At 31.9% G+C, this 246,126-nt stretch overlaps 2 protein-coding genes across 8 annotated transcripts; both read left to right on the forward strand.

Moving 5' to 3' along the window:
* Positions 1 to 1,175: 1,175 nt before the first annotated feature.
* LOC132945396 (uncharacterized) lies at positions 1,176 to 198,325 on the forward strand. Its single transcript, XM_061015125.1, has 5 exons — positions 1,176 to 1,539; positions 34,905 to 35,228; positions 134,454 to 134,577; positions 163,799 to 163,923; positions 194,423 to 198,325. The coding sequence occupies exons 2-5, from the start codon at positions 35,006 to 35,008 to the stop codon at positions 195,640 to 195,642; spliced, it is 1,692 nt and encodes a 563-aa protein (XP_060871108.1). The 5' UTR covers positions 1,176 to 1,539; positions 34,905 to 35,005; the 3' UTR covers positions 195,643 to 198,325.
* Positions 198,326 to 212,386: 14,061 nt separating this feature from the next.
* On the forward strand, positions 212,387 to 242,925 carry LOC132944778 (L-xylulose reductase-like). Of its 7 annotated transcripts, none has more exons than XM_061014272.1 (6): positions 212,387 to 212,527; positions 239,874 to 240,040; positions 240,815 to 241,061; positions 242,031 to 242,145; positions 242,384 to 242,594; positions 242,718 to 242,925. In XM_061014272.1, the coding sequence occupies exons 2-6, from the start codon at positions 239,896 to 239,898 to the stop codon at positions 242,819 to 242,821; spliced, it is 822 nt and encodes a 273-aa protein (XP_060870255.1). In that variant the 5' UTR covers positions 212,387 to 212,527; positions 239,874 to 239,895; the 3' UTR covers positions 242,822 to 242,925. The 7 variants fall into 7 exon arrangements, with proteins under 7 accessions (XP_060870255.1, XP_060870252.1, XP_060870256.1 ...); XM_061014269.1 differs by lacking the exon at positions 212,387 to 212,527 and adding an exon at positions 236,534 to 236,803; XM_061014273.1 differs by lacking the exon at positions 212,387 to 212,527 and adding an exon at positions 236,534 to 236,799.
* The last annotated feature ends 3,201 nt before the right edge of the window (positions 242,926 to 246,126 follow it).

Below are 246,126 nucleotides of genomic sequence, written 5' to 3' on the forward strand. Positions count from 1 at the left end.
TAAATAAGTAACACTTCTACGCGGTCTGACTACAACTCTAACTACGGCCATATCGAAACAACGCACAGTATTGACTATTTTATTTGTGTTATTATATTATTATTTTCTAACGTGATAAGATGAATAATCAACATGTGGCCCGCGTTTCGTGTGTATGTTATCTATAGTGTATACCAATAACCAATTACCAACTGCGTGTAGATAAATAAATAATTAATAATACTACAGCAATAATATTATACAATAAGTATAGGTAATTCATTTATAAGTAAAACTGTTTGTTAGAATATTACGTTTAGATTCTTTTTTTCAGTTTCAGAGAAATTGAACCATATCTCAAACGTTCCGTCACTTTACGCCGACATGATTTATTTAAATCTTTATTATCCATTTGAACTCATTATTCCGAATGCACGGAGTTTTGAACTAAGGACTTTTAATTTTTCCGCGACACAGTTAGCAATAGCTATTTTTTTACAACAACTAAAATAATTTGAATATTTTTTTCCAAAATGTATATTAAAAGACAATACATTTTTTAACTGTTTTCTTCAAATCGACGACCTACGATTTTCACAATGCAGGGATCGGTTATATTGAAATGTGTGACGTGTGTACTATGATGACGTACATCGCGATCGGCATCGAGAAACGACAACCTCAACAAGTTGCGGTCGCATCCCCGCGGTTGCAGAGGATCGGTTTAATATTTGATCGCAATAATCCGTTTTCTGTTAAATCAAATTCTTTTATTTCGGGTGTTGCGGTTTAATTACCCATCGGTTCCCGGGAACCGGTAACCGACCAAACGCATGGTGTGCGATCAAAGGCTGAATATTGACTTAACCTTAAAGGCTTAATAATAAGGATTAACCATCGCCAGTCGAAACGTGAAAACCGATCAAAACGACCTCAAGTCTGTGGAGGGTTTAAAATATTCAAACTGTGAGCCACACGGTGATATATTGACAGAAAATTTATTTTCGCGCCCGGCTAGACGGGCCATGCGTCCACAGACGTCCGGCACATATTATTGCAAAATACACTTGTCCGCGGAAAGCGCAGGGCGTCGCGTGCGCTTGGCCCGCCACCGGTAACCAGTGGCGGCGGTGGCGTCGGCGACGACTTCGAACTCGGCCGAAAGCTCCGGCGCGAGCAGTCCGTCTAACGTGGTCGTATAGTTCGGTTGGCGTCCGTCACGAGACACGACACTCGTAGGCATTTGTTTCGATATCGAATATATACGCGATTTACGATTATATCGATACATCATCATCACCGTCGTCGTCGTCGTCATTGTCATCGTCATCGTCGTAGGTCATCGTCATCGTCGTCGTCGTCGTCGTCATCATCACCACCGCGGTCGTGTCTTGAATATAAATTTAATAAATTGTTTATACTGTGCGCGGTTCCGTCTTAACCGGAAAACACTCGCCCGGTGTGAAACTACTGCTGCAAAAGTCGTCATATTATTTTCGGCGCGCGGATGACTTGTCGTCGTCAAACCCACCGTCGGAAGTCCGGACACGGCTTCGCAAGGTAGGTGCCTACCCCTCTAATACCCGCGGACGACACTGCACAAATACGTCGTTTAATATTAATAATATTATAGGTACACGTTTATTACTATTATTTGCGGAATGCAAAAAATAAGCCAATCATAATGAGAGCCATCCATGATAGATTCAGGCACCTGTACTCTGAGATTTAAAAAAAAATATTAAACATATTAACCACATTCTAATAATTTTGCTATAATACAAAATGAAAACGAGTAAGTACCTATGTGCAATGTAGGTACATACTAAATAAGTAACGAAAAAATATTTTTCAATTAAAAATTATCAAGCAAAATGGAATGCAGAAGATATAATGTTTAAAATTGTGAAATCATTAGATAGTGAGATAATTGGAATTTAAAAATTATCCCTTTTATCATTAAAAATGTCTGAAACTATCACTAGTTGAAAAAGCGTTTAACAATTTCAATACAAAAAATCTGTTAATATATAGAGCATCTAAGGGATGGGAATTAAATATTTTCTTAATTATGTCCTTGATTAAAATTAAATTATTATCGCTATTTTACTTACCAATTGTCTTGGAGAATATATTCAGTTTTGGTTTCTGGCTAATAGGTAGGTAGTATTTTAATTTTCAGTGCCCAAGCATATTACGTATTATGACGCGATGTAATTGTAGGAAAATTTTGTTCCCAAGTGTTTGACCAATTTAGTGGTTTTATGACTTTTTAAAATTTTTTGTGAGTTAAGCTCTTTGGGCACAATATATGCGCATCGTAGGTACACAATATCATAATACGGTTGAATCTTGGGCTCAAGGGGATTATTGGACGTGAAAAAATGAAGATACACTACGCGATGCTACCGTCACCAGAATACCTACACATGATTTATTAAATATTCGACCACCCTTGACAATGATGTTATGGGTTCATGTGAAACGTGTAATTTGTGAAGACTAATCATTTGAACCACCAAAATCACTGTATCTATCTATTAATTTAAAACAAATAAGTACGGAACATTGAAATATATTTGGTTATGAAATACAGTGGATTCCGCCTAATGTGGGTAAAATGGGCCAGATGGTCTGGTACCAATTCCAGTTTATACTAACTAGGTAACTAATTTCGGTTTACACGACCAACCGCTTAATGTGGGCAGATGAGTTTGGTCCCGACGAGTCGAGCGGAATCCATTTTACAATATTAATGAAATCATAGTATGTTTCTACCACTAGCCAGTAGCCACCTAGGTTTTGAACGGGTTTTTTTTTTTTATTATCTATAGAAGATATTGTATAATATGATGTGCTTTTAGTAAAACGCTTGAATAAGCATTAACTAGTTGTAGATAACCGTTGTTCGAAAGTATGCCATATAAGATAAAGATCGCGGGACCATTGCAGTAGAGGACGCATATTGCATATAGTGCATAATATGATACCAGCACCGCTATGGATGAGGGGTGAACACATTTGGACCCAAGGCCTAGTACAGCCCTGTGCAGAATACACAACGAGCAGTGATGAGTTTAAATAACTAAAAAAAAAAAATTGTCTAGGACTCTAGGTTAGAAAGATAAAATAATATATATTATCATTGGTAACATTTTACAAAAAAAAAACGTATTTTATAACAAAATATACATTATTATACATGGTGATCGCGGTGAATGACTGAATTGGTATGCAATACGACTGATATGCGAATATAAGATCAAAATATGTATTATTATAATATTTCATGAGATTTTAGAGAAACGAAACGAAATTAAGTTAATAGTATAAAATATGATCAAATGTTTTACTACAAAATTAATAATAAACCGACCTCGGTACAATTAGTATCGAGCAATCACCATGAGAAATTAGCAACAAAGATTGTCGATGGATACAAAATTAAAGTGTTCATTACGAGTAGGTATTGATAACTATCTGGAAAAGTAAATCTTTCATCTCAGATGAGTTTTTAAATTGATTATCTATCTTGCCAATGCATTTGTCTTGACGAGGGTATTTCTTTATCTTTCTATCTAGAGTCTCAGCACTGACGACGAGTCGAACACTATATTATAATGTTATAAATATTGAGTTTCGTGACTCGTCATTTTAAAACCTTAGATAGTATAAATGTATTTGCGATTTGCCAATAATCATTATTATATTGGATCACAACATCGACTGTGGAGATAATATAGAGGAATAAAATACATTCGTGTTGGCTGGGCAGGTACTTAAAAATGCGTGCACCCACCGTGTAAGTTAGCCAAAATGTAAATACGATAATAATAATATTGAATTTGTTCGTATTTGCACATATGGGACGTTTGGTGAGTCTAGCAACGCATCATAAAGTGCTTTTAAAAAAATTACCAGTATTTTTTAAAAGTTGTGGGAAAATAATAAGTTATTTACGGCGAGTTGTAGAACCTTTTTTCTGGTTTTATTGTTGTTTACATCTGTTTGTTTCTAAAACGGAACACTCAAAATAAAGCAGTAATGAATAGAATCTTACAAAATAAGAATTTCGTTCTGAATTTTCTCTACTAATGAAAACGCCTTCAGACTTCAGTGAAAATTTTAAGACCATATTTTATTGTTACTTACCGTGACGGTGCAGCATACGAATTAAGTTAATTTTAAGATCTAATAAAGAACACCGTGTAGCTTTACTTACAAGTATATTTTAGTATTATACTTATAGTATATATATTAAGTATTTAAGTACAATATTATGTTTTGGAGCGCAACACAACCATAACAAAAACTTTTTTTTTAATAAACTATTTAATACAATATTAATTATAATGTTTTAAAACATATTATAATATATAGTTGTATGTTTGCTCAAATTCTTTTAATGGGTCTTCTGAACTACCTATTCCTAGGTATTTATTTAGATAAAATAAATATTTATAAAATATAAAAGAACAACAACTGACGAGTATAAAACTCAACCGTTACAATAATATAGTCTACAGTCTAGACTTTATATATACATGTTTATAGTCGTTGTATAGTTATTTAAGCTGTTTACTTTGAACGCCGTATTCTTCCACCTTACTCGTTTAAGTCTGAGCAAAATTAAAGCTGGTATATAATATAAAAAAAATTGTTTAATTTATGAAATATAGATTAAATAATTTATTAACATTTACTCACTGTTTATATTATTTAATAACGAGATTCTATTAATTATCCATCAAAGTTTATAACGATTGAATGGTATCAACTATATGAAATCGAATAGGTATAATAAATATTTACGTGTAAATGAATCAATCCTTACGACTAAGGATGTTCCGGAGAACTAAGATATAAAATAAACGTTTGTTTAAGATTTTTTAAAATTGAAAATAGTCGTAATAGCGTTAAATTTTATTTACGTAAAATCATCCCTCGAGTCTTAGTTAGCGAGGAAAACAAGAAAAAAGATAACTATACAAATGTTAATAACCGTTTCGGGCGACGGCTCGTAGCATTTTTTCAAACGTCTGTTTGCTTGTTTATATTTATATATTTATATATATTATTCGATGTAGTATAAAATAAAACAATTTCATTGACCCCGAAACGCATATTCAACTTAATATTTAATGGTTATAACGGGAGAGATGAAAAACAAACTAAGGAAAATCTCAATAATAATATTCAGTTGTTTATTATTATTATCTACTAAAATTCCTTTGAGCTATCAAAATATTCCGTCTTTGGATTTTACGAAAATCATGAGATATATATTATATTGTTGTCATAACCGGCAAATCCATCGCCGTATTTTGAGTTAAACCCAACGGTTATCTGCGACCGAGAGTACTCGAAAACGATTATAGAAATTATATAATATATTATTTGGATATCACTCTCGCCACCAGAAAAATACCCCTCCTATCCCACGGTACCGCTTTCACACCGCCTACACGAATCTAATCATACTGTCACTCAAACGTAGTGTACAAAATTATTATATCGTAAGATAATTTTAAAAAAAAATGATAAACATAATATTATATTAAAAATGTAAATATTACCTAATTGAATAGCTGTATGCGTAACACTGCAGTAATTGAAGTTTATAAGATAAAAAAAAAACTGATATAATAAATAGGTATACATACATTATATACAAAGATTATTATATTTTTATAGAGACGTATGGATCGGTGGCAGTCAAATGATTTTGTAAGGGGGGGGGGGGGTAGGTGTGACACTATTTGATTGTTAAAAATATAATTTATGGTTATCAGAGCTTAAACATCGGAAAAAAAGGGCATGGGGGATCTAGACCGCTCATCACCCCCCAACCGGTTGATCGCCACTTGTATAGATACAAAGATTATTATGGGTGATTACATATATATATATATATATTATATTATTTTATGTATTTAATATTACAAATTACGCGTTATAGTGTCGTCGTACCCGCGAGGCGGCTTGTGCGAACGAAACTGTTTATCCGAAAACATCATAATAATATCAACATAATATATTATGATGCATATACATACGCATACATGCGCCCTATCATTAAAAAAAAAAACAATAAAAGTTTTATTAAAATGACAACATGAACATATTATGGTAAATGATTAAGAAAATCTATAATAATATGCAATACAAAATAAAAAAAAAAAATTCCACGTGACACGAAAAGAAAATTAACTTAACTGCGCGACAATAATAATTAACGATAAAAAGTTAAGTCACAACAATATAGACATTTCAACCGAATAAGTTAATAAGTTAAAACAAAAATAATTAACTGGTTAAGTTGAAATGTTTAAAAAAATTGACTTTTTAACAAGTTAATACCTTTGAATAATACACGTGTTGTACACATGGCAACCAACGGCGATGTATCAAATTTTCATGTACGCCTATGCATATTATATAGCATGTGATGTACTCAATATGTGTTACATGATACGATATTGTGTATGTTATTGAATTGTACATTAAAGCATAATACATATTATTATATTGTTATAATATGTGGGAGCTGAAAAAATACCACAGAAACCGCTCACAAATCTGGCGTTTTTCGGCTTCTGGATCGAATAAGACTTAAATCATCCGTAGTTAAATTCGACACGCGTCGTTGGCTTACGAAATACAATATAGTTCTGCAGGAACGAAGAGTACACAAGCGAAACGAATACACGTCCTATGTACATGATATCCGTTTCGGGTGCTCGGGTACGACGAGTGCGTGCACAATATTATCATATTTCGATACCCGAAAAATATCAAAAGAGCTTTTGTTCAAGGAAGGAAATATGTATCACTGCAAATCAAGCATCTGTCCGTATACCTATACAAACTCCAGACAAACGGTTTTCGTTTTTCCATAATTAAATCTTAAACGTTCCCCGGCGCGTACCTACCGTATTTATTTAGCATTTTAAACATTTTATTTTATATTGAACGCCGGCGTATTACCCGCGCGCACTGTGCGCAGATTATTGTTTTTTTCCGGCTCGTTCAAACTTATGGACGTCATTAAAATTCGAATGATTTTACGGTAGACCATCGTGGACAACAATAAAAATATAATATAATCACATAAAATACGCGTGGGTTTGTACGAGTGATCGACATAAATTAAATGTTTCTTGTACGTACGTATATCAACCTGTCGTCAACTACGATTTACTATCACAATATACGATAAACACGAATTTTAAAAATTTAACAGACAACCGTTCGATTATCAGCTACGCCATAGGTAATCCGTTTCGAGGTGAAAATATTATGATTAAGCCTGGAATTTAGATGGATTTTGCATTGTTTTCCGAATCTACCAATGCTCATGTAAGATAGATACGCGTTTCATATATTTTTTGAAATTTTGTTTTATGACTTTTATATAAATTTAACAAACTATAACTATAAGCAGGTAAATAAATATATAATCTAAACCCATGAGAAAAAATAATTTATGTAAATAATTGTACTTTCAGAGTAAAGAAGTCCAGACTCTAGAACGATAAGTTCTATCTGTAAGACTTTTTTACAATCCTTTAAAATGTATATAGTCATTTAAATCAAATTTATATCGAAATTATTAAAATTGTCGATGAATAATTGGTGCATTATTCAGAATTTTAGGGCATGATAGCGTTTTTTTGGGTTTTAGGGCATTAAAATCTTAGTTCTAAATTTATAAGTTTCACGCAATATACATATAGGTACCTGTCGGAGGAGCAACTGCGGGTTTAAATTTTAAAATATGTCAAACTTGTATGAAATGTCTACAAAAACTCAATACGATCTGCAGAAGAACGCGTTCTATTACGCTGGCGTGTACAACACCATCGTACCCACTACAGGAAAATCGACTATTACCATCCATAAAACAACAGCGAAAACGTCGGTTGCCAACAACTTTACTTACTATTCGGAGGTAGGTAGGTATAATTTACTCGGAGATAAATTTAAACCGCACCGAACTCCGCCACTCCGGCAATTAATACCCTATCTATATCAAAATATTAAATCATTGTATTCATAATGATAATATGTTATGTATTGCGTTGCGCGTATCGAAGATATTATATAGGTACTATGTGGAGCAGAGCTCGCGAAAGGATTAAAGAGCTCATAAATACTTCTAAGAGGCGATACTATTATGGTAAACATAATAAAACACACACCGCCATAAAATTATTATAACGTCTCGTACATATAATAATATATACTGTTCCGGCGTAGACATACTCGTAGGTAGGATTTGGGTATTATATTTTAGGCAGCTCGCTCTGCCTTTCGCCTAAAACTCTACGCTGTGTGCACTGGCGGCCACGGCGCCTAAAAAGTGGTTAAGGCGTATCGAAAAATAATTATTAAAACACACCCAAATCGTTTAAAACAATAATACGTGGGTTGCAGTTACGTAGCACTGCGTGTCATATGGGTGACGGTGGTGGACGTCCACGTCAAAAGGTCGGAGGGTTTTTTTTTCCATAACTTTACACAACATTTTAAACAATCCATCAAACTTGATATAAGAGACGAAATACATTTGATGGAAATCATAACGTATAATAGATACTACGCGTGTTTATAACTTTTCATGTAATCTGCAGAAAAGGCACATCACGGTGCATACACTTTGACTCCGGGACGGCCGCCGCCGATGCTCGCGCGTATATTATTATTTGTTTTGAGTTTTTTTTTTTTTTTTTTAAGTAAACGTTTTATTTATTGAAATTTATTATCACTTGTTCTGTTTTTTTTCTCCTCGCCGTGTCAACTTACGACAAATGGTTTTTATCCGCTTTTTCTCACCATCAATCAAACAGCATATTATAGCCAGCTGCTGCTCTCGCAGTCTCATCGGTCGAAGTTCCGTTGTATCTAGAAATCATTACTCATTGGATTATCATATTAGTCAGATTTCCCGGTGGCCTTCCACGTACAGATTCGAAAACGAGTAACTGTGAATAATATGAAATGTCCACCCGCTTTGGCGCGGTGGACTTGAAATTGTTTAGAAGCGAGTCTAATATTCCACCCACTCACCCGCCCGTCCAAAACACCGTTAAAGGCATTTACCGTCATATTTTTAACTACCTGCCTGTCGTAATAAATACTAAAATACTAGGTTATAGTAAATTATTACCCAATAATGGCCATTACCCATCCGCCCGCCACCCCTTTGAAAACTCAGAGACGACCACCTCTCGATTACCCTCTTCTCGCCGTGCCACTATATAATAATATACAGTCCACCAGTGGACGCGTACTTTACGTACTGGAAGTCTTCGAATATAAATCTCGTAAATCACCGATGTATAGTTTGTATTCGCATTAAAACAGAATACGCGCAGCTTAGAGACGAAACGATCTAAAATAAAAGAAAATCTAACAAATAGTGCGTATAATTGGTTGAGATTATAAGAAGCGCAAAATATACAACATTATTATTCTATGACGGCCCGAAAACCGAATGGCGGATAAACGAAGAAAAACGACGTCGTATAATATGGTTTTAATGCGAAAGCCTCGTAATAAATTCGAAAATATTTTAATTTGTATGCTCGACGTACATTTTTGTACAGGGTGCTTCTTTCAACAGTGATAACACTCGTCATCTCGACAAGTATTAAAGTTTTTGTAAATATTTTTTTCATTTTGCATTAAAAGAATCAGTTATATTTTTTATTATTATGAATGTGAGTTTTTTTTTTTACTATATTTTAATAAAAAGTAGAAACATAGATTTTTAATTTCATTTCCCGCAGCAAAATATTTTGTCGAGAATAATTTCGATGCATAAATAATATTATCGAATTTCGATTTATTTGATAGGTAGCAATGATTAGGTTGTTTGAAAATTGAAATATACGAGTACACTCATTCGATACAAAATTCGATTTTTAAACATTCTCAGAAAAAATGTTTCGCTCCGGAATATGAAATTGAACAATATACACCGTCATTCAACAAATTAAAAACATAAAAAAACGAATCGACCATTATAATATTATTATATTTGTGCGAATATCTTACGACACGACGGCGGCGATGGTCCAAGTGCTATCGATTTTTTTGGTTATCGTTGTATCACAACTGTTGTCGAAAAATACTCGCCGAGTAAACATTATACGATGGCGTGCACGGAGAATAAAAATTTGTGATTTTCAGCCGCATATATATATATATATATATATATATATATATATATTATAATATATACATAGGAGAATACAAAACGAAACGGAACAAAAATTCATTCAATGCGTTTCCGACGAGTTTTTTCCCTCCTCTCCCTCTAGTCGCACGCAATGCGCTTTGAACGTTCACACAACAATACGAATTTTATATTAAATTTCCACCAAGTCACGAGTTCGTTTTCCCCGTTATTCGTATACACGTATACTCCGTGTCGTACTAATATAATATAATATAATATGTCGTAATAATTGCTACTAATTTATTTTTTTCGCGGAGGTCGTTGACAGTCATAAAAAAGAAATAAAACACGTAACGAACAAAACAAAACTCACAAAAAAATTCTTATTCTAAGCCACATAATATCTTTTTTTTTCTTCTCTTTAGTATAATTTTTTAACCGCTCTCACACAATATATAATTTAAAAAAAAAAAAGTACCTAACAACAAAACGTGTACACACACACACACACACACACACACACACACACACACATGCAATACGTATATACACAATACCACAATACATATACCTACGGCGTTGTCGGCGGTGTTGAACTTGTTTTCAGCATTTTCGAAACGGCAACGACGTACAGCGAACGGACTATAGTCTTACCAAAACACACATGTGGGTACAGTATACCTAGGTGAACACGTTTTTCCTCAGGGTGATAGAGGTCTTAAATCATCAGTTATCTATATGTGTATTTTGTCAGTCTTAAAATATGGTTTAATGGAACACAGGCAGCATCAGCTTCGTCCAACAATGTATTATTAGCTAGATGCTCAGTTTTGATTTGAAGTAATAATTTATTCATTGTGGAAAATAAACTTTCACATGATGTAAATATTGAGTTTATCCGGAACGAGTCACTTTTTTCGCAAAATAAGAATTTCATGTGACAGATACGGCGGTGTTATGTCGGTTTTTACGCGATCATCACCACTTTTGTCACTCGGAATGTGCAAGAACCTCCCCGTATAGGGTCGAGGAGGGGGTGGGCGGAACCATCTAGAACGCGCGAGTAAAATGTATAATATTCTATAAACTGATATAATGTTATTAATTATTTATTATATTAAATTATTGTATATCACCGGCACGACCGCCGCAGACGTATTCTATTTAAAATATTATTCTGAACGGCGTTTCAGACGATTATAATACTAATATGTTTAGAAAACGACTTTTTACGATGTTCTCGCGGTTACGTACACATTGTACATTGTGGTTAATGTGTGTGTGCGTGATTATATTATACATATTATTTAGTAGGGAGGTACAATGAATTATTACGCTCATTAAATTAATATATATATAGTATATACGTCATGGTCGACAATAATTCATTTTTCTTAAATTAATTAATTAACGTTATTAATATTATCTACGCGCGCGATATGTCTGGGGAAATTAATAGAAAGCTGCGGGAGAACAAACTCGTGTTTTTTACATTATTTACAATTTACACCACATCGCCATTGGTTCTATACTGTATTACATATTATTCAAACGGTCGACGAACTTGCGGAAAACCACTATGAAAAATTGCACCCAAAATTATCAGACAAATTCAACACTCTCATTAATTGTCATTTTACCCGTCTTCCCTGTCTCTGCAGCCTAAAAACAACCACCGTCGTGTTAAAAGCAATTGGTCGTCCAGACACCTGTAAGTTATCTTAAAAGTCTTGTAACCGATAGTTAATATCAAAGGTTTATAGAAATAATAAATATCAAGATAATGTAAAACACAAAAATATTGTCAAATTATTTGGTTATTAATAGTATACGAGATCAAAAGCAATCTTTGAAGAAGTTAAAAAAGCAATCAACATGTTACAAACAAAAATGTCAGATTCTTTTTTTAATGTGTAATGAATAATAATGGTATGCAATGAAAATACACTTTATTTTTTCATAATATATCTACATAATAATTATTAGAGCTAAAAATTTGTGATTTAAATATTATAATATAATGACTATCGGTTAATATAACGTTATTTCCATGGCCCCTTTAACGTCATTATAAACGATTCATACTGTATATTGTATCGCGATTACGTCATATTTTATTTTTATATATTTCAAGTCGCGCGTGGGCCATCTGAACAAGTAATATTTTCAACGAAAAAATCCAAAACTCGAAATATACATGTATTTATATTTTATTATGTAAGATTATATTGACCGAGTAAATTTAGGACGTCTTCCGCAATTTCCTTGAAATGAAAAGTAAATCGCATAGATGAATATTTTACTACGAAAACGTCCAATAAAAAATAATACGGTTGTGCGTATTGTGTGTGTGTGTATGGTACAACGAGAGCTGTAACAAGCCAAAGCGAAATTGTTATAAAAAAAAAAAAATAAATGTGCAATAAATTGTTATACGTTTTTGGGAACGGAAAAATGAAAAAAAAAAAAAAAAAAAATGTAGTAAACCGAATTATATTATTTTATATACACTGCGCTTGATTGCGCTTCTCCGAAAAATATCTTCGGTTGTATGTAGTTTTCCCCTGCGCGTTTAATGAAACCACCTTATAAGTAGGTACTATTCGGAAAAATCAACGATCGACCAAACTCTTATTCAAAGTACCGTTTAGACAGGGTTATCGATATTTTATCGGTGTTGCCGTACGAAACTTTTCACGACCAACTCGTTTTCCAGCCAGGAAAAGCGTTGTCGATTATTTCGGAACTGCAGATGTCGATTCCTTCCACTTGATGAAAAAAAACGAGTGAAACGTTTACATTTTTTCACGGTTTCAGCTGTTTTCGCCGTCGTGATAGTATCATAATAATAGTATTATGATAATATTAAAAAAATAAAACAACCATTTATACAAAAACTGCACACGGGCGAATTTAGCTAGTATTATTGTAAAAACGTATATAATATTATTATTATATATTTTGTTCGCTTCAAATGTACGCCGAAATAACTTCCTCGCATGAACTTATTACACAATGTATTCGGCGGGGTTTCTATTTCCCGAAGTTTCCTTCTATATAAGTGCAATAGATGACACACCACAGTTGTTCGTAGTAAACAGATTTTTCCACATAGATATATTAATTGTTCTAGTCCAATTTTTAGATTCTAAACGAAGTGATATTCTATTTTTTTGCCCTATTTTTATACTCTTACCACTTAGTAAGGGGTTTGTCTCTCATACGTGGCACGCGCAGGTTGAATATAAAGACAAATTAACGTTGTTGATTACTATTGTTTACTTTTTACAATTTTTTTAGCGCCTATATTATGTTGACATCAAAATCAAGTTACCGACTCAGATCAAGTACTAACTCACGACTTCAGCACCGGTATACGCGGCTAACATTATTGTTTAATATTATTCTTAAAATATAATTTTATATATTATATTCAATTTCTAAACTAATGCAATTTATATATTACTAAACGTTTTTGTATTGTAAGTTTATTTAAAAAAATATAAAATATTCAAAAAATAGTACCTATATAATGTTATAATACGTTTCAATAAAATCATTCTTATAGGAATATATGATTTTATTATAAGAATGATAACTGAGCAATAATAATGACATTGTTCATTGTTACCGAAATCGTTAGTTGGTAGACATAATAAAGATGGTAAAAAATGTACATATATAAGTAAATAATAATTTGCTTTAATTTCAACTTACTCTATAGTCTATAATAACTTTTATTAGTTGTTTTTGTGGAAACGTGGTCAGTATATTTATCAAATATAAATTATAATATCATCTGGCAGAAGCCAGTTTTGGTGAAAAAGGGTTGCGGGGTACACTTTTGGTAGGAAAAAAAGGTTCCATCTCGGTTCAAACGAAGGTAGTACAGCCCACATAAAAATAGTTTATCCCCGGTGACGGTTTTGTCCCCAACTGATCAGACGTGGCACGCGCATTGGCGTCAGTAGAGGGTTGTAGGGGGGAGCCTAGGAAATTTCTCTATTTTAGTTAATATTAATAACTAGCTATTATAACTTGTAAAAACAAAAAAAACAGTATGTGCTATGTTATCAGAGATTTTTTACATCCCCCCCCCCCCCAGGTCTTATATTTGTGCGGGCGCCCTTGGGCACGAGCAGGTTGTATCATATAAAGGCACTAATAATAAATGTGGTTGACTAGAGATTATATATATAAAAAAAAAATAGAGACAGATTTGTGTGTGTGTACACCGAATGTTAAAAATGTACTCGACACGGAGATTTATAAACGAATACCTATATAATATATATCGGCGGTGTGTATAATAATAATGCGCCTTCGAGAAAAATCGCCCGCAATAAATGTTAATGGTGCTCCGACGAAGTGCCCGACGCATACCAAAGTGCGTATACCTATATATACGTATATTATACACGTTTAAACGTAAATGTTTTTTTTGCGCGTGTAAAGGGAAAGACGAGAGTTAGAAATAGAAGGAGAAGGAGAAGTAGGAGGAGTGGGAGGAGGAGGAGAAGAAGAAGAAGAAGAAGACCGAACGCGGAGGACATCGTCGTGAAAAATGGATTTCCTTTATTTTTCCGCGCTCTGGATCTATATTCTAAAAAGGCGTGTGCGCGTTTTTTCTTTTTCTTTCTCTTTATCCGAAAATCAAATTCGGCGACGGCGGTACGACTCGGCCTTTAAACGTGATCTCTATAAAACGCCGAGGCGTATATATTATTGTATTATTATTATCACATGCAGGTTTATCGCATATAGTATACCGTATACGATATAATATCATAGAGTACACGGGTGAGTATTATTACGCTTATACACACGTCTTCGCGAAATATAATATATATTTTATTTATCCAAACCCTCGTACACGGTGCACATAAAGAGCTGATACCGTGGGGCCTATATACGTATATATATATATATATAACGAGCAGGGGATGAAATAATATTATTTTATACACGCGCCGCGGTCTATCCGTAAACGACGTCTCAGATTCGGTGCTGACGGTCGCGACCGATAGAAACGGGCCCCTTTCGACCTCGGGGTATATTATATTTTCATAACAATATTTATGTACAGTCCTATTGTAAATACGCGTTCTCACGATGGCATTTCGAAGTCGGTTTTTGAAATTTGTGATGAGTTCATCGCGTATCTACTATCTACTAACGGTGTACCATCTGCGCTAACCCCTCCCCCCGTTTGACCGACCCAGTTTTGTTTTATTAAACAAAAATTTATGTATTTACATGTTATACAACAAGTAACTTTGATGTGATTTGATTGACGGCAGGGGAAGTCATCCAATGGCGGCAATCCGGACTTAAATTAATTTATTAATATATTTTTTTTTTAAATTTTTAAACAGTTACCTAGTATGGTTTAAAATAACAAAAAGTAAATGTTTATACACTATTATCATTTTGTTATATTTAGTATTTCATTATTTATAAATTAACGAAACTTGTAATGATTAAAAGTAACTCATTATTTACTAAGTTCATATCAATGAAAATCAGTTAAGTTAAAAATTAAATTTAAAAAAGTTAAGTTAAAAAGTGAAAATTAACTTAATTTTAACTCTTTGACTAGTTTATGCCCAGACTTGGATATAATATGATGTTTTGAATGCTGTACCTAAACATTTTCAAAGGAATTATTTGTAAATTTTCAATCTATAGAGACATAGAGTAACTGAACGTAACTTTTGGTCAAAGTTTACCATCCGAAAAATTGTCTATAGACAAAAAAATTTAAATTAAAAAAACATCGTCGTAAAAACAATAGATTTGATCCTTCGCTTCACTCAGAAACTAAAAATAAATAAAGATATTTAAGAGTGGCTTTGTAAAAAACACCTATAATTACTTGTAGGTACTGTATAGTATTAGGTTATTAACTTAATAAATTGAAATAAACTGAAACTTGATTAAGTTACGCCGCATGCCTATGGTTTCACACTATCTATATTATTATTTATTTTTAAATATGTTTAAGATTTTTTAAATTTTTGTAGAAACATAAAATTACATTTTAAATAAAGGTTAGGTTACACGTATAACCGTACGGAACCGATGTCACAGAACTACAATTATTTTAACCGAAAAATATAATCTTTTAAAATTTAATAATAATATTGTTTAGTAATGATTTGATTTTCTCAAGTGAGCTCCGTCTCTACAGGGCAGGTGGACAGGTTGCACGGCCCTGGCGATCGTCCATATCGCCCTCCGAAAATTCGTCACCGACAGAGGACGGTGTACAGAGTCAAAGCTAACGAGAAAAAAAAAAAATAGTAAAACGCATTATTGTAATTTATCGGTCTTACACACGTCCAGACGCTTTTAATATTCGCGTACCTTTACAATTATTTATTATTATGATGTCCTGCGGACCTGCTGGCCGGTAAATTAACATAATAATATTTAACATTGCGACAGTGACAGCAGGAAGGGTGCGTGTGCGCATCGAACAACAACGACAACATCAACAACAAACAAGACGTTGTAATTTAACGCATATATAGTCGTATGTATGTATGTGAATAACGAGCCTAACTTTACAGCTAATGGGTATTGTATACGTATTGTATAATTATGTACGCATACATACAGTCGTCGTCCATATTATTACGTACGCAAACCAACACCGTACACTGTGCCCTGCTGTAATTCCCGAATGGAATTTTATTGCAATAATACGTGGGGGGCATTATTGTGACTTTTTTTTTTTTTTTTTTTAACGCGCGCAAGACACAATCATATTTTTGTATTTCACGAGATGTATAATTAACTAATACGCATCGCATGTCCACGAACAAAACGCAAACGGTTTCATTTCACGAGCAGCGAACGGCGGGCTCGCGTGCGCGCCAATAATACCTCTGGCCCTTTGCGGTTTCCGCTCCCGTCAAAAGCCACCGGCCTAACGCTATCTCGGTACGCGATACCTGCAATCGTCGTCGTTAAACTTGTTTATTTATTTTTTTTTTCAAACTGTGTATTACACTAAAGGTTTGCATTTATAATATTATATTACATTGCACATGATATATTGTTAATTATTACATACACGTTCAAACGAGAATTTTATCGAAAGTATTCGCTGCTCCGTCGCTCTAGCGACAACCGCATGCGCTGTGTATAAACTATGAAGTGTACAGGTAGTAGGTACACACAACACACTGACATATATATATTATATACACCTATGTGTGGGTATACTATAATAATGGCTTGCGCGCAATACGAACAAACGCTATGCGATGTGCTTTTTGAAATTAAAAGACCAAAAACCTTTTTATTACATTTTTATGTGAAAAAAAATTTAATAAAAAAGTTTATTTCTTAAATTGTTTGTTGCGCAACTATATAAAACAATAATCTCAAAACATATTACACATTTTTTCCGTGTCTCAAAAACGTATTATTTGTAGCGTACACCTGCTTACGGGAGACGATGACAGGATAGGATGGTTGAATTACTCAAACGCAAACTGATTGAAATTTTGTCTGTATTTTGCCGGTTATCAACACTTGCACAAAGACGTTGCAATAATTTACAAGATTAAGTGATTTAGACTACCTACAAATAGGTTTCTAGCTATTGGAAAATATACGGTTGCTGGGATATTTTCTAAATACCGAAAATCGCCGTTGATCGGAATAATCTAAGTCCAAAAATGTCGATTCTATAGAGGTCTGGCGTGGAGGTCAATATGTGGAATCACGTCTGGATATGGGCCGTTTCGGGTCTCTACTATATAGTGCGAACTCTCTACTCTACTTGTCCCTGCGACGCCGTTTCCACAGTCCATGTGGTCGATCCCCTGCATTAGATATAGTCTTAGCTATATCCATATAGTGTCTGTGTGAGTATGTGCCCATTGGTCTGCAGATGTGCTTGTGGCTGGCCAATTTTATGATCGATGCGGGTTATCGCTAACTGTGTACAGTCTTGTCATAGCTGTATTGCTAAGATTTTATTAGAACCACGGACATCTCACAGTATACATTTTATTACAATTTCATAATTATTCTACGCGTATTGGCTTTTCTGGCCCACGTGGCCTATGCTAATTGTTGCGAACATCAAATAATGGTTAATGATTTACCAGGGTCTCGTCGCAACGCTATAAGATCATTCCACCAGTATTGTGTGTGAAGTATAATATACCTATTATATAATATCATAAGTTATCATTAGTTATATGTATAGGAGCGGAGTAGGGTCCGTACGCAGCGATTGCATACAAATATGTTCATAATAATATATAATATTATGATGCTTTTTGTTCAATTATTAGCGATTATAATAATTTATTGATTCGTGTTGTCAAATAAAAAGTAAAATCTTAATTTTATAAAACTTAGAAGAACGTAAATCATGGTAAAAGATTACAAAAACAAAAAAATATGAACTGTTCAAGTACATCGAAAAGCGTTCGCAATAATTAAACGGTTTGGTTGTATATACGAACGGGTAAAAAAAAAAAAAAATAACCACCGGTATAACTTTTTTTTACGATTAAGGATATAGCATTTTTTTTTTCTCAAACTTTGTACGAGGACTTTTCGGGGTTGAACCGTTTTGCTTCTTAAAAAAAAAAAAAAAAAACAAAAAAAATGTATAATAATAAAGCAATAAAAATATAACATCTTTAGAAAATAATACGCTTATATTGCAGGTATGCGTTTTCCAAGCGAAATCGTTCGCACAGATAGCTGTGGATAAAACGTCGTGTATTCGTCAAAAAAAAATATGAAACGCACGTCGTTCGACGATTTACGACGATCTCGGTGGACGGGGTGACAGGAGGGTGGGACGAAAGTGATGCGGACGACGTGTATGAAATAATATCATAATATGACGGGCGCGGATAAACGAACATTTGTCGATTTATTTCCCGTTAAAAAAACGTCTCGTGATCACGATGTTATTATTATGATGATATTATATTAATACGACTGCTGCTCTTATTATATTAATATGATTACGCCCTCGAGGTGGTCCGAAACGTACCCGTTTCATAATGTTATATGTATACTATATACACGGATTGTGTATTTTACAAGGCGATTCTTTTATCGGTAAGTCGTGACACGTTTTCACTGTGAATTCGGATTTACGAAAACATTTCTTCAGTCTTACACACCTCTATACGCCTACCTCATTTGAAATCATTTCCGCACAATAGTTTTGAAAAGAAAATGTTTTTTACGTTTACGAATTTTAAATTACTATTTGAATATAATATGATATCGTATTGACATCACAAACCGAATAGTAATATTTACCAGATAACTGTGATAATAATATGTACGCCTATATAGTCAATTGTTTATCCGTTTGGAGTTTAGGACGAGCAAAGCGGATACGGTGTAATCGACATTAATTTTCAAGTCCGACATTTAAATGCTTTCACCTATACCCCGCTATTACCGCGTCGTCCAATTAAATGCCTACTTTTGAGATTAGATTTTTAAACGCTTGAGAAATGTTTTCAAAATCACTCTTTGCTTTGCCGATGAAATTACTACCTATACTGCAGTAGTTTAGTGACAAAGAAATCGCCCTGTACATAATATTATATGCGTGACATTTTATTTTTATAAAAACGTGCCATTATAGCGGGTCACATGTGGGCGAAATAATTAAAACACGCTCGAAATCGTCGCCGATTTTTCGAGTTTATTCGGTGTACAACATAATAACGTTATAGGCATAAGAGCCAGCGGTTCGATTTTCTTCCGCGCCGGCGGGCCGGGACGGTACGTAATAAATTCTATCGGATTAAAACGCGGCGTTTTTCTTTCTTTTTTTAAAAAAAAAAGGCGGCGGAAATGAACGATGAGAATATTCAAAGCTTATTCCGGCCATTAGGGACGACTACGACGATGGGATATTCGGTCTCCGTACATATATATATATAATATATATTATATTACGACGTAAATATAATATAATAATAATATGCACCATGCAGGCCTGTCTCGTCGAGGCTGCGGTGTACGTCGCGTATTTACCGGTATATAAAGGTCAACGAGTGCAGCGCACGCAGCTGTGTTTCATTTGGAAAAAGTAACGCGAAATCTTCCCGTCCTGGTGAACTAGGATTGAAAAGGAGTTTTCGGCAGGAGTTATATATAGGGAACACTGGAATGTTATACACGTTTGTTGACGAATTTTTAAAAAAAAATTTATTCCTTTGACTGTGCGCACGCAAAATAATACAATTATTTGAATTTTATCGAGTGGCAATGCCAGATATAATATATGGATAGACCGAATTTTTTCATGTTATTTTGACGACCGTTTAGCAATAACACCAACAATAACAACCATGCATCTAATGCCAAAATTGATTGGGTTACCACGAGTTAAAAGTTTTAATATTTAAACGATTAAATTAGGTATTTAGTCGTTCAACGATCATTTTCCAAATTCCCGTGCGATTTAGTGAATTTTAGAAATCCATCAATTTTGATCTTAGGTTATTTGTTCTATTTTTGCGTCAAGTTATATGCGCACAGCGAAAGGGCTAAACATTATTTGAAAATCGCGAAAAATGTGAGTTTCAGTATTCCCTTACTCCCAACTTCCCGAATACCCCATTTCAACCGATGTCACTGGACAGAAATATTTGGCGTTACCTTTAAATGGAAACACAATGTATAGATATATTATTATACAGAACCTTATTATAGTTGTCGTGTACGCCGATCACAAACGTACAAAAATAAACGAACCTTTTAATTACAATAAACACTTTTACTGGAACGTCGACGTCCAGTGGCGATCGAGTCACACGATCGCCAATCACTGAACCCCTTTCTGTCTTCACATATTCCTTAAATATCAACTTTACAATCGAAACACTATTGGTAGTAACGATAAGTTTAACCTAGTTACATTATACTTACTGACTATGTTTAAAACAGGGCTTGCAAACGTTATAATAACGTTATGATCATAACGTTATGTTTGATAAAAAACGATTGAAATTTGTAAACGTAATTATAACGAAAAACGATAAACATAAATAAATAAATAACACAAAACAAAACGTAACGTTTAACAAAATATATGATATATCATTAAACAAAACATAACGCAAAACGGTATATATTGTATTCCATTAAACAAAATAATTAATTTCCAATTATTTAATAATACTTAGTATTATTCAATTATTTATTCGATCCAAGAATTAATTTTATCCCGTATTCGGCCTATCCGGGAGATCCCGTATTAGATTTATTTTAAAATTTAATAAGAAGGTATTAATAGAATAATTTAATTACCAATAGCTAATAATAGTGATACTCTGATAATATTGTACTGTACTATCTGTACTACGGTCGGAATTTATACCATTCAAGTTATTCAACTATTGTGTTCGGTGATCATTGGTATTTATTTTGTTGTTTGTGAATGTTCTATTTAATAATGGTAATATGGTAATAAGTATAATTTAGATAGTATAAATTATACTATGTTGTCTACACTCTATAGTATATTAGCTATGTACACACTTTTATATTGCCAATACATATTATTTAACTTTTAACAACATAAATTATAGATTCTGATTATTTTGTCAATTGTAGGAAGGTATAAAATAAATGTTGACAAAGTATGTCAAAACAATCAGAGTAAAATATGTTTGAAACATAGATTCCTGCTTAAATGATATTCTCAAGCACAAAATTGTAAAACTTACTAAATAATTTTAACATTTAAAAACCTAATAATACGTTCAAAATTTCAAAATAATGATCATGATTTTTTTTTTTATATTTATTATTTTATAATAAAGTCCTTAGAGCCTAGGCAATTTATTAAATTCAATAATACATTATCACTTATAACTTAAGATTAATTATCATCATACTGTTTTATCATTTATTTTGTTTCCATTTCTTTACGAACTATGTATATTGTAATTTAATCTGTATCACTGTACTCTATATTTTGTAAATAATATGTAATTGGGTTATCTAACCCATTTACTTAAATAAATAAAATTACACAATACCTACTTAAAACTCAGAATAGGGAAATTATGTCCCCAAAAAAGGTCATAGTCATATACTTTTAAATTGCGGCCTGTGTACTTTTAAAACAGGTATCTAAATACTTTTAAATGTTAAATAACGATAAACGCAAAAATTGTATAACGTTTTAATTATGAATAACGTTAAACGCAAAAATTGTATAACGTTTTAATTCTGAATAACGATAAACACAAAAGTTGAATAACGTTTAAATTTTGAATAACGATAAACTCAAAATTTGTATAACGTTTTGATTGTAAATAACGTAAAACAATATTTTTTTTTCAAATGCAAGCCCTGGTTTAAAATTATACTAATTGTTATTGTATTACATAATATTGTTATCTTATCCTAATTTGGTGGAATGCATAATTGTTTCGATGTTGTTACTTAGCTTATTGAGTATTGTATAATTTAATTTGTTTTGTATTGGTATTTTACCTGTTACATAATATGAATGTTTACTTAACCTAGTTAATAGTTTTAATCATAATGTTTTTATATATTATGCATGATACAACATAGTATTATACACATAGAAAACGGAAGTATGAGAAACGGAGGAGAATATAATAATTACCCATCACACATGGCCGACGGAAATTCGTTTAACTGCAGGTGACCTTTAATACCTGGGACTACTATCACAGTGCAGGGGCCTATATAATGTTTTTGTCGGCGGCCTAGAACAACAGTTTAAGCATTTTTAAGTATTTTCAACACATAAACCGCGTCGTATAGTATAATAATATAGTAGTTGAACAAGACATTCATCTTTTAAAAAATGATTCAAACAAATATTGTTACAATAGGAACGTCTGGTTTTTTCGGTTGAAAAAGTTATCAAATCATTTTCCGTTAATTCTGTCACGCTGCGCGTTGTGTATCATATTTTATTTATTTTGTGAATATTATTATTCATTCGACCACACGGCACACACGCGCACTCAACGGCGGGCTAACGCGTGTTTGCACGCCAGTCTCGGGATCTTCACAACATTTCTCGAAAGATTAATCGTCTCCGGCTTATTATATATCCCACATAATAGACCTGATCGAAAACTCGTATTATTGTCACTGTTATATATTATTCTCAACGAGATATAGCGCCGCACAATATGTAACGAATGATATTATAACGACGACTGTAGACCGCGGCCTCGAGGGATCGGACACAGACGCCTCTGGAGTATGACACGACATTATAATAATATAATATATTATGTGCCTATGTGTACACGAATCGCAACGTTATTTGCAATTTAAAAACACGCGAACGACAGCGGACGGTGAAAAAACGGTAAAGGATCGAAGTCTATCGGATCGCGGTCGTTTTCAGTAGGCATAAATATTATATTTTACACGCGACGGCCAATCGCCAGAGGATTTTTTTTCGTTCTCAATAATATCGACTTTAAACGCCTTTTTTATTTTTTGTTTTATTTTTTACCGCCGACTTCTCTCCCAGTTTTTATTTCAACGACAATCGGCAGTTTTATTTTCCGTTCAATATTTCGTGAGATGAAATTATTTTTCAGGGAATTACTCGACGTGAAAAACATTGAAATATCAAATGTTGAACAATGATATAGTTCATTATATTTTGTGAGCATTTTAAAGTTTTTAAGTGGATAAGTCGAGTGACGGAGCGAGGTAATTTTGGTGTACCACTCTCAGTCCATTCATTTAAACTTTGAATGCTTATAAATAATTAACTTTTAGCATAGTTTCGACATTTATCACCGAAAAAAAAATACTTCGAAGTAGATAAAAAAAAAAAGATAACTAAGATAATATCTATAACTACTAATAGGTTCCATGCGGAATACAGACATTACATGTTCACTATAATAGAAAAATAAACAATACATAATCTGATGAACGTATCAACTAAAATCGAAATGAACACCATTACCGAATTCTAGGTTAATAAAAAGTAACCATTTTCCCACTCAATCGATGTTTTATGAAAAAAAAAATTTACTGTTTTTAAATTTGTCATGTTAAACATTATTAATATCCATTCAAAATGTTAAAAAGCCGTCAAAAAAACGTCCACAAAAACATGGTTTAAACTTTTAAATTTATTTGGCTTATTTTTGCCATAGGTACCTACTAAATTTAAAAACAACATACTCTTTATGTATATAATCAGACTATATCAGCATAATATACCTAAAAATAATAATAATTCTTGACACTTGATAAGTTTTCATAATATTATGTAGTTGACATGTGTTGATTTTGCCTGTCAATTTGTGTTCGTTGTTATACGTTAGAATTCATGTATATTATAATTGGAACGGGAAACCATTTTAACCGTTGAAACATTTTTTTTTACACCGTTGACCACACCAGAGGCGGAAAAATAAATAACGAATGCTAAAGCAAAATGTATTATTATTATAACAGTTGATGATCTTTTTAGTTCTGATATATCGCACATATCGGTCTAAATATTATCGTATATGCCTGTAACTAGATATAATGATAAAACATAAGCTAAAAACCTAAAAGCTACAATACAATTGTTTAAAGTGTGAGCTTGTTCGAATATTTTTTTAATCAACTTAATAATATAACTATATATATATATATGCTACTGTGTTTGAATATGCTATTATTTAGGTTGATCGTGTAAATAATTATTCGGGGCATTTCTTCGAGAAACGCTCTGCAATTGGATGAAAAAAAAAACAGACATTAATTATTGAAAATGCTTTAAGTGATTTTCTCCAAAGACGAATTACCATCGTGTCGATCCTGCGTTAAAAAAAAATAAAAGTTTGTTCTCTAGTCGTCATTATGCGTTCGGGTTTACCTACAGGTGTAGGTGCAGAGAGAGCGAGAGAGAGAGAATTATCATCGAAAAAACTATGCGAACGATGAAATGTCCATAAACGAGAATAGTTAGGTATATACATTTAAAATAGTTTCGCATGTTGGATTAAACAAAATGTTTTAATTGGGCTTCTGCGCGTATAGCTTAAGAGGGTTAATAACTTCTACGGAAGTAAATTAATAACTTAAATAATATATACCTAACCATTTTAAGAGATTAGCGCAGTTTGTTCGTACAATACTGTTTGCCTTTGTACATTATACTGTGGATGAGGATTCACTCAAGCCGTCCTAGTTGAGACTTTGTGTGTAGATAGACCGACGGCGAGCGGGTTGATGCTTCCAGGTCCGACATTTTGTGATCGATGACGAACGACTGAACGATTACTATTGTCACCATAACCCATCACACGACGAATAAAACGGCACGCCCATGGCACAATCGTTTCGAGCGCACCAAACGCGTTTATGGTTATGACGACCTCCAAAATACCGAAAAAAAAAAAAGGAGGAGGATTTAACCGATAAACGTCGTTGCCAACACGATATCATATAAAATATAAATTTATTTTGTACCAGTTTTCCAATCATAAAAATGCGTTCCATTCGAAGTCGTGTTATCCACATTGTTTTAGTGCTCCGTGTGCAGTGTTACGATCGCACGTGCAGGTGTAATCGACGGAACTTTAAATAAAATAGATTGCTATTTTATCTGTTAGGTAGTGGGTCGTTCCAAACGGTTTCTGTACTGTGTTTTCGTTTTTATAGTGACAAAATAATAATATTGGATAAAAGATTGAAATATTGAATATTGTCCATGTTAGCCAGATACCAAATTGATGTAATAATGGGCTTAGCTTTTATCATACTCGCACAATTTTTACAAATTATAAAATTCATGAAATTTTAAAATCATTATTATAATAGCCCCATATTGCCTATAACTCTTAAACTCATCATCATGAACCTATGAACCTATATTCTTAGTACACGAAGTTAAATAACTCAAAAACACTAGTTCAATTTAGATTCATTAACATTTTCAAAAAAGTCATTTCATCAACAATTTACAGGAAAAAAGGGCAATTCTCATTTGCAAAAAAAAAAAAGTCGGTGTCGTCTCAGGACACTCCTAATATGGTATATTATAAAACTCAAGTATTTGAAAACTTATGTAAACTTAAAAATCTCAAAAATCGGAATTTTAATATATTCATTATCGAAGGGAAAAATAGGGATGAGCACGCTTGGTGAATCGCCCTGTATACCATGATAATATGGCCCAAACGAATTTTAATGTATCCAAACCGGAATCTAATTCTCAGTCTGCTCCTGTATAATAATATTTTGCTGGATGTAGATATAAACTATATATTATCTTCGGTACGTTGTATGCGCAGGCCGCAGACCTTCTGGACGTGAGGGGCCCGATTCAGCAGAAAGTGTCAATCCTTCCGGTCCCTATCTCACGAGCAACATGGGCCGCCTGAAATAAAATACATTTATTTATTTTTCAATTAAATTCAATCGAATCGTAGCGTGTACGTCACATATACAGTGGTAATAGCACTTACGTAGAACGAAATCAATAATATTATATTATGCCTTTTCGTGCCAGAAGAAGATTATATAAGTGATTACCGATCGATAGTTTTCGTATACTAATGCCATTATTTAGGTCGGGGGGGGGAGTCTTCAACGTTTTTAGGCCACCTATTATTTTGAAAAATCTCGTGAGTGGCCATAAAAATACGTATCACACGATTAAAACTTACTAAAAAAATACATATTATTATGTTTAAAATGTGTTTGAAAGGCCTCGAATAAAGACAAGGCGGGCCGCGGGTTGAAGACTCCCGGCTTAGGTAAATCGATTCCTGACAATAATAATATTTTGTATTGATCAGAGTGCATAAAAAAAGGAAATATTGTGTACCACCGGCTATTATAAATGAAAAAACGAGTTTAATTTTTTTCGTTTCTAGTTTGCAGGTAAATCAAAAAAAACACTTAAAATATTAACAGTTTTAGATTTTTTGTTGAATTTAAGACCTCAATAATTTTTCATAATCTCAATCCACATAATATACACGCATATATTCACATATATCAACAATGATATAGTTATCGACGAAAACACTTGTAAACACTGTGCGCAGTCAGTCTTGATAATAATTCAGAGTCCCATTCTGACTCCGAAATCATATTATATTATTCGTATTGCTATTCCAGTGTAGACGCGTACAGTCGATTCATACTATTACGCGCAATATATAGGCATACCGACACATTTTCTCTCGTTATTTTTCGTACCGATTTGCGATAATAATTATTGGTTCTTGGTATAATATTATATCATAGTCCATATACGGTTATACACAATATACTATACGTTTTTTTTAAGGTTTATAACGACATTAGCAATTAATGCGAGTAAAATAAAAAAATATGACTATAATGGATTCAGCGGCGAATGTTTAAAAGAATCGATAAAAAAAAAAAACACATCAACAACAATAACAATAATAATAATAAAACTAACGCGAGCGAGACGACTACGATTCGTATATTCAACTGCAGCGAACCTCTATTGTTATACCGAGACCGAAGAGAGTTTCACCCCGTGTTTTTGTGAACCGTATATTGTACAGGGTGTATTATTCTTTGGTCTTCACACAGTTTTTATATTTTTTGCAATTTTTTAATCGTTAAGGTTTTTTCTTTCCCAAAAGTTTTCGTCTGAATTTAATGCGACATCATTCGATTTTATTTTATATTCTCAAGCACAATATTTTTCGTAGTACGCTTTGACGGGTAAATACGAATCGAATTTCGAAAGAGTCTAGTTAATAATTCATATTAGTTGTAAGTCTAGAGCTCGGAGTAATGGACCACTATTTTCGGAGTATAGGTTACTCCCGAGACACTATCCATTCCGATCATCTAGACTTTGTGTAAAATCGATACAAAAAAAAACCTGATGTTCTCTTGTTTAAAATGTTGTTTTGTATAATGATATCGAATCACGCGAAAAAATCTATTTTCAAAGTCATTAATAGTTTTCGAAATAACGACAGTGTCTTACGCTCAAAAAAATCACCCTGTTCATACAAAGCAGTGGGTGGCAACGTATATAGATCAAGTCGAATGCTATTATTGCTAATGTATACCCATTTCAATAATTATTCGTCGTAAATACGTTAATAGATAATTTTAAGTGACGCACGCGTAAATGTTGCCGTCGAGAATATATTATAATAATAATGAATTCGTCACGGATATTATCTCGCGATCGAACGACGGTTTACGCGGCATTCAATAACGAGTAATAATTTCCGACTTCACTATTTTGATATATTAAAAGATTATGTCCGTCTGAAGATTGTACGTTTTTATGAATCAAAAAAAAAAAAGTACCTACATCCTTCTCTCTCAAATTTTACAAAATGACATCGCTTGTATTTTTTAAATATTTGTATTTACTTGTAACTTATTACTTATCGTACAAAACTATGCATAGATCGTAATTATTTTTTTAATAAAAAAAAATATATATATATATTAATTGTTCTACGGATTTTGGATTAGACGTGGCGCAGCTACCTAATAAAAAAAGGCAAACGTACGAACGCGAATGGTTTGACGTGTCACCATGTCGGGCGGTGAAATAACTCTTTGGTAATAATAATCATTAATTGTCGAGTCAATAACAACCACGCCGAATACAAAATATGTCGTCGCGTTATCAACGAGTAAACGATATTCGGTCCAGTCCATAGACATATTATACAACAACCGGATATAGCCGTATCCTTCACGTCATTTTTCAAGTCAGCAGCCATTTGCATAGCAGCCGATGTCTACGAAACATTATTACAAATATTAACACAGTACATGTGAATACGAATAAATGTAAAATAAATGTAAACATTGTCTGCTTTAAAACAGTATTATGCTGTGGCCCGGCTTGCAGGACAGTTGGACCTTATAAATCTAATTTAAGCGTTCAAGAGCAGCCAGAGCACACCCTGGTGCCCCTGTGTGCACGCCCCATGTTGCCTATAGGTATATGATAATGCGTGTGTGTGTATAATTGTATATATATCGTACATAAATATTATTGTCGTCCACCGACTTGTCGTTTGTCGACGATGATGATATCGTGAAAAGCAGCAGGGCCCACGCGCGTTCTCTCACAATAGTGATTTGGTCCCGTTTAATACACTCGCACACACACACACACACACACACACACACACACACACAAAGATAGATTTTCTTTACGTATCCTGTGAGCCGCGAGGTACTTATCGATCGATCGGCAGTCGCGCACATTACATACCTATACGGGTTAACTGAGCGGAAAACACCTACCTACACGAACTCGCGGTATATAATAATAATATGGTTTTGTAAAAGAAAAAATGGATTTCGTTTTATTTATTTATTTTTTTTTTTTAGTACAACGAGAGAGCACCGCAAATGTATTATGGTGTGTATAGGTATATGATGGCGACCTCGAAAATGTGTTCCAGACTCGTAAAAATTGTTCGGCCGATATAAATATATGAACGGTACAACTATTACTGCACGATACGACTTGTTGTGTTTTGTACAATATTCCGCGCTGGCCGTTTAAGACCCGGTCCGGCCCGGTTGATACGAACAATGATATATATTTAATGTTTAGTTAAGCTGCCTATTATTATTGCGCGCGGGCAGGTTTAATAATAATAATAACAATAACACCGCAGCAGTCGGTATTATACGCGTATCGGTTGACTTGGCAGTTTATGTGCTTTTGTGCGGCACGTATACGAGCACTGGCGCTTTTAATCGAGAAAAATCGACTCAAGGGAGGGTCCGTCTAATGATTTCAAAACAGCTTATTTCGAGTGCAATAAATGATTTTACACTGACCCGTGGGATGCCTGTACGGCGGAGGCAACACTACATATTTTTTTTAAACACCGCGTTCTCGAACTAAAAAATATGTAAAAATACAACATAATGTCCACGTGAACGTGGATGTATGTTTGACCTAAATTCACCCAATGCAGTTCATACATTTAGTAGCCACTTAGAAAATTAACAATTAGTGTTAATTAAACCGATTAAGTGATAAAACAAGCGATAATATAAATGTATATTATGCAATATATTACAAAAAGCAATATACGATGGAATTATTATTACGTTTGCGAAACATAGAGGGATCATTGGACGGGTCCAGTGGGTCAATGCAACTGGCGACTTACCAATTAAACAAACAAGTCCAAACTAATATAAAAAAATATCAAACATTGTTAAATTCATTAAATTTATCTAATTAACTTATTGACGATGAGTTATTGAGTATTGTCAGTAATCCGCACTTAAAGATAAATTGATTCGGCGTCAGTTCTTGCCTCCCCCTCCCCAACCCCTTTACACTAAAAATATTTTTTGGTTACGCAAAACAAAAAGGTAGAGGAGCGCCGTCTCACTACGCTTCTCAAAATTCGAGCACTGTGTATGACATACACTGTATGTGTAATTTTTTGCAAGTTGGTTACGTTTTGGGGCCCACCTACGAATATTGTTATTTTAAAATCACGTATCCATTATCATTATAATATTTTGTGCAACATACAATATTATATTGTAAAAGACCGTCGAGTTTTCAAAACTTAACATTTAATTAAAAAACGTGTAAACAGTATAATAATATCAATATGTATTATTTGTATAATAATATTACGGGTCATGTGTTTCGCGTATTTCGTGGGACCCTCGAGCATCACACTACGCTCATCCCCTACTCGGCTATGGGTACATCGTAACGTATATGTGATTTATATTATATATTCGATTTTATTTAGACAAGCGTATGTCATGAATTATGAATTATGATATTATAATATTATATTATACTCTGGCGAAACGGTATCGCAAACGTGCGGTATAGTGGTATAAGTGGTATGACCATTTCAGAATATTTAAAAAAAATAAATACATTACCTACCTACCTACCTAGGTATACACGTTTTATTTCCTCGGAAGCGAAACGCTTTCTTGGTATTATGACCCTCAATCGCGGGTCCAAACGTCTAATGCAGAAAAGAAAAATACTTTACAACTGAGATTACTGCAACATAAACTCCGTCCAAATTTTAGATTGAACCTTTCAATCCACCCGAAACGTCAAATAATATACGAGTCATTTTCCAAGACTGACCAAGAAAAGGGCTTATGAAATATTCAAATTTTCGTTTGAGCTTGACCATCGAACATTCGCACCATGTGAGCTGCCTTCGTATCTGTCACTTTCCGTCTTGTCACTTCCGCATATTGGTTGGGATAACGACTATTATATAGCTATATACGCAGCTAATACCATAAAGTAATCTAAAGAATTTAAACACAATTATAATTACAGTCGCACACAATTTATTTTTAATACCACAAATACATCCGATACGGAACTAACGTGTTGCTTCTCCAAATACAATGGTACTGAGGGTTGTTAATATAATATGTAACGTAAATTTATTTTCTAAATACGTAAATAATTTTATATTAGTAATATTATATCGTTATTATTTTTATAATTGAACAAAAATAAAAATAATAACTAATAAGTAATGTAATCGTAAAAATATATATATTATAATGGGAATATGATAAAAGGGTATATTTCCGACATCTGAGAAATATTAATACATATTGTATTACATGAGTTGGAATGAATAGGAACAGCCTTCCGGTCATTTCGAATGGTTAAAAATTAAAATAAACTTTACATCCCTACAATAGAAGGTCCTTGAAAATCACAGTTCTATATATATTTATATTTTTTTTTCAAATAAATTATGTATGACAAAAAAAAAAAATGTTTATTTCAAACTATTTAATTTTTGTTTGTACATCGCATTATGTATCGATTTTTTTTAATTTTTTTGGCTTTTATCTTTGAAATAACAATAAAAAAGAATGGCGGTAAAACACAAACATATTATAGGGTAATTAAAACTAAAAAATACGTATTTTACCTTGTGATCTGAAAAAAATAATTATTACGTCACAAAACAAATAATATTCAAAAGCTACAAAGAACGAACCCTGACATTTTAATTGTTTAGTTCAAACTTTTAATGTATCAGATATACACAATATTGCATATTAAACGGTCTATTGACTACAATATACGTAACGCGGTACGCTTAACCACTACAATTATCGAATCGAATGTATTCTTATCGGAGCTCCATAATATAACAATTATTATAATACTTATTATGTAACTATTGATACCTATTACGAAACTAAAGTGCCAGCTATATAGTAATGTAATTTGCGTGTTTTAGAAAGAAATGTTTAATGTTCAGTTTGAAGAAATATATCATTATAACCCGAATATACCTTTCTTACAAAAAAAACTAATCGTTATATTTTTTTTCATAATTATAATTCAGTTGCTATTTAGATTATAAAGTATGAAATATAAGTAAGCCATTAAAAAAATATATATTTTTTAAAACAAAAATAACAACTACGTTGAAGAAAAAAACAGTACCTAGAAAGATTATTACTTAAAAATGTCTACAGGGCAAATATATTTTCATAATTTTAACTTTTATGTGATTAAAAACAAAATTTTTTGAAAATAATTAAATATTTTACTATTTTTATTAATTTTTATGTATTAGCTTTTTTAAACGAGTGCATACATTTTCCAAGAATATTTTAACATAACAATTTTTAATTTGGTACGAATAGGCTTTTAGTTATATAACTAAATATAACTATGTTATAAATATTAGTATTTAAGATTTTTATGAGTGGAGTTTAGGGAACCAATATTTTGTGGGGCACCTACTCTCTGTATTTCTCTACCCCGTTTATCTAAATGCATCTGCATACCTTAAAAGTTAAATTTGTATTTGGAATTAACTACTCATTTAATATTTAGTTTATATTTTTCGCTCCAAGAAGACAAAAGAGGAATTGGTGAAGAGGCTTACTAACTTAAAAAAAAAGAAAATAATAATAATAAAATACATAGGTATATTTATATACATATAACGTCCAAAATATTACTGCTGCGTAATCGTAATTATTTTAATCGTAATATCATTCATGTCTAAATATGTATATTGTAAATAAACGTTTATTGATTGTTTATTCCGAATAGGCAATCGTTAAAAAAAAAATTTTTATATTTTCAAATTGTCTGTAAAATATTTGTTGTACTTAATTCAAAGAAGTAAGGAAATTAAAAAAATAAAATGATAAAACTAGTAATAAGTATAGGTATATAATATATTATTATATTGAAATTCTGAGAAAAATATTTTGATTAGGAAATTTAAAACCAGAGGAGTCACTTTGTTGGATGGTGGGTTCGAATTTCAAATGTAGTTCGTCATTGACGAGTAGGACACTGTATTAAATGTATTAAATTTGAATTTACTGATTAATCATTGCATATATGAAAAATGGTGGAGACAGTGAGGTAGTCTCTACTTCTAAAGATATTCTATAATTTATTTTTATTATGCTTGGCAAGACAGGGTAAGTCTCCTAGGTGTAAAATATAATAATTATATTCTAATACTATTATCAAAATATAAGTCAATACCGATGTACTGTCATAGTGACATAAGTGCTACCTAGACCTTACAATTTACATTTTGAGAGCACTAAAATGATACAAATAGCTTTCGTCTCTTAAGATACAAATTACTCAATTACTTTGTTAAAAATATTTTTGATAATAATAATCATTTACTTAAATAAAAGAATAATAATAATAAACTATCTATATTAAAGTAGATATTAAAATCTATCTATATTAAAATTATCTTGTCTTCAGTTTAAACTGTATTAATATTATTATCTTCAGTTGATTTGTTATTTAACATTGATATATTTGTAAATCATTCTTGTAAGCTGTTGTTGACATTTTTGGGAAGAAGTTTAAGTAATAGAAACTTTAGAGCACTTCTGGGTGGGGGGAGGGAACTAGTAAATCTCGAGTGCTCAATTACGGGGCTCCCTCAGGGCTTAGTCCTTACTCCTGCTCTTTACAATACGTATATACATGACTTGACTAACACAACTTCCAAAAAATGTGTACCTATAACATATGTTTAGCAACTCAGAGTAAACATTTCAGCGCGATAGAAGAAGATTTTAAAAACATTGAAATTTCCTAAAAGTATGGTGCTTCAAACCAAATCGATCAAAGCCCACAATTTCCACATTTTACTTTAATAATAACTAACAATAGATTTCAAACGAAATGCAATGCTTCTACCAAACATTTTGATAAACTTGACGTAACGTTCAGAACACATTTGGCCTGTAGATTAACAATAGTGTGAGGTATTTTGCCTTATAAATCAATGAGCAGTGGATTTTGTTCATCGAACTTTTTGGAGTCGAAATCACAAGTTCGCGGTTCTTGGATGTATTGATATGTACCCTTGTCAAAGTATAGACTAAGGTATGTCGTCAGCAACATCGCGTTACGCATGTGCCCCACTTTTTACTGTGTCGTACGTTGTCCGCCACTCATTGGTCGCATGTAATATCAAAGCATGGAGATCGGAGAACCTAACACGTAGGAAAAAGTAGATGCGCAAACGAGATTCAAACACGAATTGTCGCCGACCTACCTACCCCAATATTTTGTCACGGACGCGACCATAATATTATCAACCATGATGTCTTGTGGACTGCTGTCGATTAAAATATCGTGGATGACCCATATAATAATAATAATAATAATAATAATAATAATAACAATAATAAATACCTTTACTACCCTACATACTTACCCGCTCGGGTGTTTCAGGTAAAAGTCCTGCTGAACTTGCTGTGGCGGCGGCCCGGAGGCGCGATGGCCGCGTTGCGACGGCGGTGACTCGCTGGTACTGCGGCGGGGCGTCGGGCGAAATGTGCGCGGTGAGCCGAGCGCCGGAGAACGTGTCCCGGACGAGCGTCGCGTTCGGCGTCGCGTCCCTGGCCATACTGCTGACCGGTTTCGTGACCGGTTCGTGGGTGACCACCAGGGAACCGTACAGGGTGCCGGGCACGGACGGCGCCTACACGGCCGCCGCGTTTCGGATCGGTCTGTGGAAGATTTGTCCGACCCTGAGGAAGACCAACTCCACGATGAGTGAGTATACCTGCACGTAGTTTTATGTTTATTTCGGTGGTCTCCAAACTGCGGGACACGTCTGACAGGTGATTGCTGGCCCGCCGACTGTACCGAATAATCCGAAAACTCGACTACTGACATTATTGTCTTGGTTTTTTTTTATTTATTTTAGTTATACTTTCAATACAAAACGAAACTTTAAAACATTTTTTTATTTAAGTTCCCGGGAAAGTACAGTACACTAAGTTCAAACTACCTCGATAGCAACAGCTGTAGCGACCGTTAAAAACGTGCACTTAGTTATTATTAAATTCAATGCATTTAAAATTTGCTATAAGGCACAGAAACTTCAAATGCGTGATGTCATACAAACAGCTGTTGTAATAGGAAATAATATTACTACGAGAAAATAAAACAGAAACATCATAGGGGGAAAAAAAAAACAAAGCAAACATCAAAAATAATTGTTATAATTTAGAACGTCTCGCGATGGTGATAATAACAATGATAATAATAATAATAATATACTAATAATAATAATAATATATCGGCGACGGTCGTGCACGAGGTGTGTAATTATACACCCAAACTACGGGACACGCGATACGAAAACTCGCTCGGGATTCGCCTCCGTCTGACACCGGCCCTGGGGGCAAACGAGCGGGACGCACAAAATTACGTCGTCGTTATACTATATACATAAGTACGATGCGTACAACCGTCAGCAAAGCGGTTCGGATTTCTCTATTTCTCATATCATATTATTATAGCGTAGGTACCTATTTATAACTTGTACGCGTAAAATATGCGTTTCATTACACGTTCGTTGAAAACAAAACCTCTTTCTCGTATAGTGATTTCGTTAAGTTCATTAAGTTTCGTTCGAGCGCATCTCATGTTTTTCGTACCGTATTCGAAAGTTCGATAAACTTTTGAAAACGTCGAACAAATATTTTTATTATTTGCATACATGGCTATAATAAGCACGCGCAGAGCACAGAGTTTCATCTCGTCGACGCGTCTTAACCACCTCTGCGCACTTACCAGTAAATGTCTTATATAGGTGCACCTGTATACCGTGGTGTTATGGCGGTTTTGCATTTGGAATTTTGTTCATCAAAGATTTAATTGAACCCGGAATCCGAGATGAACAAAATAAATAATCAACAGCTGTTGTTCAAAAACACGCAAGCAGTATTGAGTATAATATACGACCATAATATTCGAGGCCATGTTCGGAACTAATTTTCGGTGGGTGTGCTCTTGAACCCCCTACCCACTTCCCACTACAGGTTCGGTTTTGCCTACACTATCGCAGTGCAGTGCTGCATGCAGTGGATTTTGGCAGTTTTTTTTGTTGTTAGTCATGACAAAGTAAGTGGGTAAGTATGTCAGCAACTTTGTGGTACGCACCGTGTTCGTCAACCATTCCACAGCCCGTATAGAACTCTGGTCATCTCTTCTCATACTAGATTATATGATAATGTATATATATATAATAATGTGATGTTGTCTTTCGGCGAATCATTATGGTTTAACAGCCGATTAAATGAGGTGAACCACAGCTATGGGTGGGAGGCGTCAGACGGACCAAAACTCGTATTGTTGCTGACACAGGCGCCTATTTATTTTATCATGATGGTAATGGCAATGTCAGCCATCAATGTGTCCGTTTAGAGTGACTTAGATAATTTTAAAATTAAAATGCTATTGTTGATGAGGTCTGAGGAAAGTTAAAAAAAAGGTGATTTATTTCGACGATTAATAGAAGCCCGCCCTTATCATAGTAATATAATATTATTCAAACGTTATTAATAAAACAAAACGGCCGGGGAAAAGTAAAGATTCTTATGAGATTAATGTATCAGATACCTAATTATTAGGTGTGACTTATATAATATTATAGTTGTGTATACCTTCATAAAATATAACATGAACCAAGTTATCGTTATGATTATTTGAACAGTTACAATTAATGCGCGTGCGATCTATATCGAAACTCAAATCGCACATATTATGTACCTTCACACGGCTGCTAAACCCTATTTTTCGATCAAGTCCTCGGACGGACAAGTAAAAGTCCTCCGATTCGAGACGTCGTCGTCGCTCAGTTTGGTTTTACAGAGTCGTTAGATTTTCGCATTTTTTCTATTACACATTTCTATATGGTTTTCGGTCCGTTGTCTGAATCAATAAAGGTTCATATACCGCGTATACGGTCGACTATGTTCGATGAACGCTGCAGTCGTAAGTTTTCCGACGTGGAATAAATATATGGCCGTGTATAGGCCCTCCATTGATCGCCGTATATTATCGTTGTACATATATATATATATATATTATATAAACGTATATTAAGGTTGACCCGGCGCGTCATTGTTATGATCGACAATAGTGTCTGGCCATATATAGTTTTTCAACAATAAAAGAAAACACACTGCGCCGCCGTTCTGAAACTTATTCCCACGTTGACTCGGAAACGCCGTACGTATAACATTTAAACTAGTACCATAGGGACCAGGCCTACAATATTATACGTTTTCCGCCGTGATCGGGCATTAATAATTCAATTGGCTTTCGAGTTAATTGCATGCCAATTGACAAGGGTGGACATTAACTAGGCACGTAGCTGAAAAGTTAAAGTTAAACGCTTCATTTTTTTTTTTTTTAAACTTAACTAGTTGATTAATTTTCAAACTGTTAATTCAATGGATTTGGTAACTATTTATTCGATCCGTTGTAACAAATTAGCCCTTACCAGGTGATTTAGTTTAGTTTGCGTGATAATTTAACTATGAGTTGGGCGATATTGTGTTATTGGACCATGCTGAAATAAATAAATATAATATAAAATATACCTACGTAGAAATAAATGAATTCAAAATAAAATATAAAAATAAGTCTATACCTAGTTAAAATCATAATTTATTAAACACATCTATACCTAACTGTAGTTAAGACCAATTAATTCATAATTGTGTTTTGTCCAATCACTCTACGTAATAATATGATATTGTATGTATACGATGATTTAGGTAGCGTGTGATTTCCTAAACCATTATACCTACTAGTGTCAGTGGCACAACTAGGAGGGGGTGATATGGGGCTTTTTCTACTAACTTTCCCCCCTTTTTCGATTGATACACCACTGATAATTTCATGAATACGTCACTCACGGTTAAAACTCTACGAACTCAAACAGTTCTCTTGTCCACTTCTGAGTTTTGAACAATAAGAAGGAGATCGTGATAAATATATGTATTATTATAGACGTCTCGAACGTTACATGAAATAATACGTAACGACCGTTATCAATTTAACTATAGCATTAAGGGTTAAAATATTTATTTTTGACAGTATTTTACGTAGCTTGTGCTGAATAGTGATACAGCTGATGTATATTATATAAGTGAGATTTGAACCGAAATTGAGACTTTTACCCAAAGAACGCAATAATATAGATGTTAACAGTTTATCGTCGTTGTTATTATTATTTTGTATTATTACTATTAAATAGGTATAATAATAATAATAATAATAATATAATATATATGATATAATCGTAACATGATATATTACTTTTAAACCGACTGGAACGGTCCGATTCCGTGTACGCTGCAATGACGCACCGTCAAAAGTATTTTCTACCAACAATTGATGAGTATAATATTATGTTTACTCGGGTATTTTTCGAAAACGTTATCAGATTGATATTATAATAAGGTATACAATAACGGTATCCGCCAAGCATATTGTGATTGCGTAGGTAGTTGATGTTTAATAGTTTTGGAAATCAACGGCACCGGCGGCCCGCTAATAGTAGTACTCATAATAATAATAATAATAATGTGAGCTCGTATTGTATTATAACGTATATAGACGATACACGTGCACGCACTCTTGCATGTACAGAGTGGTTCGCCGGGCACGGTTTCCTCAATTTTTTTCCTCCGTACACGAACAAAATATAACGAACGAATTCTTAGAATTTCAAAGAAACTGTATAGGTACTTGAAAACTTGAGATGCGATATTTTCAAATAGGTACTTTGATCTTTTTACGCTAAGGGTTAAGTATAATAAATTGTCGATACAAAATACCGTAAATATAATAATATGCTGATATAATAGTGATCGAAATTAAAACGAATAGTTTCTGAATTATTAAATTGTACCTATACTGACAATAATTGTCCACGATGATACGTTGAGATGTACGATTATTTTAAAAATAAAGTGGGTAGTTGATATTAATAAATTAGCATTTTTATGTTTATAAAAATTGTCTATGGTGCGGTGTTTGTGTTCAGTCACGAAACGTACTCACCGGCCGGTGTCACTAGTTCCCGGATGGGTGACCACCTAGGTTTTTAGCGACAAATTCTTGCCACACATACACGAGTCCAAACCTACCGTACCCCCCCCCCCCCCCACAGTAACAGGATAATGACTTCAGTTTTCTGTCTTTATTAAAAAAAAAAATTTCTGACATTATTAAGTGTTGAACTGAATATGACATAGGTAGATTACATACAAAGTTTAATAACTCAAGAAAATACTAGTTTTAATTTTGATAATTTAACTGCTTCGAATTTTAAAACAACAATCAAAATAAATTAACAGTTTACTATTAAAAGGGTGGTTCTCAATTGTAAAAAAAGGTGTTTTTATGTCCACCGGACAATACCTCAAATTGCATAAAAACTTTTTAAACCAGAATTCGAATAAAATCTTATACATTATTGAAGCATGTGAGCATAATATAGCAACCAGCTGCCCAAGTTAAAGGTGGTTGTATTTTTACCGTCAACTTGTCTAGCGATGCGAGTAATTACAGATTTTTTCTTACAGATTATAGTTACTTACAATTTTCAATGATTATCATCGGTGTTCGGTCTTGACATTTTGAGTTTAAAAATCTGTCAGTACATCGCGCTGTATAAAATATTTGATTACGGTATTATAGACGACCGCTGTTGGGTAATCTATAGGACCAATACGGATTTCACAGTACATATTACAATACTATGCACACATAACATACATAATACATGGTCTCATCCTCGCTCGCCGACCACTCGACTACGAATGCTAAGTACGACGTCATTCGGCGTTCGACGGCATAATTAGGAGAATTATTACAATTATATTATTATATGTTTGGCGAGTATAGTCGATCATTATCTATCCGCTGCATACTCTAGTTGCCTACCAAAACATATGAATTGCCTCCCATCCACGTCGTAAACAAAAATGCTAATGCTCACTATTAGTTGCCTCTGATGATCAGATATAGTTCAAAAAAATAATTATACACGAGTTGCCTTCCGTGAATTTTCACACTACAGTTGTCTGCCTCTAAGTAATGGTTCATAAACTTCACTCGTTCACGTCAAAATCGCGGGCAAGCTATTTTATATATTACAATAAGGAGCAGGGTCACTCTTTTTTTGTTTTAACCGTCGCGAGTGCAAAATAATACTTAATTAATTTTTTACCGTTAACTCGCGACTTTGTGTTTTTGCGCTTAACTTTTTTAATTAATAAAGTGTAATGGAAAACAAACGGCACAGCCTTTTTGAAGACAATAATATGTTTAATATAGGTAGTTTCTTTGATCAAATAATAATTGGATAAAACAAAAGTGAACCCAAAGCCCGCGATGTACCAAATATCTCATAATATATTATATTTAGACGCCTAATAATATTATGAAAATCGAAGTTCCTCTACTTTCTAGAAAATTTCGAGTGTACCTTTCGTCATTCAGTAGATAATTGTAATGGATGTTTTGAATTTGGATTTAACGACAAATCATTGCATATGATAAATGACTCTCAGCGGAGACGGTCTGACAGTTTCTGTTTCAAAGGATATCTTAAAATATATTTATTTTTCTACTTCATAGCAACAGGGTAAACTTAATTTTATATTTTCCAAAACATGGAATGTATATTAATGATGTATCCTACATTTTTGTTATTCATTTTTAAGTCAATACCAACGAACAATAGAACAGTGCAAATAGGTTTGTTGTCTAATAATAACTTGAAATTAATTTTTTGATTTAGAAAATCATTTTTTACCTATCATTATTTATTTACAAAAAATGGAACATTTAAAATGATTAAAAATAGCTTTATTGTGTTGGTAATATTTTGAAAGTCATGTCTAAATATGCCAATTTCAATATTTTATATTTCGGTTTTCACGATTTTTTTTTTTTAGTTATTCCCGGTTATTTTGAAAAGTACTGGGAATTTTAAGTATAAAATAAATTCAATTTTCTACCAGAAACCACCATCGATATTGAAAATTGAAGAATATTTTCGTATAAAAAGTATCTTAAGAGACAAAAAAAATACAACACACACACACACACACACACACACACAAGACCAATATACACGCATCTCTCCTACCAGAATCTAACATATTCAATTGATTGAAATTTCGCGAAGAAGAAATAACGCTTACGAGATAGAAAACCAAATAACATTTTCCAGGAAATTTTTTTTTGTTTTAAAATAACTACGACTCGTGGTATGTACGTTCGTGAAAGTTCCGGAGCGTTTGTTTTCTTTTCGGACCCGTATTGCACGGTCCGTATTCGATTATAGAATTCTATTTGTATTTGGTGTATTATAATCTGTCTTTCTCTTTCTCTCTCTCTCTCTCTCTCTCTCTATATATATATATATATATATACTTATGTCCATAGTAATATATAATAAATATATATATATATATCCTATTGCGCTCATCCGGTTTATCTCGTGTACGTTTTGTGTGTTTCTTTTTTTCTGCTGTTTTTGTTTTTACAAAATCCAATACGCTTAATTACGACCGTAGGTCGGACTCGTTGTTTTTCTTGCGAGTTTAAATAGTATTAATGTGCCCTCCTCCGTGCTTTGTAACCACGCGCACGCCGGCACGCCGAACAGGTGATGGGTTTCAACTTTCCGGACACACATACGGAAAGAGGGAGAGAGATACAGAGAAATACAGAGAGAGAGAGAGAGAGTGAGAAAGAAAGAGCAGACGACACAAAACTGCATGTCTATTTCTTAATCAAATAATTTCGGGAAACGGGCGAAAGAAACCGCCCCAAACTTTCGGTACGATACTCTGCAGGCAGTTATACATATAATATGTGTTTGAAAAAAAAAATTAGAGTCCCTTTTAATCAATACGTGTTTGTTTTGCGTTAAGGTTCCCGAAAAAAAAATAATCTATTTTAGAGCTGTGGGTGTGTGAAAATCAAACAAAACTCTATAATATTATATACATATTATTATGCCGTATAGTATAATATTATGTTTTCATCGAGTTATTATTGTAATAACAAAACTGTGGTAACACGGCGTGTTACATAGGCAATTTCGGTACATAGTCCCGTTTTCAATTAATTCTCATTGTAATTATAATATTAATACTAAGTACTTATTTACCTGTGCAAGAACAAACATCATTCAGCTTGATAATTATAATACATAGATTATCGTTTGATCGCAAATAATTTGTTCTATTAATACATTTTAATATAACACTGTATTACTCATATGATATGAATACAAGAACCATTTCATTTCGAAAATTGGTTTCGGTAGTGAAAGTTAATAATATTTCAAATCACATTTATGTAATACTTTAAAAATACTCTTTTCATATATTTTACATGTACCTACTTATATTTTCTCAAGATGACTTATTTTTGAATGATGCAATCATACATATTTTAAATGTATAGGTAATTTTACAAAATGCCCAAACATTAATACATGTTTTGGAATACTATTGTTAATACTAATTGTATCACCCTATAATATTATAAAAAAAAATGTTTAAAAATATTATTGAATTTCTATTGAAAAAAAATGACAGTTATGAGTATTGAAATTACAAGAATAATTTTAGATTAAACGTCAGATGCGGTTGGCGAGCGTCGAGGACAAAGTCCCCTAATTGTATTAAATTATTATTTTAATTTTAAATTATTATTTAAACAACTGATAAGAAAATACCTAAAAATGTTTATTAGTCACTCGCTTAAATGTCAGACATCTGTAGCATTGGATAATTTTGGGACTTACGAATCATTCAATTTATCTTATTACTAAACATGACTGTACGCATATATAGTGTATACGTTATAATAAACATTTAAAACTTTTGAATTACCCATAAAATGAATAAATGCGATTCATTTTACTGATTAGATAAATTTTCTATTAAAGCATTATATACAATGTGCGTAAAAACGAAACTGAAGACGTGACTGCTTTGTAATGTTAAGCTATATTTTTTATCATGTTTTTTATTGTGAAAATGTTTTGAGTTTTCTTTCGTTTAAAAAAATAATAATAATAAGAGCTTTGAGGAAAATATCTTAAAGTTTTTCAAAGCAATGCTTTTAAATCATTTTGCCAAATAAAATAGTTTGTTTTCTTTTTTTAAAAAAAAAACAAAAAACGTGATAGTATTTTGTATTAAAATTCAAATATGGATTATTGCATCAGTTGACATCGGTTTTCATAATTGTATTATAATTAATAAATAATTATAATTTTTTCACGATAAATATCATCAACAATAATTGTAGAGAATGGTAGATTATATGTATAGTATTATATTTATTGCAATTAAATTGTATTGTTTATTAATTATTGTTAATACGTTACGCTTCGACGATAAGATCGCATTACAACAAAATAAATAGATTACTATTGAATACAAGGGCGATCCCTCTTCAAAAAAAAAAATTTTGTTATGATTGCATAAATACTCTAAGTATTTGAAAATATGCGGTCTACAAGTGTACTCAATTAAAAATTCCAAAAATAAGATCTGAAAGAACTATTAAATCATCAAAAGGAAAAATAACACGTTTGCATGTTAATATTATTATGTAATACTGCGTGTGGACGTCGAGACGTACTTAACCGTAATAACCCGGAAAGTCCTAATCGTCATATAGTCACGCGGAAGTGGATTTCCCATAGGAGACATTTATTTTACCGAATTATGTTATGTATGTGTACTCGCCGAGACACGAGACGTAACGGTCTCCCGTCGCCCTTTTACGAACCGAAATCATCGCTTTAATCCGTCGGTACCGCTTATTATTATAATATGAAATAAAACTACTGGGCCGGACGAGGTATTTGCGTTTGCGGATTTTAATTTTTTCCTAAAAGTGGTTTACGATTTTTCAATCCTCCCGACATCATCGCATCAAAGGTTGAACCAATAAATAATACGATCGTCGTTTGCGGAGGGGATGCATAATGTTATAGGTACATATCCATATTTACATACACCGTCGCACACAAAATTATAAAGGTTTACTGTTTTCTCGTCGGGATGATCGTCCTGGTTTGTAGTCAAGTGTCCTGGTGACGATAGTAAAAATAACAGTAAAAATGTCCCGAGTTTTATTAATACAACTTGCGTATAATTCATTAATGCTCTTTTACTTTAATTAATCCTGAGGGTTACTATAAAATGAAAATAAAGAGAAATCATGCATTATGTTACTCATATTATATTGTTATTAATTTTTCCCGAGTGAAATAGTTAACCAACTATAATCAATTAAAAATGAATATTGTCGTTAAATGTATTTGCTTAAACATTTTAACCATGCATAAATATATTACAACATAAACTATATACTATATAGGTATGGTATATATTTTAATATCAATAACTTTTATTAGATATATCTTATAATTTATAATTATTATTATATTGATTAAAATACAATATAATAAATATTAAATAATGATTTACAATTAACAAATAACAATAGATTAGCTTCAACTCGAGAAAATGTTAATAATTCAAATATTTAATACTAATGTTTTGGTAATACAAGCTTTAAAAATAAAATGGATATAGGTAATATTGTAAAAAAATTATTTTTTTTTTGTTATTGGACAGCCCGACAGCCCATGATATAGGCGCATTAAACAATTATTTAAACATAAGCCGTGCATAATTCTGACCATATTATGAGTGTGTCCTATAGTTTTCGTCAAATATTTCTTGAAATGAAAACTCGCACAAGCCTCCGGTGGTTGTAGAAAACAAATCGAAACGTGAACGCTTTTAATATAATCTATTTTATGTGTACATAATATTATGTTGTTCAATTAAAATTCCTATCATGTTACCAGTTTGATATTATAATTAATTCGGTATTTAAAATATTTGCCGATAGCTGGTGTCGCGTGACAATTCCGCCATAAAATATATTACGTACACAGGGTATAATTGACAGAAATCACAGGTGTTTATAACTGAAAATGTAAAAATGTCTTATCAGTTTTGAAAAAAAGCCGTTTCAATTCAGATATGATAATTATTGATAATATTGTAAGTCAATATACGGTATGTAAATTAATTAAAAGTATTACTACCTACGCATTAGAACTAAAATTATTATTCAGTCAGTCAATTTCATTTGTCAATCATTTCTGTCACGGCATACATAATATATATATAATGTATGTATAGTACAGTATTGACTCTTTGATGTTATGATGTAAAGTTAATAAAGCGTTGATGTCGAATGGATAACCGCTACCCATAGATATGCTAATCTTTTTTTTCTTCATATAATACATGTATTGTTTGTATGGATTCATCAGATGGGAACCTCGTACCACGTGTACGGTAAAAATGTTTACGTCGTTAGTTAATCAATAGCGAAAATTTTTTTTTAGATTTTCTACGGCGTATGAAACAAAATTTAAAAAAGCGGTTAACTGGGCAACGCTCTGCTGTAAATTATGCGTCTAGTTAGGGTCATGTTTTCTCTTTATTTTTTGTTTGTTTTTCCTGACACTTTTCAAAACTATTGTGAATTTTTAACTTTTGACCCCAAAAAGAACCAACTAGATTCACTTGCTTACCAGAAAAGACGCTATTGCAGAAAATTGAATTATTTTTACTGTCCCAAAATGTGATGACAGACACATAAAATCGTTAAATCTACACATCATTTTGTCGGTGTATGCGGTTCGGTCGACGACGTGGAATTGAACGCGGATGAAACGCCGGAACTTTATCGAGGTACGTAGGTATATATATATATTATATAATAATATATCGTTATATAGAATACCACGGTTGTGGTCGAAACGAAGCCACCGAGGCCGTGACGGATGCATTGTCTAATGATTACGCGCGTATTGAAATTACCTTTGTGGTGCCGTTTACAAAGGGTAATATTATAACGTCCGATGGGCTCGATCACGGAACCGGTAAAACAGATCGGCGAACCGTCGCTCTCATTGATGATGATTTTAATTATAATAATAATAATAATAACAATAATTATTATATCATGATTATGACGACGATGCTGTTTATGATGACGATGCTGATTGTGCTGATGATCGTGATGACGGTGTTGGCATATAATCGGCATAGAAATCAACTTTTGTCCGTGTTATACGAGTGTGTACGTATTATACGATATTAAAAATTACCTATTTTTTTTTTCATCCGAGTCGACACGTATGACGATAATTTTATCAGACTAAGGCCGTCTACGTAATATTATAGCTCTAGTAGGATATTCACCTTTCGCGTATTTTAATAAAACGAAAAATGTACTACAGCTATCTATGCGTGTGCAGCTGCAGATATTCAATTCAAATATGTATCATGTCGTTACGAATTATTATATATATTATACTAGTACTGTTAAGATTTTCGGCATTAGTTGATCACGAATATCGACCTCTGGGTATCAGTCGTTGTTTTTATCCATATTTTTAATATAATATTGTATACTGCTATATCACTATGCAGTATAATATCAACATGCTAGATTACCACGTGTATCACCACGGAAATATACTTCACGTCTTTCACTTGGTCACAAGTTCATCCTTCACCTCCAATCGAACGTCGAACAAACACACATTCTCACACACATCGCCATATCGTAAACGCCGTTTTCGGGTGCCGATCATCCACGGCCAAATCACTTTCGCGAATCTCACTTCTCTCGTTAAATTTTCACCTCCAATGCCCCGTATTGCGGGCTACCTATATATTATATATAATGCCGTAACACTTAATGCCTTCTTTATACGTCGTACAATGATGTTTTCCGCGTTTGTCCGGATTAATAGAGCCGACTTCGATACCCTGTTCTACTTCTAACGTTCAAAATCGGACTTCACTTTAATCATCGCGTAAATGTGTCAGAAGACATTTGTATTTTGTCTTCACTCCGGTCGATATAATAATAATAGTAATAATATTTTAATACGAACAATATTTTTTTTTCCGTCCTCAAATAACACAATGTCTAGAACCAGCTTTAAGGGCGTATGTCAATGCGACAACATAGCAGCTGCAGTTGTGTGTATAATTTGAAAACATGATTTCGACAGTGTAGTGATGTGTTTTTTTCGGCCAAACCTCCACCACACGTCAAATGGTTTACCTTTTCCCAGTGAAATAACCACATTAATATCGAATGTGTTTCAAATTAGTGAAATCGGACAGCAAACGTGAGAAAAAAATCATGCTTTACACTCTCCCGTGGTCGACGGTCGAAACGATTACGATAAATCGTTAAAAACCAATTCAAAGTTTATTATTAATTTATGCTTTCATAATGTCTTTAAATCGTAATATGTATTCTCTTCGAATCATTTCTAGTATTTAATACTTCAAAATAATATGTTCCATAACAGTAAAGAGAAAAAATATCGTTTTTTACGAAAAAGAATTACTAAACTGATGCAGTGATGTATACAATAAATATTATATGATACTTAACGTTGAATAACACCATAAGAATATGTGTTATACTGTTATTTTGAATTTTGGCGATACAAAACTGCGTATAGTGTAACTGCTCTGAAATATAATATACTGTTCCGTTACACGCGTTTTCTTGTGAGTTGTACAGTCGTTGTTGTTAAGTAAATGAAAATTTTTTATTTTAAATATTAATCACGAAAAGTTATTCGTCATATTTTTGCGGAGCGCGCGCTACGCGTGTATAGTTTTAGTGACAGAAACAAATTTTCAGATCGCGGTCCTAGTATAAAAACCGCAATAAATCACAATAAAATAAATTGAATGCCGTATTTTCTCGGCAAAATGCATTTATTCGTAACCGTACACCGTAATAAATAATTCCGATATAAATATTTAACTTCTCGGGTTGACCGTGCACAGCGATCGTCGTCATACAGCGGGGGGTCAACGTGGTGTGAAAGCTGTCGCAGGACTAACGCGCCAGCTATTTTATTATTACATATTATCATCGTCATCGTCATCGTCATCACCAACACCGTCATTATTGCTGTGGCGACCGCCGACTTGTTGTGTGGGACATTCCTAGTTTCACCCCACCCACACCCACACGAATGTTTACTTACGACCGCGTTAAGCTCTACCTCATAAATGATGCATGTGTAATGTGTATTTTATTATAGATATATTATGTGTGTGCGTGTGTCCCTGGAAAACATCCTTCGCGGATACCCTTGTTCACGCACCGACGGTCACCAGCAGGACGTTTCGGACGAGAAGCACGCCGCCGTCGTCGTGACCTGATATACCGGAGACATAGGTGAACGTCAGTATTTTTTGTCGATTTTCGTACGGCGAGCGCCGTGGTGAGTCGTCGCAGGGTTAGGTAAAATATTATAATTATACGATTAGTTCGTATCAAACGAAATATAATGTGACTGATTCTATAGCTCTCATGGCTCGCATTGAATTCAAAATACCGAAATAAGCCCGCGAGAGAATATGGTCCTAATCAACTATATATTACATTTGGAAATCGGGTGGATTCAGTCTGATATTCAAACTTCAAAGCACAGATTAACAAAACTAAATGGTTTCTGCTGAATGTGAATTTTCGGTGCAGTTATGGCACCGTGAAATAGATATGATAAAATACACTATGTTTATGATACGTGAAAAACACATAGATACTTTTAGCTATAAGTACTTATTGTACGATGAAAAGTCGACCAAAAGACATGTCGTGGGATTTGTTTAAAAGTAGATTGAAACAATTACGTGGATTACTCGATAAGTGACCTTGTTGATAAATACAATATTTAAACTATTATATTTTTACATAGTATATGAGATAGAAAAATAAAAAATAAAGTCGATAGTAAATTTTCACTTTTTTTGTGCATTCGAGGATCGTCTCAAAACTCAAAGGTTACCGTATTTAAAAAAAAAAAATCAATAAACATGTGTATTATTAAATAATAAACAAAAGTATTCGAAGTGACGCAATCTGCCCCTGAAATTGTAGCCAACTTTTTTTTGGACCGGAAAGGGGAGTTCTTCTCATCGAGTTTATGCCTACCACAATCAACCCTGCGGCTTCTTGCTGTGAGATACTGAAAAAGCTAGCCAGGGATATGCAAAATCGATAACGTGGCATGCTGAAAAAAAGGGATTTGCCTTCTGCATGGACAACGCTGAACCCCATGCCCGCCATTGACACAAAAGCCGTTTTGGATCTGTTTGCAAGTTGGGACGTTTGGACCCCGTCCTCCTATAGTCCAGATGATCCTTCGGACACAACTTGTTTGTGAGCCTAAAGAAACATTTTGTGAGTAAGGAGGATGGGCGAGAACGTGGCAAATCGTGATGAGAAGTGCAGCATAGAAAAACGTGTTTTAGTGATAGGTATTTGAAAAGTACGTCCGAGTAATTAATGGAGACTATGTTGAAAAAGAACACTTACTCAGTCGATGTTAAAACTTTTTTTGCTTTTTTTTTTTTAACAAGGATAGGACTTTTGGGACATTATACGACACCTCGTATAATGTATATATATCATATATACATTAAAGTGTAAACACAACTTATTTATTATATAGTCGTGATGTGTCTTTGGGATCTTACAAAAAATACTAACTCTAATAAATCCGTCCCGTGATAATATCTCTCAGCTTCACTCGGCTCTTTTTCCTACATAGCTGTCCGCTAAAATCGTATTTCCGTATTCTGCCCATAACTACATACAGGTGGTAGGGGCATTATAAGAATCGGGGCGGTGAAATTATTGCGTTTAAAAACACATTCAGTTGATTACATCATTGTATTAAAATATATTAAAAATTGCACTCATAAATTGAAAAATTGCATTGAAAACGTTCTTGAAAAATAAAAATAAATATAATAACACCAAATTAGATACTAACATTGCTTATATTAATGCATTGCACAATAAGTGATTTTTTTTAAGTTTTCGAAGTTATAGCATAACAATATACTATATTTTTATGCCTGGAGAAACTTCTTTTCATATCGCTGCATTACCATGGTTCTAATCGTTGAGTATTAAAAATAAACCAGGCTTCAGATCATTGCTGCTCAAATATTCTGGCAATCAATTCATCATTGGTTTTATTTGTCTGTTTAAAATTTGAGCATAATAAGCATAGTTAAAATGCATCGTTTACTCGATTTGTATTCTAAATAGTTATCGAGATCAATATTTTTTTAAATTATACTAAAATTTCACTCAATTGATGAAAAAATAAACCACCTAAATAGATTTTATTGCAATAAAAAAAAAAAAAAATGTAATTATTAAATTAACAATAATTATACCATATACGTTAATTTGATGAACTTAGACATGAATATGAGAATCTGAAAAAAGATACAAATGCAATAACTATATACATTTCATCGCCCTTATGACAATAATAATCTATAAACTATATATAGAATCCAAATACCACTCACTCGTCGCTATATCTGAAAAATAACGAACCTGAAATTTGGAACAGTAGTTGTTCCTCCGATGCTCTAGATATGCGATGAGAAAATATTTTCCGATATTCTCGTTATAAAGAGGTACATCAAACATGTACCTTGACATTCACGGTGAAAATCGAAACTCTTTTTTTTTACTTTATAATTGGTTGTGGGCGTGAACCGCCGCTGCTGCCAAAGGTTTTCGCATTCGGACCACGCAAATAAGAATATAGTCGCGCACTTATCGTTCGTCTCTTTTCGTCATAATAATATTTTATTTAATCGACAGCTGTGTGTGTATGGGGGGGGGGGGGTTGAGTGAGGTGGCCCTAAACTGCAGCGCGCAACAAAAATCTATACCCGGCGCCGGTGATTTATCATCGATGTCGGATGTGAAGTGCCTCTTAAATAATGTACAACTTGTATTCAACTCGTATTATAATAATAATCTATATGTAATATATTATTATTATATATATGTGGGGCTCGAAGAATATATATTTTTCCGCCGAAACTTTTAGGTGTTATTAAAACCTGAGAAATCGCTCCGCGTTACATTTCGCACGGTATATACGAGAAAAATGTATAAACTTGAGACGCGCGCGCGGCGGGATTCTGACGGTTCCGTTTGTTCGCGCAAAGTTCCGGATGGAAATTATTTAAAAACTTTCTCTCGCGGGACAACGCTGCGTCGGAGACCCCGCTGGAGCGGCGTGCGTATACCGTTGGGGGGGGGGGGAATAGGGTTTTTTATTTTTAAACACAGTCATTATTTATATATATTTATGTACGCTATTGCTTTAGTGCTATCGATTGGTTACCATACAGAACAAATACGCGCGTCCTGCGGGGTACCCGTGGAGGTACACTGCAAGTCCGAGAACAATGTCGATTATTATATATTATCCGTTTTCGGTAAAACAGCGGAATGGCCAGGATTTGTTCAAAAGAGGATGGTCCAAAAACTACAAATATATCATTGAAACATTTTTTTTCTCATATAGCCGAGTGCGAAAACCAATAATTATTATAAGGTTCAAAAACAAAACAAAAAAAAAAAAACACTGCCGACCACTAACGCTGTAGAAATAACCACACAAATAATAATGTACAATCAATTTATATCCAGCTATCGATGACAAAAAAATGTGGTTATAAAAATAAAATCAAAGTTTTGATTGATTTGACATAATACTGTGACACGGTTACAGCCGACCAGAAGTCCGCCCTTTAGCTGGTGAACCACTGCAGGATATAATATGTGCAGTCGATGCCACGAGTCGGCGTGCCGTGGGCTCGGCTCTATAAAATGTATTAATATGATAAAAAAAAAATCGTCTCCTCGCAGTCGTGCAATACCATAGCCGGTTGAGGAATTTTAATCCCGTCGCGACTCGCGCGATCTGAATTGTATATAACGTACATAATATATCCGAAAGCGGATCGGAGCCCTGCCGACGGAATGAAGTCGGTCGGTGATTTATCGTGACGTTTGAAAAACGATGTTAAAGTGCTTGGTCATGTTCGGCAAATAAACATTCGAGATCATTACGAGTAGGAAAAAAAAAATGTATAAATCCATTGTCCCGGACATCTCGTCATCGCAGCCGCTCTGCAACGGTACGGGTGCGGAGACTCGGCGGCATATATTATATTATTGTTATTTGAAAATATATTTCCGAATTGTACAAACCGCGCGCACCGTACGCGGGTTTTCCGGTTTACATTCACTCGAGTCGCATTTAGCACGCCCGTATCGACGCCAATGATTTTGTTTTTTAAACATTTTATTACACGCAGTCAGTATTTTGACAACATCAAGTGGTAACGCATTACAGTACATTTGAAAATATAAACGTACGAAAATCGAACGGTAAAGCCCCATGTATTATGACTCTGAAGAATGATGCGATCGGGAGCATAAGTACGGGTTTTTCGTCTGGAGAAGAAAACATTATGAACACTGCAGGGGATGTCGGAAGATGTGAGAAGAGACATCGGTGACAACGATTTGGTGGGGGGGGGGGGGCAGTGGAAGATGTAACAATTCGCATTGTGGTGTTACAGAACCTACCCAAGTGTAGAGAGGAAATTCGTTCGACGAACTAAGATAAGATGCGGCCAAATCGGTGAAAACGGGGTTGTGTGGAAAGGTTGGGGAAAGAGTTCTAAACCCAGTCACGAGATGAGGTGAGAACGCATCCCAATGGTTTATAGTCTGTGGTCCACCCGTCCTGAAAATAAAAATATATTATTTTATTTTAAAAAGAATTTCAATATTATGTTCAACACATTTTTGATTTTCAGCTGTTATAGAATTGTTATTTTTTTGTAGTTTTTATTTTTCCCCGTAGGCCGTAATTTATAATATGATTTATGTGTTATTGTGCATTGCACAATAGGTAATAATACGTATATATAATATGTGTGCCAGGAAAAAAATATTTTTTTAACATTGTCGAGAGGGGGGAGCGGAGTTGTTATGCGAATTAGTTAACCTATTTAAAATATGTATAAATTATTTAGAAAAAAATGAATCCCTCCCATAAAATTCGACTAAATTTCCGTCTGTATATTATAATATGTGACCACCGACCATTAACCTGCAACCGAGTTGTGTACCCGTAGGCGTAATAATAATAATAATAATAATAGGTAATTATATTGCATAGAACAATAGACTTTATATACCATTTTAACGATACAATTTTTTTTTCACTCTGTTTGCCTGAAAAACACATACATTATACATAGAGTAGGAACCGTTTATACTACACTGCTGCTATAATGCCTACACTATATTAGTTTTTCCGAAACACAAACAAATTGGTGCAGACATTTGCACGCACTCGCTCGCAAATATTTATCGACAAAATGTCGCGGCTGCGTTGTGTTCGAACATATGCTTCAAAGATAAATTATCCTAACACTGTTTACACCGTTAATTGTTGTCAAAGCGTTCGCTGCACCATATATAATATTTCTTTCCGAAATTGAACGTTATATTATTATATCGTAGTCTCGAGTTCCCGATAAACATAATTATTGCGTCACGCGTTTATGGTTAACTCGCAAACCGGCCGCGTTTATCGCGATACTTTTAGAGATCTTTAGTTTTTCAATAATTAATTTTCGTGCGCATAATGCATAATGTACCAAAAAAGTTTGGAAACAAAATTAATTTTACTCAATTACGAAAAAAAAAAAAATAATAATAATAATAAATAAATAAAATAACAAACGAGAAGCTTTAATAAAGTTTTGATGGAAAATATGAAGGACGAAACTTTGTCCGAAATATATTCATACATTATATTATATTATAATTTACTCGCGGCCGTGCAGTATTACCTCGCACGAACGCCGACGGTCGTCCTTCCGTTCTATACTTTCGAAATAGATTAGCGCTCGTAGCGTCTATATTATTATTATTATTATTATTATACACCTATGGGACAGTCGCAGGATCGGAGACGCGATTATAAAAGGATATATTATTATTATGCACGCGCTCACGCACACACACACAAGTGTGCACGTGCTATCGTTGTATGTGTGTGTGTGTGTGTGTGATAATAATTATGCGCGAATATTATAATTTTATCCTTTGGGCGGGTAAATGATAAAACAATTTGCGGCGCAAAAATGGTTTCGTGAAGTTGACGGGACTATATTAGTTTAATCAGCTCGCATAATATACGCAATTTCATTTAATCGAGAGGTTCCAGCCGCGTCTGAAATAATTACGTATATAATGTTATTAATTATTATTATTCGTGACGAATCGCCCAAAGTCGCTCGTCTCTTTCAACCGAACCGGCCCGGTCTGTCTTCTGTCACTCGCTCGGGCCGCCGTCAAAGTCTCCCCCCCACCCCCTCTCTCTCGGTCGGGCCGCTGCCAAAGTCTCTCGTCTCTCTCTCTAGCTCGGGCAGGGCTCATTATATTTCATGGGTTCACTATAATATATTATCACATAATGAGTATTATCGTATTGGATGTTTATATTAATATAATATATTGTGCGACGCGTCTCGGCTATAATTTATTGGCCTCGGCGGTCAGACTTCAGTGAAGAACTGGTGTCGACTCGTCGAGGCGGTTCGAAAGTCTATATTGTCACGCGAACTCGAAGCCTATCAAACGGGCGAAGGAGCCCACTATAATTGTCCCAGTGTTTGGGGGGGGGGGGGGGGGTTTCCAAAGCTCGACTGACTACAGAATATTTCGACGTCTGGTAGGGGTTTTGAAACCGATCGTAAGTGATTACGCCTTTACCGACACGCGTGTTCGTAAAATCAGTAAATATGTTTTCGGTCGCAGTCCAAAACGCGAGTTTTAACGGTTGGCCGTCGACACCTGCGACACCCTGTGCGTGTACAAATATAATGTAAGTAATATGATATATTATATAGTTTAGTTTGTAAGTGTCGACACGCCGGGACAGATGTCTAAAGCTGCTCTCATGCGTCGACGTCGAACGACCATCGTTTTCTGAATATTCTGCAGGTGTACACGATGTATACACTTCTGAAAAAAATCGATTTCAGCAAACTTCTCCTTTATCTCGTCTTCTTTGTCCTCCACTCCATCACGTACACGGTTCTGTTCTTTTTCCGCTTTATTCTGTACTTTGTACCTCACCCCTACCGTCCCCTTTTACCGGCTGACCGTTAGAAAATTATACGCTATAAGACGTATAGCCACCGTCGTCGTAACAAATACTTACTAAGTAGGTACCTATATTTACCTATATACCTATATATACCTTCAGACGATACCACTTGAAAAAGTATTGTATTTTTCTAAACTTTTTACATAATCGGTATTCGTACACTTCGACGACGGCGACATTTATTCACTTTGTGATGGTTCTTTTTCTGAAGCTTTATGTATAAAGTAATGTGCTCCTGAATTTCGCACAAAAAGGAAATTGAAAATAAAAAAATTCTACTCTAAATTTGATTTTTGGACAAACGGTGTTTGACGTTCCTCGCCCTTACGGCTAAGAAATTTAACGTTTTTCATTTTATATCGATTAAAATTTAATTTTAAATACTAGATAAGTGCGATACACAAGTTTGGTTCAAGACACAACACAGAACTGTTCTAAATAGGTAATAATATTTTCAATCGATTCATCAACATTACATTTTTCACATTTCTCACATATTTTGTATTATATTGGTTTATATAATATTTCAGATTTGTATATATTTAATGTGTAATAGCCAAAAGGTATATTATTATTATTTGGTTTGAGAAGAAGTGATGGCGATTTCAGTTTTTTTAATTTTACAGCCTATATTATATTGTATTTGAATATGAGGTTTTAATATGAAAAGTTTATTTTACATAACCTCTGTCGAAAACGAATTTATTTTTATGAACCTAATTTTCCTTTTTTTGCATAAACTACGTTTGTCGGTATATGATTATAATATTTTATGCATATTATTTATTGACATCTTTCAAGTGTCAAGTCACAAATACATTTATTGTGAATTGATTGAATTAAGTTTATCAAGTTTATTTAACACAATTTCGCATATTTTGAATTTTTCGGTACATATTGTGTTGTGCAAGAGTTTTTAGCACATAAAATACACTGTTGCGGATCACGGTAAAATGTATTGTAGTTTCGTAGCCAATTGTACCATCATAAAAGCGTATAACGAGATTAATTTGTCTTAACTATTGAGGAGAATAGAGCGACGGACCGAGACTACAACGAAGGGTTGACGACACTTTTCTGCCTGCAGTGAGAGAGTAAAACAAAAAATGTACTTCTCTGTAGTTATAGTGTGCAAAGTACGTCGTCTAAGGTTAGCAAACCAACCTTTCAGTGTTTCGTCTTATACATGATTTTACAAGGCGGAACGTAAGACGCAAAATAATCAAAAGAACGGAAGTGCGATAATAATTGTGCAGTAAGCGGCGGTAGTGATGTAAATAAAAACGCGTAAAATCAACGACTGCGTAAAAAAAAAAAAAAACGTAAACGTTTCGCTACGGTGAAACAATTTCTACAATTTATTGACAGTTGAAAATAATAATAGTAATTGACGATTTAATGACATTATATTGCATTTGAATAAAAATAAAAAACAAACGGTAAAAATACAGACATTTTTCTTTTCCGTGGATAATATAATTATTATTGGCGAGAGCGATACGAAACCGCAAGACTCTAATCTAGTTCGCAATATCCCAGACACGATTTTGAATTTGACTACGCGATAAATGGAACGAATTATTCGTCACTCACTTCTTATGTGCACCATAGGTGTGCGTTGGTGTCTCCAGGATTACTTGGAAAACAAATATTCTGTGAAAATGCCGAATGACACTATAACAATATCATCGATGCGTCAGACGATGAACTCGACGTTGACGATTTATTTTTAATAACGTAAGACATATTATTACTTACAGGAACCGACCTCGGGAAATTTAATATAATAATATCATAGTATCCAATGAAGACGTAAACCTATGCTAAGTTTTATAGTTTTTAACGTGAAATAAGTTTTACGACACTATACATACTCTATAGCGCTAGTGTGTTCGTTTTTAAAATGAAATTTCACTTTTTTTTTTTTTTTTATATAACCTTTGTACGTCGATCTCGAGAATACTTGAGTGAGCTAAAAAAAAAAAAATAACGCTTCTCTTGTTATGAGACGAATTTTAAAATATTTTCGTTAAAAAATTGCCAACATTATTAACTTTCTTGTTTATTTATTTTTATTTTAAACTGCGCTCGAACGATTAATATGTCAAGCGACTGCAATATCGCTACGAATAATGAATAGGGAATATTCACTACAGCGAGTTAGTATATCATATTGTTTTAATAATTATATATTTATGTTATCATATTACGGTCCATTTTTAACTACTACACTGCTACCTAATACTATTTAGAATAATAGTGCACTCAGTGCACTCATTGTTCATCCGTCGCATACTTTTGTGTGAAAATAATTTATAAAACATGTCCATTCCAGTTTTTGTACGTGCATAATATCATAATGTTATTAAACTGCAATAACGTCATTGTTTGGCGTGTTTTATCACTTCTCGTCTGTGTTCGCGACGTCTGTTTCCCGATACCATGCTGTCGGTACCGTTACTGACAATATTTACTGAATAATTGCGTGTGAGAAAACTGCTATGGAGATGGTATTAGACTATTTTATGGGAATTTAATTAAGTCGAAATCGTAGAATATTACGCGTTACGGTTTTCAGAATTCGTTCGATCATTAAGTTATCTTACCTAGAATAATATACATTTTAACCGACGACGTACACGTTTTATGGGTAGCTGACGTGCATAATACAGTTGTTAAGTGAATCACGAAACCTCGATAAATGGCATTCTGTGAGCGTGTGCAAATATTGTATCATCTAAAAGGCAAAAAAAAAAATTGCCTTATTCGACATGAATAATATATTATATTTATTACAATTCCCGGTTCTTTCTTTAAAACGTAATATATTATATTTACATATAGGGCTGTTACAAATTGATTTTCATTGTCTGAGGCTTAGTATTTTTAGTATATTATATTATACAGTATGATGCAACTCTAAAAATTGCATGGCAATTTCATAAATTTCTGTATTTTTTCATAAATAATTTTCTATGCGCGAGTTCGATATGCAATATTTTAAAATCAAAATGTTTAGTTTTCTTAAGCTCGAACTTCGTTTGTATATTTGTCGATATATTTTATGCACCAATTTGCCGAAGCGTGAAAGATAAGAAATTCGTTTTTTTTTTCTATTGCATTTTTCTCACTCTACAATGCATTTTACATAATATAATAATATATGTTGTGCATTGCATTCACAGCCTTACGATACGCTAATAGTGTCATATTATATTATTATATACAAAAAGGGACAGAAAAAACTTCGATTGAATATTAAAATAAAAAAATTAAAAATTTTTAATATCGATAAGAATTCAAAAGTCATTACACATTATAATTGCAGTCTGTTGTTTCAGTAACATCTCGTGTTGTACACATCGTGACGGACAGTTGAATGAACGTTCAAACACACGATCGTAGAACGGCGTATTTGGTCAAATTATTGTATGATGATATACAAAGAGAGAGACAGAGACAGTGAGAGACAGAGACAGAGACAGAGACAGAGAAAGACACAGGGAGAGAAAGAAAGAAAGAAAGAGAGAGAGAAAGAGAGACAGAGAGAGAGAGAAAGAAAGAAAGAAAGAGAGAGAGAGAGAGAGAGAGGGGGAGAGATACAGAATTGACGAATATAATAGTTTCGATCCGACGGGAACAAAGCAGACTCGCGAGGATACGAAATTATGCCAGTACGACATCGCAGCGCACTTGTGTGTACGTACATTTATAGCATATTATAATAGCATTATGTATTATGGACTATATTATTATTATTATTATTATCGTACATAATATATGCCCGTCCCCAGTCCCCGCGATGCCCAATACTAATGGAGTAAAACTTTGTTGTGATGTTTCGGAAACAAAATATATACTAATATTATCTGTGTACATACTATATAATATCATGATATTGTACAGAGCGATCAGCAGTGCACGCTCGTCCGCTTTAATTTTTTTTTTCTCGTCGTTTAACAAACACGACGCATGCACACCAATATACTGAAATTTTGATTTTCGTGGTTGTCAATCGCATTGTCCCGGGGACAAAACAACAACGTAGATATTCGAAAATATTTCTAATATTCTTTCTTTAGAAACATTTGGTTTTTATCGACTTAAAATCATGGAGAACAAAATACATTTTTTAAAACCCTATAGCTATATTGATATAGTGAGAGTGTCTTACGTTAAACGAACCATCCGGTATAATACTGTACGGAGCTCGTGATATATTTATATCGTAGCCGATCGTCTAAGGGTCCGTCGCGTGTATATTATTATATATCGGTCAATCCGAATAACCGTAACGGTATTATTGTATAATATTTTGAGGGCAAGAGTGTTTGCGAGAGACGCCGATTAAAAATGTATAGCTTCTTATACATGTCTTACGCTCGCGTTTTAATTATTTACTCTGCAGTTTTGTCGCTGTCACTTATTTTAAAACGAAACTCTCTGCCCCTAACGAGTGTTTAAGTGTTTCACTGCGTATATATATATATATATATATATTATATACCTCCGTGTACATCATACGTGGCCTTTCGTCACTAATCGTCTACGTCTGTGCGTCATATCGTTTTTAGTTTCCGAGATGGGAAACGAAAGCGCAGTCATTACACCTGCAGTTCTACGCGAAATAGTTTGAATGTCTATCATGAAACACGAATTGAAGAACGCAACTTACTTAAAACCGTGTACGGATATATTCTATAAAATCGGCAGGTGCATACATTATACACGTTAGTATTAGATTTGTGAAAGTACAATATTTTGAGTCCTACATTGATTCGGTTTGGCGATGGATGCAAAAATATTTTCAAGGTGATGGTAAGTGATAATAGTCATTTGTGATCTGCAAAATATAACACCTAATATAATTTGTTTATGCCAATCTTATATTTTATTCGATTTTTGTAACTGCCTAGTCATAAAAAAGTTATTATTGTCTTTGAATATTATCAAAAGTTCCATTTAGGCGTATCGGAGATGATCTTCTACTGTGGTTCCTTCGTCGGGACGAATAGAACTCCACCCGAATAGTATCCTCTTGAACTTGTCCAGATAGTAATGGTTAGACGCCCAATTTAATTTTACGATACAATATTTATGTCTTTGTAATTCGCCACAACCGGACCAAGGAAATTATTTTTGACGATTCACAGTTTTATATACGTATATCCTTTTTTTTTTTTTTAACAATTGGTTCTATATAATTTCCATTTACTACTACGCATTGTTGTGGAAGCTGTTTCAATCTCTGCTTTGATAATTTGTGTTTATCTGTCACGTTTATAAAAAATTCACGCGATTGGCACGTCGCCAAGACAAACACAGAGGTCCTCGGTACACGTTTATGATACACTTATTTGATTGATAATTTTATTAATGTTCTCAGATTTCTTTGTCAATATCTGAACTTAAAGACGAGGTCGATGAGTATTCAGGTGGGGTAGGACGTCTTCACGATGGGTTTGACCTCAGCAGTACTTCCTTCAATCATTTTTGTCTTTCGATTACATTTATCAACTGTGACGTCCCCACATACACATTTAACCAGTCTTTATATTATTGTCTTACCAAAAATTATCTAACTTCCCAGGTGACGGGGTCGTGTATAGTTTTGGCAACGTATTATGTCTTAATTCATCGTGCAACTCGAGTGGAAGGGTTTTGGATGAATACATAAACCTACAGGGCCTCATCCAAGACAAAATCCTATGGGGTTTACTATAAAAATATAATGAATATATAGGTCATATTGTTATGGCCTTCGCGCGAATTGAAAGTTAGGTAAGTAAATATTTACAAATACGTTTATTAATATTTATTTACTAAGAACGGAAAATTAAAGAGGTGACTGCACAGTGCAGTTGATATTGCACATTCCTGAGTGGGTATAAAATATTTCTAGAGAAGTGCGAAGATTTTTAGAGCGAACAATATAATAATAACGCGCTAAATAAGCAATTTGCGCTAGAACAATTCCTACAATTTAATTACATGAATTAAATGTCTATCTTTTTTCGCTTATTGTCCCGTCGGTGATTGTTTTATTCAATCATTGCTGTTTACCTACGGAAAAATGCGTTTCAAAATAAGAAAATATCATAAGCGCTAAAGCCATATAATGTTAATTTATAAGAATACATATGGGTATTACAATTTACATTGTGCAATTAGAATTTATTTTATTTATAAGTTCATAATAATATAATATTGTTTTAAATTCGTATATTATATTAATTACATTACACTATCAAGTAGTGTATGTGTGTGTGTGTGTGTGTGTTTCAAATTATTTTTCTTAATTAACGTGTGGTGCCAAAAGGGATCGCTGCCTTATTTAGGTCTTTGTGTGTGTTTGTTTTATGTTATATTAATAGTGCATAATATTATTATACTATCGTGCACAAAAAATGTGGATTTTTCGACGTGATATTTATTATTTTCTAGCTGAACATTTTAATTAAAACCATGTTACTATTATGCTTTCATGAATATTTCAAACCGTCTACGGCCGGCACTAATAAAATTATACACTTTCCGCCATCCCCCCACCCCGGGGCACGGCAGAAACCTACGGGTGCCCCATTAGAAATTCTGCCAAACACAACACACACGTGTACCAACCTACCCAATATAAAACCTACCAAACCTACCCAATATAAAACCTACAGTGCCCTCCCCACACCCAATGGCCTATGTTGCCGCGGGTTACCCAATGAAAAAAAAAAAAAAAAAAAAAAAAAAAATTATACAAAATTATGCGATCATAAATAACGTAATTAATATATTATTATTTTTTGTTCAGTTCCAATTTTTTTCAGTCTTCGTAGTCATTATATCTGATACAATATTAATTTTCTCCGCGCACGCGGTCTTCATATTTATCACCTTGCGGCGCATTGTCTGCAAACTAGTGTTTTAATAAAATTGCAATTTGCAGTTGTACCTCGGATCCGATTCAAAACGACCAGAGCCTGAAATCGTTGTATCCTCCGTTGCACAACTACATTTAACTACATGTCATAGATATCTTTATGTCGTACTAGACAGCCGACTGCGTCTTCAAATCAATGACGCCTAGTGGTCGTATGCAGGTAGGGCAATGTTCACAAGTATTAACTATGAGATATTTCTTATCGTGATAATAATTTACAGGCATAATTCAAGTTAACCAATATTCACTATCGATTGTTGGCATATAACATATTATTTAGTTATTTAGCATAATATCATGGCGACCGATTTCATATTTTAGTGTAAGATATAATATAATGCGGAGTCGACTACATCTAGTATAAATATAACATATATATCATATATGCTGTGCTAACTACATTTAGCGATACCTTAATCGAACACGATATTAATTATTATGGTCTACTCCGCCGCCACGTCGCGTCTCCCGGCGGCGAAAAGTTTCGTTCGGACGCTATTCGTCGTCGACGTCGTGTTCGTAGTTATTACTCGGCGAGCAAATAATAATATATAGGTAGGTAGGTATATACCTCGTTGTGTGTGTGTGTGTGTGTGTGTGCCTACCCATATTATTACATGTACACGGACGACGGAGACAGTGGATTCGGTCGGTCGGGAAGAAAAACATTTTTAATTCGTTTGTAATTAGATTTTCGGTCGACGCGGGGAAAACAACAATGGCCGGCCGGAAAACTTTGTGAAAAGCGCCACCGAGCGCGCGTCGTGTTTCACTCGGAGGCAAACGAATTTGGAGAGATATTATTATTGTTATCGTGCCGTCTGCTATTATTGCCGTTATCGCATACTGATATCGCCGGGCCGACCAGTAGCGCGCCGGAAAAATTATGCGACGCGTACGGCGTAGTACGGATCGTTTTTTAAGCCCGGGGATCGTAAATATACCAAGGCATTTACTTTCGAATCAAATTTTCATGGGCTCACGTTAAGATATTTACAAATTTTCGTTTGAAATGTCTTTCATTACAATAATGGTTTTACTAATATAAACGAGTACTCTCTATATACGAGTACTCTCAAAAAATAAATGTAATTTTCTAACTCTTTTCTGATTCTGATTGAACAGAAATATAATTGAACTCAGAATCACGCGAATGAGTGAAATATTTTACAAATTCTCATATTTTAGTTTTTACTAGAAAAATATTGCAGGTCGTCACGTTACCAATCAGTTGAATATTATGTTGTTGCCTGCGTTAAGCCAATATAATATTTATTGAAATACAATTTGACAGTAAATTTCTACCAGGTACCGACCTAATAGGTATATTTGGTACCTATTTTTTTTTCGTCTGTTTCAACCATAAGACCGTGTATAGTATAACTCGGTAGCTACGATCTACCAATATAGTATGGTGTATTATGCATCGCGCCAACTCTTTGTCTACAGAAAACAAATATTAACAGGTATTAATAATATCGACAACATAACAATAGATTCTAAATATTAAACTCTTTATACCTACCTGTTGATAAAATATATATTATTATAAAGTACCTACTATATTTAGGGGGTGCTGCAGCCAACTCATATAAATACAGCCTCTCGGATATAATGTGCGCGGACATAGAACGATTTTTGGTGAAAAATTATTAAAAAAATGTTTACTAACATGATACGGTCGACAACTCCTCCACACACGCTTAGATTGTTCACGTTTTATGTGCAATTTTTTCCCTCGTAAAAACGTTCTGTTCCGTGTAATATAATATAACAACTACAGTGCAGCGTGGAACGTAATAAGTGGCGTGTGTAACTCGCGTACTCGGCGGCGTCTGTTCCATTTTGCACCCCCCCCCCCCCCTCCTCCACGTTACATGTAAACCCCGAAACCCCTCCGAATATATAATAGTTTATCCGAGACTTTTTATATGTGTACGAAAAAAAACCCCCCCTGTGACTTGTCCATTTGTTACGCTTAAGAATTACACGAAACATAAACTTTTACACGTCCGTCCGAAACGGTACTTTGGAAAGAGAAACTTTTAACGCTATAGTGCACGGTTACCTATATATACCCTGTGGGTGGGTGTAGGTGGGTATAGGCAGTAGCGGACGGCAAGATTGCAGCATTAATATTATATTAATTTTAAATGTCGCGAACAAGAAAAAGCAATCGAAACGTTCAAGTACGACGGTATTGCGGGCCCGGCCACTTGTCATTCGCATTTTTAAACTTTTTCTATTATAATGATAATATGTACGCGTCGGTCGTCGTTCCTTTGCTCGCTCTGGCGACGACACACACTGTTGTAATACATACCTATTGTGAAGGTTTGTACGGCCGACGATAACAGCTGATAATACAGTAATAGAGGTGGCGAATTTCTTGGGAAAACGTACAGTGCCTATTTATTTACTTGAACTATATTATTTAACTGCTTATTTCTAAATTTATATGTTTTACATTTGTCATCCATTATTTCCAGAATCGATGATAATATTTTGATATGACTTATCCCCTTGCCTCTTGCTGGTCAATAAATCACAGATAACGATTTTTTATTTAACATTTTACGATCCTGCGCCGTTTAAAAAATACAAAATTTGTTTTTTAATAAACGATTTTGACTCATCTTAAGGGGCCGAAAAAGTATTAGTAGAATAATAAGCGTGTTCGTAATATTTAGTTCTCTACAAATAAGTGTTTTCCGTCTTCCGAAAAAATTGAAAGTTTGAAGTGGACTCTTGTTCTCGTAGAAAAAGTTTCTCGATTCTGTTTATCTCGCTTTTACGCGTGTCGATGCATTACACAACACTGTATTCGTCGCCTAATTTGGGACTTTCGAGTTATTTCATAATATCTGCCGAGCAGACGCCATGACTCGTCGCTAGACCGATAAACTGAAATAACAATAATAGTCGAAAAGTTCATAACGCATTTTACGTGTGGAACACAATTATATTTTATTTTTAATTGTTAACATATAATTAATATCACGTGCAAAATAACGTAGGTGATTCCCCCCTCGTAGCCTATTCACACAATATACGTACATACACTCGCCGTTCATTGCAAAGGTATTTATCAAACGCCATCCGAAAAACTGCAAAGGCGTCGAAGTCCCTATACATTCGGAGTTTTACCGAACAGCCATTCCGCGGTGGTACCTAAGTATACCGCGGTTAATAGCCGGCCGAAGTGCGAAATCGTTATTTTTATTTCCACTTCGTCCGACGAGCGTGTGGGCTGATGCTGCTATTAATAATTACGGGCGCACATTAACCTTGTGGTGGCGTATAGTACGTGTGCATGTAAGCGTATCGTCTCTCAAATTTGGTATTATATTATTATTATTGTACTTAGTACTTACGTTTGTATGGGAATATTAGATTTTGCTCTACCTTCCGTTCTGTGGCCTTTATCCGTATAGTGCGCTCGGCAGAAGTCAAATGCATTTATGCCTCAGAGAGGATTCCGTATATTTTTTTTTTTTTTTAGTCAATCAGTATTTGTAAGAGTGCTTTAACTCTCGATAGCTGACCAGACGCATAACCGCCAATAATGTCTTTTGAGTGTTGCTTTTATTCAGATTCCCAATTTATCCCATCTGAAAATTATTGATGGACAAAAGATACTAGAATATATTATCACGCAATAAACTTTATATTTTAAAATAATAGTCAAGCCCTTTTTTACAAAATAACATAAAAAAATATTATAAGCATTTTATAACATTAATATATATAGGTATAAAGTCGTAGTAAAATTAATAAATAATCTAAAGATATTATAATAAATCAAATCAACAGAAAAATACACAGGGTAAAGAAAATATTATATTTGAAAAAAAAAATATTACCACGGACATTGCAAACGTCACGCGATTTTTGAAAGACAATTTGGCGCTGTGATCGGATGAGTTTTGCGGTGTATACCATAATATTATATACAATGTCACTATCGAATAATATTATTCCATATAATAATATAATATACCTAACTATACCACAGAGTAGAAACCAATCCTACTCGAGGCGTACTTCGTCATGTATCCCAGTTATCACTCACCACACGTTACATTGCGTCGATACGAGCAATCGACTCACTATCCGTCTCTGTAAAAAAATTAGCGTACATATTTTCAAAATTATTATTTTTTTCCGGAGCTGCCAGTGATGAATTCGCTTTGACGCTCCTCGAACGGCCGACTGAAAACCAAAAGTATTTTGCTGAACACGCGACTTCAACACGAGCTCAACACAATATTATGATTTAGGACTTAGGTATTAACCTGCGAACAACACTGAACACGTTTCGTCGTCGCGATCGAAGCACGCTTTCCACTCGGCCGAAATAACTTCGTCGCCGCAGTGCTAAAACTGTACTGCTGCGGGTAACGGTTGTCACGACATCCGGATAATTAACACCGGATATAATGATAACAACAACAACAACAATAATAATAATAATAATAATAACAATATAATATATCGTATGATATCATGTGCGCGCTCGACGACTCGTATTATGAGCCGGTGCCGGCGGCGTGTGTCGTAGGCGCAGAATAATAATATCATTTTGGATCCGATCCAAAACGGCCGAGTGTGCCTGCAGTGTATGGCAGCGTGTAAATCAGATTTGCCGTTTTAGATTATCGTGATTAAAGGGACCCTTTGTGGTATTTCCCCCTTCTGCGCGCAGTATTCCATCAAGATTATATACAAATATTAAATCAAACGAAATGTAATTTTGTTGTCCAACGCTAATGGCGTACAACTGATAGATAGCTGATACGGTTTCAATAGACATGATGATAGTACTCGCCCCGTTGTGTTGTACACTAATAATAATAACAATAATGCAATATAATAGTTCTCTGATCTTTGCACAATATAACATTACATTATATACGTGGCCCTTGTGCGGAGCGGCGGTCGCAGGCTATCCCGTCACAAAACGTGTTCTGAAGTCGCAAGCATCGGCCGGTGCCACTAGTTCTCGGATGGGTGACCCCATTGTCTAGTGAAAAATCCTCGCCAACGTGTACACGCGTGTTCTAACCCAGTGCTTCTCAACCTGGGGGCCGTGGCTATATGTCTGGGGGGGGGGGGCTTGAAATATTTATTTCATTTAAAATATTTTTGATTATTTAGTTATTATATAACATTATAACCGACCATCTGATTAATCATTATTTATTACATCGGGAAAGTTTATCTCACATTAGAGTTATTAGATTACTGATTAAAATAGTGCATGTAAACTTAGTATATCATTCTCCACGGCTGCGTACGAGTTGATTCCCGGGTACCTGTTTACCTGCACTGATACCGTTGAGTTGAATCCCTGGTCATGATATATTATTTTCAATATTTAGTCAAATATTCAGCCTATTCACATAATTCAAGAAACACCACGAAGAGGCTGGCTGACAATTTTCTCAAAAATGTTGTTTTTTTTAGTTTTTTCATGTTTTGAAAATCATTCAATTTTTTGTTAAAAAATTATTAGTGAAAAAATAGAGAAAAAAATTTAGTAGGCAAAAAAATATTATTAAAAATTTAGTATTTAGGTAAAAAATTCTTACTAAAAAAATTTAGTAATTTGTAAAAATGTATAACACATTGTTTTTAAAAATTGGTATCTGGTAATGAGATTACCGGTATACCGCGAGATATAATGACCCGGGAATCAACTATACATAAAGTAGGTCTCGGGAATTAACTCACCTACTGCGGTATCCACAGTTCAAAACTTACTAAAAAAAAAAAATAATAAATAAATAAATATATATCATACAGGTACCTACCTACCTAATAATTATTACTTTCATCCGATTTGTTTTATTCGTATTTGAGTTATAGGGAGCCACGTCAATTATATATTCGACGAGACAATCCGAAATAATTGTATATTAAATATAATGCAGCGAAACCTCCCCTAACGGACACCTCTAAATAGCGAACGCCTCCAAATAGCGAACGTTTTTTTTGGGAATAAACTACCAACTTTCTACAAACTAAACCTTCTGAATTGCGAAAACTTTCGAATAGCGGACAAAATATAAAAGTAACCGAGAGTGTCCGGTATGTAGAGGTTTTACTGTGTGTTTTAACAGCATTGTTATATTGAAATCTATTTTGTTTTTAGTGAGGTTGACTGACGCAGTGTAGATCATCTGAGTACCAATATAATATTATTATAATGATTTAACGTCATAATAAACTACTTTATCGCGCGCTGTAAACACACTCAACGGATGATTTGATAATCTTTATCGTTATGCTATCCACCGTGGTAGTATCACGTCTATTAATTATTATTATTGTAATATTATTTTTGATGTAAATTATACTTTGTTATAGTATTAATAAGTGGTTTGAGTAATTTAAGGAAATTAAGAACACATGTTAATTGATACCGTAACTCGGTATAATAATTGCTTTTAATTTAGTACCTACTCCAAAAATAATAATTCGTAACGTTTTCGCGAACGCAAGAGAAGTACTCGTCGTCGTAATCAATGACTTTAATTATCGTTATAATAACAAAATTAATTTACGTTTTTGTTTTTACACGATGAAACTAAATAAGGCTTACTATAATTGCATTGTGAAATTAATTTTATTTCTCAATTAATTTTGCTATTGTCTTACAACATTATAACTATGAATTATTATTTATTATCGTTGGCCCAATCCATATTTTTTATGCGTTTAATGTTGATAACTTAACCATTCAATTATTATTGATTAAACTAAGAAATAAGAGTTAAATAACAAAGTTAACACCATTGTGGTATTTCTTATGACGCGGCTTAATGCATTTTACAGTGCAATAAAACACGACATTTGGAACGGCGAAACTGTAGAAATGAATGGAAGATCGATATGAAGTATCGGTTCGTTTAACTTACGTAGTTTTCCGATCATATTTAAAACGTCGGATAAAGTATGGATATAGTCTGCTGGGTGAAAAACGAGTTCCAATCGAACTTACTGCATCATACAAAAACGTCTTATCTATACACTACACGGAATATAATATATTATTGTATTAAACCACGAGCGATATTTTGTATGTTATTGCAAGAATGGAAAAACTGTTATTTCGAGTCTCGCAAATTACATTATATTCGAATCCATACGAACAGCTACGGTACAAAATAAAATTGAAATAAATTAAATCATTATAGGTGCCACCGTAGCGTGTATAAGCATCTATCTGGCTAAGCATCGTCTGTTGGTAAATTGAACAACGTCCAAAACAATAGAGAATTGATACCTATGGACGATGACTGGAAAGGAGATTGTTTTCAAAATTCTGAAATGTATTTAACGCGATGTCGTGTTGTAGTCGTCAAACCCTCCCACCCCTCCCACCCGATAACAAATCGAAAACTCGTGTGTACAAAGACCGCAGGAAAGGTCATTGACGGGAAACGATTTCAATACTATTCCGATAAAAACAATATAATAATAATAATAATAATAATAATATAACGTTTTGCGGTCACGGACAACCGAAAAGTCAAAGCTGAATAAACGAAAAAAAAAAAAAAACTACTAACGATTCGTTTGCGTAAAACCTCTTTTACGTGGGTACAGAGGTTTACTGTTCTGGTCAATCAGAAAACATTTCACAATAAATTGTATTTACAAAATATATTGCGATAAATGACATCAAAAACGTCGATTTTGCACGAGCGCAGCAGAGAAACGTACAAATAAATCCTAGAGGTAGCAGGTGTGTAATCGGTTGTCGATTTAATTGCGTACACGGGTACGAAGAGTGGATTCGATCGAAATCACAACGTTTTACTTACGTGTAGAGTTAAAAAGAGAGTTTTTTCTTGTGCTTTGACGTGTGTATGTCGCCGTTGTGGGGTTTGTACACTCTGCACAGCTTTGGTCCTGGCCGACGAGGGACGAAAAATAAAAAACAGTTACACACTTACCCACGATAAATAATACGGATGCGAAGAGGAAAATAAAAATGAATAATGTAGTTTTGATTGTCAACGAAAACAAGATGGCATACATTATATTTATTTATGTACAATAGGTGATACATTTAATAGTGTCTACACTCTTTACTTTGAAAAGTTGAGATTTTTCGAAAATACTTTTTTTGCATAATTTCATAATATCATTGCAAAACAACATTTTTGAATAGAATTTACACTTTTACATATTATTTTTGATCGTTATGATTTTTCAAGTTTTTACTTTTTTGATTGACGACATACACTTTTAATGTCATTTTCCGAAACAGTATCTTTTTCGGACGATTTGGGATACATAAAAATTAAACGTCGAACCAGTGTACCATAATATTACTATAGTTTAAAAAATTATATACATATCATGTACTGTAACTTTTGCACTGAACACAAATTACGTAAAATTATTGAGTAATACAATACTCAATGGTAAAACTAATACTTTTAAAAATCAAAACAATTTTCCGACAAATGAGTATCATAATATAGACATTATTAAATCTTGTAATATTCGTACACTATTTTATCATGGAAGAGCTCGCATTGTAATATGATAACCACGTTTACCGTCGTTTCCGTTGGGTATATAATATTATTGTGATGGACGCTCGAGCGAATTTTTCCTACCGTCCATTTCGCCTTATTTTATTTTTCTTAAACGGCGTTCAAACCACTCGAAAAGGCACCAAATATTATTATTATTATTATCATCATCATCTACGTGTCTACTACGCGCGATGAAACGACCAAAGAATATCCATAGAAGTCCATTTATCGAGCGTTATTATAATAATATAGTGGTTATACTCTCGTGCGAGTTATTATGCACGGTCTAGGCTTAATCTAACAAGCGAATAGATTTGCTACACGTCTTGCTTTCAGACCAGTACGGGCCGTACTGTACTGCTGATATTGAGTTAAATTTCATTGTTGTACCTTTACAGCGATTGGCAGCAACACTACTTAATAAAAGAAAAATAATGACAAAAACGTGTGATACGGTAAAATCATGACCTCAGATCTATGCGTGAAATCAGTTTCGCCAGCAAAATGGAGAATTTTGAATATTTTAAAGTCGTGGCTGGTACTAACCGGTAAGTGGTTGGTCAGAAAATGTAACAGATTTTTAATAAATCGTCTATGTACTACAAACGGGCGTAAAAACCGTCGATAATTTAACTATTGCAAAATATACTTTAAAATAATTATTATACCAGAATTCTAGTGGAAGCTAGTATTCATTTATTAGCGTCGAAAATCAGTCGCTCCAAAAACTGCAGTGTTTTTCAAAAGTTTCAAACACTTATCTCACTTGAAAGAAGGCTCGGTTAATATTTTAATTAATCAATGAAATCAATAATTTTTTTAATTTATAATAATTAAAATTAAAATTTCTATTTTATTAATAATAAAAACCATAAAATTGTGTACCGTATATTTATTACAATTTCTGGTAGCACGGATATACCGGGCAAATATCAAATAATAGTCCACTGAAAATTGGGCTGTTTTCCGGTATAATCATTTTATAAGATAAGTCACCAGCCCATTATTTTTGAAATAAACACATTAAAATAACATAGATGATTTGTTAATTTTTAAAGTATTTGAATATTATTATTTATTGTAACGGCCTAGAACTCGTGGTTACGCACTATATACCACAACACTAAAGTACAAAATTCTATGCTCTCGCGACAAATAGTTTCAAGTGATGATATATATTATATAGGTACTAGGTTACCTACCTATTGTTATTACACGCGTGTAGTCTCCGGCAAGTAGTATATTTTATATTTTTATTATTATCATATTTTATATATTATATAGGTATAGGTACGTTGAATAATATGCTATCGCGTCGAAAAGCTCGGCGGCGGTGGTGATGATATGATTGATCGACCTAATCGCGAGATCCGCGAGAGTTGGAGGCCTGCGTATACGTTCATAGAGAGAGGGTGGTCGTAAGCCACCGGTCTCCGTGTCGCATTTACACAAGTCGAGTATTATTTATACACACATATATATATATATGTTATAATGTATACCCCGGCGGACGGGACGGGGCGAGAGAAGCGTTTTGCGTAATGTAATACGCAGTTTAAATGGCAAAAGTTGGGCCGGCATGATAGATATGTATATAATAAAATATAATATATTATATTAATATACCATCGTCGCCGTATATATACTGGAGGGTTCTAGTCGTACCACTGCCGCTGTGTAGCTCGCACACGCACACGTGAATATATTTATAATATATATATATATATATATAATATATGTGTGTACATAATTCCGGTGGCGACATTCATCTTGTTAAAAGATGTCATTTAAGTTTTAAGCGGTCGCCGCCGCAAACTTCTGCCCCGGCGGCGGCCGTTCGCGTCGCGCACACGACGAACACCGTCATCGCAACCCTATCGCGACAATCCCCTCCCCCCCCCCCCCCCCTGGGACACTAAATTAAAATTCGCTTCCCCGCGAGTCGGCAGCCGAAATCTCGACGACGCGACCGTACGATCTTCGTTATCGGTCGCAGAGAGGGCGGGAGTGACGAGCGAAAGAGTTGGAGGAATTTGCGAGCGTCGCGGTTTAAATTCGCTTCTTGCGACCGACGGGGCGGCGGGCGCTCAACGCCGGGAAAAAAACTGAAACCAATGTGTATGACCGACGATCAAAGTTTCCGAGGAGGAGTGTGTTGTCCGTAGTTTTGGATTCACGAATTTCGTTACACTCGTCGAGTTTTGACACGATACTTACAAAGTTATACGGGTCGATCTATAAGATATTATGCACCTACTACATAATCGAACGTGTCCCGACTGTAAACTGTAACGATGGCTATAGACTACTTACTTGGTGCCTCCGTACCACTATATACCTACGTGCTAAGAAAAGATATGTCGAAATTCGCGTTTTAACAAGGTGCTCATACAAGGATTTTGAAATTCACGATGTAGATGGACAATTTATGTTTGTTTATAAATAGGCTACTGACTATAATATTATAGTAGTGGAAATTATAATAAAAATTAGTAGAAATTGGTATTTTATTGTATGTTATAATTGGTTGCCATTGGTTATCAGGGTAAAAGAGTTAGACCATGCATCAAATCGTCGCGTTTACATCGATTAAATAAACTATATTATCTTAAAATCAAATATATATACGTAACTTATATAGTCAAAAAATTCTCGGTTGATTTGACGAAAATCTCAGAGATTATAAGATATCAAAAATATACCAAGCGCTAAATCCAATCCGAGACGTACGGTTGCCCATCTAGGTTGAATTATTTCACAAATGCCGGCGCCGATTTGCACGTGAATTGAAATACACTAAAACCCGAGATACACCTATGATATAGCGCTGTGCTGTATTCTGTGCTTGTTCATTTTTTCCCGGGAAAAGTCGGGTTGTAATAAGCGAGTACAATATATGGGGGGGGGGGGGGGGGCATGCAGAGGCACTGTACGAGGTAAAACGGGACAACTAGAATCCTCCATAGTCAGCAATTATAATTAAAAAGAAAAAACACGTCCTTATAATACTTTATGGAGAGTAATTTATGGTATGAATTTGGATAAGAAATTAACCGATTGATATGACATAATATCAGTATTTTTATATATTCTTCTCTCCAATAGCTTATAATTATTGTATTGTATTTTGTATAGTTTTGTTAGAAAAAAATATATATAGGTATGCAAAAAATGAGTTAGAAATCCGTCTGTTTCATTTTACACTATAGTGTCCACTGAGTCAAATTACTTCTTTTTCTTTTTAAATTAATTTCTTATTATCACAGTAATGCAATATAAATCCTTTAAAGTGAACTACATTTAAAGCTTTTAGAAACTTAAACGTATAATTAGTATCTAAAGAGTTTCATTAAAAAATTCACATTCTACAAAGAATTTAATACTAGGTGTCTCGTCTTACTCCAGGATCCTCTACTCATAATTTAAAATATTATGTTCTGTACAGGTAACAAAAATAGAACTAAATATTAACAAAATTTTAGGCACAACTATATTGAATTTATAGTCGTGGAGTATGATTTATTTCACTTAACAGTTTTTCTTACCAGTCACATTTTATATTTTGTCTTGAGATCAATAACACGTCACCTTACGATACTTAACTATTGATAAATACAATGGATGTGTGTTTACTGAAATTTATCAGTTTAAATTTCAGACGTACCTATACCTAGTACCTGTAGAACAAACACGCGGCCCTCGGCTCTTTTTTATGGCCTGTGGATAGCAATATTAATAAACGATTAATTGAAAAAAAAAATTATTCCATTTTCCTTTCATGACACAACCACGTTAGTATACATTATCTCACTTGTCTGTCTTACCTTCTGATAAACTTTATTTAATAACTATTGTACAGTATTGTAAACAATGAAAATAATATTAACAATTTGTATAAAATATTTATTTTTTTTCAATACATTTTTACGTATAGCCCGCATAGTAAGCTATTCAATATATTTGACCTTAATACTTAAGTCTTAAAGTATACAATGCTGTAGAATATGTATACTTTAACAGTTTTTAACCATGGAGTCGATTTTCCCAAAATTTCCCAACACTCTGAATACATCCCGTTCGGTTTTCTTCGCCGCGACTTGTAAGGTAGGTATAATAGTTAAATGTCAACATACATATTACAATATTATATACTTATAGTTTAGTAACATTCGACATGATTTACACTTGCAGTGTTCTCGACTCTCGTGACTTGTATTATTATTAGCCGTAACACGCGCAAAAAACCATTCTGATCGGCAAATTTCCTAAAGGTATTACAATACGCTTATTCGTCTAAGCACATTATTATTTATTATTGGCGAGTTCCAGCAAGCCAATTGAATCGTTTCGAACTTTATGTAGTCCATCCACTAATGACACGACTACATTAGTTCATCAAGACTCGGATAACAAAGTTCGGAACTAGTTAAACAATATCCATGCCTCCCAGTGTTGAGATAATGAAAATTTAATCTAGATAAGATACAGATAATTTTGTGCAAATTTATCTAGATATAGATAATAATAATAATATTAATTTCTTTATTGCCAGTTTAATACATTTAACATTTATCTGGATTAAATATTTATATTACCAAATATTATTATGATAGACAAAACTAATTTTTATTATATTTCGACAACAATCTTACTTATTTACCTACGTCAACATAAAGTAACTAATAGTTAATAGGTATATATACAGTAATGGGGTAATATTATTATGTACTTATTGGATGGTGTTCTAAATTGACGTTTACAATAAAAACAAAAACATTTTTAAAACCAACGACCGACCAGGCGTGGATCAAGAACAGATTTATGGGGGGGGGGGGGGGGGCATAAAATATTATTAATAGAGTTTAACAGGGTTTATTATGTTAATATTTTTCGACATCAGGATAATGATGATTAGGTTACCTTTAAGTAGACCAAAAAATAATTAAACAAAAATTTTTTTTTAAATACTTAATCTTACTTTATTGCTTATAAAATATTTAATTACATTACTTTTTCTACATTTAAGCTAAATTTTACGCTAATAATTTACGATTAATTCTAATCAAATGTACAACTTAAAATAAGTTTAATTTTTTTATTACTTATGGTTTTTAAATTGCAAATAGAATTTTTTTTTCTTTTGGAGAAACGTTCAATTAATTTTTCAACATCGATGTCTATGTCCCTGTGGATGTTCAATAATTCAAGTCCAGTCAAGCGTGTTTCACACATTGTTGATCTTAACCATGTCTTAAGACCCCGCAATGAAGGGAATGTTCTTTGAGAACTAGAATTACTAATGAGCAATGCAATTAATAATTTTAGTGTTTTATTTATTAAAGGAAAAATGTCTTAATCACAATTCTGTAATACATCAATGGCGCGCTTAGAAATTACTGATGAATCCTTTTGATATTCACGTATCCATTTTTCTTTCCAAGTTTAGAATTCACCAACTAATTGCGAGCAGGATACCTCATCATTATAAAGTAATATTTGAAAATCTTTGGCAACTGATTTTATTTTGTCAGTTTCTTCTTTTTGGTCATTTGGTAATTTTAAAAAAATAGACGGAAGAAAAAACGGTAACTGAAATAATTCCAATGTATTTTGTGAAAAACGTGTTTCTAAGCCATCTATAGCATTATCCAATAAAGGAATAGATATCATGATTCTGTAATAGTCTTCTTAATATTACATATTTTATGTTATTTAAACGAAATTTTGATTATTGTACAAAATACAATGTCCAAAATATTATGCTTTTTAATTCAAATAATCAAATCAGTGGCTGTGTATTAAAATTCAAAATACAGATTACTTACCATTTTTAAATACGCTCGTTTTCTCGCCGTGCGTTGAACGCTGTCCGCACTCCGTAGAAAAATGATAATGTTATATAATATATTTTAATATTTTGGCAATAGAATTAATGGTCAATGTAGTATCTGCGATTATGACGATAACGTGAACGGTGTACGCCGTCAGTCTACGCCTGCCGCCGACGCAATTAGGAATTATAGAAAAATTCTATAAATAGAATTGTCCAAAAACCAATATCTGTTTTACAAAACATTATAATCTAAAATAGAAATATGTAATAAGAATAATTCGATCTATTCTATAATAAATGGTATTATTTTTTTCACCAGCCTCTTCTTTTTAGATTTGGGCGGGGGGCATTTCCCCCATGCCCCCCCTTTGTATCCGCGCCTGCAACCGACACTCAAGCTAAATGAATGAAAAATTGTGTTGTTTTTTTCATTCAACATCTCTATAATATATCAATTACGATTTTCCAATCACTTTAACGTAACAATTTACCTACGTATTTTCCGAGTGACTAATTAACGGGCCGGCAATGGCCGCCCACACGCAACGTACGTCTGCGTACACTGTCTTACACTGTCATTATCGTTAATAATTCGTTTACTTCGCGAATTTGTTTACGATAAGAGTAATCTGTTAATCGAACGCTATACAGCCGAAATTCACTAATCCGAGTAAATCCTCTGCAGCGCGTGTTTCGATTTTAAATAAACCTTTTTGCACGCCAACCATGGTATATATTTTTGAATGTTATTGCCCACCGGTCTCGTTATTCTCTCTTTCATATTGTTTCCCTACACGTCAATGATCGGCGACGATAGTCACATTTTGTTTCACGCGGTGACCATATTATAATTGGTTATAATAAATTCGTGAGAATGAGGAATATTTCTCACGTGGTTTCACTTCATGGTAGTGGTACATAAAAAAAAAAATACGTTATAATCACTCGTGATTTTCACATATTTTCGATAAATTCGGTAATCTTAACTTAATTAATATGTTTCCAGGACTGCAGTAGCTTAGTCGAAAACATAGTAAACGTATTTATATGTTGTACTTGATTTCGAATGAGGTTTTTCTTTATTGCACTTAAACTAAATGTCTTAGTTGATTAATTCTTGTTAAAATTATGGACGTCAGTAATTTCTGTATAAATATATACATTTTAAATTAATATCATATCGTTGTTTTTTGTAGTCATAAAATTTCATGTCAAGCCACTTATTAAAAACATCAAAACTAATACAAATATTTTAAAACGTATATGATTGTAATATTATACAGAGTGTATATAGTTTTCAGTGCATACCTACCATCTTAGTTCATGATATTTATACAAATTATAAATTTTATTTGTGAGCCACATAAAATTACAACGAGTGCCAAATGCGGTGGCCCCTGCGGATTGCCGAGCACTGTTATAAACAATTGCAGTTAAAATATATGATATATATGGTGTCTCTCGACGATATACCTATTAGCCATAGAAGGGAAACGCCGCCCTGAAAAAAACCAGTTTTTCGCCGTTTAATCTACAAACTAAAAAAATTATAAAAATCGTGAAATTATTGAAAATAAAATGTTGAAAGGTCATCATTTTCAGAAAAATAAACTCTATGAAATGGTTGTCTTCAATTATTTCAAAAATAAAAATTTAAAAAAAATGTTTATATATTTTTTACCAAAAAATAAAATAAAACACAATATGTAATCCTCGTCTCTGTGAGTCTAATAAAAAAAAAAAAGAAATATTTATGATATATTTATTATCTCGGGAGATATCGCAATGGGTAAATCTTCGCGGGACACCTTAGCCGTATAACAACCGTGATGACGCGTCGCTATACCTTTAGATACTAATTGAAAGATAAGGCAACGGTCTTAAGCTATTATAATATTATATTATTGGATACGAATATTGAACGAGGAATTTCAAAACAAACCATAAATAAGTGTTACATATTTTTGACAAGATACTGTATTTTCGATGAATTGTGGATTTTACCAATAAATCTTTTTACGAATTGTCTTTTTTGACGAATAATAGCTTTTCATTGACTGTCCGGATACCCTTAAATATAGGTTGTTATACCGTACGAGGAGCGTCCTACAACACACAATGCAATATTGTGGGCAGTGACATTGCGAAGGGTGCAATCGAGATTTGGGCGCTTCTGAGTTTTTTAAATGAAAGGTTGGTGGGCGGGTAGGTTATGGTCGATCGGTGATAATTTAGTATTAAAACTATACTATAGTTATAGTTCTATTATTTTAGTATGAACTACGACAGGTGGTTACTGGTTACAGATATTACAGTATCACAGTGAACGCTTTTATCGGCTGCACCGTTGATGAAATATATAATCTAACCACTGAAAAAAGGTCATGTTCACCATAATGCCACTGAATAAAGGTAAATATTTTATACTTACACTGTAGTGTATCTATATGCAGTATAGAAAACAGACGCGTGCCCAGGATTTTCGATTCTAGTTATGGGGAGAGGGGAGACGTTGCCAAATTTCGTTTGTGAAAAACGAATTTGAATGAATGAAATTTGTGAATTTCGTTTAAGGGTGATCAAAAACTGACGGATTGTTTGGACCTGCCAATACGCCACTGTATTTGGAAATAATACGTGTTTTTCCGAATTGGGTTTCAATCCACCGCGCTCCGTCACAAGCCTAAATCAACTGTTTTGATTTCCATTTTTCATGTGGCACATTTTCCGTTTCGTTGTACTGTTTGTAGAACGCGATATCCGTACAGATGAATAATTCAATAATATCGAACAAATACATATTAGCTAGTTTACTACCTATCCTCGCATGTATAATAATTATTTACGACGCACGAACAAGTCTTATTTTTCCCATTGCGATTTTACTTCGTTTCGGTGCATTTTAAATGACCATCATAGATGCGTAAATTAAACACATAAAATAAAATATGTATCCGAGGTGTGGAGGGCTGAGCACATTTTTTCCGTTCGACGTGGAACGGTTTGCGCACACGTGAAATATTATTCTCCCCTCGTCCCGTCCCGACCCGACCTGTTATTTCACGAATTCCAAGAGTGGTTTTTTTATAGTCACACTTTATATTATTAGTAAAATAATTTATTGCATTTAATACAACGAGAAATAATGTAAACGTAAAGGTTAATATATAACAATGCTTTTAAAATAGTCTAAAAATTAAAACACGCACGAAACGCACCAAATTTGTCGAAACACTGCAAGTCCAACGTTCGCGGGGGAGGGGGTGGAAGTGGACAAAGATCTCACTGGATTTATTTATTTTTTTTGTATTAATGGTAATAACTGCGTGTAGACGACTCGGGCCACAGGGTACAAGAATCTTAGACTACTGGTTTGTTAACTCTTCAAAATTTGTGCAGCCCCAAAAACTAATATTTGCCTAGTTGTACCTACGGGGCAGTGTACGTTTTAGCCTTTTAGGTACCAATGTACGAAACGCGACTGTTCGAATATAATTTCGTAGTGATTGCGTCCCACGCTAAAAGTCGTTTAAAGTTTAATCATTTGGAAAACCACGTACACGGATAGCATATTACGTTTTGAAACGGAACCGTTAACGCGATGCTATTTAAACTTGACTAATGAACCCGAATTTTAAAACCGTTTTACGGGTTGCAGGCTATACGTTCGTGGGCATTATACATAAGCGATTGGTAATTAAAGATGTATTTATTAACAGGAATAAATTCTGACGCTGCCACGTAAATTCCACTTTAATATATTGCTTTCGAGCTGCTGCGATTGATTTATCGATTTTGAAAACGCGTCATTGTGTAAAAGCTATTACAGATTAGCAAAATGCATTTTATTTTTTAAATACGAGTCTGTAAGAATTATTTGTTAAAAAAAAAAATATTTAAACAACTTTAGTGAGATAAATAAAAAAAAAATGTTTCATGGTTTTATACTTTTTATAAAATTGCTCAGCTTCATAAATATTCAGTAAAGCGATTACGTAAAAATACAGTATACTTTGTCATTGTGTGTCGAAGAAAGCGGTCCCCCTTAATTAAACATTTGGTTTTAAAAAATTAATTTAAAAAGTTTTGTCTTTCAAAGCTTTCACTTAAAATTAGTTTATTTATTTTAAATTTTATCTGCACGATAAAATTAATTTCCCAATTCTATATGTGGGACAAAAAATGATTAGAAGTTCCATTAAACTACAGCGTATAACGTTTCACAAAAAACCACTGTATTCGATAGTCGTCAAAAACGAACAAATATTTTACCAAATTATATGGGATTCAGTATTGCGTGTTTATATCTCTAAAGAATAACGCTTTCGCGGCCGATTTTCGACATGTTTGATACTCACATTTTTTTTCCCCGGGGTTCGGAAACTGAAAATATAATTATATTTATAATATTATAATATGAGGTACGTTCGAACCATTGGATCCGAACTCTGTCGTGCTGCGTATAATAACAATAATAATAATTATTATTATTAAACGGTCTGATAAAAAAATAAAAATAAAAATAAAATGTAATAACTGCCACGAGTAAACCACCCGCTATTTTAGTAATATATTGCAATGTTTACTGCGGGGGAAACGTCTCCGCAATGTTTTTCTCTCCGGGGGGTTAAGGCGTGAACACTACGAGGGTCGAATCGTTTCAGCACGCGACTGCGAGGAGCGCAAAAATTATTGCTATTAATAAACGTATTGATAAACGTACTAATTAAAAGTGTAACAACATAAATAAAACGCGGTTGCTGCGGCGCGGTGTTGCGATCGTGGGTCGTGGAATAAAAAAAAAACTAAACATCATCTTGTTGTTGTACAGTATTATTACAGTATTACCCGAAATCCCGAGGTTAGGTATTATTTTTTAATTTTTTTTTTGCTTACGTACAGCAAAACGTTAGTTTTATATTTCGGCACATACCTATACAATTATACATATTATACGTTATTGTAATATTGTTTATTTTTCTAATACATTATAATAGTCGACGTGATGGAAGCGCGTACAACATAGTATATTATATTATATTATATTTAGATTATATTGTAGCGATAATCGTTTGCAACAAATCTTCGAAAAACGTATTGATAAACGTACCAATTGAAAAAGTAACAAAATTAATAAATCGCAATTGCCGTGGTGTTGCGATCGTGGGTCGTGGAATAAAAAAATGAACCATCATCTTGTTGTTCTCGATTGCCATGGTGTTAGTGTTGGTGGTGGGAATAAAAAAAATTTTACTTCCGTACAGTGAAACGTTAGTTTTATATTTCAGCACATACGGACGGCATGTATATAATTTTATACCTAACTATTATAAGCGTACTGGTTCTTTTTTTAATACATTATAATGTTCAACGTTATAAATACGTATAATATACATTATAACGTATATCATGTGTTAATATTATAATAATAATAATAATAATCGCACATTACAATAATATATCGACGCAAATCTTAGAAAACATTTTCAAACGGTCGAACAATGAATTATTTAGGTTTTTTTAGTACAGTCACTTACAGTGTTGGGAATTATCTAGATAAGATTTTTTGAAATAAATTATCTTTTAAAGTATCTAGATAATTAGATAATTATGTTACGATTTATCTAATGTTTAGCTTAGATAAAAAATGGGCTTATCTAGATAAATATTATAGTGCCCCTAAAAAATTATAAAACCAATATTACTAAAATTCTAATGTAATATAAATTATTTATAAAATTAGAAGAATATATTTCTTGTTATTATTGCCAACGACAATATTACGATAATACGAGAACCTGCATGCGGGCTTGCACTATACATCGTTCTCTACTAGCCATAATAAGCATATTAAAATTAATTAGTTATAGGTTTATTTCCCCATCCAATTTAAAAATAAATTAAAATTAACTTCGTAGAACTGTATTTCAAAGGCTCAATTCGTTGTTATTATAAATATTATGTCATTATATTGATATAAATCTAATATTACAAAAATACTAAAAAACAATAAAAATAAGTGTAAAAAAATGATATTTATCTAGATAAATGTATTGTTGTATTTATCTTTATCTAGATAAATTACATTTATGTTATCTTTATTTTTATCTAGACAATATTTGGTTAAAATTATCTTATCTTATCTAGATAATTTTTTAGTTATCTATTCCCAACACTGGTCACTTATAGCCGATATGTTTACACGTAAACTTGAGTAAATATTTGCAATAGCCATATTTACTGCGGTTAATGCATAAAACACTTCGTCGCCGTTGAACTAAGTGATGAGCAGTATCGATTATTGATTTCGCGCGAGTGTAATAATAATTCTGTAATGTTTTGATATATCGTGTGTACGAGCCGATTCGTTTCAATTAAGATTATTGTTATTATTATTTATCGCTACGACGTTACCGGGCGAAAATGTCACTCGCTCGGTTATACGATTTTAATTGGATGATATTGGAACGATCGTTTCGATATACAAACATGATTAGATTATCATCTCGTTACTATATCATTTAAGCATTTATTAATGTCGTTAAACTATTATTTTATAACTTATTGTTCGACGTGCGGAGTTTTGTTTTTGTTCGACATATAATATAACCATTTATTATCACAATCTTATTGTGTGCACGGGCCACGTGAATCTTTTAATCACATAATACAATTGTATATATCATAATGTGGCGTCGATCTGCTATCACATATATTATTATTAAGTAAAAAAAAAATGTTGCCTCGCGTTTTGATAACACTGTTGTCTTGGTAGGAAATAAATATAAAAGCTTTCCGGTACAGCCTACACGTTGTGCTGGATTTAGGGTTGATCGATCTCTAAGGCCTAGGGTAACACTTACTGCTGAATAGTAAACGGACTGATTTCGTTGCCCCCCCTATTTGATTTTGTGGAGTCCCTGCCCGCCTCCTAAATCCGGTCATTGGTATACGTTATAAGACTAGTAAATATTGTAATAATAACGGATAGAAAAACAAAAAAATAATATCTGGTCCTAGGGTATACTATAAAATACGTAAGATACGATTTATAAGAAGTATAACAGAATAACTAAGTGTATTGGTGCATGTTATGTATATACAATATAGGTACTAATTGTACAAATTTCGATTTCTAAACATCGACATAATAAAAAAAAAATTGTATCAACACAGGACAGTAATATTTAAATAAAGGCATACAAAAATCTAAGCATTTGACAGTACGATATTTATAAAGAGTGTAATATACCTACTTAAGAAGTCTAAATATTCTGAACTCGAATAAATTCTTTATTAGATAAAAAACCAAATCGATGTAAACACCTCATAATACGCATGCAGCCATCTTGCGGGGTCGGCGGAAACCGTCGCGGGCTTCTTTCGGGAATCGACGAGCATGGCACTATGTAATATGGCACTATGTATGGGTAGGTTTTGTATGTGCACCCACTTAGTGTTATACCTACGTGGGTAGGTATATAATGTGTTATACGCACAGGTGGTCGGACGCGCGAGCGAGATGGAAAAAGAAGAGAGATATCGAAGAAAAAGGCTAAATGGGGTGTCTCTGAAATAATAAACAAAGAAGACGTCGGTGTATAATATATATAAAAAAAAAAAAAAAAAAATGTTCATAATAAAATAGCGAAAAAGCGTCGGGGGAACAAGGTTTTGCTCTTATGGTGGAGTCCCCAGTGTACACACACACTCGCACTCACTCTCGCACACCCGCCCTCGCACGTGCACACTCGCGCGAGTGGCAAGATTTTTATTCGCCTTTCTCCGTGCCACCGTTGCTCTAAATTATGTTTGAAGTGTGCGCACATTATACGCCCCGGGACCGACGCGTACACATTGTTCTTTAACCTCGTGTGGCCGTTTTTCTCGTGATCCGCAACAGCACATATTGTATAGGTGTGTATATCCCAGGCACGGAGGAGTATAGGCGTATATAATGATAATAATAGTAATAATAATAATAATATAATACGTACCGTTATTATAATATAATAATATTGTCGTCAAAGGACTGTGACGGCGTGCCGGGTAGGCAATTTATGGTCATGCGTGCGTAGAAACCGTTCACTCGGTATCGTAATAATGATAATGTATAATGCCGCTGCATTATTATCAAAAATAACCTTTTTATTTTTTATCATAGTAATTTATTATTATTATTATTATTATTATTATTATCCCTTATTAATTTCGGGATATTGTCAATAAGGTTTATATTATCGTCAACCAGTCAATTATTTTTAATGTAAAAACTCATTTTATCGAAAAATATTAACGTTTTAGAATATTTTATTTGTTTTGTACAATTTTATGTCATGCAATGCAACAACATAAAATTTATTTTTATTATTTTGTATCGTCATATTTTTTAAGCTTTCACTTTTTTTAATGACAGCATACATTTTTAATTTCCTATTGCAAAGCAAAATATATATCGGATAATTTCAAAATCGAGAAATTTGAACGAAAAGCTAGTTGACATGTTATAATTAAGTGCCTAGTTAAAGTTTAAATGAGTAGAGTGGGACTGACATGGTACAAGGGTACTCTGCAACATTTAGTCCACTCTTATACGCTTATCAAAAACTTTAAATACTCACGTAACTAATTAACTATACTCGTTTGAAAATAAAATTTTAAAATGTTCGTAAAATCGAATGTTTCGTACTTTACAAGAATCACGCAGTATAATATGATATATTCTAAGCAAAGAATTCTCTAACGAGTATTCTAATAATCGTTTAGATCACGTCAATAATAATTTAGTCGTTAATATTAACGGTAATATATTACGGTTTATGTTTTAGACCAGTGGTTCTCAAGCTATTTAGTTTGTCGAGCCCCCAAATTGATTTTTTCATTTTTTTACTTACAGCAGTATCAGAATGTTTGTTTGATAGACGTTTTACTATTTTTCAACACCAGATTTCATCGGATAAACGCGTTATTTTTTATATGCATTCGATGAAGATTGCAGTTTATTCTGGTGTATCTAACCAACGTAAATTTTAAATTATTTTTTACGGTATATGGTTCAAATACGGTACTGTATATAAAAGTGGCAATGCGATATATTATTTTGATACATTATAATTCAATTTAATTTCGGAGATTTAGGGTTCCACGGCGGAACACAGTTGTTTGAGAAGCTAAAAAAAACGCAAAGACATTGTATATTAGAATACTGCTTAGGTCCTTATATAATATGTTATAACATCACCGTTCTTTAATTTTCAAATTGACCGCTAACGCCCATTTCCCGGTGAATCGTCCCTTTTTTTTTATATCACGAGCTCAGTTGTTTTTTTCCTCCAAAAACGTTGCAGATGATTCATCGGATTAACGGTTTATTAATAATTATTATTATTTTTCAAACTTTATACTGGAAAAGATAATCGTAGAAAGATAATTGTAGAAAGATAATCGTATGATATATATGGCATTTATAGTTTATACCCCACAAGTATAAAATTTAAATTAATATAATTAAGAAAAAACCGTTTGTTCCCGATATTTGATAATGTATACTGTGCACGTTGCGTGTTATCAAGGTTTATAGAAAAAAATCTCTTTGAGAATATACAATTAGAACAATGGTAAAGCGCCATCCAAAAATTAAAAGTTGATTTAATGAATAATTAATTAGTTCCGAGCAGTTAATTAGTTGCATATAACGGGGAGGGAGATACAACAATAAAACGATCAAAATTCTGTGTTTCACAACTATTTTTTGGTTCATTAATTTATTAGAGGGTAAAATAATATACAAGATGGGGGACGGAGTGGTCGAGCGGACTAAGGCGTCGGTTGTGACGCACACCAGCGCTGGTTCAAACCTCGGTCCACGGGTGACATTTTTCTTCGGGCAAGTCACGGTGTCCGGAACAGTGCCCCCACCCGGGCATGGAAGTTACTTACGCGTGCCTACTTGAAAATCTGCCAAAACTACACACACGTGCTTATACTTACTGTTCCCTCCCCCACAATTTAAAAACCACCCAACGGCCTAAGTTGCCGTGGGTTAACTAATAAAAATATATATATATATATAAGGTACATGGAATAAAAATTAAAAATAACTAAATCTAAAAAATTATTTCAACTTAAAAATTAAATTTCGTCAAAATGACATAAAAATTTCCAATATTATTTTTAACATTATATTTATTAATGTTCAAGCTATAGATATTAAAATCGAAACATTTTATCAATTTTTAACTACAAAATAATTAGAAAATATTCATCATTTCATCGGATTCAAAAAAAACCTATGTGCATTTTAACAGCCACACGAACGATTCACGAGGAACCTTGTATCAAATTTGGAAGCACTCCGACCGTGTAACAAAAGTCGTTCACAATCTAAAATTGTAAGCACATAAATGTCGTGTAACAAAAGTCGTTCACAATCTAAAATTGTAAGCACATAAATGTCATGTGTAAAAAGTTCCATAGAATAAAATGTACTGTCATGTAAAAAAAATGACTCTTTACGTATCTTAACGATATAAATAATTAACCACTCCATAGTAAAGCAGTGTCATAAACTGAGTCGATTGAAGAATAAATGGTTACAATAAGTGGAGCGAAATAATCGAACGCGCTGCGGATGTGAAAATATATATTTTTCGATCATCTCTCCTAGAGACCTTAAGTTACGACTACCGGCGTCGGTCGAAACGAAAGGTACACTCGAATTCGGTCAATGGAAATATGGAATTTGTTTTCGATCGCTTTCCGGGGAGGGGTTTTTTTTTATTATTATTATCGATTTTACATCGCGCATAAAAGACAAAATCGAATTCGTTCTTTATTTTATTACATGCGCGATATTACGTTTTCGCATAAAATGTGTGTTTACCCTGTACGGCGACGAGCGGAACGAGTTCGTATTACGCGAAACGACATAATTCGGTTATATGTCGGAAAACGCACGGCGGCGGATATTCACATAATCGCCTGTATTTAATACCTATATATAATATAATAGTATAAACGATGAACGGAACGAGACAGCAGCCGCACTCGCCGACCCGTCCTCCTCGCGATCCGGAAAACCGTTTTTCTTCTTCTGTTTTTTTTTTCGTCGTCCCCTTTGCATAACTTTTTTTCAAAGTCTGCGTGGACACGATGCCATTACCACAGTCGCTAAATGTATAGTAATACGCAATATATATACACAGTTGGAAAACCGTACGTAACGGGACGTGTGTGTGCGGCGCAGTTGCGTATGTTATCTTTTACACCGATATTCCTCTCAATGTCAACGAAAACCACCACTAGTGGAATGTTTTGAATTTTTAATTCATTTTTGTAATCTCAAATCAATCAACTCGTCCCACACGTCAACTCGTCCTGCTTGTAGGACACCGACGTCATCAGAGTTGTTCGGATCTCCAAACGATCCGAGTGTAGAACGAACCCGTCAATCGATAAACTACTGTACCTGCACCAACCAAAACGCAATTCAAAAAAACCTTTAAACATGACTGCCGCGCATGTCACTGTACCTCCTCGCGATCTGGAAACCGTTTTGCTTCTTGTTTTTTGTCCCCTTTGCGTAACTTTTTTTCAAAGTGCGCGTTATGACACGATGTCATTACCACAGTCGCTGAATGTATAGTTTAACACAATATATATATATATGTATAGTTGGAAAACCGTACGTAACGGGACTTGTGCGTGCGCGGTATGTCTCGCGTTATCGTATAGCGTTCGTTTCGAACGATAATAGATTTTTATCGACAACGACGTTTCCGGAACGGGATTCGACGGATGTATGTATTATATATTATGTAGAGAGATGATTTTTGAACCGACGGTGTTCTCGTTTCGGTATCGCGTCCCGGTCGAAAACTGCGGTGTTATCATCGTCGTTGTTTCGCGTAACGTTTCATCGGAAATAATTGAAATCCTCGTCAACGGTCGTTCGAATCGATTCGTATACGGCGACATTGGCGGTACCAAATGGTGAAGTAGTTTTCATAATACTTTTCTTTCGTATTGACGCAATTTAATTAATTTCATAAAAAAAAAATTCGAGAGCGGCTCGCGTTGCGCGCGACGATGGCGAGGTATAAAATGACCTTTGACCGTGTAATGGCTCGTGTTTCTCGTGTTTCAGCTTCTAATCGAGCGCCGCAGTGTTTTGTCTGCAAAACAAATACGATCGAACGACCTACATCAACAACTACGGGCGTGTAATTACCACGGGTTATAATTAAACTTTAAACTGCTGAACTTCTATTATTGTTCGGTTTACACGAGTTTTCGTTGTAATGAAAACAATAGCCGTCGACGGATCAATTTGCGTGTATTTACCACATTCGCTACAGGCTCTGCTCTGACCATTGCAACGCCAAAAATGCACATTTTAGTTTTACTGCAGCACCGCGGGCCACCTGCAGATTACGAACGACGACGCAATAATATCCTTTGTGGTTTTTTTTATACGTATACATTTATACCTATAAACATTTAACAATTAAAACCAACAGTCTAATCAATGTAGTATTGTCATCCAATGTATTATTTTAATCTATGTTTTCAATTTATTTTGATCCGGTTTGTGAGCAGCTGCGAGCAGGCGAACGACTATAATGTATTGTATTGTACCTACGAAACGATTTTTCTAAAGGTTATATCTCTCGTTTTCTATAAAAGTAATTAACATTTTTTTACGTATAACCTATACCACTTTGAGGGCATAATAGAACAACATTTCAGAAAAAATAATAATATTTTTTATCGCATTAGTTATTTAAGGTTTTATCTTTTTGAATAACATATCATTATGGCGTTTTTAATTTCCTATTTCCAAGCAGAATATTTATTCCCGATAATTCAATATATGAAAATATAATTTCAAATAAGTTGTATGTTACGTTTTATTTAGTATTTAAATTTTTTGTGACCAAAATGTTGGTCCAACATTCTACGCAGTACCTCTTGTAATACGAACATAATATAAAAACGTATACCTACTATTATTTAAAAAAAATTATATCGATTAGAAAAATAATTTGTATTAAAATTTTTTTTTTTTTTTAAAATTATGTAATCAAATATTTTCAAACGCGTTAATAGTTTTCAAGAAAATCAGTGTTTACCATTACGAGTATCATTTCGTACAATTTATATAAATCTTTTTTGTGGATGTGATAATATGATATAAAGTACTATATTATAGTTTTGCGATTTAATTGTGTTAAAATAAATGTGCGTCGAGAAAATAAAACCCGTTCGGAAGAAATAAACGTCAAAAACTCGATTTCTAGAACTTTATCATCCGGAAACGTGTGGCGACACACGATATCTTTAGGAATTACGGTGGTTTCTATATATATATATATTTATATCATTATCGTCTACTCACCACGACGAGCTCTCGCAGTGTATTTAGAAGCCTATATATATTGTTATTATCGGCGTTTTTTCTTTATTCTGGTACACACACATACCAAGCCCAAAAGCTGCCGAGAGTAAATTGATTCTACATTGGATCATAAAAAGGATTTGGTCCTTTACTACCCACGTGATGGTAATAATAGCGAAATAAAAAACCGAACACCTTGGGGCACTGTCGGGGGGGGGGAAAAAACGATTGTTTTTCGTCACTCAATTTAGTGAGATTTTTTTTTTTTTGTTCTATTCCATTTTTAGTACATCGAGCAAATGGGTTTTTAGTGAAATCGATTTCGCCGGCCACGGACGACACGTTAAACGAGTCTTCGGGAAATGTATTATTATTATAATTTTTTTTTTTTAATAAAAATCGCCTTTTCAAAGTGCGTTGATAAGCTTTACATCCAAATTGAATACACGTTTTGAAATTCAATCGGCGGAATGAGATACATTTTTTCATTCCGCCATTTATTATTAACGGAAATTGTTCACGAAAAGTATATAAACAAATGAAATTCGTTTTACACAGGTTCTAAACTTTCTATATGTATACAGAGTGATTCGCCGACCATAGTCGTCTAAAATTTTTTTGTTTGATAATGAATTTACTAGAATTCTGATTTCTGGAGATTTTTAAGTATACCACACGGCGACTGGACGCTTTTCAAATGGTATAAAAATCCGAGTGTCTAAAACTATGGTCTTCGAGAGTTCTTGATAATTATTGCAAAAATCGTAGTTCGATAGTCGCATTAGTAAGGAATAAGGTCAGTATGCTATGTGAATCACTCTGTATGTAATCAATGTCGTAATCGAAGAACGTATTTACGTCTAGAACGTAAAATGTATTACAAAATAACAATACGACAAAATATTGTATGGGAATAAACGTTTATATTGTATTTACCGTTTACGTACAACATTTTCGGCTTATTATTTATAAGTTGCAATATTCGTCGTTGATATTTTAAAACGATAGCCAATGAAGACGCACGGATGACTATTGACAACAATTTATCGACGAGATCGCAGTAACACCAAATACCGTGAATAAGATACATTTCGTTTACATTTATTACAACTTATATAGCAGTTTAAGGTACTATATCCACGTTTTATTTAAAAGGCTTTATTTGTTAACTTCAAATGTAAATTTTCTTACTCAACGGTTCATTTTAATTATTTACCAAGTACGCTCACCACCTCGTTTTATTTAATGATAATTTGATTTTATTACTTTAATAACTCGACAACTGAGTTTTTAATTTTGATTTGATTTTCGTGAACGTTAAAAAAAAGTTATTTGATTAAAAATATTTACTTTTTTATTCATTCTATTGTTCGGGCGGTTAATACGTTTGTGTCGCCACAGGATACTTCGTAAATAGCATTTAAAATCTTAAGTATAATGTCAAATAATATGTCCTTTAAATGTATAAAACCTTCAAAAAAAATTTGAATAAAAATTATAATTAAATGAAAACAATACACCTTGCTCGATGAATGACCATCACCTACATTTTTCTCGGACCTCGCGATTAAATACCTCGCCCGAATTCATAAGTCGACCATGATATTATATTATAATAATGTTTTACATTCGTTGCGTACCTGCACAGCAGCAGGTGCCGGTCGTCGAAATCGATGGGAAATTAAAAAGGAATCGTTATCGCCTGCGCGGGTCTAATAAAGGTCTTATAAATACCTAAACGGGTCTAAAGGTGAAAAAACGAAATTCGCACATCCACTATCATGGGCACCGCGATGTAATTCCGTCCGGGTTCGCGAATTTTTCTACGTTTTTATTTATTTTTCACATAATACGCGGAATAATATTTAAATGCCCCGTCGCGATCGTCAGCATATATATATCCGCTCCCCCATATTGTAATGATAATCGTGCGAGCGCGCGTCGAAAATACGTTACCGCAATAATTATTATGCACCGGGGAGAGCTTTTTTTCAAAGGTCCCGCGTCACACCCGCACCGGTCCGCGACTCTGCCCACCCACACTGCCGCCGACTCCTCTGGTACACATAATAGAAGTCGAGTATTTATGTCCCGAGAAGGGCAACAACAATACGGGTTGACGTACCGGATTTATTGCGGCCGCTACGTATATATATATATATATATGTGTGTGTGTGTGTCTGTGTGTGAGTCTGCGTGTGTCTGTGTGCGTGTCTGTGTGGGTGTGGGTGGGTGGAGGATAAAATGCAAAGAATTTTTTGATCGGCCGGTCAGCCTCTCTTTGTGTATATTAAATTCGAATGCCCAACCGGGAACGGCGTAGCGGCAGCGGCGGCCGGAATCGTTTAATATTCATCGTTTACTTTTTTGCGTTCAACGGCGTATCCGCGCCCTGATGGGGAGGTAAGTATAAATAAAAAAAACACCCCCCACCCCCCTGACGCACGCGCTGCAACTATATAATGAGCGGTGGCGACAGTCTTCGACGCGAGTTTTATCACCGTGCGAATTAAAAGCCGGCAGGAATCCATTATCGGTATCGTATTATTGTTATAGGTATTGTTGTATCGTTGTATTTGCAGATTTCCGTTTTTTCTCGTTTATATACACTGTCTTGCGCTTATAATTCTTTTAGTCGAAGTCTGCGCGGGGCTGCGGTGTATTGAAATGGAAAATAAAATTAACGTCACGTTTGAGGCGTGCAAATGCCGTCGGTATAGTGCAAATCTCATCGATTGCGCCCCTTAAATCGTAATAGAACCTCAAAAGCGCGTTCGGTGCTGTGGAAATTTGATTAATTTCAGCGGTAGATGAATACAGACTACTGTATAAGAGGTACACACAAAAGTTTTGGCGGTGAATTGGCTTTTATATAATACGTGTATACCTATACCTATATAGTGTCAATTGCTAAATTGTCCTTATTTATATTTAGTTTCTTTACCGACATTGATGGGTCAGAGATGATTTTTTAAAAAGTTTCCGACGGATTGAAAGTATTATGATGAGTCTGCGTCCTGCGACTAAGTCTCGACGTCTCGTCCTGATTTTTAATATTTAAATATATAAAAGATCTAGATCCTATAATATTTATCCACAATGGCGTATGTTATACATTTTCCTAGGAAACATTGTTTACAATTATCTCGTCAAATCCACGATATTAGATGAAAGATTTACGATTTTTTTTTAACTACTACCAAGTTATTAAAAACATGTTAAAATCATTAGATTTCATACTTTGGGCCCATAAGAGTGAACATATACTGTAATGAACGACAGACGTCATAATTTGACATATTATGTTATAAGTGTAAAGCCCATGATAGTTATTACATTTTGAAACCCGTACGGACAAAGAATACAATGCGGAACTGATTTAATTCGTTTTTCGATTGGTATTTTGAGTATTTTGTCAACAAACAAGACTAAAAAGTTTCTGCCGATGACTCCCCGAAAGATGGTAACTATATTAATACAAGATATATATTACATAATAGTTTACGAAATTCGTATTTGCTATATAGTTGTAGGTTAGGTACTTATCATAGTATTATAACTTATAAGTAGGTAAATCGCATTAAGGATATAACGGTTGTTTTTCCTTTAAAGAGCACAAGTTGCACAGTCTACGCTCTTATTAAATACGATCTAGTATAGAATAAAATATCAACTAAAGTACCTATACCGTTTTATTGTATTTTCTATTGCTATAATAATATTATTGTTTAAGTGTTTGTTTACAGTATGCCTGTAAACTGTGCACGTCCAACCTGCTGCTGCAGCAGCTACCTACGATAATAATAATAGTGTTAAAGGTTATATTATTATTTGACGCGTACATAACGGCGGCAGTCTGTATAAGTAATAAAAATTAAAAATTAAATCCATTGTAAAAATGTTTCGCCCTTTGTTTAATTGGTTTATCAATGTGTAAGCAGCGGAAAATAAAAATAGTACTTATTGTCTTTTTTTAAAAAAAAATTGTTTTCGTTACCTAGCTACTATACAAAATACGCGCTCGTTTGATCAAACTGTTATAAACATTATTAGTAAAATTACATTAAAAACTCTTTACAATACATACATACATACACACATAATATACGTATATACATGTGTGTGTGTGTGTGTGTGTGAGAGTTTGGGTACACTTAAAACCGCACACTAAAGGCTCGGCCAAACTATGTGTAAGCCAAACAACGAAAACGTATACATAATTATTATTATTATTATTATATTAATATGTATTACGTGCCACGAAACGATTATGTTTTTTGCCACCGGCCAATAGAACAAAGCGTTCGGCTCTGCACGACCGACGTCGCCCTGCGAGAGAGGGCATATCAAACAATATAATATTATAATATTAAATATTAAATAATAAAAATAATCCGAATGAATTCGAGTACCGACCTTTATCTAAAGCTTTAACTTGTGCAAGTGATATATATATGTATATTTTATATTATTTTATGTACACTGCACAAGGTAAACACTAAATTTATCGAAAAGCATAATTATTGTTTTCGGGAGTTTTATTATTTTCCATAATACTCTAGTCGCAAAAAAAAAAAAAAACAGATTTGAAAATTTTTGTTTTTATTATTTACACTATTTTTATATTTTTATTTGTATTTTTCAAGTGGAGTAGTGGACTAACGTTTTGTGTGGTACGCTCACCTGTACCATTCCACGCCGCTCGTCTAAACCTTGGAATAATAAATAAATTATATGTAATTGACTACTCAATTTTGAAATTAAATTTTTTCATACAGGTTTGATACAGGCACTGATTCACCAACCATGCTCTGAAACTCAGATTTTGAAAAACCGCAGTATATTACTAAAGGAAAAAGTGGGTGTGCATGAAGATAAAACGACGACTTTAAATTATGTGAAAAAAACATATTTTCAAAAATGTATAGTTACATAGTAATGGTAACCGGTAAAATGTTGTTGTGGAGAGCATTAAATCGTATTACAAATATTCATATCGGTATTGAGAGTTTTATAATATGATTTTGCGTGTTTTTTGTATAAAGTATCAAATTAAAAACATGCAAATTCTTAACATTTCACATCTTTGATAATAATTACAAAGAGACGCAGGTGTATGGGCATTATATTGCATTATATACAATTTGGTGTCGTTCGATGTGTTTTGGACAAACGTTTATAAAATTGAGATTTATAAGTTATCTGTTATACAATTGTTTTCAACGATTTTCTCATCCAAGAAAGTGCCGAGATGAAAAATATGATTGTCTTATTTTCAAGAAGTTTGACGGTTTCCAAAAATCCTGCAAATATGAGAAACATTTATTTATTTTACATTTTAAAAATGGTTTGTCGTGATAGTTGATTAAGACCGATAAAATGTCGGGGCGTATCCACTATGCGCATAACGTATTGCAGTATGGTACGAAAGTTTATAATGTTATCGTAGTTGAGGGTGAGATAAAACGTCGCGTTACATTTTTATTTACTTGGATTATGGTTAAATATAGTATGCGATATCGAGCCCGGCGGTCAAACCATCGATGGCAATAATAATTTGGCTGTGATTTTCATTTTGTTTTTCCCAGCGCTTTTTAAAACTATCGGGAATGATACACTTTGGCCTCCCGAACGCAACATCCAGATTCACTTTTCCGCCGAACGAGATGATATGCGGCCGTTGAAGAAAATCGGAACAGTTTTACTGCCTCCAAACGGTGATGACAGAAAAAACACACACACACACACACATCATTGTAAAATCAATACACTCAACGCTCCTCTCAGAATCCTAAAACAATGGTATATAATAATTTGGTACGCGTACCGCGTGTTTCAATTACTCGACTATACAATCGCGCGCGCAGCAGACTACCGTGTATAGCTATTATACGATTTGTACGCAAATTAATTAATCGTCTCGCGACGGTGCGTTATAAATCGGTTACAAAAATTGTTTTGACGGAGGCTAAATAACTATGATAATAATAATAATATTATTATTATTATTATTTATACATATTATTCGCTTGTGCCGTCCGCGCTGGTAATACAACGGAGCGACTCGCGTATTTATCGTGCGGTACGTGCGCTGTCACATTAGCACGGCGGAGCGTTATGTGTAAATGGGTTCGTTCATTTGCATATTCGTCCCGGTGACACAATAATGGCGTCTGTACCTTTGTCATGTGCGACTCGGCGGCATAAGTGATCGGCGTTCAAATCGGCTGAAATGGAAAAAAAAAAAAAAAATTCTTCCGCACAATACATATAATAATTTTCTGCCTGCGTCCTATATAACGGTCGTCTGCATAATATAAAACAATATCTATAGGTACTTGCTCGGCGTACCGAAACGAACGGTTCGGATATCCGAGCGGGAATCGCCGCGGTCGAGGGCACTTTGCAAATGGACCGTTTTCAACCGTATTTCGAATAGGCGATTTCCAAATATCGTACGTATGCGGGTCTTGTGTAAGTGATCATTAGTATAGTGTGTGCGCGGGCGTGTAAAATAAATAGCGGGGCGCCCATGAAAAAGTCACCTCGTCGACGTTGCCCACGTGAACGGTAAACAGTGCAATATGCTAATCTTCAGTATGTAATTTTTGTCAATCCCGTACCGACGCGACAAGACTTCTGAAAAACAGATTCGAATCCGTCAACATGTTGGCTTGAGACCGATCGGGACACGTTTTGAGATATTTAATTTAATTTTCGAATAATCGTCGTTTAAAATGTCGTAAATTTTAAATATTCAAACAAAATGTGTAGGAGTTTGGGAACAAAGTTTTAAAACAATGGCCTGATCGATCTCAACCAGATATATTAACGATTTCAAATTTCAGAAGTCTCTTATCGCGTTATCATGTCCATCGGTATGGTCGACAAAAGATTGGTACATTTTGTTTGAAATAATTATCCGTTTGCAATCCCCTTAAAATCATAGCCGCGGATACAACTACTATAATTATAAAAAACAAATAGTTAACTACTATTATAATCATACAATCTAAGACCGATAAAAAGTCTGCACGAAAAATGCGTGTACAATTGATATATATACAGAGGACAGTTTTGTCGGATTCGCGGAAGAGTCACTGCAGAAATCACGCACAAGTGTTGAAGGCTTAAAGACTTAAGACAATATTGACAAGTCGAGGAAAAAACACGAGTTCCGGGTTTCCCTGCAATACTCTTGTCCCGAAAACTATCGTGTCCGGCGAGCTTCCGACGTGGTCCATAACGTAGTACATCCGTCCTGTCAGGCGTATCATAATTATAATGATATCGAATTTGTATATGTAATAATAATATACCGAACACCCGGTACTCGTTGGTACATGATGGTATGCATTAGAGTAGCGCTACAGGCCGGGGGCATACCTACATACGATTCGGGTTTGTTGTCAAAGGCTGCAAACTGCGCGCAGAGAGACAGGGCGAAATGCTCTCTCTCTCTCACACACACACACACACACACACACACACACGTGGCGGAATGAGGGGGTGAAATAGCGGGAGGGAGAGAAGTGCAGTCCCTTCTGTATAAGTTTCGAGCTCGTGACACACATCCATACTAATAGACCCCGCGCCCCCGCCCGGCTGTGGGTGCTGCTTCGCGGCCGGGGGTGGGTGCGTAGTCACGCTTTGTACACTGTAATAATACGCACGGTGCTCTATACCTGAGACCATTCTACACATAGTCTATTGCACCAATGAACTACTGCGTTATATAATATATATTATATTTATACATGAACCTTATTTAGAAGCAGGACATAATTGAGTGTGTGCGTGTGCGTGAGGCTGGCAAAGTAATGAACCGGGACGGGCCGGATAACAAGTTTGCCGAAGTGCTTTTTCCGCTAAAACTTACATTAAACACACAATACACCCACTCCGTATTTATATATATGTATACGTCCCTTTTCCCGTTAAAATTTCGGTGTGCGGAGTAACTATTCTATCGAAGACGATCCGATGAAATGTAATCATGTTTTCCTTCTTTTTCCGACGCCTTATTTTCTCCTTCCTCCTCCTCCTCCTCCTCCTCCACCACTTCCTGCAACGGTCCTGTTCACTAACCGTCGTACGTCTGCGTATTTATATAATACGTATACCTATATATATATATATATGGGCACACTAAGACGCTGTCAAATTCTCTTTAGCTTCGTTAAATTTTCTCCCTGTATCTTGATTATATCTTAAGTGACACTTTAAAAATACAATATTTCAGATGTATTTTACTCTTTTGATATATATAATACATAACCGCTGTTAGAATATGACGTCGTCCTGAGGCATGGATTGCGTTATGTTTTAAACGCCTTTCGGCACATTTACACATTACACGTGTTGTAGAGTAAAATGATTTGAACGAAAACGTTCAGCAGTTCTGTCATCAATAATATTAACAATAAATAATAATATAACAAAATAAAATTATAATTCGAGAGCATCAGATCCCTGCAGTTATCATTTATCGTTTTTCAAAAAATTGTAATTATTTTACTTACAGACACTTACGCTGTGTTATCGGATACAAAATGTAAACTACACCAAGTTAAACGCTGTCTGAAAATATGTTTCAACACTTCTTTTTAGTCATCAAAAAAACATTATCAGGACGAAAAAATATGTGAAAGTTGGTTTTTTAGTACCTGTTATAATGCCCATTACATAAAATGTGTACTCAAGTTTGTGCAAAATAATTTAAACGAGTTAACAATATTTTACGATTTACAATAATTACATAATTATAGCAACTACTTAGAGCATCTTATGGGTAAAAGTTTAGTATAATTGATATTTTAGAATTAAAAATAAATAGTTGGAGGAAGAATGTGATTAGTTCGAAATATTCACATAGACCCATTAATATACCTAGATCTGAAACTGAATACACATTACACGTGACACTCTAAACGTGTTAACTTTAATAAGAGTTTACTATAAGTTTTCGAGAACAGTTTCGAGTAATTTCCTGTTTAAATTTTAGAAGGTTAATATTTTGACTTTGAAGACTTGAGATAATGTGAATAGAAATTCAATCATATTTATGTATTGTCTTAAAGATAATTTAAACATCGTGAATATAATTCGTGATATAACTGGTTTAGTAAAAACTTTGAAAGTGTGAATTACGGACAAACGATTAAATTTGAATCTCAAAACTGAAAAATAGGTTCCCACAATGAATTTCGTACTAAAAATGGTGGGTTACCGTCTTTTTAAAATGTAATATCATGGTACAATATTTGCGGTTTCGTCGAGACGATGAGCGATGCGAAATGAATTGGCTCGGCACCCGGTTCATCATTGTATTCTGTCGGTATTTATTTTTTTCCTTAGTCCTGGATAATAGATGAAACCCCGAAAGATTGGCGGCGGTGCACCGTAAATTCACCACTGTATTAATAATACATTTTATTATTCCACATAGAACATTCAATTTCGCGGTGGTGTTTCCGTCGAAATTCCAGTGAAACCTATAGAATATAAAATATCGAGAGTGATAGGTATATAGTATATACTATGATAATTATTATGCGAAAACATTGTTTGCAGAATTTATAGAACGTATATCACTTTCACTTAAACTTTCGTTTGTTATATTATACAATGAATAATCTTTCAAAATATTTAGACGAATCTTAAGCTATTAATACCACGAACTTCTATGCACCCTGTTCGTCCGCAATTACCTATGAGTTAATTATTACGATAATGTTTGATATAATAATATTATATGAGATAGTTTTGGAAAAAATTTATTCAGCATGCCGTAAGATTACTGAAAAAATTAATTACTAATAGTCATCGATAAAAATGTGCTATATCTAAATTAATAGCATTAGAAAAAGACGGGTCAGCCCTCCGCTCAGAATCGTTCTTGATATTCAATGGTTTATCATTGAATTTAAATTCAACACATCAACTGCACTGACTTACCGAGTTGTGAGGCACTTCGTTTGAAATCAAATGCAGCAGAACGACTTTCCTGATTTATTTTTTCACGTTTCAAGAAAAACGTCGGCCAAACGACCACACTAGTACATGCCAGGCCGAAGACCATCACTATTATTTCTTTGGTCTTGAAGTGACCCGCGCTATGAGAAACTTCGACTCCCCCTCCCCACACACTCTATCCAATAGTAAGTCTATTAATTGATTGGCACACATTGATACGTTATTAGGTTTGGCATAAAATATGAACTGATGTGACCCACGAATGGAAAGAATCACGTGTGTGCCAATTTTGCCAACTTGTGTGTGTGTGTGGGGGGGGGGGGCTGCTTGCACTGAAGCTCCACTTATAACGCTCGTGATTACACTATACTAGCTCACGATGTATTATAAATAATACTGTTGTAATATTGTTGTAGCCGAAACTGGCTGGCTATCGTTATAGTCGAGTAGAGATTTATTTATTCGCTGCGTATTCAATATCGTACAATTATTATTGTTTTCAACTTGGTTAACAAGTTTCAAGAACACTCGGCGGGAATCCGACAGTATTATTATTGCAATTCTCGAAAATATTTCATTTATTTATGTACGAAATACTCTAGTCGGGTACCCAGACAGCTGAAATATGTGTTGTCGGAGAAAAGGGTTGCATTCGAATTCCGTCCAGTGCGCATTATAAAGACGTTTGCAGATACGATGCGCATAAATTCCGTCCGAACATATTGTATCTTACAAGTTCGTCGTCCGCGTTGTTGTATCGATAGCAGCCATTAAAATATATTACGCGATGATCTAAGTCTTCGTCCGAGTGCTCGAACCACGTATACCGCGGTGCCAACCGGAACGACCGCGCATATAATGTCCACCTATATAATGAAACATAAAAAGGGGGATTATGATGGGAAACGCGGAGCAAGTGTCGGCGTTCAAATATTTTCCGCGAGGGGGTAAGTAAATGGGACAAAATGCGTTTAATTTGAATACTATTTATAATACTGAAAACAGAAAACAGACATGTCGACAGTCAACTCCTCGAACATGATTGCAGGCCCAAACTATCGGGTGGAGGGGGGGAGGGGCAACAATTGGCTGCGCACGAGTTGATTTCCGGGTACCTGTTTACTTGCAGTGATACCGTTTTAGTTGATTCCCTGGTAATTATTTATTATTTTCAATATTTAGTCAAATATTCAGCCTATTAGCCTAACCCAAGAAACACCACGAGGAGGTTGGCTGAAAATGTTGTTGTTTTTAGATTTTTCATATTTTGAAAATCATTCAATTTTTTGTTAAAAAATTATTAGTAAAAAAATTAAGTTGGTAAAAAACTACTGTTAAAAAAATTTAGTAATTTGGTAAAAATACAGAACTCGTTGTTTTTAAAAATTGGTATCTGGTAATCAGATTAGCAGTATACCGTGACTTAAAATGACCAGGGAATCAACTAATACATAAAGTAGGTCTCGGTAATCAACTCTCCTAATGCACAACAATTGACACGAATTCAATATATATAATATACATTGACTGCATAAATACAATATTTATAGTGTTTATGGTTATAGACACTCATAATATGTCTTGGGGAGCGTTAAGCCCCTATAGCATCCCCTCGAATCCGTCCCCCAGGCGTATCGTACGTGCAGTGTACATGGCACGTCACAATAGTTTCTGAAGTCGCGCGCGTTATACAGTACTTGTGTTATACATAATATACTTACGTACAAGTCCGGGCGAGGGTTGTTTAGCCGTTGATGTAATAATAACTAACACATTGTACGTAGGTACATCGTACGTTATATATATATGTATATGTGTATGTATTATATATAAGCGTCATTCTGTGTGTTATTATACGTGCTGGTTTTATTACCCGCCAAAACTTTAACCGTCCATTAGCGGCTAATAACAATAAAAGGCATTCACGAGTGGAGACGCCGTAAAATAATATTATTATTTAAAGTCAAGCAGAATTTAGACGTCTGCGGCGGTGTTATGGGAGTGCGATAATATACGTACAATTATCGTACCTCTATACCATGTTATATTATTATTATTATTATTATTAGCGTTATTGTTATAACCGTCGTAAACGCGCGGAGTACCTATATACAATAATGGTCTCGCGTACAGATCGCAATATATATTATACACGCACGTTTATCATAATATTTCACACTGTGTGTGTGTGCAGACACGATACGACCGAACGTTGATCGAAATGTTGAAATGTGAATTTACTTTAGTAATTTTGTTACCTATCATGCGGTATTTTTAAACACGTGGTGTTAAAATCTTGCACGCGACGGAAGATGATTTGGTAGCTATATTATAGTTGTACTTACACGTTACTCGGTCTTTGTCTGCAGCTAAGTACCTATTATACGTATTTATCATAGACCTTATGCTAAAGTGTATGGTAGGTGTACTGAGTGTAACGTCTATGGTATTTAGTGCCACGGTTACTATTACCTTGGTTACGTTGTTGATTTTCTAAATCGAATATTAGCTGAGTATACATTTTGTTTTTGAATTATAATTAGATACTTCACCGCTCTAGACTTAGCTCACCTATATAATATTATGTCCGTAAAAGCCTCGGAAAATGGCAGACCACGTGAGGCTTAAAGTTTCTGACTAAAGTTCAAGTTTCTTCGCCTATAGTTTGGCGCGGTTCTCCGCTTGAACGGTCTAGGAGCCTAAAAGCACACAAATTAGGTATACGCGAATACATTGATTTTACAGTGATGGGTGTTATATTTTTTATTTTTGTGTCTGATGATACTTTTTCTAGTAGATAAAATGCTCCGATCTTCAACTTCTAGGGAGTTTATACTGGTAGAAAATTGGATCTTGTTTGTACTTTGGTGGGTCAAAAGTGGACATTTCTCAGTACTTTTTAAAATAATTTGGTGAAAGCAATACAAACATTTGTTAAAATTAAAAAATATGTTAATAATATTATTAAAACGGTTGTTTTGTAACTTGGTTACTAAAAGGTTAGACCGCCTGCGATTAGAATCGTTACTCGTCGTATACAATGGTCTATCATTGAATTAAAATGTAACACTTTCATTACATTGACGTTCTCAATAAATTACGAGACACACTCGAAACCTACAACTGTAAAGCAGAGCTGTAACTCCCTACTTGGCGAACATTTTTTTTTTTTATTAACTCTATTTTAGTCTAAACGTATGTTTACAATATAATGTATTGTTTTACGCCCCATTGTGCATATTTAGCACATTATACATGGGTTATGGAGTAAAACAGAAATTATAAGAAAATACATTCAAAAGAAAAATTACCGACATTTCCCCATTTTACGGTTATAACTTTTGTTTTCATCAATACCTTTAATTTTTTGTTTTACAATAATATAAAACAATACAAAATAAAAAAACCCCATTAATTAGAACTACAAACGTTTTTATAATAAAGATATTGTTAGTTACATCTGTCAGTTGTTTCCTTTACACGCTGTAAATACATATTGTATATTGAGAGGACAATGTTGAACATACACTCCCCTAGTGGCCTAGTTTATCGTTGTCGTAAAAAAACTCCTCCGACTGACACATATGTTTTCGACTTTTACGAGCAGCAACCCACGCATAGCCGTTCGAAATCCGACCTTTTCTACCGACTTATTCAAATAAAATCGAATGCAACAGTATAATATTATGTTATGATTCGTGTGCTATGGCCAATATGTCCAGTTGGAATGTACAGTAATCTCAAACACCGGTATTGTTTCATATATTAATACTTTCAAAACAATCAACTTCTTCGAAAACTACAAGTCGAATTATCAATAAGAGGCTGGGTGAAAGTTAAACTTAAGACGTTCGAGGCTTGGACAAACATACAAATTTTCTATAGCGAAGAGTAGTTCGTCAAGACTTCATCACAGACGGTATTGTGTCACCATTTATAATATTATCTAATAACTCCGATGATGACATTGATGATGATGACAATAATAATGATTGCGTGCCGAACGGGATGGACGAGATTCATTTGTTGTTAACGTGCTATATGAAATACACATATGTGACCATATTTGTATATTGTTATGTGCGTAAAACAAAATGTTAAAAAGCTATAAACATGTAAAATTTGGTAACAATCAAACTCTCAGTGTAGGCTTTAGAAATAGAATTTTCAAAATAAGAGTCCAATTTTAGTTGTAAAAATTCTTCATTCTTTCAGAATAGAAAACAAAAAAAAATATCAAAATTAGATTACTTCACGAAACATGACAGTTTTTTCTGCAAGACAAGGTTTATGAGCAAAAAAACAGGTCCCGTGCTGCTGACCCATTAATAAGGCCGAGATTCTAAGGGTCACCTAAAACACTATCATCCTCGCGAACACATTCAACCCGGACAAATACAAAGCGACTCTAGTGACTCTAACCCAAACGATACACGTTGGCGAAAACGAGACATTTTTAATTCTCATTATAAGTTTTCATTTGAAAAATAAATGTTTGTGTCGGCACTTCAGTAGTACAAAAAATATCAGGAATTTGAAAATATGGTCTTCGTGTATACTTAAAAATTCTAAAAATCAGAGTTTGAATAAATATAATATTAAGGGAAAATGGGGGTGAGCGTGTTTCAAAAATCATCTCGTATATGTATGTATTTCAATATTGAATATATGAATGTGTCATCTATGAGCTCATCAGTTAAAATTATTTATACTTCGTAACAAAAATGTCAAAAACTGTAAAAATCATTTGAATTGGCATAAAGTATAGGTACTATAGCTGGTATTGAAGGACAGAGTATTCTGGTAAAGGAACATTATGTAAAACGCATCAATAATTTAGCGCATTTCATAGAAATTACGATTTGTCACAAACAATAAATATTTATTTAGGACAATGCTTTTTTCCTAGAAACTATCGATTTATTATATTAACGCCTTCTTTTCTAGCAGGCTAGTGTATAATACGGCGCACGTATAATGAAACAATGTTTTGATATTGAAACCAAACGAAAAAAATTCAGTTACCCGCACTACTTATGGATATTCAGAGCTGCACATTAAAAACAATTTATTACGATGGTTTTAAACCATCCACGGACTGCGCTTGATGTACGTGTATAATAATATTCAGTTTTGATTTATTCGACCCGTTCCATTGCGACGGAGAAGAGATATTTCGCTTTCTGAACTGTCGCGACCAAACGACTACAATTTTTTTATTTTCAATAATAATAATAGCCTACCGTCAACGGCGTGGTAAAAATAAAAAAAAAACGTAATAAATAATAACAAAAGGAGACGGAGAAATTCATAACAATTAAAAAAAATAAAACTACGCGATGAAAATGCCACTAGTGGCCGTTTAATCACGTCACCGCAAGCTGCGGGAAACTTAGTCGACGGCATGACGAATTGTGCGCGGGTCCGTTATAGGGGGTGGTGGCGAAAAAAAGGTCGAAAGGTCGGGTATTATACACGGGGGCGTTTAATCAGTCGTGTGTGGGTGGAGGTGGAGGATCAAGACGCGGACAATATAATATACAGACTTCGAGCAGGCGCGACCCACCAAACCTCCCCCCCCCACGCCGTGAAAATGCATAACCGATATAACTTTATCGTGTAATAAAAAAAAAAACTCAACTCGACATACTTCCTAATTGAACCAAGTCCCTAACCGCGGTGTTCGAGATTCGGATAAGGAGGGGGGTAAAAAAAAAAAAAAAAACTGTTATGTACCTACTTAATCCGTCCAATAATAAAACCACGATTATATAATATAATATATAGGTACAGCAATAACTCGGCGTACGGTAAAATGCTGCTTTTATACCAGTTTCGAGTAGTAGTTTTTTATTTTAATAAATCGAGAGTAACAAGCTAAGAGCGGATATTTTTTGCCCTTCAAACTTTACTTTTCCGGAGAGTGGTTTCACGATGTTTTATAACAGACGTCGGTATACACACACACACACACACACATATATATATTATATAATAATATGTGTACGAAAGTATTTACGGTCGATATATTTTGTAATTCAAATAAAAATACCCGCGAGACACTCGAGCTTGGCGACAGAAATCGATTTTAAATCGAAATTTGTATTAAAAATTATAAAAACCGTCGGCGAATGCGCCGAAATTTGGAAGATACAAATAGGTATGCACATTTAGTGGGTTGCAAGTGTTGTGAACACACGACGTTTGGGTTTGAATTCGGTGATCGAATCGTCCGGATTGTAAATCGAATTCGCGAAGTGATTCTGCACGATGAGTGTAGCTGTAATTTATCAATTATGTGTCGTGAGGTAAATATTTTTTTATCGAAGCAAATTAAAGTCTTACGACGATTCGTGTTTTTAGAATAACCTTGCGCGTTTCAAATCTCAATATTGCAGGTTTACTATTGGTCGATACAATCGAAAACTAGTTACAGATAAAATATGATCGTACCTATACCTATAGTATCTAACCTAACCTATTTATGGTATACCTATAATATCGTCATATATTTATGCAATAATGTCATCAACATTGTCGTCGCTTGGGAGACTTGCTACAACTCTTCCGATTTCCCGCCAAATCAAATACTTATCAAGGAACTGGACCCAATAATTAGTACAGTCGGAAAAAATATTCCAAATCTTGTTTTTTCGGTTGGTATAGGTACATTCATTTTTGATAGGTTATAAAAACTGTTATGTTTTCCGCGTGGAAAACGGGGTGACGGAATGAGACAGTTTAATATTTTTACCGCTGATAATATCAGCATGACGTGAGTATGTCATCTGCGCATTTTACTCCCGTTCGGTTAGTAAATAGGTTTAAAGTAGATGCCTAGGTATTACATTTAAATAATAATTTGTATTTGTAAGTCGATAACTACAGTCGGAGGCCGTGCCCCACTTTATTTCCCAATCAGTAGTATTATAGGTTAGTCAGGCTTGAGCCCCCCGCCCCAAAACAATTTGCCTGTTTATTTTAATTGACGTTATGATAAATTATCAAAAATATTTAAATGTTTATGCGGTTCAGCGAGAAATTACCTTCGTCATTTGTTTTCGCGCCTCGGAGAAATCCTCAAAATTCAAATGTATAATTTAACAATCATCCCATGTCGTTTAAACACACGAACACAACCAGCTTAGCCGTTTAATAATAAATTGTATTATCGTTCGATGTAATTGAATATTGTTATTTTAGGGCGATCGACTTTATGTCCTATGCAAATTTAATCATCACTCGTTCGACGCTTGCTGACGCCAATCCTCGTCAGAGTTAGGTAACAAGTATGGCCACCCATTCAACGTTCTACAAAACGCGGGTGGTATCTACTAATAGGCGCCTTTAAAAACGTGCCTCAGAGCTTCGGGCCGTCGCCCCAAAAATCATCGGGAACATAACTTATCCCTCCGGTCGAAAGATTTGTTTTTAATGAGTTTGCTCAGTAACCTCGAACCGACATTATTCCGTAACACCAATGGTATAACAAATTCGAAGGTGCGAAACGATACGTTTTTATCCATTGAATATTTCCCAACGTTTATATATTATGACGTTTCATATTATAATTACATGTGTTGATAATTCTGTTGATTGATCGTGAACCAAAAAAGATAAATGATTAAAAGGACTTTGGTTTTGTAACAAGTAATAAAATGTGTTTTACAATTTATGGATATTGTATACATTTATTTAGGTTGCTTGTATTACAGACTTGAGAGTAAAAGTCAATTAATATTAAAATATATAAGTACACAGTTTTAGTTTAAAAAAGTTTAAGAAAAATTTTAAATACTATTATACTATTGAAATAAAAGTACTTTTCACACGAATATATTGTTTATAGACGTTGCAACTTTTATTAAAGCTAACTAGGGGTACCTAAGTATATTATTTTAGATTATTATTATTCTTTTTATCGCCCAACTCCATGTCGTTAAATTAATTAATTATTTAATTTTGTATTTCAATATACATTCAACTGTAATAAAAGATAACAGTTATTTTTAATGTTTAATTATAACCTTATAGGTAGGTACAGTAAGTAGTTTTAACGAAAATAACTGCGTTATAAAGGTCCTTCATAATTGTATTAAGTAAACAGAATTAAAACAGTCTGATTATTTCTTTGTAAACAATAATTAATTAATAATAGCATTTTTAATTCGATAAATTGGATGATTTTGTGCATTATACTCTTCGACGTCGAGTATCTTACAAAAAACAAATTATTCACGCTAATTGATTTCGACATGCGCTTAATATGCTATTAATCTATTGACTATTACCTGTAGTTTTTTTGTACAACTCGTAAGTTTTTCAAAATATGTTGCCAGGCCTTATACAAAAGCCTTTTATAAAAATTTGATCGTGTCTTTTAAAATGCGCATACAGGTCTTGTTGCAGCTGATAGAAGTGTGTTATTTTGGGTCATCTATAAGTGTTTCCCCATGTAAAAGCATTATCCGATGGTCATTATTAAATTAGGCAATCTCTGTGCCGGAACAGCTTGCAAATTGCGTTAAGTATAGAGTACACCGAAAGTTCGATTTACTTTCCCGTTGACAAAGTTTTACTTAGGCGTGTAATTCGTCCGACGGCTGGGTCCCTTCTAAGTATAATACAAACACAGTTATATACGGTGATGTGTAGAGCTGGTGTCTTGCGTTCATACTATTATTATAATTTCTGTCCAACAAACATAATGACTTTATTTCTAAGGTTATAATTGCTTTTGCGCAATAAATAAAATTAGTAAAAATAATAGCAATATGTATGGCGTTCGATTCTGTATGAGTGCTCCGGCACTCTTCGTCTTAACGCATACCATAATATTATAATACGTAATACGACTAGGCACGCCTTTTGCTCGACCTAGTTTTTTCCTTAAACAATACGTTTTTTCAAAGTCTGACTTTTTCAACTTTTAAGTATATGCACACAATATTTTCAAATCTTTTATTTTTTTCGTGCTATTTGATGAGTATCCTGTAGTGATTATATAAACTTTTTTTTCCAGTTAGAACCACATTTTTCTACTGTAGATTGTCAATCAGATGGTTTTATTTCAAAATGTTGAATGATAGGTACATATAAACCAAAATACACGCTTATAGTTTCTGAAGGGTATGTGCTATAGATAATAGTCCATCACATTAGGTTTAAAAAAATTAAAACATTTGGTGTTAGATATTATTATGGTAATTATCTCCAGTAGATAATTGAAGTTAAACCTAACTCAGAAAATACTCATTCAAATTTCGATAGAGATGTAATTAAAATCTTCGAAAAAATGGTAACTGTTGAACAATTTACAGCAAAATATGTTGGTCATCATTTTGAAAAAAGTTGTACCGCCACAAAATACTTCTTAAATGGTATAAAAAACATATCTTAAAAAATTATCTATGGTCTTTAAAAAAAAAATCAAAACTTGAATAACATCATTCTTGAAATATGACGTGAGTATGCGCTTGAATCACTTTTACATACTATGCCTTAATAAATATTGTTCAGTATTTCTACTTTAATATATAGAAATATGTTTCGCCAATATCTTTTATTTCAATAGAAATAACTGTTTTATACTTTATCGTTTATACATCATATTCCGTAAATTATTATAGCCGTTATCGTTTTGCGTTTTCAGCAGTGATATTTTGCCGGTAGACATTTGTACAATGTGGATTAATCAATTATTTTGTATGTACCGTTTTTGTTTTTTTTTTTACTAAAAAAACGATAATGATAATATTTCATAGAATTTTTTTTTCTCTCCAATGACAGATCACAGGATTATTTTTCATATACGCCGCCGCCGCAGCTGAAAAAAATATATTTATATAGTCACATAAATTATTAAACAGCCAATACATATTACGTACCTATTTCGAGTACTTGTATATGTGTGTACATCACATTGTATACCTACCCCACTGCGATGTCCAAAACGCACATATTTCACCCGTTAAAATATACAACACGAAACGTCTATAAAATATCGACAGACCTGTTGTTGTGTTGTACGAAGAACATTGTGACACATATTTTTGACCTCAAAAATACCGCCCAGAGTGTACTGATATAACGTATTATTCTATATTGATATACTCACAATATACGGTAGGTATAATCACATGACGTAACCGCTACAAAAAATATTACCGAGTTCGATACGATTCGCGTTATTATTGCAGTTACCGTGGTCGACTATTGGTGGCTCTTTTTAAAAAACCTGCGTTCGGATATCACGTGAATTTGTCGTCACGCGAACGTAAAATATAATGACTATCCACTTAATTGTATTGCCTCCCTGCCAATAGTGTTTCATTCGGCACAAATTTGCACCGCAGAATTATCCGATAATTTCAATGTCGAACCTCGCCTAACCCGAGTGCCGTTGAACACAGCGTGCATTCTTCTTTCATAATTATTATTATCATAGGTATGTAAGTATATAATATATAACCGTGGTACTTGTGGCAGAACCGCGTCCGCCACAATACCGAAAACAGTTTTCCCCGACCTGTCGATTTCGCGTTACACATATCGTTATGATTTTTGACAGACACGCCGAAACAATTCGTATACGGACAACAACTGCAGACCACAAACTCATCAACGGTGGCCGAAAAACGTTTAACATTTTGTCGGCTTTAACTGCTGCAGGGGAAACGGAAATTTGAGAGGAGTATTCCGTTTTTGCGGTGGTTAGGGCCGTACGGGAGAGGTAAAAACTGTTTTAGTCTGAACAAGAAATCGTATACAAATATGTGAGTGCCGTGTTGTGTGATGAGGGTGGCAGGTACTGAGGTATGGCAGTCCGCTCTTGGGGACACATTTTTCGGACTGGAATTTTGGTTTTTTTTTTAATCGCGTTGGCGTGGTTAAGTGTTTGGTGACCTACCAAAATGGTCACGGGTAACGACGATGTGTGCGCGTTTTATGTTTTATAATCATTCGTTAATAATATAATAAAGGTAGGTTCTAACCTTTAATAATAAAAGTATTTTTTTCACAAACTTTTATTATCAGTCGACAAAATAGGATATTTAAATACATTATTTTTACGTGTTATTTTTCTATGACTATATTATGTTACCTTATTTATTACAAAACTCGTTTCTTAGTTTCTGCATGAATTCTCAGTTTAATATTGCATGTTTTTTCTTTGGGCACGTACATTTTGTTAAAAATCTGGGGGGGGCTAGAAATATCAATTAACACGTATAATTAACATAATTCATTATACATACGAAGTTAAGTTAGGAAATACTTAGGGGGAGACTTCAGAAATTTTTAGGGGAGCCAAGCTCTCCCCCCCCCCCTCCCCTTTTCTCCTTGAGGCCAACATTCTACTGCGTGGGATCGCGTACAAAATCGTGAACTTGCAATCATTCCTATCATCAATTATCATCATATCGAAACCGATAAACTGTATGGTACTTACAATAACTTTTAACCTTCCGAGATATTGTATACAATCCAACAAATATAGAGAGATCTGAAAATAATTTACGGTAGTATTTCTTATGTTTTTTCCTTTATTTGATTTTATTGATATCAGTATAAGTCTATCTACATATATACGCAATGCAATAGTCTATACCGGCGTTGGTAATAATCAATATGACTGACATAGTTACGTAAAAACGCGTGGTTATGTGATAGGTCACAGACCAAAATAAAAAAAAAAACAATTATTATTCCAGAAATACGTCATCCGTACACGTAGGTCATTCCACCGCAGCATTGGAATTTTGGTTTTGAATCGAAATCTATGGAAAGCTCTATACACAATAATATGAATAAAGAGCGGAGACTTCAATCGATTCGGCGGGGCTGTAGAATCATGGAATTATATTATACTTCGTTGCTGACGGACGAGACTCGGCTACGTTATACAATGTATATGCAACTGTATCTCGTCGAACTGACATAATAAAATTGATTAAAATGTCGGTCCTGAGAGTGAATGTCTGTACATATAATAATATCATATTATATTGAAGCTTCAAATACGTCGTGTACGCGATGAGTAGTATAGATTTTCGCATACCGATCCCTGCAGCATTTGTACGCTGTCCGGTGCCGTATCGGATCGGTTCGGCAACCCACCTGTCTTACGTACTATATTATGCAATATGCATATCGTATGTTTTATATCATACAGGTCGATACATTGAACGTGAGGCACTCTTCGTTCCATAAAACGCTAATGTTTTTGAAAATATTATTTCTTTTGTATAATTTGATATCAAAAATAAATATTATTTTTGTAAAAAAAAAAAATGATATTTAAACTCGGTATTTGTGTCGTCAAGAACGTTGTTTTTTTAACGACTTAGAGTCGTGGCAAAAAATACAAAAAACGTTAATATTTATTTTGAAATATCGAACATACCTATGTATTACGTCAAACGGACATAGTATGCGTACCCGTAGGCCATAACACGACGCGCAAGTCCTTTGCGGTGGACCTCTCTACAAAAATTGTCTGCACACGCACGCATACTCTCTCTCACACACTCTCTCACACACACACACACACACACACACACACACACGCACACACACACACACACACATCTACGCGCAAGTAGTTGCGACCGAGTTGACATCACGGTTACCTACCTAGGTAGGCGAACCTACGTATTATGTTTGTGTGCGCGTTACCGTGCATGACGTGATAATATAATAATAATATACAATATGATAACGGGCAAGGATCGCCTGGCTGCCGTCGGTGCTCATTGCGCGGTCCTTCTACGGCTGCACACGGGGGGGGAGATCGTCGTCGCGCGGGCAGGACCGAAATCGCCGCCCGAACGGGTCGCCCGCTCCAGCGTGTCCGTCTGAACACGTTTTTTGTTTGCGTTCACGACGAAAACGACAAAATATAATATTATATGTGTACACACGTTACACATTATGCCCACGGCGGCGCTGATTTGCATGTCCGACCTTCGTTAAGCTTGATGAATGCGCATTCAGCGCACGGGCCGCGGCCACCGATGATTCGTACGCGATACGCGCGCACACTGCAATAATACAATATAACGTAATAACATAACAGAATACGGTATTTAGTTTGCCGGAATTTCGTCGGGATCCGCGATAAAACATTATATTATAGATGGACTGCGCGCACTTATATATATGATATTATATCCCGGCGGTGGCGTTTCCGCAGTCAATCATTATGCTATATTATCACGAATAAAAAGTCTCCGAAGACGATCGATATATGTTGGGGGGGGGGGACCTTCCGTACATTCCGAGCCGTGACTTCCCCCGATCGAGCAAGCAGTCCCGTCGCAGCTAGCGAGGTGCGTTCGGGCATCCAAATTTTTCTGGTCGAAAGATTCAAGACGCTCTGCAGTTCCTTCTACGTTCACCAAAATAATTATTGTTTATTAAAGGAGTGCGCGTGTATAGTTCAACTGAAAGGAGCGATCATACCTGTTGGCCGACTGATATTTGTACTGAAATTGTTCATTTTTTATCAAGCTAATTTGTTTTCACATTATGATACCGCAGTGGTCGATAATATCATATCAATAGTTTTAATCATTATTTTATAACTTAATAGTTTAAATACTTATTATCTAAACTGCAGTACATTAAATATTATAATTATTTAACAGTACATTCGCCAATAGATTGGACAGAACTTGAAAATACGTTGAATAAAAAATAATTTCTAGTAAAAAAATGTAAGCGACATTTTTATACTGGAGATTGGTAGGTAGGTACACAATATGGACGCATGAATGACTATATCGACATATTTTGTCCTGTATTAATTTATGTTGAAATTTCGAGCCCTTCATATTCGCAGACCCCCGTTCTTATACCCTCAGTTAATTAAAAATTTTAATTAATTTTTTTACTAGTCAGTTTTAATTTGACTGCTGTACGATACATGCAGTTTTCAATGTTACAGATTTGTAAATGATTTCAACTAAGAATTTGAAAAATATTTATAAACATTTCCGGTTTATTCACAATAATTATATTATCAAAAAAGAAAGTCTTAATTTCGAATGTTGAGAAAAAAACCACGTAATCAAAATTTGTATTGCAAATTATTAATTATTATTATTAATACAACGATTATTATTATGATAAGACATAATATTGTAGCTGTCGTACTGCTGGGTCATATTTCTTAATGGTTTTAGACGAGCTTCTTTCACACTGCTGCTGCGGTTCCACCGATTATTTCCACTTCCAGACGTTTCTCTAGGAAGACGGATTTTCGTCTTTCTCTAATTAACAAATTAATTCGTTTTTGTTTTATATCAAATATAAACACCATAGCGGTTCGTTTTAATCATGTTTTTGATATTTAAATTTTCTTTAACGAATTCGCGTTGAGGTTATTAATCATAATTTATGAAGAAATGTCTAACGTTTTCAGAGAAAAAATTGACAGTTTAATATTGTGCTATACACTAGTTTTTTAGCTGTACAAATTATATTGATGATGAAATTGCGTGAATAAAAATATTTCCACTATTATCAAGAAAGAGACTCTTCTATTCGAATGTTGAGTAAAAAACAACGTAATCAAAATTTGTATTGAAAATTATTATTATTAATACAACGATTATTAATATAAGATATAATATGTTAGATAAAAATATTTTCATAATTTTTCAAGTTTTTTACTATCTTTCTTGTATTTTGTGTTTTGAGTGTTTTTAAATATCTTAATATTGTCTTTCACAACATGCAAAAGTCTATGATATTTTTTATTGTTCAAGAGTTTCCGGATTTGAAGGGTATTTTCCCGTGAAACTATCGTGATTAAAATTACTTTTGACAAATTATACTACCTTAACATAAGAACAACGTAAATTTAAGTAAATGAAGGAAACAGCGCAAATTATGAATTCGGTAAAAAATTAAAAAAAACACTAATTTAATTATTTTGTTGGATGACGCAATGTAATTAAACTCACTCAGGATAATGAGATCTCAAAATGTTTTAAATATCACGAAAATATATGTGTATAATAATTATTATAAAAGAAATTTGTGTCTGTCTTTTGTATATAAATATAATTTCTTATGCCTGTGACCGAAAGAAATATTTCACGTTAATATTATCCTATAAATTGGTAAGTTTAGACATGACTTTGTCAAATTTATATACTTACGCCAACGCATTAAAAATGGGTTCATAATAATATTGTGATTTATTCTTTATCGATAAATTATTGTCTAAATGCCTGAAAAATAAATTATCCTGAATGTAGGTCAGTGGAAACAGTGAAACTTGTATATCATAATATAAAATGTTCAATATATTTTAAAGAACAATAGTACGATATAAGTCAACCTTCATGATGTATATTCGCTCAAATAACGCACGCCGCTATGTAATGTATTCAATAGACAACTCGCAACGTTTTCAGTTTGTTGATTAGTAATGGGTAGCTTATAAGCGAGCACCATAATATTATTACGACCGGCTATAAACAAGTGAACAACCGGGTTAATCAAGTTTAGCGAGAAAACTGCAAGACGTTCGCTGCTTCGACGCACTCAATATTTTAGTACATTTTTTTAGATGTAGAAACGATTATAAAAAAATAAACTTACCCCTTCGGACGAAATCGCTGTGTCTAATCGTCACATTAAAGACGGCAGTGAAACGATATATTATTATTCAGGTACCTACCATTATTTCCAATAGTACTTTGACACGGATACTGTCTGCTGACCGGTACACGGGGCAGGTTCTCCGTATGGTGTAGATTAGAAACATCGTATTAATCGCAATTGCAACATCGGAATCCGCATCTGTATCGGAATAGGAAACGGAATAGGAATTGGAATAGGAAGCGGAAGCGGAATCAGGAATCGGAATAGGAACAGCAATGGGAATCAGAATCAGAATATTATACGGTGGCCAGTACAAAGGTTTTTAAACTTTAAGTGCTATTACTACTTAAGCATCTCGTACTTCACATCGTAAAAATATCTCCCCAAGGCATAATGTACACGCGGACAATAGGTCAGTAAATTCAAACTTGGTTTACCGCGTAAGACGTGAAAAGAATTCAAAAATCACACGCGTGAAACGGTTATATGTTTATTGTGTACTAGTATACATATTTATTTTGGCTGCAGTAAACAATAGCCGTCCACGAATTCAACCGGTACCTACGTAGTGGTATACATATTATACTGTATAACCGCACAAGTGTCAATCCAAGGCGATGCTGGTAAACACTATCATTTTCTCGTAAACTAATAACGTATCTGGAAATACTCTATTGTATATCTAATTTGAAGCCATTACAAAACATAATAACGTGTAAATATATATTTGAAAACAAAACGCACGTTTCACAATCCTAAGCAACAATATTGTTGGAGTACAGATTTCGGAACGTATAAATTGTGTTTCAAACGAGTAATTTATTGTAATTAGTTATAAGTAGGAGCTGTTTTAAGTTTAGATGATCCGCGAGTGCGACAGTAGATCACCATCTTTTCAAGGCACTGCACCCGCTCGTGCAATCGCAAATGTAATTTTTCTTCTAAAAATGTTATTTGTTCGCAGCAACGCCGTAAATGTATTTATTTTTTATTTTAAAGTTTAGACTTTTCTAACTATCGAGACCGGACACTATGATATGTTATTAAATGAAACCGCCTTACATATTATAATATATCGTATAATCACTCGTATCAAACAATGCGGAGTTCCGTTGTTCGGCCGTCGCGCGCGGAAAGTGACGTCATCGAACTGCATCAAACTGCAGCAGCTAGCGAATGTGCATGCATTTGTGCATCGACTTCTGTGTAAACGTCGGTGCGGCGCCCGCGTTTACGCGCGTGTGTGTCTAATACTGCGGGCGTAAACTCGAGCAAACACAATAAGAAACGTAGTGACGTAACGCCTAATTTGTGGAACGGGTGTACACGCATTAAACAAATACACGGTCTGAAGTGCAGGATAACCCTTCACGCCACTGCGGGGCTGCGAAGAAATTAATTCAATATATTCCAAACGCCCTTTCGGTCTGATACTGCAATAATCGGATTGGCCGTATTACCATGAAGTGTAATTGTATTATTCTTAACGTCGAAACGGCACGGAAACGTCTTGCCATATATTATCGTTATAATATTGTACTGTACCTATATACGCAAGAGGCGAGAAGTTATAAATTGAGCGGGACTCCGTGTACGAAAGCCGCGTACGAGTTGATATTTTTACTCGCCCCTCCCGGTGGGTGCGCGCAGTCGTTTTCCGATCCGAAATGGATGTCGCGTTCCGCAATTTCCCCAAAACGTTTCCAAGTATATAGGTACTATACGAGTGTCGCTCTCGCGCATGCATTCTAATAAATTGGATTTGAAGAAATTGCCGCCATCGGCTGAAATACTTCAATACACCGACATAATATTATTGTGTAGTGCGCTTGGATATGGACACGTACATTTTAGAGACATTAAATTTGAGTAGACATATTTTATATTATAATAATTGACCTATATAGGTATAATGTAATATGCAATAAAATATATTGCAATTTAGCGCAGGCCTATTAATAAAGACACGGAATAAGAGTTACGTAATTTGGAGTGTTTTGAACTCGACGACTGTCAGTGTTGGATATGTAGGTACATTTTTAAACGTCGATTTTGACCTGGCCCTCGCTGTTGAATCGACATCCATCCTCGTTGTCCGAACGATCACGGCATAAATCGTACGTTGAATACACACCACACATTTTAGAGATTATTAACCAGGTATTACCAGAATCTTATGGACGTAAAGACCGGTGCGTTAAGACGCGTTAACCGAGTCACTAAAACTGAGTTAATTTGTCATCATTAAACGTTTTTGTTTTATCTGAAACAATCGTCATAATATATATTATACTATACTACATAGTATAGTTACCATCGTTCTAAACTCGAACGACCAGTGAGTTGACTATTATTCGGTGTTGCTTTAACCACAGAATTCTGTGATATGTAACTACGTCGGACGCATTGGAATACAATTATCGATAGAAACGAAATAATGTTTACTGCAGATGTAGAGGCTGTATATACACCTACTGTGGTTTTGACTTAAAAACAAAAACGTGTAACTATTAATGAACGTGTAACGTTAAGTAGGTATACAATATATGTGCGGAATACCAAAATAGAAGCAAATCTAATTTACCTAAGTATAATGCATATAGCATAATATAATATTATATTATTCTACACTAATGTATACCTAATGTTATATATAGTAAAACTGATGAATATCGGTACTTATACAAGTTATAAAGAATTCTAAAAAGTGGAAAACTGTCGATATATTTTGTTAGATGGATACACATTTCTTGATGCGTTAAAATTGAAATGTCATTATATTGTTTGTATATTAATCTACTTGTGTATTGCATGGAAAAGTTGTAGTTTGTATAGTTAGATATGTAGGTAGGTACCTATTTTCGTATCATAATATCAATGAAAAGAATTTACAATATTCATTATTTGTTTTTTATATCACTATAATACATAACCGTAAAAGTATATGATTGAAATTTAAATAAAATATGTATTTAAATAATTATAATTTTTCGATAAGTAATATTCTAATACCATAAAAGGGGTATAAAATATATATTAGGCGGGTAGTTGAGCATTTCAAAATCTACGAACAATATTTTAATTATACTAACCACCTAGGTACCTACATATTTGCTAAGTTACATTCAACGTTTAGACTTTGTCAATATGTACTTGATGACATTTTCTATTTAATAACTTCCACATGAGTTCGTTGGCACTTTATTAAATTCCTCTACATTATGTCACATTCTCTTGACAATCGTAAGTACCTATAAAGTTTCGATACACACACACACACACACACACACACACACACACACAGATACACACATGCAATATACATTCATATAATATAGACATCTAACATCTGACGATAGTTGTATTACTGAGCAGACAACAAGTACAATAATAGAGAAGTGTACTTATCTGTACGACCAACTGTATTAAAAACTACTGTAAATGAAATTTGCGATCAAAAGAAAACACTCTGTGTGGCTAGTGTAAAGTTAAAGTTAAAATATTTTTTTATTAAACATTAACAATATTATTGTTTTATGTACTTTCGACTGATCCTCGAATAATCGTATTATTATAGATTCTTAGTACTGGCGAATTCACGACATCTTTTCGGAATGCTAGCAAATATAAGCGATTCGGTTGTTGAGATGATAATATGTAATGACAAAAATGTCAGACTATGACGGTTTTTCCTTTGTAACTTTTTCATTAAAACAATGCAACGCTGTAACACTAGTAATGAAAAACCAAGTAAAATGTATTAAAAATAATAATAATAAGCAATATTAAGTTATATGACTTGAAAACGTTTAAAAGTCACTTATTGTAGTATATTCAAAATGCTTTAACTTACAGTATAAATAATTTATGCTTCAATAAGGGTTTAACATACTAACCGCCATAATTTATGTAAAAATATTTGATGTAGCTTTGATTCACCGCATAATTAATAATCATATAGCGATGGCACACGATGTTAAGTTTGTTGGAAGGAAAATTTCGTTAGGTAATAATTTTTGCAATTAATTTCAATAAACCGAGAAATTCGTTTTTATTATTTAATCAATATGTACCATGTACAGTATATATCTTTTAATTCAATAATATAAATTAAAACTTTAGTGACAGAATGAATCCCACAAATAATAGGTTGATATTATGTTCTATAGAACACAGTGTTGTGTAGAACGTAACGCAAATTACAAATTACTGTTACGCAATTACTTTTTCAGTAACGCAGCAGTAATTTCATTACATTTTACTTGAAGTAACGCAATTGTAACAAAATTACTTTTTAAAAATAATTTCTATGAAGCAACGCACTAATGCGTTATTTCCCACGTTATTAAAATAATAGTTTTGAATGTATTACAAAAACAAGCCGACAGGATATCCCAGGAAAAATAAAAAATCAATTATATTTATTTTTGATTCCAATAATAGTTAGCAATATTATTACATATTCCAGGAATAAATGCTATCACTTTATCAGCGGAAAGAAAACAGTTTTGTTTAAAAATAAAATTTAATTAAAATTGACTATGATTTATGACTTGTGACTGTACAGCCTTATAGGTGAGATGATTGTACATTTGTACATAATAGGTCTTTTATCACTAGGTCTATGATTGTGAGATATATACATAATAATATTAGTAAGTAACGTTATTTGTAACGCACTACTTTATTAATGAAAAAATAACGTAACGTTATAAAAATAATTTTAGGTAACGAAAATGTAATTTAAATAAAAATATTTGAAGTAACGAGTAACGTAATTTCATTACTTTTTAAAAGTAATTTACCCAACGCTGATAGAACACAATTTTATAAAGTTTCCTAAAGATGAAATAAATTAACTGGTTTATATAACTTTTTTACGACAATGTGTTTGTAATTTGGTCATATTATCCCTAATATTTAAAGTTCCACTCGAATCTCGTTTGTGTTCTACATTGCCGTATTGATAAATTTTGAAAACAGATATATCAATAGATCAGGGTTGATTTATGTTTGTCGCCGATACGACTAGATTGGGTACTGATATAAGTAGACATAATATTATTCTGTTTTCTGTAATTGTTTTTTATGCTATTTTAATTGAACTAGTTTAAAATAGTTTTAATAATCAACTTTTACGAAATAGATGATTGTAACCTACAGGGCTTCGCCATCTTTGTTATGAAACTGTATAATATAATATAAATACAATATGTACAATAAGGTTAACTTTTATAATGGGTATAGTATTGGCATAATAATATGATATTTTTTTCGCAATTTAAAGTATTTTTCGGTTGAATTTCGTTTGAGGTAAACATTCACGTTTGGTTGAAAGTATAATACAATTATACATTATGCATACCGAACATGTTTGTGTCTGACACTTGCAGCAACAGCTGATACAACGTATATTATAAGGTCTCTTCTCCGCTGCAGAGCATTGATAAATGTAATATTTTCGGTCACCCCGAGGTCAAGTAATTTTTCGTGTGTCGCCCTTGTTTATGTGAAAGCCTAATCCTCGTCGGTCCGGAAGCTTTCATTTTCGCACCGAGGTTTTAATGAAAAGCATAACGCTCGGCACCGCCCTAGGAAATCCACTGCCTGGCCAAGAGCCCCTTTTTCCTCTCTGGTGTCTCATTAAACAGACTTAAATGAAAACCAGACCCGCTAATCTTCTCAGTCGTATCAGTCGCTGTCAAAACGAACACAGACAAATCCGTCACCCGCACCCACACACCCACACATATAATATTATACACACTTACGCGTATACACCGCATAACCGACCATCTTATTCAGTCTCTTATCTTTTTCTCTTATTCTCATCCATCACAATTTCAAGAAAATAATCTCGTTCGTTTCCGTCTCCTTTTTGAGTTTTCAATTCGCACACGATTAAATTAATGAAATATTATTTGATAGGAAAAAAAATAATAAAATAAAAGTAGTACGAGATCTTTGATGTAGCGGTGCGCGATATAGACGATGATTAGATTGTGATTTCTGCGGGACAGGTATATGCACCAATAAACGCGTATTTCTAAACTCGCCTTAACATGAAAGGTATAGGTATATAATGCGTCGTATGGAGTATGAAATGTATAGTAGCTAATGACACGAGACCGAAACGTATAGGTATTCACAAATGGCTTACGAGTATTATATTATTATTATTATTAGAGAGATGAATGTCGAGCGTACGGTAAAAACTCGAGTACTTTTATAACCTGTTATATGGATTCTCCGGAAAAAAAAATCATCTTACATTTCTCGGGGATGTCGCTATTGGAGGGAATAAAATATATATCCGACCGAGTGTAAATCGTGATGGATTAATCTTTCACAGACCGATGAGTGACATTGGAAATAAAATATTTAGATACGTAAATATAAAATATAGTAGTACATAGGTACTATATATTATAATATAAATATATATACGTACCTACGACGAGTACATGTGTTATAATTATAATCATTTTATGTTATTATTACGTCGTGTCGTCACGTATTTCATTAAAATTTAAAATTTGATAACTCAGTTCTATGAAGAGTAGGTAATTTATATTTGATTTGTCGAATCGTTCATATATTGCTTTTTATTATTATTATTTTTTTTATATAAAATATAATATCTATAAGCATTGACACATTAGTTATTCGTTTGAAATCGATGTAGGTAGTAGTATGTATAATGTATACATATATGTATATCATTTTTATTTTTGCCCTACTGGTAAATTAAAAAAAATATATATATTTGAATATTAAGTAAATTGGTTTATTTTACAATGATACATGTAACGATGGTATATCTATGGCAATAGCAGTTGGTACACTTTGTATAATTTATTATTATTATTATTATTATTGGTCGATTTCATGTAAGTAAGTCCCAACGCTAAGAAATAATCGTAATAATATATTACAATCATAAATGCTGTAGGTACATAATCCGATATATTTGGTAAATCCCTGTATTTAATATAATATGACCATTAATATCCTCAAATGTAAGCGTGTGTGGTATTGTTATAATATCCTTCAACGCATTTATACTCGGAAGATCCCCATAATGACGGCGATTTAATGAACTCATTAAGAAGAAAATACAGTTGAGCTATTTTTTTTTTTTTTTAATAACTGTTTTAGCACCTACGAACGTTTACACGTTTCATAAAATAACAAAATATTAATGTTTGTTATTGTTATAGACTAAAAACTAACTGACTCGCAGTCGGAAAAAAACCGATAATATACCTATATCTCTAGACTCTTGACGTTGTAGCGGGAGCTATACACTTGTCACTTAAATATCATGCTGTATAAATACTTTAATTTTAATTATAGGAATAAGTACTCAGACACCCACTTAAATAATTATACGTTTTATCTAAAGCGCCTTTACGATAATTGTATTCGACAACATTATTTCAGAACTCGGAGTAAGATTAACTGTAAAACAGTGTAAACAATTACTATCAATAAATAACGATATGTGGAATTGGTACATTAAACTAATATGATAATTATTAAACATCAATAAAATTAAACTTAGAGGATGAAAAATAATCAATATAATATAATGCTGTTGTAAAGAAAATTAACGAGATGATTTAGGCTGGAATTGATTTGATTACGACCAACTCGATTCGTCCTTGACGTGTCTTTACATTAATTCATTACAATCCGGTACACAAGTATATTATATTACAAAAATATATTGCAAATACTATTTCAACTGAATATCTATTGTAATAAATATAATATAATTGGTCAATGGTCAATGTATATTACCTTTAATATTGGATTATCAGTGCGATTATTCGTTTGATTTAATCTCAACAAAATATCAATTCTTATATGATATCCCTACCTATATACGTATTTCAGTGATAGCAAAATATCATCGTAATATCTTAACGCCGGTTGATCGTAATTCACTGTTTTCAGTAAATAACCTACCAAATGGTAAATATTTTAACTCACAAGTATGTTATATTGTAGTTAGGTGTTTTTCGTTCATTTTACAATAACATTATGTAAATTGAATTAAGCTTTTGGTCTTACAGTGCTACAAACTGCTGCAGTAATTAAAAGGGTACACAATTACTTTTGACTGTTGAGTGATCTTATCAGATATTTATTTGGTATACATTAAATATTTTACATAACATATTCGTTTCTTGAATAATTCATACTTGTAAGAATGTTAATTTATTTTAACAGTAGGTATAGTCATATCTGAAAAGTAAAATATAACTCTTTAGTCTTATTCACAACGTTAAACTGGAAGGCTACGTACAGAATCCTACGGACCATGATATTATTATGACAAATTGTATTTTGGTGAAATTGTATTGTTTTATTAAATTTACAAACAAAAAAGTTATTTAAAAACAGTAAATTATCGATACAAATAATTCAATAGTACCTATTTGCTGAAGAGGATTTTCTTCTTAACATTTATTGTTATGAAATTACTCCTATTCGTGTTAATTTGAACTTATTTAAAATATAATTTTTATAAGAAATTATATTTATTTATATTTCTGAAGAATAATATTGTAAACAGTTAATAATATAACTTTCAGTAGAACTTAAATTTTATATAATTTATAAAAGTAATTTTGTTTCGAGTGGAATGAAAAGTAAGATTATTATTTATACTTAATTATTATTCAAAACTTAAAATCAGTATGTCTGTATTATTAAAATGTTATCGTTTAATAGGTTTAATTTTAAATTGAAGTGGTCATCGATTTGATATTATAAGTTATAAGTAAATCAAAAAACTAAATCAATACATTGCATTTATGATACATTCTTAATACAACAACAAATATTAAACATTATACTTTTGACTTTTGAGTTTTGATGTTATATTTCAATTAGTGTCACGCACATTTATATATTTTATTCTAAAAAAAAAAAAAGTTTTTTTTTCAATCACAATATTGAGGTATTTTTATTCTTACCAAAACAAATGGGATTTTCTTTTACTGTAAATACGTATATACTGTATGTGTGCGTGTACTGTTCTACATGTTCCCCGGTTGAGTGAACGCATCAGCATGATGTTTGTTGACATTTTGTTTCATGATTTCCTTTTGTTTGAAATCTTTGAAATGGATTCGGTAAAAAGACACTTCCATGGTTTCTATAACGACGTACCTACCACGCAATACAGAAGTAACAACAACATAATTTATCTGCTAAGCTGAAAATAAAATAAATTTCGTTAATCGAATATGATACATTTATTTACATATAGGTATTAAGCTGCAACGGTATCATTTTGTCCGCAATTAAATCTGTTCCACCGGGTTTAAAAATGTGAAATCGTTTGCTATAATAATTTAATTAAGCATTATGAATGTATTTTTTTTTTTTTATCAAAATATGTTTAGATAATGTTGAATAATTGTTACGACTAATGGTTGTTTACCATGACTGCTAAAAATATAATTCGAAAAATTGTATCATTGGGGGCAAAATTATTACCTACCTACTAGATAAAACTATGAGCTATAAATTATAATATTTATTATATCCGTTAGAATATTATTATATTAGAGAAAATAAGAGCTAATAATTGAATAAAAAACTGTTTTAATGATTGTGGGGTTATTAAGAGTCATTTCATAAGGTTAAAGTCATTTTGTGGTTTCTATTGAAAATCATATGATCTATTTGTTATTATTACAGACAGAACAGATTGTTATTGAAATAATTGATTAAATGTACATTTGATATTTTAATTTCTATAATCAGTTAATTTAGAATTGCTTTCCATTTTTATTTCATCATATTTATGTCAATAAATGTTTATTTTAAAATTATTATTAATCTTTAGTTCGCTTCGACAAATTGTGATAGTTTGTACAACTTCTATTTATATATATATAGATTTATTAAGTGCACAATTTTATTTAATATTTCAGAAACAATAGCATTTTTAGTGCTAACATTTAGGCAGGGTAAAAATTTGAATGTAATATAATATTTTACATGAACGAGTGAACGAAAACTGAATTTTTTCTATATAAATAATATAGGGGATGGTTTTTTACACAAATCATTTTTCCAGTTAATCGTAATTATTTTTATACCATAATTATTTTAAATCTACCTTGTTGTATTATTCATCGGAAGAAAAGCATAAACGTTTTATTCCTTATATTATTATACATAAATAAAAATTATTTCTTTTTATTCATAATATATATGAATGTATTAATCTTGAATATAGAGAAATTTTTTTTTAAAACTATTGTTAGTAATCAAAGAAAAATGCATAAATAGTATTCCTGGATTTACCTTGTAAGTATAAAGGTATACATATACACGTGTATATATATATATACAATATGTATTACTACTGAAATTTACTTGGTTAGTACGTTAAAATTAATGGAATTGTAGGTATATCTTTTCAAATTTAATTTTTTTTTAATACCTAGGTAATGCAACACTTTTAAATCACATTAATATTCATTTAGACATTATCCATTACCGGTTTGCATTTATACGGTTAACAATTTTGATTAAATTTACGTTATCTTAGTCAAATTATTGTCTTAGGATGATATTTATAATGTGTTTGTCCGTCATTAAATACAGTTTTGATGCCATTTGTGCTCAGTAATCATATGCATACTAATTTCTAAATAATATTGTTTGTATAGTTCTGCACACTACTATTATAATTATTAAGTTTTACGTACATAACCTATTCCCACATGCATTATCAAAATATTATTATTTTATAGTCCACGCATATAGACATAATATATAGTAACAATAATTCTATGATATTATGTAAGACATAAAACCGTAGTTGTTCAAATATACATACTACAAGATGAAGTTTAATTCCATAACCGACCCCATAATATAATAACATGATAGAATATAGTGATAATATAGTTTTTTTTAATAAACAATATCTAAGAAAAACAAGGCGTGATCTTATATACGCCATTGGAATTCGGAGGTAAACATTATTAAAATATATAGTTTTTAATGATTATAATTAATATTTTGGTAAAAGCTTATAAACCGTGAATAACAATAGATTAATTTCTACAGATTTAAATTTAAAAAAAAAAACATGCCAACACATAATAATATAATATTATTTTAATTTAATATTATATCATAATATGAAACGAGTGAAGTAGTGAAATGGCTTGGAGTATCCCTCAAAATACGTGCGGTCCACCTCCGCATCTCCAAATCTACCTAAATTGTAGAAAAGCGCTTTTAAAATTATGAATGTGATGATAGAATAGCACTGCGCGTACACATTGTAATATTTATATTTGATATATTCTGACGTGTGAGAGACGGAGATTTCTTATATTCTCAATATTTAACACCTATACATATTATATCGGTGGTCGCCGTTATCCTTTGCACGGATTACGGTTTATTGTCGTGAGGGGCGAAGGAAAATAAAAACAATAACGAAAAACAAAGATGGCGAAATGGAAAACAAACGCGGTGTGACCGTCAGAAAATGGTATTTGATCGTGTTTAGCGAACACGTCGATTACGGTAGAAAACTGAGATTATCCGATTCCGACGTCTTGCAGCGGTATAATTCCCACGAACCGATTGAAAGCAAACAAGCCACCGACGCCGCCGCCGCCACCGGTCTGTGAGCACACCCCGTCGAACTCGCCCACACACCTGCCCACGCACCCACACGGTCGGCCCGACAATCGCCACACCACTTCGCCGTCGGCCATCGACACACATAAAGTCACATTATAAATATTGTACATTATAATAATGGTCCGTCCGAGTGCGGGTCTGTTTTTTTTCCCCACCAACGGGATTTGTTTCAGGCCACCAAAGTCCAGTTGAAGTGTGTAAATATGTATACAACTAACGGGGGACGCGGAGGGATTGTTATTTCTGTTCGGTTTACCATGCGGCACTTATATAGGAAGGTTGTAACTCGGCCGCCGGGAAGTTCGTGAAAATGAACGAATTGTATTTTTCGCAAGCAGAAAAACAATAAAAACTAATCCCGTGGCCGAGTAAAATCGGATTAAACTTTTCGAATATTTTTCACCTCCTCAAGTTAATAGTGTTTTTTTTTTTATATATATAACGCGTTTAAACGAAGTCAAATTAAATAATGAATTTCGCGTAGGACGCGTATAAACTAATCAATTAAACGTCTTATTGCGTGTTTTCGATTAAACTGATACTTTTGTATATTGATGATATTATTATATATTATTATATGTAGGGTTATTATATATAGACCATATACAGGGCATAGATAATCTTAATGTATATATTGTAATTTTTGGTGTACTCCTCCGCGCCGATGCGATTTTGGGTTAATTTTTTCAACCTATCGTACATCGTTCAATATTAAAATTATGTCGACACGGCGTTATGGATATTGGTGACTTCGCTAAACCACTTTCCGTTTTTTTTATCCATTATCACTAATAATATATAATATTATTATTAAAATTTCAGCGTATACTATATAATATATAGTATAATATATCCAAGCTAAAAATACACTACCAATTTAACCGTGGACTCATTAAATATTCTAGAAAAAAAATGAAGAATATTCAATTTTTCAAAATGTTTTGCTTTCGTTTTACAAATGAAATCAATTTCCATGATGAAGCTGGACCCAACGAGGACCCATCATTCCTGTTTTGAATTATAATTATTTTATTTTATTTATATTATAAATGCATTATAATAAATTAAATTATTATTATTATTATGATTATTACTACTTTTCAATGTCATTTTTACTATTTTCTATTTTAAATTGTTAAATATTTGCTTGTTTTAGTGTTTTCATATTTGAATTGAAGCAACTCGTATATATATGTAAAAAATGTACTTCTTCGATTGTAATTTATCTTACTGTTATCCAACTGCTGTAATCATAATCATTGGCCACAGTGATATACCGATATACTGTGTATAATAAATAAATATTATGATATAGGTGATTGTTCAACTATTATAAACTTAAGTTTAGGCCCACGAAAATAATAAATTAATATAATAATACTATGTTTATTAAAAATTTGGGTCATCCGTATTATATATAGATATTATATTATGATATGAAAACCGTGATTCGTATACGACTGCACCGAACGCTTTGTTTTGTAGAGTAGTCTCGTGGTATCAGCCTAATAATAAATTCTTCGGCATTTCAAAGGGACAGACAATTTGTTTCTGGGCTTCGAAATCTTACGGATCGGCGAAAAAGATTAGGTTGGACAAGACGGAAGGGAAAATGGGAAAAAACGGTGCCATCGGGAATAATTCGACAGAATTGGCGTTCGGCTAGAGAACGCAAACTTCTTATGTCACTTTGTTGGTTCTATACAATAAGGCTACCAGTATTGTTAGAACAGGCGATTTAGAAAAGGGGTGAAGGGTAGGATTAAACCCGAAGAAGACCGACTTTTGTTTTTTGGACAATAAATTGATATTTTTTTTTATACTTAACGAACGACACATTTCTCATACAAAAATATATTTTATTGGTCGGTTTGGTAATAATAATATACCGTTCGACAACATCCATTCTGTAATTTATGACAAACGATAAATATCTTGCTGTGTTTTATTGATGTAATAGTATATTATTCCGGGTGTGTCGAATTATATACATTTTGCCTTCGGAGAAAAAAAGATATTCTCTTTTAGCGAATTCCAAATTATTTCTACATAAAATGATAAAATATTAACAAAATAGAACTTTAGAATATGAATTTGTTCCGTTACATTTATTTTATACTTTCCATAGTTTCTGAAATAATTTCACTCCGATATTATATGACAATAAAACCGAGCGCATTCTTGGTGCCTGCAATTCATATAAATTAAAATTATAATACAATTAAAATATATATATATATATATATATGACTCCGAGGCAATAGAATTTCTCGGGTTATATTTTGACAGATAAGATTATTCACCCTTAATTAAAACTTTAGTAAAATACGACGACTTTAAAATTAATTGAATAAAATATTCACCACTATAATACATGACACTTTAAAAAAGAATTCTTTTAATTCAGTAAACCAAATAAACAATGTTAATTCGTGGTGCATCAAAGTTTATACAAAATTCAAATTAACTTGATGAATTGCAACTTATTTTTCTCTTGCACAAAACTTGTTTCATTAATTATAATTTTAAATATTTATTTCTAGACAACGCATTAATTCTTTTAATACAAAATAGTTATTCAAATCAAAAAAAATCATTTTTTATAACCATACAAATATTTTATACCGTAATATTGAAATATTATAAATTATAATTACCATTAAACCAAAGCAGAATTGCGAGTCAAGTGAAAAGTTCTAAATCGAGATTTTATTTTAAAAGGCACTTATTGCACATGAATTAAATTAAAATGCGCATCTCTAATGGTTGAAACCAATATCAAGGTTTTAAAAGTTACAGGCGACTGAGTTGAACATTTTAAGTTCATAATAGTCTCTTTGACGATTAATTTAATCGATCTACGAATATGAAATAGAATTGTATAATATTAAAAAAATATTTTCAATCACTCGTATAATGTTTTTTATGACACAAATAAAAATAATGTCTAAACGTTTTTTTAATATTCTGCAATTAATGTGTATTCAATTTTTTTATTGACGCAATACTTCAACGACATAATTTTCGTAAAATACATAGGTACATTAGTAATATTCTTAAATTTACTGATTAGAATATTTTATGATATCCTATACTATTAAAAGACATCGTAACTAATAATGTTTAAAAGACTGTCGTCTAGAGGAAATACGATGGTCTTCTGCAGGGTGAAAATTAAAAATGAATTACTCTGAACTATTCGGAATCGCAACTGTTCGCTATTTTTATTTTTATTTGCTAACATGAAAGTCGAAGCTTTTTAATCAGTGCCTATTAAAGTGTTTTGTACACGATAGCGACGTATGTTTTTTGTTAAGTTTTGTTGGATCTAATTTACGGACGGTCTAATACTTAACGATGTGTTTTTGATACATTCAAGGTATTACAATATATTATGATACGTAAATAGTTATTATTTGAACATTATAATGAACAACAAATTATAGTGCATTTCAATAAAATAATATATTATGTATACCATTATTTAATAAATATTATGAGTAATCGCGTATTATAAGGGTATTAAGTTGAATTTATACGAGAACAAGTGAATCATATTATATTTTTAAATTTAAAAAAGCCTGTCCTGGACTGAAATAAAAAAAAAATAATGCATTTTTATATCATTAGAATATTTTAATTATTACTTTTTATGTACCTATTTAAAAACACTTACATTAAAGCAATAACTGTTTGCGTTGAAAAAATATTTCAAACTTTAATTATTGCTGCATATTATGAATGTAATACGAAATTGATTTGCTACTGTATAATTTTTGATTGTTATATTATAATTTCGAAAAAATATCCGTAGTTTTAAAATTCATATTATTGCTAACCCTATTTAATATAAATAACCATAAAAAAAAAAATAAAACATTCAAAAACGTTAAGCCGAGGTGGAAAATGCTCAATTAGCATTTGTTTTGAACTTATGAATAAACAGATATTGACCACCCAGACTCGGTCCCAAAATTCATTAAAAATATAATAGTCATTCTGAAAGTAGCTGTTGAATAAATTAAACATTATAATATGTAATATAATATGTTTACGTATGTAGGACAATTTTAATAATACATTAGGCGCTACTGAAAATCACAAGAAAAATGAACAGTAATTCGTTCTGTAAATCATTTTTCTTGTTAAGTTCGTATTTATTATCAGCTAACACACATACAGTGTATAATATACAAGAATACGTCCATAAAATTATGATAATAAAATAATTATAACAATTCATATTAATTTTTTTCAATCTCACAGTCTACCTTTAATATCAACATACAATGTGATAATTTAATACTACACTATTCAATAATAGAGATAAACGAACATTTTGAAATTGATTAATTTTGAAAATACCATAAAATAATATTTTTTCAAAAACAAATGAACCAATATTGTAGTATTAAATATTAAGTGATAACCTTGACAATTGTGTTTATGTTTGATTAAATATTAATACAATAATTGTGAAGTATAAAAATCCGATATTGATGGTCAATTTGTTTTGGTTGTTTTCTTTTCGACCCAGCTTAAACTTTGACAAACAATCTTAACTTGTCAGGTCTGCTCAGTCGTTAGTTTACTTAAGGTTTAAGATCAACCATGACGTTAACAAATAAATCGAAATCATATTTTCTTTTCGTTACAAATTGGAAATGAAAATCGTTAAAGAACAGGATAAAAACAATATGATATATTATACGATTAATACCGTATTACATAATGCTTTATCTAAAGTAACTAAAGTAAAAAAAAAAAAGGTAAAGTAATATCTGATGTACATTTTCTTGTAAAACAATATGATAAGTTGTGTCTTAATATTATTTTGATATAAGAATATTAAAAATAAAAATCGATAACGCTTTAACCTAACCTAATCTTGTATCGAGTCGAAATTAAAATAACTGATTAATATTGCAATTGGTTTTACAAAAACATTTTGGAATTAACGACCTAGGTACCTACTAACAGTGCTTATGTTTATTGATAGTCACGTTTAGTTTTAAAACAAATAACATTTTTCTTTTGAAAAACTTTATAAGAACTTGGGAAAGCAAGTTAAATAGCAGTTTATTTTTTTCGTGAAACGAATACCATTATGAATTTTAAGTTCGACATAGATTATATTTTAGGTATTGTGTGATAGCGGAATATTTTATAATAATCAATCATTGAAAGTAATGTTCATAGTTTCATATTTTTATTTAATATAAAAAAATACCCCCCTAGCACACAAGTACACAACTATATAACCACTCGAGTGGCCTGCTCTAAAGTCTATATAGGTACTCGCACAACGTTTTAAGCACCTATATTACATACTTGTAAGGTCAACATTGTAAATATCATGTTTAATATTAAATATTAAATATTAATAATCTTCATGTGCAGCATATTGTAAAAAACAAAAAAAAAACCAAACCTAGAAAGACGACTTCCTAATTTCATTTTTAGAAGCCTCTTATAAAAATGTTCTTTTTATAAGATAAAAACAAATATAAAACCGTTTAATACAACATAATATTATATTAATATTGATTTGAATGCTACGAGGCTCAAATAAATATTGCATGCAACGTTTCGTCGTTTTATACATTTGGAAATATATATTAAATAATATAAACAGACAAGACATTTTTATTTTTGATGTCTAAAAGCTGGTATTATACTCATATAATAGTTGTGCACCCATATAGGTTTTATTACTGTTTTTGCTCCTTTACTTACATTCTACTTTTATTGTTTTATATTCAGGTTCAAATTCAATGTTAACAAAACATTGGTGGAGGTTAAATAATAAATTTTAGTCGTATCGCATTGCGTTATAAACATTGAAATAATTTCACACACATCTTTGTTATTATTAATAAACGGGTAATAAAAATAAACCTTCTAACTATAAGTGCCCACTGCAATTAATAAAGGCCAGCTCGACAAAATTGATATAATTGAATTAATTTATTAATGCGATACAGATACCGTATCGGAATTCAACTTGGTAAGATATATTATATATTATGTGTATTTTAATGATATCATATTATCACATGTGTACCCGATTTTTAACTACCTATCCTTAAGCATTGTTACTTATCTTGATTAAATTGACTTTTGAAATTTACGAAATGTTTCGTAATTTTTTTTGTTTCGTGTATACAGTCGTTTTTCATCTAAATAAAAAAAGAAATGTCAATACGATAGTTAATAATTGGAAATTTATTGTTGTTTGATTCGATATTTTTATCACGTTCACCTTTACGTGAAAATAAATTGACTTTCATATGACTCCTATGTTTATAATATAAACAACGTATTTAATATTAAATCATGTATTAATAAACGTCATATTATAATATATGTCTGTATATTATATCTTTCTTTCAAGGTGCGGCTTGTATAAAATAAATAACTGTAACTCTGTGAAATCATTACAAAAACAGTTGTGAAAGATTGTGTCTTTTAACTCCGCACCTTACTTTAACGATCTCGGAACTATAAACACGTAATTTAATTTATTTGGGCACTTAAATAAAGTTAACGAACACATAGAAAAACCATATATTATGCATACATTTTAAGTTAACTTTATAGATAAGTACAAATAATATTAGTCGTTTGTTAAAGGAATAATTAGTAACTTTTCGAACATAAATAATTATTGTGAACATATATTATAATATTCATCTTTAATTTATTTATTATCTGCTGGTAATGACATAACGTAGGTGGGTACAAAAAGTATGCGAAATGTTGAAATTGCACGTCGTGTTAAAATAATGAATTAATTATATTATTTATCATTTTCAGATTTTCGATCGTTGTCATGCAAATATATACGGTATACTAGTGACTGGGATTTGGACTTGGCCAAAGAAGACATTGGCATTGATTCGGATGTTTACTTCACACAATCATTTGTGGCCAAGATGAGGTATGATTTGTTCAATTTATAAGCAAAACAATTATCGTATAATAATATTTGCTCGACTTCGCATTTCGGTAAAACGACAAATATATATTAATAATTATACATTTATATTTATTTTTAAAGTGCAATACTTTTATTGTTGTACATTTTAATTCTGAAAAATGTTTTAAAGTTTTATTACTACGGCCGATAAGATTAATTTTATGAAGTTTAGACGTAATCATCGCAATTTCTAGCATAAAATATTGACATTATACAGGAACTATTGTACTGCGGGTGGATCATAAATTAAAATTATCCAAATAAACTACATGTCGAGTTGATGGTAACTAATTTCTCACCGGGTAATGGGTCGCATCCAACGGCCACAAATCAACACTACGTCGGAGGGGAAGAGGAAACACAAATTTTATCACGTATCTAAACTTTCCCTCTTCCTTCTAGACCTTGGTGGATTTGGACCCAAGTTACAGTGTATCCTAAGCGCAGATACAATCGCCGAAGTTTCCCTATAAAGTGCGTCCATAGGAATTTCCTCGGTACTATAAACATTAGGACTGTGTGGTTAACTTCCAGGGCTTCGCTGGATTTCGTTATAGAGCTTTTCAACTATTGTAATTTTATTGAATACATTGACTTGAAATAAACAAAATACAATTTCTGGAATATTTTTACTGTGTAAATTCGACGGGATCGAGGTTTAAGACTTGACTTTGAAATCGACATGGAGTTAAACGCGTATATATATTATAATATATTCCGGTTCTTTCTAAATTCAGACTTGTTCTTTATTGAAACTAAAAACAATACTGAAAAACCGAGAATATATATAATATTATATCACGATTGTAGGAACTTGTATTACTAATTTTGGATTCAGCATCAATATCTTGGAAGTAATAAGTTTCTAACAACATGACGCCATTATTTTTAAATGCAATAATTTTCATGGTAACGCGTATATTAGGTTAAGTATAGTTTTTGAAAAAAAAAAATAATATATCATAAAGTTACAAGAAAATACCAAACCTAACTTAATTGTTTGTTTTGTTAAGTGTTTAGTTATATAACATAATAACAATATAACGTATACACTTTAATACTGTTCAATGTTAGATGCAACTTAAAATAGTTCAATTTGTTATTAAACTGATAGGTCTATTTATTTTAGTAAAAAATTCCACATTTTCGTAAATATTATAAAAAAAAAAAACGGAAAACGAGAATTTTTACTCCACAATTCCGGGTTTTGACAAGGTTTTTTGTTATTATTGTAATTTAAAAATAAACAACTGCCAAACCTTGACATTTTCATCAAATATTAATGTTAGTATTTTCTATACAAGTTCTCTCATACATTTTACTATATGAAATAGTATTAAATCAATAATTATTTTTTCTATAAAATTCGATCTGTTTTTAGCAAAAATTAGTTCAATCCACCGTTTTTACTAACAGAAAAATAAATCGCTATTAGCAATAGTAATATTATAACATATATATCCTTAAAAAATGTTAGGCCGACAAACTGACTCCGCATAGATTCGTTTTTCATCGTATTCATAATGATTTATCATTGCATTTGAAATTTAACACATCCATTACAGTGGTCAGTGACCTACTCGATGATGAGTACACAAAAAACCTACAACTATACAGCAGAACTTACAGACTTCCCAGTATTTTGTTTTATCATTAAAAAACTGAAGTTTATTATTACTATGTTCAAATATCGAATATACAAATAAAATAAAATACCTTTTATACATTATATATTGTATACTATATAGTATAGAATTAAACACATGACGTGTACATATAGGAAAATAGATTTTCATCGGAAATTCGAACCAAAAGTGCGCCCAAACAGAGTCATATATTACATGGTCTAGTTTCCACTAGAGCTATTATTTCCATACCTACCGTGATTTATTTATTGTCCTTCGCTAATATCTGATTACGGCCACAAGGATATTGTGTTCCCAGCATATTATATTGTCAAAACGAAAGAACAAAACGAAACGAAGTTATTTATACATACCGGTTGTAAATTTGTAATCCATTATTTGCAATAAATAATCATTTTCGGTTATAATTATATTACGGAACACTGTTGTCTCTACTTTATTATAATGATTATTCATGGTTACACTATTATAATATATAACTAACTGCAATCCAAATGTAGGTATATTATAAATTTATAATTTTAGAATCTGTGCGGAGTAATGAATTTATTGGTTTTACAACGATGCATGGTTTTTTTTTCATTAGTCAATATTATTTTGGCGCTGGTAACACTTACTGTAGTATTCAAATATTGACAACATTTGATATTTAAACAAAAACCAACGGTTTTAGTTGTTTTGTTGTAATTCAAAAAATATTATTCATAGATACTTGAAACTTTTTGCAAAAAACAAAAATATTCTCAAAATATTAGTGTGACTTACCATATTATTAATATAAAAAAAATATAAAACACCTATAATATAATACCATTTACATCATCTATAGCATATATCAATCTGTAGATTCTTCCGTCTATACTAAATATAATTTTTCATATACAATGAAGTATAGAATAATTATATAATCATTGAATTCGAATTTAACACATCCATTACAGTGACTAGGTGACCTATACTAAATGACAAGGTAGGTACACTCGAGCCTTCTATGCAGCAGAGCTACTCCTCTTAAAAACATATTTATTTTGTTGATTAACATTATAATAATGATCGTTTTTGTCGCATAAGTCATTAAAATTTAATTTTTAGATTTAAGCTGAATATTTTGCATGTTATATTAGTAAATTGTGAAATAAAACAATTGTTAATATGTTAAGAGTTTTTCTAAATAAATCAAAGCATGGCATTCATGACCTTTTTGTATTATTATATAATATATTATTGTTATTATTATTATTATTGACATTTTAATGTCAAGCAAATAGTTGATTAATTTTTCATATTATAATTTGTTGGTATTGGACAGTTATTATTATTTTTTCTCTTCCACGACAGTAGGTGTAGTTCATGATAATGTTTTTTTTTTGGTATATTATAATATATTTTACATCATGTTAAAACTGATGAAAACATATTTGAAAATGAAGTATTTAATTCAAGTGCAATATTTCTCATGTAGGCTAGTTTCGACGTAGTCCTATGACATAAGCTATATGAGTTTTATTAGCTTCGGGCTACAGTAGATTATTCGAAATAAATCGCGTACAGAACAAAAGGCGCATTGTAAGCAGATTTTGATTAAACAAACGTAACTGTTCCGACTGTGTATCGGTATAGGCACCTACCTACCCGCCGAAGTATATTGGATGGATGTTGTCTTATATGTTGTTCGCTGTCGAATGTATAGGAAATGTTTGTGGTGGAGGTGGTGGCGGTGGCGGTTGTGCCGGTGGAGGTGGTAGTGGTGGTGGTAGAGAGGTAGCTATAGTGTGATGGTAGTAGGAAATGGCGGCGGTTTACCCGTCTCGTGACTTGAACGTAAGAAAATGCACATCTGTAATTGGAAAATAACTCGATTTTTGTTCTACGACCAACCGCATACAATAATTCTCGTGGCGAATCCAATTTGATAGTTCACTGGGCCAACAGTAAGGGGCAGTAGTAGTTCCATCGTGATTTTTTTTTCCTCAGGAATTTTTATTCGAAATCATCATTATATTTATATTTTACCTCGTTTTTTCTTTTGATTTTTTTTTCCCATCTTTCCCGCCTGCCTTCCTGTCTATCAACGTCGCATCCCTTTAAGCGTAAGGTGTTTCGCTGAACAAAGGAGACGGTTGCTTAAAATGCCGGACGCGCCTCGAGGGAAACAATGGCCTTGTCGCGACGGACGTCGTTCTCCATTTGACGGGGTGTGTTTTCTTCGGAGCCTTGGAAAAATAAATACGATTGAATAATGCGAGGGATATAAAAATTTTTTAGTGAATTTTAGTGTGGAATGTAATAGTAATAATAATAATAATAATAATATTATGATAAATATAATAAATTTGATTTCATAATGGACTGCGACAAACAATGCATACGTATTTCAGTGTAACATAATATAATATAATATGTACAGCAGCACATAATCATTAAAACATTATCGTCTACCGTTTTTTAATTTATCTGACTCCTGCCAAAATGAGCTACTGCGATTTTGATTCATTACGTAATTTATTACAGTCTCCTCCTTTCCATGTATCCCGGAAGTACTATTTGTGTTTTCTGTGAGAAATCGTGCCGCTCGCCGCCTTTGTCGCTGTTGTCTTCAGTTGACTCTATGTGCCGTATAGTAAAATACTTTCTCGTGTACTGTCGAACGGTTAACGGTTAGGTTAGCTGAAGAAACACGAAATTAATTTACGTTATTCAAATTTTTAGATAGGTTTTTTTCTCGAATTTACAATTTACAATTTACATTCTATTAATTTAAATTAAACTAGAATTCAATATGATATGACGTCGTCGATATCGTGCTAAAAAAATTGAATTTTACTTATGCAGACGAATTAATAAATGCAAATATTTTTTTCATACCTAATTGATATTTGAAATGTGGTTTCTCTCAAATCTTTTCCAAGTTAAATGTTTTCGCGATATGATTGAACTCATCATATCATACTTAATTTCGACGACAAAATAATATAATTTGTGAAAATGAAATCATTTACAATAAAATATAACAAGGTAGATAATAATAATAATTGCGAATCCAAACTTATTTATACACAACTATGCAGTATACTATTAGCACTTATTGTTGTGTGAATACATTATTTTATAGGAACCAACCTAATCTAACCTTTGGTATTAACATTTTTAATTTAACGTTTAAATCCGTAAATGTGTTTCGTGTTGACATTTGTAGTCCACCGTTTGCAATATATAAATATACGTAAATATATGTATAATATGTAAATATCTCTCGATTGGGGGATCTGCGGTATTGTTAAGTCACAACAATTGGAAGATAAAGTTGCCGTTATAATCACGCATTACATCGCCAGCGGTTTCAACGTTAATGTAGATAAGTTTTTGATCGTCATCCTGGGTCCCCTCGATGAATATATTTTATTCTCATGATATCTTCCGATTTCGATCGTTTACCCCGGTAGTAAAATAATAAACTCGGTATTCACCGTAGTGTAGTATAAACACAATCGAACATGTCGACATCTGCACCTATAATAGTACACTTCGATCGCAATAAAATTAATTACATACCATTGCAGTATGCTTGTGTGTGTGTGTGTGTGTGTGTGTGTGTGTGTCGAACGTACGAGACTCGTCGAGATTATAAATTATATTTATATTATATATGCGTCGTTAGTTCGGCTTTTTGACGACGACACGTGGCTCGCCGGCTCGTCTCGGTTAATTACGATCGGTCGGAGATAAGCCGCCGCCGGCGAAAAACGCTCCGGCGGAAATGGCGCAAACGCTGTTTTCGCTCGCATAATCTATATATATATATATATACATACACACATGTATTAACTTATAAGGGGAGGGCGGGTAAAGAGGAGAGATTGATATTGAGATTTAGTTCGGTACAACGCGTGTTTTGCAGCGGACACGATCTGGGCACCGAGAGGGTAGGTGATGAGAATGTAGGGGGTGTGTAATCGGATTGGTTTTGACGAGCACCACACACGCCCGCACCCCATACAGTATACGGGGATTACTTAGGGCGTATATATCCACGCAACACTCGACACGTTCAAACAAGCGACACACAATATATTATCATTACATATATATATATATATTATATATTATTATTATTATTATGACTGGCGGCGCTTCTGTTATTATTATACATATCTATACATATTATATAACACCAAACACGTATCCGATCGCACGCTGGCCTGCATGTGTGTGTGTGTGTGTTTGTGCGGTATTATGTATAAATATATTTTGCGTACATAGTACATGTACATTGCGCACCCTCGGGCAGACGGATGGACGGACGATAACAATGTGTCAACAGTTCGCGTGGTTCGTCGAATAACATTAGACGCGATCGCGGGGTATGCACCGGGGCCCGGGGGCGGCTGCCTAAGGGAGGGTCGTGTATTCCAATATATATACCTGCTTAGGATACAGTCACGATAATATTACACACACACATATTATATGTGTTGGAGTTTAAGGGTAGATGGGTGGGCAGGTAGGTTTGGCTTGAGCGTATACCGTCGTTTCCCCGAGTACAATACTAATTTAGAGTTATGCCTGTATAGTATGCCGATCAAACAATCAAGCGTCTCCACCTGGCGTAATTGAGGCCACTTGTTTGTTGTCGTACACTTCACCCCAAACAACTCGTTCAGGCGTAATCATCAGCCGGCGGTTATGACCTGCAACCACAGTGCCTCTGTCCAGGACGCTTCTAACTACCCCCCCCCCCCCACACCCACACACATCATCACTTCCAACAATACAGAAGGCGTGCGAGGATATCAGTGGATGTTTCCGATTCGGCGGGGTGAACGTCAGAACATTATAATATAGCGTTGTATGTGATCGGAGAATATCGTTGTTATAACGTCGAGTAAGAGTAGGAATCCAAAAAATTCACAATTACTATCGAAACTCGCGTTTAACCACGTTTCGCTGTCAAATAATTCGCTTTACAGAGTCAGAAACGTCATGTAATCGTCTCGTATTGAAATGTCTGCGATTACGCACATAATAGTATTATCTGCGATCCACGTTTCAACAAAACTTAACAGCTTGTCGAATCCGTCAGGAAAGAAATAACGTTTTTGAATTTATTGTGTTCGTTGCACCTATATTGTTATTTCACGAAGAAAAAATCTTAATAGGCTTTATTCAAAAAAAAAAAACATATAAAAATCCCTACAATAATAATAATTTGACCGTATACCAGGTACTATATTCACGCGGCGTCTTAGATAGGCAACAAGAAGTACAACGTAAACGTCGATAATCGAAATGTATTAAAAATATTATAACATCATAATATTATACTTCATTAGACAACAGAAAAAAAACCATCGATATATGGTAGTGCAGACTTGCTTGTAATAATAACATTCATTATCCATATTTCCAAAGTATATAAAACTAATTATAAAGTTTTATACGATATAACTAAAACTACCTAGAATATTATAATAATTGTGGTCTAACCATAATCTTAAAGATAATATATTAGTGATCATTTGAAGAGTTTTAATAGATAATTAATTTTACTTAAAACGATTCAAAAGAAATGTAATAACGTTAACTAAACTATTACTTTAAACTTTAAAGTTTAAACTGCTGACTAACACTAATTTGGCGATACAAAAATAAGTATGGTTCAGTTTGATTATTTTATCTCACCAATTTCCATATTATATGATATACAGCCACACATGGTGATGTACCAAGCATGCTCATCGTAAATTCACCATTATGTCATCACCTATATACATATAATATAATTTGAACCCTCGACAAATGTATATGTTATGCCGAATTTATGAAATGGCCAATTTACATGAACTAGGCAGATTTTTTTTTTAACGAATGCATGAATTCGGTAACACATTATTATAACATAATTACAAATAGTAGCTAGCACTTTCCGTACGAATTGCACATCAAAAAAGTGCACATGCAGGAAAAATGACATGATCTGTAATTTGGCGTGCCACCCCGGCCGTAATTGTCAAAATGTATAAATTTAAATATATAACTAAAAAAAGGTGGGTAAGTGGATGTCACTCTGCTGTACAGTAGGTCACAAGTGGGTCACTGTAATAGATGGTGTTAAACTTGAATTCAATCATATAATATCATTGTATAAGAAAAACGATTCTGAGCGAGTCAGTCAGCCTATGATATTACCAATTATATTTGATGATATTATTGTGAATAAAGTAATTTATATATTTACTTATTTATGTGGAACCTTGTTTTAAATTTTCAATCCTTAGCTACAAAAGTTGATCATTTTATAAATTTTTAACTACAAAATAATTATTACATTTTAAATTTGATTAATTTTGTCAAAATTTGAACTTTAAATGCTTAAAATTGTACCTATGTATTTTCAATATATTTCAACTGCTATTGTAACAATATATCAGGAGCCTTGCATACAATTTTCACGCTTTTTTACCCAACAAATAAAATTTGATATTTATAGAAAAAAAAACTAAAAAAATTGAAAACTGACAATGTCCGTAAACAGCTCAAAAAGAGTCAAAATATTTTGTAAATTTTATGGTGTATAGAAAATGCTAATATAAACATTCAGTCAAAATTTCATGTCCCTACGGTCATTTGTTTTAGAGTTACACCAAAAACCAAAATCTATTTTCTCGAAAACAGATTTTGCGTAAAAATTCCCGTTTTTCCTTAATTTTTCTTTTGTTTTTCACGTCGCTTGTGAAAACTACTGTGAAATTTTTACTTTTGACCCCCCAAAGTACTAACTAGATTCACTTTCCTATCAGAAAAGTTACTATTGAAGAAAATCCAAGCACTTTTACTGTCCTAAAAGGTGATGACAGACACAAAAAAAAAAATTAAAATAAAAAAATAAATAAAAAAATTAAAAAAATTAAAAAAAAAAACACACATCATTGTAAAACCAATACATTTATCGCTTCGCTCAGAATCTAAAAGTACACATCATTGTAAAATCAATACATTCATCGCTTCGCTCAGAATCGATTAATCATAAAATTAATATAATTTCATAAATTTCGATTTTTTTTTACTTTTTTGTACACATAATTTATTATTATTTAGTAGAATTAAATTTTATTATATTTCCAGTGTTTTATGTAAAATCATAAATATAATGCATTCATTTATGTTATAAATTATGTATTATAATTGTTTTTAAGAATGTTCTTGCTGATTTCACGCAATCGCCAGTATTATGAAATCGGAAATTTACCGCCGATTTCACGTAGTCGGCAATCTCATAAATTTGGCGTAACATATACATTTAAATTCAGATTTCTTTTTTTAGTTGTTTAACTTTGTTTACCAATGTGAACTATGATAATGGTATGGAAAGTATTGTAACTAATATTAATCTAACAACATTTTATTCTATTTTAAAATTTTGTAAAACCATTCTTCAGTGATACGAAAGTATATACATTTTAATTAATCAAAAACAACCCCTTCAAATTTTGAATCAGATACATCAAAATGTTCAAAAAAACTCATAGTCATAATTCACAGAAAGATATGTTGGTTTTCACTTTTAAAAAATAAGAAGTAAGTATGGCCATAAGATACTCCTCGATGGTATAAACTCCATAAAATAAATAACTAAAATCATTGTTGTTAAGTACAGTTGAAAATTCCAAAATGCAGTATTGGAATAAAATTATAATTAATGAAAAAATAATGGGCGAGAGAATGTTTGGTAAACCACACTGTACAATGTATACATAATATGTACAGTGTACATATTATAATATTGTTCTTTGCCTGCACTGTTATATTTACACATTTTTTTGTCTATAAATATTCATTTAAGATTTGTTACATAAATAATAAATCTTAACGTCTTAAGTAAAAAAAAATAAGAGATTATTATTATTAATAATTAAAAAATATAGTTGAATCGATTTGAGACACGATTCTAGACGCGGGATCATACATCGGTTATTTATTTTGTTTCCATGTGGATCGCTTCTAAACGTCAACAATAGTGTTGTACTCCAGGCTATTTGTCGAGGGTTCAAACTACAATATATATATATATATATATTATAGGTGATGACATAATGAAACGCTTCGCCGTTACCAAGAGGACGCGGACTGCGAAAACATTATTATATTATTTCTAGTTTATCGGATGTGTATAAAATATAATCCCTGACCCCGTCAAAAGCAAACCCGTTTTTAATTATAAAACACGTAGAATACACGATTTCCGTTTTCGTGTTATTCCTGTTATGGGGACGGTGTTTGAATACTCCACTTGCCGGCAGCAAATATTAAACAATATTTGTACGACTACGAGTCGAAATATTTTGAGCAGAAGAATATAATAACGTAACGCCACAATATACTCTAGCAACGTACAATGCATTATGAACGCCCACCGCGGTATACCTATACGACTTTGATGCTTAGTATATAAATTTTTTTTATATGTTAAATATTATATATATTTTGTATATCAAGTGTGAACCACCCGTGACAATCATTATGCCTAATAATATTTCGATCATCGAATTCGACGCGATGTTTTCCGCAAACTGTCGAGGTAGAAACACGTATGATCCGCGCGATTGGCATACGATTAATACGATGATCGGCAGTCGGCACGTCGACGTTATTGCGCGAAGATCAACAAAGTCCACATTGTGGGTAGTAGCTGTTTCCACGATGACGGCAGTTGCTGTCCTTAGATCATATACCATGGAGCCACAGCGTATTAAATCAATATGCATACAATTTTTGCCTACATCAGCGACGAGTCCCCGAATTAGGAGGTGTTCGGTGTGCGCATGCGTCACGCAACCTCTCGCATGTCTATTCGCAGATAATTTACTATCAAATCACCATATCATTAAGTTTTGAGTGTAATATTATATTGAAAAAATAGTATCATGCCTACTATAATAATATAATAAATCACGAACTAATATTTAGAATAATTCCGTGATAGTAACCTGTGGATAATATTATGCGAGTAGTTGCATCGCGCATGAACACATCGATCACCTGACTCGGAGACTCTAATATCGGCAACAAAATAATACGCCGTGGCTACATCCATAGCTCATTACGATCTAAGTTGCTGTCGACCGTTCTACCCGAATTTGATAGTTCGACATTTGACAGTTGACAGCGTGCCAGAGCGTGTCCACGCGGTGGTAGTTCCTTGGCAGTCACTGTGACTGTCAAATGTTACTGTCGGGCGTGTAAACGGGCCTTAATCATGATATTGGACATAATATTACGTCTTGTTTTTATTGAAACAATATTGGCGCTCGTAAAAATATAATATTTAACGTCTGTGCGGACTTTGCGCCGAAGATAACGAACGAAAATCGTTATCCACTGTCGTTGCGCGTATTTTATATTATATAATATTTTTCATTTACGATAAATTTGCGAAACGGTAAAGCCGGCTATCGAATAAAATCAACAACGAAATAGGCAAGGTGCGTACGCGGCATACGGATACTCCGAATTCTAGAACTTATTGCGCACTGCAATGGAAACGAACTTGGATAAAATCTGTTCACGCTCAATTACGTGATTTGACCAACAACAAATGTCGTTATGCCGACTATATATACACCGTTACAAAATTGATACTAAATTCTCTATTTCACTCCTACGGCTTTATATTAATAACATTGTGCTCGAACCGAAGAATCTATTGGTAAGCACTCTTACGAGAACCACGTGTGCGTCGTATTTTTATTTCTTTCCGTAACGACTGCTGCACAGCCGATTTTTAAGGTCCAAAGAAAACTCCACGGGCAACAGGTCAAACTATTAATCATAATAATAATACTGTCTAAACGTTTGGAAATGAGATCTATTGACGATTTGTCGTTTTTCTAGTTCATTTTGAGTTCTTACAATAATTATTATTCTGTGCGTTCAAAATATCTATATTGGGTATGTTGTATATTATTGCGTTTTAATGTTGTAATAGAATTAATGATTTATTAATACAGTTTGTTCTATAATATTTCAAGTTGAAATGTTGGTGTAATAAATATGATATATTGTATAGTATAATATTAGACGATACGAAATTGTGTAGAATTATAAAAAATTGTTTCGGGATTTTATATTAAAATATTCTTTTGTGCATCTAATGAAACAAAATATGAGTGTGAAAATTATAATATCTTTTTATTTTTAGTTCATATAGGTACCTACCTCTATATTTTTATATTTTAATTAATATTATAATTTTATGTTACTTTTTAAAGAATTTAATTTCGAAAAATGCGTCAACTCATCCGAAAATCTCCAAAAATATTATCCACTCACTTTAGTGAATTAAATTTAAAATCACTTTTCATCCTTTAAAAAGATCCGACTATAATATTTTATTCATTTTAAAAATAATAATATTCTCTTTATTCCGATTTACGATTTTTTTTTGCTATTCAATTGTGTTAGCTACTTTCATTTTTATTTATACTAAAGTGTTTGATTTATGAAATAATTTGATGTTCTATAATAATATAATGCAAACAAAAATTTGCATTATCCTGAGAATTATTATTATTGTTTTGGTTGAATGAAATAACTTACTGATAAATAAAATACAAACAAAATAAGCTTTTTTGACTTTTGTGCTTGTGAAGAAAATATTGAAAGTTTGACTTGAATAGCGAAGAAATCAAGGTTATTTCACACATTATAAAGTGCACTTTTAGTTCGAGCAAATTCATGATCTTTGTTTTGATAATATTACAAATGTGACGTTGACTATAAATCAAAAAACTATTTTACTATATATTATGATCATATCTTTGTTAATAATATTGTCGTGCGTGTTAAAAGTTATGGATTATATTATACCGTAATGATATACTACTGTATCGTATATTATTATTGTGTAACTTAAACTGTTTATTTATTTCAATAAGTTCAATAAACATAAAATATGTTGATACGTCGACAATTTGACGTGATGTTGTATGTTTATTGATTTACCATATTATGACAAACATTAGAAACTATATAGTATGCGCGTGGACGAATGATACTGAAATATTTCAAATCAGTTTCTGTTAAAAACTTTTAAATCGATTGGTAATGAATCATAAAAAATTTCCATCAAATTCCATAACAGTGCACATCTCATGGATAATCATAAAGTCAAACTGTTATTTAATAAGTAGGTACCTAATACTAATTTGGTTTTCGGGGATATGTTTTTTGTAATAAAAAAAAAAGAAGCGTACCATCCAAACATAACTCTACGAAAGAAAAACTCGCGACTTGCCATCAACTGCTTTATAACTTACAAGGTTTTCTTAGTTTGGCCAGGAGTTTGGCTGTTTTATAATGATCAAATATAATATAATGATATGCACTGCGGGGTTGATACAAATATTTATTATTTAAAAAAAGAGTAAGTGCATTGGTCTAAAAATATTAAAAGTAATAATGTATAATATTTAACATTGATATGTCTGCATAGTACCAATACAATTTCTTGGGTTAATACAGCACTTTACATTCAGAACGGAGCAACGAATGTATTGGTTTTACATTGATGTGTGTATTTTATTTTTGTGTTTCTGATGACACTTTTTATAGCTTCAATCTTCAATATTGAGTGCGGTTTCTATAAAAAAAAATTGGATTAAGTTGGTATTTTAAAAGAGGTCAAAAAGAAAAATTTACTATTTAATCAAAAAATCAGCAAAAACTAAAAAGTGGGAAGATTTTAACGCAACACTAGTTTTCGGCAATATCGATAATCTTTTTTTGTATGTATTTCTAAAAGAAATAACCGAATACTTATAACAAATATTTATATTACATATTATAGAAATTATATTATTGCTTTAAAAATATGTTGCTTCTTTTTGAGCTATTTACAGACATATGAAATGTTCAACTTTATTAGTTTTTTTAGATTTATAGTACAAGGCTTTTCATGATTTGTTTTCCAGCATTCTACAAATATCAAAAATACGCAGCCACACAGCCATATTTATTACTTTGTGGTAGGTAATTGAAATAAAAAATCTGCATTTTTAAAACAAAAGTTTGTGGTAAAAAGAAAAAAAAATTTAAATCGAATTTCAAACGCTCATAAAAATTCAATTTTACTTTCCGGTAGACAAACTTATGAGGAATCTTCTATTAAATTTTCAAATCTGAGATTAAAAAGAAAAATTTTTATGAATATTTCTATCTGAAAATAATTTTCAAATTTTAGTTATTTTTACGTATTTTGTCAAAATTCGAATTTTAAAAGCTTATAAAAAAAAATTGTGACTATTTTTAATAATTTTAAAAAGATACCATGTATTACTAATAAAAAAAAACTATTAATATACCTTGTACTTACTATAAATTAATATTAAATTTACTTAGAAATAAATGATAATAATTTATCATTACACTCAAATTTAACACATCAATTAAAATTACAACGTAGGTGCATTCAAAACCTACTATAATTACAGCATAGTGATTTTCCCAGTTTTTTTATTTTACTACTTTTGTATTAACATGTGCATCCATATGCGTATAGCGTATAACTACAATCTATACATCGTATATTAAATATTTATAATTTATAACATTATAACTAATTAAACATATCCAAGCTGTGTGTACAATTTTCACAATTTTAATTTGATACAATTTTAATTTGAAAAGTTTTTTTCTTTTGAAAATTTAACTTTGTTATAAAAATGTGTGATGATTAAAAAAGTTGAGTTTTATTAAACAATTACTATACGTACTTTCCTTTATAAACAAAATAATAAAAATTGTTATTTTTAAAAATAATACACACTTTAATATTATATTATGTTTAAAGAAACATTTGCTTTTATACTATGATCACAATGTCACGAAAACTAAGGTAGTTGTTTGTTCCTGCAAGATATATCATGATATATAAATGTATGAATTTAATGTTTTATTTGTATTGCCTATTTTTTTTTATCATAGTCACATTACTAAGGTTTGTGTTCTAAAGAATTAAGAAATATATTGATACTTGGTTGTACAATGAGCTTTTCGTTGTAGTTGAGTAATTGATAAATTTTGGGTTGGTAGAAAGTACTCCAAAATTTGTAACAATATTATTCCAACAAATGTTTCATATTTCCGCAACCACTTAATAATATAATAATAGTAAAAGGCTTAATAAAACAATGAATGATATCCTTAGACAGTAAGCCAAACATATCGTTAAACAATAGATGTTAGTATAATATCTACGATGTTGTATGGTTACCATGGAAACAAATGCTGTATCGGTTTTTAAGATATTTTATTATAGTTTTTCATTGCTATTCGTGGTATAAAAATAATATAGTAAGTTTAAATAATATGTATTAGTATTTAGTATTAAAGACTTTAGAATTATGTTTTAGACGAAAATTATTAATTAAATATAAATAATTGATGTATCCCAAATAAAACAGTTTTTTTTTTAACTTCTTCCTATACAGTACCTCAAATATAAACTATAAAACGTCGATGATGTTAAATATAGTTACTCGTGCTTCTTTTATTGCAGAAATTATTCTTAATTTTAGGGAGCAAGGATCGTAAGTTCAGTATTTTTTAGAAAAGGCTGAACAATATTTCCTATATAGGGCTATACCCAACAAAATCGTAAGGGTTTTGCATCTCACACCTCCCTTCACACTATTAACATTTTTTTTTTAAATTTTACAAGATTTTCGCATTACATTTTAATGATACATCGTCATATTATTGAGACCTCTTCTGTGGGCTGTGAGGGGTGTAAGAGTTGTCACAATCACTAGGTATAAAATAAATTACAACAAATTTAATAACAAAAGATATGGGAATAATGCTATTAAAATCTCAAAAAAAATAACCACCAATTAATGATATCATAAATATTATGATTGCATTCTATCAATTAATCTTATACATTTTTGAATTAATAATTATGTAAAAATATGTTTAATTTACAGCTGTTGTGGTTGTTGTTCGAAAGGTTTTCAGATTTTAGTGATAAATTGTTAAAACCACTAAAAATACCTTTTAACACTATCTATACATATATTATATAAAATAACTATTTCTGACTGACTGATTCATCAACAATCGTCAACATCTTACCTAAACCACCGAAGCTATAAGTATAAAATTTGGTCAGTAGTTTTGTTTTATGATGTAGAGACCAACTAAAAAAGGATTTTCCAAAAATCGCATAATAAAGAGATCCTCAAACAAGGATTTTGAGATTCCCGTTATAAATTATAAATGGTTGCCGTTTGTTACTCGGGCAGATGAGATAAAGCATATGCGTCAAATCGTTATGTTTTTACATTTTCTCTATTAAAGAAACTACTTATATCTTAAAACCAAATGTATGTTTGTATCTTATATCCTTAACAACGACTCAATTGATTTTAGAGATATCAGAAAAGTTGGGAGAGTAAATACTTTAAACCGCGTTAAAAAAGATACCAAGTGCTAATCCAACCCGTGACTTGCGGTTTCCCATTTAGGTAGAATTATTTCACAAAGCTATGTACACTAACGCCGATTTGGTCCTGAACTGAGGTACACTAAAACCGAGAAATACATATATATATAGCGTATATACACTGTTAACAATAAAGGATTTGCCGCAATTCGCAAAAAAACTGCACACCTGTGAAGCCGGGTTATTCAGCTACTAAGTTGTATTTTAAATGACAATTATTTGTTATAAACATACCTGAGAAGCCCCTCCCCCATCACAAGAACAATAACTAAATTGCGCGCATGGCAAGTATTTACTAGTATGACACGTGGTGTTTGAAATAAAAGTAGTTACTAAGTTTGGTTACGTGAAATGGTCCCACGAGTCCTGAAATAGAGAAAAATATGGTAAAGTTCGAACCAAAATAAAATTAAAAGATAATAAAGTATAGTTAAATATAGTAAATAAACAAACACCAACACAAAACCAATTAAATACAAAAATAAATTGTATTTTATAAATGTACGTATACTTTCAGTTATATCAATTAATCATTGATGTACATCTGAGTAAAACCTATATTTTTAAAATAAGAAAGGTTGTTCGGAAAAAAAAGTAGTATTGCGATCCCCCTAATTTAGAAGTTTTGCTATACTATACAAAGTGATTCACCAAGCATGAACTACCTTTTTTCTACAATAATTCAGTTATTCAAAAACTGATTTTAAGACCATATTATTATCTTAAAATTCATAAGATTTTGTATGCTACTAAGGAGAGTTCTATGAAAATACAGTCTATTTTTAAATTGATAACACACTTCCACTTTTCTAATGTAAATTATTTAGTGGATAATTTTTCTAAAAAGGTTGACGTATCATCAAAGTCAAAATTCAAACGAGTAGTTTTTGAGGTCTTAACTTTGTGTAGGTACTAAGGATAGTAATAGATCCATGGTAATGGGTATAGAAGATATTGGGAGGACGGTGAATTTAACATTTTAGTAATTATTATTAATTTATCAACGTTTGGTCCAATTATGGTCCAATTATCATGATAATTCCTAGGTCCAATATTATATCTATTTTATATTTTTGTAAAATAATTATTAAGGACTGTTATCTTTGGTATTCCTTGGTTTTTGTTGTGTATTTATATAAACATTCTAATAACTGCGAATATACACATTCAAATTTTGAATTGGTTACAGGGGGGTTTATCGTTTGAAAAACAATAATTTGTTTCGCTACAAAGAGTGTCGCTTATATAAGGTAGCACAAAAAATCTCAAGCTTTTTCAAAATATGGTCTTGAGTTATTATATTACCTACCTATTTAGCAATTCCGAAAGTCAGAATTCAAATAAATTCGTTAAAGGAAAAAAGGAAAAAAAAATTGGGATGAACATGCTTAGCGAATCACCTTGTATTCATATTATAATCAGGCGTATAATAACTACGGCGGAATCGTGCTAGTCACGAATTCGGCAAATATGGAGTTGTACGTGTATATAGATATCATATTTATAGAGTCACGGTAGATAGAACTTTCAACTCCGCGGAGCAGTTTAACCGAAATAGAGGTTAAGTAAAATCCGGCCGGAACAATAGCGTTTAGACGGAATATAATAATATAATGTGTGTGTGTGTGTGTGTGTGTGTGTGTGTGTGTGAACAGTGGCCTTCTTTGCTAAGCGTGTCAAAGGTATACCTAGGTATTATACATGTTCGCCTCTCATTTGTTTGGCAGTAGCAAATCCGCGAAATCGTATAAGAACTACTTAAAATTCTAAGCGCTCAACGGGAAAAACTTTCTCTCCGTATTAGTGGGTAGGTAGTTAGTAATATTTACCAATGTTTTATGATAAAAAAAAAAATGAAAAAATACAGGATTAGAGCACCGCAAACTTTAGAAAACAATACGAACCCCGGTAGAGGTACAACTAACTCTGAAATAGAAAAAAAAACATTTTGAATTTTCTAAAAAACTCCGTATTTAAATACAATCATATTTATCAGTAGGTACCTTCCTATATTTTATCACAGCAGTCCATTATTCTAGACAAAATCCGCTTATGGAATTTTTTTTATCGTTTATCAAAATCGAATGTATCCTTATAAGTTCACTCTTCTAAATATATTATATCCTAAATAGTAAATAATATGAGAAATTATATTTATATCCGAACAATCCAAATAATTCAATCGTTTTAATATTATAATAATATGGATCAAATAAAACGAGATATGTTATTTTCATTTAGCCGTGATTGTTTTCATTAATTGCATAGTAGCATTACAAGTAGGAATCCGAAACAATTAAGCCGAATAGAAGGCATTTTCATTATTGTTTCGCAAAGAATTTTATAATTTCACATAAACACAATGTAGTATAATATTATAATGTTTTTGTTCCACACATGTGTGCACTTGCGTTATTTTTCACTTTCAAAACGTTTATGGTTCCTAAGACTATTATTACTTCCAACAGACATGGAATGTATATGCAGTCAACTTGTTACACACATATTACAATACTGTTACCACCAACGCGTATATTTAAACGTTATATAATATTATGCACTTTGTATCTCGCGGTATTGACTAAATAACACTTGTAAAACACAAATTTAAAATATATACCTGCGTGCTTACAATTTTTTTAACGTAGATATTATGTTTTTCGGCTGAGTACAACTGTTATTTTCCCAACCGATTTTCATAACGCTTTGTATAATATGGCCATAGAAACGCAAATCAACAATAAAACACGATGAAAAAAATTCAATTCAATTCCTAATAAAAAGTAGCATATGCTACTAGATATTTTTCCACTGCACTATACCCAAAACTGTATCTATAATATTTCTTCAATTTTCTTTGCAGAAGAAAAATATCTAGTACGATGCTACCTAGCTACCTATAATATTTTATACGAACGGTCTTTTCTTTTTTGAAAAAAAGCAATAAAACTTAACCATTTAAGCTTACCATTAACGATAGTTTAATATATTAGGGCGCTTAAAAATGATTTTCTAACCCGATTCAGATTTATGCCAACTGAAAACGGATGAATCACACACCCTGTACATATGGGTGTTTATGATATTGTCTTAAATTGGCTTCACATTTCCAACTGTAGATTATTAAGGTTAATAATTTTTACCAGACAAAATGTCTATCAAACTTTTTAGTCTATTTTCCAACGACTTAAAATTATTTCAATTCATTCTGAGTCTAACTTTAAGTGTTTTGTGGGGCTTCATAATTGTACTGTCTCAAATATAATTTTGATAAATGTTATTCAATATCCAATCAATAATATTGTAAAATCGTCATGAACCCTAGGTTTCGTCATAAGAAATAGCCAAGGCTGGGCAAGTTAATGATTTTTTTTTAACTCAGAGTTAAGTTAATATCCATCAATAACAAAAAGTTAAAAGTTAATTTAACTATTGGTTAACTCAGTTAAGTTAAAAGTTAATACACACTTTTTTTTAACTTTTTATTAAATTAAAAATAAGTTAATTTGTTTACACAACACTAGCGTACTTAATTTTTTTCCAACCCAAAACTAAATTATAGACATAGTTGTGTATACTGTATTCAGTATTTCCATATAAGTTAAATTCAAATGATATACATTTTTAACTTTAAACAATTCACGGTAAATATTTTTTGTCATGAAAACGAAATAGTCTGAAATAGTGAAATATAATTAAATTAAAAACAAAATAAATTAATTTAACTTACTTCTTAAAATTAAAAATTAGTTCGTTAATTTCACGTTAGTTAAAAAATAAATTTAGTAAGTTAACAGTTAAGTTAATGAAAAGACAAAAGTAACTAGTTAAGTTAAAAAATTAAAATAAAATTAACTTCTTAACTTTTTAACTTAACTTTAACTTTTTAACTCGTTAATGCCCAGCCTTGGAAATAGCAAGACTTTACTAGACCGCTAAAGGTGTTTTAAATAGACAAATGGTAATATACTTGCAGCTGAGTGTGCTTGAATTCGGTTCAAGCATTCGAAATTAATTTTAAATTGTTTTTTAGTAAAAACTTGAGAGTGTGCAAAATTAATATTTACTTAAATTATAAATGTTCACCTGCAAGGCAATATCGATGATCATGACTATGAGCCTTTAATATAAGCCTTATGCACATACCCCTTAAGTTCTAGCTGTTTTGTCCTTGAAGATACTATTTTTATTTTTATTCTAATTCATGGCTCAATCGATGTTATAGCCATTTTTTGAGTTAACTAAATCTGATGGATTCTCCATTCAAATCTGGTGAAGGTTGTTGGCTTCATGTAATATCACACACAGTCACAGTCATACTGTTTTAACTTTTAATATTACATATAAACCATTTGTCTCAGAGCTGTATGTATATATTATATTATTTTAACCAGAAATAATTTTATTCTATGTATTTATTATTATTCGCCTCGATAGAATTCATATTGATTCTATAATCTATGATATTCGCTGTACTTATCTGTATTCACCAATTATTAAATAAATATTATTATTATTATTATTATTTGTTAGTATATCGACGCATAAAAACAAAATCTTTTTACGGCTAAATATCCATCGAATAGGTACGTAAAACACCAAACGGAGGGTATATAATATTGATGATAAAGACCGTTGGGTAGGTGGGGCAAACGACATCGATTCGGTTTTAATATATATAATATATTATTTTTTTAAGGGAAAATGTGGTACCTAGGTCTTGTATCCTCTTCCGCAGAAATGCACTCGACGAGATAACAGAGAAATATCGTCGCGGACGTGCCCTCGGGATCGCTCAATATTTATTTGTCGCGCGAGATATTTGCAGCAGCAGCAGCAGTAGGTACACCACACCTAACGCGTATTGTTTACAATACTTAAAAAACACATACACACACACACACATACACACACACACACACACACACACACACACACACACACACACACACACACACACACACACGCTTATACTCTCCGTCGTTCGTCGGAGGCGGCGTCCTTATTATAGCCACGTACGAAATACTCGTCTACCACTCGGCAGTGCCGGTGCGCACGTGACTGCGAAGTGTTCACGTCGCAACCTATATATAGGTAATAATATATATTTCAATCTACTTCAACTAGTGCTGGCATCCATACGATATATACTTGGGCAGTAAGCACCACTCGTATACATATATGCCATTAGGATTCTTTTCGTCAGACATTAATACAACAGCACACACACAGAATATAATTTCGCGCTATATTGTATACAATACACTATTATGTAGGTACCTATATAGCTATATCTCATCCGGCAAACGGCGACGGCTAGAATGGTCTGCAGACGAATATTTTCCGCATATCTCCTATTTTGTACACAGCGGTCGTGGTATTGGGTACGGCCGTATTCGGGCGACTGTGTGTCTACAATACGGTCAAGTGACGACTGTCGAGTGCCCGGAAATGTATTAAACAGCTCACTAAAACAATTGTTAATAATATTTGTAGTACTTCAATTACTTAGAAATGATTCTCGGAATCTCTTTGGCAAAGCAAAAATTCATCTATCATAGGGTATTTTTTAGTAATCGAATCGCTATACCTGACCAGTGATGCCCATCCTCTTTTCTCCGGCGGGATACGACTAATAATACAATTTAGCCTTATTCGTACAGGCTACCAATAATAGCGCAGTTGTATATTTAATCGTTTCATTGGACCTACTTGTTTTTTACAGTGGTGTCGGTACGTATACTTAAACAATTCACAATATTAAATGAATAATATCCCTATTTTGTGTACAGATTATTTTATTTATTGAAATCATTTTTTTTTTATTTTTTTTTAACTATTGGTCACGGGCTACTTCTAAGGCCTTGGTGGACTACGGGTTGAGCATAACTGTACTAGACTATGACCAGAGTAGGAGTCACTAAATAGGCGATCCATGAATTTTATCTAGCCACAGACAAGACATTTTTTTTTTAAATTAATATATTTATGGTGAATTAAATTAGGGTTTTCGTTACTACTTTTATAATTTTATTTTTTGATTTGGTATTTAGTTTCTTTGGTTGAACAGGTGCTTACACTTAAATTTGATTGCCCCCGAAAGCTTACTGAATTTCTTATGTGGCTCTCCTAAAATATTAATTAGTGTTCGCTGATATAGATAGTCACTCTGTCGCATGCACTTATGAGAAATTTAATAAAATGTATGGCCGTCTCGGAAACTTTGTCACTCGTATTATTTTAGTGCTACACTTTTACCGAGCACTTAGTTACCGAGACAAAGTTGTTTGAATAGTGTTTACATGTTGAAACATATTTACGTCGGGATAATTAAACGCGGTTCGAAGAAATGAAGTCGAGTGAAAACTATGTAGGGACACTGTGGGGTACGAAATCGTATACGAATACCGAATATTCTAGAACACTTAGTTCGTTATATTATTATAGCGATGGCCATTTGGCGGTGTTCCCATAGGGCGAACTATATATTATCCGCTGTATACTCACGAAATTTCGTTGGAAAACCATTGGTATGCCGATGGATTGCTCGAGAATACAAGCATATTTCCGAGTGAATCACTTGAGGTAACCCAGACGAGGTCGTGCCGTCGGCGATATTGACTCGAGCTGACTGGTAGAGTCCGAATATCGTCTGAGTGAATAGACTTAGGGTCAGGCGTCATGGCTGCTTGAAATAATAGACCCCTATTTAGCCGATTTCTTCAAGGAGCGTTATTCGTCAATTTATTTAATTAACCAATATTCATTAATTTCATACGGATTCTAAGAAAATAAGGTAATATTTAGCCTATGATCATTAACTCGCCTCACTTCCCCTCCTATTTTAGTATCTTACTACTACGTACGCCACTACATTTATTCTATATACCATAATATGATATATATGGATAAGTATTTAGGCGGAACTTTTTTATATGAAGATATTTTTTATTAATGATTAAATACTACGGTCAAATACTGCTTCCTGCGTGTTGATTGCTTATTGAAATTTAAAATATATATAATACAGCTTATTTTCGTTTGTTAAATTTGTTTTTCCAATTTAATTATAAAAAAAGCATACAGTTAATTTGTTCAATAGATGTTAAGTATACCTACTACGGTTGTTGCAGGTACTTGTATAGCCGTAAGTCTTTTTTGTACGCAATCTATCGCTGGAATGTTAAATAATAATATTTTTGGTACAAGAGTAAGGTAATTTTTTAATAGCTTCCCATATTTAAATTATACATTTTTAAAATTGTATTTTATAATATAATAAACCCACTAAAACTAAACAGACGATTAAGTTTAATTTGGGTTTTACAAGCCTAAGCACATTATAATATGTAAATACAACAAACGAAGTGACCGTAATCCAGCAATAGGTACTTAATATTTATGTAATATTCTAAAAATCGTCATACAGCGTGACTTTTTTTCTATGGCTTTACTATGATGTTCCATTTATCTACATTTGTCCGATTTTGGTTGTCCGTCTACCCCTGACCCCGAAGTGGTCGCATTCCTTCCCTCTTCCAACGGGTAGACTTTGGGCCAACCAACTCGATGCGCGGAGCCGGAAAAACACGACACGAATGGCACACTATCTGACAGACGACGGCGGCGTATTATAACTCGGCTTTGTACAATCGATCGTGTTATCACTTATTTGCACGTCCCACGCACCGATTTGACGCGATTATACCATGATAGTTGATAAATTATCAACTTAAAATGGCTGTATAACTTTGAAACGAAGTCAGAGCGACAGTTTCGAATATTGCACTATATAATCGTTGTTATGTACATGTGTTCCAACAACTTTTTTTAATTTCCCGAGTGACATGCAAAAGTAAACTTTTTCTCACACATCAGTATTGGTTATATATCAATCTCAGGTACCTCTTAAAGTGAGGAGCCACTGCACAAGTAGACGACCGTTATAACAAATGTAAAAAAAAACCGTCTCATAATAGTCCTTAAAAGATGAAAAAATTATTTTAGACTTAAAGTAGGTAAGTATGTCTAAACAATGTTAATTCCAAATCAAAAATTTGAATAAATGCATAATTCAAGCATAACATATAATAATGTTTTGATCGTGCTTATAGATTCACCCTGTATACGTAATACGTATGGTACATAAAAGGGAGCAGAGACGTATTTAGAAGGATTCTAGCGCAAGGCAATGACCCTGGGGATGCACTTTTTATGGGTTTATTTGCGTTCATAATTTTTTGTAATAAATATTGTAATATTGTTAGAAAACCTTTTTTATTGTTCTCACGGTTATTCTTATTATGCACCGATCGTTTTTACAATAAACTGAAAAGCCTTGTCCCGCTATCATGTTGCTTGATAATTAAATATGTTTAATTTTCTTTGTTGAATTTGTTTTCCTCTTTAATTAAAATATAACATATATAAAATAATTTTTTATTGTTAACAATTAACATTTATAAGGATGGTGGGCGACGACAAAAAAATAATAGAAGGGCGTGAAAATTCTGAATTCGCCTCTTGACTTTCCATTAGTGAACAATTTAATTTTCATATTGCAATCCATTAATTGTCATATGTTATACGTAGCAGGCACCAAAAATATTTAAATATATAATATAATAAACCTTTATAAAAACCATTTCGATATGCACGTCGAGTATAGTTATTATAATTGTTTTATTTAATACAGGTCATATATGTATAACGTGTATTTAAATTTAATCTATTTAATGCAATAATACAAAGTAGCAGAACATTTATTAGTTAAATTTTTTTTTTCACAAAAACGGAAATTAAAAACTTGAGTAAATTACAAATGCGCGTGTGTTATACTTTGTTGGCAATGCGATTGTGTCATTATACATTTATCACTAGGTAGGTCAAGGGGTGTTGTTTTTATTATATATACCTAAAAGAATTTAATTACTAGTGAAATATATTGCCATATTGGCCTTATTATGCTAGACGAAATAGTAATAACTAATAGTAGGTATTAAATAAAAACCAATGTCAAATTTTAACTCTGTATAAAATCTATAATTGGCGTTTAACTTTTATTTAAAAAATTTTAAAACTTTTTTTTTATACAATATTTCCCAGTTTTTAATGAATTTATCACAGAACACATTTAGAATCAAAATTGAATATTTATGATTAAATAAATATGCAAGACTTCACGACTTGTTTTACTTTATAATTAATTAAATATTATATTGTATTGTATATTATGTTCAATGATTATACATTATAATTTATCAAACAAATCTATACCTTACACTTACAGATCTGTGTTTTTAAAGTAAATTAAGTACCACTGTCAACTACTCAATAAAATTTTAGGTTATCACAAATTATTTATTTATGCTGAACATTTGAATAAAATAATTTGACAATAAAATATTTGTTTAAAATAAATTATTGACAAAACAAGATCTAATTTTCAAGGGTTTTTTTTTTTTTGATAACTTATCAATTAGGGAGAATGTAGCTAATCCGTTCCACCGATCTTGTTACATGAAAAATCATAGTTTACTATCATTAATATATTATAATGACAAGCATTTAATCACAATTCTCAAAGCATAAAATATAAGCAGTATTTTTATTATTATTTAAAATACGGTATTTCTTAATATATCTCTATCTCTTTTTAGAGTCGGAAATATATATTCAAGTGTGGTTCTGGAGACAGACAATTTATTAATCATATTTTTTAAATTTTAAATATATTAAGAAATATTTTAGCATTACAATCGGCGAGAGCTTGAAAACTCGATTTTGGAACTTTATCAGTTCTGTGAAGTTTGCGACTCCAAGTTCTACAAGCGAAATATAAAAGTCCAATCAATGTTTTAAATTAAGTTTCATCGTCCTCGCTTAACTGAATTGTTTGGAAATAAACATTCAAACCCCAAAAAAAGGAAAACTAATTTTAACTACGCTGATAATATTTGTTGATAGTTAAAGTGTAGCTTTGGATCTTACGTCATTTTCGTTTGTTTGTGTTCTGTTAATTCTTGTTTATTTTCGTTTTTTATTATTAAAATAGAACCAATGGTATTTTTTTCTTTTTTTTCTCTTTAGACTAAGTACATACGATGATTGATAAAAATCTATACAATTTTATAACTTTGATACACAAATATTGTCAGTTTATGGCCATTATACGGTTGTTTTGTCTCGGAGATCACACCGATCAATCACGTATTTAAAAACAACTCGTATGCTAAGTGGTGTATATTATTATTATACAAGCGGAAAACCATTTTGTTTTTGGGTGATTGGTAAGATAAGGTACTGCATGTTAAGACTATTTCATTAGAATATTGGACCGATTTAGTCATTTAGTTCTAACGCTTTTGAGTTTTGACCACCACAAACTATATCATAAATATCTTTACGAATAGGAATGGCTACTAGAACACATTATTATATTATAATATTATATTTAAAAAAGGGGCGCTAGGGGTGGGGGATATCTGCCCATCGGCTATCGCCCTCTTCAACTATAACTACGCAAATGGTTTCTCGTATACTCCTTCAGACCTGACCTATATAATATATTGAATATTAATAAAACTATATATACGAAACATTATTAATATATTAACAAAACACAAATTAAAATTGTTTTTATATACCCATATAATAAATTAATGTTTGAAAAACACCACCACAATAATAATAATAATAATAATAATACGTATTAATAACATACGTTGAAGCATAGCGTGCCTACATAATATAATTTAAAATATATAAAATAAATTTTTTTTGCTTAATCAGTCGCGTAATTTAACAGTTGCGCATTTTAGTCACTAAATGCATATACCGTACGTTAATATATTACAAACGTCTACGAATTCACCGTGACGTATTGTTTCCAATTAAATGTTTTAAATGTATTAAGAGAATGCATGCGTTTAATGTCTATATTATGTGAAGTTTCGATTAAATCGTTAATTAACTCGGTCTTGCAGTCGCTCCACGAGTTTTAAATAATAAAATTACGTCGACCGACGGTTGTAATTAATCACTCTACGTAATGGTATATACTTATTGTTTTAATATTCAGTCTGGAAATATGAATGCGTATATTTTGGTTTGACACAACTTCCATTCGACGTCAATTTTTAAAATGAAATACCACGCCACGCTCAGATTATCAAAGTAAATTAAAAATCAACTATATATCTGCAGTCATATAATAAAAATATATATTATGGTACCTATACTTGGTGTCTGGCACCGAAAACAATGGAGGACGAAATTCGATTTTTGAAACTGTTGTCGTGTATATAATTGTTCCAAATCGACCGTGTTGATGAAACTTTCCTTCATTTTCTATATAATACGCACAGACACACATTAAAAACATATAAATAAGTATACATCGTTGGATGAACGCTTCGATTGTTTCTTCTGCACAACTCACGCACAATGGTCTAAAAATTATTATCAGAAAGGCGGGGAGTTCCATACTACCTATACGTCGTTTATATAATGGCGAAATCGGTAGTTTCCTACACAATAATATGGGTGCAAAATATAAAATTCGGATAAACGACAGAAAACGAACAAATGATAAATAAACACACCACCACTGTGCACCTCTGTGTCTGCAAAGGTCTAGTATCGCTGGATACAAGCTCAACAACCCGGCGTTTAAAACATTAAAACGCCAATTTATGGTATTTCCTATAATATATTATATTAATAAATTGACTTGGTGCCAAATTTAAAATACCCCATAAACATTCGTGATGAATTTTAATTTCGTGAAAAATATATCGAAATGAAATACGAATCGAACAAAGCACCGAATGACATCGGTTATGACACTTATTCTACACTTTTAATACCAAGCATTTATTGTGATCGTTGTTTTCGTTCATCGATTAGGACGATTAGGTACGCGGTTTATATTATGGTGACCGGTAAAAAGCAGAACGTAATAGCATTGAGTTGGTACTCAATGGTAACAGTGTAAAACTCTTCGGTCGTTAGGTCCTACTATAAAAACAATATACGACGAGTACACGGGACAGTGTATTTTTATTTTAATATTTCATTGGATGTTATATGGTACAAGAGTATTCGTGTGTCAACAATTATCAACATTAGTATTGAAACGGAATATTTGGTATTGGCAGACTGATAAATGACAGTCGAGCGATTGACAGGTATAATATAGTATTGAACAAATTATGGATGCAGGATATTATAATATAGTATTATAGATTTGAGCCAAAATTCATGCATGCCATTATATTATTATCGAAATAAAGTTTTAGAAACAAACCAAAATGTGTCCTATCGTCACCAAGGAATCTATATCTAAATCCACAACAAACTCTTTTATTAAAAAGTTACTCGAATAAAAAAATCAATCTACAAACATCGAAAAAATATTCGACCAACGCCTTGCTAAAAAATATATTTTATAACAATTCATTTATATTACGATTAGGTGGTAATTAATTTTTTTATTAGTAATTCGTGGTATGTTAAAACTTAAAACCTTTAAAAGAAATTGTTGTGTTACGTTTAAATATCGAATTTCATCAACATTTCAACTCCAAACCCTCATAAGAAATTCATGTGGCTGTACACTTATTTTTTTTTTTAATTACAGTAAGAAAAACTTATGAGTTGTGTTACGGTTTCAAGCCTTAGGTATTAAAATTAAAAACATTTTTTTTCCCGGTTATTTTTAAATGAAACTAGGTGGGTATTGGTAAATTTATCACTTTTGAACTACCAAAATTATATTTTTATAAATATTAAAAATAAATCTGAAGTGCCGTAAATTAATTTTCTTCTTATTGTATTATTCATGTCGATCGTATATAATTTATTGATATCAAATTTGCTTATTTGTATATGAAACAGTCAACATATTACATTATACTATTTTTTATAAATGAAAAAAAAATTAATAATATAGGTACATGAAAGCGTTTTTAGTAAATATTTTTTTTATATTTGTATATTTTGTCGGTTGGCATGATTTTTTAACTCGATTTTTCTACAGGTGGTGCACTCCATTGGTCAGTATCAGCCTGTGTCTTATGTTGGCGGGATGTGTTTTTTCGTTCAGTGGTCACTTCTACAAGGACCAGAAGACACTGATCGCATCGTCTTTGCACACGTTAGCCGGTAAGTAAAAATAAGCTTAACTATATTTTACAGTGATTGCTATATTTCACATAGTACTTTGTGTGTGGATTGTCTGTTACATTACGCATCGAAAATAATAATATATTGTTCTACGTGTAGTAGTACATTACGCTCAGTGAAATTTTACGAGACGCGCATAATATAGATTATAATATTATTATTTTAAATTGCATAAAACTTCACAATAGTCAGTCACATGACGATTTAAGTGGTCAGAGAAAAATATCTTTAATATATTGGTATACTACCTATAATTATATTATAAAAAAAAGGTCCCTAAATATTTAAAAACACAAATATTATGATAACGTGGTAAGCAATACAAATGCATTATACTGTTATTATAATGTTAGTGTCGATTTATTTTCAAATAAATATATTCTCATCGTATTCAACCTTGAGAACATCGAATTTCCTCAAGTCTATACGTGTTTTAAATATAAAAATCTAATATTATGATAATGCGCGGTTGCTGTGCATGTTGAAATAAAATCATATTGTTATACCATACAAAACTTCTAGAAATGTAAATAATATATTATTATGTACCAAACTTGTTATGTATTATAGTTGTGTATAAATTTATGAAATATAATGAACGACATTCGACTCTGCTGTTGTTTTTGCCGGTCTTCTTGACGTATTAAAAAATTGTCAACATTAAGTACAATTATTTGAGAAAGTGACTTTTGTTTTGTTTTTTTAACTATATAACCGTTTGCATTGAAATAAGATATTATATTTGATACTTAAGTATTTCACATAGCATTCAGCTGGTGCCAGAGAAAACTGCATAATGTTGGCTGTTTTGTCATTTTACCCAATATAAGTTTAAATCATTTAAAGTGTCCGTCTATTATTTTTAAGAAATTCGTCAGACTTTTCAATAATTTGAGACATACTTAAGTTATTTTACTATCGTGTATAAACTGTACTAGTGTACAGTTTTCATAAATATCAAATTTAAGTCATAAATCATTTCTATATTAATTCTATATAGATTGATTTTAATAAGTCAAAGAATGGTTTTTTAACTCACGTTTGCACACAACTATTGGCTGTTATAGGTTCATATAAAATAAAAATGCGTTTCATCGTGATAAGCCGGGGTGTAAATTTGAACATTCGAATAATTTAATAAAATCATAATATTTTACGAAGTGGAAAGTGCCGTAGTTTTCTCAGTAACTAAACATCAGTTACAAGCTGCACCATACTAGTGATTTATTTAATTTTCTATGAAATAGTAGACATTTATTTACTCTAAAATATACGTTTTTATAATTGTTCAAGTGATACAAAAAAAAAAATACCAAAATAGTAATAAATCTTTCAAAAAATCTAAAAAATTCAATTTCGTAGATAAAAACAAATTGAAACGAAAACAAATAACGTCATTATAATTATTATTTAGTATGTATTCGCACAGCCTTGCGCATGTTATACTTACATGGCAGGCAATATTCAACTGTGCGAGTGAATAAATATATTTACAGATACCATGAACTTTTATAAATAGTTCTGGCTAAATAGTTTTGACTTTTGGTAAAATAAACAAATGCATGTAAAATAAAAAATTGGAATTTTCCATTATTTTGATTTTATATTCATATTATAGTCATATATAATAATATGTCTAATGTTTACGATAATATATAATAATATCGAACATTTTGTTGTATAAGAAAGGTATTTAATACCGAACATTTTGTTGTATATGAAAGGTATTTAATATTTTATGATTTATAATCAATTTCAGACATTTTCAGTAAATAACTTTCAAAAAAACGACTTACAAAGTATCACATTTTATGTTAAATTTTAAATGTAAATGTTCATTTATAAAAGTTCCATAAATAGTTTAAATTTAAAATAGTATGCAAATTGAATTCTTGAATAATAATGAAAATTCCAATTTAATTATAACTGAAAAATATTATATGCCTCGCAGCGTGCAGTAAAAATTCAAAATGTATCAAGCTAATATTAATCTACTCTCAGCGTTGTGATGGAATCAACAATTGATTTTTTTTTTGATAATATTTTGTTATTTTTTATCTACAATAATGTATAGGCTGTATAGGCACGAAATGTGACAATGGCATGCCTAACTCGGGTTGCCACGGCATCACTGTTGTCCGCAAAATGTCTCAATTTGTGAAAAAAAAAAATACCATAATACATATAACCTATTACCCATAGTTGTTTCTTCGATACTCAATCGTTTTCCCGTATTAAAATCAAATTAAAAATGTATAGGTAATATAGTATTGCACGAACCCGTGTGGTTTTGTTAGGTCGGTTAGGACTTGCGTGAGTCGTAGTGTATATGTACCATAAAACGTATCAGTCTATTGCTGGATTGGATTTCGGGTAGTTTGAGCGGAAAATAAAAGTAGACCGTCCGAAATGACAAATGCAACAGCGTCGATAAATTACGCTGGCCTATCCGTGTCCGAGGGAAAATGGATCAATCGTAAAGCTCGTCTATACACGCGTTGTTTGGTAAAGAATGTTAAGTTCATGACATTAGTCTTTGCGGGTAAGTGGATTAAAAAAGAACGAAAAAAAAAAGTGCAGAACGATAAAATTGCAATTACCCGGACTTGTTTGCAATAACTTTCAACACTTCTTCATAAGTCGTATACACGCGGAGTGCGATTTAAAACCCGGTAGATATAATGTAATATAGGTACACACAGCAATGGGTTTTTCCAGCTTTACCAGTGTTTTCTTAAAAAAAAAAATTAAAAAAAACTCTTAATTAGCGTTTGGGTCCCCGGAGAGAGCAATAATAATTTTAAAAACAATTCGGTCATACCTTTTTATTTTTTTTACCCAAGGCTCCTCACTTAGTCCATGTTTGTTTGTTGGGAAGGACTAATGACTTTGCCGGATAAACGAGAGGTAATTTTTCTCGGACTACTTAATAAAAACGATGTTTAAAAACTGTTATAGAGAGACATAGTGATAAAAAAAAAAACTTGTAACTCAAAGATCCGAGTGGTGTATATATGCACATAGTATATTGAGATAAAACGATACGAAAACAATTAGGTTGTAAATAATTTATATCATATACCTATTATAATATATAATTAATATTTTACATTTTGTCGTGTGTCTAGAAGACAGTTTTTTCGGAGAGTACAAAAATTATAAAGAAGAATAAAAATTTAACGAAAACATTCCTTGCAAGTCTATTTATAATAATATATTCTCCAAATAAATCAACTCCCGCGCACACATTTAATATGTATTATGTATATTGTACATTATACATCGGTAAAGGAGAATAGGGAGATTTTCGTTGCAGTACATTAAACCTCCAAACGCAGACTAACAAAACTACAAAAGCCTTTCTAAATTGAAAAGTATTTTCTGTTGTTAAGCTTAGCTCATAACTTGTGTACGAAATTGGCAAATCTCTATCCATAAAAATAAAAATGTTAATGTTCGTTTTATGGCGTTCACAAAGTTAATTTTCATATCGGAAATAAAATGAATTATTCTCTTTTTCATTGAAATGTTTACAAATACTATAAAATATTAAACTTAATACTAAAACGAACATTCACATTTTTCAATGCAATTAAACTTTGTTGTTAATTGTTTTTTAAATCATTATTCCAATACAAATATTTATATAATATTATGTGCTAATTAAGTTATTATAGTTTTTAGTTTATCGTTTTATAAAAAAAAATTCAAAAACAATCATGGTAGTTCATACACAAACATAATATTATTGTATTATATTTGTGTTATTACTGTGTATTAACTTCATTCATAATATTTAATATATAGGCAAGTATGCATCTACTTATAGTTTATATACTCTATAATATAAACCACTTAAAATTTGGTTACTGCGTGGTTTTCAATAACTTGGCGAAAAGTTAAATAAACTTTACTGTGATGTCAAATTTACATTTAGTAAACACAATACAGTTTAGACTTTAGATAGAATAAAACTCGACAACTTCATTACATTCGATGGACGTTGATCTTGAGTCGAGGATAGTATAATAACTATAAAACTAGCAACGTCTATTTACTTTAACAGAATATTTTACATTGTCATGATCATGCGCATCAATAAGCTGATATTCATGCTCATAACTCGTTAAAAAAATTACATATCGTAAAATACCCACGAGAGAAAACAAACAATGTTCTTTCATTTAATTTCGATCGCAGGGTTTTGTACTTTAATATTAAATTGTACGTCTTAAAATTCGGTCTGCTGAACGCAAATTTTCTATTTTGTATGTTTAGAGACAACACAAGTGGGTATGGCGTTTTCTTAGTACTATTATTTATCTGTCATCCTCAAGAATCGTTAATACAGTGCGAAGAATCATATTAATCATATTAAGCAACCCGAAACAGTACAATCGAAATACCTAATTTTTAATTAATAATAACCTAACAATAAATCACGAATCTATACATAAATTTCGAATGGCTACAACAAAAACATGGGGAACATTGTCTTATTCCCTCCTCGCCGGTTATATCCAACCAACAGCAAAGGGAAAAAAATCACAACTACTTTTCATCCCCATATCATTGTTTAGTACTAACTGAAAATTAGTCTGATATTATACGTAAGTACTGATTACTTTGTTACTGATCAAAATTAATTTCGACACGAGATCGCTAAAAATTTAAAAAAAAGACAAACCACCACCAAAATATCTTTTTGAAAATGACAACTTTCCTAGATTTTTTAAACGACAAAAAAGTAGGATATCATTCCTGTGCACTTCAGTCTGACCATTCATTCCGAGTGTAGTAAAAGTTAATAGTTATTGAAATAATGAGTGTTTTTCGACACAAGAATCAACTTCCGTAATAATATGTTAAAGATTGTGAAATACAAATAATTAAAAAAAATGCATTTATTTAAAAGTACACTTTAACTTTTTCATCGAATTCCAATATTCAATGTAAGATCTTTTCTTCTCATCGGAAATTATATTTTCTGGAATTGCGTGAGCATAAAGTGCACTGCGCACGCAATCGACGGTATAGCGTATATGTGTTTGACTTGTGTGTTTCGAGAAATGAAAATTGCATTTCTCGAAACATCAAAAGGTTATGATAAAATGTATAATATTGAACTACTTCGCATCCGCGATTCTCGTATGATATTTTCAACAAAAAAACGCGTATAATAGAGATAGTGACTATAGATACCTCCTACCATGATAGCATTGGTGCTGGTACGGCGTATCGGTCGTTTTATACAATATTATTGGAAACTACCTTTTGCAAATCGCGGGCGATGGCGCATTAGGCGAAAAACGATTTCGGACGGGGTTTTTTTTTTTTTTTAATGACTGATGGAACCGCGCGCGTAATCGTCGTCGTCGAGCGCAATAATGGATGCGAATCGTTAAAAAAAGAGAAAAAATTGGTTTCAGACAATCACTATAATATATAATATTATATATATATATATATATGTAGCAAAGGTACAATAATATATTACAGTTGCCGCCGCCGGGTTTACAGCAGCTGTAATTGAAATGTACGGGCACGATGTGCTGCAGTCGTGTGTAGTAGTCCTCATCTCTCTGTTAACCGTTAAATTGATGGCTTTGTCGAAACGATTATCGGACAATCAAACGCGCGCGGCAGCAGCCTCCACCCGTGGACGACCGTCCGCCGGACTGATTTCGACAAATTGCCATAGTACGATCGTATGATAATTATTTTAACACTCCACCGAGCAAAACAATGGCAATCACGATGATACGAGTCTGCGTCCGCTTTCGGTGTGTAACTACAACTACAGTCCACCTTCAACTACTATCGTCTGCACACGCCCGTCTCGTTCAAAAGCGCATTATTCGTAATTATTCAAATTTCCCGGAAATCAATCGGTCGAATTTTATGACATATACATTACACGGTTCTTTACCGTTCGCTCTTCCGCCGTCAGCTCTTCCGTCTGGCGTCCGATTAAATTTAATTTGATTATTCTGTATGATAATATACACATTTATGCATAATATCGATGTACACGCTACAGTATTATAATTATTTCTTTAGAGACGACTATTGTACAACAATAGTGATACAATTAGTTTAATATCATAAAATATCATATTGAACTCGCAAAGTGCAATCGTCGTCATTATTGTTGTTGTGTTATATATATAATAAATAAACATGACGCAGTGTATACGTCGTCTATCGTTAAAAATCAGTAGTATTATTCATTAATAATAATATGTTGTATGTTGCATTTGAATGATATAGCACGCTACTCGATATTTTTCCTCTGCAAAGAAAACTGAGCAATCACAGATATGTTTTTTTATCGTTGATTTGCGTTTCTATGGCGATACGAATCGGTCACACTAAATCGGTCGGAAAAAAAGTTGTATCCAGCCCAAAAACATGACTATAACATATATTAATATAATAATGTAATAAGTATGTATACGTTACAACTAGGTAATAGTAAATATTATACAGCTTTATTTAATAACTGTATTTATACGCCTAGGAAACGTGGATTCACAACGATATTTCAACACGACTTTAACTCGATTATTATTTTTATTTTGGGAACAAACTAACTTATGGAAGAGTTGGTTGCATTGCATTTGAGATTGGGAATTCGGTATAGGTACGAGTATAATTGGTATTCCGAGAATCTGAGGAGAGATCATTTTTGAATATATTATATGACTTTGCCGTGCATAAAAAATATTATATTATATTATAATAATGTACACTTATTACACTTATTGCTTATGTCGTTTTGTTTAAATGAAATTATCGCTGCAAAAAACTGTTATGAGAGTTCGCGCTCGTTTTTAACGAAATGTCGGCCATTTTTTTGGATTTTTTGTGCGTTTGGCTCATAACGGTTTTCCGGTTACAATGTGATTTATATTATATTGGTTTCAAGTTAAATGACACCCGATTCAGCGGCCCACACGAAAATACCGCTGCTGAATCTCGGTTTCATTTTTTTTTGGGTATAAAGTGTGATCCCAAAGGGTATTTGAACCAGACGACACTATATAATAATATATATATAACAGTGATTAATGACATGTACGCCAACCTTTATAATTGACCACTATCAAACAAGATAGTTGTTTGGCACAAGACGATACAATAGTGGTTTCGCGCGTCACCGTTAAAAATATCAAATATGTAATTTCTGTTTACATAATATAAATACCAAATAATGAACAAATCCACATCAATTTTTCAATAAATTATGTTCATACATCGATTATTTTTTTTCCTATAGTGATATAGTGACTCCGTAGTAGAGCGCAGATTATTATTTAAACGAAAGCTTATTTTTAATGCCTATTTTACAGTACAGCCCAAAAGCCACTTATCACCCGAAGTATCTTGGTATAGTAGCAAATCAATGATAATACATTAAATGTCGTTTTTTCAAAAGCTTTCTATAAAAACAAATTGTGATTGGATAGCATTAATTTAAAAAATAAATAAGTAATGCAGATCAAATTGGAATCTTCAAAATAGCCAATTTTTTAATATTATTTTCATGAAAAGTAAAAAAAATTGTTTAAATTATGTAAAAATTATTGACCAAGTTATAGACTAGGTCAGAGGTATTAAAACTGTGCGTCGCGGCTCCCAGAGGATAATTAAGTACTTATATCTATTTTTACTGATTGAATTAAAAAAATTTGTTTACAATCGATATTGATTTAGACGACTGGGATTCGTTTTAGTCTTTTTATAACACATCACCTATTCTAAAAAATATTAGAAACTTAACCTGCTTGAACTTGGTTTACCAAATTTAATATTTTAAACTAGATTAAAAAAAAATATTGATTTCAATAAGTTAAATATTTAATTGATCAAAATAGTTTTTGAATTTGTGAAATATTTTTATTTAATAGGGAGCCTTTGCCTCTTGCTCGTTCCACTCACCGGTATTCTAGATTTTGACGACACCTCGGATATCTTATCAAAATGTTTTTTACATAAAAAATAAAACTAAAAAAATAGGTACTTATTATTGAAGTTAATTTTTTTTAACACTTGTTTATTTATTTGTTGACATTATAAATTTAAAAACTTTTTATTTAATAGAGCGAAATGTCATTAAATTGGAATTTATTACAGACTTGAAAATTACATTTAAATATTAAGGATTTTGGGACTAGTACAACACAATTCCAATTAGTCGATTTTGGAACAACTGTATAGGTACATAAATTATTTATAATTATTAATAAGTGAACGACCGTAAATTATATTAAATATAGTTTGACTCAAATTTCAAATGAAATATTACATCGGTTTGTCTATATATATTAGTAGTAATATGATCTGAAAATAAATATAAATTCAACGTCTTATTTATTCGTCTGGCTTAATAATGTATTATTTTGAGTTAGTGTAATCTGTGTTGTTAGACTCTTGCATTTTTCGAATCAAATTATGTTTTTGAATTTAAGTTCTTAAATGGTGAAAAAATGAACGGTAAAATTATAATAAAAAAGTTCCGTTTCCTAATCCTCTTAAATATCAAAGACGGTGAGCTTTCAACTTAAATGATCAATCGATCAGATTATGCGGTGGAAACGAGCAGAAGATATTTTATACAATTATGTAAATTAACAATCGTTTCGATAAATGATATTCTGCTGTACCACATAATCCTTATACGTACTATATTTTAGTATAATATTTAAAACTGGTAACGTTTTATCCAAGATGCTGGTTCCAAATACAGAATTTCTAATAGAAAAATGCAAAATAAATACAAAAATTATATTATCTACGAGCAAAATTACATCCAGCTCAGAAATATTTTAGACTATAATTTCGAAAAACACATATAGAGTTTTATATTGTATTCTATCAGTTTATGCATTTTTTTAGAACGTGATATTTTTACCAATCAACATTCATAATATTTCAAAAAGCATAATCATTTTTGAAAATACTATTTTCACAAACCTTAACTCAAAGTCTCTTCAAAATAAAATTTTCCAAGCAGAAAAATGCTTTCTAAGAATTTTGATATAAATAAAAATAACAATACAGAAATCTGTTATTCAAATTTATACAAAAAAAATTAATTAAAAATTTATCGATTAAAAATAAGAAAATATAATATAATATTATTTTCAAAAATGTAGATTTTGAGTTTTATAAGACATCAATACTTTTCGAAATAAAGAGTGTTTACTGCTAAAATAATCACCCATTATAGTTCGATACAGCAATATGATTTTGTCAAGGTGAGATTTATGTCGTACTCGCCTAATTATGGTATAAACTAGTTAATAGGTAGGTATATGGTATATCGTAGACATATGATAATATTAAAAACAAGCATTCTATACGATTGTTACAGTATTGTGATGAAAAATTAATAAACGACGGTTAAACAATTTTTAATGTTTAAATTATTGTCGATCCATTCCGCTATAATTGCCAGGGACCTAAAAGTAATTTATTAAAAAAAAAAATGTACCGAAAACTTTTCGGAATAATTACAATTTTAGGAGTTTGTGCGCAACAATAAGTTTTTAACTTTTTTCATAATTACCAAAGAATAAACGTTTATAAATATTTTGGTTTTTAGGTAATTTAAATTAAAATGCAATTTGAATGTTGTCAAAAATAAATAATATAAATACAAAATAAATACATGGACATGCAGGCTGCAGGCTACAATAAACTATTATTGATATGCGTCAAAACCACAGACAAGATTAGATTACAGTTAGTGAAATTATATTTTATTTATTTAAATGTGTTTTGTGAATTCAAAAACCGATTTTGATACTATCTTTTGAGAATATTGATATAAGATATCACTTATTCAATAACTATAATCTTCAATAAAAATGTAAATTAAAATAAAAAACGGTTTGAAAGGTTTCTTATATAACAGGTTATATCATATACCTATCTAACTAATAAATACATGGATATCGACGAAAATACAATTACAACGTACCTATACATATATATTTACGTAATGTACTTTATATTTAACGATTTGTAAGTATATCGATTTAAGATTGTATAAAAATCGAACTTTTGCTTTGTGGTTCGTTTTCATATATTGCCTCCGACGTTTATTAAAATATTATGTATACCAGATATTTATTGGTACTATATTATGGAGAGCTCCCTCCCCCAGACAATGCATTTTAGTTTGGTAAAATAAAAATGTAAAAGTTAAACATCTAGTCCTGAAGAGGAATTTCATCTAGTCGGAGGTAGGTCTTACAACTGATTAACTAATAAGTAACAGGTTTATTTTTATTTGAGAACCCAGAGAAATATGTGCTGTTTTGTCACATATATGTATTATGTATAGTATATATAAAAATACTATAGGTGCATACCTGGAAATGATATCGAAGCCTAGAAAATGGCCTAAATTATCTTATCTAAGAGGTGAATGTTTAGATTTTCATAACATTAATAAAGATCAGAGGCGTCTTTTTATATTTAAATAAATATAATATTAATTTAACCAATTTTGATAATTTCGCCAAGTATAAATAATATATTAATAATAATAATTTTTTCTATATTTAATATATTTTAATTTGATTTTTTTCTTCGTTTTTGTTTTTATTATCATGTTATTTTATGACATTACATAAAACTATATTTTTAGTTCTTTTTTAATATTTAGCTGAGCTCATCTGAATCCAAGCATGTGCGTATCGGACGAATTTGAAACTTATGCCTATAATATATTAAATACGTTTCTCTATATTGTATTTCTTGTTTGTTGCAATACATTATATAATTATTATTATTATTAAATTAACTAAAAGAATAATATAATTTATGATTTTAATATTAACTTTTAACTTTAATCTAAATGTGTGTAATGTACTATTATACATTGATACGTCTTTAATATCATTGGATTCCCGCCATAAAATTATCACGGGTTATCATTTTATCGTAAAACATATCTTGTAAACATTCACTTCTTAGATAAGAGAAGTTCAGCCATTTTTTGGCTTCATCGTTTTTACATTGTATGAATAGGGTTCGTCTATCTGGTATTTTTATACACCTGTGCTATCAATATGATTTCGTAATTTATACTACCGTTCAAAATAAATGTGTATTATTATCGATCACGCGATTACAACACTATCGTTTAATTTATACTCGTATTTGGAATATCGTGGTATCCGGATCTATATTCGAGTTAAATTCGAATAAGTTTTTGCTCTTGCATGTATACCTTTATTATAAATTATTATAAATCCTAATGAATGTTCAATGTGTATTTATATATACCAGATGACCCATTTAACTTGTACTTAAGAGTTAAGACATTCATTATTTTTAAAATGTTTTTTAACGTAATCATTATGATTTTTAATTTAGAACTATTATGTCTAATGACAAGATGCATATTTAATTCCTTATTCCAAAGCGCATAATTTTTTGGAGTACATCGAAACATAAAAATCGAATTTTGGACGAATAGTCTATGAGTTATATAAGTGTTTAAATTTTAGATGAGTGGAGTGGTGTTTTTCTGAAATAATGAATGTCTTACATTAAATGGATCACTCATCCACTCCGTATATTTCGTCAGTATAACTTGAGCAGTTAAAATACGTAATAGTGGTAAACGAGAATAATGAGAGATTCTATTCATTAAATTACTTGCTTTATCTTTGCTTTGTCACAATAATAATTACAGCTGCTTATAATATAATGTACTGTCGAGTTTTGGCACAAAGATTATACCAAAACTCACAAGTGAATATAAAGAATATAAAATTGTGTTTTTTGAACGCACTTGGTATTTGTATATTGTACTCAAAAAGTTGCATAATTCCATAATTTGAATGAATATAATTTATTCTACGAATGTTTACGGTAAAAAAAAACAGAAATGTTTTGGAAGGCGTTTGTTTTTCGATTTAATTTTTAATCGTGTAAATATGATAATAGGCCGTATCGAGTTTAATTAACAAGGGGATTAATTTTCGGTCCCAAATTACACGAGTTTTCTCAGTTATCGTGTAAACAGTTACCGAGTTACCGTTTTTAAGGGGCTAGTGCGATTATGACGTAATAGTTATTGTTGTAACGTAATATTATTATGATAATATAATATAACAACACGAGGCAACGATTTGACAGGTAGAAATTGATACTGCATGCGCCATTTTAAATTATATACAATATATACAGAGTGATTCTTTGCACAGTAAACATTATCTATCTCGAAAAATATTACGTTTTTAAAAATATTTTTTTATTACTTAATTCCATGTCATTCCTCATTACAAAACAATTTTATTTCTTACTGTTTTTTATCGTTATCATTTTTTAAGTGATAGCAGGTAAATTACAAAATACACATTAAATTGCATATACTCTAAAGCAGAATAATATTTTCCGGGAAGTTTGATACGTAAAAATCGAACGAATACCTAGTTAATTATAACTATAATAGTAGATAAGTATTTAAAGTTGTGATGAGCTAAGTTTAAAAGTAGTCCAACATTATGCGGGATGCCAACATTTGCTGCTTCGATCCACGCACCTAAATTTTAAAAATATATCTCGATTTAAACTCATTTTTACATATCAAAATGTACCAACGCAATCATTCAAAACGGTAAAAACTAAAAAAAAATAGTAAGAGCTATTATTTCTTTAAAATGTCAATACTTTTTGAGAAAATGTATGTGTATACAGTTATACATTTAGGTGTCAAAATAATCACCGTGAGGATAATACGTCTCTTAACGCCAATAATAGTTGTATGTTTATGTATATTATAGAGATGGGATCTGCATATTTAGCATAAATATTATACACTGTAGGTTATAACCTACAACGCGGACTCTGTTTTAGTCGAACCATGACGATATGTTACCTATATAATATTATAATGAATTCCATGCAATTAGAATTAACTACTGTGCACGTCCCGTAAAAAAAATATACAGGTATAATATTATATATATCGGGTGGTCCATTTGAAATAAGACATTTCATAATTTCAAACGCTATTAACGTTTTTGAAAATACAATTTTTACATGATTTATAAACACTAAAAAACCACATTTTTCAAACAAAATACTAATTTCCTTAACTTTTTGTCGCTTTCAGTTTTTGATTTTTAACTTTTTAAATGACCATGATGCACTTTTTAGTACCTTTTTGGAGTACTTCAGTGTTTGAAAATCGAATTTCGGACGAGTAGTCTATGAGTTATTAGTATTTAAAATTTTGATAATAAACTACTTGTTCAAATTCTGATTTTTACAGATCACAATTTTACCTCAGATAATATTCTGCTTGGGAATAAGAAATAAGAAATGTATCTTGTCATTCGTAAGAGTAAGAAACATTAAAAAAAAGCGGGTAAGTGGATGTCGCTCTGCTGTATAGTAGGTTACAAGTGGGTCAATGCATAATGGATTGTATATTAAACTTGAATTCAATGATATAATATCTTTGTATAAGAAAAACGATTCTGAGCGGAGACGGTTTAACAGTCTAGATTTCTTTATATTGTTATTATTTATTATAGGCTTATAGCCTGTATGTTGAATTAATATTATAATATTATAATTTTTTATTCGCTGCTATAGTGATAAACAAAGCGTTAGAAATGAAAATCCCATTTTTAGTGGTTTTTCGTAATTTGTCGGTAGTTTTTCCCGTGGCATTAAATACCTATTGAGAAAATCGAAAAATTACCTCTTTAAAGTACCATTTTGATCCAATTTGCTAGAAGATAAGGTACTATATATGTTTAAATTGAAGAACTCCTTCTAGTAGAACTTTTGTATACAGGGTAAAAAAAATAAATAAACACCATTGTAAAACCACTAGCTTCCTCGCTCCGCTCAGAATCTAAAAAAAAAAACAAGAACGAGAAAAAAATCATAATTTTTCACCAATCATGTTGTTTAGTAACGACTTAAAATTACCTATGTAAAAAAAAGTTTTAAAAACCCTTGGGGTTATCTGAGTGTTACGTTAAATGGACCACCCAGTATATAATATACACAAGTATAATAATATGATTAGGTACCTATAGGACATTCATGCGTGGGCGTGTACGCACTTTAATTGCTGGGGGTTGATCAAGTCCCGACCGTTTTAAAATCGTTTAGGGTTAGCAGCATATATTATATATTATATACGTATTTATTATGTAGGACTATGGAGGCGTGATAATACCTAGTTCACGCCAAAAACTAGCCCAAAATGGAAAAAAAAAATTATTTACGTGGAACTTCTGTCGCTATACCGTAATAATATGTGTGTGCCACCCTTTGCATAGGTATATATAATAATGTGTAAACGAAATTATATAAAACGTATGTGCGCCGATTATTTTCATTTCGAATTTCGCGTTATTTTTTTTTATCGTATACGTTTTAAGTAAATTATAGAAAAGCTAAATTATAAGCGTATTAATCAAAATGTATTGTTCTTAATATATAATAAAAATATTAATATCGTATTATACTGGTCATGTAAAAGTCATCTTACTCTACCTGACGCGACTTAATGACTTTGTTCGACTTCTGCTAAAAGTTTTAGACGAAATCCAATATAATATACTTAGGTACCTAATGTTTTTTATTAAAAAATCTAAATTAAATCATATTATAGGCATGACTTACACAAGTCAAAATCAGTAGGCTGACTCCACTATCCATAATCACGTAGATATTACATTGTTAAGTATATAATATAGACACTCTCGGTCACTGATATTAATCCATAATTTGGACGTGTCCACTTCTATTCACTATGTTCAGTTTGAAATTTCCCCCCCCCCCCCTCCCAAACCAAAAAGCTCCACATTTAGAGGTGTCCGTTAGGGGAGGTTTCGCTGTATAATAAAATACGCATAACTAAACAAGATACACGTCCGGAAATTAATTCTGGTAGATAAATTGTGAAGCAAACAAAGACATTTAAGAAAAAACCCTACATAAATAAAAACACAAAGACTGCAGGGTGCTGGGCACACGTCTCGCTTAGGGTACCACGGTCACGCAGCGTGTTGTAGTTTTATTTTTTATGCAAGTAATGTAATACTTATATAATTATTTTATTGTGCACATTTAAAAGCTACGATAAATCATTGGAATCATCGGAAAAGCGGTTTTCCGACCGGATCTTAGTTTACCAAACGTTATATTAATATACTTATGGTGCCAGTAGGACTTTTTATATTATATTTTTTTTAAATACACCTATTGAATGAAAGAGCAATGAAACAACAAAGAACAATGAAGAGTTATCACAATAAATGTTAAAGTTTCATTTTTGATTTAATCCTCGATATTACGGATAATCGTACCAATAGAAATCTAAAAATTATATTCATAAATGATTGTTACACTTCCTCATAGGTACGCTATGTCAAACCGAACCACTGAAGTTTAAAACCTTGATAAATAAAAATCTTTTGTCTTGATTTTCGAGTTGTTTTTAAGATGGTTATAGAATATTAAGGTAATACGGGAATCTTGAATTAATAATACATTATTATTAACCTCTTATATATTTATATTAAACGTTCGGATCTTTGAAATTAAAATAGAAAATCTCATAAAACAAACGACTAGAAAACACTTTTTAAACTTCAATTTTTTCCATATTTTATTTTTATGCAGTGAATTATCGTTCCCTATTTTTGAAAATTTTTAAACCAATTTAACTACAATAACTACCAACCGTGACGAATCTCCGAAAAATACATCGTTACAAGACAACGTTTATTTTATTTAGATCGAAGTGTATGTAAAACCACCTCTAAACTGTTTTGCAGAATAAATTAACAGGAATAACATTGTTTGCAAAAATAAACGAATGTTAAATAATTGTATTATGTATAAGACATCGTTGTGGCTAAGTAGTAAGTCGAGTTTGTATAGTGTTTTAATCTTATAAATTATTTATGTTACTGCAGCAGTATAAAACTTGTTAAAACTCAAAAAATATTATTTTATTCGTTAAAATAAAAAATATAGCAGTTCGTTTTCGAATAAGAAAATGTAATATTCACACAATTTATACAAATTTAAATATTTCTAACATTTAGAATGCCAGAATGACTGTCAGTACATTAGGCCATTGTTTTGATCTATATTTATATAGTATTTTATATTTAGTAAAACATCTTGAACATATTTTAATACATGGTTAATACTTACTAGTCAATAATGTTTTTACAGCTTTCAAAAAAATTATCGAAATTATAAAGATTTTTTTTCTGCGTTTGGGATTAAATTTTTATAAAATGCAGACTTGAAAAATGAATACAAGGTTTACCATACGTGTATGTTGTTCTTATTGGAAATAAAAAAATGATCGTAGAAAAACCCGCTTACATCGAAAATTTGTCTTCAAATATAAATTGGTACTACATAAAAAAAACTTAGTCAAAATAATATTATTCAAATATTCTTAAAATAAGTTACTTGCACTTGTTTGTTTTTCACTACGGAAATATTGCAATATTATAACTAACGAGTGGCTTACGACCATAAACTTCCGCAGTTATCGAATATTAAAAAAATCATCATAGTTCGAGGTCGTTTTAGATTCTGAGCAAAGCGATGAATGTATTGATTTTACAATGATGTGTGTTTTTTTTTTATTTTTTTAATTTTTTAAAATAGAATAAAATGTTGTTAGATTAATATTAGTTACAATACTTTCCATACCATTATCATAGTTCACATTGGTAAACAAAGTTAAACAACTAAAAAAAGAAATCTGAATTTAAATGTATATGTTACGCCAAATTTATGAGATTGCCGACTACATGAAATCGGCGGTAAATTTCCGATTTCATAATACTGGCGATTGCGTGAAATCAGCAAGAACATTCTTAAAAAAAATTATAATACATAATTTATAACATAAATGAATGTATTATATTTATGATTTTACATAAAACACTGGAAATATAATAACATTTAATTCTACTAAATAATAATAAATTATGTGTACAAAAAAGTAAAAAAAAATCGAAATTTATGAAATTATATTAATTTTATGATTAATCGATTCTGAGCGAAGCGATGAATGTATTGATTTTACAATGATGTGTACTTTTAGATTCTGAGCGAAGCGATAAATGTATTGGTTTTACAATGATGTGTGTTTTTTTTTTTAATTTTTTTAATTTTTTTATTTATTTTTTTATTTTAATTTTTTTTTTTGTGTCTGTCATCACCTTTTAGGACAGTAAAAGTGCTTGGATTTTCTTCAATAGTAACTTTTCTGATAGGAAAGTGAATCTAGTTAGTACTTTGGGGGGTCAAAAGTAAAAATTTCCCAGTAGTTTTCACAAGCGACGTGAAAAACAAAAGAAAAATTAAGGAAAAACGGGAATTTTTACGCAAAATCTGTTTTCGAGATTTTGGTTTTTGGTGTAACTCTAAAACAAATGACCGTAGGGACATGAAATTTTGACTGAATGTTTATATTAGCATTTTCTATACACCATAAAATTTACAAAATATTTTGACTCTTTTTGAGCTGTTTACGGCTATTGTCAGTTTTAAATTTTTTTAGTTTTTTTTTCTATAAATATCAATAAAATTTTATCTGTTGAGTAAAAATGCTTGAAAATTTAATAGAAGGCTCCTAGGTTATTGTTTCAAAGGCAGATGAAAAAAATTAAAAATCCTTAGTCACAGTTTTTTTTTTATAAGAATTTAAAGTTCAAATTTTGACAACATTTATCAAATTTATAATTTATTAAAAATTAAAAATTAGTTAAAAATTTATAAAATAATTAACTTTTATGGCTAAGAATTAAAAATTTAAAACAAGGCTCCACGTAAATAGGTTATATATAAATTACTTTATTCACAATAATATCATCAAATATACTTGGTAATATCATAGGCTGACTGACCGTTTTCGCTCAGAATCGTTTTTCTTATACAATGATATTATATCATTGAATTCAAATTTAACACCATCCATTACAGTGACCCACTTGTAACCTGCTGTACAGCAGAGCGACATCCACTTATCCACTTTTTTTTTTTATTAGTATGTAACTTTTGATTGTTGTAAATATTAGCAAGCCCTGCTAACGATATAGGTACCTACAAATCTATGATACTATATAATACGTATGACAAATATTTGACTCATACATTAGATAGATATTTTATAATTTACACACATAATTTTAGTATAATATTATTTGTCGAATAAATAGCAATGTATACGTGTACGCTTTACTGGAAAATGTTACATCTGATCCGAAACTAAATAAATATAAACAAACTTATATTAATCATGTGCTTTTAATATAATATCCATATATTAGCGTGGTTTTAGAAAACAAGACTGGAGAAGTGTATTTATTTTTTTTATTATACTGAACAATAAGTTTAGTACGAAAATATAGTCCACCCATTATTAGTCTATAATATAAAGCATGCATGTACTTAGTATTAACTATTGACAGTATATATTATTATATAGCTTTAGTTGTAATAATTATAAGTTATAACGATGATTGATCTTGTCTTGTGAGTAGATTAGACGCCAGCGGATGGATATCAAATACAACCAAGAAATCTTCTCTACATATATCATACATAATATCGCTTATAATTTGCAAAAACTTATTATTGGGGTTTAAAAATAATTTCATAAGTCCTATTATACGAATGTAGTACAGATTATACGCGATATATATATATCGATTTATAGACAGTCATTGAATTCGAGAGTAATGCGCGGGGGAGACGGAGTACCTCTTCTTTTTTAAAAATATTTTATCGTACTCCTACTAAATATAATCTAATCTATAAAAAATTTAAATCTTCGGATACTTTTTATATTTTTACATGCACCCTTATTTTTTTCAAAATTCATCCACTGTTTATATATAATTTTAATATATTATACGATCATTTCTGAATCTCTCGATTCCGATGATGCGGTATACGATAAATTTATTTATTATCCGATAACGCAAATATTTACGTGTGCTCATTGAAAAAGTTGACTTTTAGTAGGTCGGTCACATTCTAAGTATACACGTATTATTCTTGATATTTAAACAATATTATTGTCATTTTAACCTGTGTACGTCTAAAAGGTCACGGAAAAAAACTACGGCAGTGTATTGTTACCGTGTAAAGTGTTTAACTTTAGAAAAATAAAAATACATTATACATGAGATGGTAAAATATTTTAAATCTAGTTAAATTTCAGAATTGCATTTTCGATAAAAATGAGTCGAACGCCATAGTTGTGTACACACATACACTGGTTTGTCGTGCCTATATTATTATGTATAGATTATACTCGCATACTATTATAATATTATATTATACCTACCATCGCAGTCAAGTTTAAATTTGCTTTTACCGCGCGATGCGAAAATTTAAATGCGCGGACGAATCTATTGTCTACGTCGTCGTCGTCATCGTCATCAACAACAACGGAATAATAATATTATAAATGCTCGCAGCATTACTATTATTATTATTATTATTATTATTATTATTACAATCATAATACTAGACAGGTATTTAAAGACGAATCTCACAAGCACAAACAGATATGAAATTATAATTGACACGTCTTGGCAATGTACTATACCAGCTACCGCCTATAATAAACAGCTGAAGTTGTATTGGACGACAGAGTGTTGTGCACAATATAGTCAAGTTCAAAACGATATTTTTAGTGCCGGTCCACTGCAAAACCTGTGGTACCGTCGCACATAAAATCTATTGTTATCCCGTACGCTTAAAACATAATATATAATATTAAGTGTACCGGTACTAAAAATGTTTAGGACTGTGTTAGGTGTAATAATAATATAACGGCATCGTTATACAATATACTCCAACTAGGTACACGCGTAACGTTTTTATTTTTTATAAGCAACACGCGTGCAATGTATAATAATTTAATTACTTTTCAAGCAAAACAATAATATCATATAGTAACTCATTACACTAACGAAGCGATACGCAGCAACTTTGTACAATAATGCGTTGTTTTAATGAAACCGGAGAGTAGTCTGTTGTACGCCTACGTGATACTTCATATTATTATTTTAATTTCGAACGAGGCATAATCTTTTTTCCCAAAAGCGAAAACCCGTGTGTTAGATTATCAAGCGCGCGTTGTGCTGGGCGTGGAAAACTTTTGAAAACTTAAAAACCGTTCCGCAGACCAATATTCATACTATTATATGAATTCAGTATGTGAGCAAAAAACAATAGTACCTAGTTATAACTTATGAACAATGGCCTTAGAGAGTAACTTTGTTCGAAACGCATTATACTTGTTATGATAATCAACGAATGTACCGCGTTAATTGTTTTTACATTATTATTCATCACATATAAGTTATAAGTAACGACGATAGTCCAAAATATTGTAAAACCGTGGTATAATGTTACGATACAAAAGTCCACTTTTATCTGTGGACAAGCTATTCAAAAGTTCAAAACGTTAACTTGACATTCAAGTTTTAATTTTTAATATAGGTACGGTGAAAGTTAAAATTAAAAATCAATATATAATAGTTCAGTACCTATACTTCAGTTTTAAACTAAGTGATAATTAATTAAAACTTAACTTTGAACAGTACCTACTACTAATTATTCAAGTAATTTTTTTGTGATTTTCGTATAAAATATTAATTTCTTGTTAAAATTTGACCCAGTCTAAAATAAAAAGTTCAAAAATAAAAGTTATACTTTATAGTTTATACAGTATAAATCCTATAACAGTGTCTATATTATAATTTCAAATTAAAAGAAAATAACTATTTATGTATGTACACAATTGGCATGTTGACATTCTCACTATACTGCAAATTAATATTTTTTATTTATTATGTTTTAATTTACTATAAAATGTAACTTTTGATATAATTCATGAGAAAAAAATGAAACAAAAGAAACCATCTTGAAAATATTTTTATAAACGTAGAAAATAAAAAACAAAATTGCAACTCGTACACACAATAATATAATAATATTTATATTGTACTGCGATGATTGCAGTATGTATTATTAAACAATTTTTAACTTAAAAATGAATTAATTAAACTTTTGTTTTCGTGAAACGTTAAAACGTGCGGCAATTTTTATTTTCACATGGCTCTCCATTTCACTGGCTCCGCATATGTCCTAATAAATAGTAAATATATGTATGTGCGGTGTCTGGCATATGATAAGCGACCTAAAATGGAGCTAATTAGACTATACGTATATTAGAGTTAAATTTATGATGAGTTAGAATTGTTCACTGCGAGGTGGGCAGCAGTTACGCGCCAAATCCCCAGCGTTGAATTATAATTAACACGCTCGATTTATGTATAATTTATATTTCAGCGCAACGTTACACCTAAATTTATACGAATAAGATTCGTGATGGTTTTACAGTTAACGAATATATTGCCAATATACGCTCTGTTGTAAGCGCCTCGCGAATGTGATGCGTATATATGGATGATGATTCTGCTGGTGAAATGTATACGATTCGACCTAGTGACGAAAAAGTTACGATAACCTTTCTAAACACCGTTATGATGATATTATAGTACAATGTCCACATATAATATCGGCGAGGCACATCAAATGAAAAAGAAAAAAATCAATTCTAAATCAGACTAAGAATCGGACGACACTCAAAAATAACACAATAGGGTTTTCTAATGTCAAAGGAAAGTTTCACTTAATCGTGAAACCTGCGGAATAACACTGATATGGTCAAACATCTATAATACTACCCCCCCCCCCCCCCCCCCCCAAACACCTTAGATATAATATAAGGACTATAGGATCCGAGTCAGAAAACGATCAAAACATTTTTGTAAATATTATTCCTAAGAAAACCAAATTATACACAGGTAGAGTAATTAAAAAAAAACTAGTTTGATTAAAAATCGTATATTAAAACTAAAACAGCCTACGTGGGGCCGAATTACTTTTGATCGATAAAAAATATTAAATATAATAATATTTGTTTGACGACTCACATTGGAATGAAATATGATAAACATCGAATGCGATATAGGTACAATATATAGTGCACGCATGTCGATCGTGTACGATACGTATAAATTCTTTCCGCATATTTCTTTTTGTCGTTTCATAACGAGCTAGTATCGCGACGACGACAAACGGAAACAGTTTCGACATAATAATATATTATATATTATACGTGAATACAAAATGATTGTAAACACACGCTCTGTAGTTTGTATGTGGTATTGAGCGAATATAATACAATATAGATATATATATATATATATACAATAGCGAGCGATCGTACGGTTTCCGATGGAATTTTTCTGTTAGATTTAGAATAATTTTAAATCACGACGGAGATGGCATACGACGTACATGATAATATAATATAATATTTCAGCATCGTGTCGCCGGGGATGCACAATATAATGTCGGCGATATAATAGCTATATATGTAATAAATAGGAACTGCAGCGGAAGAGTGATGAATCGAATGTCCCGGTAGTATTATACAGAGCGATTATACTTATTTTTAATAAGCCGTACGCCAAAAATAGGTATACCTTGAAAACCGTGAGGATTTTATTTTATAATCTTTAACAACCATATTATAATAATATAACGTTATGTTATTATACTGTTTTTTACATTTTTCTACGCGATTATCGGTATTAATTGCTATTTACGGTCGTCGCTGTCGTCGTCTGATCGACACATTGAAAATAATTTCCAAATGTTTGATATTAAAAATAATATCAGTTTTAGATATTTGCGCGGTTCACGTGGTGAAACAATCACCCTGTATACTTATCGTCGTGGTGTTATTACTGCGATGAGCGTTGTTCGGTGTAAACGTTATAAGACCGATGACTGCGAACAGACAGACAGACGCGGCGGCCTCATCGTACAGCTTTTACGGCTCACTTCGAGTTTGACGCCAATTTTTTCTCTCGTCTTATTTTTATGTGTTTTCGTTCTTTTGTTGTGATTTTGTAAAAACGATACGAAAAACGGACGTTGTTAAATATTATCACTTCCTCGTCGGAGCCCCAAATCGCGAGTGACATACAATATTATATCAGACCAGACCGATTTCTATGATAATAATATTATATAATGTGCATGTTCGCGTGCAATTTGAGCACAGTTTTCGGACACAACAATAATAATATAATTATAACCTTCTCCGTGGTCGATTATTTCTACGACGATCGCATGACGTATCACGTATCGTGACGCATGCGATCGTTTTCCACGTATAATTACCGGTCCACACTGCACGTTTTAAAGTGTAAACATCGGTCCGCGTTGTTATGTCGTCGACACGTACCAAGATCCCTTGGAAAAAAGGTCCATACGGAAAATAAGGGAAATAAAAATAGAATTCTAATGCACTTACATAATGTTATATATTCATCTATCTATCTATAATATATATATAAAAGACAAAAAATATTTGCGACGGACTGTGTCTTTTATACACACCTAAGCCTTTCATCCGATTGCGATGAAATTTGGTACGGAGTTAGATTAGACCTCGGGGAAAAAGATAGGATACATTTCGTCGCGAGGTAAAAGGCAAATAAGAGGTCCTACCCGAGGAAGTTTTAAACAGGGATTTTGAGATTATAATTATTTTTTTTTTATATATAATTGGTTGCTATTGGTTTTAATAATAATTATGATTATTATTAATGCGATAAGCCTATGTATTTTAGTACAGAATGTATCAAGTTCGAACCACGGTTTCGGTGGACCAATTTTTTTGATACTTTAGAATTAAATTATTCACTTACGTACACACCACGCGGGGTCTACTATCTCATAATATACTACTCACATAATCACAAAAACCTAGCAAAAACAACGTATTGCCGTGTCAGCTAGTATATTTTCATAAATTATATTTGTGATAATAGTAATAATAATAAGACCGATATCGAACTTGATTTTTCTCAAACTGTTCGAAACGTTCGAATTTGATGAGGATTCGATTTTGAGTATTAATTTCTGACGAACTTTGAGCAGTTCGAATTTCTCAAAGTTCAGAGTGTTCGAGAGTTCAATAACTTTGAGAATTCATCCCTATTAATAATATGTAATGTTATAATAATATAACGGTTTCCGCAACATCTCACTCGTGAAACACAAACGTGACGTGCTGCATTTGTCGCATCAATTTTTCACGGTTCGCGATCAAAACATCAAATGCCAGTCACATAATATAATTTCGTTAATATGGATACAGTTCGAATATGATGTTCACGAAATCTATCCTTTATACACAAAATATGCATACACCCATACCTAACCAAGCTTGCCCACGCCCTTATATTCTTATCGTTAATGATGCAGTTATTTAAAATTTGGTTCTTGTAAGTTTCACACATACCTATATAGTATATACCTATACTTCAATACTATTTATTTTGAAAACTGGATATTTTGTAGCATTTCAAGAGACATCCTGTGACGATACAAATTTATATTTTCAAAATATAAAAACCTGTAATTTTCACTTAAAATTAAAGAAATTTGATTTCTGAGAATTTTGATGTACCTTAATAAAAATTCGAACAAGTAGTTTCCGAGTTATTAAACATTATGTATTTAGGATAACAAGTTCAATAAATAGATGGTTCATGATAATAGGTTGGAAAATATAGAGACTATGATGGTTTGAAATTATAGTGGTTAATATTAATCCATCAACGTTGTATAATTTTTAAAATGTGTCCGAGTATAATAAATACTAGAATCAATGTTACATGGTTTATATTATTATTTTTTCTAAATCATTTTTAAGTACTATTGTCATAACACCTTAGTATAATATATACATTTTAACTACTCAAAAACTACTTGTTCAAATTTGTATTCAAAACGTTCATAAAAATTATTAACTGAATAATATTTAAAATATACGGAGGACACTCCGTAACTGGTACAAAAAATTTCAAGCAATCGAAAAAATGTTCTTTATATATAGTTAAAAATTCAAAAAATCGTATTTTGAATATTTGCTTTATTCGAGAAAAAATATGATATGAACATGCTTAGAGAATCACTCAGTATACAAGTATATATTAGCACACGTCGCATTGCTCGATGTTTGTGCAAGGCCATTTGCGTGTCTGTTTAGGTAGAATAATATTATATGAAATACAATAATATTGATCATAAAATATATTATTTACGCGATCGTTTCGTATAATTCTAATCGTTCCCACTTGTCGTCGTGTACAGTGTCTACGAAAATGTAATGTGTTACGTTATAAGAACTCGGTATACCGTATAAATTGCAAAATAAATTATGTCATAAATTGCGAACAGTTTAACATAATACTATCTACCTATATATGTACTGGAGTATACGATCGAACATTTTCACGAACGCGATTAATGTTATATGTTACACAATATTGGGTATTATATCGATCGGCCGATTTCTATTAAAGTTTCAGCGAGTGGCGTGGCGTTCAATTTAACGTAACCGAGTGAGTTGCTCGGCGGGCGCAATTTGGATTTAAATTTCAGAGACGCTTTATAATCGTATTCTGCAGTAGTTATGGAATCTATATAATCGGTGTTATCGACAATAATAATAATAATAATAATAATAATAATAAACAACAATATTATTACATTATTCGTGAATATTACACTCAATATAATAGGTGATTATTATTTTTTTTACTTCATCTGGTTACTCAGAATAATATTACAAATACAGTATTACGTAGTACGTACCTTATAATAAGATATCGGAAATGCACAGAATAATGTCAGTCGTGTAGCTAAATTGCCTATCCAATACGCCGTGTAGTCCAATAATTATGTGGTCATAATTTCGTTATCGAAATTCACAATGGACACGTCCTATAATTATAAAGTTATATGACTATAATAATAGGAAAGACAATAGTTAAAAAATAATTAATATAATATTTTACATAAATTTATTATACGACTGTACAATAGGTTACCCTTGTATACAGTTTAACGAAATACATATTGTGTTCATCCTCGTAAAATTGCACATCCTATAATAATCAATACGTCATTGCATAGAACCAAAAAAAAGTCGTAAAAATACAACACCCTTCTTAATTTTTGTCTGACCATCTGAAACACACCTGTTAGATTTATACTATGTAGTCATGTAGAACATTTGGCAAAATCAGAAAACATCAACCCCGTTAATCTTCAATTCACGCGTGATGCTTTGTGAATTGCGCTCTTCGAGTAATGGGGGTATTCGTGTGTAGTAGAATTAAATCGATTAGGGTTGGAATGTGTTTTTTTGCGTTTCGCATTAATTGAATGAGTACCCCCGTTTTTAATATAATATATTATATAAATATATGAGAATTTAATTAGAGGAATAAAAAAATTGATTTTGATTAAATGATTAAAAAAAATATCAATTATTACTCAACCAACAGTCTCATCTGAAATTTGTTTTAACGTCATGAAGCACGGTATTCCTGTTATATATTATATATATAAAAACTATAAAAATGTAATTGATCTCTCTGTATGGCGTTTATTTTTAAAGTGAAAAAAATGCTGTGTGAACATTTTTTATTTTATTTTATGTTTTTTTTTTTAACGTCTCTAAACGCATCCTCTAATTTTTACGAGTAATTATTTTTCCTACAACAATAATAGCCTTTTATTGTTGATCGTCTGATGCGTTTTACTCTGCCTTTTACGATCAAACGTCGTGTAGAACGATCTCAACGGCTGTCGACACATCGCAAGCTCCTTCCCCTGGCGATTGATCTATTATTATAATCATAATGTCGTACACCGATGGGCGGGCTGCAAAATACAACAATGTCACGTGAGCGCAGACATCGATTGAAATTCTCTGGATCGGGGTCAGTACAGAAAATAATCTTGCTATTGGTATAATGAATATTATACAACAGCAGTCGAAAACCAAATAAATAGACGAAGAGATTTAAAAAAAAAAAAATTTAATCACGATAACAATACGATATTTTACGATAAAAAATATTTGTCATCGTTCCGTCGCTGTACGGATTTTCATCAATAAACAATTATAATATTATTGTCCCGGGCCGTGCTGCTCCGTATGCGGGTGACGAGACGGTATTCAAACGTCACGTCCACACGCGGAGATATTATAGGCCAGTACCTATCTGATGTTTGTTTTTTTTTTCTACCCATACGACATTTCGGTATAACCGAGAATTTCAAACGTCCCGCCGTGTCTCACTCGTCGACGGTTTCGAGTCGGTCGGGGTACGTTTTAATAATAATAAAACCTAAAAATTAATATTACGGTCTCTCCGCCGCGAGTAAAGAGGTCTGTGCGACATAACATTATAATAATATTATGTGCAACGGCTATACATAATAACGACGACGATAAACGTGTGTACGCCGTTCCGCCTCTTAATCTGTCGGTTGAATCCACTGCAAAATTTACTCAAAAACTATACACGCGCACAATGACTTTAACAATAACAACAACAACACAACAACAACAACAACAGAAGCAGCAACAACGGCATGGCATTACGATAATAATATGACGCGAAGAAACGCCTAAAGTTGATATGCTTATATTATAATATATGTATACAATATACAGTTATATTATAATAATTCGTCGACGAGGTTAAATCAATGTTTTCAGGACTGGAGAAACATAATAAAAATAAAATAATTATATCGTAACAATATAACAAGCGAATCTTTTCCCGTGTCGTCCGTGCGGGTTAAATTCAATTTGTAACAGTATATTATTATTATATGTGATAATATACGAGATATTATAATAGAATATCATCGTGACATCGTGTAATATCACATAATAATTACGAAAACGTCGAGTCGTGCGATTACTGCGTTTGTACGAGAGATGACTTTTTAGTTTTTTCTTCAAAAAGCTGAACCGGGCTCGCTCGAAAATAAACAAAATAAGACTCATAATACGTTATTTCGTGCCGCTTATAGTAATAATATTGCTAGTGGTCCCACCAAGTATAATACACGGTTATATACGAGTAGATAACCGTGGTATAATATGTATATTATAATAATAGTATTACGATCACTATCATCGCTAAACGGTTTTGATTTTTAATGTTTGAGTTTATTTGTTGCTTTTTTTGTAATATCCTTCGTAATTATAATATATCAATATACTAAAATATTACGACTATGAAACGAATATTACGAATATGATACGACTTAATACCGAAAAGAATAAGATGGTACTATCTTAATCTCGTGGTACGTAACTACTATTACCACCTACAATTCGAAACGTAAATGGGATATGTACTGGACATGCACATTTTTAAGATCGGAAATAATTAACAAACAAAACAGTGGGATGAAAATAGTGTAAATGATTGAGGGCAAAAATATAATGTCGCGTACGTGCAGGTTTAAAGCGTTCGCAAAATTAAAAAAAAAAACACTAAAATCGCTGCAAATATTTTGTGTCCCTCGCCTTCGCGTATATCACACTGCAAAGCGGACGACAAGTGACTTTTAATAGTGGTATACGTGCGTGTGTTTCAAACGTTCAACAATAATTTTATTATAATATATTATGGTCGTAAACGACGAGGGTATAAACGTTGAGTATTTCGGAAAGCAGATTTTTGCGACGGCTCTTTGAACAAAAAAATTTTAAAAAACCAATGTGGTTTATATGTGCAATACGATTTAATTATATGAAATATGTGCGTATGACATTTTTAAAAATCTTTTTACGAGTACAAAGTACAAACCACAATATGCCCTGTTTAGACGATCATAAAAATTGTTGTGGGTTTACGCTCAACTTTGTTTTACTTTCCATTAACAACATAACACTTATGACGAACGTTGTATTACATTTTCGAGTTTTTTGACAGAGTAAAAAATGTTTAATTATTTTATATTGTAATCCGTTTAACTCCACTAGTTTGCATGATAATAATATGTTTCTGTTATCTTTTAGCGCCATTTGAGTTTTTAATAGTGGTGCTAACATATTTTAAGCAGGCCAATATTTTTTTCAACACTTGCTCCTTTTTTTTTCATCACAGTAAATAGGTACCTACATAATAAATTTTATTCATCAACGCGTATATGGGGTTGAAGGGCTATATATTTTATAATTTAATGAATTAAAATTATTAAATATTAAATTCTTTTACCTTTTGTCCCTTTTGGTTTTTGGTCTTTGGTGTACATATAAATATATATTAAATACATTTAACCAATCCAATATACTCTACTATATGTATTATGTATATAATTAACCGAACAACAGGTTGAAATTTAAAAACAAAACGTCAAAATGTGAACAAAACATTAATATTAATACATTTACATTTCATATTGAAACTTTTTGAAGAACGTGTCTTCCGACAATCTAGATCCTGTTCTCCCAGTCGTACTAAATCGTTATTTATGTAAATAATGAAATTATAGTATAATTATAAATTATAATACACCTTTCATGCAAACATAATATTTCTATACTAAAAAAACAAAAAACAAATATTTTCTGAAAAGTTGGAATTAAATTTTTTTGTTGCGACTGCTCCGAAAAATTAATTTTCAGTTTAAATTTTCTAGTTTAAGAGTTGGAAAATTACCTTATTCCGTCCAGCAGACAGAAAATTATATTATCCAATCACTTTAGAGGGTGGTAAATGAAAATCACACTATGCTCAACGCCGGTAAAATGTTTGTCCAAATCAAATTAATATAATATAACTTATCGATACTTTTAGTATGATATATCAAATAGTAAATACTAACTGTTAAGTAGGTCACTCCCGTGCCGTTTCATATGAAATAGTTAGGTGAACCTATACAGTTACCGTGAACAGTTAACACAGTTCGTGTTATTAAGTACCATCTAATGTGTCGTGAAAAAAATAGTATTAGAGGCCCTTACGGAAAGCCATGGACAGTCTTGGGCAAATCGCAGCTCAAAAATCTCTCAAAATTTCTCACTTTCCACTCCCCGCCCACACAATATAATAGTTTTTTTTAAATAAATAGATACGTATGTCAATTTTATAATTTAATTTAAGACGTTTTAAATAAAATGTTGTTAATGTTTTGGGTATTAAAAATTTAAAATCCACCCGTCTTCTGTTTGAATAAATAAATAATAATACTATGGTTTTAGGACATCTCCGTTCTTATATATAGGTAATATTGTAATGATATGTATGTCAAGTCTTAGCATTTTAAGTCATATATTATATGTCATCATCGGCGCGTTTGTAAATATTGTATTTAAGGTCAATATCAGACGGCAAAACAAAACGTTCACACTCTCCCAACTCCCCCCCCCCCCGCCAACGCCCGTTACCAAATTGCAAACCCGCGATTTCATCGCCTCCGTAATATCACGTATAATACACCTAAATTGCAGAGTGCTGAGTACTTATAATTATATATGACTTGTTCGCAGGACTTATACTCGCGGCCGGCCTGTTCGTGTTCGCCTCCGTGCTCAACGACAGCTTCTCACCCGTCGTTTACCAATCAATGGACGGCGGCGACGGCGACGGGTTCGACGGTGGACTGCGGTCCGACTACGATTACCGGTACGGCTGGTCGTTCGTCGCGTGCAGCCTGGCGTTCCTGGCGTCCGAGGCGTCGGCCGTGTTCACCATAACCGCGTACTTCCGGAGGCTGGAGGACCGCGTCCAGTACACGGCCGTCGACAGGAAACCGTCGCTGGACACTCCGCCGCCGACCTGCGCCGGTGACCGGACATCGTCGGCCTGTTCGGTGGACGGGCTGGCTGATTCGTCGGACGGCGCGGCCGGTGCCACCGGCGCCGCCAACGCCGCGGTCACAGAAACGACGTCGCGGTCGGATCAGTCGTCGTCGGCCGCCGCCACGTCCGGTCGTCACCAGTCGGCACAGTGCGCGTCAGTCGGCGGCGATCAGGCCATGTCGTCGTCGTCGTCGTCATCGCCGGGTGGCGCGGCGGCCGAGTCCTGCAGCAACGGCGCCACCAGTAAAACGCCGCCCGACATATGTCCGCCGAAGATCGGCTGCGACGGACCGACCTCGGGCGCGCCCGGCGCCGCGGCCTCTGGCTGCCGGTTACCGGCCACCTCGGTGGCGTACAGTAGCGCTACGTTAAACCACCCGCACAAGTCACAACATCAGCACCACAACCACCAGCAACAGCAACTGCACCACCACCAACAACAACAACACACGCAGCACTACAGGCAGACGCTGGCCGTGGGAGGCAACGGGTCGTGTTATGAGGTGGACACCACCAAGCCGTGCACGTGCTCGTCGGCCGCCACGCTGACCACTAAACGGTACGCGACCATCGCCGGCGTGGCCAGGCACAACGGTGGCAAACAGTACACGACGACGACGACCGCGTTGACAAACAACCACAACAACAACAACAACAACAACGGTGGTGGCGGCAGACGTTCGGCGGCTGGTCTGGCAGCCATCAAGGAGTCGGCTGCCGGTCTGGCCGATCATCACCCGCTGCAGCACAACAGCGGCCACCACCACCGGAAACCCGAGCCGCCCACGCGGCGACTCAAGGCATCCGTCGGCGGTTACGTCGTACCGCAAACGCCCATCGCCGCCCTCGAAGCGCTCGACTGTCCACCGGTCGCTGACCCGCGGCTCGTCGTGCCCAGTTCGGTATGACGAAAGTGTCGCGTCGTCCTCGGACAGGACGAACATGCCGTCTGACGGCGACGCGACGGCCAACCGCTGTTCCTGCAAACTTACGCCCCGGCACCGTCCACGGAAATATCGCGACGTGTCCGTTATAATAATAATATATTACAAGACGTTATAACGGCTATTAGGGCTCATCGCACGCGCATAATATTGTCGTAAGCGCCTTCCGCGCGAGTGCGCCGACCAAAATATTATTCAATATTATTGTTATTATTATTGTCACATAAGTTATATTATATTATACCCGTTACCTATATACGCGTGTTTGTGTCCATATGTCACGGTAAATTACGTTAAATCGGAATGTCATCCGCCGGCCATTGACGTTATTCGCACACAAACTTGAGGATTATCGTGAATGTTCAGCAAATAACATTGATTGTCGTGTATATAAAAAGGAAAACGTTGATAACATTATAATATTATGATCATGGGATGTTTATTGGTTTACTTATTCGACGCCATGCGGCATTTGATGAGGTGACAAATATTGTTGGTGCAGACATATAATATTAGTGGGACGGCAGTGTGTGAGAGGAAAATCAAAGTATGAAATCGCAAAAACCTAGTTCATTAAATCGTGTGTTTAAGTGATGAAGCGACGGGAGGTGGCCGAAAAACTGAAATAAACGATTAAGTCTGCAAAGCCACTTCATAATATATTATAATTCACTGAGGAGGCAGTGTCTTTTCACAGGATAGATTTTCAGTTTTACCACATTCTCCCCACGGGCTCCCTCTCCCCCTTACCCCTGCAGTTACGTCCATGGCTATATGAACGTAAATACTGAAAGAAATAACTTCTGCAGCTAACGAAGAAAACCCGTTGAACGTATAATAATATAATGGACGATCTGATCGAATTAGCATAATATGGTAAACAGCAGTCGACGCCGAGGGAAGCAGCCGGTAAAAGTCGTGTTGAGGGCCATTCGAGGGTAGTGCGCCAGCAGCGTCACCATTGCAATAACAAACGATAGGCCTGGTGTTGAAAAGTTATATAATAGTAAATGTCACAACAGTTCTTATTGTAAAAACAAATAAATCATAATACAATATATATTATTATAGTAATAACACTTACGTTGTTTTAGATTTGAAAATTGCCTACATCACGATAATACCTGATAGATACCTACACGTACTTGGTCAGTAACATGAATATCTGGTCTGTGCATAACGATAACTACCTATCCGCATATATTATAATATGAATAACTTTAATGACCGGCGAACGATGTTATTTTCCGTTTGACGTCATTATTTTACCGTATGACATACGTCATATTATTATGTTATACAATATTATAAACATTCCGAATTGTCGAGTGCTTTATCGTTCGTGTTAACATCGCTTTTGCAAGTCTCGCCTCCGGCGTCCGTTTCCCCAGCTACGCGTTTTTTTTTTCCACCAAGCAAATATTTTACTAAATGGTTTACTGCGAGTAGTACGCGATATAAAAAAAAATCTTTGTTTGTTTTATACCGGCACTCGAGTAAATATTATATAAAGGCTACAGTTCGTTCAGACGAAATTTTTTTTCTTTGACACGAATCGAATTTGCGACTATAATATTATAGTACTAGTAATATACGTGGTGTAAAATTAAGTTTCATAATTAAGATGCTTACCAAAAATCGCATGTCATTTTCGACCACCACCACATTTCCGTTTTCATAAGAGTGCCAACACTGCCCTTCTATTATTTTCCGTTTGGCTTTTACATATTATACCATATTATAATATTAATATAGAAATGTATTAACCTTCAGTAATTATAACTATATATATTATATGAAGTGAATATCTATTTATAAAAATTATTTAAATTAATATAATAGGAAACGAGTAAATTAAACGATTAAATTATATAAAAGTATGACCTATAAATAACCTAACAAAAGATAAATAATATTTCAACAGAATAACAATATTTCAAACGATAAATAACATGAAATAATAATATTTTAATTGTTTTCATTTAAATACAACAGTAATAATAATACACAAATAAGTGTTATGTCTAAACGCCAAAAACATAACATTTGGCAGTTTGGCACACAGAAAAAAGGAGTATAACTACTAATAAATGACGTTGAATCGTTCTTAAAAAATCATTTACGTGTCTACTAAAATTAATTATTTTTACAATATTAGATTTGTTTTTTAAAAACAAAAATTTAATATTATCCTATATTTTTGTACAGAAAATTTATTAATAATTACGCATATTTAAATGGAGTGTTTTTTTTATACGTATATTTAAGAGCGCAACAGACTTGTATAAAATAATATATAAAAATATATATTTGCATCGATTTAAAAATGGGTGTATGACATCATTTTTCACACCCTCCAACACCCCACAGCTATACAGGTGGTCATTCAAAAATGTTGTAAATAATCGTTCGAATGTATAATAGTCATTAATTGAATATATAAGTATAAGTGTAGTTTTAGAAAAATCTAAAATTATTATTTTTAACGTTATATAATTATATAATATATTATTATATAATTTATAGTTTCTATAAATGTTGTACATAAATGTAAAACAATACTATATACCTATGACATGTGTATTCTAATGAAAGTTGTCTTGGAAATAATAATAATATTTGTTTTACAATTAAATGTGATTTTTATGCGGAATTGTGATTTTTTGACGACACTATATGATTAAGTTAATTTACCTAATATTATATATGAATACATAGTCTACACAGTACTCAAATTATTGCTGTCTATCCGAATAACCGTGATGGAAGAAATAGAATCATTTTTTTTTTTTTTAAATTGTTTCATATTGTTGTAACATACACGTAATTTTTATTATTACTAATGTGTACGTTACGTATACTATTGTACATGATTAATAACGGTAATCAGTGTAACCATGTAACCATGAATTTCGTCAGCCTCTTCCTCTTTCATAATCAACGTGAAGCCAAAGTTTCCGTACAAGACGTTCGCTCGAGCCTCCCGACCAAAACGACTTTAAAAACATTAAGCCTTCTGTATCCACTCCTCTCTTCCGACCGAAAAGTTCCGATTTTTTTCCCCACCAAAAAGTACCAATTTATTGTAATCCAGCCTGTCGTCGACGGTTTTATATTATATCGTCGGTGTACATCGGACATTTATTTATTTTACAATAATATTATTACATTAAAATAGATCAACCGCGTTCGCTACAGTGCCTCTCGAATGCAAAACGAGAAAATGAATTCCCAGCAAAAATTTTTCATAAACATCACGGACGAATTTGATTGATTAGGTCATTTATTTTACGAAGGTCTATATATATATATATATATAGCTATCAAGATTTTTCGTCATAAAAATACATATCGGTTTTTGCGGTCGTCGACATCTGATCGATCGGATGAGTGATGGTACCTCTCGTTTTAGCTCTTCATTATCTAACCACTGCAGATTTACAAAATAATCGTCGAAAGCTGGTTGAAATATATTTTATCAGATGGGTTCGATGACGTAAAATATAGTATAGTATAGTTGTCAGCGGCCACTATATAGTTATCGCTAATGTATATATACCTAATATCGATATTGAATTTTAAATCTAGAAAAATGGCCGAGCGCCCACAATGGCAAATATTTTCGGTATATGGTCACCGAAATAATTATTATAGTGGTACCGACTCGATTATCCGTCCATTTTTTATACATTATGTTACGTTATTTAATTGAGTTGCAGTTGATTGGATTTCGATTTTTCATCAATTGTATGGAATCGTTTTAGCTTTCTATACTCTATAGGATTTTCCAACATTGATTGCTATTGTTATAATATTAACTTTTATGTTTTATTTTTATAAGGAAAGTTTTATTTTTGTTTTAATACTCTGGAGTAAATTTTTCTAATAATTTCTACGCAGAAACACATGAATATTGATCGAATCGTTAATTATTTTAAAGTATTTATAGTTGTAGATTAATCTACATCACTTCACAAAGTTCTCAGAAAATTCTCTGTTTTTCAATATCATATTATTAATTAAAAATAAATAATGCTGAGATCACGTAGATAAAAACTTAAATGAATTTATAATCATTTAAAATTAAATAAAATGTATTTTGTTTGCAGAATGAAGTGCGTTCATGAGAGCCAAAAATCCCCCTGTATACCTACGCACTAGTCAATTCACTATATTGAACTATTATAGCGATTCTACGAAAATTGTATGATATAAATATGTTTACTATATTCATCTTGTAAATAATGTGTCAAGGTTACTTTTAAAATTTTACTACCCTCTCCTTCGATGAGTTATGAATCGATACAAATACGCGCATATCTTCCGAACGACTTAATTTAATTCGAATTAATTCAGTTATTCATAATACTAAAATCTCAACGTTTGTTTTTTCAATAATGTTCGCATACAATAACATCGGACCAATGGCTTATTCACTATAATATGTACTGAAAGTTGAGACTTTGGGGGTAGATTATGTTAATCCAAGAACGGATAAGGAACGTAACGTATACCTTGCACTGGCTGCAGCAGTTCTGCCAGCCACGACTTAAAACGATTGTGCTCGAGCAAAAAGCAAATACTTACCTACATTTTTTAAAATAAGGAAGTAACCACGCCCCACCCTGTATAATACGTTTAATGCGGATGATAATAGATAATACCATAGATAATAAAGAATGGATGCGACATACTCGCGGACAGAGACGGTCCTGAATTAGACCCTATTTTATCAGTATAGTGAGGCGATTTGTGTACATTTCAATAATTATGTGATAACTAATAAGTAATAACGCGTATTCATTATTTTAAATACTTAGAGTTAAATTTCAGTTTCATAGTACAATACATTTGACAACAATTGTATTTCATAAAATTCAGAAAGTGGTTGGTAGATACCATAGATAATAAAGAATGGATACGACATACTCGCGGATAAAGGCGGTCTGAATTAGACCCTATTTTATCAGTATAGTGAGGCGATTTATGTACATTTCAATAATTATGTGATAACTAAAAAAGTAATAACGCGTATTCATTATTTTAAATACTAAGGGTTGAATTTCAGTTACATATAGTACAATACATATTTTGCCAACAATTGTATTCCATACAATTCAGAAAGTGGTAAGTACAACATACAAAAAGTTTTGACGTATTATTCGTCATTCATTAGAATCATAAAGTATAAACAAAGATAACATACGATTTTCATATTATAACTATTGATCTGTAGTATTTTTATTTTTTTTAAATTTTTTTTATAGGAAATATACAATCTGTACCCTGAGGCACAATACTAATATGGGCTAAATTACGAGACATGAAAGAGTTGTTGAAAGAAGCCACCCAGTAGTGACACTTCCTATTGACTTGACTATAACTACTTTTTTAACCGTTCATTTTTGATCTGTAGTATATAAACTATAAATTATAAATCACTTTTAGTTTTTCGCCATTAATAGTGAGTAGTGACTAACTTGTTGTAGTTATAGGTACATGCCTGTTATTGGAATGTCGTATCCATTCATGATTCATTATTATCTATGGATGATACACCAACGTTTTCATAACGATAATCTTTGGGTGTGAATCTGTAGGTCTTCGCAGCCGCCGATCAAAAATCAAGTTTGTGTCACCTACTAAAGAAGACGTGTTGTCCGTTATTGCAGTTTAAATACGGTTGGCCCCCGCGAATGGTGAGATGGACCGCAGAAAAATGACTTAAACTATAAAGTACCTAGCCGAGACGATTTTCGTGAATCTCAATTCAAACCGCAATCTTTAGCGATATTCTCAAACACCGCGATCCTTCTGTATAATGAATAATATGTTTGCACATTTGAGGATTATTAAACTCGCTACGCATCAACCGCGTCCACCGCTATGATATTATATCACGTGGCTGAAATACGCGAACCGTATACAAATTGGTAGGATTATTTTTTATAACGATAGGACTGCTAAAGATATAATTTTTTTTTTCTGTATCCTCACTTTGTTCAGTCGTAAAAACACGCACAGACCTGTTACAAGTATACGATCGCATATATAAATGCCCCCGCGGGGTTATGGGTCTTATTTGAAATGGACGCGAATACGCCGCGATTAATATAAGTACCTAACGTTATATAATTTATATCATACCCGAAAAAGGCAATAAAATTTCGGGGCAAATAAACGTTTCGTTTTTAATGAAATTCATTACCGTCTGTAGAGTATCAAATAATTATACAGCGGGTGCGCCGTCGCATAAAAACGATTATGTTACGCGCAGTATCCATCATTCCGACGGACCTTTTGCGATGAGAATATTTTAGAAATAACATCGTAAACCTGGATGTGCGCAATTCCACATATTATAGAAGAATTAAAATACTTTTCATTAAAAAAAAACAAAACATTGTCGGTTCGATTTTGAATTCCAACCTGCGTGGCTGCGTATTTTATTTTGCCCATGGCAGCCGCATAAGGTATCTACGCAATCGACAGTTCAAAAATACCGACGTTGTTCAAAAAGTGTAAATTCGAAACGGTCAAGACCAGAGACGACGTTGGAACAACGACAGAAGTTGGGAGTAAATATTATGGCATTACTGCAATTATTATTATTATTACATTTAAATATTATAATTAATAACTATAGGGCCCTAAGGGGTTCTATAGATTTCCCCCGGTTTTAAGTCTTGACATTTAATATCTTTAATTTAAAATATTTAAAAATAAAATACATATAATGTAAAAGAATTAACAATTTGTATAATATAATATGTAAGATAAAAATACATAAATACTAAAATTTTTATTTAGTAAAGAGTTTTAAATATTTAATTAATAGGTTCCCGACTTATCGTCAGTTGTAACATACTGAAACTACTATACTTTTAATTGTTTCTAATTTTATATTAATCAATAATTACTAATTTATACTTACGTCGACTGTCACCGCGTTTTTGACAATGTGGTTGTGTCCTATGCACACTTGACACCAGCGGCCTGTGATGTAATTGTAATTGTACTCATTGTGAGCACTCGTTCTAAAGTTGATAAAACAAATAAATAAAGTTTAGAGTAAACAAAAAAAAGTGATTTTTCGGTATTATTATGGTATGATAAAATATTTAATTCGCTTAACAGAAAGCATGTGGTGTGCTGTGTGCACAAAACACTAAGCCCCAATTTTATATGTTATAATAATGTTTTATTGATTATTCATTTATTAATAAATACGATCTGCGATAAAAGTCTAAAAAACATTGGATTTATTATATACCTATAAAAATAATAATAAACAATATTACCAATATTAATAGTATATTATGTATATTATACTCGCTTGTGTTAATGGTCTATCAGTGTTCCGTGAAATTACTATTTAGCGTTTAAAAAGTAAGAACGATGTAGTTTATTTGTGTGCTACGACAACAAGAGTTACAGTGCAGGTAACTACGGTTTAAGATCTATCTTAAATCGTGCAGGTAACCCGAGTCGGCAATGACCACGATTTAAATCGTGGTAATGACATTTACAAAAATAAAAGTGCACCAGTGTCGTTGATTAACTAATACATTATATTAACATAATATTTCATGATATAATATAATAATTTAATACATTACTTACGGTATGCGTTGGTCGAATACAGCATAAAGGGCGGTTCACACAACACCTTGTCGTGTAAAATAATCACGGCTACCACAGTTACCAAACGATACCGCATAGTTGAATATATTCAACTTTTGACCATGTGGTTACATTTATGATCGGAAAAGTGATAACTAAAAACAAATGAATAATTTTAAGTTCAGAAGTTGAATATATTCAGCTATGGTATCGTTTTGGTTACTGTGGTATCGTGTGATTATTTACACGACACGGTGTAGTGTGAACCCGGCTTAACCATAGAGCTTATACCATAGAACAATGCACGGAACATGCACGGTTGGCGGGGTAAAATGGTACGACGAAGAGAATGAATGTATCAGTGATGCCGATTCAGAGAAATAAAACTATGGTTTACCCTATTATTGTAAATTAATTTCATTAATAATATTATTTATTTATTGTAATAGGTAAAATACTAAAATGTATAACTATAAAGGTCAAAAGTTTTATAAAACCAATAAAATGTTATATTCAATATTTATTATAACTTCTATCATGCAATATCTGTACAATATTACTGATATGGATTTTTATTGTGCGTCGCTAGCGCGCATTGCAGTGTGCTTAGGTGCTCCGTAGGACGCTCTTTTAGATTATTTAGATTATATTTAGAGGGTTTACATTCTTTCTATATTCGGAAAAGGCATTTCCCGTTATTTTTACTTTGTGGATAATTTTAAGTTGTGAATAACCGATATTACGGAGAGGTTCGTAAACAATAATAATTACATAGGTACCTACGTTTAATAAACAGTTGGGTCAATCCTAAAGGCGGGTTTCCACTAGATACGTGTACGTGTACGTGCATAAAAATACTTTTCTGTGATTGGTTGGTATACATGGTAAGCTTTTGGTATACCAGGGTGCTATGCGTTCTTACCACAGGCTTGACCATTTATACCATGAAGTTGGATCCAGTTCAACTTTTTACGCGTACACGGCTCTATATTGATAACAATATTGATAACATAAGAATATATGAGGTAACTAATATGTTACCAATCCTAACCGATCTAATCCATATTAACCGTTGGGAAACGTTTGGGAGACCGTTCATAGCGAACGTATCCGGACCATATATGCACGTAAACGTACACGTATGTAGTGGAAACCCACCTTAACCATCGGATAATATACACTAATAAATTCCGTAATCTCAGCCCTCTCCATAAATTGTTTCGATAGTGAATACAGAAGCTTTCGGCTGGACAACTTTCCGGAGAAAAGTTAATAAATTATAAAATCTAAATGCGATTTCATACTACATCGCCGAGATAACGCGTGAACCATCCCATTTCAGAAAAGAATCCTTTTTAAAACGTATGGTAAGCTTTTAAAGTGATGAAGTGATTCAAGTGTTTGTGTTGATGGACTAAATGGTAATTGGTAATTGTTATCTGGTTTAACATAATATATGCCTTTTTGTATTCTACTCTCTGTGGTATGCCGTATACGGAATATACTATAGTGATAACATTATAGTGATATACCACTTACTAACTAAATATAATGCCAGTGATTCAACCAATCACTGCGCATCAGACTGTTTTTCAAAAATCACTGTCCATATTATCATGACTGAGTGTGAGTCGCTATTCCCCACTATCGCTGCCGTGTCGCGTACGACGTTTTTCGTTTTTCACGATTTTTTTTTTCCAGAAAAAAAAGCATTTTACACTACACGAGTACACGACCCGACACGATGAGTTGTGAAATTCCTTATAAACGTCGTTGATGCGGAGCTGCGCCTGTGCAGGTGACCGCGGTATATTGGTAATATTCTGGCGAGGCCTCCGCCGATGGTCGTATATATAGGTTTAGTAGTAATAGTGTAGGTATAATAATAAATAATAGTGAACTACCAGTTGATCGTGATATTTTACGTGAGACGTGAGACGTCAGTCCGCAGTTGGTGTCGATGTGTCGCCGGTAAACGAGTCCGATGCATAGATAACCGATGACCGCACACGTGAATACCTATCGTCCGCGGACCATTGTCTGAAAAATCGAGGTTTTCACGTCGCAGTCCGATTCTTGATCACTCGCGGTTTTCCGACGGCAGCAAGCGTACCTACCTACCTAATTATAATAATGTTTAATAATATTGTAACGGCGTCGTGACGAAATTCCGGCGAAGCGAGTGTTGTGCGTGAGTTTTTGCGAACACTGACACTTCAGGCGATATAAGAAGTCTTATAATGTACTTTAATATGATGAAATAGACGGCGGAGTTGCGAAGATTACACACCGTACCCGGAACGGCGCGACAAGATAAGACGCACATCAGTCACCCATATATTTTATTTACAGGTTCTTCGTATGTATAATATGTAGGGATAGTAAGTAATAACTTTATATTTAGCCATCCTACGACCGTCATTCGAAATTTATCGGATCATTACATGATGATATAGCGAGTGCATAATATATGGGTTTGTAAAATGTTAGAGTGACCTTGTTAAAAATAATCTAGATTACACTTAATAGAGACTATTGTATGTAAAAGTATACTCAATTATTGACTTATAAGGAGTTACATTTCTTTTAGTCTAGACTACAATATAAACCACGAGTACTAACACGATCTACACATTTACTTAACACTATTTTTTTTATTTATTTATTTTTTTTTTATTAAAGAAATAACCCTCGGCAACTTGCCAATTGGGATAAGATAAATTTTTTTTTAACAAATAGGTGTTACCTTATATATAAAGATTTAATAACAACAAATTGGTTAAATGAGTTTGTCCAATCCTGTCTCCTGGAGGAACGGGAATATGTCAGGTGATGGCAAGACTGGTCCAAGTATTTCGTATAAATCGCTGGAGAGATGATTGCGGTTCCTTGCGTCGAGGTAAGCAAAACTTTCCGTCAGAATGTGTTTTACTGTTAGTGCGACTCCGCACGTCATACACGAGGGATGCTCGTCTCCTGACATATCATTTTTGTTCTCGGTGTTAATTTAAAAATAAAAATGAAAAAATCATTAGTCCGACATTTTTGTTTACCCGGCAGTACTCTGGTCTGATATCTGTCGGATTAATGACAGACAACGGTATATTTTGTATATAATTCTCTCCGTATGTAGAGACGGTGCTGTCCAAAGGCGCTGAAAGTTGGTTTTGCCTATGACAATATTAATGTTGTAGATAAATTAATAGTGAGAGCATTTTTTCGTTAGATCTTATGGGTGCTTAACCGTCAAAAATAATTATGTCATAGGCGTAGCAAAAGGCACTGGCGACTCTGGCTCTTCCGTAAGTTCAACCTTAACTAGTTTAAGACCGTATAATATATATTTATTAATTCATTGTACTTACATTATAATATTAATTCGATGTAGTCGGTTAGTAGTGTACTAGCGTGTAACGTACTATGACAACCTTTAGTAGGTATATTATGAGTTATGACAAATAATAAATAGGTATTAAATATGCTATTTTACCATACATTATTTTGTCGTCGGTTCATATATTATTCGTTCATGATAATACTTACATATTATACAGGCCGTATCGATATGATCTGTTACAAAAAATGTAAGTTCAATGTAAAATTGTTCACTCTGTACACTAGCTCTGCATCGGCGTTATATTATTGTAGCCGACAGCGGTGTAATCGGATAGGGTGCAAATTCCGCGAGGCAAAAGAGACTGCAAATGCGTCTACATCAATGATCGGCACGAAAAATGAACGGTTCAAACTGAACGTAATATGAGATTCATATCTAATCATATTATTTATTGCAACAAAATAAAATATGTTAGGAATGTATGTAAAAATATTGAAAAAAGTTGTAAACCCTTACAAAAAGTAGGTTATTAATTTGTTCACGAATGGATTGAGTTCAAGTAATATTAAATAATAATAATAGGTTATCATATTAAGATATTAATTAAATTAAAATTAAATACAGTTTATCAAAATGAACAAAACAATAAATTAAGAGTACAAAAAAAAAGATTTTAAATCTGGTGTGGGTATTAAATTTTTATTATTTTTATTTAAAAATTATGATTTAATTTACAATATATACAGGTGTATAATAAATAAGTTTAATGACATACAATATTATAAGTTATTACATAACAAATAAATATTAACATTTGTGGGCAGACACTCAGCAATGTATTTTAAGTGTTATTGTTTGTTTGTTTTTTTTTTATCTTAATAAGTCATCTCTAGGCCAATGTCTTTTTAGTCATCTATGTACATTACCAGAAGTGAGAGGGAAGATAATTGTTTAGTTAGCAAATTACTATGAGAATTTAATTTAATATGACATTTAAAGTAATGTAATTTGGCTAATTGATTAAGGGTAGAATTTATTTTTCTTATATAGGTACCTACATAATTTAATATTATTTATATAATTTTTATAATCCTTAAAAGTTATAACTCATATAACTTATAACTAATTAAATTATAAACTTTAATTAAGTATCTACGTATGACAAACAAAGAAATGCCATTAAAAATTGATCATCGGTACCAAAAACTGTTCAACAATTAGATAATAGAAGCATTTATGATGTAGTTTTGTAATAACTAAGTGCTATAGTTATGACTGTTGTAAAATGATCTTATAAAATTAACTTTATGCATGTATAATAAAGTAAGATTTACATAATATTATGTATATCATGAAAATAATATGCAACATTGAATTCTTTATAAATTAAATTTGTAGAATAATATCTTAGTTTTTCCAAAATAATTTTAATTAAATAATTAATAGTTACCATTAATACATAAATATGAATGTTACCTATAAAATATAATTAATGTAAACAACACTTATCACCGATAAAAATTTACATAATGCAGTTATGACCTTATGAGTGCTAAAGTGTATGAAAACTAGTCGAAGCGTTAAGGAAATAAATATTCAAAGTTACAATAATAAAAATTTGCATTAGGGTTGAGATGAATAAATTAATGTGCCTTACCTACTAATCGTAAAATAATTTTTCGAGTTCCCATTTATTTTCCCTGTGATAATAAAATATTTTTAATTGGTTAAAATTAGTTATACAGAGACCTAATATTTTATAATACAGTGACAAATATGAATAAAACATTGTTATAATATCTAAGTGGTTTTCCTACCCCATACATGACGTAAATTGTGAGCCACATCGAACCACGCGTGATATAAATAGATATTTATGTCCTATATATACATATATTACGTTAGACATATAAAATACAAACATTTAACCGGATTTAACGAAAAACGTCATAGGGTCCTACCTACACCAGCGTGGTTTAAAGAAAACAAAATTTAATTCTTGGATCTCGAGTTACTTGCTTTTGTCTAGGAGTTTAGAATACCAAATTTACATTGAACGGATTTCGGTTTATTTGAATAGTCAATTTCTTATGAATTTAGCGAGTATAGTGTTCACTGTTCACGATAAACAATGACAGCTAAACTATTTACAAAAAAAAAACGGACTATGATTAAAATTAGGAAACATTAAAGTAAATTTATGGAATGTTTCAAAAAATTGTTTTACACAATAATCTACATAGATAGTATGTAAATATGTACAATGTAGATAAACTGTTATCTGTTACGCTGTACAAACCATTATTACCTATGTAAAATCTAAAAGCCGTCTACTGAAATCGGGTTTTGGGCGAAATGCAGACATTATTGAAACAGTTAGGCACCACATAAAAGTATCAACTTAACTCATTTTCCAACTGATAGATGTGCATGACATTTTTCCACATCCCATAAAATAGTGTTGCAGATAGAAGAAAAACATCATTGTTAAACCAACAATATCCCTCTTTTTACTCGGAACATTAAACAATATGCTCGAATTATTCCATATTAAATGAATACAAAACTTTTGTCGGTGCATCATGATTTATGATAATAAATAATAATACTCTTAGTAAATTGAAACATGGATCGACAAATCAAATGGCTTTCTCTTTAGTTTCGCAATAAAAAATGATAAAAATATTCACTTTTAGATATTATTCTCCCGGGAAAGTATTGTACTTATCGGTTATTTACAAATAATATAGGTAGAAATTACCATAGTGCGACAGGGAAAAGTTCAACGAATAATCGAGATTTTTTCTTAACTAAACAATAACATTATATCGATATGGTATAATTTACTAATGGAAAACGCGACGACAAATATTGCCTACTTTGTTCTGAAATAGTTGTATTTTTATTATATGGTCCTTTTTTGTTGTAAATTTCAACGATATTTTTGACCCATAGCGCGGAAAAAAAAGAAGAAAAAAAGGTCGTCTATTACAACACGCAACGCTTTTTAAGAGTTAATATTTTCTACTTTGAAACAATCGCGTTAAAAGCTTTTAAAACGAATTGTTATTAATATTTATATACAGCGATGGATGAAAAATAATGATTTTTCCTTTGGCCCTGTCTGATAATATATTATACTCTTAGTAATTTTGGTACATACGTTAAGTTACCTAAACACTGAAATTATTTCTGATTCCAAATGGAATAAGGATATGACTACGTATAAATGCATAATTAAAAAAAGTTAGAACTTATTCATTCAACGGTCCTATGAATTAGAATTAGAATTTTTGTCCAAAGACAGTTCTTATAGTAGAAAAAATTCTCGGTCATACGTAGAAATTTCACAGTTTACAAGAAAAATACAAGAATAACAACAAAGTAATCGTACAATACTAACAAAAAAAAAAACGGGAATCTTGAAAATGTTATAAGGTTCCTTACAAGTTTTTCTTACAGCAATCAAAAAATATTGAAAACCTTTTTTTATAGCGTTTGAATTTCAAATTTTAACGTTATTCTTCAAAATACTAGGAAGTTTGCAACATTTTTTGAAGTTAAAAGTTCTTTAAATATTCAATTTTTGTACCTACTTATAATTGGTTTGAAATAAAATAAAAATTTTTCAGAATTTTATTTAGAATCATTTATTAAAAAGCTGCAATTGTAGATTTCTTAAAATTTTTTTTTTGTGATCTGTGTATACGATAATTAGTTGAAATAATGCTTCAAATTTCAACTTCAGTATCTTGTTCGAAAGTGAATCTAGTTGGGGAGGTCAACATTTTAAAGCACCAGGAAAACCAAAAAAATTAAGAAAAACGTGATTTTTTACGCAAAATCGGTTTTCAACAAAATTGATTTTGGTTTTTGGTGTAACTCTAAAACAACCGATTGTAGAAACATTAAATCTTTACTGAATATTTATATTAGCATTTTATATTCACCATAATATTTTCAATATATTTTGACTTATTTTCAGCTGTTTATGGACAGTTTCAGTTTCCAATAATTTTTTTTTCTATAATTGTCAATTATATTGTATTTGTTAGGTAAAATTGAGTGAAAATGTAATACAAGGCTCCTGATATATTGTTACAATAGCAGTTAAAAATTTATTAAATGTTCACCTTTATATCTAAGGATTGAAATTTTAAAACATAGTTCCACGTAAATAGGTTATAATATATAAATTACTTTATTCACAATAATATCATCAAATATACTTAGTAATATCATTGGTCGACTGACCGTCTTCGCTCAAAATCGTTTTTTCTTAAATAATGATAATATTATTATATCATTGAATTCAAATTTAACACCATCCATTACAGTGACCCACTTGTAACCTACTGAACAGCAGAGCGACATCCACTTGCCAACCTTTTTTTTTTTTACAATTCTCATAAATATTGTATGTTTATTTTATCGTTGTCGTGATAATTCTTTGACAGAACTATTTTTTGTTACTGTAACGCGTATTGGTTCGTTTGCACAAAATTACTAGAGCCAATAATTTTTCGTGAGGGTAAACATCAAAAAAAAAAAAATTACTGTATAAGCTGAATTTTTTACGATTGTTTGGATTTCAAATTTTGACAAAAATCGTGTATTATCTTACTCCATATTTAATGATTTATCATTGTATTCAATTACAGCGACACAAAAATACAGCACTAAATAAACTGTACTTAATGACTAGATATACAATAGATGACTATTGACTACACAGTAGAGCGACTTTCCCGGTTTTTCTTCTTACATTTACATTATGATATGAAATAAGCAACTTATTCAAGAATAAATACTAAGACCTATGATATTGATGTTTAGTATAGCATGAGTGACTTACAGCACCTAAAAGAGAAGCTGACGACACTTTACAGGTTTTTTTTTATTTAACTCATTCGGATTTATTTTTAACGTATCTTTTAACGTATTCTCGCGGTATGATATACGTGCCTGCGTATTAAACTTAAAAATAAAACGCACTTGTTGTGCGTGTTCAATGTACATATAAAATGAGACCGTCGTCGACGGCAGATTAAACGATTTCGCAGCATCTCGAGAAAACTTTGTTATGTACAAAATACTTTATACTCGCGCGTTAAGCCACCTGCGTTAATTAAACATTTATACAAGTTTAAGTCGCCGTCGTTGTATTGTATTTATAAATAATTATAATAATGGGTATGCGGTTAACCTTTATTTTTATTTTATAATGGCTCGGCTTTATTTTATAAACGAAACAATAACAGTACATAAAACACGCCGTATAATCTGAGACGAATTTACATGCGATTATCGGTAGGTTGTTAAGTAGATATTGGTACGAATATTTATCAGGAATGTAGGACTCTGGAGTGATAATCATTAGTACATCCAAGGAGGGAATCAAATTTTAGAAAATCATACAACCAGTCCCATAATATTTTACAATCGCATTGTTGGACTTTATTCAGACCGACCGTTTTGTGTTGTTTGACAATAAAATGAAAACAATGAGCACATTATAGAAACTAAAACCATTATTTACCTAATACCTATATATTAATAGTATATCACCTATACATTTGTGTGCCTTCAATGCACACACACTTGTTCAAAAGTCATAGTGAATCCGCATAAATTCGATTTATATAATGATAGCTAACGCGATTGGACGGATATTGGTAATTATAATATTGTATTATTACTGTCCAGAAAAAAAACTATTTTTAAAACATTACTTGCATGCCATTTCAGTAGTTACTAGATACTTACGTGTAGTAGCAGATAAACCGATTTGTATGAACCCATCACTATTACAATTTATACTGCTTTCACCAGAAAACCTACCCTCAAAACTTCTCATCAACTGATCACCGTACATCTTTTATATATTCGGTAAGTGTTTTTATCAACATAATTTAAAATTTTTATTTTTACTATTCTCCATTTTTGTTACGTTTTACTAAAACGTTGCTTTCTATTTTTGATTAAAGACACAATACGTAAACTATGATACAGATATATTAAATACCCTAGCTTCTATAAGGTTTAAAATATTTTTTGTCTGGATAATATATTTTCCTAATAGTTATTACAAGTAATAAATAAAATAGTATATTTAATAGTGTGCTATTATTGATTTACAATATTTGTTGTTGGAATTTTTTTTACATACTTACTTTTAAATTCTGTGACAAAAAAATGCAAACATATTTTACAGAATCACGAATTTTAACACTGCCTTTTTATATTAATTATTTAATATCACATTGGTATATATATAAAAAAAATTATTTCATTTTATTTTTATTCCAATTATATTTTTCATATACTTAATGACATTTTTTTATTTTAATTTATTTAAAAATTTGAATTTAAAAAAGGTTTAAGTAATAAAAATTATTTTTTCTAATATATTTTTTAGGAAGTAAAGGGATAATATCAAAAATGTATGAAATTCGATATCAAGTTTACTTTTATAAATCCATCAATACATTGAAATAAAAACATATAACAAAAACGAAAACAAAAAATCATCTATTCCGATCCCTTTAAATTGTAATATATTGAAATACAATTTCCGATTTTGATTTCAGTTTTACTATCAACGTTTAATTTATGACATTTCTATAAACATATGTATAATTGTACCAACATGTCTACAGCGCTACTTTATAATTTATACGTATCAATTTAAATTAAAAATAAAATTATATGAATCATGATTCACGAGTAGGAAATTATGCCTATAGAATACAATGTATTTTAAGTATTAATTCGTCGTGTCTGTTAATTCATATAGTTGAGTGTAATAGAAATACGAATGTAGAATAGTAATAAAAAGCTATATCAATATTTAATTTGTAGGTATACGTTTTGAAAGGTATACTCATACTATTCATATTTATCTGTTATGAGTGTACCTATGGCTATTTAACAATAATTAAATAAACATAAATTTAATGGTGATAATATTAATGCACATGATTTGTAAAGTACATATAAATTGTAATGTTCAATGCAGGTTGTTTTATGAATTTTAAATAAAATGAAAAATGAACTAAATTAGTTAAACTTCTAAATCATTTAATTTGAATTATTTTATGAAGTATAGAATATATTATTATTTTGTAGATACAAATCCAAAAAAGTGTAATACATTAAGCCTTAAATAATATTTAGTTTCCTTTTAAATCATTGGTCTATTTAAATTTGAGAAAAATTATTTTAACCTTCAATACAAAATTATAAAATGTTATCTATTATTTCATTATTTCGGTAAAGGTACTATTAAAGTATTGACAAAATACTTAAGCTAAATATTTAAATTGTTGTTGCAGTCATTAATAATTAAGTACCTTTATTGTTCTTAATTTAAGAAATTTGTATTTTTATACCTAATTGATCAATCAAAGTACACCAAGTACGTTTTGTACTAAGATTGATATTTTTTTGAGTAGGTGCCTAATTTTTTTGAAAATATTTCACATATTTGTTTTTTTTATCACAGATAAGCCCAAAATAGAAGCCTAGCTATTATTAAATTGTATATGAGAAGCATTTTTAATTTAATACTTATTAGATTTGTTAATCCTAAAAAAAAATGTCTTCAGTCCACATAGCCCTGCCCCCACTTGTATCCACGTCAACCTACTTTAATCTACGTATCTGTCAAGGCCGAATTAAAGGGGGTCAGAAGGGCATTTACCACCGGGTACAATATTCAAAAGAGGCATAATATTTTGAAATAAAAACAGGTTTTTTTTAAAATTATATTTAATATTGTGTATTGTGAATAAGTTTATATGGTAATACATATTAATATTATTCTACTATTTAATTATTATTCTTATGACTCATAATAAAGTGTATGAGAATTTAGATATGAAGTATAGACCATAGATAATGGAAAAAATATCAAGCTATAGGGGCATAGGGTGGAAAATTGCAGAAAAGTGCAATTATTGCACCGAGGTGCAAAATGTCTTAATCCAGCACAGATACTATCTAAATATTATTCAATTAAACAAATTACAAACAATTTTTTATAAACATTTTAGGATGAATTTATGAAAATAAATAATCAAGTTATATAGTATTTTAAATTGTATAGTTTAGGTGATTATACAAAAAATTGATTAACTTGTCGAATTACCAAAAAAAAATAATGAATGTAATAACGTTTTACAGTAATGAGTTAATATAATAAGAGTTAAATTAGTTTTTCACCGTCTCGACGTTATACTCCGTCATAAGCTTTAGTGAGTGACAAGATTACAAAAGTGCATGAATTGAGTTTCTTAGAATTTGACTTTCTGGTACACTACACCGTTGGTGAAATTAATTTGTTCACAAGATAAATATGCAACTAATATTGGGATAAAAATAAAATTGGTATTTAATTATGAATAGCGACTGCACACAAAGTGTCCATGTCTAGTACATACATTATACATATATATATTATATATGTAGCGTTGTAGCCGCATAAAGCCAATTGCGGCGGTCGGGTAGTTGAATGGTTGCATTTTGGTAATGTTTGGTGAGTGGGGAGGGCCTTTGGGTAGACGACGGTGGCGGTGAGGTGACGGTAGCGGCAGTACGGGCCTGAAGCGGAGAATTGTCTACAAAAGGTCCAAACTTACCAAAGGATATTAAATTACCCAAAGGAATTTCCCACTACGTTCAGTCGTTCAATTTCTCTCTCTCTCTCCCTCCGACTCCATCTCACACTCTAACTATCTTTCTCTATCGTTTGCACAAGGACATTCTGTTTCTCGCTTTCCTTTTTCTTTCCGTCTATTTGTCCATCCGTCTGCGAGAGTATATATATACACACACACACACACACACACACACACCGAATATCCTGTTTTCCGCCAGTTGACAAGGACAAGGTTCATTGTTTTACACGGGAAAATATCCTAGAGGTTTTATCACACCCCGCGTGTCGTGCCGCCCTGGTTTCGATCGTTTCCATTTCCACACCCCTGCGGCCGAAACCGACGAAAACACCCGCAGCCGCCGCCACCGCCGCTTTCAACCACTGCCTAGGTGTATATATATATATAATATTATATCCGTACACGTATATTTCCGCGCATAACGAGACCCCGGAGAGCCGCACGTTCGCGTCAACTAGGCCCGCAGCGAGCAATAATTTTTATAGCGCACGATGAATACGGCAGACAAAACTGTGCAACGGACTGACCGCGCTGCACGTTCACAATGAGTTTCCGTGTTATTATATTATATTATTATAAATTATAATAGTGAAAAATACGATACCCCGACGCATATTATCGTGTACAGTATACAATGTAAGCGCCGCGGTGACAGGCAAGTCAGTGGATTTTTTTTTTTTTTTTGTTATTTCGCTACCTACCGTTTTTTCTTCGCATAATGTATGCGGAACGCTTACACAATGAGCTTAGGGACCGGTCTCGTGTAGAAATTCAGTACAAAACGCTCGTAAAACTTGATCCGGTACCCTGAATCCTTGACATGTACGCACCGCCGCAGAATACAGAACGTGTTACAAAATTGGCGAAAATGTGAAAAAAAAATCGATAATCATTTTAGTTAACATTTTAAAATATATAGTCCAAACATAGTACCTACTTGAAATCGGCATCACGTGTTTCCCGTACGTGTCCAATACTAACATTAACGTACTTATGGATAGGCAGGTATATATAGTTCAGTTCAGAATATTGCTTCACTATACGCGTACCATAAATTAATGTATTTATAACATAGATATTATTTAAAACGTTTGACGACAAATAAGATGGGTATTTTTGTTGCCATAATATGAAAGTTTATTATTTCCACTGGAATATTTTTTCTTCAGTTTTGATACCTACCTATTCCTATAAAATTAAAATTCGAATGATGGGTTCCCCAGATTAAATGGTCGTGTTAATGTTAATTACGTATAAACAGAAATTTTATCACATCGTCGATAGGTAATTCGAAGTATATGTACCTACGATAAGTAAAAATAACAGAAAACATATTTTGCAGAAGACTATATTATACAAAAACTTATCTCATATTGGTAATTTCAGTCTTGAAATACACGTCTGACAGCGGTGGTGGGAGGAGAGTCTAATCGACCGCAATTAGGATAGTTAAGAACACGTGAAAAAAGGCTCGGTGGGTTTGGGTCGTATGAGGTGGAATATAATATAATCAATTATGGTAATTTAATAAAAAAAAAAATTCTCTTTGTAATTAAGACTTGACGTTATACCGGAATAAATCAGTTTGGCGTATTATGAAATACATTATAATGTTGATCATCGACATAATGTATAAATAAATCTTCAAAATATTAATTTACCTCTTTCAATTTTTCAACTTGGGAGCCGTTTCATATCCAGCACACTCGAAAGTTTTGAATGGGAAAATAACTCCGTGCGTTCAATAGGCGTGGTCCTGTATTATAAGCCCTATGCAAATGTGCACTGATCCCTAACCAACGAACACTTTACAACTCTTTAACTTTCCGACAAGGGAGAGTACAGTTTCTCGTTTTCGCGTTTAACAACCACAAATGTCGGCGGTATGTAATGCGAAAAAAAGTTTGAATACTCTCTACGTGTGTGTGCGTGTTTATATATACTTATATATATATATATATATTATAGGTTATACAGCTGTACGCTGTGTAAAAAAAAATCAAAAAAAAAAAAATCAATACCTCCTGGTGGTTGTGGCACAAATTTTTCACGACAAAACAAAAAACAAAACGCTTTATTTTCGAGTTGAAGGATATTCTACTATAACGCTACAACTACAAGCGAGTATAATAGGTTAGCAGGGCAGGCTGATGCTAGCCATATAAAACGCGTGTCACAATAGTATATGAAACAACTTTTTACGCCGAACCAAAGTGTGTGAATGAACGTTGTTTTATTTATTATGTCAACTTTAAAAATATATTTATACCCGTATAACTGTTTAAAAAAAATGTATAAACCATCTTTACACATTGGTCTCGATGGTCGGTATACATACATTATACATAGGTATATTATAATGATATATGCAATTTTTTTGATTTCTGCAAATCTAATAATACAACACTGTATAAGGATAACGAAAACTCGATTTAAGCTATAATACAGGTATTATGCTACCTAATCGTATGCAAACAAAAATATATTTATATGGAAACGACAGATATAAACAAGTATAGATTTCGTGTTGGGAAAGCTTCGGAACAATTATTTTGATATGGTAAATTCATTAATATATAATTAAAATTATCATAAAAAATCTCGTCCGATTTCTATGTTATTATATAGGTATATATTGATATATGTATTATAAAAATCATAGTGTAGTATTCAACCCAACCACGCGATGATTTTATGGTAATCAAGTACGTTATCAATAATAATAATAATATATTAGATACCTACTATAATACAGGCTATATACGTATTGTTTGCTATAAAAAAGTGAAAAATGTAAATACCTGCGTTTATTCAGTGCCTATAGTTCATAATGTTGACGCCACAAAAATCAATCTCTCATCGAGTGAGAAAAAGCTTATCGACAGATGGATACTCAGTGAAATGTAATTGTGCACGGTGTATTAGATGAAATGAGAAATCTTGAGGATTTGCATGTTTTTTTTTCTAGCGGTATACATATTTGTTGCACTCAATTTCAAAGGCTACATCACGTGTACTTTCTGCAGTGCATATTTTTGCATAATATTTCAAACGACTTGATATAAGGGAGAGCACACTGAACAAGGAAGAAACGAGGGCCCTCGTCGGCGTTCCTTTACAACAGTGTTAATTCCAAAGTGGCACCGCAATATTTCACAATGTCCATAAGTTATATTTTGAAGTATTGCAGACTACAGTACTTACGAACAATGGGCATTTGAATGCAAATTTTAATTCCTTTCGCGATATTATCATTTTAATCTGCGTTTTTATCAACTATTTAACGAAGTTAATGATATGGTACCTCATCATACAAGGCCGCTTTAGTTGTCGTATTTTGAGTTCTAAATTAATAGTAAATTTGAATAATAAATATGTCATTGCGATACAAATTATACAAACATAGAGTATAAAGATTACCGCGGAGTCAATGAAAATCAATAAATTGTGACCAACATTGGCGCAGTAACTAACATTTATATACGATGTATATGAGTCATAGTACGTCGTTTTGCTTTTATAATCATATATACTATAAACGGTAAATTTAATATACTATATATTATATATGCGAGGTGTGTATATATAATTATTTTATATTATATAATATATTATACTTCCACTTAAATGTCTATTGTAGAATTTCCGTATTATTTTGAAAATTGTATTGAAATTCTTCGAACTAATAATAAACCTACCTTAATATTTCACTTATGATAATATTATCGAGTAAATACGAAATAATATGTGTTGTTACTGGTATTTTTTTCGTTGCATGTCATAAAAAAATTCGGTGGTAAACTATTATTCAATTGCAAATGAGCTTAACTCTTCTAAAGTAAACATTGTCATTTGAGTTCGCATAGAAAAGGTTTAAAGCATCGTGCGTTTGACAGATTTCAGAAGTATAAAACGATTTCTGAATAAGTCTGAAAACCAACATTATTTTTTTTAGATAACAATATTTTAAGCAGTACATTTTTTTAAGAAATTGTAGTTGAGTTTTTTTGAATTTCATAGCATTCAAATTAAAAAGCTACAGCATTATTATCTTTAAATAAAACAATGTTGTCATATTGGGTTCTTTATAAGAACATCTTTAATCACCCATATATTTAGTGATCAAATAGCCTAAGTATAATCTCCATTATGTGAGCATAAAATATAGCACCTGGTAGAAAATAATATACAATTCATTGATAGTTTTGAAACAAAACCTAAAAACTAGTTTTGTATTTGTTATTTAATAAACGTGAACACTGTACAATTTATAGAGTTAGAATCAACACATTTAAACCATTTATCCTATTATTAAATTATAAAAACTTATCTTGGACGTTTTTGTACAGTCTCATTTTGCACAATTGTTATTGTTTTTATATTTTGCTTTATACATAATACATAATATAATGTAGATACGTATAAATCATATATTATATAATATAATACAATTATAATATTTTGTAATTCTGATGATATGATCATATTGATAAACAATTGAATATAATAGAATACACAATAATATAAATATAAATATAGTCTTGATTTCAAATATAAAACAGTCGACCATTTTTCACTGAAAATATTCACTGCAAATCATCTATATATTATTATGATAACATGAACTATTAGTTGAAACTTGAAAGTGCATATTGAGCACTAGAATAATGGAACATAATGTGCATTAGAATTTGTAGTAAATATATATACCTATATTATATATTACATATAGGTACCTAGTGTCGTGTCATATTCATATAACTACATAAAACATGTTATAATATATTCAGCAACTGGACATCATGCGTGCATATTTGGATAAACTCGGGTTCATTTCCTACTCGTCCATTTCCTATAGCCTTTTCGGAGTTAATGCAAAAGCACCGTCCTTTCCGTTATGACAAGATAATTACAAGAGCTCAGATAATGGGTTTGTTGTGTTTCGAATAGAGCAATAATTTTTGGGACAATATCCAAAATGTACCGTAAAAAATTATATTTATGTTCAACGACAAAAACTGTTTTAGTGAATTATTATCAGTTGTACTGATATTATTTACGCTTCCGTAATTTGTTAACAGCGAGAAAATAATTTAGTTATTAAAAAAAAACCAAAGGCATAAATAATTTGAACACTAAAAAAAACTATTTGACCATTAAATATGACAAAATGCCTTTAAACATAATATACCAGGCCTTTTGAAATATCATCTTGGTTTAAATTTAAAAAAAGAACCGGAAAAAAACATTTTATAATAATTTAGTTAGGTATTTGTTCAGATTATTTTTTAACTTTTATTGTTTGAAATACAAATAAATTACTTATAATCTATGTTTTTTTTATTTATACGTTTTTGGTGAATAAAATATTTTTGTTCGATTCAAAGTTCAAACTTTGACAATTTTATTTTTGAAAAAATATATATCAAAATAATAATAATAATAAAAATGTATACATTTTCATTTCAATGTTAACAGGTAGCCTATAAAAAAAAAACCGTGTTTTTATTCAAATCAATTGAACCATGTTGTTGACAAAACCAAAAGAAATAAAACTGAATGTCGTATTTTCATACTATTACACGTTTTTTTTTTTTTCTGTAAAACGGTTTCTCTTTCGTATTCTGTATACATAATAATATTATGTATTTCAAAAATTTTCATCTGATATGCAGATACTAGGAAGTTATCCTATGCCATCTATGTAGAATCGATTATTTTGCTATTCATAATATTTCATAACTTCGTACATTGATCGTGTTTATAAAAACAGCGAAATAAATTATTGAAACATTTGACGGAATGTAAAAGATTTGTGTACCTACTACCTACCAATAGGTAATTTATAAATCAGGTTTTTATGGACACGGTGTTTCACTATGGGTTTATACCAAACAGTATCATAGTTCAAATTCATAATTTTTTTATCCATCTTTCAATAATTAAATAACAATATTCTTACCAATCCGTACATTAAATATTTAAATGTATATAAATTATTATATTTCATGTAAACTACTGATATTGAACTTGGTACCTATACTGTTAATTATCAAACGAGTGGTTTAAAGTTTACAATAATACAGACTGTATTTTACCTAAGTACTTGTATTTTTTAAAAAATGTATTGTTTTAGTAATTTGGAACTTTAAAAAAACACCAGTTCTGTGAACAAGTTTAATTTTTAAGTCAATAGTCAAGTCATTAAGTCTGTTTATCCAATATTGAGTCCAATACAATCATATTTCACATTCCAGCTTTATAGACTTTGTCCGGTCATCTGTGTATAATATTATAGGTACTTAAAGAACAATTTCCTATAGTTAAAAGCTAATTAGTTATTGAGTTGAATTATCGAAAAACATTACACGTGTATTTTTATTCACAAATAACTTTTGAATTCTATTCGATTGTATCAAGATTGGTTAAAATGTCCTCATAATCAAATATTTTGATATTACTTATTTCTTCCTTGGATTATAATATAGTTACGTACTTACGTAGGTACATGCGTAATGTGTATAGGTAGTGGCATTGTCTGTATTACCTAAACTACCTTTTATCGTTGTTTTTTTTTTCATTTTCAACCGACGAATACGCGGGAATGCTCTCGCAGTACTTCCGTGATGCGGCTATAATACCTTTACCACCTATACTACCTGATCTACCTATGCGGCTATGCTACCTGATCTACCTATACTACCTGATCTACCTATACTTCCTACACTGCCCAAACTACCCATACTACACAACATAATATATTGTTTTCCACGATTAAATCGCAATCATTTCCGTTTTTATATTCGTGTTATTCAAAAGTTAAATTTCAATGAAAAAAAAAAACCCTCTGAACAGTAACGCTCCACAAAGAAAATACGTTTTTGTTTTTATCTTAATGCCGTGCGTGTTACAGAACACAATAATAAAAAAAAAACCCATGCGGAATGCATTTCGCAAAACTCGTTGAGCGTTTTCTGTGTGCACACCGCGCACGCATATAATATATATATTATATATATATATACAACGACGATAATATATTATTTTTGTATACACGTATATAATAATAATAATAATAATAATAATATGCGCACTCGTATTTTTTTTTCTGTATCGAGACGAATTATATTTTTCTTAAAGTTTGTTCACGTAGCGCGAGAGGGAATCAGCCAAGGGGAAAACTGAGATTAAAGTCTATACCCCGCGAGATCGAGAACAATATTCCGGACACAACTTCACCATTTGCATAATCAGACATGGTACACTAGTTTGTAATTTTCATTTTTTTTTTTTTTATTTCTTTTTCCTCGTTCGACCCAGACCTTTACCGCCCACGCCCCGCACACACACCACACTCGCTGCACCCGTTCGGACCGATGCACTTTTATTACACCCGTGACCAAAAACACAATGATTTGTGCTGTTTTTTTTTTTTTCAACACTTCACGTTATATATATAATGTGTATATAAGACTCGCAAGCGATACAATATATAATATGGATATCAAATAACAATTACGAAATAAAAATATGTCCGTAATGCCGTAAGCCATAACTATTAACTGTACATATTATAGGTCCACCTATAATTTTATAACATTAAACACCACGTGTAAAACCAATTAAACAATACACGTATTGCACGTCATACTTATTGAATATCTAAAAGTCGTGGTATCATATATATATATTAATATTTAAAAATTAAAATAACGCAGTGACGTGTTCCTGAAAGTACCTATATATTATGGCCTTTCGGAGATATTATTTTTAATTTGTCACCGTAGTCAAACATTAGAAGTATAAATTCGATACATGGTAGAAAGTACCCTGCTTGTTATTCTTGCATACATAAATCTACAAGTTATTTATTTATTTTTATTTAAATGCCTGTCAACGTTTAATATTTTAAATTATTAACGACCGAAAATAGTTTATCAACTGTTATATTATATTAAAAATAAACTAAAAGATATAAATACTTATATGTTTGCTATGTTTTTTTTTAAATTTCTATCCTATTCCTGGAAACCCACCCAGACATCTAAAACGGAAATGGTATCGTGACCTACTTGCTCACCCCCCTCCCATCAGTTAATCCAAAGACAGAGCACCAGTTTTGTTTAAATAATTTTATAAAAAAAAAATCAATTAGTGAGTGTCATTAGTGGATGACTTCTCACCTCAAGTGTAGCCTGTTATAATTAACTCTTACCATATAAGCTTATTGTGCCCCTAAGGTACAGATTGTTTATCTCAAAAAAAAATAAAAAAAAAAAATTTCTATTATCTACCCTGTTTCCATCGCCACCCCTAGAACACAACACCCGGGTCTAATAGTAATATTATACAAATATATTTAACTTGATTTATTCATATCGTGTTGGTTGACTACACATTAGTGGATAACACATGTGTGTAACAAAATTAACTTAAGGTCCCTGCAAACCCTATTAATTTTTCATCAAAACGACCTTAGCGACTGGCAAAAATTAAAGTACTTCTAGTGGTTCGATTTAAAAAATGTAAAGATGTTTTAATTAGTGTCAACAAGTCTACTTTGCATCGGTCGGAGCATATTTTTTATGTTTTAGATATTTTTTAATATATTCAATATCAAAAATTTATAAATGTATAAAATGTAAAATATTTATTCTCGTCAAGGATTTGCTAAAATTGAAAAAGTGCTCCAACCGATGCAAAGTAAACTTGTTTACCAACAGAAACATCTTTACATTTTTTAAATCAAACCACTAGAAGTACCTTAATTGTTGTCAGTGCGACGGCTATTTCACGTCCATAAATTGGTTTTCTATTGACTTTAAATGACTTGTGCATGTGCGTGCGTACGAGCGACCATAAACCAGATGAGAAATTACAATGAAGTGTAAATTGATGCGGGTCGTGGGTGATAGGGGAGTTACATTAGATCAGTAATCGCAGGAACGAAATAATTGCCTAAGCACAAACTCCTTAAAAATGACACATTTGCAGGGGCCTTAATAATAGTATATACGTATGGTTTCGTCATATTGTGTATGTACCTGGTACCTACATAATATGTATATTATATATTGTATATTTTACAATTCTATAGTGTTCGACGTTAGTCATAACTTGGTTTTAGCGTTTAATAGTCGTAGTAACCGTCAGAATAGTCGAAAGAGCTGCACATTTTATAAAGGCACACGCCACACGTGCTAAATCAAACATTATCTGGTCATTACCTAACTCTAAAACTTTTAAGCACCACCATTGCTCGATTGACACAAAACTTAAACCGTCCATAATAATATAGGTACCTATGTTTCGTTCGTATCATAACGACATAATATTACAATATACAGAATAGGTAATATTTCCGTACAACTATTTTTAATACTTTTCTATATCCGAGTGATAATATTAATTGTCTTCATTATAAAATAATTTGCAATAGTATTGATATAATTCTGATAAATTCATCTTTTATACACATATTATACATTATACATATTTTGCGGAGTGTTAAATACTAACTAAATTAACATATTATAATATTCCAACGTGCGTATTGTATATTATAATATTAAGAAATACCATAAGTATGAATCTTATTTTATTTAAAATTACGTAATTTGACGATTTTGTTTTAAAATAAATAATAATAATATTGCGTTTACTGCAAATTTTATATCGGTAACTTCTTGTAAAAAATTTTAATCTAAATTAATCATACATTAAGACCTTTTACCTATGACGTATACTATGAATTTAGTATACTGTATACCTATTAATAGTTTACACGGATCGATATTAAGACAAAACCACTAAATTGTACATTGGATATTTGTATACGATTTGGTATATTGTAACGATGTTATAATTTATTAATCACCATATTGTACTATTATTATAGGAGGTATAATATTATATCCATTAAAAATCTATATTAGCCATTAGGCAAATAATTAAATCTTTATTATCGGTACTAGGTATGCATTGCAATATTGCGTCATTGATCAGTTACATTATTAACTATTATTTTTCTCGTTATACTACGTACAAATTAATTAATTGAATAAGTTTCATAGGTACTTGATTTTAATTAAAATGTAATTTAACCAGATTGTTTATTGCAATTTAACTTTTATTTTATTATATATTGATCTTTTTTTTATACAATTACTTATACGTAAACAAAAAGCTATTTTCCTCAATCCTCACATCATTCCTTCCAACAATAATGGAAAATAAAAACAATTATATTCCTTTGTTATATATTGTACCTGAAATGAAGTTTAAAAAAACAAATTTAATTACTTTTGGACATGATCGTTATTTTAAAATAAAAAAATATATATAAGGATATTTAAATGGCAAAATATAACATAAATAAAGATGTAATAGTTGTACGAGTTTAATTTCTATTATATTTAAATTTGAACAAACGTACCTATAACGAAATTAAAATAAAATACCTATACTATCGCGATTTAATTTAGATCAAGGAAACGGTAGGTAAACAAAAACTATAAAAAAAAAATTATAATTTTCCATTAGTATTATTTATTTCTTACCGTTATTATTATTTAACCGTCCTTTAGAAAACTTGACAATAAACTCAATACAGGTACTGAAATTTATTGCGCACATTTACGTCGCGTTAACAAATAAACAATAATAATAATAATAATACCTATATAATACATCGACCTCTGCACCTTTTCGTTTCATAAAAAATCTAAACGACTATATATTATACGTACATTGTTTTAAATATTTAGCCGAAACCGCCAAAGTAGATTCCATTGCCTTTCGGTATAATTTAAATATTATATTATATTTGGCAACCTCAATTTACGATCCCGCGAGAGAGGACGTGTATTATGTGTAGCGCGGCGTGTGCGAGCGATTCGGAACTTACACTTTCGTTTTATAACAAGTAACAACATTCAACCCGTGGGACTTGTATATTATTATAATATATTATTATGTGCACGTGAATGTGTTTGATATTGTGTATTAAAAAAGATTACTTTCAAAGCATGTGTGGACTGCGAAGTGTATATTATACTTACTATGAAAAACTGCTAAATACTCTACGTAGCTAAAAATATAATCGCCGAACAAACCCGTGGTTTAAAAGATTTACTAATCAACAACGATGATAATATGTGTATTATAAATTTATTATTATAACAATAATTGCATAATATCGTAGGATAATAATTATTATAATTTTATTATAATTATCATATTATCATAATGCAATTGCATTATTTACCTGTATATTATTTTGTGTACCTATACCTATAATTTACCCATATTATCATTCTGTCCTTGAGCCACTCTTGACGTTTATCTTAATAAAATAAAATAAACGATTTTAAGGAATATAATATCACATCCCAGCAAGGAAATTAAAATTAATCTCACATTTCGCCGAGTATGAACACTACACAAAATGATTTCGTTTCGAAGAAAAATGCAAGTGCCTCGTAGCGTCTTTCACTTGAAAGTTTAAACGCAAAATTCCCCTCGTGTGAAAACTAATTACTCGTTGTACATACATAATCCCTTAAATGTATAAATCTGTATAAATAGTATGTATTACATCATAATTTATACGAGATTTCTACTCGTAGTGATATATCGGCGAATTTAAATCGTCGAAGTCTCAACTGGAATGAAGTTTATCATTATTATTATTAATTAATATTGTAGACTCAATGTCAATGTTATGTTAATTTAGACGAATATAATATCATGTGAAGTTCGGTATTACCAACTGGAGCTGCAACGGCCCTGTACACTTGGACACTGTTCATCGCGTAGCTATACAGTTGTAGGTTTATTCTATTGCGCTTATATTGGTCATGTTAATGATATTCTATGTTTATTTAATTTAAAAAAAAAAAACTGTACATATTAACATTATATACTGTATAAACTGCTCACTTGCGCGGAATTATCACGTTCCGGTGGTTTCGAAATCGCGTGCAGGGATATAACGCGTGTAACCCACAACGATTAAAATGACAACAGCTTTATACGACTAAAGTATCGGTACCGCCGATGACGCGCTGCAGTGGTTCAACAAATTAAAAAAGTAACATATTTTATATATTTTCACATCGAATGATACGTTTATAGGTTTATTATGTGTGTGAACTGTGCATGTAATTACGAAGGTAGGTACCTACTTTTTAAACGGTTTTTTTTTTTGTCTATTGTATTTAAATAATTATCACTTATCAATCAATAATACAATTATTACATGAGACACTATATAGATTCGTAGGTTTACAAAATAAAATGTGGAAGTGTAATATTATATTTGTGTTTATAAGTGATAACTGATTAGTAAAAGTTGGCGATTGATAAAAATTTCAATTATAAAACGTGAAATCAAAAAGACGATTTGTGTGCTTTGGCCTCTGATGGCGCGTGAAGTTCTATCGTTCCCCTGGGTACTCAAGAACCATCGCCGTCGTATATATTGCGTCCAATTGCCGTCCAAACTATTTTTTTCCTTCACCGTCGACAAAGTTTCACGGCTAAAAAAGAAAAAGTAATCTATACAAATGTCCATAAGTTGGCGAAAAAATTAAGTGTGTTTTTTTCGTGATTCGTTTTGTAAACGTATTTTAATATAACAAGTAGAAAATTGGAAATACGTACAGGTCTATTGCGTCAGAATATCCATACTAAGATAAAATAATATTTCATATATATGTACCCCACCATATTACCTAACCTGTGAAGCCCGCCAGTGTGGAAACCCTCTGACTTTGGGGGAAGGTTAATGGTGGGGTTAATGATTGAAGATTTCAACTAACATAGTAATCTTATGAATATAATATGCTATACAACAAATAAAACAAAAATTACACATTTAATAATATTATAATTTGATGAAAGTTTCAACTCTCCCCATAATTCAACGTTTCTGAATAATAACAAAAAAACAAAACTTTCGATTTAGTCGAAAACTGGTTGCGCGTGACCTCGTGTTGCGTAAATTTTCTTCATAACGTGATGACATTGTACACACAATAAAAAGCAAACGTAAGCGTAAAACCGATACACCCCCCCCCCCCTTCCCCCCGTTCTGAATCAAAGAGTCAATTAACAGTGCCTATAATATAACACTATCATCCTTTAATAGTGAATATTTTAATAAAATAACAATACCCTCGTTTAGTTTAACAAGCCAAATCAATTATGATGTCAATTTTTTAAGTCCCTCGTCGCAGCGGTGTATATAATATTATATAGGTAGGTACTGTGTATACATTGTAAGACTATATACCTTCCGAACAACTATTGTCTGTGTATTAAAACAACAATAATACGATAAATTAATAACAGCCATATAACATATCTATATTCTATATATATAAAAATAAGTACATTTTGAATAAATTTTATAACTCAAGATCCACCAAACCGATTTCGATAAAAATTTCAGGACATATTAAAATTGGTATGTAGATGGTTTCTGTGAAGTTTGTACGCTGTGGGATAAGTGGTTCCGGAGTTATGGCCTCTTAAGTGCACACCTGGCGACATGGCCAAAAACAACAACAACGTCTATACAATTATTTTTATCTATATATATAACCCATAGCAACCATTAAAAAACAAAAATTTTGGTTGTGATCACTTCCCTTTTTAAATTAGCCTATGACACTCACAAAGAATGTGGCTTTGTATTGGTGAAAGAATTTTCGAAATCGGTTCAGTAGTTTCGGAGTTTATCCCGAACATACAAACAAACGCTATCATTTTATAATAATTATTATATTAGTATAGATAAAAAAGAATGGTTGTATGTAGATTAGACTTCTGGGAAGAAATATGCTTTTGTTTAAAAGTGTTAAATTTGTTTTTTTTTTATTCATCGGATTTTAGTACGGTCGCGTTAGGCTTTTGTATTAATTGATTATATTGATCCTCCGTAGGTGGAATCAAGTAAAAATGACAAACTTGGTACAGTTTTGATACTTTAGAGTTAAATCATACACTTACGTACAAACAGCCCGGGGTCCGCGATCTACCGCAAGTAGATTGCCTACCTGATAATATACTGCTGCGAATCAGAATTTTTATTCCGGGAAACAGAAAAGTTAAGATAAATTTTGAACACCAAACACCATACACCGAATATTAAATAACGAATTGAACAAAGTTTGAGTCATATAGAATTGGTACATTTAACGGGCAACGAAGTGCCAGCGAGATCAGCTAGTAATGTATACTGTACAATGTACATATATACAACAGGTATCAAATCAAATTGCCAACAAACTTTTTTAAGTACCAAAGTTTTTTTTTTTATTTATTCTTGACCAAAGGTGTTCTCAATTTTAATGCTTTTGTTTGTTTCTGTCTTTTTGAGTACCGACGTCATTTTTTGCCAACATTTCCTACAATACATATTTTATATTTTTTTTTACTTACCTATTTATGTAATATACATTGTTTTGTGTATTTTTTTAGGCTATACTCAGTGTTTGACTTTGGGGGAAGGTTCCGAAATACCTAGCTAAGCTACATTTTCTGATATTTTAGCGTACCCCTAATATTTTTTTCAAATCAGAACACACGATAGTACTTTATTAAGGATCATTTTATATATTGAAAGAAAAAAATCTACAAAATATATGGCTAAGTATTGTTATAGCTAATATAGAGTTACATGATAAATATATAATAATTATATATTTGGATTGATAGGTGATTTTAACCTGTACTCTAGGTGATAGATAGGTATTCGTGATAAGTAACAGTGGTTGTAGATAGATAGATCTACAACCTTGTACCTAACCATAAACGATAAAATACTAGAAAACCAAGAATATTTGTACTAAAAGACAAGAAGTTAATTAATTAAAATTAATGAAAAAGTTTTTTTACAATGTTAAATGTATTTTGTTAATCCCATTGAAAGGTGAGACATCTCCTTTGGTGTCAGCTTATTCTTTACATTTTTCTTGTTATAATTATAATTTATGTAACTGATTTTAAACATTTTAGAAAAAATATAATATATATTCTGTATACAGTATAGGTGTACAGAATATATTATTATAAACAACTTACTTAATTAAAATATTTAAAACTATAGTACTATAAAACTATATTATATTTGATTATTGATCCATTTAAAAAGTCTTCCACCAACGCATGCTTATGGTTGAAACTTTTAAAGTAAGCCGGTATAATAAGTTATGAAATGTTTGTTGGTCTGTGGTAATATGTGTTGAAAGTTTGATAAAAAGGGTGTGGGGGGGGGGGGGCAAAACTCCCACGGGTATATTGCGTATATTAATTAGCTAGGGACACAAATCGTGTTTGTATCAATAGAGTTGTACCTCTAAACTATTCCTTTTTTAAGTCAAGTAAACTGGTTGTACTATACATTTTTAAATCATTCATAAGATTGTACAATTCATATTTATACATCTTATTGCACTAATTCTTATAAATAAGTTACTGCAAAACAACATATTAATATTAATATTATGTAATTAACTACCACTACCTATAATTGTATATAATACCATAATAATAAATATTATAACCGTAGGTACTTAAAACCTTTTATTAATTTGCAAAAGGTGAAATAAAATAACAATTTAATTTAAATGAAAGATAAGGTGTTTGGCAGACGTATCCAGTTCAAAGTTTTACTAAACGAAATTCATTTTACTGATTAAATAAACTTTTTTCCTTTGGCGGTTATATAGTAGTTCGACCAACAAAGTTGGACGTTATCGTCGAATAAAAAAAATCCTTTGAAATGTATTTTTATTTTTTCTCTTGCACGACAAATGTATAACATACCATCGAATCAGAAAAAAACAACCACCGTAAATAAAACCAGATAAAATCCGTTTTATTAGCATATTACATAGTTAAATCACAAATTATATATGATAATATTATTGATGAGCATATCAAAAATAGATAAGCCAAATGTAAAGGTAAAAGTAATTGGTATTAGTGTATAACTATTAATAATATTATTTCCCGTCAATATATTTAGTAGGTATAGTTATACTCATTATATTTTACTGTCCAAATAAATAATTCATATTATACATGAATTATATTTGTCTACTTTTTATAACATTATACTATTCATCAATAATATTATAAATACAACTTAACATTATTAATTTAAAATTAACTTAAAATTATTTAACCACAACTATAAATACATTTTTTTTTTTTACAATACGATGTTCCTAGCCTATGCTATATATAATAATTTATAATACTATAATAATACTAATAATTAAGCAATACTTATATATTTTTAATTAATACAACAAATTTATATCATGTCTAAACAATAAAAATGTCAACTTAATTTTACTTTTAGATTCTGAGCGGAGATATGAATGTATGTATTTTACAATGATGTGTGTTTTTTTGTGTCTATCATCACCTTTTGGGACACTGAAAATACTTTGATTTTCTCAACAACATCATTTCTGGTAGGAAAGTGAATCTAGTTGATTCTTTAGAGGGGGTCAGAAATAAAAATTCCCAATAGTTTTCAAATGCATCAGGAAAAACAAACAAGCAATTAAGGAAAAACTGAAATGTCTATGCAAAACCAGTTTTTAAAAAGCTCTAAAAGTTTCTAGTTGCTGTACATCCAGCACAATGTGAATTCAAAACATTATAGGTTATAACCTATAATGGTATACCTACTGGTTATATGATCAAAGTTGGACATGAAATCACAATGTGATTATAGATCATGAAAAATTGTTTTATTGATTTGTCTTTTGTGTGATTACTGATTATCAATATTGGTTACTGGTTGAGAAATACTATAATATACATTACTTTTACTGTTGAAAATATAAGCCACTTATATAAATGCCAGAATTTATTTTGAAAATTTGAGGAAACATAGTAACATTATAAAATTGAAAAAATTATAACGCTCATTCGCATTAAATGATTTATATGATTATATTTTAGACTCACTTGTTAGGTTAGACACTTGTTTAAATTTATCATTATACCGTGATTTCCCGTTTTTCGAAGTAACTAGATATGAGAAAAACGGAAAACACGTTGGCTCATCAGTCATCCGATACATGGCATTGTTTAAAAATGTAATTTAATTTACGGAATGATACATTTGGTCATTAATAATTGTGCTAGAAATAATAAATAAATTTAGAACAAGCGAATAGTTGATTTATATTATTTTTTACTATCAATACATACCTATGTAAAATAAGTGCTTTAACTAGTTAGGTATCTAATATTATTTACATAATTTAAGAGCTTCAAAATATAAGACTAAAGAATGATCAAGTGATCCAGATAACATTGTTCAATCATATTATAATATGTATATTGTCAGTAGGTAAACACATACGTACCTAAGGTACCTAATACAGTTTGTTATATCTATGCAAATATTTAAATATAATACTAACAAAATAGACTAAATGTAAGTACAACAAAAACATACTATTATAGTTTCTAAAATTATTAATTTAAAATGAATTTAAAAAAAATAATTTCAAACTTTTATAAGCCTGCAAACAAACACAATTCAAATAGGTTAGGCAGGTGCAATAGCAAATGTTTAACCATGTCAACTTTTTTTTTAAAAAGTAGGATTTAGACAAGTTTGGTCAATGCTGAATTAATTTTTTTGTGACAAAATTCCTTATTGGGCCATCTGTTACAGAGTCAAACGATAAACGTAATGGATAAAAAAATAAAAAAATAACGACATGAAAATATAAGAGTGAAGAGGTCCTCGATAGAGGTACTTCTTCATGAAATATTAGTAATAACTTATAAATTACTTAATAATGATAATAATAATATTAGATTTAAAGCTAATAGTTGTCTACATTTTTTTTAATATTTAAATTAAAATTAAAATAATTTTTAATATACCTACACATTGATTTGATATTTCTTTTTCATCCAGATTGGATTTTTTAATGTTATAGAACAGAGGGGTTTCATTTAATCTTCTGAGCAGTTTATAATTTCCTTTTTCCTTTTGATAAAAATAACAATTATTTTGATACTTAGGTCTTATATTATATTTAACTATCGTTGTATCCATTGATAAAATACATAAAGAAAAAATAAACAATTGATGTGTTCCTTTTGATTTTTTGTCAAAACAATTTTTCCCCTGGTGGACAAAACCAAAGTAATCTTATGTGGGACTGATAAACGGTCGGTTAGTCAAAATGTCTTCACCTTCAACAGCATTCTTCCAGCTGGTGGTACCACAGAACAAAATCAAATATATGTGTTAATGATAAATATATTTTAATCTATATAAAAATATTAATTCAACAAATATTACCCAACAAAAAAATATTGTTTGAATAATCACAGAGGCAGATCTAGGGTAGGGGGTCAGCTGACCCACAGTTAATATTTGCTGATCAAATTGGCCTCTTTTCAGATCTTGGGTGGTTGGACACTTGGACCTTCGAATAAACACGCATACATCATAAATTAATTTTTTTTGATTTATATCCCTAGAACGCAAGTATAGGTTTCTAATCTGGTTTTAATAAGCAGTGGCCCCTTATTGAAACTACTACTTATTGTAACTGACCCTCAGTTTCCTAACTCCGGATCCGCCCCTGAATAATCGGTACATTATAAACAGTGTTTTATGGAAATATGAATCCCACATCGGTCTAGGGAGGCAACCGCCGCTCATAGTCCTAGCTGCGCTCTCAATTTTGTTTTCCCAATCGACCGTTTTTCATTTCGAAAATTACAAAAAGTTATGGAATGTGTATAGTGTATACATATTCATTTTTTTTTAATTTTATCATTGTGGCCGTTTAGCGTTTGAAAAAAACCCACAAACTCTTAGCAAATGTTCTATAATATATTTGTAAAGCAGTATATAAAGTATACATTCTACGAGGAGGTATAGAAATACCTTTTTGGGAGACAAATCATAGCCCTTAATTACGCTCATATGAGATAAGTTACGGTGAAATGGATGCTGAATGTATAGTAAATACAGTAGGTCGTAAAAGCCGCTGTAACTTATAATAAAATAATATAAGCCCACGTCGAACGATATTTTGTCATCTTTTATGCCGCAGCAAACTCGTAAGTATAAAAGACTTCGGTTTAAAAAGTAAAAACATAATTTCATTCACTAGCAAAGCGAGCACCGACGTGAAAACAGTTATTATTAATTTTCATTTTCAAATTTGGAACGTTGTACGGTGCAGTACGATTTTGTCGTAATACTGTCGTGAGGCACCGACAACTAGCCCCGATGCGCATATATAGGTATATAAGTTATGAATCATAATATTACCTATACCGCGTTGTTATATTATATAATATAATAATATATTTATGTGCACGTAAGTACAGCGATTCGTTTCATTCGTGGTAGTTTTATTATATAGTCTAAATCTATATCTATGTGCCTACACGTAGGTGCTTACTACGGTTACTGCAGAGTAAATTCCAGAATTTCGTACACACGTATACACGTAGTAGGTATATTATGTACATATTTATATTAATTATATATTATTCGATGTATGGCTATAATATTATGGTGAACGGGTCTTTGGCGACCGCCGCGCAATAAAATATGATGTCATATCGTACGCCGCCGTTAACTTCCAACCACACGCACACCCCACACACACCCACCACCCACCACCAGACACTATCACTAGCACATGCATAAGTAACACCATCCGCCGTGCACAAACAAGTCCATATTAGGTGCATTATATTATTTTACCTACCAGCTAAAACGTGCGCTCAACTAATTATCAGCCTCCACCACCAACCCCGTCGCAATCACCTTTACACGTAAACGCAGCCCGCCCGCCCGCTCGCTCGTCGTAACGTACACGACGTGCACTAACGGTTTCAGTTTCAGATAACAATTAGTATATTATTATTATTATTATTATTATTATTATTATTGTTGTTGTTGTATAACACGGTCGCCATCCACCGCCACTATTACCGCCACTGGCGATATAATAATATTAACTTACCGTTTTACGAGTCCCAAAACGTTTTCTGCTCGGTAATAATAATAATAAGTAATAACTGAGTTTTAGAACACCTATGCTGCTATAACTGTATGAATTATGGGTACGTGCTAAAATATGGCACACAGTTTTCTTAATATGTTTGACAAACAAAGCGCGTTATCTAATCGTGTACACTACAGTTAGGTCGTATTAAGTATGATAATATATTATTATATAGCAGTAAATATATATTAAATAATATAATTAATTAATATATTTATCCTCTTCGTCGTACCTGTTGGACGATTGGTTTTTTTTGTGCCTATTTTCTGTGTGTTGACTGTCGAGTTAAACGTTGACAATAAAATTTAAATGTCTGTGAAATATTTTCCCCGTTACATAAAATAATTATAATAATTATACAACATGTATTGTTGGGTTTCGGAGAGCTCGATATGGTATTTGAATATAAAACCTCCCAGTGGAGAAAATTTAGAGGCCATCATAATATAATATAACCATCGTAGTTTATTATATGTAATTTAAAAATACCTTTACTGTTTAGGTTTGGCTCACCGTAAAGTCTAAAATATTTTTTTTTTAAACGTTGTGAATCTATATAAAAAGTTGTTCGTCTATAGATTTTTTTAGTTTTTATGTTTTGAGCGAAATTAAGATAGATATAACTATTCCTATGTCTATTGTTTATATTACAAGTAATTTATGTTCGTTTTTCTTAGGTGAGGTTGGATTAGGTTATAATTTATAAGACTTCGCCCACGAAAGCCTTGGACGAGCATGACTTCCCGGCCTGAAATATATTTCAGGCCGTCCCTAGGGCCTGCCTGATTCCTGAAAATATAGCTGTCCCCCGGGGTTTTGCTGTATATTATGTACATATTATGTTCGACATCGAAACAATCGTTAGTCACGAGGATACGCGTATTGAAAAATTTCAGAAATATGTCCCATCATATGTTTGGGCCGAATTTCAATATTGTTTGTACCTACCCGGAATGGAGGAGTTTGTAATTCGAATTTAGTACATAACCTCAATTCTCGGAACAGTCGACACTCTAGGTCGAGGAAACCGACCTGTTGTACAACCTGCGTTTTGGACGATTTGTAGTCACTACGGCGACTGTGACGAAGACAAGACAAAGACGAGATGTGTGCCATATAGTGGGGTAGTCGCATCCACTCGTAATATCATGCGTACTCCCCGAAACAAGTGGTTCGTACTTCGTAGTCTTAGTGTTCTCGAGTCGCTGATATTGGTCATACAGTTTTATACGTCCCCGCGGTGGTGTGCCTGTACGATTATAATATAATATTATCATTATTCACCAAATGGCATAAGCAGGCAGAAGTATTTTGTAATTTGTATTTTAAAAGTAATAATAACCGTTCACCTATATTCTACAATAGCCAGTTGGGAGCACGAGAGCCAAACATTCGCGGTACAGTGTAAGTAGGTATGTAGTATAATACGATGCAGAATAATAATATTAAATAGGTGTATAAATATTATTTTTTTTTTCGATGGTACGTCGCAAACGGAGTGTACGATTTCACGAATGATATTTTTTAGTTTCGTTTGTTGATGATTTTATTACGGTGGGTTTATCGTTTTTTATTAATGTCGTTTTGGGCGTGCGTTAATAATGTATATTACATTCCGGGGCTGTTGGTTGATGGTAGATAAATACAAATATACCTACAGGTAATAACAATAATTAATATTCTTTAATTAAACTAGATGAATCGCCGCGAGATGGTTCTCTTGCGTGGTAGATACAGACCAACCGGAAAACCGCGATTTTCTAATGAGCCCACGTCCGTATTTACATATGCATTTTGGTCATTGCGGCCATAGAATAGTAATAGTAATATAATATGTATGTTTGTTCACTTATTGGTCGTATGAATTATATAGTTATTATATAGCTCTACGGCAGGGGTGGCCAAACTTTTTTTGATTAAGATCTACTGAGGGTATATTTTTAATTTTAAGATCGACTTATGTAAAAAAAATATTTTATATTAATAATAAACATTAAACAATTAATAATTAAATAAAAGTATAAAGTTATCTAAAATGAGGGTTTCACATTAAATTTCTAAATCATCAAAAAGTATTTCTCGGTACCTATTCAAGCTTTTATCACTTTCATGTGAGAAAATGCCATTTCACAATAACAGGTTAATCCGAAATATGTATATAACAATTTCGTCTACTAAATGACAGAGGTATAACAATAATTAATAAATTCTAACAAGGCGGGTCGTCTTAGAAATCGTCCAAGATCGACCAGCCGGTCGCGATCGACCGTTTGGCCACCCCTGCAGTCTACGGTATATTATGTGCGAGCGTAATATTATTATATTATTGAAAATAAAGATTAAATCATGATTTATATTCTTTGTTACCCGCTTTGAGTAGTTGTAGGAGCTAAGACAAAAAAAAATATTTCTTATCGGCCCGTCGCTGTGTCGCCACCAACAACAACGGCGATGGCCGACGAAGAATGGTATGTGTCGGTTGTTATTGTGTAGTGTGTACCTACTTATTTTTTTTACAATAATCTGAAGAATATTAATTCATTAATATTTGGTATACATCTAGAAGGCTTTGAATAGTCAATAGACAACAATAACCAAGCGACTTCAGTTTTCTGTTTATCACCTTAACTTACCTACAGTAAAATATTAACATGTTATATCCTATATAACGTTTTTTGAAGTGTTTAGGTACTTAAAACAATTTTTTAATGAAACAAAATGGTCGATTAAGTTACCGACCTGGTTTTGTGTTTAATTGTATTACTATAATTTATTGTTTTGCTTAAATTGATATTACTTAAAAATCCAACCATATTTAAACTGGTGTGCCGAGTTCAAATCCAAACGGATTTAAAAACCGGTTTTCACAAAGAGAAAGATTAAAGAAGAACATTAAATATTGTATAAAATAGTTTTTACGCAGTATAATACAATGTTCATAGTAATATATATTGTTGTTGCCATCAAACCTGCACGTAATTTATAAAAAATCTTATATTTTCATCATGACGGATTTCCAGAATTTAGGTTAAAATTAAGAAACAAACCACTTATTAAAAAAATTATTCGTCTAATGATCGCAGGTAGGTACGATAGTTTATTTTTCAATATTTTATTTTAACGCAAGATATAAGTACTTGTATACATGCAGGTGGTTCGTTTTTTCGATGCTATATATGTTGCGTTCAAATGAAAATAAAAAATTTAGATTTTTTAAAATATGCTATAGAAGTACCTATATTATTATTATATTACATAAATATACAGAAATGTAATGTATACATTGCATTGAGTTTTATTTAAGTTTTTGAGCAAAAGAGTAATGTGGCAGTTGTACAATGAAGTTTTTTGGGTGATAGATATTTTATAGGATAGGTACATATATATATAGACACATTATAGTACACCCATAAACCACCATTTACCCAATGGCACAGTCTGTGTAAAACCTTTGGGGCGGGTAGCAAATGACTAGAATACTTCTTATCTAGATACCTCCAAAATAAATAACTTAAAACTTTACTGTCTATTTATTTTTATATGAAAACTTTATAATTTTTTCGACCCCAGTTTATTTAACTTTTTTATGTATGGTGTCGATAAGATTAATAAGTAATAACTGAAGTCACAGGAATGCATCAATATGAAGGTTGATAAAATAACTAAAAGAGCCTATTTTAATAAATACAATTAACAAATCTAGCTGTATATAAATTAAACTATTTTTAAAGTATTGATAAAAATGTTTATAGGCTCCTTAAAAATCTTGAAAATCGTATACAAAGTCCTCATAAGTAGTTCTTTTAACAATTTAAAAACATTCAAAATACAAGGATACGATTTTTTTATTAACGTTTGAAATTCAAATTATGACAAAACTCGTCAAAATCACGAAAATGTTCAAATTATTATTCATTAATGACACTCTCTAAAATTAATTAGAATGGCACTGTTAACTCGTTAATGTACGATTGGTATGCGCTTGTCAATTCTTAGTTCGTTCCTATCTAGTTGAAATGACCCAAAGATTAGATATACCTTGGCACTATTCAGTTTAATAAAACTTCACTGGCACATAGTACGTATATTATCCCGGCGCCGCTCCTATAAAAGGTAAGAACGTAAGAATGACTAAAATAATGTTTAACTCGGGTTTTCGGGTCGGAAACACTTTTATTGTATTAAAACAAACATAAATAAAATACTTAGCAAATTCGGATTGCCTAGCCCGTACTACGATCGGCGTTTACACGCACGTCGTACCTACGTCCTCGCCGAATCACTCAACGGCAACGGGCGGTGTTATATAGAAAATATTATTGTCGCCTCAGCACATCTTGCTTCGCTGGCCTGACCTATGTCAATAATTTATAATTTAAAATATTCCCACCTATACTACATATATATTAAATAATATTATTTTGACGACTGTCTACAATAATACGACACCCCTTTTTGAAAATTTATTTTTTCTGATTTTAGTTTAAGAATAAAAAGTAGCATAATGTTTCGCTCTATCAACAAGTTATCAACACATTTGAACAACCGTTACGTTATGGGAACTCTATCCAGAGGTATAGCTGAAAAACGATCGAGTATGGAAGAGTATTTCAAAGACAAGAGCTTCATAGTGACTGGAGCAAGTGCTGGTAAATACTAAAATATTATTTAAATAAACGGTATATTATTTTAGATTTTTTTATATCGACCTACAATATTCCAGTTTTATTGAATTATTATATTATACTTTTTACATTTTTTTTTAAATATAGTATTTCGTTTAATTTAATTTTATTATTATTTATTACTTAAATTATCAGAGTTAGCTACCTTTTATGTGTATACCTATAGATAAAGTCATATTTATATTTTGAAATTCATGTAGCGATTGACGAGTTAACAAATGGGCCTACGTGCTATGTGCATACTAACGTGATCAAACTTTGCAATATGTACACGGTACACATAACGACACGCCTATATGCTGTGTGTTCTTTAAGCTTATCTTGTAACAACAAATCCTCCTGGTCGGTTTATCGGTCATCTTTAATTCTTTAACACCGGTATGGCGAGACATATTATAGTAGTATACTAGTATAGTAGTATCACATAGTTGTATTCACAACCGCCAACCACGTCAATACTTTTCATAGCCTAGCGGCCTATATTATACTTTTTATGGCAGACAGAAACATTTTACACAGTAATATTGTATTTAATTCGATACAAACTCTGGCTTTATAGTTCCACGCGGCTGTTTCATTATTGTTTGTATGTTTTATTGACACTTTTTACATTTACACTGGCCTATTTATACATTATAATAAACATATGACAATCGCATTCATTATCTTCTATTTTTCACTAAAAATAAAAAATAAATATAATTTTGTACCTATGATAAATTATTTTGTTAATTATAGGTATGGGAAAAGTGATTGCTGGAAGATTGTTAGCTATGGACGCGCACGTATTTGCAGTCGGAAGAGATATAGATAGTCTACCGAGTATTCCTGGCCTAAAACTGACCAAAGTAACCGTGGATATTGGTGACTGGGATTCAACATATAGTAAGATCTTAGAAATGGGGCCCGTTCACGGTTTGGTTAACAACGCCGGAGTGGCTCACATCGAACCATTTATGGCGACGACACAACAAGGATGGGATGAGTACGATAACAGATTAACTTTTTAATGGTGGAAAAAGGGAATAATAATAGCGACGCGTACTTATCAAATAAGAAAATAAGTGATAAGTTATTCGTATATTCGTATTACCAAAATGAATGTCATAATGGGTAGCAATTTTAAAATTGTTATTTTTTCTCTACATGGAAGGGAATAAGCCAAGGAGGGATGATGATTTTAACGCGCATAGGCCCCAAGAGCAAATTAAATTTAAATGTTGCACTAAACATACCTATTTTAAACTTTTTGTTTATAGCATTTTCAATTTTGTGTATAATATGATAATTATGTTTTTGAGTCCTTTATTTAACTTGAAAGACAATTTATGTTTTGAAGCCTATGATCAGACACAGAATATTTTACTGGAAAAGAAATTACAGTAATACATATTACAATTAAATACTGGACGTATCACGTATAGTTAATTATTTTTAAGCAATTAATGTTTTGATAAGTATTATGGAGTTAAAAATAACAAAAAATTAAAATTGTTTGTGCATGTAATGCACTGCATTCGCCTCGTAATGCAACTCTAACCTTACATAACATTGCAGGAAAATATAATACTAATTCCGGGTTTCATGAAAAATCACTAAATATTTAGGTACCTAACGAAATAAGAATCAATAATGAGTTAATGATCCCTTAAACATGATTGGTCTATTCAATTTTATTGAACCATTAAATTAATCAATTTTTTTTTGAACCCAGCATATGTGTTATAAAATTATATTAAATTAGGCAGTGCTAAAAACACTAGTTTTGCACTCATTAGTGCCTAGTACCTACCTACTTATTGTATTGGTTACAATTTATAAACATCCAAGCTCTAAAGTAGTTACCTATTATCTATTGAGTTATTTATAACCATTATTCACATTAAAATTTAAAAAGTATAATTGTATAAATACATTTATTAATTAATAATATAAATTATATTTTGGTTTCTAGTACATTAAACATAAATTCCAGAGGAGTGGTAAGGGCAAGTCAAGCTGTAGCTGAAAATATGATTGCGGCAAAAATCAAAGGATCAATAGTGAATATATCCTCAACCATATCTGAGGTTATTACTTGTTGATAATAATTTGTACTATTTTATGTTTATCATATAGGTACTTATATATGGTTTATAATTTATGAACATTTTAGATTAAAATTGTTTAAACTTTACATTACCTACTTATTATAATAATATAGTTATGAGAACCAAGTAGTTAGTTAAACCTTTTATTTTCTTGACATTTTTCATGGTAAAAATAGTATGGTTACAATAATTACAATATAACATTTTTACTGTTTAGAGAGCAATACCAGATCATGTAGCATATTGTGCATCTAAAGGAGCTGTGAACCAAATTACAAGGACAATGGCCGTAGAATTAGGACCTCTCGGCATAAGAACAAACAATGTTAATCCTACTGTTGTATTGACCAAGATGGGGTTGATAGCGTGGTCTGATCCGAAAAAATCAGAACCGATTATGAAAAGAATACCATTAGGAAGATTTGCACGTTAGTGAAAATATTTAAATATCAGTTCACCATTTTGTGTTATTATTGTTGAATTATATTGTAATTGTAATGTGTAGTACTGTAGCATGTATATTATATAGTAATTAACAATTTATTTTCTAGAGCCTAATGATATTGCTGATGCAGTGATATTTCTATTGAGCGACTATTCAAAAATGATAAATGGTATGAACCTATACGTAGATGGCGGTTTTATGACTGGATAAGTATTTTTATACTTTATATTGATGTTGAGACTAATAAAATAATCATTATAAAATATACAATTATACAATAAAATCTATATGAATAAATAATTGTAATAATATTATGTACCTATACGTTTTGTATTTATGCTTTTCATTTATCTAGGCATTTATTAATCCTTAAATGGGTGACTTTGTATACCTCGAATCCTTTAAAATCGTACAACTATTGTTCTCATTATGGAATCATGTTTAAAACAAATATTCAACAAAAGGTGGATAAGTGGATGTCGCTCTGCTGTACGGTAGGTTACAAGTGGGTCACTGTAATGGATGGTGTTAAATTTGAATTCAATGATATAATATCATTGTATAAGAAAAACGATTCTGAGCGAAAACGGTCAGTCACCCTATGATATTACCAAGTATATTTGATGATATTATTGTGAATAAAGTAATTTATATATAACCTATTAACGTGGAGCCTTGTTTTAAATTTTCAATCCTTAGCCATAAAAGTTAAACATTTTATACATTTTTAACCACAAAATAATTAATAAATTATAAATTTGATAAATGTTGTCAAAATTTGAACTTTAAATGCTTATAAAAAAAAAATTGTGCCTATGTATTTTTAATATTTTTCAACTGCTATTAGAACGATGTATCAGGAGCCTTATATTAAATTTTCACGCTTTTTTACCCAACAAATAAAAATTTATTGATATTTATAGAAAAAAAACTAAAAATATTGAAAACTGACAATGTCCGTAAACAGCTCAAAAAGAGTCAAAATATTTTCAACATTTTATGGTGTATAGAAAATGCTAATATAAACATTCAGTGAAATTTTCAAGTATCTACAGTCATTCGTTTTTTAATTACAATAAAATAAGAAAATTGTTACATGAGAAATCGAGTAAATATCAAATGTTGTAAAAATATAAATTTCAGACGCTCATAAAAATTTAATTTAATTTTCTTCTAGACATTTTTTTTTTTGATAAAGGTAGACAAACTTATGAGTAATCTTATATTACATTTTCAAATCTTAGATTTAAAAATAAAATTTTTATGAATTCTCAACTCAAAATAATTTGCTATTTTTCGTGATTTTTCCGTATTTTGTCAAAATTTGAACTTTAAACGCTTATAATTAAAAACTGTGACTAAGGATTTTTAATTTTTTTCATCTGCCTTTGAAACACTAACCTAGGAGCCTTCTATTAAATTTTCAAGCTTTTTTACTCAATAGATAAAATTTTATTGATATTTATAGAAAAAAAAACTAAAAAAATTGAAAACTGACAATGGCTGTAAACAGCTCAAAAAGAGTCAAAATATTTGGAAAATTTTATGGTGTATAGAAAATGCTAATATAAACAACCAGTGAAAATTTCATGCATCTACGGTCATTTGTTTTAGAGTTACACCAATAACCAAAATCGATTTTGTTAAAAATCGATTTTGCGTAAAAATTCCCGTTTTTCCTTAATTTTTCTTTTGTCTTTCACATCGCTTTTGAAAACTACTGGGAAATTAAAATTTTGACCTCCCCAATGCACCAACGATATTCACTTTCCCATCGAACAAGATACTGAAGTCGAAAATCGAAGCATTATTTCGACTACTTATCGTGTACACAGACACAAAAATAAAAAAATAAAAAAAAAAACACACATCATTGTAAAATCAATACATTCATCGTTTCACTCAGAATCTAAAATAATTCACTTAAGCATATTGAAAATCTACAACAACTAGGTAGTTTTATCAGCGATTAATATGAGTTATATTATATTTTTTACAACGGTTAATTAATACTATTTTATAGATGTTTAAAATGATTGATTTGCATTGGTTTTTTTTTGTTTAAAAATCTAATAAGGTATATAATTTCATCCCCAAATAAATTGTCAGAATATGGTTCCTGTTTTATTGTGTTATGACTTGTGAATAATTATTGGAACTATAAAGCTTTAGTAAATAGTTTTAAATATTTTAATCAGAACTCATAATTACCTATTTACTCAATCAATATTTTAGCAACTGTCGTCATCTGTTACAAACTACAAAATAATGTAATTATTAAATCTGATACTGTAATGATAGGGGTGTGTCCTCTTTATTTTATTAACACAAATTAGTTATTTACCTGTACTTTTTATTTATTTTTGTAATTTATCATACTCCTGATTATGTGACTGCCTACAATCTGTATCCTTGCTGTTCTTGATTTGTTTTTAATTCATTAGTACTTAACGAATTTATGAACTGTAAATATATTTTATTTATATTCCTATTTCAGTATTAATACTTTATTCTGAAAAATAAAAAATAAAAATAGTAAATAGTTTGTATTGGCACTTTATCTTTTGCCGATGAACATTTTTCTCATTTGTATGAGACTAACACCAAACTCTGGCACTCTATTTTGCATTTAAAACATTGGGACTTGGGGTACCTTAATACAAAAAACGAATTTGAATAGGTCACATGATTTGTATCAAATGTTCTACAGTCGTTAATTTATAAAAAATTTTGTTAGCCGATTACGGATTTTAAAATTGTAATATTATTAAAAAAAAAATTAATTGTTGAAAACATTACACACATTAGCAGCATCTTCAACTGATATCATGAAATATCACTCTGTTTAATGTCTAACCACAGTGGCAAAAATATCTTGTAGTTTTAACTTATTATTATTAACTAAACCGAAACATATTATGCTTGATCATCGTACGTCAGTTTTTCTCTCGATGTTTTAGTTTCAATACAATATTATAATAAGTTCAGATGTTCAATAGTTCGTGACGTTATAGCGTATTACATCAAATATTGTGAATTGAGAAGTTACAAATTGATAAAGTAGGTAGCTTTATCAATTTAAATATTGAATGTATTGTATTTCGGAAAATTATCGATATAAATATATAATATAATAACAGTGTATAAAAATAAATTGAATTCAAAAAAAAAAAAAAATAGTCATATCATTACCTTCAGTTTGGTAGATAGGTACAGTGTACACGTCATAGTTCTATTTCTAGAATGGAATGTTAAAAAGCACTGATACGACGATGCATAATTTATAGAAATAAAAATATTTTTATCAGTATTATTTTGTTGTAATAAATATATACGTAAAAGTATCAAGTGTTTGTGATGAAGACGTACCTACTTCATACAGATTATAGAGTATGGACTGCCTACCTATAATCTCTATAATATACCTACCTACTTTATTCAAAGGTGTATAATAATGATATGGTTATAATATTATAATACGTTACTTAAACATTGTAAATAGATTTCAAATCTCG

The sequence above is a fragment of the Metopolophium dirhodum genome, chromosome 5 (assembly GCF_019925205.1).
Source record: "Metopolophium dirhodum isolate CAU chromosome 5, ASM1992520v1, whole genome shotgun sequence".
Classification (NCBI taxonomy): domain Eukaryota; kingdom Metazoa; phylum Arthropoda; class Insecta; order Hemiptera; family Aphididae; genus Metopolophium; species Metopolophium dirhodum.

Excerpts from the sequence above, each read along its gene's own strand:
- LOC132944778 (XM_061014272.1), top strand. The coding sequence starts at position 239,896 with ATGTTTCGCTCTATCAACAAGTTATCAACACATTTGAACAACCGTTAC. Across the intron at positions 240,041-240,814 it reads AGTGACTGGAGCAAGTGCTG|GTATGGGAAAAGTGATTGCT; the intron begins GTAAATACTAAA and ends TGTTAATTATAG. Across the intron at positions 242,146-242,383 it reads TATCCTCAACCATATCTGAG|AGAGCAATACCAGATCATGT; the intron begins GTTATTACTTGT and ends TTTACTGTTTAG.
- LOC132945396 (XM_061015125.1), top strand. The coding sequence starts at position 35,006 with ATGTGCGCGGTGAGCCGAGCGCCGGAGAACGTGTCCCGGACGAGCGTC. Across the intron at positions 35,229-134,453 it reads GAAGACCAACTCCACGATGA|ATTTTCGATCGTTGTCATGC; the intron begins GTGAGTATACCT and ends TATCATTTTCAG. Across the intron at positions 163,924-194,422 it reads GTCTTTGCACACGTTAGCCG|GACTTATACTCGCGGCCGGC; the intron begins GTAAGTAAAAAT and ends ACTTGTTCGCAG.